The sequence below is a fragment of the Panthera onca genome, chromosome B4 (assembly GCF_046562875.1).
Source record: "Panthera onca isolate mPanOnc1 chromosome B4, mPanOnc1 haplotype 2, whole genome shotgun sequence".
NCBI lineage: Eukaryota > Metazoa > Chordata > Mammalia > Carnivora > Felidae > Panthera > Panthera onca.
Window position 1 is genome coordinate 37597799 of NC_138345.1, and position 231141 is coordinate 37828939.

At 45.6% G+C, this 231141-nt stretch overlaps 8 protein-coding genes and 1 non-coding gene across 36 annotated transcripts; 5 read left to right on the forward strand and 4 right to left on the reverse strand.

Moving 5' to 3' along the window:
* Positions 1–6884: 6884 nt before the first annotated feature.
* Positions 6885–16687, forward strand: FKBP4 (FKBP prolyl isomerase 4). Its single transcript, XM_060658744.3, has 10 exons — positions 6885–7194; positions 9196–9340; positions 9818–9960; positions 10796–10916; positions 11469–11625; positions 12293–12383; positions 12475–12558; positions 12822–13007; positions 13789–14028; positions 15876–16687. The coding sequence occupies exons 1-10, from the start codon at positions 7090–7092 to the stop codon at positions 15981–15983; spliced, it is 1380 nt and encodes a 459-aa protein (XP_060514727.1). The 5' UTR covers positions 6885–7089; the 3' UTR covers positions 15984–16687.
* Positions 16688–22689: 6002 nt separating this feature from the next.
* On the forward strand, positions 22690–40712 carry ITFG2 (integrin alpha FG-GAP repeat containing 2). 8 transcript variants are annotated; one of them, XM_060658732.3, is made up of 14 exons: positions 22690–22900; positions 26216–26341; positions 27814–27909; positions 28466–28507; positions 28664–28865; positions 29574–29713; positions 30187–30335; positions 30727–30830; positions 30961–31014; positions 31107–31198; positions 31933–32050; positions 33619–33792; positions 33884–34043; positions 39450–40712. In XM_060658732.3, the coding sequence occupies exons 1-13, from the start codon at positions 22805–22807 to the stop codon at positions 33985–33987; spliced, it is 1497 nt and encodes a 498-aa protein (XP_060514715.1). In that variant the 5' UTR covers positions 22690–22804; the 3' UTR covers positions 33988–34043; positions 39450–40712. The 8 variants fall into 8 exon arrangements, with proteins under 8 accessions (XP_060514715.1, XP_060514717.1, XP_060514718.1 ...); XM_060658734.3 differs by having other exon boundaries at positions 30727–30824; positions 39450–40711; XM_060658735.3 differs by having other exon boundaries at positions 28694–28865; positions 39450–40711.
* Positions 35147–43482, reverse strand: NRIP2 (nuclear receptor interacting protein 2). Of its 3 annotated transcripts, XM_078450174.2 has the most exons (8): positions 42658–43482; positions 38883–39035; positions 37699–37781; positions 37228–37349; positions 36979–36996; positions 36465–36639; positions 36273–36371; positions 35147–36097 (listed from the first exon to the last, which is right to left on the reverse strand). In XM_078450174.2, exons 1-8 carry the CDS (start codon positions 42907–42909, stop codon positions 35998–36000), a joined length of 1002 nt encoding a protein of 333 aa, XP_078306300.2. In that variant the 5' UTR covers positions 42910–43482; the 3' UTR covers positions 35147–35997. The 3 variants fall into 3 exon arrangements, 2 of the variants coding, with proteins under 2 accessions (XP_078306300.2, XP_060514731.2); XR_009617511.3 differs by lacking the exon at positions 35147–36097 and having other exon boundaries at positions 36287–36371; positions 36979–37031; positions 42658–43465; XM_060658748.3 differs by lacking the exons at positions 35147–36097; positions 36273–36371 and having other exon boundaries at positions 36436–36639; positions 36979–37031; positions 42658–43464.
* An 11842-nt stretch (positions 43483–55324) lies between these two features.
* Positions 55325–61265, reverse strand: TEX52 (testis expressed 52). Its single transcript, XM_060658721.3, has 3 exons — positions 61103–61265; positions 59488–60038; positions 55325–55790 (listed from the first exon to the last, which is right to left on the reverse strand). Exons 1-3 carry the CDS (start codon positions 61196–61198, stop codon positions 55496–55498), a joined length of 942 nt encoding a protein of 313 aa, XP_060514704.2. The 5' UTR covers positions 61199–61265; the 3' UTR covers positions 55325–55495.
* Positions 61266–61840: 575 nt separating this feature from the next.
* On the reverse strand, positions 61841–73888 carry FOXM1 (forkhead box M1). Of its 4 annotated transcripts, none has more exons than XM_060658710.3 (9): positions 73695–73882; positions 71109–71651; positions 70372–70517; positions 69069–69260; positions 68051–68179; positions 67330–67374; positions 66616–66685; positions 66293–66468; positions 61841–63867 (listed from the first exon to the last, which is right to left on the reverse strand). In XM_060658710.3, the coding sequence occupies exons 2-9, from the start codon at positions 71602–71604 to the stop codon at positions 62842–62844; spliced, it is 2280 nt and encodes a 759-aa protein (XP_060514693.1). In that variant the 5' UTR covers positions 71605–71651; positions 73695–73882; the 3' UTR covers positions 61841–62841. The 4 variants fall into 4 exon arrangements, with proteins under 4 accessions (XP_060514693.1, XP_060514692.1, XP_060514694.1 ...); XM_060658709.3 differs by having other exon boundaries at positions 66616–66688; XM_060658713.2 differs by lacking the exon at positions 61841–63867 and adding an exon at positions 64052–64260 and having other exon boundaries at positions 66616–66688; positions 73695–73888.
* Positions 73889–73974: 86 nt separating this feature from the next.
* Positions 73975–81402, forward strand: RHNO1 (RAD9-HUS1-RAD1 interacting nuclear orphan 1). 2 transcript variants are annotated; one of them, XM_060658723.3, is made up of 3 exons: positions 73975–74060; positions 78553–78804; positions 80078–81402. In XM_060658723.3, the coding sequence occupies exons 2-3, from the start codon at positions 78637–78639 to the stop codon at positions 80672–80674; spliced, it is 765 nt and encodes a 254-aa protein (XP_060514706.1). In that variant the 5' UTR covers positions 73975–74060; positions 78553–78636; the 3' UTR covers positions 80675–81402. The 2 variants fall into 2 exon arrangements, with proteins under 2 accessions (XP_060514706.1, XP_060514707.1); XM_060658724.2 differs by having other exon boundaries at positions 73990–74060; positions 78533–78804.
* Positions 81403–82859: 1457 nt separating this feature from the next.
* Positions 82860–150157, forward strand: TULP3 (TUB like protein 3). Of its 6 annotated transcripts, none has more exons than XM_060658715.3 (12): positions 82860–83144; positions 117637–117688; positions 126633–126792; positions 127455–127631; positions 137732–137803; positions 139343–139470; positions 140090–140287; positions 142659–142771; positions 143293–143407; positions 145938–146036; positions 146438–146609; positions 147532–150157. In XM_060658715.3, exons 1-12 carry the CDS (start codon positions 83104–83106, stop codon positions 147663–147665), a joined length of 1461 nt encoding a protein of 486 aa, XP_060514698.1. In that variant the 5' UTR covers positions 82860–83103; the 3' UTR covers positions 147666–150157. The 6 variants fall into 6 exon arrangements, with proteins under 6 accessions (XP_060514698.1, XP_060514697.1, XP_060514701.1 ...); XM_060658714.3 differs by lacking the exon at positions 82860–83144 and adding an exon at positions 83152–83241; XM_060658718.3 differs by lacking the exon at positions 82860–83144 and adding an exon at positions 83152–83241 and having other exon boundaries at positions 127527–127631.
* Positions 148493–148565, reverse strand: TRNAK-UUU (transfer RNA lysine (anticodon UUU)). The gene has a single exon. It is a non-coding gene; the product is annotated as a tRNA-Lys (tRNA).
* Positions 150158–160276: 10119 nt separating the features above from the next.
* On the forward strand, positions 160277–230753 carry TEAD4 (TEA domain transcription factor 4). 10 transcript variants are annotated; one of them, XM_060658687.3, is made up of 13 exons: positions 160322–160428; positions 183707–183835; positions 188486–188740; positions 202134–202198; positions 202670–202732; positions 206475–206603; positions 207695–207738; positions 208257–208312; positions 210625–210812; positions 211912–212085; positions 223979–224119; positions 225138–225290; positions 225412–230753. In XM_060658687.3, the coding sequence occupies exons 2-13, from the start codon at positions 183781–183783 to the stop codon at positions 225523–225525; spliced, it is 1437 nt and encodes a 478-aa protein (XP_060514670.1). In that variant the 5' UTR covers positions 160322–160428; positions 183707–183780; the 3' UTR covers positions 225526–230753. The 10 variants fall into 10 exon arrangements, 9 of the variants coding, with proteins under 9 accessions (XP_078306296.1, XP_060514670.1, XP_078306295.1 ...); XR_009617508.3 differs by lacking the exons at positions 160322–160428; positions 183707–183835 and adding an exon at positions 160981–161236 and having other exon boundaries at positions 225412–227047; positions 229083–230753; XM_060658688.3 differs by lacking the exon at positions 160322–160428 and adding an exon at positions 161139–161236.
* Positions 230754–231141: the final 388 nt, after the last annotated feature.

Sequence of the window (231141 nt, forward strand, 5' to 3'; positions counted from 1 at the left end):
TCCGACTTTGACTTAGGTCATGATATTGCGGTTTGTGAGTTCAAGCCCCACATTGGGCTCTCTGCAGTCAGTGTAGAGCCTCCTTCAGATCCTCTGTCCCCCTTTCTCTCTGCTCCCCCTCCCTCTCGCTCTCTCTCAAAAATAAATAAACGTTTAAAAAAAAAGAATGTTCATAAAAGCTTTGTACATAATAGCTCAAACCTGGAAACAACCCCAATATCATCAATTGAATGGGTAATAAAATTGTGATACAGTCACAAGATCACATATTATATAACAACAAAAGGTAATGAACTACTCCTGCATATAACAAAATGGATGAATTTCACACACAATGTAGAATGAAGGAAGCCAGTCAAAAAAGTACATACTGTATGATTCCTTTTGAATGATGTCCAAACACAGAGAGAATTAATCTATGGTGATAGAGGTCAGAATAGTGGTTACTCCTACTCCTAGGGATGATTATTGCCCAAGCAGGGGACATGAGGGAGGCTGCTGGGGTGCTGAAATGCTCTATATCTTGATCTGGGTGGTAGTTAGGTATATATGTGTGTGTGTGTGTGTGTGTGTGTGTGTGTGTATACACACATGTGTGTGTATACATTTATATATATATGTATACATACACACACACGTGTGTATACATATATATGTACGTATATATATACCTATACATATACACATATATATGTGGGTTCATATATATACATATATATGTATATATATATATACACATATATATGTAACAATTTATCGAGCTGTACATTTACATATTTTTTAAGTAAATAGATAATACTACCCATCTTTCCAGATCTTCCTTAAGTTCTAGCTCTTTCTGAGGCCTTCCCAGCATACTTTCCCCCTTACCAGATCTGGGCATTTTGCTCTCTGAAACAGTGCCACACTGATTTGCCCTTGGTTTTGCTCTAACTTCTCTGTGTGAGCATCTTAAGGGTAGGGTACTTCTGTTGTAGACTCTAGGCACCCTACAAACCCTAGTGATGACCTTGGAACTCAATATGTGTGCAGTAAATAACTTTATACCAACTGGCCATTTATAGGAAGTAGTAGCAGCAAGCATTAGTGGGCACCAGTCTTGAGGAAGGGATGAGGGATGTTCTCCATAACTCTATCTTTCCTTCCCATGGGAAAGAGAGGACAGTTGGGATGTCGAATAATTGATCAATGAAGGAGCAGACCAAGAACCCCTTTATAAAAGGATACCCTTCTCCCCCAAAGGTGTATGAGGCTTTGTCTGGTCTATCCCAGAATCTATGTGAGTATTTCCAACCTTGGTTAGGGTTCCCAGTATCATATGAAGTAATTAAACCTGAGGAAGTGAGCCCAAGGAAATACCAGAATAGTTTCCCTGGAGGTGGCTAGTTGTGGAGAGAACCCAGGTGAAAGGTTAAAGACAGAGATGTTCTGAATACACATTCTGAATAAATGCTAAAAGAATAAACATTAAGCCAATATTTGACTAACTGGTAAAGCTATTACCGATATAGAACAAACTTCTGGGAAATAAGAATAAATCTGAACTTTCACATAAATTTTTTATTATTATTACAATTTAAACACTTTAATTTTTTTAAATGTTTGTTCAATTTTGAGAGGGAGAGGGTGAGTGTGAGTGGGGAGGGGCAGAGAGAGAAGCCCAAGCAGGCTCTGTGCTATCAGCTCAGGGCCCGATGTGGGGCTCGAACTCGCCAAACACGAGATCATGACCTGAACCTAAGTCAGTGCTTAACTGACTAAGCCACTCAGGTTCCCCCAGAACTTACTTAATGTAAGCAGACCAACTATAGAAGTTTGACACTATACTGAAGGAAAAATAATTTCTTAATTTTTCAGTAATGACAGCTACTGGGTTGCTCCTGTGGTCATTACAGTGCACATTTATGATATTAAATATACATTTACTTTCAAATGAGGACAATAGAGGGCAAGATTGTATTTTTCCGAAATGAAAATCTCCGTTTTAATTATGTTAATTAGACATGATGACAACCACGACAAACACCTGATCTTCAATCACACTCAAGTTTGGGAACCTAGAAATAATACCAAAGTAAGTATTTGGCTATATGACCCTCTGAAAAACAAGGCCGAAGCCATATTTCAGTGCATTCATAGATACAGGGGATGAAGATTGGCTACTTTTTATGACCTTAGGATCAAAACAAAAAAATATATATTTATCTGTGGTGGGAAATTTTAGTTTTAAAAGGAAGAAAAACTCTTTACTTAGCGGGATAACCACTAAATATCCTGTCCTCCTGTCCCCAGAGAGATCAGATAATGGTGGAGCCCAAGGAAATATTAGGACCAAATCTTTACCATCACAGGATTCCGGGTCTCTTTGGAATGACAAATTATCAGCACACAAAGATACTATGAGTTAGAATTAGGTAGATTCATAATTGAGTGTTAAAGAGCAAAAGGTACAGATATGATTTAACATCAGGAGAGAGCACTCCTCTGGAAATGACAGAGCAAACCCAGTGGCTCTCAACCTAAAGGCCAGAGCCAGGGTCCTCCAGGGCTTCTATTTCATGGTCCAGCAATCGACAGCCTGAATCAATAAAACAGGGCACTAGGGTTATTACGACTTACTTATTACCATGTGCCATGCACTGCTTTGAGTACTTCACACATAATAATTCATTTACTCCTCCCAGGAAAACCCCTATGAGGTAGGGACTATCACGATTCCCAATTTAGAGCTCAGGAAAACTTGCCCAAGGGCCCACAATGTGTTCAATGATGAAACCGAGATTTGAACCCAATCCAGAGCTCAAGAGCTTTACACTATGCAGATCTCTCTTATGTGCAAACTTCACACAGACGTCTACCAATTTTCAAGTGTATGAAAATGGACCAGTAAATAAATAAGTAAATATATGTATGCTTCATGAACTATGGAGCAGCTGTTTTGGTCAGTAGTATAGTTTGTATTTCCTCAGTCAAAAGACACCGAAAGTAGCAAGAAATGATATAAGTCCTTAACATTTTTAGTATTACATTTTTTTTAAATTCCAATATAGTTAACATACAGTGTTATATTAGTTTCAGGTGTACAATATAATGATTCAACAATTTTTTTTAATGATTCAATAACTCTATACGTTACTCTAAGAGTACTCAGCGTACTCTTAATCCCCTTCACCTATTTCACTCATTCTCCCAACCCACCTCCCCTCTGGTAACCATCAGTTTGTTCACTATAGGTAAGAGTCTCTTCTTTGTTTTTTTTCTGAAATCCCACATATGAGTGAAATCATATGGCGTTTGTCTTTCTCTGACTTATTTCACTTAGCCTTACACTCTCTAGATCCAGCCAGTTGCTGATAATGGCAAGATTTCATTTTTTATGACTGAGTAATATTCCATTGTGTGACTATACCACATCTCTACCCATTCATCTATCAATGGACACTTGGGTTGCTTCCATAATTTGACTATTGGAAATAATGCTACAATAAACATAGGGGTGCAAATATCCCTTCGAATTAGTGGTTTTGTATTCTTTGGGTAAATACCCAGTAGTGTTTGTTCTTCTATTTTTAGCACAAATCATATTGGGGATATTCTAATTCTTAGGCTAGGTGGTATACTCCCAAGGTTCGTTATGTTGGTATGTTATATAAAGTGTGCATGTGTACATGTATAAACACACACACACATACTCAACTCACATAATTTTAAGTGATTCATATGTGTGTGTGTGTGTGTGTATATATATATATATATATATATATATTTTTTTTTTTTTAACATTTAAGAGTATTGGCAGTCTAAGGTCAAAATAGCAACTTTAAAAACCAAGGGGGGTATTTGGGTACCTGGGTGGCTCAGTCAGTTTAGCATCCGACTTCAGCTCGGGTCATGATCTCGTGGTCCGTGAGTTCAAGCCCCACGTCGGGCTCTGTGCTGACAGCTCAGAGCCTGGAGTCTGCTTCAGATTCTGTGTCTCCCTCTCTCTCTGCCCCTCCCCTGCTCACGTTCTGTCTCTGAAAAGTGAATAAACCTTAAAAAAATTTTTTTTAAATAATGGGGTCTTTATGTCTGAAGGATGGGCCTAGCATTACAAAGATGAACCAGATGAACTCAGGAAGGCTGATTTTGGTAATAACACAGCTTCTGACCACAGCATGAGTCATGTACAGTATAAAGTGGATTTATTTAAAAAAAAAAAAAAGTATGTTCTCTTCTTCAACAAAAGGGGAAAATTTTGGAAGGGTTTTGAATGAGTGAATAATACCAGTGAAAATAATTACACTCTTAAACATCTTTAATGGGAGTACTAATTTAAATGGGCTGGGACAAAGGGGCAAGTCAGGGGAGGGAAAGAACAAAACGTCTGCACACTTTCTACATTAAGTATGTGTAAGTTTTACAATCAGAAGAATATAATGTAAAGGACTGGGGGAAAAAATCTAGAAACAATAAGGCTCTGGTCTGGGAATTCAAAAATCCAATGCCTATTGCTTCTCCCTTCTCCTTTCCATTCCCTAGCTCCTCTTATACTCAAAAGGGGTCAGAACTTTCTCACTGGAAACCTGTCCCTCCTATCCTTCCCCTTTCCCTTCCACCCCATCGTTCTCCTCTCTAATAGACCTCTGTATTCTTAGCACTCTGCCCCCGTCTCTACCATTACACTTATCACATAATCACATTATCACATAATGACCATTGTTTAGTAACCACCCACTTGAAGGCAGGCACTGTACTAGACACCTGCCATGTGTTTCCTCTTTCCTAACCATCACAACTACTTCCATTGACCAATGTTACTATCCCTATAACCTGCCCCAAATCAGATAGTATGCCAGTGACCCAACTCTCTGCTTACTCCAAAGCACATGCTCTTTCTGTTATTATGTGTTCAGGCAATGGCAGGTGCATCTTAAGCACTCAATATGTACTGACAAGAACTAAAAGACGCAGACTTATGCTGTTTGCTTCCAATTAGGAAACAGATGCAAAAAGCAGTCCTCTAAAGGTGAACTTTTCTTTTCCATCCCAACTGGTTCTTCCAGATAATACCCAATGAACCTAGCATCAAAAGAAACTATCACATGATGGGATAGCCCTGTGCATAAACCAACAGCAAGATAACTGCCAACCCAGCAAGCCAGCACCTTCCCCACCACCTCTGTCTCCTGGAGTTTTGGAGGACCTCCATTCACAGTTATTTCCTCCTTTACTGAGGAAAAAAGAAAAAAAAATTTAACCCCCCATACCCTCCCGCTGAGGGTATCCCCAGTCATCTAATGAGAAATGTCTTAGTTGTGGCTAAAGTCATTTGCTGTAGGGGTGCCTGGGTGGCTCAGTTCGTTAAGCGTCCGACTTCGGCTCAGGTCATGATCTCACCATTCCGGAGTTGAAGCCCCATATCTGACTCTGTGCTGATAGCTCAGAGCCTGGAGCCTGCTTCAGAGTCTATGTCTCCCTCTCTCTCTGCCTCTCCCACACACACCCCCTCTAAAATAAATACACATTAAAGTCATTTGCTGTAAACTGCTGGAGGAGACGGTTTTATTTCTTCTGTATCCCCTTCCCCTCAAGTTCCATCAGAAAAGACTACAGTGAATTATCAAATTATGTTATGGTATTGAAATTTCATCTATAATAGGGCAAATTAAATTGCGTACCTAAATGGGAGAGTTTGCACAGGACCAGGCACATAGCAAGGACCAGGCACAAGCAACAAGTTTGCACAGGACCAGGCACAAGCAAATTAAATTGCGTACCTAAATGGGAGAGTTTGCACAGGACCAGGCACATAGCAAGGACTCCAAAAAATAAATAAATAATTATTATTGGAATACAAATTTATGCAGCCAATAACTGCTCACCAGGCACTATGTTAAACGGTTGAGTGCTGAGCAAAACCGACTCTCCCTAGATGTATCTTTTTGTCAAAGGCTATTTAGCTCTGACTTGCCACACAAATGCTCGGTACTCCACAGGCAGTCGCTAAATACTTCGGAACCAAGTATTAAGAAAAGATTCCTTCCCACGGGCCTTTGATAAGATGGAATGACTTTTTTCGTGACTTGAAACCATTCTTATTTTTAAATATTAACCTAAACGGTCGTTTTATTATTGCCGGGTTAGGTCCCTTTAATATGTGCCCCATTTAAAGAGCCCTCAGCTCAGCGGGTCATTTCTTGCAGATCTGCTGCTTGTAGCATTTTAAAGAGCTGAAGGCGGCACGTGTTGCCGGCTCTGGGGCAATCAAGGCTGCTTTCCCCAATTCTGTGCAGTGGGGTTACATCTTTTCACTCACTTTCTCCCCAATTCGTTAAGTATATACACCGAGTAAAGATGGAGAGATCATGCTGTCCGCGCTTACGACCGGCTTTTATAAAAATGCGCGTCTCGGGTCCCGGGGAGACGGACGCGCTGCCACTCACATCCGGCTACAAGGCTCTAAGCAAACCACGCTGCAAGATGCAATGTATAGGGCGGATCTGGGGCGGCTGGCAGGCTCGGTATTGGAGTGATGTAGGGGGATGGAGAAGGATCTGGAAGAATCCGGTTAGACCGGGAAACGGACGGGGGAGGGCCGGGGAAGGGCGCTGGGCCGGAGGGGAGCAGGAGTAGTGAGCGGGAGAAACCCCCAGAGTCCTAGAGTTTCAGGAGTGGGGGCAGGGGAGAGCCAGGCAGCTAGGAGAAGGAATGACCCCCCCACACGGAAAAAAAAAAAAAATTAATATAAGTACCCTTAGTACTACAGCCCCAACAGGCTTAGACGCCGCCGTCTCTAGAAAGTTCTCCACCTCCTCCCCCTCCGTCCGTCGCTCCCGCCCCAGCTCCTCCCAGCCCCTCCCTCCGCGGCGGGGTGGGACCAATCGCTCCCCGCGGCCGCTCATTACCCACCTACTCCTGCTCCCGCGCCCGATCCGCCGCGGGCTGCGAGCGCGCCGGTAGCCAGAGGTGCTCGAGCCTTCGACCGGTTCGCAGCTGGGTGGCCGCCGCGCTAGCGCCTTCCCGCCCGCACGCCCGTGCAGACAGGCCCGTACGAGAGGGCTTGGCTCGCGCCCAGTGCTCCCGGAGTAAACGGCGCACCGAGTGGCGATGACCGCCGAGGAGATGAAGGCGGCCGAGAGCGGGGCGCAGTCGGCGCCGCTGCCCCTCGAGGGGGTAGACATTAGCCCCAAGCAAGACGAAGGCGTGCTGAAGGTAGGGGGATGGGGGGCACGGCAGACGCCCATCGCAGCCGCCCTTCCCGCCGAGCCTGGGAGCCCCGGGCCGCCTCTGCAGCGTCCGGGCGGGTCGTTGAGCCGGGCCGGCGGCCGGTTGCATCGCCTTCCTGGATCTAGCTGCGTTGTTCGGGCTGGGAGGGCCGCCGCACGCTCGCAGTGGGTGGCCGATGTGCGCGGGCCTCCCCACGGCCGTTCTCCGGCCCCCTAGGGGGGGCCCGCGATGCGGGTGAGGCCCCGGCCCCCCAGCCCTGCGGCGCCCGGGCCCGGGACTGCAGCGCCAACTCCGGCGTGCGCGGTGCAGCGCGGAGGGAGGGGCGGGGCCGCAACGCTGCACGCGAGCTGCAGCTAGGGGGCCCCGGGCGACATGCACCCGGGCCCGCTCCGGCTCCTTTCCCTCACCTCAGCTCTCCGCGACCCTGCGTCCCCGGCCAGGCCGCCCGCCGCAGCGGGAAGTCCCTGGCCGCCTTCGCTGGCGGTGCTGCGAGAGCTCGCCCACCCCACCCCCCGGGCAGTTAAACATTAGCTAGGACCTGAAGCGGGTCACCAGAGTTATTTCCTGGCCCAGAGGCCTTTGTACGACTTGGCGTCCGGGGCCTCGCCGTGAAAGAGGTTCTGGTGCCCTCCGTCCCCTTGGTTACCCTCTTCCTAAAGGCTGGGACTCAGCTAGGTCACCCGCTCGGCCATGCTGCCCCCCTCCCCCCCCCGGCCCCGGGAAAATCAGGGAGCAGTGCATGCCGGGACCTGTAGTTCCCCTCCCACCTCGCCCTCTGCCGTCTTGATTTGGGGCATGGGGTGTGGGGCCGGGAGGAGGTGCTTTGCTGGGAGCCTCGGGAGGAGGGAAAGGGAGGGATCTGGCATTCGGGGAAGGGCATCTTGACCTGGGTCTGAACGACTGATGGTGCTTCAGATTCAGAACAGGTTTTGCAGAGTACAGGATGGTGAAATCAGCCTGGATTTCATACCTCCTCCTCAACCAGTGTTTCTTTTCGTCCTGGCCTCCCACTGCTCAGTTCCACGTGTGTGTGTGTGTGTGTGTGTGTGTGAGAGAGAGAGAGAGAGAGAGACCTGAGCAAAGCTAGAGATCTTGGCGAGCCCTTATCTGGTCCAGAAACGCTCCTGGTTTTGCCCCACATGTTCGAATCTTAAGCTGTTCTCCCAGTGGGCATGTGGCTTCCCCTTCTTTCCAGCATTCTGGTGATTTCTACAAGGTTATTCATCCCAGAAGGGCCATTTCCCCTTTTTTTCCTCCAGTCCTTCCCCTTTGCCTTTCTATTCCTCAAGTCATTTGTCCTTTTCCTTAGAAGGTATACCTATCCAGGTGATCCATGGAGTCTCCTTGTCACCTCTTTTAAGTGTTAAAGAAGAGGAGCAGAACTCAGGTTCCTGAGAAATGCTCTTAGCCCAGAAATAAAAGACTTAATTAGCCTACCAGTCAGGAATGGTGGTGTCCCAAGTCAGTTTAAGGGCCCGAGTGAGAGCCCCTGTGCTTATCAGTGACCTGGTATTTTAGGACTGCTGCTATCCTGTTCATTATTCATATTCTCATCCTTGTCTTATCTGCAAACCAGATCTTGATCTGACGACCACTGGCATTTCTTTGCTGCTGCTGATGATCATCTTTTAACTTTTTACCAATGTAATTCTCCAACCCTGATAGAGATTATTATTGCTAGTTTACAAATAAGGTCTAGAGAGTTGGACTTGTACAAGATCATACAGCAAAAACTTGAACCTCAGGTCTTTTGGCTCTAGTTTTCAAACCAAGTTTTATGTTCCACCTCAAGTAAAATGGGGGGAGGGGGTGAGAGGTCAGTTGACTTCTACCCAAACTCCATATTAGAATCATTTGAGGCTTAGTCCCTTGGCTTACAAGGAAGCAGACGATTCCTTCTGGGTTTCCATCAGAAGTATGCAGGTAGCGTGGGTGCCTCTTTCTGCCCCCATGCCTGGGTACTCACCTTCTCCCCCTTCCTCCCAGGTCATCAAGCGAGAGGGCATGGGCACAGAGTTGCCCATGATTGGGGACCGAGTCTTTGTCCACTACACTGGCTGGCTGTTAGATGGCACTAAGTTTGACTCCAGTCTGGACCGCAAGGACAAATTCTCCTTTGACCTGGGCAAAGGTAGGCATGGTTAGTGGGTTGGTAGTGTAGGCTCTGTGGAGGGTATAAGCTGTCACAAACAGAAACTATACTCTCAGAAGTTTAAGGAGGAATGGTTTGTTACACTCTGTTAATTTTTCTTCTGTTACTCTTTTTTTTTTCTTCTATTCTTCTGTAACTATCGATCTCTGATCTCTATCTCACCTTCCCTGATCATCTCTGAACACCTCAGTCCCTATTCAGGGATGGACTGCCTTATTCCTTAAACTCCTTTGTTCCAGAGTTGAGTGGGGGTTTTTTTGTTTTGTTTTTCCTTTACTTTTCTCTTTTTAAGAGGTCTGAGACCTGACAGCACTTATTGCAGCTAAGTTTTCTACTTTTCTAAAGAGTGTCTAGCCTCCCCTTGGGCGTGGTATAATAAAAGTCTTTTGGAGCCAGTGTTTGAGCCCAGAGTCGGATCCCTGCCAAAGAGGACCTGTTTGCTTTCTATACCTACAGGGGAGGTCATTAAGGCTTGGGACATTGCTGTAGCAACCATGAAGGTGGGAGAAGTGTGCCACATCACGTGCAAACCCGAATATGCCTACGGTTCAGCAGGCAGCCCTCCAAAAATCCCCCCCAATGCCACACTTGTGTTTGAGGTGAGTGTCCAGGAGCAGAGAGCAAGGCGAAGAACCAGCCTTATCTCGCCTGGGTCCTGGCTGCCCTCCAGCCCTTCCTGCTGCTTGGAGACAATGTAGCCAAGGCTAAGGGCCTGGCCTTAGAGGAGGAAGAGACAGGGAGAGGGCAGCTCACTCTGCTGTACACATAGCATGCTGCTGCCAGAGAGCAGCAGCTGATGGAGGTCTCGGGTGGAGAGAGGTGGCCACAAACCCTTCTTCGGACCTGAAGCAGGGTGAGGGTTGAGGCATGTTTTATGTCAGGAGCAGCACCCAGAGATTGGTTATAATTTTGACTGGAAGAGGTCAGGAGGTCTATACATTCTAAATGACAGTATGGAATACCAGTGCTTTAGGATCAGAGGAGGGGAGGGATGCGCCCCGTAGGTCAAGGGGATGAGGAAAGCTTTCACTGAGAGGTGGAACTTCATTCATTCCGAGGATGGCTTAGCCCTCATTACTGGATACTTGGAGAATGTTCAGAAGACTACTGAAAGATGTTGGGTCATTTCCAATGCCTACCAGATTGGCCTTCTCAAGTAGCTGGATTAGAATAGGCTGGAACGTGTCCTTCCTGTGTGGAGCCAGGTAGTAAACGGATGGGTCTTCTGAGGTCAACAAAAGCCGTGGGACTGGCCCACCCCTACCAGAGTTGAGACTAGAGCCCCCGGGACTTAGAACTTTTGCTAAGTGCCGTTTTGTCCACTCCTGGTCTGGCAGTTACTAAGGACTGTTCTGAGTGAGGGAGAAGTTGCATCTCACTGCTGATGGAGTTAGTGCCCAAAGGAGTCGTGTTGCCTTATGTGTTGTCCCACAGGTAGAGCTCTTTGAGTTCAAGGGAGAGGACCTGACGGAAGAAGAAGATGGCGGAATCATCCGGAGAATACGGACTCGGGGTGAAGGCTATGCCAGGCCCAATGAGGGCGCTATCGTGGAGGGTGAGACAGTATAGTCTGGGATTTCCGTTCTGATTCTGGTACTTAGGCCCTGGGTGGTTCTGGGCAAGTCACTTCCTTTTTTCTTTTCTTTTTTTTTTTTTTTTTTTTTTTTTAATTTAATTTTATTTATTTATTTTTTTCAATGTTTATTTTTGAGGAAGAGACAGAAGATCGTGAGTGGGGGAGGGGCAGAGAGAAACAGAGGAGACAGACACTGAATCCAGAGCAGGCTCCAGGCTCTGAGCTATCAGCACAGAGCCTGACAGTGGGGCTCGAACCCACAAGCTGTGAGATAATAACCTGAGCCTAAGTCGGACGCTCAACCAACTGGGCCATCCACGCACCCCATGTCACTTCCTTTTCTGATCCTAATTTCTTGTCTGAGAGACGAGGGATTGGACCATTTCCTCTTAATGTCCCTCCAGCTCTGAGAACACGACAAAGACATCTTGGGGGCAGGAAGTGATGAGGTGATAGAGGGAAGCCGGTGGCATCCTTCCTCAATCCCCTGCCTGCTCACATCCCTGACACATTGCCTCTTTTTCATGCCAGTTACACTGGAAGGGTACTATAAGGACCAGATGTTCGACCGGCGGGAGCTCCGCTTTGAGGTTGGTGAGGGGGAGAGCCTGGACCTGCCTTGTGGGCTGGAGAAAGCCATTCAGCGCATGGAAAAAGGAGAACGTTCCATTGTGTACCTCAAGCCCAGGTGAGGAGTGGGTGCTTTGTATAACAGATGGGGTGATCAAAAGTCCAAGATCCACATGTCCACAGTTAGTTGTGTAACTGGACACTTGTATCTTTTCCTCTGTGTGTGTTCACTACTCCCACAGCTTCAGTAGAGGGCCCTGCAACTCTGTGCACAGCAAAAGTGATCTCCATATTTAGGAGCACGGTCACAGTTGTCCACATCTCAAATCAAAGGCTAACCTTTTCAGTCAAGGCTGCTCAAGATTCCCTCCTTTACCAATGTAAAAATTTTTATTTTCCATTAATGTACTCCATCATTGTGATATTTATTAAATGTTTTAATAACATGCCTATTACGTGCCAGGTATAATGCTGAAAATTCCCAGGTATTCAAAGACCTTATTCCTGCCTTCTAGTGACTCGTTGCTCAGTGAGCTTTAGCAATTAGTAATTGAGTAATCATCCCAGTGTGTAGTGTGCGTGAGGAGGATGTGGAAGATGCTAAGAGACCAGCTAATTGTGTGAAGAGGTCAGGGAAGATTTTGCCAAACAGGAAACATTTGAACCAAGTCTCAAGGGATGGGAAGTTACTTTGCAGGAAACAGACAGGAAGCCTTTTCAGTAGGGAGCGGGTTAAGCATGGCAGCGGTGACCTAGATTTTTTTTGCCCCCCTCCTTCCCCCCAGCTATGCTTTTGGCAGTGTTGGGAAGGAAAAATTCCAAATCCCACCAAATGCTGAGCTGAAATACGAAGTACACCTCAAGAGTTTCGAGAAGGTGAGCTTGCTCGAGGTCTTCTCTGTCCCGGAATCTGTCCCGGTAGGTGGCCTTGAGGTAGTTCACAGCTTTGTTTCTGTCTTGGGATTAGGCCAAGGAGTCTTGGGAGATGAACTCCGAGGAGAAGCTGGAACAGAGCACCATAGTGAAAGAGCGGGGCACGGTGTACTTCAAGGTGAGCCAGCATCTGGGGCCTGGGGGAAGGCCCCTCTGGGCCCATCCTTTCTCCTGATGCCTGAAGTCCTTTTCTGCCAGGGAGAGGATGGCGGCGGCGGGAATGCCTATAGTCTTCACCTAGTAGATCTAAGCTAGCTGCTCTTGCTGGAGGAGGAGGGGAGGCAGGACTTCTCATGCCCATACATCACTGATGTCTACAGAGTCTGACAGCCTGGTGCCCCTGAACCTGTGTCTATTGCCTAAGCCTCCCTCCCTCTCTAGGAAGGCAAGTACAAGCAAGCTGTACTGCAGTACAAGAAGATTGTATCCTGGCTGGAATACGAGTCGAGTTTCTCTAATGAGGACACACAGAAGGCACAGGCCCTTCGCCTGGCCTCCCACCTCAACTTGGCCATGTGTCATCTGAAACTACAGGCCTTCTCAGCTGCTATTGAAAGCTGTAACAAGGTGAGGCCCTTTTAGAGAAGGCATGGGAGCAATGTTCACGGATTTGGCTGGGTGAGCTGCCAGCAGGTCTGAAACTTGGTCTCAGTGACTAGGATAGGGGAGGATAGTAGGTGGGCTAGTGGAAGCTCAGAGATGAAGGGCCCAGAGGCAAGGGCTCTTGGCTTTAGTGGTAGGAGAAGCAAGCACCTTGGCTTTAGTGGTAGGAGGCAGCTGACACAGGTAGAAGGTAACACTGGATGGGAAAAACCGCTATGGCATTTTCTCGGCCCTGGTTCCTAGTCTGTCCCTCTTCTTTTTTTTTTTTTTTTTTTTTTTTTAAACGTTTATTTTTGAGACAGAGAGAGACAAAGCATGAATGGGGGAGGGTCAGAGAGAGGGAGACACAGAATCCGAAACAGGCTCTGAGCTGTCAGCACAGAGCCTGACGCGGGGCTCGAACTCACGGACCGCGAGATCATGACCTGAGCTGAAGTCGGCCGCCCAACTGACTGAGCCACCCAGGTGCCCCATGTCCCTCTTCTATACCTGCTTTATTCTAGAGAAAACGAAAATGTTGTCATGGGTCTTTCTCTTTCACCTAAAGCTCTGTTTTCCCTTTGCTTCTTGGACTAACTGGGATTCTTTCTTAAACCTTGGTTTGTTCATTTAGTGCCCCAAAACTCCTTTCTGGGGTGGAGCCAGCCATTTCCATTCTGCCTCATCCTGCGGAGTGAGGACTACCTTTGGAACCCAGTCTTGGCCACAGGTTGCAGGGACTGACGTCTCACTGTTGCTTCCTTAGGCCCTGGAACTGGACAGCAACAACGAGAAGGGCCTTTTCCGCCGGGGAGAGGCCCACCTGGCGGTGAATGACTTTGACTTGGCACGGGCTGACTTCCAGAAGGTCCTGCAGCTCTACCCCAGCAACAAAGCCGCCAAGGCCCAGCTGGCTATCTGCCAGCAGCGGATCCGCAAGCAGCTCGCTCGGGAGAAGAAGCTCTATGCCAACATGTTTGAGAGGCTAGCTGAGGAGGAGAGCAAGGTAAGGATTGGGACAGGGAACAGTTGGGATAGACAGAAGAGGAGGCTAGGCCTAACCCAAGTGCCGTGGCTGTTCATGCCTCTGGTTGTATGGGTCACTCCTGGAAACCAGAAGCTACCCTTGTCTCTGGAGGAAGAACATGTATGTTCCTTCAGCACAGAACCCTGTTGTGGGGGCCACACTTCCTCAGTGATCAGGGCTAAAAACCCACTCACAAGCCCCAGAGGTGGGGAGTTGGTTACTCTATGTGTGCTTCCCAACCTGTACCTTTTTAAAGCCTAGGTTTTATCTGTCTGTTTGTCTATCCATCTGTCTGTCTGAAAGAGAGAACATGGCGGGGGGGGGGGCGGGGGGGAGCGGAGAGCAAAGAAAAAGAGAGAGCATCTTAAGCAGGTTCCACACTCAGCGCATGACCCTGGGATCAAGACCCGAGCCGAAATCAACCAACTGAACCACCCAGGCACCTGCTAAACCTAGGTTTTAAAAGCCCTATGTTTAAATAGATAATACAGTTATGTAGTTTTATTTAAACAGCGCAGAGGCACCTGGTTGGCTGGTTAAACATCTGACTCTTGATTTCAGCTCAGGTCATGATTTCACAGTTGTGAGATCGAGCCGCACTTCAGACTCTGCACAGGCATTGCCAAGCCTGCTTGGGATTCTCTCTGTCTCTCAAAATAAATAAACTTAAAAAAAAAAAAAACAAAAAAAACTTTAAATAGCACAAAAGAACATGTAGTAAAAAGACTGCCACCCCCAGAAGCAATTGATATTACCAGTGCTTAGATCATTCGTACATGCACAAGTAGACCGTTTTCTCCTTTTTCCCGAAATAAAAGGCCACATGTTCCACCTCTTTTCTACATTATGCTGTCTTCAGATCATACATAGAAGATTGTTTTGTATCAACAGAAAAAATAGCTTTCACATTCTTCGCTGCACTTAACATGGTGTAGCATCGGACACATAACCTATATCCTCTTACCCAGTCTGATTAGTCTTCCAGTGTTCTAAACTAGCTCTGTCTGATGGGAATATAACGCAGTCTACACAGCAATTTTAAGTTTTCTGGTGGCCGTGTTAAAAAAGTGAACAGAGGGGCGCCTGGGTGGCTCAGTCGGTTAAGCATCCGATTTCAGCTCAGGTCACAATCTCACAGTCTGTGAGTTCGAGCCCCGCGTCGGGCTCTGTGCTGACAGAACCTGGAGCCTGCTTCCCATTCTGTGTCTCCCTCTCTCTCTGCCCCTCCCCTGCTCATGCTCTCTCTCTGTCTCAAAAATAAATTAAAAAAAAAAAAAATTAAAAATAAACAAATAAGTGAACAGAAAAAATATAGCAGTGGGTAAATTTTTTTAATTGCATTTGTTTGGGTTTTTTTCTTTTTTTTTTTTCTTTTCCAGACTAAGTAAATCTCTTAAATATCCTCTGTTCTGTTATACTTAAAACCCATCCATTTGAACTAGCTGTATTTGAAGCACTCAGTAGCCAATGTGGTAGTAACTGCCATGTTGGATGAGTACAGTTCTAAGTAGCACCATAGTGAACGATTTTGTAAATTTACAATTTCATGTGTGTGTGCCTTTAGGACATACCTAAAAAGGGAGTTGGCTGTGTTGGGGTAATTCTGTTGGAAGCTAGCATGTTTTTTTTTTTTTTTTTTCAACTTGGGATGAGTATTTGTGGTACAGACCCAACACAGTGTCAGCATGATGGTAGGTGAATATAGCTGTGTCCCCAGATCAGTGCAATCAAGTGGGAGTGGGGACATGAAAAGTCCCCTTTCTCATCAGAGGGATTGGGCCAGATGAGAACTGGAACTCATCCCCTTCCTGTCTTCCTTTCCGCAGGCCAAGGCAGCAGTAGCTGCAGGAAACCATCATGCTGACATGGAGATGAAGGATGACCAGAAGAATGATGTGGCAGGGAGCCAGCCTCAGGTGGAGACGGAAGCATAGCCTCTACCCAGCCCTACTCCTGCGGCTGCCTGCCTCCCCTGCTCCCTCCCCTCCTCCACCCTGTTAGTTTTGTAAAAACTGAAGAATTTTGAGTGAATTAGACCTTTATTTTTCTATCTGGTTAGATGGTGGCTTTGGGGGAAGGGGGAAAGGAGTAGGCTGGGGGATCGGTTTAGGTGATGTCACCCCCTCTTCCCTTCCCCCTTCCCCCATTACATGTGAACGAATGTCCATCCACACGCACACTCATCAGAACGTTAATTTATTTTGCTGCTTCTGTTTGCTATGTCCATTTTTCAAATGGTAGAAGGGAGTGAGTGGTAGGGATACTTGTGGGGTCTGATGTGAAACCAGGGTGGAGAGGGAGACTCCTGGGCAGCCATTTTCCTTGTCCTTCCCTCCTCCCGGTCCGTTCCCAAACATGTGGCCTCCATGTGGGTGCTAGGGGCATGGGGAAAACCACTGCTGTGCCCGCTACTGCTCTCTGTTCCCGTCCTCGCCCCAGATGGTATGGCTGAGATGTCTTCTGGTGTCCTGATGACCGCCTCTGCCGCCCCCCCCCCCCCAATATTTCCCTTTGGATCTGTTTCCCTTCTCAACCAGGTTGTGTTCCCAACCCCCTCAGCCTTTTCTCTGCACGTTGCTGAAGGTCCAGGCTTGCCTCAAGTTCTATGCTTGAGCAATAAAGTGGAAACGAAACCTGAGTGTCAGGCAACCTTTTTCTGTTTGGCCTCAGAGGGTGGGCATGGTGGCTGTGCAAGTGCAACAACGATGGAGGAGCATTCTTTGTGCATGGAGTGGTGCCCGCATACGGGGCCTCCTGGGTGCTCACCACTGCCACCACCGCCACCCCACTCCCCACTCCACCCCCCAACCCCACAGCCTGGTGGGTTTTCATAGCTCTGCTTTTGTTCCCTAACACTTAGGAAAATATAAACATGTAAAATACTGGGACCAGTTGTGTGTGTTTTGGTTAGATTTGTCTACTTCTGCCTAAGTGATTAGCAGAAAGCACAGCTATCTTGGTTTCTCATCAAGGTAAAACTCCTGTTACCCATCCCTCCAGTTAGACACCTTTTACACAATTAAGGTGAAGAACAGTAAAGCCAGGGAACATGCGCTCAGGCCCGCTTTCCAGCTTCCTCTTTGACCTTAATAGAAAAAAGCTTATGCTTATGCTTCTAACTATGTGTTGACCTTTGGCTCCTATAGCATTATGGGGCCCTCAGAGAAGCCAGGGGGCACAAATCTGTCTTCTCCAGATGATCTTGCTTGTAGGCTAGAGCCTCTGTCTATAGCCTTACCCTCTTCTCTCCAATGTATGCTGGCCTGTACAGTGGTGGAGGTAGTCTGCCTACCTACATGCCTATATAGTTCCTCCCAGAAGAAATTTCTCCATGCTTTTCTATGGAAGATTCATTTCTGTGTGAAGATTTCACCCAAGTCCTACATCATGATTGGTGCCAGAGCCAGAACTAATATTTGTTTTAGTCTCCTGAGTGCTCTTGCTGAGTTCACACAGTCCTGTGCCTCTGGGTCTTTTTGACATTTCAAGATCTGTCATGCCCCTATAGCCAACAACAGTAGCTAACTCACTAAGCACCTAGAACATAAGCCTAGCATTAAACCAGGAACCTCGTGTGAATTAACCTTTTTTTCTTTTAATGTTTTTGAGAGCAAGTGCACATGTGCTTGCATGAACAGGGGAGGGGGTGGGGGGGAATATAGGATCTGAAGTGGGCTCTGCACTGACAGAAAGCCCCATGTGGGGTTTAAACCCATAAACCAGGAGATCACGACCTGAGCTGCAGTCACTTGACTGAGCCACCCAAGTGCCCCTCATGTGAATTAACCTTAATCCTTGGCAAAGGAGTTAATGCCCCATTTTACATAAGAGGAAACCAAGGCTCAAGTTAAATAGGGTCTGCCTGGAATAGGAGCTCTCTTGAACAAACCCAAACTCTTAAATATGAGGTTTACGTGACCTTGGGCAAGTTGAGATTTCCTTATCTGCAAAAATAGAGGAGTGGATGAAATGCACTCCTGAGGTTCCTAATACCCCTGGATGGTTCTGTGGGATTCCGGGAATTTCAAACAATTGCACTTCTATGGAACTGGACAAGTCTTTTATGTAACATTAAAACTGTGTTGTGAAGATGTTTAAGTGGCCAGAAGTCTTCAGGACTAAAAACAGACCCAGCACGTACTTACACTCTGCTCTGACCCACGTTCAAAGTTCATAACCTAGTCCGTTGACCCTCACCAACCTTTAAAACCTTCCCATACGGAGACAATGTGCTTGAATAAAGGAAAACCAGTAGTGACCAGCACTGCTAGCTGTTCCTGCAGATTTGCAGTCTCTGGAAAATGTAAGGGTCCATCTTGTCCTATTGCTGATCCTAATGTCAAGTTCTATACAGTTTATCTCCTGAGTATTTCCCATCTCCATTCCAGCAGCCCCTCTCCAACGTCACCATGCACCTCCAGCCCACTCTCCTGTCCTGCAAAAGGTTCCTCCTGTCCTGCATCCTCTCTTGCCCCAGGTGCACTTGACTCTACACTGCATCCAAATTCTACCTCTCCAACTGCTTAAAATCTTTTCCTATCCCATTTAGTCTGAAGGTTAGAAACTTTAGTCCACAGCCACTGTGGGGCCCAGCACAACCTTGCCAACCTTACACCAGCATCAGAGCACTGGACTCCACTCTACACTGGCCACACCACCTGAAGAGTAGAAGGGGGAAATTATGCATGTCATTTCACTTACAAGAGTGGAATCTCACATCTTATTCCTGTCTTCCATGTTTCTTCCATTCCCTTTCCAAGCGCAGATCATCTCAGAGCCTTGTAACCATTAAGCTGAAATGAAAGAGGCTAAGGGCAGTGCTGAATAAAGCCAAAGGAAAGATCTACGTAAGAGAACTTGTCCTCTTTCTGGAAATCATTATTGCTGACTTTATGGCTGTAGTTCCCCAGCTGCTTGCCAACCTCAGATAACTTGGATGTACCCACTATCCTCAACTATAAAATCTAAGGCTCATAATAAAACCTTGTTTAGCGTGTAATGACACAACACTAAATACACCAATTTGGGAGGCAAAGTAAGAATGAAAGATTCACAAAGTGGTTCTGAGGAGAGACGATCAAGAAAAAAAACAATGCCAGGGCACCTGGGTGGCTCAGTAAGTTAAGTCTCCAACTCTTGTTTTCTGGTCAGGTCATGATCTCACAGTTTGTGGGATAGGGCCCCCACAGCAGAGTCGTGGTCTACACTGACATCATGGAGCCTGCTTAGGATTCTCTCTCTCCCTCTCTCTCTCTGCCTCTCCCCTGCTTGCTGTCCCTCTCTTTCAAAATAAACAAACATTAAAAATAATAATAGTAGGGGCGGGTGGCTACTGGGTGGCTCAGTCGGTTAAGTGTCCAACTTTGGCTCAGGTCATGATCTCACAGTTCACGAGTTTGAGCCCCACATCAGGCTCTGTGTTGACAGCTCAGAGCCTGGAGCCTGCTCTGGATTCTGTGTCTCCCTCTCTGCCCCTCCCCTGCTCATGCTCTGTCCCTCTCTCAAAAATAAATAAACATAATAATAATATTAATAATGCCTTCATGACCTTCCAGACTTCTTTGGCTAGAAGACAGGACTGGCCATACCCCATCCCCCTCCCCCAAGACATGTGGGCTCCAGGATCACCAGTCTCCTGTGCCCCTGTTAGGAGTGCTTCACACATAAAATTGTTGTTTGTGTATATATATATTTTTTTTTTCTTAATTGAAGTGGAACTCACATAATATAAAATTAACCATTTTAATGTGAACAATTCAGTGGTATTTAGTCTAATTACAATGTTGTACACCTGCCACTTCTGTTTAGTTCTAAAACATTTTCATCATCCTTTGTGTTTGAAGCCCATGTCCTCATGTTTTGACTTCAGAGACCATGAAGGACCACTCTTCATCCTTAAGTGAATGGCCAGAAGAGTCTTTTAACAGGCAACAACCCTGGGGTGCCTGGCTGGTTCAGTTGGTAAAGCATGTGACTCTTGATCTCAGGGTTGTGACTGTGAGCCCCCTGTTGGGTGTTGAGATTACTTAAAACATCAAAAAACAAAACAAAACAAAAACCAGACAACAACGCAGACAGGCTCTAGGATCAAAGCTTCCCAGAGTGGGTGGTCCCTTCTAACGGGCCAAACTTGTGAGGGAGGGGGTGGGACTCAAAAGGAGAGCAGCAAATAACAGCATTTCACTCAGAGCAGGGCTGCCCACACTGTTAATTCTACCTAATTTCTGGGTCAAGTCAGTCTGAGAAACAGGTTTCTGTCTTTAAGGACTTCTCAGAACCTTTAGTATGCTAAGGTGCACTGTAGATCACGAAGGAGAATGAGGAAGTCTCAAACTGAGCCCATTAGGAAGCCCTAGGCCCTGCCCCGCCCCAGGATGGTGAGTGACTCTGGACCTCACGTATAGAAAGCTGTGTAGAAAGTTTTAAAGGTCCTATTTCTTACCTGGCCTTCCTAAGCAGACAGAACTTGGACCCCTCTACTGGGGTCTACTCCTGGAGGAAGAAGTGGACAAAGAATCTCCCTAGAAATCCTTCCCACCTAACACCTCCCCACCACTCCCCACTCCCATAGCAGGTTTCTACTGAAGCTACCATTTGGCTGGTTGGTAAAGACTATGCCACTACCCACACAATTGTACCATGTCATCTAACCAGGAAGATGGCCTGGTTAGGCAGTTCTGGGGAGTAAGCCAAAACTGATACTGGAAGAGTGCTTGACTTTAAAAAGGTGAGCTCTAGATGGTGCCGGTGGAGACCCACCAACCATCCCCCTAGAAAGGGTCAAGAACATGGGTGCTCCTTGTGGAACCAGGGCTCTGTCCACATGGCTGTGCAACCCCTGTGTTCCACTTACTGTGACTATAACACAAGGCAGTTACAGTAATTGACACACAGTGGGGAGAGGGACTTGGTCCATGTCATATTTCCTGAAGACTTATCTTTCCTCCCTTTCTAAATTCATTTGGTTCTCTTGACAAAAGCTAAAAGGCATGGTATCCAAGTTGCCATGTAACATAATACCATAATGACATGACCTACAGGACAAACATTAGCAGGCGCCCCTTGGCACAGAAAGGTCAAGAACAAGAAACTCAAGTAATGGAGAAGATAAAACTGAGGCACTGCAAAGTGCTGGGTCAGGGTATAATTTCAGAGAACTGGGTCAGGCCAGGGCACTTGGTGGCAGAAGCAGGGTGATCCTCATCTATTTTGTCCTGGGTTATTTATGAATTTATTTATTTATTTTACAATTTCATTCAAAAGGCTGGAAGAAGAGAAAACAATGAAGAAATAACAGTGAGAAGAAACAGAACTCAAAACATTTTAACTTTACATTGAGAGGTAAACATTTTTAAATTGGCTTTTTATTTTCCTACCCCTTAAAACCAACAATGAAGCTTAAGGTTTCAGCTACAATGGGAGAAGGATAGAGATATGGTAGCTGGAGGTTGCATGCAGCCCCTCCGTAATTAGATAATATATTGAAAGCATTAGGTACACCTGTGTGACACAGTACCTTTGAATAGACCCGGCCAACCCCACAGTATATGTATCACCAAAAACAGAAACATGAATGTATCTGCAGTCCCCAGCGTTTGTCTAGACTGCCTCCTGTTTACCGTTTTGTTTGCTCTTCCTTGTTTTCATCTTACCTGGCTGTCAGATCCATTGGGACCTCTGGGACAAAATGTGTCATCCCCCTCTCACACTCCCAGACAAAAATGTCCTGCTTTTCAGTTCCTTCTCCCATCATGCTCAGATATAGAAAGCGGGACCAGCCCCTGGTCCAACATCCCCAGGTGAGGTAGATATTATTTTTACAACGTTGGCTCCTGAAAAACCAGTGCATAATTGGCCTAGAGCTGCAGATCTGAACTTTAAAGTGTATTGAACAACTACAGAATTTTGCAAATAATACTTCTGATGCCCTGATTGATGAGGCACCCCAAAGAAAGACTTACTTAATCTTGCTGAACCTGTTTTTCTCATCCAAAAATACTGAATAATAATACAAGCTCTCAGGGTTGTTGTGCTCATTACGTGAAACAATATACATGAAATGTGCTTTACAGCAAGTGTAACTAAGGACCTTTCTAACTAAGGACCACAAAAGCATACACACACCATTTAAAAAGTCATTTTCACGTGGTAAGCCAGTATATAAAATATACATATATAAATATTTACAATTGAAACAAAGGTTTCACAAAAAGAATACTTACTACTCTAGAGTCACTTGGTATTTTCTATTCTATTGTTTTTTTTTAAATGCTGGTTCAATTCACTACATTGTTTGCAGGGCTCCTAACAGGTAACTTATAGTTGTTTCAAAAAAAAAACACTGTTGGAAACCATACAGTTGTCAATTATTACGATTATTATGATTCCCTGGTTTAGTCTAATGGCCTGGAGACTTCAATGCTAGGGCAACAAAGGAAGAGGTCAAGGTTATTAGGTCTAACCCCGAACAGCCTGTTGCCTGGGGAACAGATCGCCCCCCCCCCCCATTAAGATTGGTCTACCCAGGCTAGGAGTGGCCCATGCCCCTGTCACTCACATCAGATAAGCCCGCCCCCAAGTTCAGAGGGCTAGGAAGACCCACCTCCTCTTTCAGGTTAAGCGAGAAAGGCCGCAATTGGAGGCTCGAGTGGTGACGTGACTTTCCGCTTTGGCTGCCTTCCGCTTGGGCTGCTCTCAGGAGGGGCTCGGGGAACATTTGGCAGGCCTCCCCGGTCCCTCGGCCCGTGCAAGTGCGATGAGGTCGGTTAGCTACGTGCAACGCGTGGCCTTGGAATTTAGCGGGAGCCTCTTCCCGCACGCGATCTGCCTCGGAGACGTCGATAATGATACGGTCAGTGCATGCGCGCTGCGAGAGACGCGGCCTAGCTCTGCGCCAGGGTAGGGCGGGGCCGGGGAAATGGAGAAGCCGCCCTAGGCGTGCGGGGGGAGCGGAGAGCGTGCGCGGTGGGGCTGCGCGGTGACCTAAGGAGAACTTGGCAGATAGCTTACGTGCCTGGAAGTCAGGTCCGAATTGCACTGCTTCCCTGCCCTGGTGTTCATTTAGGGACATAGATAACTGATCCTTTGCCTAAGTCAGTAACTGGTTCACAGTAGGAACCTGGTAAACCGGTGGCCCGATATCCCGGCTCACTGCTTCTCTCCTTATGCAGGGGCATCACCTCAAATCACTTTGCCTTTCGAAGCCTCCATAGAAGCTTAAAACGCGCCTTTGCTGCTCTTACACGTGGCTCCTTGCGCCGGAACACACTGCTGTACTTTTCTGCCTCTCCACCCCACCACCCCATTCCTAATGCCGAGTTTCTGTAATGCCTGGTTTCTGTAATGCCTGCTGCATAGTACACCAAGCGTATGGCAACTTGAAAGCGCTACACCTTGGTTGGATTACAAAAACAATTGACATCTACCATCTCCGCAGCTGTTCTTTTTCTCGTTGTTGAAATGCATTAATACAGATAAAGCAGGTAGAACTATGCCTGGCCCACAGTTAACACCAAGTGTTAGTGTTGTTAGTATTTGATTCTGTTTCTGCAAATGTTTATTCAAGTGCCCATTCTGTGCGCCAAGGACTCTGCTATATTCTGGGAATTCCAAAATGAACAAGACAGCCCCAGCCCTCAGCTAGCTCACAGTCAGGTAGGGTGATAGTCACCAGAACAACGAAATGTAAGGAGGTGCATTGATGAAAATATGTAGAGTTTTGAGGTGGAGCATCAGAGGGGATGGGGGCTGTTGCTGGTGTGAGACACTCTTAACAGACTCTTTTCATTCATTATTCCCTATTTTTAATGCAAAGCACCTTATTGCCATCCTCTCCTACCCTCTGCCCCACCTTCCTATTCTGCCGTCTTCTCATTCTCACGTCCCTAACTGTTCTGTGCTCTCTTCCCTGGGGGAAAAAAGGGCTAGAACATACCCCTGCCCCCAGCCTCCTTTGTGCTGTGATAGAGAAGATATTTTATGAAGCCTCTTTTGGTTCTACTCCCTGTAGGGAGGAAGGAGTTATTCTCATAAATTTGTATTGTTTTTTGGACTTTCACATTTCGTAATATGCCAAGCAGTACAATTTTATGAGAAAATCAAGAGAGGCATTTTCAAATAGTAAATTAACAGAGTGACTTTAGGCGTACATGATTTTCCGTGTTATCTGATGGTCTTCTTTGTTTAAAAGGGAAAAATACCTGCCTTTTTTCATAGCTTCATGGCATCAGCTTTTTTGGAAATTGTACTTTTCTAAGTAGATTGCACCAATACACTCAGTTCTACAATATTAGATATATTGTACTACTTTTTTTTTTAACCCTGAGTTGTAAGCTCCATAAGGCTGGGGATTTATCTGCTTTTTCACTGCTATATTCCCAACACTTAGAATTGTGCCTGGCACATAGTAGGTACTCAGATGTTTGTTGAATAAATGAGGATTGTTATGGAAAGCAAATGTGATTATTTGTCCCAAAGCAATTTGAAGGGCTTTGCATGTTATTGATAAATATAATTGAAAGAAGGGCAAGTAGTTGAGATCGTTGCCTAGTGGTACATGTATGTATGCACGTGGTACATTCAGCCTGCATGAGTGTGGATAGAAACGCTGTTATTAGTTCAGCATTTGGGGCAGGAAAAAGACTTATTTCATCCTCATAAATCATTAGCCTAAAGTTCTTTGAAACTAATTTGTTTCCTGGTAAGTTGTGGGGGAAGGGAAGCCAGGAATAGGATGCACACCCTGTAGGATTGCCCATGGAAGCCTGGCTACACCAGGGGAAAATCTCTAGAAGGCTATAGCAGATCAGAGATCTCTCCTCCTGCCTCCTTTAGTATTATATGGCGACTGTACCCTCTAGCTGGGGTTTCTTAGCGTCCGTGAGTGACCTCCAGAGGCCAGAGCCAGGATCAGCCACAGGGAAGCAGAACTGCTGGGAAGCATTATAGCTGCCAGGAAGCAGATGGGCTAGTTTGGAAATGTCCTCTTCCAGGAGACCAGCCATTGCCTCACTGTCATTGCTTGGTCTTGCTTATCATTGCCTGGCTGGGCCACATCTACTTGGTCACTGCTCTTACCATACCCATGTCTGTGCCCTTGTTAAAACTGTAAGGTCCCCCTCAGTAGGGAGTCTGTGGCATTTATCTTTGTACCCCTAACTCACTATCTACCTTTACCTGGAAACTCAAGTGCTGACTGAGCATTCCCTTTCATTCTGATTTTTCTCTGTTTCTTAAAATCTTTTTTGTTAATTGTCTAGTAATTAAACATTTATCAGGGCGCCTGGGTGGCTCAGTCAGTTGAGTGTCCAACTCTTGATTTCGGCTCAGGTCATGATCCCAGGGTCATGGGGTCAAGCCCTGTGCTGGGCTCCTCACGGAGCATGGAGCCTGCTCGGGATTCTCTCGCCCTCTGTCTCTCTGTCTCTGTCTCTCTGTGCCCCTCTCCCCCACTCGCACTCTCTCTCTCTCAGATTAAATTAAATTTGGGGCACCTGGGTGGCTCAGTCAGATAAGTGTCTGATTTTAGCCCAGGTCATGAACTCATGCTTCATGAGTTCGAGCCCCATATTGGGCTCTCTGTGCTCAGCACAGAGCCCACTTCAGGTCCTCCGTCCTACTCTCTCTGCCCCTCCCCTACATACGCTCTCTCTCAAAAATGAAAAAACAATTTTTTTAAAATCAAATTTAATTTAAAAGAAAAGCAAACATTTACTGAGGTGCTGGTATGGACTATGGCATTTGCTGAATGGATGTATAAAAAAAGAATAGATTGTGTGAAAGATACCAGGGTCCCTAGCCATGGAGGCCTTTTAACTAGAGGCTGAAAACCACCTGGTATTAGTGCTTGCTGTATGCCAGTCACTGGTTTGTTTGTTTGTTTGTTTGCTTGTTTGTTTTTTATTGTTTCTTCACTTTTGAGAGAGAGTGGGAGTGGGGCAGGGGCAGAGAGAGAGGGAGACACCGAATCTGAAACAGGCTCCAGGCTCTAAGCTGTCAGCACAGCGCCCATGAACTGTGAGATCATGACCTGAACCAAAGTCGGACACTTAACTGACTGAGCCACCCAGGTGCCCCTGCCAGTCACTGTTTTAAAGGCCTTCCTCTGTTAGCTCAGTTCTTAGAACAACTTTATTCAGTAAATACCCTTATGATCTTTGTTTTATAGATGACAAAATTTAAGCATAGAGAGCTGGGTTCAAATCCAGGCAGCTGCACTGAGCCTCTGTGCTGTGCAGCCTGCCCCCGGTGTGTCTGCCAAAGTCCTCTGGAGCGGCCGAAATGGAAACATCAGGTGGAGAGAGTTTAATGTCAATAAACTTGTTTTATGCTTCTGTGATCTAATATTCCCACCAGATATAATATAATATAATATAATATAATATAATATAATATTCCCATAACTATTAAAAAAATAAATCGAAGATTCAAATCAAGTAAATCATTGATAAATCCCAATTCATTTTTAACTTTATTTGTGATCTGTTACGTCTTTGTTGCCTTTAGAATTAAATCTCTTGAGAATCTGATATTCACTCTATTTTGAGAATAGGAAGGGGGTGTTGGCTGCCCACCCCTCCACCCCTTCCCTCCCCACCACCCTCCCACTCCTCAACAGGGGAAATCAGAAAGCTACTTGTGGAAACAGGGTTTGGTGCTACCTTGTTATCACTGTTTACCCCTAGAAAGGCAGGCAGCCTTTGCGGAATGACTGGGAAATGGAGTACCCAAATACAAATAGGAAGAGACTCCCTTCAGGGAACCCCCCCTCCTGAGAGCTGGGCCACCACTTGGGGGCGCCAGAAGCCCAGAGTACAGAGGAGGCTGACACCAGCAACCCCTTCGTGCTGTCCCCTCCAGCACCTCCATCCCCTGTATATATTCACTCATACACACCAAGTTCAAAAGGCCCCCTTTTCTTTGCAGCTGACTTGTGTTGGGGTTGGAGATGTTTGTAGAGGAAGGAGGGCCCCCAGAGCTGACCTTGTCTTTTTATTTGGCCCTTGATTAAGTACGTGGTCTGAAGTTCAATTTTCCAAAAGTTCAATGTTCTAGGTTGTTTTCAAAACATGTCCTATTGGCAATGGACAGATTGGAAGAGCTGAAATTCAGGCAAGCGGGTCATGGAGCTATTCACTTGTCAGACTTTTCTGGGAAGAGTCATAGATTCCGTGTTGCCCCATTCTGCTATCCTCCTCTGACACACACACACACACACACACACACACACACACACACACGCACACACCACCCCCCCCCCCCCCACCCACCCACCCACCCACCCCTGACAGGGAAAAAAAGAAACTCTGGGAGGGGTGCCCAGGTGGCTCGCTCAGTTAATTTCAGCTCTTGATTTCAGCTCAGGCCATGATCTCATGGTTCGTGAGTTCAAGCCCACATCAGGCTTATCAGGCTCCACGCTGATAATGTGGAGCCTGATTGGGATTTTTCTCTCCCCCTCTCTCTACCCCTCTCCTGCTCAAGCTCACGCTTGCTGTCTCAAAATAAATAAACTTTAAAAAATTTTTTAAATATGAAATTTATTGTCAAATTGGTTTAAATACAACACCCAATGCATATCCCTAAAATTAAAAAAAAAAAAAAGAAACTGGAAAACTGTGGCTTTGTTGGTTGCAAAAGATTTTTACTAAAGTTGGCGAAGATACAAATTAAGGTCTTATGATGTCCCCAGGATGGGCCTAGAGAAAAGCTTCAGGTGGTTCCATAGGATCCCATCCTAACACTGTCTTCTCTCTCCGTTTGAAGTTAAATGAATTGGTGGTGGGGGACACCAGCGGGAAGCTGTTTGTGTATAAGAATGATGACAGTCGGCCGTGGCTCACCTGTTCCTGCCAGGGCATGGTCAGTATTCAACTTCCTGGGGCGTAAGGGGCAGAAGAATCCTTTCTGTGCAGGGACTATCAAGGCTGAGCCATACAGAAACCGACCAGTGTGTCCCAGTTCACCAGCTACTCAGCCAGCCACTGTTTCAGGGTTCATTCCATTCAGGGAGGGAAGCCGCTGGACAGTGCGCCTCCAGCTGGTGGGTTGTTTTTTATCTTCCGTTTCCGCGTGGCTCTCAGTACTTTAAAAACTGCCAAGGTCATCTGATCTCATAAAGTATAGTACAAAATGGGGGTAATACTTTGCATAAGTCTAGAAATATGATAGACTGGTTGTATTAGATGTATCTTTTGCTTTGTCTTGTTCAGCCCAGACAGACTTAACTACTTGAGGTCTCCCTACTGCTCTAGGTAAACCAGACTTAGAGCACAAGAACGCGATTAACACGAACTATCTGTGTAGGTCATGTGGCACAACTTTTCAGCAAATGATGGTAGTTAGCAAACCCTCTCCTTGCTTCACTGAGATTAGAGAGTACTGGTCTCCTTCAGCATGTCTCCCCTTTTCTTTGCAGCTGACTTGTGTTGGGGTTGGAGATGTTTGTAATAAAGGAAAGGTAAGAACTCTAAGGGACGTTGGGATTTCAGTAGAACTCCAAGGCTTTGCCTAGATTGCTCCCCCTCTCCTGGTGGAAATCAGTTGAGAGTTAAAGGCTTTAGCCCTCACTTCTGTCCTTTAACGACCAGGCTTGTGCCCAAACTTCCCTCCCCAGCCATCCCTCCTATGCCTCTGCCTCTCCCAGAACCTGGTGGTGGCGGTGAGTGCTGAGGGATGGTTTCACCTGTGTGACCTGACGCCTACCAAGGCCCTGGATGCTTCTGGGCACCACGAGACCCTAATGGGAGAGGAGCAGCATCCAGTCTTCAAGCAGCACATCCCTGCCAACACCAAGGTCATGCTGATCAGCGACATCGGTGGGCATGGCTCTCTCCGCAGGCAGCCAGGGGAATAGGAGTCAATGGGTAGTAGAGCAGATGTCACGGGATTCAGGGAGGTAGTTAGTATTCATGGGTGCAATTATTATGCATTTTATGTTGAGTTACTAAGCTCCCATTATAAACTAGGTATCATTCTAAGCACTGTGATTGCAGCAGTGAATAAAATGGACAAAAATCACTGCCTTCTTGGACCTTTCCTAGGAAGGACAGAAAATAAACAGTGTAAAATATTTTAAGAAGATTAAATAGTATATTAGAATGTAGTAAGTGCCGTGGAGAAAATAAACCACAGAAAGAGGCTAGGGAGTGTCAGGGTAGAGAAGTAGAGCTACCAATTCTAAATGGAGTTATCTGGAAAGTCCTTTCTGGGAAGGTGACATTTGATCAGACACTGAAAGTGGCAAGGGAGTGAGTCGTACAGATATAGGGCTGATGTTTCGGCCAGAAGCTGTCACGAAGGTGATGGTATGTGGCATGAATCAGGACACTCGAGTTGTGTATCTGAGAGAAGAAGCACAGCACAAAGTGTGAGGGGACTAGCACAGCTCTTGGGGTCTGAAGTTGTACCGGGTTTCGGCGCAAACGCTGATGATGTTAGCAGGAGGCGGAGAGGACATGTGTGTAGGATTCAAGCTAATGAACACACATGTGGCTCCAAACTCGTCCTACTTTGTGGACCCACAGATGGAGATGGGTGTTGTGAGCTGGTGGTCGGTTACACGGACCGTGTGGTACGGGCTTTCCGCTGGGAAGATCTGGGTGAAGGCACTGAACATCCAACAGGGCAGCTGGTGTCACTCAAGAAGTGGACACTGGAGGGTCAGGTGAGAGGCTGAGCGGGGGGTGCTCAGGGAGCCCAGAGAGCAGGGAGGAAGCCCTCCTGCAGGGGCCCTCTTGGGAGAACAGTCGTGGGTCAGGGTTTAGAGTGGGAGGAAGGGAAAATCTCCTTGTTGAGAGAAATCCAAAGAAGAGAGTTTCAAGTCAGGGTCTTAGGGGAAAATTACTAATAAGAGGCAAAGAGCACCAGGCTAAGAGTTAAGATTGTGTGCTGGAGGGTGTGATGTGCTCTGTGTCAGAGTGTGGACCCTGGTTGAGACATGCACAGTGGAGAGCAGATGGGCTATGTGGAGACGATGGCACGAGGCAGGAACCCTACAAACTCAAATTCTTCCTCCTGCTGTTGCCCCCCAAGCCTGGGATGCTGTTCCCAGGGCCCCTGCCCCACTTCTCTCCCATGCTCTCGGCAGGGTCCCATTTCTGTCCCCAGCCCCCCTTAAGGCCTTGTTCCCTGGTGCAGGTGGACAGTCTTTCAGTGACTCCAGGGCCCTTGGGTGTTCCTGAACTGATGGTGTCTCAGCCGGGCTGTGCTTACGCCATTCTCCTGTGTACCTGGAACAAGGACGCCAGGCCCCCTCCCACCTCTGAGGGGGCCCCGGAGGGCAGCAGGTAAGGGCGCAGACCTGTGGATGGTGTGGGTGTGTGGAATCTAGATGGGCTCCTGGATGCACTGGCAGTGGACAGGACTGCAGTGGGCAGAGCTGCTTCGGCTGGGTCCTGGCACAGCACCTTTGCCCCATTAAGGAAAATGATTTCAGGACCCAGGAAATCCTGGGCTTTAACCTCGTAGCACCTGGAAAAGATTCCAAGATTCTAACTTGGCAGCTCTGTCCCTCTCTTTTCTACTCGCCACATGGGCCAGACAGGGTCAGCAATAGATTTCCAGGCTGATTCACATCCTAGAAGCTCGTACAGAGATCGGGGCCACAAACGTCCTGCAGAACTAGGCTCATTTGGTCCCCACTTAGTATCCCTCCCACCCCACCCCACCCCCACACAGGGAGGCCCCGGCTGCCCGAGATGTCATGTTGCACCAGACTTCCGGCCGCATCCACAACAAGAATGTCTCCACCCACCTCATTGGCAACATCAAACGAGGTGAAGGTGGGGTGGGGACACAGGAGGGAGCTTCCCTTCCTCCCTACCTTGGGCCGCCTCTCACCCCACCCTGTGTGCTCTGACCTTGCCCTACCCTTCACATTTTCTTATTCCTGTCCTTCTGTCCCTCCTGCAGGCCACAACTCTGAGATGGGTGGCTCCGGCCTCTTTGCCCTCTGCACCCTGGATGGTGAGTTCCTGCTGGGGCAGGAGGCTGTGTGCCTGTGGGGTGCGCTCAGGGGTCCTTGTCCTGCCCACCCCGGCCTGCCTGTCACCCTGCAGGGACGCTGAAGCTCATGGAGGAAGCGGACAAGCTGCTGTGGTCGGTGCAGGTGGATCACCAGCTTTTTGCCCTAGAGAAACTGGATGTCACGGTGAGAGGAACATTCTTACCTTCTTCACGTGGAGAGATGTGATACAAATGAGTCCATTCTCACTTCACAGTTTGCTCCCGATGTTTATCTAAGTCTCTTCAGACAGACTCTTAACTGCGTCTCAAGTGAGTCTTTTTCCTAACTTCTCAGGGCTTAGTACCATCTCTGCACTGCCGCGGAATCTCTCGGCGGCACCTTTTCCAGGAGTAATGGCTCCAAAGAGAAATAATTTATTAGGGTCCAGAAGTGAGTTTTTGGCCTCAACTCCAGATGTATGTTCTGTAATTTTTTTTCTCGTCTATCTATGAGCCTTTCTTTACCAAGGCTGCAGCCGCAGAATCTGCGACACGGGGGCATACTTTGCCGTTGTGCATGTGTGACGGTAGGAGAAAAGGCACGAGGCTTTGAAGTCAGTAGAACAGGCCTGGGTTTGAGTCCTGATTCTGTGCTGCCTCCCTTCTATGCTGTGTGACCACGAGTGAGCGACTTCATGTCTATAAGCTGAAGTTTCCTCCACATAAAATTGGGAATAATGGTGTCTCCTTCATCAGTTGTTTGGTGACTGGCGCACGGAGGAAGTTCAGTAAGAAACTTAGGGCTGCTTTCCTTCCCGGCTGTTGGCCACCCAGAACTAGGTCCACAAGTCCTTTATGTGCTATCCAGACCCATCGTTCGGGCTCTTCTATTTACCAGCTCCCCGCCACCCCTGCATCCTTGTCTCTGGCCTTTTTCAGGGCAATGGGCATGAGGAGGTGGTTGCCTGTGCCTGGGATGGACAGACGTATATCATTGATCACAACCGCACCGTCGTCCGCTTCCAAGTGGACGAGAATATCCGAGCCTTCTGTGCAGGTGGGACCCCACCCCATGGACCCTCTCTAACCACACTTGTTTGCCTCTCATTTCTACTCTCTCTGTGTCCCCTAACGTGTGTCTTCATAAACAAATGAGCTCTTTGGCACTTTTGTTAGAGAGTGATGGTGGGTACTGAATTACCGTCTGCACAGTTTTAAATAAGGAATGAGAGACAGTGACAGGTTCATCTCTCAATATGTTAAAGAATGGGATGAGTTCTTATCATCTGCCCGTCTGGGATGTGTGAAGGCATGGGAAAGTTCTCTCCCATCTGAGCATGTCAGAACTCTGTGAGGAGCATTCTCCCAGAAAATTTGCATTTGTTCCAAATCAGGGACTTGGAAAGCAGTCCTGGCTTTTTCAGGTGACATGGGGAGATCTTTGGTTGCTGAAATGGTAAGAATTGTACAGCGCTCTGGTGTACATACTCCAGTGACCCAGAAGGTTAAAATGCCTTTGAAGAAGGGACTGCCACCAAAGAGAAGCCTTAGTTTCTTTTCTTTTTCTTTCTTTTCTTTCTTCTCTTTTTCTTTTTTCTTTTCTTTTCTTTCTTTCTTTCTTTCTTTCTTTTTCTTTCTTTCTTTCTTTCTTTTTTTCTTTCTTTCTTTCTTTCTTTGAGAGAGAGAGAGAGAGAGAGAGAGAGAGAATCCCAAGCAGGCTCTATGCTATCAGAGAGAGCTCACAAACTGTTAGATCATGACCTGAGCTGAAATTAAGAGTTGGGTCACTTAACTAACTGAGCAACCCAGGTGCCCAGCTTTAGTTTCTGATCGTGTTTTGCTAATCTACCCCTTGGACTACCAAGACTGTCCTTCATTCCTCCAAGCCTATCACTAAGATGGGAAAATCAGCAAAGCACTTTTGTGGGGCCATTCTGCCTGATGAGTTTTTTTTCTTTTTTTTTTAAATTTATTAAGCCATCATACCATAACTCAACACCTATTTTTTTTTAATGTTTATTTATTTTTGAGAGAGAGACACAGTGCAAGCAGGGAAGAGGCAGAGAGAGAGGGAGACAGAATCTGAAGCAAGCTCCAGGCTCTGAGCTGTCAGCACAGAGCCCGACACCGGGCTGAGACTCACAAGCTGTGAGATTATGACCTGAGCCGAAGTCAGACGCTTAACCGACTGAACCACCCAGGTTCCCTCATGGTGTTTTTTCATATCTGAAATGGGGAGGTATTTTACCTATTTTACTGAGTTCCCAACACAAATGGATTAGAAAGAGGGCCTTTAGGGGCATCTGGGTGGCTCAGTCGGTTAAGCATCTGACTTTGGCTCAAGTCATGATCTCACAGTTTGGGAGTTTGAGTCCCGCAACAGGCTTGGAGCCTGTAGCCTGCTTCAGATTCTGTGTCTCCCTCTCTCTCGCTCCTCCCCCACTCATGCTTTGTCTCTCAAAAATAAATAAACATTTTTTTTTAATTAAAAAAAAAGAGGGCCTTTAGCTTTCTGCTTGACGTCTGTGGGAGGGTCAAACTGCTGACTCCAAGGCCTCTTGTTCTCTGCCCTTCCCCACTGGGACTGGAACTCTCTGACCTTTGTCTCACCCCCACACCCTGCAGGCCTGTATGCCTGCAAGGAGGGCCGCAACAGCCCCTGCCTTGTGTATGTCACGTTCAACCAGAAGATCTACGTGTACTGGGAGGTGCAGCTTGAGCGGATGGAGTCGACCAATCTGCTGAAGCTGCTGGAGGCTGAGCCAGAGTTCCAGAGCCTGCTGCAGGAGCTGGGCGTGGGTGAGTCCCAGGAGTGCTTCGGGCCTGAGAAGCCCCATGCCAGGTGCCCAGGAGATCCACAGCCTCTGAACCGCCCCTTTCTTGCCCTCAGATCCTGATGACCTCCCAGCTGTCCGCGCCCTGCTTCACCAAACCCTCTACCATCCAGACCAGCCCCCACAGTGTGCTCCTGCAAGCCTTCACGATCCCACCTAGCTGGACTTGCCCTCTTAGCTGAAGAAGGAGCCTCCTGAACCAACCCACCCCCCAAGGTATCCATAGTGCTGGAAGGATTGGGAGTAGACATCACAGAGGAGCGTGGAAAGATGGCAGCAACCTTAGGGAAGCTGTGAACTATAGCCTTCATGGTCTCCTTGGTGAAAGAAGAGGCGAGTTGGCCCTCGGCCCTATTTCCTTATGTACCTCACCCATCACATCAGCAGAATCATAGAACCCCAGCCTCATTCCACATCATCTGGGACTGCCCCCTTCCTAGACCCCGCCCCCCGCCCCCCCCACTTCCAAATCTCATTGTGTGGAAAACAGACTTGTTCATGAGGAGGGAGCACAGATCCTTTGCATGGCTCTGATGCTTGTAAGGAAACCAGACTTCGGAGCCAGTAGGGCAATGAGATAAGGGCTCCCCGCATCCCAAGCTCCGTCTTCCGTGGCACAGCTCCAAGTCACTGGCATTAGGGATTATTACAGGAATGGCACACTGTTTTGCTTTTGAAGCGGGGGTCTTTAATTATCTTACAGTCTGGTCTTAATTGTTCCCAGCAACGCTGAGATGATTGTTTTCTTTTTACCAAAGAAACTGGGCTAGCACTTTCTCATTTTGCCATGTTGCTTGTGCAACTTTGTGGGCCTTGCCCCCACATCCCCCCAAAACACCTTTAGAATCCGATGCGGGTTTATGATCCAGACCACAATCAGAATTCTATCTTGGACCATTTATATTCCTTCTGCTCTCGATTCTGTGCACCGTAAGTTAGTGTTTTTCACGTTACAGGCTGCAATTCTTTGGTGGGTTGTGGTCAGCATTGTTTGAATAAACGAAATGGGGTAGAATAAAATAGAAGGAAAAATATCAGAGTGTCATACTCACAGCATAGGGAAGTATTGTTCTGTTATAACTGTACATGTGCATGTGCATGTGCGTGTGTATGCTAACTGCTCTGTAAAATGTATTTCCTGCTGTGAGTTGTGTTCAGGGGAGTCAGAAAGCCATTGCTCTCAATTATATTAACCCAGCCAGACGGGTCAACCTGGGGAAAGGTCCACATTCACATCACCTTTCTGTAAGGGAATAAGGGCAGAGTTACCAATTTGGACTCTGATCGACATGGAGGGAAACCAGAGAAGGACATGAGCATAGAGAAACAGGTGTTTATTCAAGTGGAGAAGCAGCTGGGCTGAAGGCCTGCCACTGGGTCTGGGGTCTGCGGTTATAGAAGCAGCAGGAGGCAGGAAGGAACAAGCAGAGCCAGGAAAGCAGAGGTTATGGGGCAAGGCAGTGAGGGACCAGGGTACCCACATTACACGCGTGGTAGTGAGCCCCCTCCTCTTCTCTTGAGGTCAGGGGACTCAGCTGGGAAAGGCAAGACCAGATGTCACAGGGCAGCTGGTTCTCCTCTAATCTACCCCAGGCTCACAATCTTGTTTCCACCCCAAGGTCCTAGTTCCCTAGCTGAGGTTAGTTACACCACTGTCTTCTTCTCCCCTTCGTCCGTGACTTGAGAGACTCAAACCTGCCAGAAAGACGCTCAGGGTGTCTGGCTCCTTAAGGTTTGGGTTCCTCTCTTTACAGTGAAGATGAAAAGCCTCCTTGTTTTTGTGCTTTGGCTCAGAGCCTGGCAAGGGATCAAAATAAGATTCCAAAATAAGACAAGCTCAAGCTCAGGAGGCCAGAGATGAGGGGAAGGAAGAACGTCTAATGAGGTGAGTAGTTCTAGAAATAAGAAAGACTACTGGTTAGGTTCCAAGTCTGAGTACGGCCAGGCCCTGCCATCCTGTCCACCTTGTAGGGGCAGTTCCCAACAGGGCTCCTCACCATCCCCCTCAAGTGTAAAAAAGCAAGTGGAGGAGGAGAGACACCTGGAGAAATGCTAGAGGTACACCCAAGGTTTTGCACAGGGAAATCAAATAATAACTGACTTCCGACATTTGCAACCCCAGGAAAGGTAACTGAGAAAGCTTCTGAAGCTCCTCTGCCAACTCGCCTTTCTACTGTACCGGAGTATTCTGTTTCCTGTTTCTTCCCCCACTCAGCTGTGAGCAGATGTGCGCAGAATCAGAAAGGCAGGCGGCAGCAGGGACAGGACCCCTGGTGGGTGAGATGTGGCAGTCTAGTTGCAAGAGGTACTAAGCCCCAGGAGGGGAAGGGAGAGGCATGGGAGTGAAGGCCACCGAGGGGTGTGTGGGGTGGATCTGGAGGCAGGTAAAGGACAGTACGGGCTGCAGCCTTTGACTTGGACCAGTTCCTACCACGCCACGCTTACATCCTTTTCCACAGTCCTGATTTGGAGGGGAACGGGGAGGCCAGTCCCCTGAGATCATGGGCCCTCTTTCTGGAAGTCTTCTGGAGGATTGGGCAGTTGCTGAGAAGCAGAGAAGAATGTGGCTGACTGAGGCCAATGGGACGGCAGGGTCAGGGTGGTAACAGAAGGGACAGACGTGGTAGTCCCAGGTACCTGGCTCTAGTAATGCCCCATTCCCCAACATGGCTCTTCCCCAAGGCAAGGTCCTTCCCCCGGGGACTGACTGGTTCATCAGTCACTGGCCAGGCTCTTGGTACAGAGGCAGGAAGGGCAGCTCTGGGAAGGGGGCCCTCAGCCGCAGCACTCCATGCTCGAGGTCGATGCAGCACTGTGGGGGGTGGGGGGAAATGTGTGCTTCTCTCAGCAGGTAGCCTCTCCCTCAGCCCTCCCCACCCCAAACTTTCCACAGCCCCCAGCCCCCTGCTCCTTGCTCATCCCCCTGTTTCCATTCACCTGGAACTCTGGGGTTGTGGGCAGTGGGACCTGGTTCTTATGTTTCACTTGTGGGCAAATAAGGAACCTCTAAGGAAGCAAGGTGAAATCCCACAACTCTGAGCCATTCTCATCAGAAGCTGGCCCATGCTTCCTCGCCTGTGCCTTTTACCTCTTTATCCCAGCCCTTTGGATCAGGACCCAAATGTGGGTCAAGCGCCCGCATCCTTCTTACCTTGAGAGAAAGCAGAGTCTGCAGTCCAAGACAGAATTCAGGACTCTCAACATCTGCAGGAATCGTTTGAAAACAGAAGAGGCTGGAGGGCACCCAGGGGTCACAGTGCCCTGTGAGCACTCACTCCTTGTCTTCCCTCCCCACCCCCAGCTCTGAGGATCTGGGCCCAGAGATTGGGGGCACCTCATATGGTGCCAGGAGAGGAAGGCGGAAGAGGAAGAAGAGGCTGTGAATGAACGGAGGACTCACCCACAACCTGGGCTGAGCAGGCCACCGTCTCCTGGCCCAGCTGTAGCTCCAGCTGCTCCACCTGCGTGGGGGGCCCAGGTGCCACATCCCCACCTGGGGCTTTGAGGACCTTCTTCCCTAACCTGTGGTTGGGAAGCAAGGGTTATGGCCACCACAGCCCCCAACCCCAATGCCTTTGTCAGCTGACGCCCCTCCCCCTACACGTGGGTTCTCATCCAATCCCTTGTCCCCACGTGGGGTCTGAATCCTTGTCTTCTCTACCAGAGCCCCCATCCAATCTTTTTTTTTCCAATTATAGCTCTATTGGTATATAGTTCATATACCGCAAAAGCTACCCTTTTATAAATGCAGAGGTTTTTAGTATATTCATAGAGTTATGCAACTACCACTACTATCTAATATCAGAATATTTTCATCACCCCCCCTAAAGAAACCCCATCCCCCTTCCATCCTTTTAGGCCGCACTCTTACCCCAGGCGGCTGAGGCACCCAGCCGAGATCTGGTTGTGTTGGGTGCCTGTGTCCACGGCCACCCGAAGCTCCTGGTCTCGGCACTGAGAGAGAGGGTCGCGGGGAGTCAGTGAGAATGGATTGGGCTTGGATCCTTCACCTTTCCCAGCCCTTTGATGACTCCCTCTCAAAAACGAGTGAAGGGAATGAACCAAGCCTTTCAGAGTGATCTTTATAGCACTCATGCAATTGAGGCAAAACTGGCTCTTAGATGGAGGAATCAAAAAAGGAAATAGAGCTGTCTATGGGGAGATCATACACTTGGGAACCACTTGACCAGAAATGGAGATCTGTTTGTGTAGAGGAATTCTTGGGAAGCTGGGGGCTTAGGTTAGAGAGGTCTAGGTGAGGGATACAGGAGGGGTGAGAAGACCAGGCTGTCTCGCCGGGAAGTTCAGATGAGGGTAAGCGACAGGTTTATCACGGAAACAGACGGGTTCACTTTCTTCTGGATATATACAGACATTTGTGGGTACACTTGGACATCCCAAATGCATGTCATTTTCTCAATCCAGACTTCTGCTGAGCACCTGCTATGTGCCAGAGATGTTGCTGGAAGGTACATCAATGAATGCTGTGCTCAGGTGTAGGGGAAGTGACATGTAACTAATGCATGGTAGAAAGTTTTAAGGTCTATGAAAGGGTTGTCAATAAAGTGTCCTGGATATTGAGAGGGAGGGGAGGCTCTCCCCTGGGGAAATCAGAAAAGATTTCAAAGAAGAGGTAACAGTTGAGGCTTTAAAAGGTTCTAGAATGTGGCCACAGACTGGAGAGCAGGAAGAGGAAATGCCACACAAAAGTGGTGGCAGAGGAGTGGTGGGTGTTCAGTACCGCTGGGGTGGTCAAATGGCTCTAGAGAGGACAAGGCTGTCATCGGGAAACACTGGCAAGTATTTACACATGCGCATTTGGAGATTACATTTGATAAAAGGGTTGGCACGGACATGTGGAATTGCACGGAGGGAAGATGGGTTGAGGTAGAAAGTAGAGAATGTACAGGATCCCATTTTTAGGTCCAACCTCGGGGGAGAGGTGCTTTTTCTCCCTCCCTCCTTCCCTCACCACCCAGGGGAGGAAGGAGAGTGGCGGAAGTGAGCCGTTCACAGGATCATTCATGAAAGCCAGTGCCCTGGGAGGCCTCTCACCTTGCAGTTCACCAGAAGAGCAGGAATCTGTGTCTTGCTGGTCTTCCTCCTGCTCTCCTGGCTGTGAATCGGGGCCTGCGCGGGGGGAGACTCCCCCTGAAACTGACTCTGGTTTCCCTCCACCAGGCGTCTTTGGATCACACTGTGCGGCTGCTGGCTCCGTCACAAAACAAAGAAGACAGACAGGTCTAAACCCAAGTATCCAGGCCACTCAGCTCTCCCACCTTAGATCTCCCACGATGTTCAACCCAACCCCACCCCAGTCCCGCGTCTCACGGGAGTAAGAAAGGGGCAGGATCTTACCCAAGTCCCAGCCGTCACATCATTATAGCAGAGTGAACCCTCGTATCAAATCATACTGTTTTGCTGAGACCCCAATAGATTGCTCAGCAATGAAGAAATGAGAAAAGAACAGTCCATTCTAGGTTAGACCAACCTATTGACTGCCAAGACCTCTCAGGAGCTAGTATTATGCTTGGGGAACTTTTTGTCTCAGGTCTACAACACATTTTTAACATTTTTCCCCCTTTGTTTCCCCTTCTGACCTCATCCTTCAATGGGCTGCAGATCCCAGAGTTGATGTTGTGATGGAAGTCAGAGAAAAAAAGTCACATCTTCAAAACTAGGATGCTTGAACCATCCCTCGCCTGAAACCACCTTCACTCCATCTGGTCAATTTACTAAGTTCTGCCAGCTTTGTCTTCTGTATTTATACCCTGCTTTGTACTACTGCCTTTATTCAAGCCTCACCTCAGCTGTCCCGGATCACTGGACCACCTCCCTAAGTTCCTAAGAACTGGCCTCCAGTACTGCTGTCTCTCAGACACAACTGCTTGAAGCCAGTGATTATCTGGCATCACCCTTGCTACTCGGGTGCTTGAGTGGCTCAGTCGGTTAAGGGTCCAACTCTGGATTTCGGCTCAGGTCGTGATCTCACAGTTCGTGAGTTCGAGCCCCATGTCAGGCTCTGCACTGATGATGTGGAGCCTGCTTGGGATTCTTTCTCTCCCCCTCTCTCTACCCCTCCCCAGCTCAAGCTCACGCTCTCTCAGAATAAATGAATAAACTTAAGAAAAATAAAACCCTTTCTGCTCAAAGTGTGGTCCTCAGATATGTAGCTTTAACATCACTTGCCATCACTTGGAAGCTTGTTAGAAATGCAGAATCATGACCTACTGAATCAGAAGCTTCATTCTAACAAGATGTCCTGATGATTCGTGTGCATGGTAAAGTCTGAGAAGCAGAAAAGGAAAACAAAACTAACCATATTACTCCTGTTTAAACTCCCATCAAAGCATGCCTGCTTCCTGTTGCATGATAAAGCCCAAACTTTCAGGGGTGACCTGAAACTTTCAGCCCAGATGACCTGGTCATGGCCTCGTCCTCAGCCTTGTCCTCTGCTCCGCCTATCTGCCCCCATTGACCCTACGTGTACCGCTTGTACCAGGCTGCTTGCTCCTGGCCTCCACACATTTGCTCCTGTTCAACCCCCTTCCTGAGACGACTCTCATTCTTCTGTGGGCCAGACTGGATGACTGGTTCAACGTACTTTGTTCCGGAGCTACTCTTTATTTGGGAGAGAGGTTTTTATCTAAGTCTGGAATTCCATGTGTGTCCTGTAATTAACACAGGGTTTACCTCCTCCAGGAAGCCCTCTCTGACCTCTTTGTACTCTTCATTCCACACGCCAGGCTGGGGCCAGCATCCCTTCTCTTAGCTCCCTTTGTCATGCTTCTCACAGTTGTTATTTGTGGCTTTTACTCTCCCATTATCCTGGAGAGCCTGTGACATCAGATCTTTATACCCCAAGGCTTAGCTTAACATATAGTAGGCACTCAATAAATGCTTGTTGAAGAATGACTCTATCTGTCCAGGCGCCACACATCCTTCTCCACCTGCCCTTTCTTCTTGGGAACGTGGGATTGTTTTTCTACCCTTGGTTTAATGAGCCCCTTGAGACTTGCTGCTCCCGCCAGCAAGGCTGCCAGCAGGAGACCCAGGTCTGGGAAAAGGGCAGTGAACTCCAGGGCAGGCCGGAAAGAGCGGCTCTGCAGTTCCCAGCTCTCCTCCCACCTTTCCCACGATGGACACAGCCTTCAGGCCCCCACTGCTGTGAGGTTTGCTCCAGAGTCATCCTAAGGAGGGAGACGGTGGGGTCCCCCCAACCTGTTGTGTCTTCACTGCCAAAGCCACACAAGGTAACTGCTTGAGATCAATTTGGGACGTCCTGAGGCAGTGGGGTGAGGTGAAAAGCTCAGGACTTATCAAAAGGCTGGACCTGCCACGCTGGGATGGTAATGTTAACAGAGCCTCTAATCCAGGGCCAGATGGATGTAGGGTGGTCTCCAAACCATAGAGGCTCAGAGGTCCTAGCCACTGGGAGCCAAAGCACCAGCTTCCCTGCTGTCCCGTTTCTCCCTGTTTCTCAGCTGTGCTCTCTGTGTGTGTGCAAGAGCAGCCCCGAAGTTCCCTGAACTGAGATCTCGGTCTGGTCACTTTTCCTGTTTGGGAGCTGCCGGGATGAGGCTGGGAATCTGCTGGCCTCTGGGTTGGGTTCCTGGAGAAGGAACATTTCGTCTGAGAGGAATCTGGTAGGGCTGGGTCAGGAAAGGGAATGAGGGGCTGCGTTGGCTGAGAAGGGACTTTGTGCCCTTCAGTTTGGAAGAGTGTCCTCCTCTCAGACCTTCTGATGAGGAAATGGGTGAGGGAACAGAGTGCTTCCAAGCAAAAGCCCTCCTTTCTTCTAGAAGAGCCACAGGCCACAGAGGGTTCCATTTTCTCTGGGCCCTACAGAGCTTACTTTCTCCCTCAAGCTAAATGGAGTCGTAGCTGGAGGAACAATCATACTCAGACCTTAGATAATGCTTTCTATTTTCCAGGCTCTTTTCTAAGCTCCTTATAGGCATTAGTTTGTGCAACTCCCACAGCAACGCCATGAGGGAGATACTACTAATTTGGTCCTCATTTAGCAGATGAAGAAACAGGTTCAGAGACATCAAGCAATTTGCCTAAGGTAGTAAGTGGCAGGGCCAGGATCTGAACCCAAGCAGCGTGGCTCCAAAGCCCATGCTCTTCACCACTGTCTCGGTGGGGGCGGGGGAGGGATGAGTGTACGCAGCTGCCCCTGACCCATTCACCTCCTTGTTACACCCCCACCCCATTCCCTCTGGAGGCCACGGCTGCTGCAGGGAGATGGAAAGAAAGAAGCCTGGAAGGGCCATTGCCCCTACGAGGAAGTAAGGGGGCACTCAGGGGGCTGGTGGCCCAGGCAAGAGCCATATGAAACCCTGAGGCTCTGGAAAGGACAGAGGCCCTTAGTGCTTCCATTCTGGAGGGAAAAGGCAAATGGATGGTCAGAGCTGGTAGGAAGGAATCCGTTGTTTAGGGACAGGAGAGAAACCATAACCCTAAACTGGCCAGGCCTCCAGGCCCTCCCAGCAGTAAATGACTGCTCCAGAAGGTTCCTGTGTCCTTGTAAGCCTCTTCTCCTAGAGAGCACAGTTCCTCATCACCCCCAAGATAAGTCTTGGGCTGTGTGAGAGAAGCTGACTGAGCAAGGAGACTAGGCCCCCCCAGAGCCACCAAGCCACGGGAGCACCCCCAGTGAAGAGTCTGAGGATGGTCGGGGTGGAGCCCCTCCACCTGGGACTACCTCTGCCCCACTCTCAGCAAGGGAGGGGGGATCTGAAGGTTAGGGTCTGCAGTTTCCGGCCCTCCGCCCCCTCCCCAGGATATAGGAAGAGAGAGGGGAAGGGTGGGGAGAGGGCTGCCTCACCAAGTCCTTGGAGGTGCCGAGCCTCTTGAGGCTGTCCAGGGGGAGCAGGTCGGCAGAGTCCTTGTGCAGGAACTGGGTGGCCTGTCTGAGCCGGCGCTGCTGGCTCAGGGGGGCTCGGTCGCGAAGCGCTGCCTCCTGTCCCCTCCTCCTGGAGTCTCCCTCCACTCTTCTGGCCTCCTGCTGGGTGGCCCCTGCGGGGCTCCCGGAGCTTGATGAGCAGGGCGGGGGCTGCTGAACCGTCCTCGTCTCCATCCCCTCTGCCCCGCCACCCGTGGCCCCGCCGCTTCCCGCCTCCCTCAGTTCCGGGTCGCAGCTCTCCTGACAGGAGGGTCTCCCCGGGGGACAGAGTAAATCAATAAATAACGTGCTGGAGCAGCCGCGTCAGACACCAATTTCCCCGAGATTGCAGTAGAGGGAGTGAGGCTCCGGCTGGAAAAACCCAGCACTCCAGGAGGAGGGGCGGGGGTGGGGGGTGGTGGTGGTAGGCTCTGCAGCGCGTCCAACTCTGGGGTCCTGGTGGGAGCGGTCGGTGGAAGGGGTGTGTGTGTGTGTGTGTGTGTGCGCGCGCGCGCGCGCGCGGGCGCCTGCAAGCACGAGGGGTGTGACGGTGTTGTAAACTGTCAGGGTGTCCGTGCCAGCTTGTTTGAAAGGCAGTGCGTGGGTGTTGGGACGGAGTCAGCCTGCGTGTGGGATGCGGGCACGTGCGGCCCTGTGCGTGTGCCCTCCCGTCTCCTCTTGCGCTGCCCCGCTCTTTTCTCCCCTGGGGCCCTCTGCAGTTCGGGCTTGGGGCGCAGGCCAACAGCCAGGTTCAGAACAGAGACGGGCGACCTCAAAATGGTCTTCCCCCCTCTCCTTCTTGTCAACAGGAGAGGCTTCACCCTTCTGGGTCTCGACCTTTCGGATGTGGCGGATGTCAGAGTCTTATTTATTCTGGGTTCTGGATTCCAGGGGGACAGCAAGAGCAGCTCTGAATCTCCCCACAAGCAGCGCCCCAGCATCTCCCTCTTCTTCTTCTTCTTCTTTTTTAAAGTTTATTTATTTATTTATTTTGGGAGACAGAGACAGAGCACACAAGCGGGGGAGGGGCAGAGAGAAAGGGAGAGAGAGAATTCCGAACGGGCTCTGCACTGCCATGTGGGGCCTGAACCCACCAACCGTGAGATCAAGGCCCTAGCTGAAGTCAAGAGCCGGTTGCTTAAGTGACTAAGCCACCCAGGCGCCCCTCCCTTTTCTTTATTTAAGGCTTCTGGAGTCCTGGCTCTTTAAAAAGTATTACAATTCAAACATACAGAAAGTTGTAAAGAATAACCTTTACCTTTTGCTGGCCACCCCAGTTAAAAAAAATAACCAAACTATTGTAAATATAGTTGAAACGACCCCTTGCACCACCCCTTCTCCCCAGATAACATCCTTTTCTTAATTTGGCATTTTAGCATTCCCACGTTTGTTCACTCTTTATGCATGTACGTATATGTGTATCCGAAGCAACATATCATTTATTTTGCCTGACACATTATATATGACCTTCTGCAGCTTGTTCTTTTTTGCCCATTACTTTATTCGTGAGATTCATCCCTGAGCAATGCATTCTCTTTAACAGCTGTATGTTTTTCCTTTATATGAATACATCACACTTAGGAAATTTAGATTATTTTTCTACAAACAATGGTGTTTTGAACATTTTTACACTTGTGTCCCGGGCACACATATGAGCATTTCTCTAGAGTACATACCTAGGTGTGGAATGGCCAGGGCATCAGCTCACAGCTTTCCCCCTTTGGCATAATGCCACCTTGCCCTCCAGAAGATTTATACCAGGGTACGCCCCAGGCAGCAGTGTCCGGGGGTTCCACGCCCTCCCCTTCCTCACCAGCACTTGGAATCAAACTTTTTTATAGCCCTGGCTCACCTGTCGTCAGATATTTCTCTCCAGCCTTTTATCTTCACCATCATCAAAAGGCATTGGTCAAGCACCTGTTTACTTGTGTTGGACACTTACAGGCTGGGAGCCCCGACTGAGCCCTGCTCTTTAGAGGCACAGTCTGATCCAGACATCCACAAGGCACACACACGTTCAGACAGACAAGATGTCCTCTGGCCTCCTGCAGACCCAGCCTTTTTCAGGTATTTTCACAGCCATGACAATTATATGAGGAAGAATTGCGTTTTGATCCCTGTTTACAGATGGGAAAGTAGTTAAGGTGTACAGGTTAAATTGTGTCCCCCATAAATCTGTACGTTAAAGTCCCAACTCCCAGCACCTCAGAATGTGACCTTATTTGGAGACAGGGTCTTTAAAGACATAATCAAGCTAAGATAAGGTCACTAGGGTGGACCCTAATCCAATATGACCGTATCCTTGCTAAAAGGGGAAATTTGGACACAGAGGTACACACAGGAAGAACACCACATAAACATGAAGGCCGAGTGTGAGTGATGCATGTATAAGCTAAGGGACACCAAAGGTTGCCAGCACCACCAGAAGCTGGGAGAAGGGCCTAGGCCAAATTCTTCCTCAGCACCCTCAGAAAGAACCAACCTTGCCAGTACCTTGATCTTGGACTTCTAGTCCCCAGAACTGTGAGACAATAATCTTCTATTGTTAAAGCCATCCAATTTGTTATACTTTGTTATGGCACCCCTGGGAAGCTAATACTGAGACTTAGAAATCTCACCTAACATTCAGTTACTGTATGGAAGAGCCAGGAATCAGCCCCTTATGTTCTGTCTCCCAAGTGCTGCTCAGTGTCCACTATGCCATAAAGAGAAGACTGACAGAGATGAAAATCATGGCATGAAAACTAAGCTATAGTATGATTCCATTGATTGAGTTCTGGACCACCCACAACCTGGCTTCATTTAAACACAGTTTCAGTGGACTATTCCAGCCCCTTCCCATGCCTTGGCATCCTTTACCACCACACGTTTGCCTGGGATAGAGATCGAGGAGGGGCCACTGACATGTTGCACTGGTTCCTGTGATTGTTTCGATAGGATCAACTGTACGCATTGATAGATGAGTGAGTGGCCTACATACTATGATGCTGGGCAGGCCAACACTAAAAGGTATCTCCTTCAACTTTATTCTTGGCAATTCATTCTTTAGGTTTGAAAAATCCTTCAACATCTTCAAGAGTCCTTCATTAATCCATTTCTTGGAAAAGTAATGCTATCAATGAACAAGAATGAGATGATTCCAGAGCACTTAGCAAAGTTGCGTTGGGCCAGGCTGACGACATGGATGGGATGTCTCCAAACTCATCGGTGCACTTAGGTCTGCAGACAAAACCCGAGGGAGGAGTAAACATACCTGTGGTATAGAATGGAGCCTTTGGAGTTTACAGTTTGGATGCAGTGAGGTTGGGGACGGCATCACCTCTTTTCCAGTTCTGACAAGGCTTTTGTTGCCTGGCGCTCAGAACCACTAGTGCTCAGGAAATGCCATTCTTTGGAATATAGCTGTGCAAAAAGAGTCAAATTGGTCCCTGTGTTCTGTGACCCAAACTAATACTGTCTCATTCATTATCTAGCACACCATCTTGGAGTAGGGCTAAGGGGTAAAAAAACTCTCTTTTGCCTTTTTTGTATTCTTTGTTTTCTTTCTTTGTAAATTTGCTTTTCCTCAAATTGTAGGGAGAATGAGAATGTTTTGGCAACGGAAAGCCGAGTTTTTTTAAGGAGCTAAAGAACTCCCTTTGATAAGATGATGAACCCAATGCAATCCACAGATCCAGTGAAATTCGTATCAAAACACCAGTAGTATTTTTCACAGAACTAGAACAAGCAATCCTAAAATTTGTATGGAACCACAAAAGACACTGAATAGCCAAAGCAAGCCTGAAAAAGAAAACCAAAGCTGGAGGCATCACAATTCCAGATTTCAAGTTATACTGCAAAGCTGTAGTAAACAAAACAGTATGGTACTGGCACAAAAATAAACACATAAATAAATGGAACAGAATAGAGAGAGCCCAGAAATAAACCCATGGTCAGTGAATCTACAACAAAGGAAACAACACACAATGGGGAAAAGACAGTCTCTTCAACAAATGGTGCTAGGAAAACTGGAGAGCCACACGCAAAACAATGAAACTGGACCACTTTTTCACACCATCCACAAAAATAAACTCAAAATGGATTAATGACATAAATGTAAGACTTGAAACCATTAAAATTTTAAAAGAAGACAAGGCAGTAAACTCATGGACATTGACCTTAACAACACTTTTATGGATCTGACTCCAAAGGTAATGGCAACAAAAGCAAAAATAAACAATTAGGAATACACCAAAATAAAAAGCTTCTACATAGCAAAGGAAACCATCAATAAAACAAAAAGGCAACCTACTGAATAGACATTTTTCCAGAGACATACAGATGGCCAACAGACACATGAAAAGATGCTTAACATCACTTATCATCAGGGAAATGCAAATAAGAACTATAATGAGATATCACCTCACACCTGTCAGAATGGCTAAAATCAACAGATGTTGTGAGGATGTGGAGAAAGGGGAACCCTCTTGCACTGTTTGTGGGAATGCAAACTGGTGCAGCCAGTCTGAAAACAGTATGGCGTCTCCTCAAAAAACTAAAAATAGACCTATCATATGATCCAGTAATTCTACTTTTAGGTATTTACCCAAAGAAAATAAAAACACTAACTCAAGGGGCATCAGTTAAGCGTCTGACTCTTGATTTCAGCTCAGGTCATGATACCATTCATGAGTTTGAGCCCTGCATCGGGGTCTGTGCTGATAGTGTGGAGCCTGCTTGGGATCTGTCTCTCCCTGTCTCTCTCTGCCTCTCCACCACTTGCGTGTTCACTCTCTCCCTCTCTCTCAAAGTAAATAAATAAACTTAAAAAAAACACTAACTCAAAAAGATATATGCACCCTATGTTTATTGCAGTGTTATTTATAATAGCCACGATATGGAAGCAACCTAAATGTCCATCAATAGATGTATGGATAAAGATGTGGTATAAAATCTCACTACTGGGTATTTATGCACAGAAAATGAAAACACTAATTTGAAAAAATATATATACCCTTATACATATTACAACACTAATTACAATAGCCAAGATATGGAAGCAATCCAAGTGTCTACCCATAGATGAATAAAGATGTAGTACACACACACACACACACACACACACACACACACACACACACTGGAATACTACTCAACCATAAAAAGGATGAGATCTTGCCATTTTCAGCCACATGGATGGACCAAGAGGGTAGTGTGCTAAATGAATTAAGTCAAAGGCAAATGTCACATGATTTCATCTATATGTGGAATCTAAAAAACAAAACAAATGAATAAACAAAAAGCAGGAACAGACCCATAAATACAGAGAACAAACTGATGGTTGCCAGAGGGAAGGAATTAGGGGGATAGGCAAAACAGGTATAGGGGATTAAGAGGTGCAAACTTTTTTAAAATGTTTTATTTATTTTTTTGAGAGAAAGAGCACAAGGGGGAAGGGGCTGACGGAGAGGGGGACAGAGGATCTGAAGCGGGCTCTGTGCTGACAGCAGCAAGCCCAATATGGGGCTTGAACTCACAAACCATGAGACAACGACCTGAGTTGAAGTCAGACGCTCAGCAGACTGAGCCACCCAGTCACCCCAAGAGATTCACTTCTAACTATAAAAAATAATTCATGAGGGTGAAAATTATCTCCTAGGGAATATAGTCCATAATATTTTAAGACTTTGTAGGGTGACTGATGGTAACCACACTCACAATAGCAAGCACTGCATAATGTATATAATTGTCAAATCACTATGTAGTACACCTGGAACTAATAGTATATGTCAACTATACTTTGGCTTAAAAAAATCTAGCCTCATCTAATCCTAAAAAAAAATGGTGGAGAGTGCCAGGGAATGTTCTGAGGTCACTTTGTATCCTTAGCTGGGTGTTCTGTGTCGTTGCCAATAACTTACCTCTGAAGGCAGTTTGTATCCTCAGCTGGGTGGTCTGTGTCTTTGCCAATAATTTACCTCACTCCCCTCCCCTGGTCATTTTTTTAGCTTATTTATTTTAAGTAATCTCTACATCCAACATGGGGCCTGAACCCACAATCAAGAGTCACACACTCTTCTAATGAGCCAGCCAGATGCTCATCCCCTGGTCATTTTTTTAACCTAAAGATTATAGACTTCAACAAACCAGTTCATTAACAAGGGATAACTACACTGAGCTCTAATGATGAGACACAGGGGGAGAAAACTTCCAGGAGCACTATTCACGAATATTAAACCAGTCTTCTACAGTGAGGAACAGAGGAAGTGGAGATATTCCCTTCCAAGATACTTGGGAAATATCTGTAATTTCTCTCATTTATTTCATCTTGTGGTTCACATAGATGTTGAAGTGAATGGATTCAGATTCAGAAATTTCATGAGGAGAAAAATGGAAGTGTGAGATTTGGCTCCCTCACTGCACTGGTTCTCCTCTGAATTATAGCAAGTTTTCCTTTCATTCAGTCAAAAAATATTTATTGAGCACCTACTATGTGTCAGACACCGAGGTAGGCTCTGGGCCTAGGATGGTGAACCAAATGAAGGCCCCACCCTCATGGGGTTCACATTGTAACCTGGAAGGCAGACAAGGAACAACGACATTTATAATGTCAGGTTGTGGTAAATGCTGAACAAAACTAGAGCAGGATGAGAGGAGAGAGAGTGATGGGGGTAGGGTGGTGGGTGGATGACACTGTGCCGAGATGAGAACAAGGTGAAGGCTGTGCACATACCTGGAGGAAGGGTGTCTCAGACAGAGAACTCAGAATATTGCAGGTAAGATAAGGTAGGCTGAGACAGTGCTTGTCCCCCCACACACCCCACACAGGGTAGATTTACACCTGTCCATCCCTTCTGTCCAGCCTGGCTCCTCTGGTGACCAGTCACTTGCACCAGGAAGACTGACTGAGGTATGGAGCATTGTCTCCTGCCATGGAGAGAATAGAGCTACCTTGTCTACCCCAGGATGAACCCTTTTCCTTGCTCTGCTTGGCGCAGTGCTCTTCCCATTTGGGTTGACTAGCCGCCAAACCCCAAGTCCAACAGACCTGAGGAAGTTGGGATTTCCTCTACTGAAAGAGAACACAGAACACTGCTGTGTGGGTTCTAAGAACAGCCAGAGGGCGATGGGTCTTTGTATTTCTGGCAATGAGGAAGGCTGAGAGGGGCTCCTAAGTTAAGGCTTTCTTGACTTTTACCCTCAGAGGCTCTCAGGTCTCTAGAGAACTTTCTGCCTTCAGATAAAACCAGATCACACCTTATACTTGCCACTGGGTGTCAGACAACCCTTAGCAAGTCTAGATTTGTGCTGACCAATATAGCAGTCACCAGCTACATACAGTTATTGAGCACTTGAGGTGTGGTTAGGCTGAAGAGAGCTTTGCTATAAGTGTAAAATATACACGAGATTTTGAAAACAATATAAGATAACAATGTGAAATATCTCAACTATTTTTACATGGATTACATTATTTTATATTCATAATATTTCAGATCTATTGTATTAAATAAAATATAGTACATTATAAAAATCAACTTCATTGGTTTATTTTTACTTTTTTTTTAAATTTTTTTTTTCAACGTTTTGTATTTATTTTTGGGACAGAGAGAGACAGAGCATGAACGGGGGAGGGGCAGAGAGAGAGGGAGACACACAGAATCGGAAACAGGCTCCAGGCTCCGAGCCATCAGCCCAGAGCCCGACGCGGGGCTCGAACTCACAGACCGCGAGATCGTGACCTGGCTGAAGTCAGAAGCTTAACCGACTGCGCCACCCAGGCGCCCCTATTTTTACTTTTTTAAATATGGCAACTAACAAATTTAAAGTTACATATACCGGTCTATTATATTTCTATTGGATGGCACTGGTCCAAATAGATTCACAGCTGGTTCCTTGAACCTGATCTAATCTATGCCAACAACTCTCCACTGACTCAGGAAGTTCTTTATATCTAATCTAAATCCCTGTACCTATATTCAGAATCCCTGCCTTCCTGTCCAAGCCTTAGTAGAGATGGAGATGAACTGGTTCCCACCTTCCTTGTGATACACTTTCATGCCTCTGAATATCTTTATACCTCTTCTTGTAACCTTTTTTCTTCAAGGCTGACTAGTACCAATTCTTATCTCTGATGGTAGGGATGGGGAGGAGAGCTCATTTGGCACAGTGAAATCACCCAGACATTGCTCTGCCACATAAGGAAATTCCCAGAATATTCTTCATAGAATGGGTTATTCAGAGCTAGACAAACAGCTCCCTTGAGCCCGTGGAAGGTTAAAGGCAGCCAGTTCTATTTCAGTCTTTATCCTCTGGCCCTGTCAGATCTGCTGAGGACAGGAATGAAGCTGTTTTCCAGAATTCTCCTGTCTAGCAAAGGTCCCAGGAGGTCATACCAGTTTTGAAATGTATCACCCTACCTCCACCCCAAAAACTACCAGGCTAAGACATTAGTTGAATGCATTGGGCAGCAGGACTCCAGTGGACACAGGAGGAAACATGTTGTTATTACCCCATCTCCGCAGGTGATGAGACACCAGAACAGCCTGTCGAGTTCCCCGCCTGAATTTTTCAGCCTCAGAATTCAACTAATGCCCTAGGGGATCATTCAAGACCCTATTCTACTCATCCCCTTTCCTTTGCACCCATAGGATTTATTTGCCAACTCTTCTCACCGCGGGGGACTTTGCCAAAATCTGGATCCTGCAAATACCCTCAGAGAATCTGACCAAGCTGCCCAATGCCACCAAATATTCTGGACCTCTGAGCTTCAGAGACTCCTGTTTTGCCTTTCCTCTGGCTTCAATACTTCTCTTCCTCCCTCTTGTGTTTATCTGCTTCCTTTCTTGCTTCCATTTCCCTCCATTTCCCCCTTCCTCCTTGCCTAAGCTCTGGGCCTGCCCTTGGCACCCCTAGACATGACCTCCATTTCCTAGTGACATTCATGCTAACGAAGTCAGAGACTATTCTCTAAGAACCATATATGATACCTAGTGTCAGTGTTCAGTGGACATCCAGTGGGAGTGATGGTGGGCCGAGGGGAGCCACCCAGCAAAACCTTTGCCTCTGAACAATGGCAAGATGCAATAGCATTAGCTTACAAGCATGGAGGCATTTGTGAGGTTCTGTCCTGGGACCTGCAGAGTGTGTGTTGGCTTGAGACTACCATGAGATGGGGAACTGTATGAGTGGCCACAGAAAACCACTAAATATGATAAATAGGAAGAAGTAATTATTTACATTGTAAATAAACACATGTATGTGGTTCAGCAGACAGTACAAGTAGGAGAGGGCTTGGAGGTGGAAGAGAAGCAAGAAGACAAAGGGTTTGGAGTAAGCAAGTCAGTGATGAGTAGAGATGACAGGGCAGAGGGCCCTGAGGAAGGTGGGAAGTGAATCTGGGGAAGCCTGGAGAGAGGATGTCTGATGTGTCACACTGGGGAGCAGCAATGGGGCTTTTTGAGGGATGGCAATTAGACAGGACAACACTGGCAGAGAGCCAGATGAAGAATGAAGACTGAAGATCATGGTTGGCAAAACCCCTGCATTTCCCTCAGGGGTTCCCAGCCCCACAGCCTCCAGCACTCACTGACCCCCAACCATTCCTCAGGCCCTGGTAACTCAGGGACCTGAACTGGCCTTGGCCATCCAGCTCATGAGACTCTACCTGGCTTACGGATAGGGTGGTTGAGGAAGGGGAGGTGTTGACCTGGAAGTGGCTCTGAGGCCTCTGTGCTGGGTGAGATTAATCAGTTTCCATGAGGCTGGTGGCATTCAGCAGGTCATAAGGTGTCCCATGGGGTTGGTGATATGTCGAGGGAGGGATGCTCACCCTGCTTCCCGTCAAAAGTTGTGGTAGGACAGTAGATCTCTAAGGCAGGTCTGGGTTACAGGAATCCCCCACTCCACCCCAACAGAGGCTTTCGAGGATGCCATATTTATTAGTGAATGTGGGGTTGGGGGATGAGGGGTGTTCATGGTTGCCAGCAGGTTGAGCTGGGGCTTGCCTTGGAAGAGACCCCAGGACCAGGAGGGTGTATGGATGCTATCATTGTCCCTCAGATCTCCACGGCCCACCGCATCAGGAATTTCCAGGGTGTTGCTTCTGCAGTTTAGGGTGGCCAGTGGACAAGAAGGCCTCTGATAATGTGTGGTCTCCCTGCCAGCAGGAAAAAGACTGTTATCCAGAGAACAAACAGCTGGTGGGAAGGGTGGAAGTCCTTCTGACATGAGGCTAGCAACCTCTTGAGTGGTCTTGGTTGGCCAAGGCAGGAGTCTGTGTAAGTGCACCTTACCATTCTGTCATTCTGTTTTCCTGCACCTTCCAGGCCAGGGGGTAGGCAGCCTTCTGTGAAGAACCACTGGATTGTATAGTTTAAAAATGGTAATTGCTCAGGGAGCCTGGGTGGCTCAGTCGGTTAAGCATCTGCCTGGCCTACTTCCTCCCACCCCCCAAACCTTCATACCAACCTTCTAAGTTTCCCCAGGGCCTTTCATTGTGGAGGTGACAAAATCCATGCATCATGGGCAGAAGTAGAATAACGGAAGAGAGGCAGGATGAGAAAACAAGCCCCTGAGTCCTAGCAACCAGCCTCCTTTCTACTGCCAGGAGGGGCAGGGACTGCTTGGCTTTGTGGCCCCAAGCAAGTCACTTGCCCATGGGCCTCGGTTGGCCACCTAAACACTGAGGGGATTCGACTTGTGTCCTCATGGCCTGCCCAGCTCTGACATGTTAGGATCCTAGGTGAGGGGACCTCCTGCTTTCCACCATTATTCCTAACCCAGAGTGGGGAGAATGGGCACATTCCCAGAGCTCTGGCAAGCCCCTGGAGTACTGAGAGAATTCTCCTTCACCCTTTGGCTCTGGTTGCCCCCACCCATCCCCCATACATATCAGGGGGAGAAGTGTTAAGGAGAAGAACTATTAATAGAACTTTAGATTTGGAACTAGAAGAAAATTTGGAAACTCACTATATCACACCCTATTTATTGTAATCATTTTAATTTTATTTTTAATATTTATTTACTTTTGAGAGAGAGAGAGAGAGAGAGAGAGAGAGAACAAGTGGGGGGAGGGGCAGAGATAGAGGGAGACACAGAATCAGAAGCAGGCTCCAGGATCTGAGCTGTCAGCACAGAACCCGACACGGGGCTCAAACTCACAAGAGCTGTGAGATCATGACCTGAGCAGAAGTCGGATGCTTAACCGACTGAGCCACCCAGGCTCCCTGAGCAATTACCATTTTTAAAGTATACAATCCAGTGGCATTTTGTTCATTCATGATGTTGTGCAACCACCACTTCTATTTAGTTCTGAAATATTTTCACCACCCTAAAAGAAAACCCTGTACCCACTGAGCAGTCAGTCCCCATTTCCCCCACCCCCAGCACTTGGCAATTTACCTTCTGTCTTTATGGATTTGCCGATTCTAGATATTTCATGTAAATAGAATCATACCATATACAGCCTTTTGTGTCTGGCTCCTTTCCCTCAGTGTGATATTGTCGAGGTTCATCTACACTGTAGCAGGTATCAGTACTTCATTCCTTTTTTTTGACTGAATAATAGCCCATCCATTGTTTTTATCCCATGAGTAATGATTGGTTGATAACTTCGTTTATGGAGGGCCTCCAATGTTCAGACACTTTGCGGGTACTTCATTTATTTTATTTATTCCCCTTAGTTGTACCCTCGTGGCTCCCACTGTGCCATGGCTCCCACTGTGCCGAGGAAGAAACTGAAAGCCTGAGGTCATATAGCTGGTCAGTGGTTAAACCAGGGCTAGAACCCTGGTGGGGTTTTGATTCCCAGGTACCTAGGGGGCTCGAGAAAAGTGGGTGAGAGGGCAGTGGCCAGAAGGCCAGGAGAATCCCAGCCAAGGAAGACGACCAACTTGGGGTGTCACAGGGGCAAGAGGAGGTGAGGTAGGCCCCCACCATACAACTTCTCCCCTTCCAGCCACCTCCCTGCTGCCTTCTACTGGGTTTCCCATACCCAATATCCACCCCAGCTGGGGTCAGCACATTTCTGACCAACCCGATTTGCCTGTCTCTACTCTAGGCCTTTTGCCTCTGGCCCCCCATGACAAAAGCTGAGGCATTTGGGGTCAACCACAATATAGGCCCAAGGCCCTGACATTATGCTCTGGGGTGACTACTATTTTGCCTTAAATCTCCACTTTGTTGTACTCTTGTTCCTCCACAGAGACCTGGTCAGCCTTCCTCAGACCTGACTTTTCCATCTTCCAGCACCAGCCTTGGCCTGACCTCTGCTCCCCCAGACCCTGCATGGGAACTGCAACCCAGCCGAGTTGCTTCTGGTCTCTGTCCAACATTAAAATGGTCTAGGGAGGTGTGGAATTGAGGTTATTTTGTCTAAGAAGCTTCCTGTACCCTGACCAATCCCAGTTTTGTTCCAAATGGATTATGGGAGTAAAGGTAATTTCTTATTCACATTTCTTACAGTGCCTTTCCCCCCACCCCAACACACACACACACACACACACACACACACACACACACACCTTCTTCCTCCCCACTCCTCATTCTGTCCCTAAAAGCTGTATCCTCCTCTGCTCTCTCTGCTCTACCTGATTCAATCCTCCCACCTGCTATGAGAGCATCCTCCAAGGAAGACAGATAATCATCTAGAGTTTAAGTAGAGTCTCTAGGAGCCTGGGAGACAGAGGTGGCCTGCAGTTGGAGGGATGGTGCAGAGGTTCTGTTCTGCAGAAGCTTCTTGTTGAAGGTGCATTGGTTGAGAACGCTGTAGCCCACAGTGGTCCCTGCCCAGCTGGAGGCTTTACTAGCTCTGTCCAGGTCTTCTCTTGGTCTTCCTCACTAAGGTTTTACCAGGTTGTGCCTTGGAGAGTTGATAGAGGGGCAAGGCAACCCGGTTCTCTATCAGGGTTTGGTAATTCCTCAGGAGGTCCTGGCTCAGGGGTGCACTAGGCAGGAAGGCCAGTTTTAGCGCCTTCTCCTGGTAATGAGGCAGAGGGTTTGGGCAGGGCCAGCCCCTGGCGAAATCATTGGGAAGTGGGTTGGGCATGAGCTGGAGGCCTCCAGGCTCAAACCTTCCACCAGCTGAGATGTGCCGGTACCTGTTGGGGGAAAGGGGTGTGGAGAGAACAAAGAGGTCAAAAGAGGGATGCAGGCATGGTGGAAGGAGTAAGAAGGAAAAGTTTGATGCTTTTTTCATAGCTTACTCAAAGTTTATTTTCACAATGCTACAAAGGTAAGCCCCCAAATTTATAATTCTTCATGTTCCTCTTGAAAAAATTTTTTTTTGAAAAGCCTTAGTATTAAATATCAAATCATGCTTAAAAATTCTATGGACTTGAGGGGCGCCTGGGTGGCTCAGTCGGTTAAGCGGCCAACTTCGGCTCAGGTCACGATCTCGCGGTCCGTGAGTTCGAGCCCCGCGTCGGGCTCTGTGCTGACAGCTCAGAGCCTGGAGCCTGTTTCGGATTCTGTGTCTCCCTCTCTCTGACCCTCCCTCGTTCATGCTCTGTCTCTCTCTGTCTCAAAAATAAATAAACGTTAAAAAAAAAAAATTAAAAAAAAAAAAAAATAAATAAAAAATTCTATGGACTTGGGAAGCCTTGCTGGCTCAGCTGGTAGAGCATCCGACTCTTGATCTCAGGGTTGTGAGTTCGAGCCTTACACTGGATGTAGAGAATACTTTTAAAAATTCTGTAGGCTTTTTAAAAAATCTGAATCATTTCAACTTATGACAATAATAAAATGCTAACAAATCATGATCCCAAACTAAAATCATTCAAAATAAGAAAGAATCATCATTGGGATCCTGTTAGATTTTTGATGGTGGCAAAGGGTGACCAACTGTTGTCATTGATGTGAGTGCCACAAGAAAATAATGCATTTGTATTCTGAAAGTATATTTGTCGTGCGCATCCTGAGACTGAGGTATAAAGCCATGTTTTGCCAATATGTTTCTATTAAGCTAACACAAGCTAACGAATGATCAGGTTGTAGGGAATCACTTCTGTCTCTCCTCCTGATTGGATATTGGCCTATCCAGATAGCATGCACCCTGTGTGTGTGTTTGGTGTTAAGATGGTGAAATTATGTTGTTTAGATGGTCAGTCTCCTATCCTTTTTACATATTGTATCTCATTATCCAGATTCTGTCTTTCAGTCCCACTTCCTCTGCTAACACAGTGCCAGCAGGAAGAAGAGAGAATGAAACTCAAGGGCCCCTTCTCATCTGGTGAACTTGATGATGTCTCAGAGCCCTTCCTGCTCTGACCTGCTGCCATATGACACCTGATCTGATGGCTCCCTCTTCTACAGGCCTGTAGTGTTAGGTTCAACCAAGAGAAATGGACCTTTTAAAAAACATAGTTGAATAGTGGCAAATTTCCTGTTTCAACATGCTTTGCACCTCGTCCAGTAGATGTTCTCTTGTTTACTGTCTTTGGTTTACATCAGACATTCTCAGGCCCGGCTGCACATTAGAATCACTCCTAGGAGCCTTTTGCAAATTCCGGTGCTCAAGCTGCACACCCCCAACGCCAAGTAAATTAGAATCTCATGGGTGGGTCTCACACATTTTTTAAAAAGACCCAGGTGATTGTATGTACCATCAACCAGAGTTGATGTATGCATAAATGGGTTTATGTATATGTACAAATGTTCTATTTATGTATAAATGTTTTATTTCTCAACATCATGGGTTTATGTATAAATGTTCTATTTCTCAGCAATATCATGAGTTTATGTATAAATGTTCTATTTCTCACCAACATCATGGACTTCTTGAAGCTTAGACCTGTCTGAAGTCCTTTCTGGGTCTCTCATGTTCAAAATGTGCTTGGTCGCTGATCTAGAGACATTTTTAACTATATTTTAATGCCTTAGAGAACTGCTCGAAAGGAATAACACGACTGGATGGGCCTTTCTTCCCACCATCCTGTCTAGTTCCCACCTAGTGAATTTGTACACATTCTTCAAGGTCCACGTAGCTCAGGTACCACATCCTCCGTGAACAGCAAAACCTTGCCTGTGACTCTCTCATTCCTGGCTCCAGGAACTGGGCCTCCAGCAGCAAACAGAGGGAAACAAGGATCCTTCTCTCACGGGGACAGTGTACTAATGACACGATTTACTGAGCCCCCTTCTCTACACCAGGCATTGTGCCTTTTTGTCTTCTAACAACCCTGCAAGGTACCAGGTACATCTCCAATCCAGACTTGAGGAAGTCAGGCTTAAAGAAAGTCAAGTTTCTTTGTTGTATAGCAAGTTTGGGATTGAGCTGGGTAGACTGCAACCTAAGATGTGTTTGGCTCTTGAACCCACAAGGCTTCTACCATCACACACAGGTTTCCTGTTTGCCGAGCATTGTGCTAAGCTCTTTCTATGGATAATTGTATTTCTCTTATGCTGTCTTTATAGAACATTATATCACATCAGGAGTAGCTGTGAACTTCTTTGATTCCCCAGGTAGACAGGAGGGGAAGTGGAGCACAGAGGTTAAGAACACAGTTCTAAAACTGAGCTCTCTAGGTTCCAATCCCAGCTCTGCCACTCACTGGCCATATGAACTTGGGCGAAATAAGTGACCTTTCCGTTTCAGATGCCCCCTCTGTAAAATGGGGTTGATAGTAATAGTTTCTATCTGGGGTAGTGGGAGGGTATAAATAATATAACTCAAGTGATTAGAACATCTGGCACTATTATTTCACTGAAGTTTATTTTTATTTTTTGAGGAGTGATCTAAGTTTTATCACCTTTGTATCCCTAGTGTTAGCACATACTAGCAACCAATAATCTGTACTGCGAGGGCTGCAGAGAGAAGCCAAGGTCCTGAATAATCTTCTCTCAAAATCACCAACTGTTGGCATTAAAAAAAAAAAAATCAAAAATCTCCACAGCCTCCCCTCCAACCTTTTAGTGCTTCTGTTAATGCCCTTGGGATTGGAATTTGAGATATTCTGTCCTTATTCCCCACTCCGTTTCCTGCCTCTTATCCCCTTGACTAGACTGGAGATTTGTGTGTGCTCCCACAGTGGCAGGGAGGAAGGGCTGTTGGGTACTCCAGTAACTCCTTCCACACTGCTGCCTCTTCTCAGACCAGTCAACCCTCTACCCCCTTCTTTCTACCTTTCTGAGGGCTTCCTACCCTTCCAGCCTTTACCTGGTTTCCCCACAAAGGCTTCCTGGGGGAATGCTCCAGCCCACAGCACCCCCTCCTTCTTCTGAATTTCTGTAGTAACATGTTTTTTTGTATAGTGCTCTCATATATTCATTACCCATTTTCTCTTCACCGAGGTTGGTAGACATGGTGTTTACTGTCCCCATTTTATCAAGGATGGAATTGAGTCTGGAAAAACGAAACAATTTGCCTAGTCTGGACTTTAACCTAAACCTCTGACTCCAGATCTCAGGACTTTCCACTAGTAATTGATGTTCTTACCACACTCCCTATCCGTGTCACATTTTGGGCATGTAGCACGCGTGGGCTTGAATGGTCAGCTGCCTTTCCATGCGTGTAGGTAGGTCTCTGCCTTTCATAAGCTCCCTGCAGGAAGGGACTGGATGACATCTCTCTGTACTGCCAGGGCCTAGCAGGTGTTAAGCACCTAGTTGTATCCCCTGCATTCTAGTTAAACGGTTAAGCCTCTCCCCTGGCTGTCCCCTCTCTTGCTCCCACACCTTCCTTCCAGCTACACTTAAAACAGAGTTTAGTTGTCAGATGCCCAAAGGCGTGAAGGTCAGAGTACCAAGGTAGGCGGCATCAGAAAACAGGAATCAGAGAGAGGAAGGAGCTCCTCTTACTTCTTGAACTTCCTCGAGGGCAGGATGTTGCCCTTGGCGTCGAGGGGAGGTGCCCTTGCTTCACTCCTCAGCTTGAGTTTCTCCAGCTCCCTCAGTTCCTGCACCGTCCTGACGGTCACCTGGTTTTTCCTGTTGTCGTCCGCGAAGATGGGAGTACAGCAGATGAAGGTCAGAAAGCTGTTGGGACCCATCCAGGAGGGAGGAGGGATGGGAGGCTCCGCTGGGGGGCGGCCGTGGGCCCCGGAGTCCGTCAACCAGCGCCACACGTTGCTGTCGTAGGGCCTGTCGGGCCTGGTGGGAAAGGTGGCTGGCAAACGGCCCACATCGAGCCACGTGTGAAAGCCCCACGTGTGCGGCGCCGCGTCCTTCCAAGGGCGGATCAGTCGGCGGCGCACCTCGGATTTCGTTTCGGTGCAAGGCGGCGGCTTCAGGGCCAGCCGGTGGTAGGCCTGCCGGGTGAAGCCGGGCCACTCCCCGGGCTCACTGGGGAGGAGGAACTCACGCCGGGCCCGCGGTTGGTGGGTCAGGAGGGGCTCTCGGGCGTGGGCCATCTAGGGAGAGACAAAAGGGTGCCGGGGGGACCGCTCGGCCTCTCTTTCCAGGAGCAGCCGCAGAGACAACAAGCTGCCGGCCTCCTCGGACCCCGGACTCTCATCAGGACACGGTGGCCTGGCCGGAACCCTTCTCTCCGCGCCTGCCCTGCCGTCAGAAGTTATGTCCGCTCTGTAGGATTCCTCAGCTTTCGCTCTCTCTCCGTCTGTTGGGTTTTGATTTCCCTTCTCTCCACTCTTTACTCCACATCCTCCGCGCTCTGGCTCTCCCGCACCCCTGCCTGGAGCTGGTGCTCCTAAGCCTGAGGATACTGAGGGGTGGGGGTGGGGGTGGGGTGGGGGGTGGAGTGAGGGGTAGTGCCCATTACCGGGCAACGCGCATAGAAGGAAAAGCTTTCTCGGGAAAGAGCAGCCCAGGTGCTCTTCTCTCCCGGACTCGACCTGTTACTGTCATTGGTGCATTTCCCTCACTTCTCATCCAAATACAAGCAAGTATGGAAAATATCTAGAAGGCTGCCTCTTTCCCTTTTCTGTGTCCCACCTCCCGTGAAATAAACAGTAGCAAATATGTATTGACACTGTGCTAAATACATCTACAACTCAGTTAACCCTATAACCCTGTGAGCAAGCGTTGTTACTGTCCCATCTCAAAGATGCAAAAAGCAAGACACAATGAGGGCAAATAGCTCACCCAAGTGGCAGAGCTGGGACTCGAGCCATCTGTCTGCACTACTTATCATATATGCTCTTCTAAAGTGCTTCTCCCTCCTTTCCACCCTAGGACTTTATTGATCCTAAAAGCTCACCTGTCTCTTGGGCTCACTCCTCTGTCATTTCCACAGCATCACCCTAGTAGGTGGGGCTGGGAGGTGTAATAACCAGGCACCTCCTTTCCTCTGCTCTGAGCTCTGTGTTCACAGTAGTACAGGATTAAGAGAGGAAGTAAGTGGAGAGCTCTGGGCCACATCTACTGACCAGAGGAAAGTATGGCCCATCCCAGGGGGAGGACTTAGTCCAGCAGGGTGCAAACAGATAGGCTGTGGAGATGGGGCCCCACCTCCTACCTGTAAGAAAGGTTCTTGGACATGGAGTGGATTATTCCGCCCTCTGGGTTGTCTCTGTGGGCTACTGGCCATTCCTCTTCTGGGCCTGACTGCCATGCCAGGAGGAGCAGCTTGGTAAGGGAAGACTTTCCTGGCAGCATTGTTTGCTGTTGGGGTTGCTATGGTGATGTTTCTTGGATGGTGTCGCAGGAGGAGGCCCTTACCTCTCCCTGGGAGCACTCATCAGTCCCCTGGGCCCTGGCTGCCTTTCAGGCGAGACAGGCATGGGATAGGACTCCTAAGTTTTGATTGCAAAAGATGGTAACCAGAGGGGCTTCTGGGAAGGGCTTGCCTAGAAGGGCAGGAAGAGAAAAGAAGCAGGGCCGGCTGATTTCCAGGCCCTGGATTAGGGTGGAGGTGGCCATGAGGCATCTAAAACTGTGCCCACCCTTCCCTAATCCTGCAGGAGGGGAGGGTCCTGCCCCTCTGCAGGCCTTTCCCTTAGAGATCTCTAAAAGGCCTAAGTTAACCATCAGTTTCAGAGGTTCTAAAGAGAAAGCTGGCAGTTTCTGTGCTAAAAATGTGTGCCCATGCCGTGTGGGAGGCAGGCCAGGCCAAAACCCTTAGCACTCTCCTTCACCTGCTTCTTCTCAGCTTTAGGCCTTACCTCTTCTTTGTCACCACCATGCCCAATATTTCCCACGTTCTTCTCCAACCCCTCCTTATGCCTCAGGGACCAGACACCGATGCACCAGAGACCACACTTCCACCCTGGATTTTATTGAGTTATGGTAGTGTTCTTGAGCTGGCTCACATGCATGTGGTCAGCTGGGGCCTAGGGTGGCTCTTTGCAAAGCTGAGGTGTGAGTGAGCTAAGGAAGCTAGGCAGGGCAGGACAGGGCCCTTTTAGTCTTCTCAAGCCTTGGGCCAAGTTCTTGGCAATGCTAGTCTCTCTGGCATGATTAGGGATATTATCAGAGAAACATCTCTCGGGAGCACATCTGGACACCCATTCTTTGCTTCAGATGCATCCATTCCCCCACCCCCAATTCAACTCTTGACCCATTACGAGACCTTTTTACCTTTTACCAGGATTTCTTTGTGCAGGAAAGCTGACTTGGAAATGTGGGAAGGTGGGAGGGAGGGGCAATAAGAGGGACCCTAGGAAGCAGATCTGTTTGTCTGGGTGCCTACAGTGAAGAGCCCTTGAGGCAAGTACCCCAGGCCTGGAAGAAACCATGCACTGCAGGTCCTCCCTTCTCTGGGAATTAAAAGCAAGGAACAGAAGCAAACTGAAACCCCTTGTCACTTTACCCACCTTCTGGCAGTCTCTAGATAATGATCTAAGGAAATAAGCTTATATTTATAATTAGAGGTTAATTTGGAGAATATACACTATTTACAAGGAGCAGGGAAGGTGGGGGACTACTGGGCACAGGCGCAGTTTGGGGGGGGGTTCCTAATCTCTTTCACCCTTTCTTTTGCTGTTCTCACCCTTCAGCTCCTAGCAGGGAGAGTGAGGAGTCAGATTTTCTTGGGGAGCATCAGGTGGCCCAGGGACCAGTCACCAGGCCCTCGCGGCTTGCAGAGGGCCCAGTGGTGGCCACGGCGTGACATCTGCCTTGGCATAAGCAGGCAAAGTGGAGCTAGAGGAGCAGACGGTCCCTGCCTGCTGTCCTCACTCAGAGGGCTTGGATGGCCCAGGTGCACGAGCTCCTGGAAGTGCGGAGGGCTTGGGCAGCAAGGGTAAGGTCAGGCCTCTACCGCAGCTCGGGAATGAACTGAGCCCAGTTGATGCTGTCAGGGCCCAGAGGGTCCTCCTCCAGGCCAGGGAAGCTGATGTCCAGGAGGACCTTGCTGAGGCTGTCATTCATTGTGTCCAGAACCAGGCCTTCCGTCAGAGAACGGTTGGCTGAAAGGCTGGCAACCTGTGACCCGGGGGAGCCCGGCTTGGGGACTTCCATATCTGAGGGGGAAGGGCTGCTGAAGGGGTCAGAGGTGAGGTCAAAGGGCTCTGAATTGAGGAGCTCTCGGGGTGAGTCAAAGAGTGGGATACTTTTCAGTGGGGTGGTGCTAAAATCCGTTAGCCCCAGGGAATCAGGCGGGGGGCCAAAGGCAGCCGGGGGGGCTTGTACCGGACTGAAATCCAGGCCCCCTACTTTGGCTGGGGGTGTGAGCCTCCAGGATTCAGGGGTCACGGGGAGGGCAGACTTACTCGGGGTGGAGGATATGGGCGGTGTCTCCTTAATGGGTGTCTTAAAGGGTCCTCCCTCCTCCTGGCAGGAGCCAAGCCGGGAGGTGGGCTCGGAGGACACTGCAGGCAAAGTGAGCTCTGTGGCTCGCTGGGAAGCCCCGGGGCCCTCGGAGAAGAGTAGCTCAGGCTCATCCAGACAGGGAGGCAAGAGGTGCTGTTTTCTGCGAGACCGACTCATCTCCCGTCCCTCCCTGCGTTTGATCACGAGCATTTCTGAGACACACCGGGCTGGGGACTTGAGACCGCTGTAGGACTTCTTGGGCCTCGGGGTGGGAGAGTGGGATGAACCCTCCCAGGAGTGCGACAGTTCCTCTTTGACAGACGGGCATGGTGAAGGCCACTCCTCCAAGGGCGGGCTCTCTACTTTGATGGGTCTCCCCAAGAGTGGCGTTTCCTCCCCGGGCTGGATTTCTTCCTCCTTGATGGACTGAACTGGAAGCAGAGGAGACAGCCTTTCTCCAAGCAGGAATTTGTCCTCTTGCACAGGCCCTGCGGTGGGCAGAGGGGCTACCCCATCATCAGCTAGCAGCACCTGCAAGTGAAGCAGGGATACGGTGAGACAGAGCTCTCCAGGCCTTGAGATTCAACCCGGTCACCAGGCGGGACACAAGATCCTGGCTAAAGCAAGCCACATGCTGGTGCTGTTCCTCTTTTTTGTCTTTTTAAATTTTACAAACTATTAAATAGGAGAATATAGGATGAAGGCGGTGGTTCAATTCCGGGGAGTAAAAGAGCATTTAATATGGTGCTGGTATAATTAGTACCCATCGGAGAGAAAATAAAATTGGATGCCTGTTTCATACCATGTACAAAGACTTAAATAGAAGAAGTAAAACCATACAAATCCTGAAAGAGAATCTAGGAGACTACATGTACAATCTGAGGGTGGGTGCGACCTTCTTAAGCAAGACTGGAAACCCAGAAGCTGTAAAAGAGAAGAGAGACATATTTGACTACATAAAAACTTAAAATCTTACTGTGGCAAGAGATTCCATAAACAAAGAAACAAACAACAGAAGTAAAAGAAGTATCTTCAGCATAAAAGACTGAAGTTAGTATTTTAATAACAAAGAATTTTCACATATTATCAAAACCCCATAGAAAGATGGGCCAAGCCCATAAATAAGTATCTGATAGTGAACAATTCCAAGTGACCCAACATAATAAGAAGGTACTCACACTTACCGATAAGCAACGAAAGATAAAATGAAACAAGGAGATATCATTTATATATAGCAGATGGGCAAATATTTAAAAGACTATACCGACTGCTGGCAAAGATACAGGTCTTGTCATATATTGCTGGTAGAAATGTAAAATACTGTATATGATTTTGGAAACCAATATCTAGCAATATTTAATAAAATTGGTAACACGTTTCCACTCAGGAATTTTGTGTCTGGTTTTCTATCCCATGGAAATACAAGCACTTGTAAGAAAGATACTTGCAAGGATATTTCCTGCAGTGTTGTTCATAGGGCAAAAAAAAACTAGAAGCAAAATGTACCCATAAAAGTGGAATGGCTGGAAAATTTTTGGCATAGCCACACAGTGGAATGTTAGGTGGCCATTAAAAAACAATGAATTAGAGCCAATGCCAAATGAATTGGAAGAATTTCCATGTGGCAGAAAAGTGCAACGAGATCCCGTTTTTAATGTTCTGCGTGTTGTATGTGTCTATATAAAATGGGTATGGCAAGATGTATGTATGGTAAACTAAGAGCATGGATAAATTATAAAAGCAAGCATACTAAATTGTCAACAGGGGGGGATGTCAGCAGGGGGGATGTGGATGAAGAAACAAAGACTGCATTAAAACAAGAACAGTATATGTGCTACAGTCATATGGATACATTTAGGTAAAATGACTTATGGTAGTATGTATAATTTTATGTATATTTAAAAAGTATTTTTTAAATAAAAAAAAAATAGGGGCACCTGCGTGGCTCAGTTGGTGGAGTCTGACTCTTGATTTCAGGTCAGGTCACGATCTCACAGTTTGTGAGATCAAGCCCTGAGTCAGGCTCCACGCTGACAGCACAGAGCCTGCTTGGGATCCTCAGTCTCCCTCTCTCTCTGTTCCTCCCACGCTCGCACATGCATACTCTCTCTCTCTCTCTCTCTCTCTCTCAAAATAAAGTTAAAAAAAATAAAAAAACAAAAACAAAACTAAAGCAAAGCCAAGTCTCTCTGAACTCCAGAGCCCATGCTGTTGCCATCTCAGTGGAGGAGGCAGGGAGGGCCTTTTCTTCTGCTCTATTAAAGGGGAGCTCTTGCTCACAAATCCTTCTCTGTGTCCACACTTGATAGCCCATCAAGATACGGCTCCTCACCTTCTCCTGAAGCTAGACCACTGATGCTCAGCCAGGGGCCATATCTGCACTCTTCCGCTCCCTATGGGATATTTGGCAATGTCCAGACACATTTTAGTGGGAAGAGACATGGGGTGCTGCTAAAGATCCCTCAGCACACAGGACCACGCCTGTCCACCCCCAACAAAGAACGATCCATCCCTAAATGTCAATAGTACCAAGGATGAAAACCCGACCCAATCACTCTGCTGTTACTAGGTATAAACTGGCATCTCCTGCCTCCATGGCACTGCCAATTAGAATGCTCTTGCTACACCTGTTTATCCAAATGTACGTCTTTCTAAAACCTACTTCCTTTGTGAACTCTTCCTTACCCATCCCAGCACATCTATCATAATCCCCCTGGTCTGAATTCTTATAAACTCATTAGGTATTCATGGGTCTTCTGACACCACTCATATTGTAATCCAAGTTCTTTTTTAGCTCTTCTAATGCTCTTGAATTTTCCTTTGTATTTATGCCTTGTCTACCCATATAGATTTATAAACTTCTCAAGGAACACTTAGCAGAGTGCTTTGCAAACTAGAGGTCCAACACTTTTAATTGACTGCGGTCTCTCCTTGGAGAAAAACCGAAGCCACTCACCTTGGGGGCAATACGGACCCGCTTGCTATGGCGGGCAAGCTCTGAGCTCATGAGTGAAGCTGCCAGGGGCAATGGCACCTTTACTGAGGGCTGCAACACCAGCGACTGGTTCACCGGGAACTGGATAGGTACCAGGTATGAGCTGACCCGTGGCAGCAGTGGTTTCATCTTCCGCCCTAAGAGGAAACAGGGGAGATCAGGAGCAGGGGTCCAGGGATAAACCCCTTCTCAATCCCAGGAGCTTTGCTCTCCTTCTCTGGGCTCAGACTCAAAACACGCCCCCAGAGCAAGGACTAGCCTGATGCCCACTCTCCCATACTAACGTGCGCCCAGTGGGAGTTCAGTTTTGATGGTCACGTTCCGGCGGAGCTCAGGATTGGGTCGTTTCTGCTGCTGCTTGTGGCAGATGGGGAGAGAAAGAAACCTGGGTTAATAAGGCAGGGGGAGAAGCCAGGAGAACCCACCAGCTGCTCTGGGACTGTGCACCGAGCTAACCGATGGCCCAGAAAGAAAAGGCCGTCTGGGGCAGATGCAGGTGAGCACTGTCTCCAAAGCCTGGTTAGTGGGAAGAGGTGGACGGCACACAGATCTATGATGGCAGGACAGTCCTACCACCTCATCTGGGTGTCCTCACCACCCCCGGGGGATGCTAACGCGTGTTGTTCTAGGAGCGACAAAGAAAAGCCAGGTAGAAAAGGAAGAGAGAAAACTGCCACCTGCCAGGCCCATGCCATGCACTTGTGGTTGCCATCTTGCACGAAGCCTGTGGCATGTCCTGCTGCCACACCCTGCTCTGCTCAGTGAATCTTCGTCATGCCCAGAGCGTGGGGTGCGGGGAGGGGAGGGAAGTGGGCAGAAGCTGGTGGGGGAATGAGGTGGCGGTATAAATTTCCTTACTCCCAGAAGCTCAGGGGTGCTCTGCCTTCAGGGCTGGAAGTCACACAGCCCCAGGCTCCCTTCCCCTGTCCACTAAAGTCATGCTGAGCAGTGAAAGGAAAACAAGGCCAAGCCCCGAGCCAGGAGGAAAAGAATCTTACTGATTCCAAGTGCTCAGGCGATTGTGGAGACCCTGGGTCCAGTGGCTGGTGGCGGTCAGGCATTGTGGGAAAGAAATGAAATGAAGTTACCACCAGCGTGGCCAATCTGACCAGGTCGGGAAAAACAGCTATTTCTGTTTGATGCTGAGGGCCACCCGGAACAACTTCCCCTCCCAGGAGAACAGTTACAGCTGATAGCGGCCTTATGGGCACCCTGAAATCCCCAAACAATCATTTCTGAAAAGAGGTTCTGATGGCTCAATTTCTGGTCTCCAGGCTAAAGAAGGGCTCTTTTAAAATGGTTTTCCAGACTTTCTCTGTAAGAATCACCCAAGATGCCTGTTAAAAATATGTATTCCTGGCCCCGTTCCAGACCCACTGAGTCAGAAGCCCCCAGGGAGGGACCTGGGAAGCTGTATTTTTTTTAACAGGCGGCAGGCAATTCTTATCCGCAAGGCAGTTAGGGAAACACTGCCCAGAGTAGTCCTCTGTTTGGATCAAAGCGGTCTCCTCCACGGCCTGGTCTGGCACAGAAGTGTGTCATTTGGTATCTGTCAACTGTACTGAATTCAGCTAGTTTTATACAGCTCATCTCTGGGCTGGCTGGCTTTTAACTCGGCCCTGGCCAGGTAAGATCATCACAAGGAGGACTTGTTTCCTTTTGAGATGGATATTATGATGACCACCTCTGGCCCTATTGAGATGAAGCCAGGACACTCACCTTAAATACCTGGTCCAATGTCAAATAGCGATTGGCACTGGGGTGGATAGTCCAAAAGGAGACTTTGCCATTGGCAGATGTCTCCCGAACAAACATGTCATGGAGAGAAAGGTTGTGGCGGATGGAATTCTGGAAGGAGAGAAAGACAACTAGTTACCAGCTATTTCAGCTTCTGAATTATCACCTTTGATGTTTCCTGAGGCTGAAAGCAGCCTCAGGCCTCCCCCACTGTGGCCAGCAGGATCCTCATGATCTCGCCTATTGGCGACTCTCTCCCCTGCTGCTCCACACTGCAGAGCTGGCAAGCTGGGCCATCAAGCCATCAGTCCACAAAGCCATCAGCTGGTGATAAAGGAAAGAACTGGATGGCTGTCAGCAGCAAGGAAAGGGTATGGAGGCTATGAAGCAATCAGTAGCAAGATAGGTAAGTAAAGCAACTAAGAAACTAGGAAATTTCTTTGAGGTAAGACAGTGCAGTTAAGAATTCTGTGGAGGAAACAAAACAAAAAACCCTTGCTTGGAGTTGCCCACCTGTCAGAAAATCAACACTGTAGCTCTGACAGTGTGGAGTGAGCTACAGCAACTCCAAAGGACCTCAGTGTTCCCATAAGTACAATGAAGAGAAAGTCCCTGCCTTCTGGAGATGACATGTGACATTATAGGAGGTGAATCTCAGGTCACGAGGCTCAAAGACAGCATTTTTTCATTGCTACTTAGTCACTCCAGCTGCCTTTCAATGTAGCACAAACGTAGGCTTAGTGTTACACTGGAGAGACTCCATTTAGGTAGGGACCAATGAAGTGCTTTGCAGAGCTGTTGTTGACCATTTTTTGCCTGGATTCAGCAGGATCAAGTCACAGTCTAAAAGATACAATTGTTTATAATTCCAGCTTCCTTTGCATTTAACTGCTTCCTCAGAGTACCAGACACAGAACTGCTGCACATCTGCATAGACAAACTGCGGGGTCAGAGTGACCTTGACTTTAGTTGCTATGGATTGTCATGGGTTGTTATGTACCTTCCAGCCTGGCTTGGCAATGTGCTTAAAATAGGGGAAGTGGTCCTCAATCCAAGTATAGATGTCTTTCAAGGTCATGCGTTTCCTCTCGGTGCTATTGATGGCGAATTGTATCATGGCCATGTAAGAATACGGTGGCCGCTCAGACACAGAGTCCTGCCAGGAAGTTGATGCTCCCAGGGGCTCCTCAACCTGAGGGTTATGAGAAGCCAAAGGCAAGGAGAAAAAGGAATGACATGGAAGAGTTCATAAGACCTCCCCGGGGCCCCTTAAGAACATTCCCTAGAGAAAACTTTAACCTGCAGAATTATACTAGAAACCAACTCATCTGAGACCACTATTCCATAGAATCAAATTTTAGGATTAGGAATGGTAGCGATGTCCCTAGACAATGTGGAGCCATTTCTCTGTCACTGTTCATTTTGTCGAATATACTGTCCAATAATAAGTGGAAGTCCAGTACCCATCTTTCAGACCTGGGGGGGGGGGGTCAGGAGACCAAGGTCTTCGTCTGCATTCTACTAATGTGATGTGAATAAAACTGTCTCTTTTCAGTGTTTCTATGAGAGACATATTCCCAAGAGCATGGGATAGACAAACGTCTGCAAAACACACATCTGGCTAAGTCTTAGGCAAAGAGCTGATCATTTACATTTTAAAAAACGGAGCTCTAACTTTAGAAAGTGCACAAGTTTGAAGCAAACAGCTGAGTTTTTACTTATGCACACATCCATGCAAATTTTCACTTTCATAAAGGTTGTTGAATGAATGATTTAAGGATGTATGCAACAATGTGGTAACTGTGAAAAACAAGCCTGGGCCAAATCAAATTTGATTGCTGGGGAAGTATTTAAAATTCACACCTCACTCACTTTATTTGCTATTTACTGTATCTTCTAATAAATCTATCTTGTTAAAAATGCTCCATTCCTTTCATGCTGTTGGGGGTGTCTCTTTAAAGTTCAAGTGGCTTTCCACACTAAGATCTCTTCATCATTTCCTGAATACGTACTAAGTACCTGCTAAGGGCAGAGTACTAAACTTCATGTTAATGGAATACAGAGTGAGCCAGGGGAATCTGCCCTCAAGGAAATTTCAGAGACCGGGCAAAAAAAAAAAAAAAAAAAAGATTCCAGGCAGAAAGGTAGGTAGCTCAAAAGTTATGCAGAATCACAGTAAGTGAAATGCTAATACCGGAACCTGGAAATTCTCCTCCACAGGCCACTTGATCCATTTCCCTTCTTAGAAATTTTCTGCACTGGCCCTGACTTCCCTAGTGAGTGACAGAACTGTTCACCTTTACCTGACTCTGCTCCAGGTGACGATTCTCCTTTTCCTCCGTCTCTTGCTTGATGCTGCTGGAGCCCAGTCCATCAGAACTCACCTTTCTGAGCCACTGGATGTTGGTCAAGCTGTTGTCGAGAGTGCAGCCTGCTGCCTCACCGCCAGCTAGAGGGGAAACAATCCGAGATGCCACTTAGCTGCCCGGTCCAGTGCCTGGCAGGCCCACTGAAATCGGTGGTTAGGGAGCAGCTCTCTAAGACCTCTACCCTTAGGGACAGGGAACACATGCTCAATCTAATGTGGCCCTCAGATACTCTGCCCTATTATGGATTTCAGGAGAAATTCAGGAGCATTGCTCAAGCTGCATTTCAGTGAGCCTTACAATCAGTCAAGGTAACCTTACAAAAGAGTTACTGGGTATTGGCACAAAGAAAGTCACTTTTCTTCCTCATGCTTCAGTTTTCTCCTTTATTAAAATGGAGAAAGATTCTTATTTCCTTATATGGTCAATGAGAAAGATAAGTAGAAAAAATAAACATCCTTTTCTAATATGAAGTAGTAGAAATGCTAAATTATACTTGGGGCACTTTTGATGGCGCCCAAAGGATCTGGGTCAAGGATTCGAGATGAAGAAAGACAAGACGCTCCCCTGGTTCAGGCTAGGTGCCTGTTAGGTATCAACGTGATGGACTGCGGTCCTTGCTACCAGAAAGGAAAGGCTGGGCTCCTCACTCCTTTGCCTTGCAGGCCACATACCACAGCTCTCCCATCTCTGCCCAGGTAGGGCTCCAGGTGGTCTAGGTAGATTCACATCCCCAGTTGCAGGCTTTGGTCCCAGGGTCTCAGTGACCACTTCTGTCCTCCTGGGATCATTGCTGGATTGGGCTTGAGGCTGGTGTCCTGAAGGGTGCGTGGGGGCTCCCCCAAAGCTGATGAGGATGAATTTGTTGGGCCCACTGCTGCCACTCTCTTTTCCTTTGGCGGTCAATGCTGTGATGATGCTCTGGATATTGGCATTGTTAGGGATGGCCACCACTTGGGTGTTGGGCATGGTGGGGTGGTTAATAATCTTGATCCCAGCTGGAAACTTGCAAGAGCTGGACTCTGCCACCTCCTTGGAGGCTTGACCAGGCTCTTGCTGGGCAGGGGGCCTCTTAAGTTCCTCTCCTGATGTTTCACCTGGGGCATTCTGAACAGGAAGGGGCAGCCTCCGTCTTTTCAGAATCAGTGGCCGATGGGGGCTGGTTTTCATTATGAATCTGTGCTTTCACTCTCCATTGAGAATCACAAGTATAGACCCTGGAAAGTGCAAGGAACAGCAGGATGTCAGAGATTTGTTAGACTGAGAAGGAGGTTCTGTTAGAGAAAGGCGTTTTCCTCTTTCCATGACGAAAAACATGAGCCCATGTGCCCAGGTTAATGATCTCTGGGCCTCATAAAGACCTCAGACAACGAGGAGATGAGTTGTACGACAAAACAAGGCTAAAACTGAAGCATTTCAAAAGGGGAAAATGGGATTGGGTTGAATGTAGGTCAACATGGCCAAAAGTCTTCTGGAAGCTTAAGAATGTTTGGCTACAGAAATGAGTGGAACAGTTACAAAAATGTGGAAGTTTCTATCACTGCCTCCTATAATACAGATCACTTGTAGTGACTGTAGGGACAAGAATGCTGGAATAGGAGGACATTGGCAATTTTAGGAGTCCTGACAAAACTCTGCTCCCATAATCTATTTTAGGGTTGATAAAGCTGGTATATGTTTATAGCATCTTAGTTATAAATAAAAGGATCAGTGCCCATAGAGGAAAGGAGGGGAAGCGAGGGGAGGGGAGGGGAGGGGAGGGGAGAGAAAGGCAGATTGTAATCTTGCTCTCATGCCATCACCTCCTTCACAAAATCTCAAGACGAAACTGCTCTATTCAAGGCCCATGGTGTTATTCATTTCTCAGGCCATTATCCTTGCATTGATAAAAAGTTCATCTTTCTTTCACAATTTACAATTTATTTATTTATTTATTTATTTATTGTACTTTTATTTTTTATTGAGATAGAATTGACACATATTAGTTTCAGGTGCACAACATAATGATTCGATATTTGTGTATATTCTGAAATGATCACCACAGTAAGTCTAGTTAACATCCATCACCACACACAGTTACAATTTTTTTTTCTTGTGATGAGAAATTTTAAGGTCTACTCTCTTAGCAACTTTCAAATATACAATATAGTATTATTAAGTATATAACCACCGTGTTGTACCAATTTACAAATTATTTATATAGTGACATTTTAGTACTTGCATGTGCTTATTCATATTTTAACTTTCAAAGCATGTTACTGTATTGCTTAATTTCTCTTCCAGAACTAAGACTATAATCCATTATCTCCTGACCAATAGAATGCACTATCATCAATATGCCAAGGTGATTTCGCAATGTTAAGGAAAATAGATAGATACACAGGATACTCTGCTATCATGTAACATTGTGCAATCCTATTTAGAGGCACTTTGACAGAGGAATGGGTTGTTTTAGGACATCTATCTCCCTGAAAATGACTGTGACACCCCTATGACATTTGCTGTCTGCTTAGAGCTCATAGGCCCTCTCCGCTCTGCCCCCCTCCCTTTCCTTTATAACCAGGTTTCCTCTACTTTAAAATCTCAGTTTTACTTCTACCTCCTATCTCTTCAGGCCTCCCTCTCCCCCCTGCCAAACAGTAGATACTATTATTCCTTCCCCATCCCCAAAAGATATCTTCCTGGTCTAAGGCTTAATTTTGCCTCCTACTCTCTGACCAGTCTTTTCTTATCATTGCCAACACTTTATCTAACCTAGGGGACTTCCAGAGTGACCCCTCTGACACCACTGCCCATCCGGACCAGAGAAATCTTGCAGGTTCTCACGATCCAGGAGAAGGGCCCTGGAAAAGGGTGGAGCGGAGGCAGTGTTGCTTAGTGGTGAGAGCGCCTGGGAGCAGGGGAGGGTGTGGACAGGTTTGTCTTTGACTTAATGCAGAATAAAGCCAGTCTTCATCCCAGCCAGTCTGCCTAGAAAGGTAGACCACCCCAGCAGCCCTCTCAAGGTTGTGGGCAGGGTGCAGAGGTCAAACTTCCAGGGAAGGCCAAAAGGTGCTTTGAGAAAGGAGTGAGGACTAGGCCAGGAGGTTGGATGCAGAAAAAGTTTGCACCCTCTCTCAGCCCTGGTTTCCGTGTGGCCCCAAACCTCCACTCGGGTCGCGTGCCCTGCTGCTAGACCCCCTGACCTCGGCGCCCGGGCCCGGGCTCCCTGCCTCTGCCCGGGCCGGGCCTCAGACTCCATTCCTTCGCCCCCCGCTCACCTCCCGACTGCAGCAGCCGCCGCTGCTGGGCTGTGGCTCCAAGGGCGGGCTCCGGGCTCCTCCAACCTGGGGGCCGAGCCAGGGGCCCGGACAGGGACTCGCGCCAGGCCGGCCGGGTCCCCGGCGGTGCGGGAGGGGTGGGGAATCCCGGGGGATCCCGGGAGGGGAGGGGTCCCGGGCCGGGGGGCCGGGGGTGGGGTCGGGCACCGGAGCTTTCAGTTTGTTCCGCTGTTTGAAATTGGCGCCGGCGGAGCGTTGCGGTCACGTGACGGAGCGTCGCCAATCGGCAGCCGCCCTTGTCTCCGTGTTCCGGGCTCGAAAGTCGCGGCGGCGGAGGGGAGCTGAGGCCGGGAAGCCGCCGGGCTGGTAAGGCGGACCGGCTACCGGCTCGTGGGGAGAGAGCGGCCGTGGGCGGCCCGGAGGGCTCAGGGGGGCTCCCGCGGCGGGGGGCGGGCGGGGACGGCCGGGGCCCTCGGCCTGCTCTCCCTCGCGTGTTCCCGGTCCCTACCCTGATCCCGCCCCCGACGCCGCTCCTCCCGCCTCCCTCTGGCCTTTTCCAAAATCTCTGAGGCCTTGGCTTCCCCGTAAGGGGACACCGTACTCCATTCACCTAACGATCGGCTAGCTATCTCGACTAGTCGCCTAGCCTATCATCTCGTTTCAGCTTCCAACATCTTAAATTCCACACTATAAAGCTCTTTGACTAATGTAGTCAAGAAATTTTGTTGAGCACCTACTATGTGCCAGGGACCTGCTAGGATACAGTGGCTGCGGAGATTCTTTTCTTACCCTGGGTACCTGTAATGGGAAGAGAGGACAGAACAGACGGTTTTGAAGAATCAAATAAGCAAAAGGAGAATTACAGCTGTGAAGGGATAAATTAGAGGTCACTGATAACTGAGTGTCTACAATAAGATCTTACCTTAGGTAGGTCAGGAAAGGCTTTTCCGAACTGAAGCTTGTTGGGAGATCTGATGTCTTTGTGCAAAGAAAGGAGTGAAACCCTCGAACCAAAAGGATCAAGGTGTGCAAGGAGGTGGTGGGAGGAAGATTGGTAGGTACAAAGGCTAAAGACCATCTGAGGAGTCTGAGCTAACAGGCCTGAGTGGAGTGTGGTGTGAGATGAAGCTGGAGCCACAGGAAGTAGGACCTTAGCCGGAACTGGGGGAATTTGGTCCTTATCCAGAAATCAAACATTTTAAGCAGAAGTGAGTCAAGATCAGATGATGCATTCAGGGCATTTTGGAGTGGATTAGGGTAGACCACTTAGGCTATTACAATACTCCGGATCAGAATTGTTGGAATTGAAGGGTGGTGGGGAGAGAAAGAGAGTGACAGGGGAGAAAGGGGCATTATTGAAGACCTACTTAAGAGGTAAAATCGTCAGGGCTTGGTGCTGTTGGATGGGGAGACAGGAGGGAAATGTCAAGGTTTCTGGCTGCATCACTACATGAACGGTGATACCATTCCCTGAGCAAGGGCCTTGGAAGGTAATCACCTGTGGAGCGGGTGCAGGGGAAATGATCACGAATTCAGTTTTAAACGTATTGGGTTTTGAGGTGCATTTGAGTCCTCTGGTTGCTGTCAAGTAGGCAGCAGGTATATGGGTCCTGAGCGTGGAGAACTCTAGGCTGAATATATAAATACTTAAGTCACCCACTTTTAGGTGTGAACCGATTGCCTAAGAAAGGTGTAGAGTAAGGAATGTTCTGAGGCACAGCCAGAGGGCAAGGTGTTAGATAGTGAAGGGACTGATCTGTGATTGTCACATAAAGAGGATGGATATGGATCTATATAGGTTTGTATGTTTGGTTTCTGGAAAGTGAGAATATTTTCTTTGGTGTCTCCCGGCTTCCTTGGAAGTAGGAAGTAAGGTCATTTGTTAAGAGAGAAGGGAAATGCCACTTGGGTGGCTCAGTTAAGCACCCGACTCTTGATTTTGGCTCAGGTCATGATCTCATGGTTCCTGGGATTAAACCCCCTGATGGGGCCCTTGAGTGCAGAGCCTCCTTGAGGACTCTCTCTCTCCTCTCTCTCTGCCCCTACCCCCTCTCGTGCTCTCTCTCTAAAAATAAATAAGCATTTATTTATTTATTTATTTATTTTAAAAAGAGAGAATGGGAGTTCTGAAGTTTTAAGAAAGTGGAAACATCTTTTTTTTTTTAATGTTTATTTTAATTTTTAACAGAGAAAGACAGAGCATGAGCAGAGGAGGGGCAGAGAGAGAGGGAGACACAGAATCCGAAGCAGGCTTCAGGCTCCAAGCTGTTAGCACAGAGCCTGACGCGGGGCTCGAACTCACAGACCGCGAGATCATGACCTGAGCCAAAGTAGGATGCTCAACCGACTGAGCCACCCAAGTACCCCTGAAAGTGGAAACATCTTAAGATAATCATTGCGGATAATGAGCTGATGAAGGAAACATAATAGGGTTGCTGTTGAGCACCGTAGTGTCCATTGCAGGCTGGCTAATGTCACCACTTTTGACTGGAGCCATTGCTATTGCTGTCAACTCTCCCCTGAACTCCTGTAGCAACTCTTTAGGTTGTCCTGCTGCCTTTCTCCACGCCCACACTCCCCAACACACCTTTTCTCACAAACCACCTCATGTTATCTTTGAAAAGTGTAAATCACATTATGTCCCTTACCTGTCCAGGGCCTTGTGGTGGCTTCCTATCACTCTAGGAATAATTCAATCTGGAGTCCTTAACCTTGCCTGTGAACCCATTCACATCTGTTACTGCTCTCCAGTTCAGCTATGCTGACCTTACTGTTTCTTGAACAAATCAGACATATTCTCACCTTGTGATTTTTGGATTTACTGTTCTCGAAGCCTGCAGTATTATTCACTCTGCCTTTCTATTGATTGCTTATTCTCCTTTTTTCATTTCAGGTATTTGCTCAAATATCACTTTTTTTTAAAAAAAGTTTATTTATGTTGAGAGAAACAGACAGTGCAATAGGGGAGGGACAGAGAGAGATGGGGAGAGAGAGAATCCTAAGCAGGTTCCGCACCGTCACCACAGAACCCGATGCAGGGCTTGAACTCACTAAGCTGTGAGGTCGTGACCTGAGCTAAAACCAAGAGTTGGACGCTTAACTGACTGAGCCACCCAGGCACCTCTCAAATATCACCTTTTCAGTTACCTTCCCTGACAACCCTGTCTAAAGGAGCACTAAGTAGGCTCAACCCCTTATCCTGTTTGACTTTTCTCCATAGTCACTTCCCAACTAGGATGTAAGCACCATGAGGGCGGGGATTTCATTTTGTTCTCTGGCATATATTTCCAGCACCAGGAGCACTGTTGGTACTCAGTAAATATTTGTTGAGTGGCCGAATGAATGAACAAGTAGATGTATGTATTACCTGTGTTCTCCCTAAAAATGTTTAGCTGCTGAGGTAGAGAGTTTGTCCTTCCTTTTTGCTTTCCCTATATTTCCACGGCCTAGTGACATAAATCAGAGCAGGTTACTTTTGATTGTTGGCTGTATGAATGCATCACGAATGGCCAGTCTGCCCTATTGCCAGACTTTCCAGGATGCCCGGCTGTTCCTCCCATTCACTGCTCTGTTGAATTCAAACATCTTTCCCACTCACTCTTCCACTGATGAAGTTCTTATTAAAGTTGATCTGGTTACTAGAGTCCGTGGACACTTTTTTCAGACTTTTTATTACTCTGTGGGTCCTCTTGATCCTTGATCCTGCCTCTGTCTCTAGCCTCCATCTCCACTGACACAGCCCAGATTCAGGCCTCATCGTTTCTCACTTAAGTAACATAGCAAAACCTCCTAAACTGGTCCCTGTATTTCCAGGGTACTTCTCTCCTTTCCCACGGTTGCCAGGATGATCTGTCTAAAAGACAACAACCAACTGTGACATTTATGAAACTGCTGAAAAAATTGAACATGTCTGGATATGTAATAATGTTAAAGAATACATATATGTAAGGTTTATTCATGGGAATGGTACAAAGACTGGGAATGTCATATTTTCTTCAAAATAATACAGGTGTAGGGAGGTGGATAAAGGGCGTGGATGCATCCAGATTGCCTATGGGTTGATGGTTGTTGGAGGCTCATTATATTATTCATTCTGCTTTTGTGTATGTTCAAAATTATCTGGAGTAAAAAGTTAAAGAAAAAAATCCAGGTGTGATCACATCCTTCTGCTTGAAAATCTTCGGTGATTCCTTAGGCTAACGTCCAAACTCCTGTGGCACTCCTGGCTTTTCTTATCTGACCCTGACACCAGGTCTAGCCTCTCAGTTCCTATATTCATCTTTTCATACCCTGTGTCTGGCTACATAGTCTGCAATACCCTGAATTCACAGTGCCCTTTCAAGTCTCTGGGCCTTTGTATGTGCTGCTCCGCAGCCCAGAGGGCCTTGCCCTGTCTGCTTTTTGGCTTTCTGTAGCCCTTTCATACTAGGTCAGATATCATCCTCTCTAGAAAGTCTAAAAGCCTCCTCTGGAATGAGTGGAAGCATTCTCCTCATTATTGTAATTGTCTCTCTCCCCCTGCTGGACTCTCAGCTCATTGAAGAAAGGGACAGTCTCACCTATGAGTCCCTACAAGTACTTGGCACTTGATAAATGCTTGTAGAATCAATGGTTCTTCATCTTTAAATTCCCAGCACCCAGCATGGCACTCAACACGTGCTTGGTCAATTGTTCATTGACTGAATGTTGTTGAATGTGAACTACCGTGTTTTTACTTGGTGTAGGAATAGGAAGCTGTGCCCCCCAAAGTATTGAGGTAGGAATGGTGGTTGATAGAACTGGCTGGCAGAGTATGAGGAAGAGCTGGGGATGGAATCATCGGAATTATTTTTTCCCAGCTTTTGTTTCTTCTCTGCAGGCATGGGTCGGAATCGGAGCCTGTACCCCGACCTGACTACAGCTAGCATGATGTGGTTATTAACCGCTCTTCATTCACCTATTGATGCCTCCCAGAAAAAAACGCCGCCAAGGGTTCCAGAAAGCCCAGCTGCTATTCCAACAACCACCACTGGAGGGCCCCAAACACCACTACGGATCTGCACAACTTCCCATCACTCACACTAGACAGGTGGCCAGCAAGCCCATTGACCACAACACCATCACTTCCTGGGTAGGCCATGGGATTCTAACTTTGACTTTTGCTCATTTAGGCTTCTCAGGATGCTGACTCTTCTGCCCCTTGAACCAGGGCCTCCAAAGAATAAGATTCATGGGGCAGGGACAAGGAGGCAATGTACTCTTTTTGTCATCAGCCATCTTCTCTGGTATATATCTTTTCTAAGTTCAAGCTGAGGGCTGGTTGGAATTGGAGTCTTTCCCCCCACATTCTTCTTAAAGAGTTCAGTATAAAAGTTTCATTAACCAGTAGCTGGGTGAAAAAGCCAGACAAATGGCAGAATGAGTAAACAATGAGATTATTCCCTGAGCTTCATGTGAGAGGTAAAATATTTAGCTAGGCACTATATTTACTGTTTCATAGAAAATGGCGTGTCCTATTTTTTGTTTTTAAATATTTGTTTATTTTTGAGAGAGAGAGAGAGAGAGTATGAGTAGGGGAGGGGCAGAGAGAGAGGGGGACAGAGAATCTGAAGCCGGCACTGTGCTGACAGCAGTGAGCCTGATTGGGGCTCAGACTCACAAACTGTGAAATCCTGTCCTGACCCAAAGTTGGATGCTCAACCGACTGAGCCACCCAGGTGCACCATGGCATGTTGTGTTTTGACAGTTTCGAAGCGCTGGGAAGAGAACAGAACTACTATATTTCAGGGAGGTGGTATAGCCAAGGGCCAGACAAAAGCAGAAATCTCCACGTAAGAGTGCTTGATTAATAAAACTTGTTGAGGATTGCTAGGAAGAACCATAATGCTTGCTTCAGAGTTGTAGGAGAAACTGAAATGCTAGAATCCTGTGGATGAGAAGAGGAGTGAGCATTTATTGAGAACTCATCACGTGCCAGGTCTTAGGCCAGTTGCTGTCCATCGACTCCCTATTCTTGCATCCATCCATTCACTTTCCTGGGGGCCTTCTTGGTGCCAGGCACTCTGCTGGGTGCTGGGGATCAAAGGCGAAGAACACTGCCCATCTCTGCCCTCAAGGTTTAAAGATAATTAAGCAAATTGCAGCCATGTGGTGTGATAACGTGAAGGTGGCATTGTCCCCTTTCTTACACATGAGGAAATGGAAAACCAGATTGAGTAACTTGCCCACAGCTCCTATCCCTTTCTCTTAATGTCCCATTAGACAGATGTTTTGTTTTGTGTCCATTACTATAATGGGCCCCCATTTAGATTCTGGTCTTTGGATGTAGTTTCCTCCTTCAGGTTCATACCTGGTACCTAGCCCTCCTCACTTCTTTTTGGTTTTTGTTTTTGATTCTTACTTAGGTTTCACCTCAGTTTGATACAACAGGAGAAAGCTGGTTCCCAATGAACCAGAAACACCATCACCGAAACCAGGCAAGACTTTCAAGTCGGAAATCCATCACCTCCAAGTTTCCACATCTAACATTTGAGAGCCCCCCGTCTTCCAGTTCAGCCACACTTGGGATCCCCTTAACCAGGGAGTGCGCCAATCAGCCAGAAAAGTGCATTTCTGGAAGGCCCTTAGTTCCAGTGCTCAGTCCTCAAAGCTGTGGGGAGCTGTCCACACATACACTTCAAAACTTACCTTACGTGTTCATTCCACCTGATATTCAGACCCCAGAGTCTTCGTTTGTGAAGGAGGGGCCCATTCCCCCAGATCAGAGGGAAGATAGCCTTCCAAGTGGCTCCTTTCACACCAGTACTCCCAAGACCCCAGGGCCTGGGCCTGTTCTAGTTAAAGACACTCCTGAGGAGAAGTATGGGATCAAGGTCACATGGAGGAGACGACGCCACTTGTTTACTCACCTCAGGGAGAGAGGGAAGCTGAATAAAAACCAATTCCTTGTGAAAAATTCACTGGATTTCTCAGACAGCAGCAATCTCAAGAAATTTTCATAGAGTTGCTAAATTACTTTTCTGGCTCACAGAAGTGTATGTCAGAAGAATAAAATGCAAATACTGCCAATAACATCAACAGAAAAAAGATAGTTTAACTAGAGACTTGGAGTCATAAGGGAATTTGATTCCCAGCTTTGCTTTTTTAAAATGTCTTTTCCTAAAAAGTTTTTAGTGTCATAAACAGTTCACTTCAAATTTTTCTTCTATTAACTGTTTAAAATTTTAAAGTATCTTATAGTAACTGTTTAAAATGTTTGTAAATAAATGGTTGCAGAAAGGTTTTAGAGAACCCTGCTCCTGATTACTGATCATGCAGCAATACTGCCTTCTCCACAAAAGGTCTTCATTGTTTTTTTAAGCCACTAATTAATCCTCTAATCACCCCATTCAACCTAATTCATTCCACATTTTTGAGTACCAACTCTTGTGTCAGGCTCAGCGGCAGCTTCCTTTGTGACATGTTGGATGGAAAAATCAAAGCAAACTTTGACATTTTAGAGCTGAGCAACCTTTTTTAGACCTCTGCAACCTTGCTCATCCGCTAAAAAGTCAGGATGAGGAAAGGTGCCAAGCCCTGTGTTAGTGAATACAGTGGGATCAGGAGCAAAAAAAGGGGACAGAGATGTTACTTAAGCTTGCTGTGTTTTGGTTATATTTCCATTCAAACAAATCTGAAAATACCACACAGGGTGGGAAACTGATTTCTTGTAATGATTGTTTAAAATATGTAATTAGGGGCGCCTGGGTGGCGCAGTCGGTTAAGCGTCCGACTTCAGCCAGGTCACGATCTCGCGGTCTGTGAGTTCGAGCCCCGCGTCAGGCTCTGGGCTGATGCCTCGGAGCCTGGAGCCTGTTTCCGATTCTGTGTCTCCCTCTCTCTCTGCCCCTCCCCCGTTCATGCTCTGTCTCTCTCTGTCCCAAAAATAAATAAAAAACGTTGGAAAAAAAAAAATTTAAAATATGTAATTAAATATGGAAACTTTTTTTAAATTTTTTTTTTTAAACGTTTATTTATTTTTGAGACAGAGAGAGACAGAGCTTGAACGGGGGAGGGGCAGAGAGAGAGGGAGACACAGAATCAGAAGCAGGCTCCAGGCTCTGAGCCATCAGCCCAGAGCCTGATGCAGGGCTCGAACTCTCCCACGGTGAGATCGGTGAGATCGTGACCTGAGCTGAAGTCGGATGCTCAACCGACTGAGCCACCCAGGCGCCCCAAATATGGAAACTTTTCAGAGAAGACTGCTTACCATAACTAATGCGGAACTACCCAGTCAAAAACTGCCTCCATTGCCCTTTCGCCAACACAGATAGCGTCTCCTTTAACTGCAGCCATTCAGCTTTAAGAACCTATTCTGTTCAGCCCGAGCTGAACAAGCAGGGATTATTTCGTTTTATTTTATAGATGGGGATCTGAAGCCCAGATAATGAACTGTGTTTAGGGTCACACAGTGAGTGGAGGCTGACACATCAAGGCGATGCTCTGCTCTCCCAGCTTGTGCCAAGTCCTGTGCCTCTTAAGCGAACCCGATGTGGAAACAGCTGACCTCGCAATGCTATAAAATGCGATAACTTTTGCCAGGATATTTTGTACAGGTTATAATGATATGTATAAGTTGGTGGTGAGAAGGCGGTGACGGTTGGCGACAACGTTTATTGGAAACGAGAGTACATATTTAGATAGCGGATCTCACGGGATGTGGATGTTTGAAGATCGTTCATAGACTGTAGAGAAAGATAAATGGGAAAGGTTCCTAGAGTCTGTAGAGTCGGTCTAGCAATGCTCTAAAAGTTTGGGCTGGAGGAAGGGGGCTAAAGTTTTGTTCAATTGGAGTGAGAGACCAGGTAACTATGAAAGATGCATTTACCCGGGAATGACTGCCATAGTGGGTACAAGTGTGGTTCCCGAAAGGCTCTGGTGTCAGGGGAGGGGCCGGACTGTGACGGAGTCGGCGGAGGTCTATGAGTCCTAACATTACATAGACCTCTGGAAGCGCTCTGGGTGGTCTTTGGGTAGACACTGCTGGGATGTGGGGAAGCCGCTCCGTGGGTGGCGGTTAGGGGGATGGGCCGCTCTTCCGACGAAGTGACTTCGCAGCTGGAAGCCAACACTGCTGAAGCGAACACATCCCTCCGCCCTCGGCCCCTTCCCCGTGCCGCGGTCAGCGGACCCAGCCCTACTGGCGCGTCACCAGAGCTCCCGCGCAGGCGCCTTTAACTCCTAGCGCCTCCGCCCCTTAGAAACCCTCCCGCATCTTGGGGCGGCAGCAATAGCCAATGAGAGAAGAGCGGTGGACACGAGGGCCAATAGGCGGTGGCGACAGTGCAGAGTGTGGTTGCCAGGGGGCGGGGCCCGGATGCCTGCCAGGCTTGCCACCCTAGCAGCGGAGTCGGGGATTGTGGACTTGGTCGCCACTTCCTGAGCTGCGGGGATGGAGGCGTCGCGCTGCCGACTCGGACCCCGCGGGGACAGGTCCGAGAGGGGTGATGGCTGGTTTCGTCTCGAGCGGGGCGGAAGAATGGAGTGAGACTGTGGCGCTCCTCTCTGGGAGCTCTGAAGAGAGAAGGCGGTGGGCTTGGGTTGGGGAGGTAGGGACAGATTTGGCGGCAGGAGGCGAATCCCCTAACCCCTTCTCGAAGGTGGAGGATCCCCTTTTTATCTGTGGGCGGTAGGAGGCAGCGGTTCTGCAGCCGGTACTGAGAGCAAAGACTTTGTGTTCTCGTCCCTGCTTGGGAATCTCTTGGAGTTTTGGTTACGAGCTCGCCTTGCTCTCTGTGGGCCTCGCTTACTCAAAATGTTCGGTATTATTGCTTCTCACGCACTGCCGAGCAGTGTCATCGTAATTAAAGTGGATGAAGTCTTTTCTCGGGGTGTCGCAGGGGAAGGCTGTGGGTGATATTTAACCATTTGCTCTAATGCCATTGTTTTTGGCAGGCGGTGCTGAATTCTAGAACAGAGTCCGAGAACTGAAAGTGCAAAACTGTTCTTTAGCTTCTATCTATCTGCTTTACAGTAATTCTTATTTAGGATTGTTCGTCTTATTTGTCATCTACCATACCCCTTGTTTGTGCTTCTTTTTCTCTGCGGTGCCCTTTTTTCCTGCCTCCGCCAGAGGGAGAGCCTGGGAAATACAACAATCTGAAATCTCAGTCTGTCAATTTCTTGTTAGCTAGGTTAATGAAAAGTTAACAGGGAGCGGCATGAAATCATTGGCTTCAAACTTTGGTATTGTCTGAGGATTGAAATCATACACGCCAACTGTATTCCCCGCTTTTTATTCCATTACCAAAGCAAATAAAGATGTAGCGTGTAATGATTTAGTCTGATGTTTAGTAGATATTTAAGCAATTCTAAATCATTTAAAAAGTCACGAAGGAGGTGTTGGGGATAGAGAACGCCCATTTTCCTCTTTTATCTTTTTATTTACGTGATAGCTGCTCTCTGAGAAATTTCTTTGCTACGCTTTCTTTTTTTCAAGATGAGAGAAAAATAACCCACGTTTTCCGACATAAATATGGAAGTGCTTAGGAGGAGGTAGAGCTAAAAATCAGCGTCTTCGTTGAATTCAGATGGTATTTGTTCACTTGTGGGCATTCAATAAGTTAATTAAATGAATTTACGGAAGTAAATTTCATGGGTACCAGATGTTGATATATGATTCATGATTTTGGGGGGAAAAAAGGAATTGACTTAGAAACCGAGACCATGAGGCAAAATGGTTTTTAATTTATTGGACCTGAAGTTTAAAGGGATAATTTTAAAGTTTCCCTCCTTTTTCTTCCCAAAGAAAACAGCTCTTTAATTTAAAAGCAGACATCAAAGGAGAGTGAGTCACCAAATGTGTCTCCTGCCCTAGGTAATTTTAAGTGCAGTTTCTATCACTACTTAACTCAGTTGTTGCTGAGAGGGAGTGGAACATCTCTTCTATTTTGGCTTCAGGTTGTGTGTTTAATGGTTTCAATGAGTTTTTGGTATTAATACATTTCAGTGTGAAGTATAACATCTGACTTTTAAGTTTCCTGTGGTTTTTTTTCTTTGAATTATGTGACTGTTTTCCCATGAAACAGATTTCTTTTTTTTTTTTTCTAATTTTTTTAAATGTTCATTTATTTTTGAAAAGAGAGAGAGACACAGTGTCAGCAAGGGAGGAGCAGAGAGACAGGGAGACACAGAATCTGAAGCACGCTCCAGGCTCCAAGCTGTTAGCACAGAGCCCAATGCAGGGCTGGAACCCACGAGCTGTGAGATCATGACCTGAGCTGAAGTTGGATGCCCAACTGACCAAGCCACCCAGGCCCCCCCCCTCTTTTATTTTTAAAAATTTTTAAAGATTTCTTTTCAACAAAATGGAAAAATTACTATCCCCAAATATTTCCTATTTCTGAAATATTTAGTGAAAATTGGAGATGGAATTTGAAACAACACTCAGGACCTTTGGTGAAGCTAGGCATTTTATAGTCTAGATTCTTTGGAGATGCTTGTGGTTGGTTGTAGAACTTGAGCTCTTTCTGGCCTTTTATTCCTGATAGATAATTGAAGGTATGGCGAGAGATTTCTTGGTGTGATGTGACCTTGCAGCCCTGTTGATTTAGAAAGTCATCTGTGGTTTATCCACACGCCATGCTTTCTCTTTAGAAATATGAACAGTAGTAGCTGGAGGTTATGTATCATCCAGGCTTGGTATCCTCTCTCATGTTCTTTCTTTTTTAAATGTTTCATCGGATCAACTACTTGTTGACAAATAAAGAGACTTACTCAGGGCTTAAAGATACTCAGATTATCTAATACAGCACTGCAGTATGTTTGGTAAATATTAAAAGCTCCCAATATCAATCATGAATGTATTTTTCCAAATGTGAAAGCTAAATACAGACTTAGAAAGGAGAGAATAATCCCTGCAGTAAATTCTCTTTTTTCTAAGATCCTTCTGTTCCAAGCAGACAATTCAGACAGTTTTTGGAATAGTTTTTATTTCTGATTTCTCTTATTTTTTCCTATGGAAACTCTGTTTTCCCTGCATTTGTGCCTGTTGAAAGAAAATGGTAACGTTTCTGCTTACTAAGGGGAAAAGTATGCTTGAAATTACTCAAGAGGAGGAGTTGAAGTTGCTTGCTTGAGGATTTTAGGACTAGAAGGGGACTTGATAATTCCCCTAGATCTCCTGTTTGAGAATAGTGGAATTATTATGGCTTCTTTAAAACTAGAATTTCTTGCAGTCTGCTTTTGCTTTATTTTCTCTGAATCAATTCACTAGAAATAAGCTCTTTGTTCTACTGAATCTGTTCTGCCTCATCAGACATCCTTACTGTTAGTAATAATGAAAGCTGCAAAATTTTCCTGGCCTGGTTACAACTTAAATCCACTTATGCTTGAGAGAAGACGCCCTATCCACATGCCGATTGATGTGCTGTCTTTATTCACTTACTTTAATACCTGGTGTGAGGCTTGATAATGAAGATTGCCATGTCTGTCTCTGCCTTAGAACTTCTGTGAAAACACGAATGATTAGCATTGTGTCATATGCGTCACCAGAACCCCCTGGAAGACCACAGTTCTGAAGAGGGTTAGAGTAATGCTTTTATTTTTTATAAGATGGCATTTGCTGTTTGACCGCATGGTATTGTGGGAGGCACTGGAAACTTCCTCTGGGTTCCTGAGTTCTAATCCCAGCCTTTTCCCTCTCTAGCAGTGTGATGTTGAGCCGCACATCTCCTTCTTTGGCTTCAGTTTTCTCCTCTGGAAAATGAGGGCTTCCTTGGATGCCCTAAGTGATTTATAACGAATTAATAAATAGCAAATATATATATATTTAACAGCACATGGCTCAAATTTCAAAAGGTACAAAATGATTTTCAGTGAAAAATGTGTCTTATTGTCTTCATGTCATCTAGTTCATTGATGGGCGTCTTATGGGACCTTTCAAAGATATTATATTAAAAAATCTTCAAATATTCTTTCCCCACTGCTAATACTGTGGGGATGATTTTGAGTTTTAGGGTAAAATATAATTAACTAGACTCAGATTTCTACTTTCATCATTGGCAAGATGTATTTTTAGAATATGAACTATAGCAGGGTGCCTGGGTGGCTCAGTCGGTTAAGCATCTGATTCTTGATTTCAGCTCAGGTCATGATCTCACAGTTTGTGGGATTGAGCCCCGAGTTGGTGGAGCCTGCTTGGAATTCTCTCTCCCTCTCTCTCTGCCCCTCCCCTGCTTGCTCTCTCTCTCTCTCTCAAAATAAATAAATGAAAGCACTAAAATAAAATTTTAAAAAATGACCACATTAAAAAAAAATATGAACTATATAGTTACTGCACGTTTTAATTTTTTCCTGTAGTAATTAAAGTATGGAAAATAGAACTGTAAGAAGAAAACAAAGATTATTTTTCAGTCTTCAGGAAGAATAAATCATTGCTATTCAGCTTTTCAGGAAGAAACTTCGATAAATCTGCAGTTTGCCTTTGATTTTAGGTTTTAGAATGAAACAAATTTAATAGAGGATTGACCTGTTTTCCCTATTCTAACAGTTTAATTTTGTTACAGCAATGCCATATGAGCCAGAGACAAAGTAGAAAAGAGTGTTTTGGCTGAGTAAAGTTCTTAAGCTGTGCATTAAGGGAAGATCTGTCAAGATAAAATTATCAGTAATAAGGGCTTACATTTGGGTAGCTTTTGCAGCCTTCATAGTGTTTCACTCATTTGATCTCTTTTGAGCTTCATAGCCCTGAAGAAAGCAGGGCTGTCGTTGTTATCTTCATTTTATAGATGGGGAAGTTTAGGCTCAGAAAGGATGTGATGTACCTAAGGTCACATGACCAGTAAATGATGTAGTCAGAGGTAAAATTCAGAAGTAAAATCCAGGCTTTTGATTTCTTCTTTTTTTAAATATTTTAATTTATTTTTGAGAGAGAGCAAGCATGGAAGGGACAGAGAGAGAGGGGGAGAAAGGATCAGAAGCAGGCTCTGTGCTGACAGCAGCAAGCCTGATGCAGGGCTGGAACCCATGAACTGTGAGATCATGATTTGAGCTGAAGTCAGCCACTCAATCTGAGCCACCCAGGTGCCCCTGAGGGAAGTCTCCTCTTCCCTCCCCACCCTCCATCCCCCACCACTTTTCAAAATATCTATTCCAAATATTCTGGATGCCATTTTTACATATAAATGATAACAACAGATACTGATTACATTCTAATTATTTTTAGGATGAACAGTTGAAATCAGATGTTTTAGTGAAGTACAAATGAGTATTAATTTCATCCATTGTAAAGGGAATAGAAATACTTCTTTGGTATTGTTAGACACACACACACACACACACACACACACACGAATGCACTTTCATCTCTACCCAAGAAATAGAAGGGAAATAAGTAACATTCCTGAAGAGAGAAATGTAACCCCCGAGGAAAGGAGAATCAGGCAAAAGGTAGAATGAACTTAGATTCTGAGTAACATGCCTTTTTAGATCTAGAAAGAAGAAATGAAGTTTTTTGACTTCTGAATCAAATTATGCATTTAAAATAACCTTTCTGATTGGTTCACTCGAAAGAATGTTGTTGCTTTTGTTCTGTGGAACATGCAAACGGAGAGGGTTCATTCTGAAGTAATTTTCCTTGCTGCATTATTTGGGGACAAACTGATGATTTAATCAGCTGCCAACTTTTCCTTCTCATTGCCTCTATCCCCAAACAATTCCCCCTTCTTTCTGAAGGAAAGAAATGGGCCCCACTAAATGGGCCTCTTAGGAAATGGATTTTCATTCCCTAGGTTCAATTAAGTTAGTTCCAGATTGTGGCAGTCATTCAAGTAGAAGACAGCTGAGACTAGAATACTAATATTCGTCCTCAGAGGAGGAAGGATAGCTTTCAAAGGAGTCTTTTCTAGCAGTTCTAATTTGACCTTTACATACCTTTCTCCGGAAGCAATGTTTTGTTAGAGCCAGAGGTATTCTTGGTGTCTCAGTACATGTGAAAATATGGCCTTCCAATATTAACATTTGGGATTTGGACAAGGCGAATCTATTTGTCAGTTGACTTAGAGAAAATTACTTTATTGATAGCTCTTGCCCCAACTACCTGTCACCGTAATCAGTTCAGACCATGAAATCTGATGACTCTTTTTCACTTGTATATACTATAATCCATTCCTCCCATGGGTTTCTTCAGCGTGCATACACTGGGTTGGAAATTCTGCTACCTAACAATTCAAATTAACTGGCATTTTGACTGAAAAGATTCTTGGCAGACTTACTGAAATACCATGGTAGTGAAATTCCAGACTCTGCTGACCGTTTGAGTGTATGTGGTCGGGGTGTGGGTTAGCATGCTGAGTTGTTCCACTTTTTGACCGTTTTGAATAATACTGCTATGAACATTAGTGTCCAAGTCTTTGTGTGGACATATATTTTTATTTCTTCTGCATATATACCTAAGTCGAGTTATTGGGTTATATGGTAACTCTATGTTCTACAACTTGAGGGGCTATCAGACTTGTTTTCCCACCAGCAGTGTGTTAGGGTTCCAATGTCTCTACATCCTCAGCATTACTTGTTATTGCTATCTTTTTGATTATAGCTATCCTAGTGGATGTGAAGTAGCATCTCATTGCGCTTTTTTGGATTTGCATTTCTCTAATGATGAATAATGTTGAGCATTTTTTCGTGTGCTTATTGGTCATTCCTATATTTTTAGAGAAATATCTGTTCATTTACTTTGTAAACTTTTAAATTGGGTTGTCTTTTTATTACTTAGTTGTAAGAGTTCTTTATATGTATTCTGGATGTGATTCCCTATCAAATAAATGATTTACAGATATTACCTCTTGGTCAGTGGATTGCCTTTTCACTTTCTTTTTTAAAAAAATTTTTTAGGGGCGACTGGGTTGCTCAGTCAGTTAAGCATCTGACTTCGGCCCAGGTCGTGGTGTCACAGTTCGTGAGTTCAAGCCCCGCATCAGGCTCTGTGCTGACAGCTCGGAGCCTGGATCCTGCTTTAGATTCTCATTCTCCCTCTTTCTCTGCCCCTCCCCCGCTCATGCTCTGTTTCTCTCTCTCTCTCTCTCTCTGTCTCTCTCCCTCCCTCAGAAATAAAAGATTTTTAAAAAATTAAAAAAAATAACTGCTTCCAGCTTTTCTGATATAGAATAATGATCTCAGACTGAGTAATCTTGGTCTGCTATGTGCTAGACATATTGTCCCATTTAAGCACATAACTAAGAGGAAATTTAAATGAGACAACCAAAGAACAGAGCAGAAGTCTTTATCATCTCTGGTAATGTGTAAAGCTAATAGGGTAGGTACTATTTTATTAAGTCTGTGAAAAGTTCATACACAGTTTTAAACTGAAATTAAAGTTTTTTTTCATTAAAAATGATTTTAAGTTTACAGTAACTTCTGTTCAGATTATTTCTCATGGCTAGGCAGGGTAACTTAGTGATCCTTTCTCAGTTTCTTAATTATTTTCCATAGCCATACAACTATAAAATGGGGACAGTAATATCTAATTTTTACCTACTTTGGAAAGTCCAAAAGTAAGAGATAATGAATTAGAATATTTCTTTAAGGCATACTTAAAAGGAGTTTTTTCATCTAACTTTAAAATTAATTTATTTATAAACATCTGTTTCACGCCTTCCATGTTCTAGACATCATGTGCCATTGCCAATGTTGAGTAATGTTAGAAAGTACTGATGTTCATTAAGTTTCTTTTGTAATTTTGCTTTTCTTTTGAGTGTTCGAAGTGGTCTCTCAAAAGTCATAAAAGAAATTACTGTGGGTGTCACTTAGCTTAGCAGAGGCACTGTTTTGGCAGTTGCTCTGTTGTGGTGAAAACAAGAGAATTCCCAGGGAAGTGTAGAGTGCGTCTCCTGACAGCACAGCCATAGCATAAACACCCTATAACTGACACTGATGTGGATAAATTTAGCTTCAGTACTCACAAGCTTGCACTTGAACCAGAAGTATGCACACATTCCCTTAACAGATCTCTCCTAAAAGCGTCAAGTGTATTGCTAACACAGCACGGTGCTCCTGTGGTTGTTCTGGGGGTTCATGTTGCTAACTGGGATAATGGCATCAGTTTTGATTTCTAGTTGAAAAATAATCAACAAAAATTCTCAGGGTCATGAGTTCAAGTCCCACATTGGGCATAGAGCTTACTTTAAAAAAAGAAAAAATTAGGGGCGCCTGGGTGGCGCAGTCGGTTAAGCGTCCGACTTCAGCCAGGTCACGATCTCGCGGTCCGTGAGTTCGGGCCCCGCGTCGGGCTCTGGGCTGATGGCTCGGAGCCTGGAGCCTGTTTCCGATTCTGTGTCTCCCTCTCTCTCTCTGCCCCTCCCCCATTCATGCTCTGTCTCTCTCTCTGTCCCAAAAATAAATAAAAAACGTTGAAAAAAAAAATTAAAAAAAAAAAAAAAAAAGAAAAAATTAGGGCTGACTGGCTGGCTCAGTCAGTAAAGCATGCAACTCTTTATCTTGGGGTTGTGAGTTTGAGACCCACATTGAGTGTAGAGATTACTTAAAAAATAAAAATAAATAACAACATTTACAGTCATTTTTTTTTCATTTTAAAATGCAGCCATTTAAGAGCCTTCAAGCATATTTTGAGTGAACACATGTAGCAATTAGTGGAGATCAGACCAGTGTGCTTATAATTGAGACATGGGGTTGAGTAATACATAGCAGAACATTGCTGGATCCTATATTAATTTCAACCATTTATAGTTTCAAATTGTTTTATTCTTAGTTACACCTAATGAGCTAAGAAGTTGACTTAATAGGGTTACCTCGGTGGCTCAGTCAGGTTGTGATCTCCCAGTTTGTGAGTTCAAGCCCTGCGTCAGGCTCTCTGCTGTCAGTACAGAACTTGCTTCAGATCCTGTGTCCGCCTCTTTCTCTGCCTCTTCCTCGCTTGTGCATGCGCGTGCTCTCTCAAAAGTAAATAAACATTAAAAAAAAAGTTGACTTAATATATATTTTTAAAATGCCTTTACATGGTACTGTTACAGAAAAATTCAGCTTTTTCCTTTCTAGGTAGGGGAAAACCCAGTCCTTTCCTACTGTGTGTTTCTTCCCTGTTGTGTCTCCTCAGCTACTCACACAGAACACTTCTGACATTTCTGGTCCCCAAATGTGGGGGGTTTTGTCCGTACAGCAAGCAATTTCCCTGTGATACCAGGTGGGTTCCCTACAATTCAACTCAATTCTGACACTGTCTACCCAAGGTAGTGTCTGATCCCACAGATTTAAGGGCTGGGTCCCACAGGACTGTCCCCCCCCCAGTTTCAGATGTCATTCACAAGCCCCGGTTATCACCTGTGCTTCTGACCAACTGGCTGTAGACTGTATGTTCCAAAGACCTCTTCCTTGGGTTCAATTAATTTTCTAGAACTGCTCACAGAACTCAGGAAAACACTTAACATTTACCGGCTTATTAAAGGATATGATAAAGGATGTGGAAGAACAGCCAGATCAAGAGATACGTAGGGCAAGGCCTGGGAGGGTCCCAAGCGCAGGAACTTCTGTCCCCATGGAGTTGGGGTATATCACCCTCCCAGTGTGGATGTGTTTGCCAACCTGGAAGCTCTCCAAACTCTCTACTTGTGGTATTTAATGGAGGCTTCATCAGATAGGCATTATCAATCATGAATTCCATTCTCAGCCCTTCCTCTTCAAGAGAATGAGTAGCCGAGCTGAAAATGTCAAGCTTCTTATCAGGGCTTGATCTTTCCGAGCTTCTTACCAGGTGATCTGCCCTTCACAGGTACAAAATTCAAAAGGTGGAAAAGAGCACATAATGAAAAGTAAGAATACTTCCCATCCCCTACCTATTTAGTTTTCCTCCCTGAAGGCAACACCAAAACCAGCTTACTGTGTATCCTTCCACAGATATTTTCTGCATTTCAGATGAAATATCTGTATATATATTTTTCTTTCATAAATGATGGTAAATACTCCCCAATTTTCTGCACCTTGCCTTTTTCAATTAATAAAACATTCTTGGAAATTGTTCCAAGTTAGTATCCCTATGTTTCTATATATTTCCATATTTTATTTATATCGGTGCTTTTTTTTTTTTTAAACAGCTGCATGGTATTGATTGTATGGATATGGTATACTTTATCTAATTAGTCCCTACAGATGAACATTAGATTGTGCTATCTTTTGCTGTTACAAATAGTGCTGCAAAGTCATGTAAAGTTTATGATCATACTGGACAGTTGGCTAAAGTTGGGAAATAATAAGTTAATGAGCATATATTTCCCTAAAGATGAGTTTCTCTAAGAGTATAAGTTGAATTCATTAGTGATCAGAAATTTTACATTTCATACCAACATATTTTTTAATATTTCAAAAACTAATGTTAGAGCAAATATGTGATCATTATCCACAGCTGAGCTTATTTGTTAAGCTTATTTGTTAAAAAAATAATGGAACTGTGGGAGCTATTGGAAGGTTGGAGTGGGGGGAGGGAAAGAGTGGGAACTTGTGTCTCTTACTTTTTTTTTCTTACTTCATTGACACTAGGGGCGCCAGGGTGGCTCAGTCGTTGAGCGTCCGACTTCGGCTCAGGTCATGATCTCGCGGTCTGTGTGTTCGAGCCCCGCGTCGGGCTCTGTGCTGAGGCTCAGAGCCTGGAGCGTGCTTCGGATTCTGTGTCTCCCTCTCTCTCTGACCCTCCCCCATTCATGCTCTGTGTCTTTCTGTCTCAAAAATAAATAAACATTAAAAAAAAAAAATTACTTCATTGACACTATGATAATTCCTTATGGAAGGTTCAGAGTAAAAATCACTGCTCCCTCTTTGATGCATTATATTAACAGAGGCCACACATTTTATTTGTAGCTGCTTGAATTTATTGAGTGCCCATTATTATTTTATAAGTAGTAGGCCATTTTATTTTAACACAAAAATTTTCTTTAACATTTAATAATGTTAGTGTCATTAACTATATCTTTAACTCTTAACAAAACACATGGCAAGTTAGAGATTCAGAAAATAATACAGATTTAATGCGTGCTTCCTATGTACCTGACACTATTCTAATCATTTTCTATTTATTATTTTGTCTAAATTTTATATAGTCATATGAGATAAAAATTATTATTATCCTTATGGTGTGCATGAGGTGGGCAGAGGTGAAATAACATCAGAGGTAGTAAGGAGCCATGATATTAAAAAGCCAGGGAATCTGGAGTCTGGATCCAGAGCCTGTCCTTAGTTTATTCTTCTGTAAAGCTGATTGACTTTACTTTCATTCTTAAATGTTTTATGAGATCGTTATTATTATCCCTTTTATTAGGGAAGGAAAATGTAGAAAAGTAAGATTGTTTGCTTCCATGTTTATGGAAGGCCTAAGGTTAGTGCTTTCAATTTAAGAGTATTGATAGGTGGGGCGCCTGGGTGGCTCAGTCAGTTGAGCATCTGGTTGAGCATCTGACTTCGACTCAGGTCATGATGTCACAGTTCTGAGTTCAAACCCCACATTAGGCTCAGCTGACACCTCAGAGCCTGGGGCCTGCTTCGGATTCTGTGCCTCCCTGTCTCTTTGTGCCCCTTCTCTGCTCGTGCTCTGTCTCCTTGTATCTCAAAAATAAATAAATGTTCAAAAAATTAAAAAAAAAAAAAAAAAAAAAAGAGTATTGATAGGTAAAGATCCTAGGGGGAAGATGATAGGTTTTTCCTCCTGGACTTTGAATAGCATAGCTGTTGAGCAATCACTGGTTTGACTATGGCTAAGACAGCAATTTATATGTTTAAACAGATTGTTCTTGTCCTTTCTGTTTATCTGTCAACCAAGAGGCTTTTTTATATTTACACTAACAAAACAATTCACAAGGAAGGGTGTGTGGCTTAAAAATATAATAGAATTGAGGTAGCAGGAAACAAGAAATGATCATTCACTCTGCTCTGTAGAGAGGAATTGTATTATGTTTCCATGACAGCTCCAGAAGGAACTTTCCAGGAGTCATGAGAATTATGGTCTGTGAATTTCACTGGTTTTTAAATTCAACTTTGGGATTCTTGTAAATATATTGCAGTCTTGAAATGCCCTTTCTCTTTGGTATTTTGTCATTTGATGTCCCATACAAAAGGGTAAAATTCTGTATGATGTTGATCATTGAAAGAATTGGTCAAGGGGCACCTGGGTGGCTCAGTCAGACGTCTGACTTTGGCTCAGGTCATGATCTCACTGGTTGGTGAGTTCGAGCCCCACATTGGGCTCTGTGCAGGCAGCTCAGAGCCTGGAGCCTTCTTCAGATTCTGTGTGTCTCCCCGCCCTCTGTCCCTCTCTCTGCCCCTCCCCCGCGCTGTCTCTCTCTCAAAAATAAACAAACATTAAAAAAAAAAAAAAAAGAAAAAAGAAATAAAGAATTGGTCAGGAAAAAAGAGAAGAAAGCCTCAAGAAACGAAGACCAGGCACTACATTTGGGGGAAAAAGGGATCTCTTCATTGGTGTTAGTAAAGGTCTGACATTTATTAAAGTAAATGTTTGCTGAGCAACTCTAGGGATGTGGGTAAAATGGGGACTTGGGGGTGGATACGGCAGCGGGGAGGGAATGCTTCCCTGTTCCCTTTTCATTGACTTTCCTAGTCCCTGATTCATCTATATCTTTTCAGAAGTTTATCAATTCACATCCATATTCACATTTAAAAATGTTTATCATATGCATATAAAACAGTGAAAATAACTTACATGTAGTTCATTAAAATTATTCTGATTTCTTTGTTACAAATGCTGTGTATAATCTCACAGGTACACATGCCAAAATTCCTTGGCAGTGGGAAATAAGCGAAGGATGTCACAATATGACAAAATATTATGACTCAGTGATTGGGAATAAATGTATTAAAATATCAGGTGCTTTCATTTGAAAGGCATATGGGAAATTTAGACTTTTCAAAGGAGTTCTAAAGGAAAAAAATTTTATTTTATTTTATTTTTTTTTAATTTTTTTTTTTCAACATTTTTTATTTATTTTTGGGACAGAGAGAGACAGAGCATGAACGGGGGAGGGGCAGAGAGAGAGGGAGACACAGAATCGGAAACAGGCTCCAGGCTCCGAGCCATCAGCCCAGAGCCTGACGCGGGGCTCGAACTCACGGACCGCGAGATCGTGACCTGGCTGAAGTCGGACGCTTAACCGACTGCGCCACCCAGGCGCCCCAAGGAAAAAAATTTTAGAGAGAGTTGTATTTTGAAAGGGTCTAAAAATATGGAGTACAAAACCTTACTTTGCATTGGTTGATGGTATCATTGAAGGTAATGCCAAGAGGGTAAAAGGCAGTATCAATTCTCCTAAAGAAAATTACCTGTTTATGAATGTTTATATATATCCATATTTTTTCTTAGATCTCAATTCTGTGTCCTTTCTAAAAGAAAGTTTGAATTAGAGATGGCAGTTGTAACTGACCGATCAATTTGTGTCAGATCCAGTTTTAGGTGTCCTAGTATTCTTGGTTACAAATAAAATGTAAAGTAAAATATTCTTTCATATAAGGGTTGAGAGCATAAGCTTTGGAACTAGGCTTCCTGGGTTTGGATCCTGGCACTCTCATTTACTGATTGTGGGACCACATAATTTAGCTGTGCCTCAGTTTCTCCAACTGTAAAATAAAGGTTGAATTACTTTTTGAAAGGTTGAATTACAATAAAATAGCCTATACTGAACTCAGATCTCAGATCTCTCAGAGCCAATTAAAAATCCCAGGAGAGTCTGATTACTTCAGCCTTTATCAGGTGTGTATTCCAGTCTGTCAGTTTATGGCCGTGGAAACAGGCCTATACAGAATAATAAGCCGTATAAACATGTTCCAGACGTCCAGTCTTGTCAGAAATAGGGGATTATTTTGGGCAAGGCAGGAACTTAAAAGCACAGTATTGATACTATCATTTTTTTTTAATTAATAGATTTTACTTTTTAGTGCAGTTTTATGTTTATAGAAAAATAAATGGAAGTATAGAGAGTTCCCATATAGCCCCTCACCCACCCACCCCATTTCCACTGTTATTAACATTTTGCATTAGTGTGATACATTTTTTATAATTGATGAGCCAATATTGATACGTTATTATTAACTAAAGTCTGTAGTTTACATTAGGGTTCACTCTTTGTATTGTGCATTCTGTGAGTTTTGACAAATGTATAATGGCATGTATCTACCATTACAGTATCATAAGAATAGTTTCACTGCCCTAAAAACCTCTGTGCTCTACTTATTCATCTCTCCACTGATCTTTTTGTTGTTATTTATTTTATTTTTTAAAATTCAAGTATAGTTAACATACAGTGTTGTGTTAGTTTCAGATATACAATATACTGATTCAACAATTCTATACATTTCTCAGTGCTCATCAAGATATGTATACTTAATCTCCTTATTTTTTTCATCCATACCCCTACCCACCTCCCCTCTGGCAACCACCAGTTGGTTCTCTGTACTTAAGAGTCTGTTTTTTCTGTTTGTTTCTTTTGTTGTTGCTGTTGTTGTTCATTTGTTTTGATTCTTAAATTACACATAAGAATGGGATCATATGGTATTTGTCTTTCTCTGGCTGACTTCACTTAGCGTTATATCCTCTAGGTCTGTTTTTACTATCTCTGTAGTGTTGTCTTTTCCAGAATTTCATGTGGTTGGAATCATAAAGTATATACAGTTTTTTTAGATTGGTGTCTTTTAGCGGTGCCTGGGTGGCTCAGTTGGTTAAGCATCCGACTTCAGCTCAGGTCATGATCTCACAGTTTGTGGGTTCGAACCCCGTGTTGGGCTCTGTGCTGACAGCTCAGAGCCTAGAGCCTGCTTTGGATTCTGTGTTTCCATCTCTCTCTACCCCTCCCCTGCTTGCTCCCTATCTCTCTGTGCCTCTCAAAAATAAAGAAATGTAATAACAAAAAAAAAATATTGGTGTCTTTCACTTATCACTAGACCTCCATGTCTTTTTTTTCCTGTGGCTTGATAGCTCATTTCCTTTTATCACTGAATAATAATCTATTGTGTGGATATACCACAGTTTGTCCATTCACCTATTGAAGGACATCTTGGTTGCTTCCAGTTTTTGGCAATTATGAATAAAGCGACTGTAACCACAATGAAAATATTCATGGGCAAGTTTTTGTGTGGACAAAAGTTTTCCACTCATTTGGGTAAATACTAAGAGCACAATTGCTGGATCGTATGATGAGAGTAGGTTTAGTTTTGTAGAAACTACCAAACTGTCTTCCAACGCTGCTGTGCCATTTCATATGCTCACCAGCAATAAACAAGATTTCTCATTGCCCCACATCTTTGCCAGCATTTGGTGTTGTCAGTGTTTTGGATTTTAGCCATTACAAAATAGGGATGCAGTGGCAACTCATTGTTTTGTTTTTGTTAATTTGCCATTCCCTAACGGCATAAGATGTGGAACATCTTTTCATATGCTTATTTGATATCTGTATATCTTCTTCAGCAAGGAGTCTGTTTAGATCATTTGCCCATTTTTTAATTGGGTTGTTTTCTTATTGATGAGTTTTAAGAGTTCTCTGTATATTTTGGATATGACTCCTTTATCAGTTATGTGTTTTGTAAATATTTTTTCTCGGTTGGCATTATTTTTCACCTCTCCTGGCCTCTGCTTTTCTATGGTGATTTCCTAGTTGGCAGGGCTACACAGTGCCTTATACTGTTGGTTAGCGAGGCTCCATATCACCAGCAAGTGGTGATACTAACATTAGGCTTCCTAGCAAAATCCTCACATATGTATCACAGGATATATAGGAAGTTGTAAACTTCCTTTTTCTAATATTCGCCCCCTCCCCGATATAACAGAAGAACAAGAAAAAAGGAAAGGTTACTCCCAATTCTAATATCGCCTCTTTTTCCTGCGTTCTCTTCACTTTTCCATATGGGAAGTAGTAAACTTGATGATCTTTTGAGGCTACCACAACAATTTGCCACCTTTAAATTTATTTTCATATATTCTTAGCTAGTTAAATAAGAAATCCATATTTTTGTGTTTCTTTTATTAGTAAGATGGAGGTTTTGAAAGACTGTGGGAAATAACTCACTTTGTCAATAGCAGAGTAGAAAAGAGGCTCTCTTCTCTCTCTTCTCTCTACTCACTATTCTGTTGTCACATCCATTAGAATTACTGTTACTGTTACATTAACACCCTGTCCTTGCTGTAAATGCTGATGCTGTCTGGAGTGGACTGTATTGCCATTGTAGCCTCTGGTACTTTTTTTAAGCACGAACTTTGGTACTTCAGGTGAGTTTATAAAGATACACGGGTAGGGTTGCCTGGGTGACTCAGTTGGTTAAGCATTCGACTTTTGATTTCGGCTCAGGTCATGATCTCACAGTTTCACACGTTCAAGTCCTGCATTGGGCTTTGTGCTGACCCTGCAGAGCCTGCTTGGGATTCTCTCTCTCTCTGTCTCTCCCCTGCTCATGCTCTCTCCGTCTCTCTCAAAATAAATAAATTAATTAAAAAAAAAAAAAAAGGATATACGGATAGTTCCCCAATTTATAGCCGTATTTATGTTCCAATTGTTAGTATGAATTGGTTGTTCGGCATTTAGGATGTTTTCCTATAGAAAAATCTTTCAAATGAAATTGGATTTCCAGAGCAATACATAAAAGTAAATATAACTCAAGTTTATGAAACAATTAGTGATTGGGGCACCTGGGTGGCTCAGTTGGTTAAGCTTTTGACTCTTGGTTTCAGCTCAGGTCATGATCTCATGGTTCTGTGGGTTCAAGCCCCACATCAGGCTCCGTGCTGGCAGCACGGAGCCTGCTTGGGATTCTCTGTCTCCCTCTCTCTCTCCTCTTTCCCCACTTGCTCTGTCTCTCTCGAAATAAATAAATAAACTTAAAAACCCAATTGATTATTTATTTACCATGGTTTGAGGCCTTTCTGAGCTTGACTGGAAACCTAAACATTAATTATAAGAATTTTTATGGAGGGGCACCTGAGTGGCTCAGTCAGTTAAGTGTCCAACTTTAGCTCAGGTCATGATCTCATGGTTCCTGGGTTCGGGCCCTGCATCGGCTCTGTGCTGACAGCTTGGAACCTGGAGTCTGCTTTGGATTCTCTGTCTGTCTGTCTCTCTCAAAAATAAATAAACATTAAAAAAAATTTTTTTTGAGAATTTTTATGGAGAAAATTGTTCTATAATTGACTTAGATCATGGTAGATAAAGGCATATTGTTCATTTTTTTTTTTCAACGTTTTTTATTTATTTTGGGACAGAGAGAGACAGAGCATGAACGGGGGAGGGTCAGAGAGAGAGGGAGACACAGAATCGGAAACAGGCTCCAGGCTCCGAGCCATCAGCCCAGAGCCTGACGCGGGGCTCGAACTCACGGACCGCGAGATCGTGACCTGGCTGAAGTCGGACGCTTAACCGACTGCGCCACCCAGGCGCCCCGATTTTTTACATTACTCATCTAGGATTACCTACTCTGAGAATGATTTTGTCATTTGTATGTATAGATGTTCCAAAGTTGAGGATGCCTGTCTAATCGCCTAAGGGGAGGAAATGTCACTAAACTTCTACTGGGTAGATTGTACCTATGTTAATGTATTTTTCACAGGGTATTGCAACCATCCAACTATATTTGGTACTCTCATCAGACTTTGACTAGTCAGTACTCAGTAGACTGGTCTCACCAGACTCACTGGTCTTCTTTCCTCTGTATCACCAGGGTACTCGATGGTCTTTTTTTATATTATGCTCAGTATTGTCAGAATTAAAGAGTGAATTCACTGTACTGGCCTGTGGCCTACCTTCGGAGCAGTGAACAAAGTGGATGCTTTAGCAGCCAATTTCCAAAGCACTTTTATGTATGTCTGCATATACTTTCACACATAACTATCTGATACTTACAAACAACGTGAGGTAGATATTACTGTCCACATTTCATAATTGATGCAACTAGGGCTTAGGTGTATGAACTGATTATTGAAGATTAAACAGTGAGGAAGTACCAGAATCAGAATTTGAACCCAGATTTTCAGACTTCAAACACTAAGCTTTTACTACTACTATTATCCTTCAAAACCACTGATTTTTATTCTCCTCAAATATAAAATGTGGAAAGCATCAGGATTATTTTGGATAATCTGGGCTATTTGGCCATTGTGGTGTCATGGAGCATTGCTTGAATTAAAAAGCAATGCAGTATTATTTTAAAAATGAGAAAATAATGACACTTTAAAGAGCTGCTGGTTGTACCTGTTACATTTTTTCCCCCTTCGGTAGTCCTTGGCTTTTATTTTATTTACTAATTTTTAGCATTCAGGTTTAAAATTTTTATGTAATGAAATCTATCAGTTGTTTCCTTGATACTTTCTGGGCTTTATGTCTTGCTGTGACTTTTCTATAGTTCACACTATAAAAACATTAGCCTATATTTTCTCAAATTTATGTTTAGTGTTTTTTTCTTTTTTTATTGTGTTAATATATACATAGCATAAAATTTACCATTAAGCTTTTCTCTTTTTTTGCCATTAACCATTTTTAAGTGTGCTGTTCACTGGAATTATATTCATTCACGTTCTTGTGCAACCACCCCCGGCCACCCTCCATCACCAGAACTCTGTTCATCTTGTAAAACTGAATGAAACTCTACCTGTAAGACAGTACCTTCTCATTCTCCCCTCCCCCCCACACCACCCCCCCAGCCCCTGGCAACCACTATTCTTTCTGTCTCTATAATTTAGACTATTCTAGATAACTGCTATAAATGGAGTCATATAGTATTTGTCTTTCTATAACTTTGTGTAGCATGTGTCAGAATTTCCTTCCTTTTTAAGGCTGTATAATATCCCACTGTTTGTATATGCCACATTTTGCTTATCCGTTCGAATGTTGATGGACACTTGGGTTGCATCTGCACTTTAGCTATTGTGAATAATACTGCTGTGAACATGAATGTACAAATATCTCTTTAAGACCCTGCTTCTTTAGGGTAAATACTGAGAAGTGGAATTGCTGGTTTACATGGTAATTCTGTTTTTAATGTTTTGAGGAATATCCGTACTGTTTTCCACCATGGCTGTACCATTTTACATTTCTACAAGTGGTGTACAAGGGTTCTGAGTTTTTCACATCCTTGCCAACTTTTGTTTTCTGCTTTTTGGATAGTAGTCCTCCTCATATGTAGGAAGTGGTATCTCATTGTAGTTTTGATTTGAATTTCCCTAATGATCTGTGCTGTTGAAGATCTTTTCATGTGCTTATTGGCCATTTGTATATCTTTGGAGAAATGTCTTGCCCATTTTTGAATTAGACTGTTGAGTTGTTGTTGGTAATTGTTGACATTTAGGAGTTCTCTATATATTTTTGGTATTAATCCCTTATCAGATATATAATTTGCCAATGTTATCTCCTAATCTGTGGGATGCCTTTTTATTCTGTGTATAGTCTCTTTTGTTTTTTTTTTTTTTTTTTAATTTTTTTTTTTCAACGTTTTTTATTTATTTTTGGGATAGAGAGAGACAGAGCATGAACGGGGGAGGGGCAGAGAGAGAGGGAGACACAGAATCGGAAACAGGCTCCAGGCTCCGAGCCATCAGCCCAGAGCCTGACGCGGGGCTCGAACTCACAGACCGCGAGATCGTGACCTGGCTGAAGTCGGACGCTTAACCGACTGCGCCACCCAGGCGCCCCTGTGTATAGTCTCTTTTGATATACAAATTAAAAAATTTGTCGTGAAGTCCATTTTGTCTATTCTTTTGTTACCTGTGCCCTTGGTGTCACATCCAAGGAATCATTGCCAAGTCCAATGTTGTGAAGATTTTGTCCTGTTCTAAGAATTATTGTTTTAGGTCTTATGTTTAGGCTCTTGATCTTTTTAAGTTAATATTTGTATGTGGTGTTAGGTAAGGTCCAAATTTATTATTATTATTATTTGCATTTGGATATTAAGTTTTCCAGCACCATTTGTTGAAAGACTATCCTTTCTCCACGAGAATGGTCTTGACACCCTTGTCAAAATCATTTGACTATATATTTGAGGGTTTATTTCTGGGGTCTCTATTCTATTCCTTTGGTCTGTATGTGTCTTCTAGCAATACCACACTAATTAGCTTTGTGTAGTGAGTTTTGAAATCAGGAAATGTGAATCCTCCAGTTTTGTTCTTCTTTTTCAGGATTATTTTGACTATTCAGAGCCTCTTGAGATTCTTTATGAATTTTAGAATGGGTTTTTCTATTTCTGCAAAAAACATCATTGTGATTTTGACAGGGATTACTTTGGGTAATATTGACATTTGAACTGTACTGTCTTCCAACCAATGAACATGGGATGCATTTCCATTTATTTATGTCTCCTTTATTTCTTTCAGCAATGTTTTGTAGTTTTATTTGTACAAATCTTTCACCTCTTTGGTTAAGTTAATTCCTAAATATTTTATTCTTTTTGATGCTGTTGTAAATGGAATTATTTTTATAATTTCCTTTTAGGTTGCTTATTGTTTGTGTATAGAAATGTAATTGATTTGTGTGTGCTGACTTTGTATCCTGCTACTTTGCTGAGTTCACTTATTAGGTCTAACAGGGTCTCTTTTGTGTGAAGTCTTTAGAATACTCGGTGTTTAAGATCATATCATCTGCAAACAGAAGTAATTTTACTTATTTCATTACAGTTTGGATGCCTTTTATTTCTTTTTCTTGCCTAATTGCTTTGGTTAGAACTTTCAGTACCATGTTGAATAAAAGTGATGAAAGGGGCGTCCTTGCCTTGTCCCAGATCTTAGAGGAAATGCTTTCACCATTGTGTATTGTTTGCTGTAGATTTTCATGTATGGCTTTTAGTATATGGAGGTAGTTTCCTTCTATTTTTATTCTGTTGAGTGATCTTGAATTTTGTCAAATGCTTTTTATACATCAATTTTTTTTTTTTTTACTTTATTGATGTGTGCCTGTTTTTGAAAAGCAGGGTGATGGAAAGAACATGGAATTTGGTGTCTGACATATTTGCATTAAAATTTGCTTTCTTTTTTCTAATTTATATGACCTTAAGCTTGGCTTAGTGAGTAACTTAATCTCCTGGGCCACCGTTTTTTCACCTATAAAATAATATCGACCTTCATGGTTCAGATGAATAGTAAATAAGGTTTATATGTATAAAGCCCCTTAGCACTCTCCCTAGCAAATAGTAGAACCTCTGTCTTACCCTTTACCCCAGTGACGTGTGATTATTATTATTGTATTTCTGTTGTTGATAGGCTTTTGTTATACTTGGCATTGGTTGGGCATTGGTTAAAATTATAGACAGTTTTTTTTTTTTTTTTTACTTTTATTTTAAGGAGAATTGTGAAGTTATAGTAGACTTAATAAGAACCAGATGGCTAAGTAAATTTAAAACTATTTTTAAAGGTAAAGTTAAAATATCTATGGTGTTAGGATACATATGGTCAAGGTATTTTTTTTATACCTGTAAACAGGTTATCTAAATGTGGACTACCAAGAAAGATAATTTTCACTTTATGTGTGATCCGCAGTGCACTGCTGGTGGAGTGTGAATTGATGTAGTTTGGGAAGCTATTTGGCAATAAAACTAGTCATAGCTTTTGACCAGTCTTCTCATTCCACAAAGGATTTAGATCCACCCTGTAACTTAGTGAGCCTATTTCTGGGAATCTGTGTCAAGAAAAAACCTTGAGGAAGAAAAAAAAGAAGAAACCTTGAGGGGTGCCTGGGTGGCTCAGTCGGTTGAGCATCCGACTCTTGGTCTCAGCTCAGGTCTTGATCTCAAGGTTGTGAGTTCAAGCCCTGCCTTGGGCTCTGTTTTGGGCATGAAGCCTACTTAAAAAAGGAGAAAGAAATTTTGAAATGCAGATATAAACCGTACATTTTATTTATTTGTTTATTTATTTATTATTGAGGTATAATCTATATACAGTAAAATACACATTTTAAGTGTACAGCTCAATGACTATTTTACCTATGTAGATATAGAACATTTCTGTCACCCAGAAAGTTTCCTTTGCCCTCTTTCTGGTTATACTCTACCTGTCACCCCACAATGGTAACCACTGCTCTGACTTCTATCACCATATATGCTTTTGCTGGTTCTTGAACTTAATATAAGTGAAACCATGCAGTGTATACTCTTTTGTGCAGGGCTGTTTTCAATCAGCCATAATGTTTTTGAGATTTAACGATGTTGTTGTGTATATTACCAGTTTGTTCTTTTTATTTCTGAGTAGTGTTCCATTAAATGAATATGCTACAATTTGCTTATTTGTTCTCCTGTTCATAGATATATGATTCTAGTTTTTGGCTTTATGGACATTCATGTATAGGTCATTTTGAGGACGTATCTGCTAATTTCTCCTGGATACATACCTGTAACACTTATTGTTATTAAATTTAAAACAACATAAGTATCCAACAATGGAGAATAGATTGGTGTAGATCAGCATGTAATCCTGACTACAATAATGGTCAGTGGAAGAGGACGAAAAATACAGGTGTGAAAGTATTGTGAAGGCTGAGGTGAATTCCTTGTTCATTCCTGTATCCTTAGTGCCTACCTCTCAGTGCCTGATACGCAGGACATGCTTAATATTTGCTGGCTGAATTTAATGAAAGGAGACTAAGCAGCAGCTAGTTAAGGGTGGAACCAAGGAGTTTTCAAGAAAACAAGGGAGGAACATGTTTCAGTGAGGAGCCTGTGGTTATTTTTGTCAAATACTTTAGGCAAATCAAGGAGGAATGAAGGGTGAAAACAAAGTGTTATTTTTGGCAATCAGAGAAAGAGTTTCAGGAAAATGAGAGAATAGAGCCAGGCTGCAGTGAGTTGAGAAGTGAATTATAGTTAAAAAAGTGACAGTGAGTGTTGATAATCCTGAAGTTATTTAATGATGATGGAAAGTGGAGATAGATTCATAGCTTTATAGATAGATAAGGTCTAGGAAGGTATCTTTTTAAAGAAAGATTGTGAGCTGAGGAAAGGCACTACTAGAGATCGAAAGACGGAGGATACAGGAGCAATATGCGTTGTTAATTCTGGGGAAACGGGACAGAATCAATTCACCAGTATCAGCATTCACTTTAGGGAGAAGAACATCTTCCTCTGTGATAGGAAGAGAAAGTGTGTTTTTATGAGTAGGGTTGGAGAAGATGATGAAAATTTGCTTCTCAAATTGTTACCTCACCTAAGTAAAGAGGAGCTATGTGGCCCTTGGGCCCTCTTGGGAGAAGAATAACAGAATGGCTGAAACCTAATTCACATGGTATGTTTCATTCTCCAACTTACATGCTTTTAAAAAAAATTTTTTTTAAGTTTATTTATTTAAGTAATCTCTACACCCAACGTGGGGCTCCGATTCCTGACCCTGAAATCAAGAACTGCCTGCTTTTCCAACTGAGCCAGCCAGGCGCGCCTCCAATTTACATGCTTTTTTATTGTGTGAATTTTTGTGGCAAGCCTGACCTTAGATCTTTGTGTCCAAATATTTATAAAATGTCTGAAGTATGTGCATGGGAACACATTTAATATATTGGAAATATATTTAATATGTTGGAGATTTTTCATCATGATAGTTTGCAAAAGCTTAAAATATATGGTTTGCATTGATTTAACACTATATTGATACTCATACTGTAGTTGGAACTGGATTGTGAATTATTTACTCGTTTAATTCCCTTTGTAGATGGATTTTAAAAATAGCTTTATTGAGGTATAATTGATATACGTCAAACCCCACATTTAAACTGTATGTGTTGATGAGTTTTGACATATGTATACACCTGTGAAACCATCACTACAGTCAAGATAATGAACCCCAAAAGTTTCCTTTTGCCCTATTATAATCCAATTCTTCTCACTCTCAGAAACCCACTCCTTTTTGTCACTACTGATTTAGTATCTTTTAGAATTTTATGTAAATGTCATCTTATAGTATATTCTCTTTTTTGTACTTAGCAGAATGATGTTGATATTCATCCATTTTGTTTGTGTGTCAATAGCTTTTTCCTATTTATTTCCAAACGGCATCCCACATTAAATTTGTGTATCTATTCATCTGATGAGGGACATTTGGGTTGTTTACACTTTTTGGCTATTGCAAATAAAGCTGCTATGAACATGCATATGTAGATATTTTTTGTGGACATATGCTTTCATTTCTTAGGTAGATTTCAGAGTGGAGTGGTTGGATTAAATAGTTGGTATAATTTGACTTTTGTTTTTAATGTTTATTTATTTTTGAGAGAGAAAGAGAGAGTGCAAGCAGGGGAGGGACAGAGAGAGAGGGGGACAGAGGATCCAAAGCAGATTCTGTGCTGATAGCATAGAGCCTGATATGGGGCTTTAACTCACGAGCCAGGATATCAGGACCTGAGCCGAAGTCGAATACTTAACCGACTGAGCCATCCAGTTTGGCGTTTGCTGTTTTAAAAAATTACCTGGAAGTGGTTGCACATTTTGCACACAAATACTGGTTGACCAGCAATGTGAGTTCAAGGTGCTCTACGTCTTCACCAACACGTGGTATGGTCTGTCTTTTAATTTTTAGCTTTTCCAGTGGTTATGTATTGATATCTCATTTTGGGTTTTTTTTTTTTTTTAAGTTTATTTCCAAGAGAGAGACAGTGAGAGTGAGCAGCAGAGGAACAGAAAGAGAGAGGGAGAGAGAGAATCCCAAGCAGGCTCCATGCTGTCAGTGCGAAGCCCATTGTGGGCCTCCAGCTCATGAACCGTGAGATCACAAGATCATGACCCAAGCTGAAACCAAGAGTTGGGAACTTAACCAACTGAACCACCCAGGCGCCCCAATCTCATTGTGGTTTTAATATGCATTTTCCTAATGACTATTCATATTGATCATCTTTCCAAATACTTATTGACCATTTGTAGATCTTATTTTATGAAATGAATGTTGGAACATTTGTCCAATTTTTAATTGGGTTGTCTTCTGAGTAAACTGGTAAGACTACCTTTGATTTTAAATATAAATCCTTTGTTGGATATGTATTTTGCAAAAATTTTCTCCTCATCTGAGCCTTGTCCTTTAATTTTCATAACAATATCTTTTTGTACAACAAAAGCCACAGATGAAGAGAACATATTTTTTATTGAGGTATAATTGACATATAACATTATATTAGTTTCAGGTGTACAACATAATGATTCAATATTTGTATATATTGTGAAATGAACACCACAGTGAGTCTAGTTAATGTTCATAACTATTTATAGTTATAAAATTTGTTTTTTCTTGTGATGAAAGCTTTAACGATCTCTCTTGGCAACTTTCAAATATTCAATACTTTATTATTAACTATACCCTAAATCTCCATCACTTATTTTGTAACTGGTTTATTTTATAACCTTTTGACCTCCTTCACCCATTTTGCCTAGCCCCCACCCACTTCAGGTGACCACCAATCTGTAAGCTTGGTTCCACAGATAAGTGAGATACAATATTTGTCTTTTCTCTGATTTACTTCACTTAGCATAATGCCCTCAAGGTTCATCTATGTTGTTGCAAGTGGCAAGATTTCATTCTTACTATGGTTGGATAATATTCCATATTACATCTTTATTCATTCATCCATTGATGGACACTTATGTTACTTCCATGTCTCGGCTGTTGTGCTGCAGCACAACAATAATGCTGCAATAATGCTGCAGCACAATAATGCTGCAGTGAACATGGGGGTGCAGATATCTTTTCAAGTTAGGGTTTTCGTTTTCTTCAGATAAATGCTAGAAATAGACTTACTGGATCATATGGAAGCTCTATTTTTAATTTTTTTGAGGAACCTCCATACTGTCTTCCATAGTGGCTGTACCAATTTACATTCTCACTAACAGCGTACAGGTTCCCTTTTCTCCACATCCTCAACGACACTAGTTTTTTTTGATAATAGCCATTCTGACAGATGTGAGGTGATATCTCATTGTGGTTTTGATTTGCATTTCCCTGATGGTTAGTGATATTGAGCACCTTTTTATGTATCTGTTGGTCATCTGTCTGTCTTTGGAAAAGTGTCTATTCAGATCCTCTGCCTGTTTTCAAATTGGATTGTTGGGGGTAGGTTGCTATTGATTTGTAGGAGTTCTTTATATATTTTGGGTTTTAACGCCTTATCAGATATATGATTTGCAAATATTTTCTCCCATTTAGTAGGTTACCTGTTGATTTGATTTATAGTTTCCTTTCTGTGCAGAAACTTTTTAGTTTGATGTACTCTCTCTAAAAGTTTCCTTTTAAAAAATATATTTTTTTTACATTTTATTTATTTTTAGAGAGGGAGACACAGAATCCGAAGCAGGCTCCAGGCTCTGAGCTGTCAGCACAGCACCCAGTGCGGGGCTCGAACTCACAAACCGTGAGATCATGACCTGAACCGAAGTCAAACGCTTAACCGACTAAGCCACCCAGGCTCCCCTAAAAGTTTCTTTTTGATGAAGTCTAATTTGTTGATTTTATTGATTTTTTAGTATGTGTATTTAAGTGAAAGGCATAATAAAATGTACAGTTTTTCTCCCAGAAGTAGGAGTCAGATCTTTTATTAAGTATGAATAATGGACTAGATTTAAGAATTAAAAAATTACATTGCTTTATGTAGTTATTTGTCTTCAGGTAAACCTTTTTTCCTTCATCTTTCCTGTAATATCATCTAATAGTTCGTTGTCACACATAGTACATTTATTTCTGATTGAGTTGAACCAGATTTTCATAAATTGCTTTATTGTAACTTCACACAGGCAGCTAATTACTAACAATTTACAATTATGAATTCCTCTAACTAAAATGAATAAATTGCCTTCGAAGTTGTCTCCTTTATCAATCCCCATTGGCATTTATTGAATTTATGTAATAAAGCAGGGTAAGCCTTTCCTTGTTTCTTAACTAATTCCTGAGACTAAAAACGATCATTTGTGATGTTATGAAGCAATATTGCAATCAGTAAAGGAAGTACTCACTCAAGTTACTATTAGAAGAGCCGTGGACTGTTCATAGCCTTCATTTTTGCAAGTCTTAGCCTGCTGTGTTCCTGGCAAGAATGGTGTTTACTCCCTCCGGCACCACAGAAGGAGCTGTTTAGCCACCTGCATCCCTGGCCAAATTGCAGCGAAGTGCTGATTACAGCATCCTTATTATCTGGCACCATGTAGGAGGTGGCAAGAAGCACTCCCTGACTGTATTGCAGCAATGGATTTTGTGTTAGAAAAAATTATCCTTTTTTTTTTTTTTTTTTTGTATGCGTAGAGAACTTGACAGGAATGCTAAAAGTGTAATCATAGAATCTAGCATGTCATTGATATATTATTAAATGCTTCAAACTATTTGGCAACATGGTCTGTTGGGTACAGCTCTAGACTAGCAATTCAGTGAGTAACATTTTAAGGTGGGCTCTTGAGTGTCTCAGATATTTGATCTTGGGCAAATTTCTTTATTGTTCATACCATCTCCATTCCTTAGAAATACTGTGCATGTAAATTAGACCCTCGACTAAGGGGCATGTGGATTTTTTTTTTTTTTTTAATTATTTTGAGGGAGGAGGAGGGGCAGAGACAGAGGGAGAGAGAATCCCAAGCAAGCTCCTCACTGTCAGCATGGAGGCCAATGCGGGGCTCAATGTGGGGCTCAAACTCACAAACCATGATGAGATCCTGACCTGAGCTGAAATCAAGAGTCAGACACGCAACTGGCTGAACCACCACGTGCCCCGGGGCATGTGGATTTTTAAGTGTACACATTTAGGAAAATGTCTGTTTTTTTGTTTTTTCCCCTCAAGTTTCTTATTTTGAAAAAATTTTAATATACTGAAATCAAGCAAGGAAAATAAACCGATAACCTATGACTTTCACCTAGAGTCATTACTTATTAACATTATCTCTTAATATCTCACTTTTAAAAATCTTTTAAAGGAGACTTAAAAAACAGTTGTAAAAACGTAAGAGAATTCCCTGGCTGAGCTTCCCCTAATGTTAATATCTTACATAATCATAGTAAATTATCAAAACCAGGACATTAATACTGATTCAGTACCATTAGCTAATCCACAGGTCTTCTTGGAGTTTTACCAGTTTTCCCACTAATGTCTCTTAATAATTTGGGATCCAAATCCAGGATCCTGTAGTCTACTTAGTCATCATATCTCTTTAGTGTTCTCCAACTTGCTTAGTATCTCAGTCTTTCTTTGCCTTTCCTTTTTTTTTTTTTTTTTAATGTTTATTTATTTTGAGAAAGAGATGGTAAGCAAGCGAGTGGGGGTGGGGCAGAGAAAGAGGGAGAGAGAATCTCAAGCGGGATCTGCACTGACAGTGGAGCCCCAATGTGGGACTTCATCCCATGAACTGCAAGATCATGACCTGAGCTGAAATCAAGAGTCAAACACTCAACTGACTGAGCCACCCAGGTGCCCCTTTGCCTTTCCTTTTTTAAAAATCAAAGTATAGTTGACATACAGTGTTACATTAGTTTCAGGTGTTCAACATAGTGATTCAGCAAGTCTATACTTTATGCCATGCTCACCATAAGTGTACCTACCATATGTTGGCATACAAGGCTATTCTAGTATCATTGACTACATGCCCTATGCTGTACCTTTTATCTTTGTGACTTATTCATCACATAATTGGAAGCTCGTACCTCCCATTCTCCTTCATCCCTTCTGATCTTGACAGTTTCGAAGAGTACTGGCCTTTTATTTTGTAGTGTGTTTCTCAGTCGGGGTTCCTCTGTTGTTTCCTCATGATTAAATTAAGGCTGTGCACTTCTGGCGAGAGTGCCACAAAAAAATGATGCTGTACCTTTCTCAGCACATCATATCAGAAGGAGCGTGATGTTGCTGTGTCTTCTTACTGGTGATGTTAATCTTAATCATTTAGCTAACGTGCTGTCTTCCAGGTTTCTCCATTATAAAGTTACTCTTTTTCCCTTTGCAATCAGTAATTATCCTGTGGACAGATACTTTGAGACTATACAAATATCTAGTTCCCATCATACTTACACCTACTAATTTTAGTGTCCATTTATGGTTCTTGTCTGCAATGGTTATTACTGTGTTTGCCTTTGGTGACTTTCTATTTCCATCATTCCTTTTATCTTTTTTTTTATTAGAAAATTTTTTAACATCTATTTATTATTGAGAGGCAGAGAGAGACAGAGCATGAGCATGGGAGGGGCAAAGAGAGAAGGAGACACAGAATCCGAAGCAGGCTCCAGGCTCTGAGCTGTCAGCACAGAGCCTGACGCAGGGCTCGAACTCACAAACCAGGAGACATGACCTGAGCTGAAGTCGGATGCTTAACCGACTGAACCACCCAGGTGCCTCCCTTTTATCTTTTTTAATTGGATTTTTTTTCTGTAAGGAAGAGGTGTACCTTCTTCATTTATTCATTCATTCATTGATTCATTGATTCTAATCATTATGGACTCATGGATACTCAGAGAAATGTGGCTCCCCCCATCCATACTACCCTGTTCCATTATTATTTCCACCTTATTCCCACGCCTACATGGCCACAATACTATTATCACATTAATATGCTAATATACTCTTATTTAAAGCACAGTTCAGAGTCAAATATCCTTAGTGCACCCATAATAGTCTTTACTGTGTGTATGTTATGATTAATATTCAAAGATTATGTGTTATATTTTCTTGCTAGAAATCTCTTAAGTCTCTCCACTTGAATCTAGAAAAAAAATTTTTTTGGTCTCTCTTAATAAGGATGTTTTTCTCAAGAATTCTGAGAGTTGTCTTGCAGAATTTCCCTCCATTTGGTTTGTTTCCTCTTGAATAGATTTAGGACAAACATTGTTGGCAGGAATATTGCATACGTGATATTGTTTTCTTCTCGATACATCACATCAGGAAATACCTTATGTCAGTCTGTCCCATCATTGCTGAATCTGTTCATTTGGTTAAGGTGATATCTGCTAGATTTTCTCATTGTAAGGTTACCTTTCCCTCTTTGTAACTAATATAATCTGTGGGGCGATACTTGAGATTGTGTTGAATATCTTATTTTACTCAATGGTTGTAGGATCCATCAATGTTTCTTGCAAGAGTCAATTATTAATATGGTGGTTATAAAATGGTGACATTCTACTTCCATTATTCATTCTATATTTATTAGTTGGTTATTCTGTAAAGATCTTTGTTGTGCCATTTATTTATAATTAGTATAGACTCATGAATTTTTTAATAATAACAGCTTTATTGAATGAAATATAATTCATATACCATACAATACACCCATTTAAATTATACACACTTCAGTGCTTATTGGTATATTCATAGAAATGTGCAATCATCACCACAGTGAATTTTAGGATGTTTTCATCCCATGCCCTTTCGCTATCATCCCTCAACTTTGATCCCCACAAGGCCCTAAGCGATCACTTAACGTACTTTCTGCCTCTATGCATTTGCCTATTCTGGACATTTCATAAAAACAGCATTATATAATATGTGGGCTTTTGTTGATTGGCTTCTTTCAGGTAGCACAATGCTTTCAAGCTCTTCTACTTATGGCAGAATAAATCCCATTGTATAGATAAATCAGATTTTGTTTACCTATTTATTAGTTGATGGACCCTTGAGATGTTTCTACTTTTGGGCCCTTGTGAATAATGCTGCTATAAAAAATTGTATGCAAACAGCCATGTAAATATACTTAACATTGCTGAACTGTCCACTTAAAAATGGTTAAGATATTACATTTTATGATACATGTTTTTACCACAATAAAAAATTTATGGAATGTCCATATTTTAGAATACTAGCCATTTAATATTATATTTCAAAAACCTATATAACATAAAAGATGCTTATGATATAATCTTGAGTTAAAATGATATAAAAATCATAAATTTTATTTCAAATATATAAAAATTACTAGAAATATTTGTAAAGATATTTTCTTGTTAGCAGGGATTATTATCTCATGAGGGTAGGATTATGAAGAGACTATTTCTTTATAAATTTTTACAAAATCTATAAGATGAATATGCTTTATTTTTACAACCAATGAAGAAAAAAACTAGAAAGAAAAAAATCATACAAAAAGAGTTTGTCACCAGCAATCTTCTTGTAACACATATATTATCTCAAAAATCCTTTCAATTAAAGAAATAATAGGGTGAATAGGTGAAGGGCATTAAGGGGCATTAAGCTTCCAGTTATAAAATAAGTCATGAGGATGAAAAGTATGGCACAGGGAATATAGTCAATAATATTGTAATCATGTTTCAAGGTGACAGATATAGTGACTATACTTATTGTGGTGAGCGTTGTGTGTGTGTGTGCGTGCGTGTGTGTGTGTGTGTGTGTATAATGCACATATATATAATGGAGAGTAGTTCAAGAGAATGGCGTTCTGTGAGTATTATTCTATGCTGCACTTCAATGTTGGATCTATGTTGTTTTTATAAGATGTATATTTAGGGTTTTTCCTGTTTGTATCCAGAAATAGGAAATTTTCCATGAGAAAAATGGGAGAAAATATAGTACATAATTCCATTTCTTTTACACTGTAGGAATTCTTCTTGTTTTATGTTGATTTATGAACCAGGCTTGGTTAGGCCTGCCATTAAACAACTTTGTTTTAAAGGAAGGAGAGAGTATTGAAGGAAAAAATGCAAATTTAGTAAGATCATCTTCCAGTTTAGACCAGAAATTCTAGTTCAGATTAATATAAGTATATAAAATATGTTATTTCTGGTAAATTACAATTTAAAACTAGAGCTCAAGGGAAGCATAGCTCTTGATGTATAGGAGGTATCTAAATGTTATAATTATATAGCATATTTTTAGTGCTTCTTTTGTTAAGGTCAAAACAAAACCTGTTCAGCTTGCTCAGGCTTGATGAAAGGAATTACATGGTGTCGAGATTGGCATTGAAGATACAGCTGGTTTCCTCACTCTTAGCGTCTTTAACAGAAGTGTTTGAGAACTTTAGATGTGTGTGAGAATTTAGCATGATTGAGATTTTAGCTGTGTGTGTGTGTGTGTGTGTGTGTGTGTGTGTGTGTGTGTGTGTAGAGGTGGGGTTGGGGGTGGGATAGGATGATTTATTTTCTATGCCAGGGGGTTTTGCAATTCTAGTTTAGTGTTGAAGGCAAAGTGAGTTAGAGGAGAAGCAGGATTCATAGCAGTAGCTGTTGAAAATACCAGCACGTAACAGTGCATTTTTTTTTTTACCATGTTACCTGTTCCTGTGTATTCATACTTTTTTCCCTATATATCCTAATATTCTTAATTTTTTGTCTTAGTTGCTTTATAGAGTTTTTCAAATTTATACTAATATCCACTAAATACTAATAATATTCTAGTACTGTACTCATAAAGCTAGGATTTAAAAATATGTGAATGAATATTAAAAATATTAAGGAAAACAGGAACATGTCTAGGAGAACTGTTAGGGACCTACAAAGTCAAGGCCTGAATACATCATATCTGACATTTTTGTTTGTTTGCTTGTCCCTCCCTCTTTTGAACTGGGATAAAGGAGATGATTTATTTTAAATACCCAACAGGTTTTTAAGCATATGGTTTAGAAGGAAATTAATAGAGGGAAACTGTCAGAGAACCAGGATGTCATCTATATCTAAGGGGTTATGAAATATGCTTACAGGTTCAGGCTGTAAGCTTGGGTGGCTCAGTCGATTAAGTGTCCGGCTTCAGCTCAGGTCGTGATCTCACTGTTGGGCTCGAGCCCTGCGTCAGCGCAGAGCCTGCTTGAGATCCTCTGTCTCCTTCTGTCTCTGCCCCTTCCCTGCTCACGCATGTGCTCTCTCTCTTTCTCTCTCAAAAATAAACATTAAAAAAAAATCTGCTTACAGGTTAGTAGGCAGGAGGAGTCTTGGAGATAGTACACAAATTCCAAGTTGTTATGCATTTTTAAAATGCATAAAACTGGGGTGCCTGGGTGGCTCAGTTGGTTAAGCGGCCGACTTTGGCTCAGGTCATGATCTTGCGGTCCGTGAGTTCGAGCCCCGCGTCAGGCTCTGTGCTGACAGCTCGGAGCTTAGAGCCTGTTTCAGATTCTGTGTCTCCCTCTCTCTGACCCTCCCCCGTTCATGCTTTGTCTTTCTCTGTCTCAAAAATAAACGTTAAAAAAAAAATTTTTTTTTAAATAAATAAATAAATAAAATAAAATGCATAAAACCTTCTAAAATGTGTGAAGGTAGTGGTAAACCACTAAGCTGTGGGTAGATGCTTTGGTATTTTTACCTCAAATGCAGGAAAAGCCATGCTTCCCTTGGTAACCATGGAATTTATCTTCTCAAATAGATTCTGATAGTAAGCTCCAGAAAAAATTATAATTAAATAATAATTACTATTATTATAAATAATAATAACTGAGAACCATTTCTGCCATGTTTCATTCTCTACTATTTCCAAGAATTCTGAGTCACAAAATAAAATCTTAAGTTAGAAAATTTTCAAAAATAGAAATGGCTTCAGAGAGAGTTTTTTTAAAAGTTCAAAAGCATTTGGTTTATCAGTTGAAAACAGTCATTGGATTCCATTTTTGTTGTTGTTTTCTTCCATCAAACAAATCTGTCTCCTAGTGGTGTTAAGTCTTGTCTGTTCAACTGTACTTATAGTCTCCTTCCATGACTGGCATCATATTTTATTAATGGCAAACTTGCAAAGTAAGTTAAATGACTTGCCTAAATCTTTTTATGTTTATTTTTATTTTTGAGTAAGAAAGAGTGCAAGCTGGGAAGGGGTGGCGGGGGGTAGGGGGGTTGTGGACAGAGGATCCGAAGTGGGCTCTGCTCTACTAGCAGTGAGCCTGGTGGAGCCCAATGCAGGGCTCGATGTGGGGCTCGAACTTAACAAACCATGAGATCATGACCTGAGCCAAAGTCGGACACTCAACCAGCTGAGCCACCCAGGTGCCCAACTTGCCTAGATCTTAAGGAAATCAGTAGGCTGTAGTCAGATGCTATACACAGTTGTTGGGGTGGGGGAAAATTCCCCCTACTAATCTTGGTTCTTTGGGCTGGTCTAACAATTAAAATGACACAAAATAGATTAATGGGAAGAAAAATTAATTTTGTACATGTGGAGGTCTCATAGATATGGAACCTAAGAAATGACCAAAGTAGGCAGTTTATATACCTTTTAGAGAAAGAAACAATAAATTTGTGAAGAAATGACAAGACAAAGAACCTTAGTCTTGGCTACTAATTAGTGAAGAACTTAAGCAGAGTTTGTGTACATTGACTTCTAGGCCTTGAATTCTCTATCTCTGGTGATAAATGTTTTTTTACCTCCTGGTACAGGAAGAGTACCTTTCACATGGGAAATTGACTTCCTGCTTCTGGGGGACAGAAAGGAGGGTCAGAATGTGCTTGCATTGGCTGTTTCTCAAGTAAACTTTAATTCAGAATTATCAGTGTCCTACTTTGACGTATTTGGGGGCAGCCTGCCACAATCCCCATTTAGTTTAATTCTCTATTTCCTAGAACTAGCTCCAAAAAAGAAGAAAAATATATTGGATTTTTAGGTGGAATTTAGACTCTGGAAAGAGACCTGGATTAGAGTCTGTTTCTGCTGTTTAACCTTATGCATAGCCCTCTAAGTCTGTTTCTCCATGTTCAAAGTGTGAAGAATAATAGTGCCTAATTTGTAGGATTGTTTTGAGGAATAAATAAAATAATGCATGTCAGATACTTAGCACTGTGTCTGGGCTATAGTTAGTACCCAACATACGGTTTAAAAAAAAAATTCCTGCATGCATGTGAGTCTATGTTCTACATCTTTTTTTTTTTTTCTTTTTACCCTTTGGGTACTTCAGTCTCCTGAGGTTTTCCATAGAATAAGCGTGGCAAGTCCTCCTGAAGCCAGTGTCAGGTAACATCTAGAAACTTTCCCTAAGGCAGAATCATTTGGCTGAAAATAGCCCAGGGGAGTAGATACATGGAGAATATGAAATTGACATGTTTTTAACAGAATTTTCTCTTTACATGCTTTTTTTTTTCCTTTTTAAATAGTGCCTTTGAAGATGAGACAATGAAGCTTCGACAGCTGAAACTAGATAATCAGGTGAGCAAATCAGGAGTCTCCCTCCTGTTTTGAAATAAGTGAACAGCTATACTGATCCATGATGATGATGCATCTGCTGATGCAGAGTCTTGAACTCTGAAGTCTTGGCAGGGTCATGGAAAGAAGACAGGAAAGGGAAAGGTTCTGATGTTGTAACTAAGCAGTGCTGAACCAAGGCCCTGGGCTCTGGCAAGACCCAACTGCCTTCAGGAGCACAGCGATAAAACTGGCCTTGGATTTATAGTCACTGGAAATTCCTTGGCACCTTTCCTAAGAGTTAGAAGAATGTTAACATTGTATTTCTGTATAGTAATTTGGTCCTGCTGCCTTAAATATGTCTCTACATTGTACTTTCATTGAACTACAAGAATGAACTACAATTTCATGGAATTTTATTCAATTTCATTGAACTACAATGTTTTTCTCATTCTCAAATACAGACCTGAGCATGCTGCTGTGCCTGCTTAAAACCCCGATTGCTTACAGCACAGTTTTCTTCACAGCACTGGTCCCAGTGTTCAGTTACACATTCATTCTTTTCTTCAGTGATTTGATTTATGTTTGTTTCCTCCACTAGGCTAAGCTCCATGAGAATAGGAGTCAAGTCTGTTTATGATGACCAGAAGTTCCCAGCATAGGGCTGGGCACATAATAATCCTTCGTTAAATATTTGAAGGAAGGAAGGAATAAATGGACACTTGTGTGTCGTTATATGCTATGATCATCATTGTTAGTCAGCTTAGAACCTATGCCCAACATATTTTGCTTTCATTTGAGCATGTTTTCTAATTTAGGACATTCTATAGCTGTAGTCTTCCCATGTAGTGTCTAGACTCTAGGTGACTAAACATACCTCTAAAGTTTTGCCTTATTTATGTTAATGTTGGAATTAATAATGGGACTTCTAGTGTAATAAGTTGCTTTAAAGGTGGACTCATTAAAAACTGGGGAAGAGGTCTCTTTGGGGCATGTGGGGATGTGCAGGCCTACTCTCCATAGGGCAAGGCCCCTGTGGGTTGGAACGCCACACTGGCCCCAGGAACAGCACTGGTGCTCGTGCTCATGTGTGGCCACCCCTGAATGGCACCTTCTGAGTCTTTCATGGTGATGGCAGAAACTGTCATCACATTCTACTGACACTCAAGTCACCAAATGTTGGGGTCTAGTCTCCTCACGTGCAGCTGGAGGGGAAATGTTGCCCAGTGGTCTTCAGAGACCCCGTGTATGCAAGCCTGTGCCACCATAGGAGACATTTGGCTTCTAGGTGGCCGTGGTGGCCTCCATCATCAGCTGTGCCATCATCCTGCTCAGGCCCTAGCCCTCCTCACATGCTGCATCGTGAAGTATGCAGAGAGGAGCAGCCACGATGCTTGGACAGGGTGGCCCGGCTGTGGCTCCACCCATCTAGTTCTGTCACCTTCAAGGTCTAAATAGCAACAGAGGCCTGTCTGGAGCCACCTGGCTAGGCACAGGACAACCACAGCTTCTCCACCCCTGGCAAGGGCCCCAGAGGGCTGGCTGGCAGGGACAAGTACCACTGGGCCTAGCGCTCTGGGCCCCAGCTGCCCTAGGCTCTCCCTGCACCCAGGTGAACACACGACAGAGCTTGCCTGTCCCTGGGCCATTGTGGGAGTGCTTGTGCAGCCTGGTGTTCAGAGCCCACCCTCCACGTGGGGAGGGCCAAGTGAACCCCAACAGCCTGGCACCTGTATCTTGGCATATGTCGGTGAAATCCACTTTGGGGCTTAGGGATCCCCAGGGCACGTGGGCTTGGAAGGCTGGGGACCCCAACATGAGTGACCTGTCCTGGGGGAGCCTGGCTGTAGCACTTTTTATAAGTAGGCTTCCTCGAAACCACTGCTGAGGTTAATATACCAGCTGTATCCTCCCTCCAACCTGCTTCCTTTAAAGAGACGCAGGGACATCTTAAGCAAGTCTAGTTTTGCACAGCCAAGCAGGAAAATGGCAAAAAAACTTCTCAGCAATTACAGGTGGTTGTCTCAGCATTTTCCTCTGCGAGGCAGGCTGCCTCTAAACAGAGACCCATCTAGTGTTGTGCACACATCTGTAAAGTTGCCTGGTAAAGGGTGTGAAATAAACAATCCTTTTGAATACTGGGAAAACATAAACTAAAACTAGGAAGGAAACTAATCTAACTGGGATCATGGGGAAAATTCTGATTATATATATATATTTCTACTTATACTTACCTCCCCACCACACACAAAAGAGATTGAAATACTTGAGATGGGCCCTTTATTTTCTATATTCCATTGCGTAGCAAACTCTGTTTAGGGAGATGTGCCCATAAAATTGTAGATCTTTGTTTGATTTATTTTTATAAGGCTAACTGGTACATACTGTGCTAGCATCTAAAATCTATGGTCATCTATGAAATAACATAGTAGATGTAAGTTTTTGAATTTTGCAGTTTTTGAATTTTGTATAGAGATATATTTTATTTTAAAAGTATGGATTCCAGTAATACAGAAAAGATATTTCGTTAACAGTCTCTCCCTCTCTATATGACTTAGTTTTTACCAGAGGCTGTCACTAACTTCTAATGTATCTTTCCAGAGGTGGTCAATGAATATCAAGACATAAAATTTTGTAGGAGTATTTTAAAATTCAAAAAATGTCCAGGCCTGATGTACAAATGGTGTTAAATAGTGTGCGAGAATACTGTAAGGGGCCTGAAATGCTGCCTTGGGCATAAGAAGGAGGTTGCTCAGCAGGGGGCAAGGGAATTTCCACAAATGCAAACTGAGTGTTCAAATGGCCTGTAACAAAGGCAGCACTACAGAATGAATAAAACATAGGGCTGGGAATCAGAAGCCTTTGGTTCTAGTTTTTAGTCTGCCATTAATTAGCTATGTGATCTTAGAGAAGATTCTTTTTAATACTTTTTTAGTGTTTATTTTTGAGAGAGAGAGCATGAGCAGGGGAGGGGCAGAAAGAGGGAGACACAGAATCTGAAGCAGGCTCCAGGCTCTGAGCCGTCAGCACAGAGCCTGACACGGGGCTCAAACTCACAAACTGTGAGATCATGACCTGAGCTGAAGTTGGACCCTTAACCGACTGAGCCACCCAGGTGCTCCTGATTTTAGGTAAGATTCTTCAACTCTGGGGCCCACTATTTCATCTGTAGAGTGGGGTCAGACTGGATAACAGAATGTTAGATAGGATCTTAGAGTAAGTTAGAGCTGAGATGGAAGTATATTGAGGAAGGCTAGGTTGCTGCTTGGTCTGGGCCTCACAGGCTGGTAGGATCTTGATGGAAGGCTCATAGTCCGGGGCCTGCCAACCTACCTGAGGTGTACCATGCACTCCCATCCATGACAGTGGCTTACTGTGGCAGTGATTATCAGTGGAGGTGGGAGAGCCTAGGGAACCTTATTCTCCCCACGCCTGCCTGAAGTATACAGTAGATTAACCTCTTAGGAGTCCTGCTTTGGGAATGTTCCCATGGTTGAGTCATTGGTCATGAATTTTGTAGGATGAGAGATAGTTTGATAAGAGCAGCCAGAGGTCATAAGTCTCATGAGGATTGGTTCATACTAACCAATTTCATAAGTGATGAACCTAAGCCAGGGGATTAATTTATTAATTTCTAATGAACTATATACCAGAATCAGCTGGTCATCACATTCCTATCTGCGGGAGGTTTGCAATTATTAAAGTGGCCTGGTAAGTTTGGAATCAGAGCAAGTGGAGTCTGTAAAATGATATCTACAGTAAATATCATTGTGTGAAGGTATAATTAATTCATCTCTACTAAAGGGATACACCTGCCAACAGAATGAGATATGTGAGTATCTGGCCAGGCCACTCGCTGCCTTATATAGTACAAGAGACACAAGGTAACTCTTGCTCTAAGTTTTATCCTACCTTATTTCCACACTGACCATTTCCCTTCTCTTAACTCATTCTTTCATCATCCATGTTTCAGCAGTACTGAGCAGGTTTGCTTCTTTCATATCTGTCTTTTTTCCCTGATAGTATAATCTTAGTATTTAATGTTTGAAAATCCTAGATTCACAGATAATTTACACATGGCTGTTTTTGTCCTATATAGGTTTTTGAACAGCTTTATTGAGGTCTAATTCACACACGGTAAATATACACCCAGTTAAAGTGTACACATGAAGGTTGCCTGGGTGGCTCAGTTGATCATCTGGCTCTTGATCTTGGCTCAGGTCATGAGCTCACGGTTTGTGGGTTCAAGCCCCATGTCGAGCTCTGTGCTGGTGGTATGGAGCTGCTTGGGTTCTCTTTCTCTCCTGCTCTCTCTGCCCTTCCCCCACTCACACACACCCTCTCTCTCTCAAAATAAATAAACTTTGAGAAAAAAGTGTACAAATGATTTTTAGACCTCATATAAAATGGAATCATATAATATGTAGTCATTTGTGTCTGGCCCCTTTACTTAGGAAAATGTTCATCCATGTTGTCACATGTATCACTGCTGCAGTCCTTTTTATTGTTGAATAACATTCCTAGTTGTGGATACTCCACATTTCATTTATCTATTCATCAGATGATGGACATTTGCATTATTTTCACTCTTGGGCTATTACAAATAATGCTGCTCTGAACCTGTGTCTAAGTTTCTGTACAGATATACTTTCATCTCTCTTGTCTGATATACCTCAGGTAATAGGAGTGAGAGAATTCCTGGGTCATATGGTAACTCTGTTTAACATGTTAAGGAACTGCCAGACTGTCTTCAAAAGTCACTGAACCATTTTACACATTCTCACCAGCAATGTCTGGGGCCTCCAGCATCTCCACATCCTTGTCAGCACTTATTATTTTCTGTCTTTGATTACAGCCATTTGAGTTGCATTTCCCTAATGACTAATGATGTTGAGCATTAAAATGTACTTAGTGGCTCTTTGTATGTCCTCTTTGGAGACATGGAGAAATGGAGAAAACCCATTTTTAAATTGGGTTATTGTCTTTTTGTTGTTAAATTATAAGAGTTCTTTATATAGTCTAGATCCAAGTTTTTTATCAGAAGTATCATTTGTGAATACTTTCTGCAATTTTTACTTTCTTAATGGTATTGGTTTCAGCATAAAGTTTTCATTTATTTTTTCTCCTGTGTCTTGCGCTTTTGGTGTCATATCTAAGAAACCATTGCTTACCCAAGATTACCAAGATTTGCTCCTATGTTTTCTTCTAAGAGTCTTACACTTCCTATGATTTGCTTTGAGATAATTTTTATATATGGTGTAAGATGAGAGTCCAACTTTATTCTTTTGCATGTGGATATCCAGTTGTCCCAGTACCATTTATTGAAAAGGTATTCTTTCTCATTGAGTATATTTTGTTTTTATTTTTACTTGTTTCTCTAGGGTACTCACTTTTTTTTTCAGGGTATGTGAACTCCTTAGCTGGCTACAGATTGTAAAGATTTTTAGATTCTTCCAGGGATGTTACTCAGCCATGGATGCACATTAGGTGGAGAACATTTATGCCATCTGGTGGACAAGGGATTGAAGTACAACATAGTCCCTTTTGGTCAGGTTGCTCATCTGTTTGTTCCTATCATTATAACAGAGGTGGTCATTCGCACACTGAATTGGTATTTTAAGAAGTGTGATTTAGGGATTCCTGGGTGGCTCATTGAGCACGTGACTCTTGATTTTGGCTCAGGTCATGATACCAGGGTCGTGGGATTTAGTTCTGCATTGGGCTCTGTGCTGAGCATGGAGCCTTCTTAGGATTCTTTCACTCTCCCCCTTAGCCCTACTCACTCACTCTCTCTCTCTCTTTAAAATAAAAAAGAGAAAGAAGTGTGATTTAAAAATTTTAGTCTCGTCTTCTTTTGATCTGACTTTGCGTGCTAGGGAGATTAGTTATGTTTAGCCAAACTGTTAGATTGCAGGCAACCATTCTGATATTGCTGGTTGCCCCTTGTGGTCAGCCAGTCTGTTCCAGAAGTGTCATACTGTAACCAACCCATCACTTCTAGGGAGTCTTTCTGTAAAATTGAGCATCAGTGAAGTCAGACTCTCACTAATTTGAGGCTTGCCTGAGCTTTATTATTTTATTGCATGAAGCCATTTGATGGAATCCCCCCTCCATCTAATCTCCTTTATTTCCTCATTTATTTTGGAATTACCATCCAATATTTTGCTCCCGGGGAGTGATAATAGGACATACCACTGCATTCTGGAAAAGATGGATTCTTTGAGTTATTCTTCAGTTTCCAAGGGAATTGGGAAATTTAAAGGTTTGGCTTATGTGACACTGAAGGTCCTGAAAGCAACGTATTTTAATTGCATATAGGGTATCAATCAGTCACCTGTGGCTCTCTTCCTGACTACCCATCCTTCTTTTAATATTGTAAAGAATCCTTTGTTTATGCAGCTTCATTTACAGCTTTTTAGGGAAGGTAAAACAAATGAAATATGAGTTGACATTGTTGCATTGAAGCTCAATTAACACCTACTATCTCCCTCCTCCAAACTGTGTGAGGATGATTAGAATGCTAAATCAGGAGACACTTTTCACCAAAATAGCAATTTGCCCGCCAATATTTTATGATTTTTTTCTCGTTTAAAAATTTGGACAATAGCAGGTTATATTCAGTGCTATAACGTAGTAGTAGTGGTGGCTACTACAATCTACAGTTGGTGTCTTTCCCTCAAGTTGCTGATCTAAATAAGTGTGACTTGTGTTGAAGTTGATAGAGAAAGGCTTCACCAGATACACTGGTAGGATCACTGTGGCCAGGAGTCTGGTCTGCCCTTTACAGGTCTAAAAACTGGGTTTTGTCAGTGAACCTAAATATAACCAGGTCCTTTGGCACAAACTCACACTGGTCAAACTCGCGACAGTCAGGTATGAAACCAGATACCAATTTATTAATATACAATGGGAACCCCAGCTCTTCCAGTGTACATTCATCTCTGCTGCTCATGCTTCCCTGCTCTGGGAACATGATACCTAAGAAATTAATTGAAAATTAGAATGCTGGTTGGTAAGAAGGGAATTTGAGGAAATGAAATTAGTAGTCCCAAGGGACATTTCACCAAGGCCGTGAAGAAGCCCTTATATGGTTTCCTGTCCACAAACAGACTAAGGTCTCCCAGGAAATTGGATACTCTTGTCTACCAGATTCAACATTTCTCTGTCTTGGGACAGGTTGGATAACTTCTATCAAATTCTTGGTCTTTGGCTGCTCTTTTCTGGACCACCAGCAGAATACCCCTTTTCTGTAGAGCATTTTTTCTTTACATATGTTAACAGAATGGATTGGCTGTGGCTTGCATCTTTGCTTCATCAATTGTTGCCAGTTATGAGACTATATGAGACTAGATAACTGTGGCCACATAGATGCGGCAGTTTCTCATGTCTATTATGTTTCATGTCCCATCTCTTCAGCCGGCTTACTTCCGATCCACTACGTAAGACTTCTCAGTTGCTAGAAGCAGCTCATTAGGGCCTCTTATGTATTTAGTGTTCCTTTTACATTAAGGTCCATCTATTCATATCAATTCATGAGTCTCAAAATAATCTGAGAAACTTCAGTTATTCCTTCCCAGCTTGCTCTAACCTTTATTCATTCTTGATGGAATAGTCCATTTTGGCACATTATCTTCGCTCCCTAGTCTTTTTTCTTATTCACGGGGTTGGGTAAAGAGTAGTTCTGTTTCTTCTGTGTCCTCTGAATTTATCTACAAGCTTTCATCAGCCCAGTTGAGGAAAAACATACATCCTTTTCTACTGATTGTCTCACCCCATGGAGTAACTCTTCTTCTCGTGGCAATTTTTAAAAGCAGTATCAGTGAAAAAAAGTAAATAGACAGCTTTCTGCCTAAGAAACAATAAAGTAGGTTATAATATCTTTGCTTTAAAATCATGGTTTAGTTTTTTTAGCTTGGGGCTTAGCACTTTCCTATTCTGAGATATCCCAGATCCATAATAATTTCCAGGTATTATAATCTCTTATTTGTCAAAGCTTAAAAATAATATATGTGCTAGTATCTTCCTTTTCATCATGTTGGGTTTTTTTCTCAGAGTCTCTCATACTTTTTCCCTGACTTTCCTTGCTACCATATTCTCTATCACTTTTGTCCATAAAATTGATTGCTTCTATTTAGAATGTCCTGACTGAAAGTTTTCTTCCCTCTCTTTATCCTTGGTTCTGATTTGTTTTATTTCTAATTATGTAAAAATGAGCAAGAAAGGAAAAGCCACTGCTCCGTAGTTGACTAAAATATGGAAATAATTTGAAGTTTAGAGGATACGAATTTTATGTTTTTTCAATTATAAAAGTTAGAAAATTTAGAAAATACAAAAACTAGAAAAAGGAAAAAAAATCCGTAATCTACCACCCAAAGAAATCACCATTACTATGTTTCTTTATCTTTTCTCCTATGCACGTTTATGTATTTTAAACTTGTGATTGTGCTTTGATAATAATATGATAATTACTATAAATATTTTATATTTATTTATTTTTGAGAAACAGAGTGAGACAAAGCATGAGCGGGGGAGGGGCAGAGAGAGAAGGAGACACAGAATCTGAAGTAGGCTCTGGGCTCTGAGCAAGTGGTCAGCACAGAGCCTGATGCGGGGCTCGAACCCACAAACTGTGAGATCATGACCTGAGCCGAAGTCAGATGCTCAACCAACTGTCACCCAGGTGCCCCATAATTACTATAAATATTTTAAATAGACTTGGATCACTGCCTCAGCTTGGCTAGAAATGCATTTGTATCATTTTAAATAGATCTTTAAAGGTGTTTGGTAAATATATAGTAAACAAAATGAGTTAATCATTGTCATTCTCTGTGCCTCAGTGTTGCCATGTCTTAAGCAGGAGAAATTAATTCACAAGAGGTTTGTGAGGATTAGTGAAAAACTGTAAATGTTAGAAGCAGCTAGGTCCTGTCATAACTCTTCTGGCTATAATATCACAATTTTTTCCTAGAGAGCGCTGCTGGAGAAGAAGCAGAGAAAAAAGCGCCTTGAGCCACTCATGGTACAGCCAAATCCAGAAGCAAGGCTACGTCGATCAAAGCCAAGAGGTAGCGAGGAGCAAACTCCTTTGGTGGAACCTCATACCCCACAGAATGATGTCATCCTACATGGTGTGTGTTTAGGCAGCACCTCTTCCCACTAGGGTATAGTTTTCACAAACCTAGGAGAAGGCAGGAGGATTTTCAGATGGACCAGAGGGACAATTATTAGCATCGTTACTAGGTACCTTCATAAATCTTTTAATTACATTCTGGATCTTTGAGTTAAAATAAAAGCCATAGATTAATCAGTGGAAGATACGTTGAAGTTCGTGTCCACCCTAGAACTATTGCTTTCATTGCCAAATGAATTAGTCCAGAATGGCCTATTTGAGGAAGGGATTGTCTTGATTGTTGCATCATGACAGAGTTAACCATGAAGCCAGGAGTAGTAGAGACCATCCATTCTTCCAATAGATAGGACTCAATGGACCATGTGAGATGGTGAGCTATTGACTTGGACAGGATCTGAACTTTGGAGGACCTACTTTGTTTTCATGGTCTCATTCTTTAGTTTCTAGAGCATACAACCAAGTACGTTTTATTTAGTGACAGTCACAATGTTAATAACTTGAACACCAGTCCTGAATTACTTTATTAACAAATATCTGTGTGAATGTTAAGGAAGGAGAAGCAAAATGGTTTGGTGGTTCTTAATTCGATCACATACACCAAAACCACCAGCTGAATAATGGATAATATTTTCCTCTTTTTTCCTTTCTTTTGGACCATAGGCATTGATGGTCCAGCTGCCTTTTTGAAGCCAGATGCTCAAGATTTGGAAACCAAACTTCATGTTCTTTCAGTAGGCTCTTCTGCTACAGAAGAGGATACCGAAGGAAGTGTTGATGGGGAAAGCACTGTGGATACTGCGCCCAAGCCAGATCTCCAGGAGATTCTCCAAAAACATGGTGAGGATTGGTAATGATTGTAAGGCAGTCAATCACCTTAGCCACGTATAACTTTTCCTTTCCTTTTTTTCATTGTTGGTTAACAATCTACATGATTCAAAACTGCTTGGGGGGTGAATGGGTGGCTCAGTTGGTTAAGTGTCTGACTCTTGATTTCAGCTCAGGTCATGATCCCAGGGCCATGGGATCAAGCCCCACGTTGGGCTCTGTGCTGATGGTCATCAGCCTGCTTGGGATCCTCTCTGCCCCTCCCCTGCTTATGCTCGCTCGCTCTCTCTCTCTCAAAATAAATAAATAAACATTTTTTTAAAAAACAAAAAAACAAAATTGCTTGGAATGTGGCTTCTGGCTTTACAGAGGTAATATCTGAGAACTGACCATTGTCAACCATAGTATTTATCCTGTTGCTTGAGAAAAATAAAATAATTAAATATATATTAGAAGCATTAGCTACTATATGTGACTATTTCTTTTTGATATTTTATTTTTAAGATTTTATTTACTTTTAGAGTAGCAACAAAAATTTATTTAAAAAAATTTTTTTTCATATATAATTTATTGTCAAATTGGTTTCCATGCAACACCCAGTGTTGGTTTCCATACAACACCCAACAGGTCCCCTCCTCAATGCCCATCACCCACTTTCCCCTCTCCCCCACCCCTCATTAAGCCTCAGTTTGTTCTCAGGATTTAAGAGTCTCTTATGGATTGCCTCCTTCCCTCTCTGTAACTATTTTTTCTCCCCTCCCCTCCCCCCTCCCCCATGGTCTTCTGTTAAGTTTCTCAGAATCCACATAAGAGTGAAAACATATGTTAAATCTTTCTCTGCCTGACTTATTTCACTTAGCATAATACTCTCCAGTTCCATCCACATTGCTACAAATGGCCAGATTTCATTCTTTCTCATTGCCAAGTAGTATTCCATTGTATATATAAACCACATCTTCTTTATCCATTCATCAGTTGATGGACATTTAGGCTCTTTCCATAATTTGGCTATTGTTGAAAGTGCTGCTATAAACATTGGGGTACAAGTGCCCCTATGCATCAGCACTCTTGTATCCCTTGGGTAAATTCCTAGCAGTGCTATTGCCGAGTCATAGGGTAGATCTATTTTTAATTTTTTGAGGAACCTCCACATTGTTTTCCAAAGTGGCTGCACCAGTTTCTATTCCCACCAATAGTACAAGAGGGTTCCCATTTCTCCACATCCTCTTCAGCATCTATAGTCTCCTGATTTGTTCATTTTAACCACTCTGACGGGTGTGAGGTGGTATCTCATTATGGTTTTGATTTGTATTTCCCTGATGAGTAGTGACGTTGAGCATCTTTTCATGAGCCCATTGGCCATCTGGATGTCTTCTTTAGAAAAGTGTCTATTCATGTCTTCTGCCCATTTCTTCACTGGATTGTTTTTTGGGTGTGGAGTTTGGTGAGTTTTTTATAGATTTTGGATAATAACCCTTTATCTGTTATGTCATTTGCAATTATCTTTTCCCATTCCATCAGTTGCCTTTTATTTTTGTTGATTGTTTCCTTTGCAGTGCAGAAGCTTTTTGTCTTGATGAGATCCCAATAGTTCATTTTTGCTTTTAATTCCCTTGCCTTTGGAGATGTGTCAAGTAAGAAATTGATGTAGCTGAGGTCACAGAGGTTTTTTCCTGCTTTCTCCTTTAGGGTTTTGATGGTTTCCTGTCTCACATTCAGGTCCTTCATCCAATTTGAGTTTATTTTTGTGTATGGTGTAAGAAAATGGTCTAGTTTCACTCTTCTGCATGTTGCTGTCAAGTTCTCCCAGCACCATTTGTTAAAGAGGCTGTCTTTTTTCCATTGGATATTTTTTCCTGCTTTGTCAAAGATTAGTTGGCCATACGTTTGTGGGTCCAATTCTGGAGTCTCTATTCTATTCCATTGGTCTATGTGTCTGTCTTTGTGTCAAAACCATACTGTCTTGATGATTACAGCTTTGTAGTAGAGGCTGAAGTCTGGGATTGTGATGCCTCCTGCTTTCGTTTTCTTTTTCAATATTACTTTGGCTATTCGGGGTCTTTTGTGGTTCCATACAAATTTTAGGATTGCTTGTTCTAGCTTCGAGAAGAATGCCAGTGCAATTTTGATTGGGATTGCATTGAATGTGTAGATTGCTTTGGGTAGTATTGACATTTTAACAATATTTATTCTTCCAATCTATGAGTGTGGAATATTTTTACATTTCTTTGTATCTTTTTCAGTTTCCTTCATAAGCTTTCTATAGTTTTCAGCATACAGATCTTTTACATCTTTGGTTAGGTTTATTCCTAGATATTTTATGATTTCTGGTGCAATTGTGAATGGGATCAGTTTCTTTATTTGTCTTTCTGTTGCTTCATTATCAGTGTGTAAAAATGCAACTGATTTCTGTACATTAATTTTGTATCCTGCGACTTTGCTGAATTCATGTATCAGTTCTAGCAGACTTTTGGTGGAGTCTATGCATGCATAGTATCATGTCATCTGCAAAAAGTGAAAGCTTGACTTCATCTTTGTCAATTTTGATGCCTTTGATTTCATTTTGTTGTCTGATTGCTGATACTAGAACTTCCAACACTATGTTAAACAACAGCGGTGAGAGTGGACATCCCTGTCGTGTTCCTGATCTCAGGGGGAAAGCTCTCAGTTTTTCCCCATTGAGGATGATATTAGCTGTGGGCTTTTCATAAATGGCTCTTATGATGTTTAAGTATGTTCCTTCTATCCCGACTTTCTTGAGGGTCTTTATTAAGAAAGGATGCTGTATTTTGTTAAATGCTTTTTCTGTATCAATTGACAGGATCATATGGTTCTTATCTTTTGTTTTATTCATGTGATGTATCACATTGATTGATTTGTGAATGTCGAACCAGCCGTGCAGCCCAGGAATGAATCCCATTTGATCATGGTGAATAATTCTTATATGTGTTGAGTTCGATTTGTAGTATCTTGTTGAGAATTTTTGCATTCATATTCATCAGGGAGATTGGCCTGTAGTTCTCTTTTTTTGCTGGGTCTCTGGTTTGGGAATCAAAGTAATGCTGGCTTCATAGAATGAGTCTGGAAGTTTTCATTCCCTTTCTATTTTTTGGAACAGCTTGAGAAGGATAGGTATTACCGCTGCTTTAAATGTCTGGTAGAATTCCCCAGGGATGCCATCTGGTCCTGGACTCTTAATTGTTGGGAGATTTTTGATAACTGATTCAATTTCTTCACTAGTTATGGGTCTGTTCAAATTTTCTATTTATTCCTGTTTGAGTTTTAGAAGTGTGGAATTTTTTTTCGTTTATTTATTTTTGAGAGACAGAGTGTGAGTGGGGGAGGGGCAGAGAGAGAAGGAGACACAGAATCTGAAGCAGGCTTTAGGCTCTGAGCTGTCAGCACAGAGCCCTACACAGGGCTTGAACTCACAAACCGTAGGATCATGACCTGAGCTGAAGTTGGACACTTAACCAACTGAGCCACCCAGGTGCCCCTTTAAAATTTTTTTTTAATATTTATTTTTGAAAGAGAGAGACAGAATATGAGTGGGAGAGGGGCAGAGAGAGAGAGAGACACACACACACACACACACACACACACACACAGAATCCGAAGTGAGAGAGAGAGAGAGAGAGAGAGAGAGAGAGACACACAGAATCCGAAGCAGGATCAAGGCTCTGAGCTGTCAACACAGAGCCAGATGCAGGACTTGAGCCCACGAGCTGCAAGATCATGACCTGAGCTGAAGCTGGACACTTAGCCAGCTGAGCCACCCAGGCTCCCTTTAAGATATTATTTTTAAGTAATCTCTACACCCAGTGTTGGGCTCGAACTCACAACCCCGAGATCAAGAATTGCATGCTCTACTGACTGAGCCAGCCAGGCAACATGACATTTTATTTTTAGTTCCCACTCCCTTCTTTTGACAAAGTTGCCACTCAGCACCCCTACTTGGCCTCCATTTCAGTTTATATTGATCTAGTGATAAGGGGAAAAACAAGTAACAGCTGAGCAGAAATACAAATTGTATCAAAATATCCTTAAGCTAATACTTTACTAGAGCTAATACTTTTACTAGAGCCTACTTTCTGCTAGTTGGAGTTATCATTTCCATGGATATTCCTATACATTTTGGAGATCTCTTGTAGTTTATTTTCCTTCTTAGAAAAATAATTTTATAGTGGAAGGAATTAAGTGTCCTTTTTTCTGCTAAGAAGACTGAAATTGGTATGAAGACATGTTTATCAGGTCCCTACTTTGTAATAGATGGACATCGTAGGTCCTGGGATGTGTGAAGCAGGAGATTCTACCACACAGTAGTAGAACAGATGTACACGCAAACAAATTCACATACTCATCTAAGAAACATGTATTGAGTATATACTATATATTAGGCATTGTTCTAGACACTTGGGCTACAATAGTAAACAAGGTTCCTGTCCTCCTGAAGTGTGTATTCTAATTGAGGCATCATGTACATAAATAGCCAACGGAGCATTGAGAGGGGTACCTAACCCAGAGCTGAAGGTTTGGAAAGCTTCCCAGAGAAAATGATGTCCAAGCTAGAGCATGATGCAGGAAGAGGCACTGGCCAGTTCAGAATGGCTAGAGCAGAGTATGAGGGGATAAGATGTGGGCAGAGGGATTAGAGAGGTGAGCCTGGAGGAGGGGTAAGTGGGCTCTGATCATATAGACCAGACTTATGTTCATATAAGCTGAGTTCTTTCTATAAAAATGGAATTTGCAAACATAGTACTAACGGAAGACATCCATATTGATGGTGAGATCTGAAGAGTTTTACGCCTTTTTGCTACAAAAGAGAAAAAGGGTTAACATTTTAGAAAACAAAAGAAAAAATCCCCTTCACAAACTGAACAATTTTTTAAATAGCCTTATTGAGATATACTTAACATGCCATACTATTGACCCATTTAAAGTGAACAGTGGGTATGGAGGGGGAAGATGGCAGTGGATTTGGAGTACCCTAGGCTCACTTCGCCCTTTGAACACAACTAGATAACTATGAAATCATCCTGAATACTCCAGAAATGGACCTGAAGACTGGCAGAACATACTTCACAACTAAAGGTAGAGAAGAGGCCATATTGAAGAAGTTGGGAAGTATGGAGATAAAGTTTGGGAAGAAATGAATCATGGCTGCTACAGTGGGGAGGGAGCTGCAGTTGCAGAGAAGGGTGAGAGACAGACTAACACAGAGGGAAGCGCATGGAGAAAATAAATCCCCATAGTGATTGATTTAGAAAGTGAGAGGGGCTGAATTGCGTGTTTTTGCAACCAGTGGGGCTTAAAGCCTAGAGTTCTAAATGTCAGCGGGCTTGGCTCAGGGAGAGCCCAGAGGGCACTGCACTGCTCTTGGAGAGAAGGCAGGCAAACAACCTGTGGACATAGAGTATGGAAGCAGTGATCTGAAGAGACACACAGTGGGGAGGTTAGTTGCTCATCTTGGAGCATGCCCCAGAGAGACAGCATTCACAGAGAGACCCCCTCCAGGAACAAAGGAACTGGCAGGCACCAATTCTCTCCCCCATCCCTCAGCAAAAGCACACAGCCACCTGCAGGAACCAGTGCAGCACTGACACTCACTACCTAACTTGCTTACACTAAGCCCCACCTGCCCCCATGCTTGGGTGGAATTGCCTTTCCCAGTCATGCATGCCTCAGTCCTGGCATGACAAGTCTCCTCCCCCAGAAGACCAGCCCAAACCCTGCCCACACCATATCTCCCTGACCAGAAGTTTGGTGAGGCTTCGATTCCAGTAGTGGTGGCAACAGGACTCATTTCACAAGCAGACCAGAGCATATCTAGTTAAGACGCATCTCGTTCAGGCCAGGGACCAAACACTGCCCACAACAGGAGCCTCTTCAGAGGACTGGCCAGAGGATAAAATGGCTAAGACACAACAGTGAGGCACATGTAGGACACATTTGAGACACTCCTAGAGGCACCAGGCCCTGGGGAAGAGGGGGCGGTACACTGCAGGGCACTAGAGGATCTCTTCTTCATAAAGCCATTACCCTCAAGAACAGGAGACATCGATGACTTTCCTAACACAGAGAAACAGGCACAGAGATTTAGACAAAATGAGAAGACAGGAATTTGTCCCAAATGAAAGAACAGAACAAGGCCAAGCAAGAGATCTAAGTGAAATAGGGGTAAGTAACATGCCTGATGGAGAATTTAAAGCAATGATCATAAGAATATTCACTGGACTTGAGAAAAGAGTGGAGGACATCAGTGAGACCATTAACACAGAGATAAGGAATAGCATAGCAGATATAAAGGGCTCAATAAATAAAATGAGAAACATGCTTGTTGGAATGAAAAGCAGGCTAGAAGAAGCAAAGGGACAAATTAATGACCTAGAAGGCAGAATAAACAAAAGAGAGAAAAAAGAATTATGCAGAATGAGAATAGACTTGGGAACTCAGTGACTCCATCAAACATAATAACATTTGTATTATAGGAGTCCCAGAAGAAGAAGAAAGAGGGAAAGGGGCAGAGAATTTATCTGAAGAAATAATGGCTGAAAACTTCCCTAATCTGGGGAAGGAAACAAATATCTAGACCCAGGAAGCACAAAGATCCCCCAACAAAAAGCAGATCCACACCAAGATATGTTGTAATTAAAATGGCAAATATATTGGGGCGCCTGGGTGGCTTGGTTGGTTAAGCATCGAACTTAGGCTCAGGTCATGATCTCATGGTCCGTGAGTTTGAGCCCTGCGTTGGGCTCTGTGCTGACAGCTCAGAGCCTGGAGCCTGTGTCAGATTCTGTGTCTCCCTCTCTCTCTGCTCCTCCCCTGTTCATGCTCTGTCTCTCTCTGTCTCAAAAATAAATAAACGTTAAAAAAAATTTTTTTTAATTAAAAAAATGGCAAATATAGTGATAACAAAAATATATTAAAAGCCACAAGACAAAAACAGTTGCATACAAGGAAACCCCATAAGGATATTCAGTGAATTTTTCAGCAGAAACTTTCCAAGCCAGAAAAGAGTGGCATGAATGGGAAAAACCTACAGCCAAGAATACTCTATCCAGCAAGGCTATCATTCAGAATAGAAGGAGAGATAGAGTTTCCCAGAAAAACAAAAACTAAAGTAGCTCATGACCACTAAACCAGCCATGCAAGAAATATTAAAGAGGACTCCTTGAATGGAAAGGAAAGACCAAAAATGACAATATTAAGGTAGGAAACATTTAAAAGCAGTAAAAATGAATTTTTCTGTAAAAAATCAGTCAAGGAACTCACAAAATAAAATGATGTAAAATATAACATCATATACTTGGAGTGGGGAAGAGAGGAGTAAGGAATGGGTTCAAACTTAAATGATCATCAACTTAATATAGACTATTAGGCTGCTACATGCAGAAGAGGTTATATGCAAACCTAATGCTAACCACAAATCAAAAACCACTAATAAATATGCAAAGAATAAAGAGAAAGAAATCCAAATATATTATTAAAAACCCCAGCACCATGAAAGAAAGACAAGAAAGGATCAGAGAAAATCTTCAGAAACAACCACACAGCAAGTAATAAAATGGCAATGAAGACAAATCTGTCAATAATTACTTCGAATATAAATAGTAAACACTCCAATCAAAAGACAGGGTGACAGAATAGATTAAAAAAAAAAAAAGGCCTATCCATATGCTGTTTAAAGAGACTCGTTTTATACCTAAAGATACCTGCAGATTGAAAGTGAGGGAATGGAGAAACATTTATCATGCAAATGGATGTCAAAAGAAAGCCAGAGTAGCAATACTTATTTAGACAAAATAAAGGCTATAGGGCCTGGGTGGCTCAGTTGGTTAAGCATCTGAATCTTGATTTCAGCCCAGGTCATGACCTCACTTTTCATGAGATCGAGTGCTGCATCAAGCTTTGTGCTAACAGTGCAGAGCCTGCTTGGGATTCATTCTCCCTCTCTCCCTCTCCCTCTCTCTGTCTCTGTCCCTCCCCCACTCATATGTGCTCTCTCAAATAAATACATTTTTAAAAAATCCTTTAAAAAAAAGACTGTAACAAGACAAAAGAAGGACACTATATAATCATAAAGGTGACAGTACAACAAGAAAATAATAACAATTGTAGGGGTGCCTGGGTGGCTCAGTCAGTTGAGTGTCCAACTCTTGATTTCAGCTTAGGTCATGATCCTAGGGTCGTGTGATTGAGCCCTATGTTGGGCTCCATGCTGAGCGTAGAGCATGCTTAAGATTCTGTCTCCCTCTCCCCCTGACCCCTGCTTGTGCTCCCTCTCTGTAAAATTAAAAAAAAAAAAAAAAAAAAAAAAAGGATATAACAATTGTAAATATGCACCCAACATTGGAGTACCCAAATATATAAAACAGTTAACAACAAACAGAGGAACTAATCAATAGTAATACAATACTAGTAGGGGACTTTAACACCCCACTTATATCAATAGACAGATCATCCAAACAAAATCAATAAGGAAACAATGACTTTGAATGACACAATGTACCAGATGGGTTTCACAGATGTATTCAAAACATTCCATCCTAAAACAGCAGAATACACATTCTTTTCAAGTGTACATAGAATATTCTCCAGAATAGATCACATATTAGGCCACAAAACAAACCCCAACAAATTCAAAAAGATTGAAGTCATACCGTGCATTTCTTTTTTTTAGAGAGGGAGAGGTTCAAAACCTTTGGGATGCAGCAAAAACCATTCCAAGAGAGAAGTATATAGCAATACAAGACTACCTCAAGAAGCAAGAAAAGTATAAAATAACCTAACCTTATACCTAAAGGAGCTAGAAAAAGAACAACAAACAAAGCCTAATAACCATCACAAGGAAAGAAATAATAAAGATTAGAGCAGAAATAAATGATACAGAAACTAAAAAAAATAATAGAACAGATCAATGAAACCAGGAGCTGGTTCTTTGAAAAAAGTCAATAAAATTGATAAACCTCTAGCCAGACTTACCAAGAAAAAAAAGACAAAGAATTCAAATAAATGAGAGGAGAAATAGCAACCAACCCCACAGAAATACAGTTAGAATATTATGAAAAACTATATGCCAACTAATTGGACAAAAAAGTGGGTACATTCCTAGAAACACATAACCTACCAAAACTGAAACAGGAAGAAATAGAAAATTTGAACAGATTGGTTACCAGAAAATAAATAGAATCAGTAATTTAAAAAAACTCCCCAACAAACAAAAGTCCAGGACCAGATGGTTTCAGAAGCGAATTCTACCAAACATTTAAAGAAGAGTTAATGCCTATTCTTCTCGAACTATTCCAAAAAATAGAAGAGGAAGGAAGACTTACAAATTCATTCTATGAGACCAGCATTACCCTGGTTCCAAAACCAGATAAAGATATCACGAAAAAAGAAAACTACAGGCCAGTATCTCCAATGAACATGGGTGCAAAGATCCTCAACAAAATACTAGCAAACCAAATCCAACAACACCTTAAAAAATTATCCACCACAATCAAGTGGAATTTATTCCTAGGTTGCAAGGGTGGCTCAATATTTGCAAATCAATCCACATCACATCAATAAGAGAAACAATAAGAACCATATGATCATTTCAATAGATGCAGTAAACTCTCAACATGATAAAAACTCTCAACAAAGTAGGTTTAGAGGGAACATACCTAAACTTAATAAAGGCCATATATGAAAAACCTATAGCTAACATCATCTTTAATGGGGAAAAACTGAGAGCTTTTCCCCTAAGGTCAGGAACAAGACAAGGATATCCACTCTCACCACTTTTATTCAACATGCCACTGAAAGTCATAATGCAAACTGAATAGATCATAGTTGTCCGTCCTCTGAGATGGTTGAATGTAAGCAGAAGTGGTTTGAGAAAAAAGCCACACTGCTTATTTTTAAGTCTACTTGTAAATTCATAATTTGGATATGAGGGATACCTTTATCCTAAAGAGAAAAGGGAATTTAGTTTCAGTCTTGGCTCTGCGTCTTTCTCTTGGGCAAATGATTCTTCCTCAGCCTGATATTATCACATATAAATTTGAGTACTATACTTCTCTGACAACACACATCACACTTTATTTTATGTCTGTGTTCCTCCCTAGATATGATCCATAAACAAACAAGAAACAAAACAAGAAAGACTACCAGTATCTCCTCTTTGAACTCATATAAATGTGAGGATAAAATGAGAAAATAGTTTTTAATCAAATAATTTTTAATTTTTCATAAAAGATGCTTCATAAAAAAATAAAAATAAATGGGATACTACGTGGCAAAGAGAAAGAATGAAATATGGCCTTTTGTAGCAACGTGGATGGAACTGAAGAGTGTGATGCTAAGTGAAATAAGTCATACAGAGAAAGACAGATACCATGTGTTTTCACTCTTATGTGGATCCTGAGAAACTTAACTGAAGACCATGGGGGAGAGGAAGAAAAAAAAAAAGTTAGAGAGGGAGGGAGCCAAAACATAAGACACTCTTAAAAACAGAGAAAAACTGAGGGTTGATGGGGGGGTGGGAGGGAGGGGAGGGTGGGTGAGGGGTATTGAGGAGGGCACCTGTTGGGATGAGCACTGACTGTTGTATGGAAACCAATTTGACAATAAATTTCATCTTAACAAAAAATTAAATTAAATTAAAAAATTAAAATTAAAAAAAGATGCTTCATAAATCTAAGGCATTTCAAACATTCCCAACTCAAATTAGTTAACTAGACTTAGAGATGAACAAAATTCTGGAAAACGAAAAAGTAACTGGTGTAGTAGAGAACAATAGACTATTTATTTATATATTTTTTATTTATATTTTAATTTTTTAAGTTTATTTATTTTTGAGAGAGAGACAGAGGGCAAGCAGGAGAGGGGCAGGGAGAGAGGGAGACACAGAATCTGAAGCAGGCTCCAGGCTCTGAGCTGTCAGCACAGAGCCCAACGCAGGGCTTGAACTCACAAACTGCGAGATCATGACCTGAGCTGAAGTCGGACGCTTAACCAACTGAGCCACACAGGTGCCCCTAGATCATTGAATTTTTAAAACTGTGGCAAAATACACATAACATAAAATTTATTATTTTACCCATTTTTAAGTGTACAGGTCAGTGACATTAAGTACAGTCACATTGTTGTGCAACTATCACCACCATCCATCTCCAGAACTTTTTCATCTTCCCATAAAACTCTATATCATTAAATAATAACTCCCCATTCTTCTATGCCCTGCATCCCAGGTAACCACTATTCTACTTTCTGTCTCTATGAGTTTGACTACTCTAGATTTCTCATATAAGTGGAATCATAAAATATTTGTCCTTTTTTTTTTAATATTTGTCCTTTTGTGATGGCATATTTCACTTAGCAGTGAGCATCTTTTCATGGGCTTATTGGCCACTTACATATCTTCTTTGAAGAAATGTCTATTCATGTTCTTTACCTATTTCTGAATTGGGTTGTTTATTTTGCTATTGTTGTAGGAGTGCTTTATGTATTCTGGATATTAATTCTGTATCAGATACATGACAACAGTGGAAACGGAAAACAAGGGATAGATCTGAGTGAGAATATGAAGAAAGAGCTGTCAAAATTTGGATAAAATAGCTACATTTTAAGTCAGAATAGCTGGGATGTTTTAAGCAAGAAAATTAAAATTATTTTGGTTTGAAGATTTAGTTTTTAAACCAGTGTTGGCAGTTTTGACAGTTCTTCCTTTCTTCCAGGTATCTCAGGTAGTTTGAACTTTGATGAAGAGGAGACTGATGGGGAAGAAGAAGGAAAGAAATTATGTCATTCGCCATATTCAGATGCAGAGAGACCCAATTCTGCATCCAGCCAGAAATCAACCACAGTACGTAGTTCTGAAACTTCTTCCTTTGGAACTTATTTAACTATTTCCCAAATGCATCTCTAATATTTAAACAGGATTACTGAATGAGGGTTCCTTCAAAAGATTTTTAAAAATGTTTTATTTTTGAGAGAGAGAAAGAGAGAGTGCATGCACATGCGCGTGTAGGAAAAGGGCAGAGAAGGGGAGGGGCAGAGAAGGGGAGGGACAAAGGACTCAAAGTGGGCTCTGTGCTAAGAGTGGAGAGCCTGATGCGGGGCTTGAACTTATGAACCATGAGATCATGACCTGAGCCTGTCAGATGTTTAACCAACTGAGCCACCCAGGTGCCCCTCTTTCAAAAGATTTAAGCTCAAATTTAGTCTTAAAGTTCATGACCCCCCCCCTAAATTTCTTGTGTTTCAAGCCAGCTATTGTGAAGTTATATCCCACTTTTGTACTTGGCTCCTTCATTATTCCCAATATTCATATGCCTATTTCACTTCTCAGAGTTTCCCTTTATTTTGTCAGAAGACTAGAGACATAGGGATAAGTCACTAAATTATTTTGTATGTTGTTTCTTGATAAGAATAACAAGTTTTCTGATCCAACCTCTATCGCTCACATGTGGCTGTTCTTTCAGGATACAGGAGCTTATGGTACTGCAGCCCAACAAAGTGATAACCAGCTGGGAGAAGTGGAGAATTTGGAGGACTTTGCATATAGTCCTGCCCCTCGGGGTATTACAGTAAAGTGTCGGATAACCAGGGATAAAAAAGGAATGGATCGGGGTCTCTTCCCCACTTACTATATGCACTTGGAAAAAGATGAAAATCGGAAGGTATGAGAAATGATTCTTTTAAAATTTTTTTTTTGTTTGTTTAGGGGTGCCTGGGTGGCTTAGTTGGTTAAGTGAATGACTTTGGCTCAGGTCCTGATCTCAGAGTCCCGCATTAGACTTGGTGCTGTCAGCCTGTCAGCATGGAGCCCACTTTGGATCCTCTGTCCCCCTCTCTTTCTGCCCCTCCCCCACTCACGCTGTCTCAAAAAATAAATAAAACGCTAAAAACATTTTTTTTAAATATTTTTCTTTTATTTATTTGGGAGAGTGAGTGTGGGAGAGAGGGACGGGGGTGGGGGGAGAGTGAGAGAGAGAGAGAGAGAGAGAGAGAGAGAGAGAGAATCCCAAGCAGACTCCACACTCAGCACAGAGCCTGACATGGGCTCAATCCCACGACTCCAGGATCATGACCTGAGCCAAAACCAAGAGCTGGACGCTCAATCTACTTAGCCACCTGGGCACCCTGAGAATTGATTCTTTGTTTTTTAAATATGAAATTTATTGTCAAATTGGTTTCCATACAACACCCAGTGCTCATCCCAACAGGTGCCCTCCTCAATGCCCATCACTCACTTTCTCCTCCCTCCCACCCTCCATCAACCCTGTTTATTCTCAGTTTTTAAGAGTCTCTTATGGTTTGCCTCCCTCCCTCTCTAATTTTTTTTTTCCTTCTTCTCCCCCATGGTCTTCTGTTAAGTTTCTCAGGATCCACATAAGAGTGAAAACATATGGTATCTGTCTTTCTCTGTATGACTTATTTCACTTAGCATAACACTCTCCAGTTCCATCCATGTTGCTACAAAAGGCCATATTTCATTCTTTCTCATTGCCAGGTAGTATTCCATTGTGTATATAAACCATAATTTCTTTATCCATTCATCAGTTGATGGACATTTAGGCTCTTTCCATAATTTGGCTATTGTTGAGAGTGCTGCTATAAACATTGGGGTACATGTGCCCCTATGCATCAGGACTCCTCTATCCCTTGGGTAAATTCCTAGCGGTGCTATTGCTGGGTCATAGGGTAGATCTATTTTTAATTTTTTGAGGAACCTCCACACTGTTTTCCAGTTTGCATTCCCAGCAACAGTGCAAGAGGGTTCCCATTTCTTCACATCCTCTCCAGCATCTATAGTCTCCTGATTTGTTCATTTTAGCCACCCTAAGAATTGATTCTTAAGACAAACCTTGAAATAGAGGGGAAGAATGTTGTGGGAATAGATTGTTGAAGGGCCTTAGGATAGAGGAACAGCACTGGTAACAGACTAAGTCATCTGGAAGCAGATTGTACTTCCTAACTCCCAGGTGCTGTGTTCTGTCTTCAAAGAAAGAGCTCATAGTCTCATAGGCAAAATCTGTTCCACCCCAAAGAAAAAAGTTTTATCCAGAATATAAGAAAGTAGAGGAGAATATTTGAATGTAATTATTTGCACCTCTATCCAACTTTTTGGCAGGGGGAGGGTGTTACTGTGTGCTCTTTGGTTTTTATTTTAATTATGGTAGAACATGACATTGTGGAAGAAAGAGCAAGCTTTAGGGGATAGGAGGAAGTGGAAATACGGAACAACATGCAAGTGAAATGTCTTATTTCTCACTTTAGGAATTCTAATTTACTTTAAATACAAATTTGAGGCAATTTAATACTTGCTAATGAACAATGTATTTTGTATTGCTGCTGCCAGGTCTAAGTGGATGATTTTAACAGCACAGAAATGAGATGATGATTTATATCATTGTTGTTATAACCACTATTTATTGTTTATGCTGTACCAGGCATGTGCTAAATGCTTCATGTATATAATATCTCCTATAATCCTTATCACAATCTTGTGAGATAGGATTTCTTATCCCTGCTTCATAGATGAGTAACTGGGGCATAGAGAGTGACATACCTGCCTCAAGTCACACTAATACGTGGCAGAGCCAGACTCAAACCTGTGTCTGATTTCAAAGTCCCTTCCTTAGCTACTGCCATTCTCCTGCTTCCCTGTCGTTGTCCAAGTCTAGTGGGATTTAGGAAGGATGCATAAATACGACAGTATTCATATCACTGAAGATACAAAAAGGAATATGAGGAAAGCAGCTGCATTAAAGAATTAGAAGGATGGGATGGGGCACCTGGGTGGCTCAGTCGGTTAAGTGCCTGACTTCAGCCCAGGTCAGGATCTCATGGTTCGTGAGCTCGAGCCCTGCATCAGGTTTGGTGCTGACAACGCGGAGCCTGCTTGGAATCCTCTGTCTCCCTCTCTCCCTGCCCCTTCCCCACTCATGCTGTCTCTCTCTCAAAAATAAATAAACTTAAAAAAAAAAAAAGGAATAAGCCACGGTGGTTCTCTTGACATTTTTGACTGACATTTTTTTCTTTTTCCAGATATTTCTTCTTGCAGGTAGAAAGCGGAAAAAGAGCAAAACATCCAACTATCTTATCTCCACTGATCCAACAGATTTATCTCGTGAAGGGGAAAGTTACATTGGCAAACTCAGGTGAGTGCAGCCTTGTTTTACTGATCTATTCTTTCTGATACTTTTATTCCTGTTGTTTTAGAACAATTTCTTTTTTCTTTTTTTTTTTTTTAAATGTTTATTCATTTTTGAGAGAGAGTATGAGCAGGGGAGGGGCAGAGAGAGAGGGGACAGAGGATCCCAAGCAGGCTCTGAGCTGACAGCAGAGAGCCTGATGCAGGGCTCGAACTCAATGAACTGTGAGATTGTGACATGAGCCAAAGTCGGACACTCAAGAGACTGAGACACCCAGGTGACCCAAAACAATCCATATCTTCTTTGCAATGAGCATGTACTTATGTTGTAATCTTAAAAAAACATAAAAGTTAACAGAAAATCTAAGTCCCTTCCTTATTTAATGAGTGATCTTTGAAAAAGTAGTGATGAACATTTGGAGAACAGGCAAATGGACTTCCACTCTGTTACATACCTGTCCTAGATTTGTATTTGTGTAGGAGCAAAAATATAGATCATTAATGGCGACTTTTTCCTCTTGATTCTAGATCCAACCTCATGGGGACCAAGTTTACAGTTTACGATCACGGTGTCAGCCCAGCCAAGGCCCAGGGTCTGGTAGAGAAGGCCTATACCCGGCAGGAGCTGGCAGCCATCTGTTACGTACGTGCCAGTCTCAGAACACACTCTTTTCCTGAGTCTTTTCCTTAATCTCCTGGGTGTCCTGCTGGCCCTTTAAACCTAACCAATACTGAACTCACTATCTTCCCTCCCAAGCTTGTTTCTATCTCTATGATCCCCCTTTTTTCTGTTGCTGGTATCGTTTTTTCTGTATATTCATTTTAATTATTTATGAATTACCAAGTTTGGTTGTTTTTAATTTTTTAAAAACATTTCTTGTCTGCTCTTTTATTTCCTAATGCCATTGTATTAATTCAGTCCTTTATTATCTCTTACCCACTGGCCAGAGGTTACAACAAAGTGGAAACTGATCTCTCTTTACTTTTAGTTTCCCTGATTCACTCTATACTGCTGCCAGATGGATCTTTTCTAAAATACAGTGCCAGTAAATCCTGTGGTTCTCTTGCTTCACAGCATTTAGTTACTACCCACTGCATACAGAAAAAAGCCCTAATGCTTTGGCCTTTCCTCCAGACTCTTCTAATGGCCCTGGCCCTGTCCTGTTCCCATAATGGGAGACATAACAGCCCCCTGTCATTGCCTTGCTGCACCATGTGATCTTTCCTTACCCTAGAGCCTCTCCTTTCCCCCTCCTTGTCCTTTGTCTAACCAACTGATGCCATCGGAGAAGTCTTTTCTGAACATTTGATAGAGTTGACCTTTGTATGTATACATCCCCATGGCCCCCGTGCTTCCTCTAGTAACTCACACATTATACTTGTTACTGCTTGTGCCACACGAACCTTCTCTTGTAAACTCTTATTCTCTGCTACATCCCCACTAGCACAGGGCCCGGTGCATGGTAAGCACTCAAAAGTCATTGAGTAAAAGAAAATAAGAAGCAATTAACCTGACTTAACCTGTTGCTTTGATCCCAAAGTCACAACTTTTTCATAAATTGGAATTAATCTCATCATTTCCCATGAAATGTTGTGAAATTAAATGGCTAACTTAATATTTTTATAATGTATAGTTTTTTTTCTCCTAGTTTCATTTCTCCATTACATGTTTTAACTATGCATAACTTCCATATATATGTACACGTGTACATGTATATATGTATAGGTATACATACAAGCGTATATATTTACCTTTTTAATGTGCTTATTTTATTCATATATAATCTGCCTGGCCTGACAGGCATTTAAGGTTTTTTAGGTTTTTTTTTTTTTTTCATTTTTAGTTTTCATTTTATTTATTTTAGAGAGAAAGTATGTGTTTAGAGAGAAAGCAGGAGAGAGAGTTAGAGGGAGAGAGAAAGAATCCCAAGCAGGCTGTACCCACAGCCACCCAGGTGCTCCTAGGTTTGTTGTTTTTTTTTTTAATTGAGGTCTAATTGGCATATTAGTTTCATATGTATAATGTAATGATTTTATATATATGTATATATTGCAAAATGATCATCACATTCAGTTAATAAGTTTAGTTATTAAGTTTAGTTAATATCCATCACCACGCATGGTTACAGCTGTTTTTCTTATAAGAACTTTTAAGATCTACTCTCTTAGCAACTTTCAAATGTACAGTATAGTATTATGATCATTATTTTTTATTTATATAGGTGACACATAATGTTACATTAATTTCAGGTATACAACTTAGTGATTGACAAGTTTATACATTATGCTGTGTTCACAACAAATGTGGCTACCATCTGTCCTGAATATATGGCTATTACAATACCACTGATTATATTCCTAATGTGGATACAGGCATTTGAAGTTTTTACTTCCTGGTACATTCCCTATATAATTTAAGCTGTAATTCTCATTGTATATCATATGTCCTCATTGGGAAATAAATATTTATTGATGATGACAAAATTAAAAAATAAAATATTTTTTAGTTTATTTATTTATTTTGAGAGAGCAAGTGGGTTAGGGGCAGAGAGAGAGAATTCCAAACAGGCTCTGTACTGTCAGCACAGAGCTTGATGTGGGGCCTGAACTCACAACTGTGACATCATGACCTTAGCTGAAACCAAAGGCCGGATGCTTAACTGACTGAGCCACTCAGGCGCCCCCAAAGTTAGTTTTTTTAAGTTTATTTATTTATTTTGAGAGAGACCATGTGCTCATGAATGAGGGAGGGGCAGAGAGAGAGGGGGAGAGAGAATCCCTAGCTGGCTCTGCACTGGATCTCACTACTGTGAGATTATAAGCGGAGCTGAAATCAAGAGTCAGACATTTAACTGACTGAGCCACCCAGGCGCCCCTGTGTTGAGGACAAAATTGGAAAGTGCTCACAGTTGTCTCAAGTTTCACTTAAGAGTAAAGAGAATAAAGTTTTAAGCCAATAGAATCTGTTTTAAATTCAAGTGTTCAAATTAGGTTTAAAAGGAGGTACAGTATTACCTTCCTTGTTTTGACTCTCTGTCTCTTTGTTCACCTACAGTAAAGTAATAAAATAGTTTTTAGTGTTTTTGACATCATCACTGGACATTTTACATGCCCAAGAAAGTCATGTGTTTTTCCTTTCCGTTTTCAAATTCCTGCCTTATTCTGTCTTCCAGGAAACAAATGTACTTGGATTTAAAGGTCCTAGGAAAATGTCTGTGATCATTCCAGGAATGAATATGAATCATGAACGGATCCCATTTCGGCCACGAAATGTAAGTAAGAACGTATTTAATCAACAAAGGAACCTCAAAGACAAGAATACAGTACAGATGAGATCACTACAAAAAAGTATTGATTCTTACAGAATCCCAAAGTGGAGTGTGGCTCATACCGTTCTTCACGAGAGTGATCAGTCCCGAACCTCAGGATGAGGGCCGTTGCAGCAGAATTGCGAAAGCGGTTGATTTGAAACCGCTTGGTCTGCCAAGAGCGATGCTAGATAATCTACCACAATTTTTAAAAGCTGCCTTCACTGTGGGCTTTCTTTGTTTCTGTTGTACCCTTTCTGCAATGGAGGAAATACTCTCCTACTCTACCTTTTACTTCACAGAGCTGAAAGTGAATGATTTCCTGTGGTTCTCAGTACAAAGCAGTGATTTTTCTCTTCAAACAGGACCACGAGAGCTTGCTTTCCAAATGGCAGAACAAAACCATGGAAAACTTGATTGAACTGCACAACAAGTCCCCAGTCTGGAATGACGACACACAGTCTTATGTCCTGAACTTCCACGGCCGGGTCACTCAGGCATCTGTGAAGAACTTTCAGATAGTCCACGAGAATGACCGTGAGCCTGCAGGAAGGGTTGGGCGGGAATAGGAGGAAAGATGCCCTTACACGGTGGGGAAATGAGCACTTCCTATCATTGACAGGAAGTTCTGCCCAGGGGAGAATTATTGTTATTATTAGTTAAATGTTTATTTATTTTTGAGAGAAATAGCATGAGCTGGGGAGGGGCAGAGAGAGAGGGGAGACAGAGGATCTGAAGTGGGCTCCGTACTGACAGCAGCAAGCCTGATGCAGGGCTCAAAACTCACAACCCATGAGATCATGACTTCAGCTAAAGTTGGTTGCTCAACCGCCTGAGCCACCCAGGTGCCCCCCCACACACCCCCAGGGGAAAATTATTTAAGAAAGAAATGATTTCTTTGGAAAGATTGAAGTGTAGTTTAAAATAAAACTTCTTTTTTAAAAAAAATGTTTATTTTTGAGAGAGAGCGCACAAGAGAGAATCTCAAGCAGGCTCTGCGTGCTGACAGCTTGGAGTCCTGTGTGGGGCTCAATCTCATGAACCTTGAGGTCATGACCCGAGCTGAAATCAACAGTCAGAAGATGCTTAACCGACGGAGCCACCCAGGCAGCCCTTTAGAGTAAAACTTCTGAACCACTGTTTGGGAAGCAGATGCAAATGACCCTCATTCAAACTCTGGTCCTTGGAGCTTGTACTGTTCCCTCCTCTTGTCCTGTCATGCTAGTCATGAGTGGTCTCCTGCTCTCTGTATTTGAGAGGAATAGTAATAGAAGCTTGGCTCATGGTTAGCAGATACTCTTGTCAATGCCTCTTTCCATCCTTCTCAAAGTTTCCCATTTTAAAGAGACTTGGTGATTAACTGATCGATCTGAAGGATTTTTTTCCCTGTATCTTTCATAGGCTTTTCCCCAGTACAGCCCCACTATTTTCTAATGTCCTAATTTCTTTCTTTTCCTAGCTGACTACATAGTCATGCAGTTTGGACGTGTGGCAGACGATGTGTTCACCCTGGACTACAACTACCCACTGTGTGCACTTCAGGCCTTTGCCATTGGACTTTCCAGCTTTGACAGCAAGCTAGCATGTGAATAAGAGAAAGAAAAAGGGCTGAGTTTTCTCACTCACAGCTTTGAGTCACTTCCTTTGCTTTTGCCCCAGGACTGAAGAGTGACTGCCTGCCCCTTTGGGAGTAATCCCTGTATGTATGTATGTGTACATACACGTGTGCATGTGTACATAGGTACATGTGCATACACATGCGTATATGTACACATGCACCCAACTTCTCTGGGTTTCACGGACCTGGTCAGGGATCACAGCTTAACGTGGGGGACAGATTGTTCAAAGCACAGAGAGCTTCTTGTTCAGGGCACATTGGCGACTCCGGAAGTTATTGCCCAACAGATTCTGTGCCCTCAAGGGTCCGATTTCCTGTGCTTGGAAATGTACAGCTAGAATCAGGTTCTAATGAGTAAATACTTGGGTCTTTTTTCTTGAAGACCTTTCCTGAGTGGGATAGTTCCCTAAATTGCCTTCGGTCTTCAGTCTGCAAACTGTTTTTGTAAATGGTCAGAGAGGCTCTCACAGCTGCTCAGCTCTGTTGTTGTATTGCAAACACAGGCATGGCCAGCTCATAAACGAATGAGTGCAGCTGTGTTCCACTGAAACATCATTAACAAAAACAGGCAGCAGGCCAGATTTGGCCTGTGGGCCATAGTTTGCTGACCCCTGCTCCAGGTATATTTCTGTAAGTTACCTGGGCATCTTCCAGAATGGGCCCGTGGTCATGACAACATATGAGTGGGAAATGCATATCTCTGGGAAGCAACGGTCCCATAAATTGGATCTGAAAAGGCTACATCCATATAGCTTTTACCTGTTTTTTATTTTTCTATTTTTTATTTTTTAAGTAAGTTTTACGCCCAACGTGAGGCTTAAACTCATGACCCTGAGATCAAAAGTCACATGCTCTACCGACTAAGCCAGCCAGGTACCCCTTAAAAATTTATTTAAAAAAAATTTTTTTCAAGTAAGTATTATGCCCAACGTGGGGGTTAAAAAATTTTTTATTTTACCTTTTGTTGTTATTAAGTAAGCCTTCCTTTTACCTTGTTTTGGTGACAGTCGTTTCCAGAGCATCATTTACCCTCAGAACTGGGAAAACCCCCCATTAGTGATCATTTTGAGTCCACACAGGTGGCTTAATTCTGCTGTCCTACCTGAAGTACCCATGGGGGAAGCCAGTGCCAGCCACTTTACCCTCCCTATGGGAAGAAGTTCTGCTCACTAGGAAATAAATCGGGCATTGCACTGCCTTTATCAGAGGGAGTGTGGTATTTCTTTGGTGGGGCTAGCTTACTTTCCCCCTGGGGCTTGGAAGGCACTGATGTCACAGTCCCCCTCTTCCCTTTCTTCCCTCAGAGTAGGTCGGCCAGCAGCAATCTCAAAGTGGCTGTGGCCAAACTTGTTGTGATCAGGGATGTGAGAAACGTATGCAGTTGTCTTAATTTCAGTTTAGGCTGAAAGCATAAAGTCTAGGGGTGACTTAGTCTAGTTAAGACAGGGTGATTTGACAGTTGCCTTCATTTCCAATCCAGGAGTGCTTCCTACAGCTCTATTACATGGAGCCATTAGTATAAAGGGACACACACACCTATAGACCATGTAAGAAGTAAGAGAACTTTATATTTCGAAACTTGTTGTCATTGTGGAGAGAGGTGGCAGGGAGGCTTTGGTGAGGACCAGCTAGCTGACTCTGAGCTCTGTGGACCTTGTTAGGTGGAGCTTTGGGCCTCTCTTCTTAACCTAAATATTATCAGCTCCCTAAAGCCTGGCTCATTGGTAGAGATCACACTCCTGTCACTTTTCCTCACAGATCATAAGAGTTTTGCCAAGTCTTTCAGATTGTTAGCACCTCCCAACAAACCATATGACTCTGCTTGCTACTAGTTCACCAGTCTTAGAATGCATCTGAATCTTGAGAATCCAAGAACTTTGTGAGTTCTACATTCAGCATTGTTCAACTCCCAGTGTGCACTGAGCTGTTGGCCAGCGTGGGGCAAGGGATCAGTGGCTGTTGGTCCATCATATTTCCTTTCTGTGGACTTCCTTTTCGTCCCCACTTCCTGTTGTTCCTTGCTCCACATCAAATAGCAATGGGAAGGAAAGAGATGTGGGAGATGAAAAGACTCTTTACTCATCCCCTGCTGGCAAATCCTATCTGCTTGGTTTTGACATGGCTGGTTTCCATCTCAGGCATGCTTCCTATCAAGTGCCTCATTCATAGAAGTGCCCTAAAGCCCTTCAGGCCTCTGGCACCACCGTCCTGATGGACTGTCCGATCAACCCTTGTTGAAAACAGAAAGCTGTTCACTTCTCTCCGGTTGCGTATATGACAGTGTCTGGGGAAAGGGAGCCTGATGGGACTACTGGATCTAATCCTGCTTCCTCCTCTCTGTTCAGCTCAGAGACATCTATCCCCCAGCTCCTTGTACTTTCTGCTTAAGCGTGCAGCTGATTGGTTTTACATAAATCATATTTATACCTTTTGTATGCTACAGAAATAAAGATAATTTATATAAAAATGTGTCATCGTCTTCTTTGCAAAGTCCTATCCCTTACAGAGTTCTTGCAGTCATGTTCTGTAATGATCATTTTCTTTTTTTTTTAAGTTTATTTATTTTGAGAGAGAAGGCATGGGTGGGGGAGAGGCAGAGAGCGAGGGAGACAGAGATTCCCAAGCAGGTTCCACACTCAGCCCAGAACCTGATGTGGAGCTCGATCCCACAAACTGTGAGATCTTGACCTGAGCCGAGATCAAGATTTGGATGCTTAACCAACTGAGCCACCCAGGCGCCCCTGTAATAATCATTTTCATCATGTAAATCAGCTCATCCCAGGACAGCAGGAGTCTGCAGACTCAGAAGTTTGTATTCTAGAGACTGTCTAGACTCATCATATTCATGACGCCAAGAATTTTCTAGATACATGATGGGGCCAAGAACTGAACAAAGAGGGGGCCACAGAAGGGTGGGATTTTATATTGTTGTAGATAACCTGCACCAGTCGGCCTCCTGGATCTTCTTCATTGGTACTGCTTACTGATTCAGCAGCAAAACAAATTAAATATCTAAAACCGAAATAGACCCTATCTCTTGCCTCTGCATGTTCACATTTTAGAGCCACCTTATAGAGACAATTTGAAAAAAAAATGTGCTCACAAATCTTTACCAGGCCTTCCTGCACTTATCAGTGTCATAGTGAAAATGAGTCATGTGGAAGGAAGCAGGAAGTGCCTAAAAATTAGGAGGAGAGCTGGAGTCAGAATTTAATTCTTAGAGCTTGGTTTTTCTTTTTCACGTGGTTCTTTTTGGTTAAAGTGCGTGGCTAGCTAAACATCATTTGTGACACAATTTTGTGTACTTTTCAGTGACCAGGAATAATATCAATGGTCACTGACATGAAAGATATTAGCAAGTGTTTTTTAAAAATCTAAAACAGGCCTTTAAAAGGTTCTTTTTTCTTAAGTTGTATTTATTTAGAGAGAGAGAGAGGAAGAGAGAGAGAATCCCAAGCAGGGTCCTCACTGTCAGCACAGGGCCCAAAGCAGGGCTCAAACTCACAAACTACGAGATCATGACCTGAGCTGAAGTTGGACACTTAACTGACTGAGCCACCCAGGTGCCCCCAAAAGGTTCTTTTTAATCAGAAGTTTAGTAGATCACACAACTAGCATCAATTCACTTCCTTTAGATAGCATTACAGGTACAGAAATGAAGGGATGGTTTGATTGAGGCCAAATCCCAGGGTTCTGGCCCCCTTTCTGCCAATAATTTGCCATGTGCCCCTTTCCTCATCTATAGATTGAGAGATTTTGATATGATCTTCGATTCTTGCGTATGGTTCTCCCCACTCATCTGGTAACAGTGTGGAGGTCCATCTACTTGTGTTTTGAATTGAACTCTGGTTACCTCATGGACAGCTTTATGCCTTTCGTAGCTGATGATACTTCTGAGAGGAGTGCCGGATACCCCAGGAAAGGACCATGGATGCTTAAACTAAGGAACTGGAGAGGGGAGATTCTCAATGTGTCTTTGGTGAGAGACTCTGAAATGGCAGGGGTACATGATGTGGGAGAGACAGGGTCGGATGCTAAGGACGTGCAAAACCTCAGAACTGCTTTTCCCTAACCACTGGAGACATCTTGCTCCACTGAGAAAACCTGGGGTGTTGCAAGTTGCCCTTTCCCTCAGCCTCCAGATCCCCCTCTAGATAGAATGGCTCCTGCCTGTGTACTCATGCCATATGTCTAATAGCTGCTTTACTCCCATCTATAGCCCTCCTTTCATCTTCCCAGCTAGGGGCTTGCCAAGGACTGGCCAGATCCTGTCCCACCCCCTCAGACACATTTCTTGACCAATTGCATAATGGATTGTTTTGCCTCTTCTTCCTGCTTTTCACCTAGCTATCCTGGTCAATGTACATTCCTTAAAAGTCTCACACACTCTTCTCATCCACCAAAAGCCAGGGAAACCACAATAAATGGAGGATTTGCCATTGATGCTCAGAACTTAGGCAAGCCTTAAACCACAGATGGGTTCATGGCACCACCTACTGACTAGGGATGTACATTACAAGTACATTAAAATGACTAAAACTGATTCTGTAATCCAGAAGAGGAAGTTACAAAGGGCTCAGTGACCGTAACGACTAGTCCCTATTACCACATATTTACTAAGCACCCTTGTGATACGGTGTGAGTCTTTTAAACGTTTGAGAACAGTAATATTTCTGGAGTTTAGAAGCCGTAGAGGTATTCCAGGTAAAATGCCCAGGAGCAGGGTGGGGCGGGCGGGGCGGTGCCTGGGTGGTTCAGTCAGTTAAGCCTCTGACTTAAGCTCAGGTCATGATCTCGCGGTTTGTGAGTTTGAGCCCCATGTCAGGCTCTGTGCTGACAGCTCAGAACCTGGAGCCTGCTTCAGATTCTGTGTCTCCCTCTCTCTCTGCCCCTCCCCTGCTTGTGCTCTGTCTCTCTTTGTCTCTCAAAAATGAATAAGTGTAAAAAAAAATTTTTTTAAATGCCCAGGATTTGGCACATAAGTATCAATATCACTTCTATTAATATCCTTTCAAAGTGGAGCAATACATTCCAGATAATTCTGCTAGCCATGCAGTTATACAAAATGGTTTATATGCACTCATAGATTGCATATAGTCTATGCATCATAGACTATAGATGGTTTTCTAGGGACTATGAGGAGAGGAAAGAAAAACACAGTTTAACTGGGAAACTAAACATCCAGGTTCAAGTCTCAGCCCTGATCCTACCTTACATTCCTTTCTTTGTACCCATCTCTCCATTTCTACTTGAAGGAACAGCCTAGGCAAACAAACAAACAAACAAAAAACCCTGATGTTAATGGAAATTTTGGAAACACTTCAAATATGCAATGGGCCTCCAACGTTTTTTACAGCTCTGCCTAGTCTTTTGGTCCATCGGGCCCAAGCTCCTTTGCATGTTACCTTCTAGGGCTATGGCCCAGGCATCTGGAGGGCAAGAAAAGAATAAGCCCCAGAAAGCGCAAAGGTGGCAGGGGCCCATGTGGGAGTGGGTTTTTTTCTGGCCTATTACCACCTTTTATCAAACATTTTCGTTTAATATAGAGGTTTTCAAGCCTCAGAGTGTTAACATCTAGTTAAGTACTTACTATCTACCTAGATTCTGTCCCTTATCATGATTTTCAAAGATTCAAAGAATAATCCAGTAGTTCTCTTTATTCTGTAGTCTGGGGACGGTAAGACTAGGGAGGAAGAATGGTCCGAGAGAGAGTGGCAGGTAGAGGAGGGCTAGGATTTAGATTAAGATTTTAAAAATGAGGTAATGGGAATGCAAGCTGGTGCAGCCACTCTGGAAAACAGTATGTAGGTTCCTCAAGAAACCAAAAATAGAACTAGCCTACGACCCAGCAATTGCACTACTAGGCATTTATCCACGGGATACAGGTGGGCTGTTTCAAAGGGACACATGCACCCCCATGTTTATAGCAGCACTATCCACAATAGCCAAAGTATGGAAAGAGCCCAAATGTCCATCGAGGGATGAATGGATAAAGAAGATGTGGTATATACATACAATGGAGTATTACTCGGCAATCAAAAAGAATGAAATCTTGCCATTCGCAACTACATGGATGGAACTGGAGGGTATTATGCTAAGTGAAATTAGTCAGAGAAAGACAAAAATCATATGACTTCACTCATATGAGGACTTTAAGAGAGAAAACATATGAACGTAAGGGAAGGGAAACACAAATAATATAAAAACAGGGAGGGGGACAAAACAGAAGAGACTCATAAATATGGAGAACAAACTGAGGGTTATGGGAGGGGTTATAGGAGGGGGGACGGGCTAAATGGGTAAGGGGTACTAAGGAATCTACTCCTGAAATCATTGTTGCACTATATACTAACTAATTTGGATGTAAATTAAAAAAAAATAAAAAATAAAATTAAGAAAAATGAGGTGAATATGCAATTTCTAGGGCACAAATACACTTAAGGACAAAATACATACATATGATAGAAATAGGACCTTAAAAAACATGTCCTGATTTTGTCCTTAGTCAATTTTATATTCTATATCAGATACATAGAGACACAAATTTTAAATATTAATAATTTCATATGGTCCAAAAGAAACTTTAAACACTATAGTTAAAAAAAATAAAAATTACAATTAAAGCCTCTTCCCATATCTGTCCCCTTTTTCCCTTGCCCTGACTTCCTCCTGTAGTTAACTATTTTTAATTTCCCTCTAGTGTATCTTTATGCAAAAATAAATGCATTTGTGGGTGCCTGGGTGGCTCAGTTGGTTGAGCATCCGACTTCGGCTCAAGTCCTGATCTCACAGCTCATGAGTTCAAGCCCTGTGTCAGGCTCTGTGCTGACAGCTCAGAGCCTGGAGCCTGCTTCAGATTCTGTGTCTCCCTCTCTCTCTCTCTGCCCGTTCACTGCTTATGCTCTCTCTCTCCCAAAAATAAATGAACATTAAAAAATTTTTTTTAAAACCCCGCATTTGTAATTCCCCAATCTTTGTGCACAAAAGGTAGCATACTATATACTCAGTTCGATAGCTTGCTTTTTTTTACTTACACTGGAGATAATTCCAGATCAGTAAATGCAGGCCTTATACTTGTTTGTGCACCACAGTATTTCACTGTGGGAAGTACCACAGTGTTTTCAACTAATCCCCTATACATGGACAATTTGCACATTAAGAAATTTTATCAGGGGAGGAGGTGAAAAAAGAAATTTTATCAACGTGTTTTGAATACAAGCAGTGTTCCAGGGACCATGTTACCTATTGTAATCTTCTTCTTTTTCACTCCCCATACTCAGTAACTACCACAACGTTACCCCTTTATACTTGGTGCCTCCCACAGCCTTGAATTCTCCCCTTTGCTCTGCAAGTGTCCCCTGACTGCTTGCTGAGCATCTCCTTGAGGGTGGTCCATGGCTATGCTGGCCAACACCATAGCCACTTGTGCTGTTCAGTTATTCAAATTTAACATAATCAAAATAAAAGTCGGTTCTTCGGTCAGACTAGCTACATTTCAAGTTCTCAGTGGCCGCAAGTGGCTAGTGACCACCCCATTAGACAGGGCACATAAAGAACACTTCACTGTTGCAGAAAGTTCTGTTGGAGAGCACGGGTGCACAGAAATCTCAACCTCAGGTCTAAAGGTCACTCTACCTTTTTGCCATGTGGAAGTTGCTCCTCTTGTACCTCCCTCGTTAGACTGTCAGCATCTGGAGGGATGATGAACTTTCCTCTGTTTCTCCTTAGTGCTTACCTAGCACAGTGCCAAGGACATCATCCATGTTCAATAAATGTGGAGTGAAAACATGAGTGACGAGGACACCGAGGCTCCTGGTCTAAGTATGCCCAAGGTCACAATCAGGATATGCCTCAGCTGTTGAACCCAGATTATTTAGCTCCCTGGGTAAGGTTATAAGACATGACTTATGTTAACTTTCATTTCAAGATACTGAATCAATAGCTACCAAAAATGAAAATTTTAGCTGAATAACACTGGAGAAAGCTTTTCTTTCCTTTTGATTTTTTTTTTTCCTGGAAGTTTTGGATATCTGATCCTAAAGATCCCTTGGGAACCTCAGAGAAACACTCTCACTTGAGAATTGGGTGGGGAAGGCCCCAACCTCTGGTCTCTGGGAACCAATGGTTTGTTTTGGTCTGTAAATACACTGTATTGGTTTGCCAAGACTGCCATAGCAAAATACCACAGACTGGGTGGCTTAAACAGAAATTTATTCCTCGAGGTTTGGGAGGGAGGCTAGGAGACAAAGATCAAGAGGTTGGCATGTTTGGTTTTTCCTGAGGTCTCTGCCCTTGGCCTACAGTTGGCTATCTTCATCTTGTGTCTGCACGTGGTCCCCCTCTGTGCATTGTCTTTGTCCTTCCTAATCTCTCTTCTCATAAGGACACCAGTCAGATGGGATTAGGGCCCACCCTAAAGACTTCTTTTTAACTTAATCACCTCTTTAAAGACATTATCTCCAAACCACTCACATTTTGAATCCTGGGGATTAGGGCTTCAACATGCGAGTCTGGGGGAGGCACAATTCAGCCCATAAGTGTACATTGTTTCCTAGATAGACCCAGAGTCCATTCTCTTCCACATTTCTCTTTGACAAGAGATAGCAACGAATATTATGTTTATCAAATTATAGGCTACTTTTATTCTATTGAAAGAGAAAGACTCCAAACACCTTTGCTAAAGGTCTGCTTTGTTCTCCAAAACACAAGATGCAGTCCAGCTGATATGGAATGAAAAGTCTTCTTCAGGGAAAGCAAATAGATGTGTAATATGGAGAAGTGAAAAAAGAAAAGGAACCTGAGTCATGGATACCACAACCACGGTAGGGGTCAGCCACGTGATAGTGTTGAAGGGGGGCGAGGGTATGCTTTGAAGATATCCGAAAAACAGTAGAGATGCCTCTTACCTAAAGGCGCGGGAACAATCTTTTCCTGGTCAACTTCTTATGAGGCCATTAAATCCAGTAGTGGGTGTTTTTTTAAAAAAAGATGTGGAGAAGTTAGGGAAGGGTTCTAGTCACATTTTTCTCCCTGATTATAAAATTTGTTGTATATAGAAGAAAGAAGAATAAAGAAAATAAAATATAGAAGAATAAAGAAGAAAATAAAAAAATGCTTGAAACTGATGTAACATTGTGTGTCAAGTCTTCTTCAGTAAAAAAAATAAAGAATAGGGGCGCCTGGGTGGCGCAGTCGGTTAAGCGTCCGACTTCAGCCAGGTCACTATCTCGCGGTCCGTGAGTTCGAGCCCCGCGTCGGGCTCTGGGCTGATGGCTCGGAGCCTGGAGCCTGTTTCCGATTCTGTGTATCCCTCTCTCTCTGCCCCTCCCCCATTCATGCTCTGTCTCTCTCTGTCCCAAAAATAAATTAAAAATGTTAAAAAAAAAATAAAGAATAAAAATGAGAAAATTAAAAAAAGATCCTGTTTACCTTTAACCCGTCATTCTCCAACACTTTTCAATTTAGTTTTCAAAGACAGGATCATCCCACATATACTGCTCTTAGAATCCATGTTTCCATTCATTATATCATGACCAATGTTTGTCTGGATTATTTTTAAAAATCTTGTTATTAATAACTGAAAAGAATTCCATCACATAGATGTGGTTGAATTTGTTTAACACATATAGATAATTTGTTTAACCATGACCATGTGGGTTGGAAAAACAAAATTTATTAAAGGAGTGGAAATAATACCAAACAACATGTGATAATAGTAATTAATAAAATTTTTTACTATAATTTTGGAGTACAGACAACACAAATAGCCTTCCCACGTGAAAACCAGCTCTGACCACACCCCTGCCCTCCTCTTTCTGTGCTACTGAACATCAAGCCCTGGGTGAGAGCCATTTGTAGGACCAGGTAGAGTGGCCTGGATTGCTAAGAAGTGAGGTGAGCTGTGGATTATATGGTGTCATTTGAGGGGAGTCACATGTATCTCTTCTAGCTTGATCCAGACAGATGCAATACTTCCACCAACAGGTTCATTCCTGAGGGTCAGTGAAAGAGGGTCCTGTCCCTTAAGAAATGTACATACCCTTGGTAAGGGCAGGGCATGTATGTAAAATCACTGCTAGTCTTGAATCTTCGGAATTTCCATGTCTGAGAACTTTCTTCTACCTAAAGGGACCACAAAAGCTTGGGAAGTGGGATTCCTGAAGACACAGAGCTCCCTAGCCTGTAAGGGTGTGGACCAGGAGGCTGAGGTCCTGAAGGCACACTATTCCAGCCTGGATCACTTAGGGTCTTGGATAGTTAAGATTTGGGGGGAATAAGCCAGTCTGAGCTCTGAATTTCCTCTCAGCAATCTGGGTTGGATGTGATACTCCAAGGTTGCTTTATTGTCTCCATTCTGGACTCTGTCCTGTCTTCCTCTAAACCCTCTGAACCTTGGCTGGACTCAGCTCCCAACTAACCTATTTCTTCTTGTGTTTGAATTGTTATCTCAGTGAATGGAACCACCAATTGTTCAGTTGACAAAGCTTAGTGATTCTGGTTTCCTCTCTCACCCTCACAGCCAGCCTAGTTACCAATTCTTGTTGATTTTGCCTCTGGGCTGTTTCTAAGAGCCTTTCCCTCATCCTTAAACTCAGGAGCACTGCCTGAGGTTAGGGTATCTTGACTCTCCAATCCGGCCAGACACTGTTGCCAGAGGGGTCTTTCTAATGGTACTGATCGTGTCACACCTTTGTCTAAAGGGCCTTTCTGATGCCCAAACTCTTCAGCATGGTATATAATGATCTTCACAACCTGGCACCCACTTATTTGTAACCTCTTCCTCCAGCACACCAGTTTTCCTAAACACCCCGTGTGTACGTGCTCCTATACCTTTGTGGGTTTTCCACCCTCGAGTTGGTACGTTCTCATTTGCCCTTTAAGAGCTGGAGCAAATGTAACATCTATAACTTGGAATTCACTGTTCCTTCCCTTGGGCTTCCATTGAGCTCTGTATAATTGCCTTCTTACCTGGACTGTGAACTTCTTGAGGGCAGGGACCTGAATCTGCACTTAGCATGGTGCTCAAAGTCAATAGACATTCAACAAATAATTATTCCATTAGAGAGCCAGTGTTTACAGTTTGTACTTCCCTTGGTGCCTAATACTGTCTTGTATGGCAGTCTTTTTAAACATATGAGGTGTGACCAAGCCGTGATGTGACTCATTACTTAATAAGCATACCAGAATTTATGGAACCAAATGAGAGCTGCTTAGCTGCTTCCTTCAAAGTCTTCATCCTGTGAGGCTGGATACTTAGTCCTGCCAAGCTTTCATTGTTCAAAACACCTCTGGAACACCTCTCTTGGAAACAACTTCGGCATTTGTAGCACTTTCTTTTCAATCTCCCCCGTGGTAGCTTTTTGTTTGTTTCCACTTATTAAACATTTATTATGTGCTTATCTATCCCAGGCACCAAACTGGTGCTGGGTGAAAGATAAGATAAATCAGACATTCACTCTGTCTTCAAAGAAGTTTCTATTTGGTAAGGGAGATAAGATCTGGGCAAACACTGCAATACAAGCTTAAGTGATAATGTTCCCCAGTGATCAGATCCCCAGTGATCTGATTTTTGGAAAAAGCCAAAAGTCCTTTGGTTTCAACCTTCCAACAAGGTGAGTGACAGAGGTATGTGATAACACACTGCCTTAAACCAATGCCAAACAGGAGCCCAACGCGTTTCCAGTACCCTTCTCCCCAACAAGAGACTAAACTATCTGGCATGTTTGTTTCAAACCCAGACTCCCACTTTGTGGTAATGCTCTTCTATATATGGAGTCTTCTCAGCTAAATTATAAGCTCTTCGAGGGCAGGTGCTTAAGTCGTATTTTCATTTTTGTTCTCACAGCATCTGGTGGCCACATAATACATGTTGGATAAAGATTCATTCAGTTACTGAGCCCAAAAGGTGGCTCCTCGCACCACACGTACTTCACATCGAATATCCTCTCCCCATGTGCTTTGCTCTTGGTAGTGACAGATCTGCCGGGGCCACGGGACAACGACCGAAAGGACCAATGCAAGGGAGAGCGCGCGTGGGGGCATTGGCGGCGGATCTGGGACTACAGCCCGGGAGTTCCTGCTTCCTGGTTCCCCGGGGCGAGTGTCCTTTGGTGGGAGCCGCGGGGAAGGGAGCAGCCCTTCCTGCGCGTCGGGCGCCCGCCCCTCCCCCGGCCTCCCAGGGACTTGTGCGGAGAGGCGCCAGCCGGCAACCGGGGACGCCGAGGGTGGCGGGGCCACCTACAGGACCCCCCCCATCCCGGTTACGGGGAAGGTTTTCAGCTCCTGGGAAAGTCAGTCGGAGACTCGGCCAGGAAAGGCAGGAACCGGGGGGCTCGGGGAGGAGGAACAGAGTCGCAGCGGAGAGATCCAAGGGAAAGTCTGGGTGCGGGGGAGCGGCGGAGGCCGGGTCCCAGCGGAGGCCGGGTCCCAGCGGAGGCCGGGTCCCAGCGGAGGGGTCCGCGCCGCAGCAGTCCGGCCGCCCCGCCGCGCGCGCCCCTCCCCTCCTCCGCCGGCCCCGCCCCCGCCCGGCTCCCCCCTCCCCCCCCCCCCCCCAGTCTCCTCCCCGAGGGGCCGGGGGCAGGGCCGCCCCTCCCTCCGGGTCCCTCCCTCCCTCAGCTGCGCGCATCTCATACCAGCCCTCATTCCGCACATTCCAGGCTTCCTCCTTTCAAACTCCAGGCCAGGGGGCGGGCAGGGCCCGAGCTCCCGGCTCCCGCCGCCCGCGGCCGCGTCCCCCAGGTGAGTGGCGCCCGCCCCGCCGCCGCCCCGCCGCGCGCCCCCACCCCTCCGCCCCGCCGGCCCCCTCAGCCGCGTGCGCCGCCGCTCTTTTCTTCCCCCCCTCGCCCTTCCCGCCCCGGACCTCCCGGCCCGGCCCGCGCCCCCGCTGCCCTCCCTTCCGCCGCCGGCCCCCGAGCTGCCTTCCTCTCGCCCGTTGACTCACTCCTCCAGGAATAGGGAGCTCCCGTGCTTTCCCGTCAGTCCCATTCTGGGAAAACTCCTCCCTCGGCGCGCTCCGCTCCGCTCGGCTCAGCTCGGCTCGGCGCGCCAGCCCCCCGGCGGCGGCGAAGCGCGTGCGGGCCGGCGCGGGGTGGGCTCCGGCGGCCGCCCGCCCTCCTCCCTGCCCGGCCGGTGGCCCGGGCCGCCGCGGGGCCGCGCGCGCTGACCCCTGTCGTCCCGCAGCGCCGTCGCCGCCCTCGGGACCTCGGCGAGGAGTTGGCGCGCGCTGCGGACCCCGTGGAGCCGGCTTAGCGCCTCCGCCCCCCCCTTCCCCGCACCTTGGGACCGGTAAGGCTGCGGCGCGGCGCGGGGACTCCAGGACCTCGCCCGAGGGCCGGCGTCGGCGGTGCGTGAGGAGCTCTCCCGGCACGTGGAGGCGGCGCGGACCTCTGGCCGGGCCGGGGGTGGATGCTCGGGGCTCGCGGGAAGGGGGTCCCGGAAGCCGAAAGGCCCAGAAGCAGAACCGAGAGCAGCGGCGGTCGGAGAGACCCAGCACCCATGCCTCTTTTCTGCCGGGCCCTTTTCCGACTTGGAAGAGCGAGCCCTGGAGGTAGTGTATTGGCCGGTTTAAGTGCTGAGGCTTTGCGAAAGAGGAGAGCCCTCCGCAGGGTCCCCAGCTCCTCGGGACTTGAGAAGCCTGTTGTATTCTGTGGTGGGGACTAGCTCCAGGGAGGAGAACTCCCAGACCCGAAGCGCACGTTTCCCAGGGACACAGCCTCCGTGCACACGTGTGGAGAGGGGATTCCGGGCACACACGGTGGCTGTCGGATGATTTCATGTGACCGCCTGACTGTCCCGTCTCCCTAGGTTTGGGTGTAGGTGAGGGTGATATCTGTTCACATGTGACTCACCTTGTTTGTGTTGAACGTGAGTGTATTTACACTTGAGAGCAGTGCTGCCTATCTGGAAGTCTGAGTGTCTCTGAGCCCTTGTGCAATGCTACGTCTCTGCGTGTGTATTTTTCTGCGAGGATGTTGGTTCTGGGCATGACTTCCTCCCTGCATGGCCGTGGGCAAGAGAGTTTGTCTCTGGTGAGGTGTGCAGGGATAATTGGACCGTGGTGCTCGGGAGTGCGGTCCGCGGGCTGCATGCGCCCTGGACTGGGCAGAGCTGGAAGGAAGCTGTGCACACCCGCCTCTTCCAGGCAGCTGTCTTTCTGAGGGAGAGTGGGTGCTGTTCTTGCCTGAAACACTTCACAGAGCAAGATGGTAGAAGGCTAAAGGAAGTGGAGATCTTTGTCTTTCCCTGATGGGACAGGTTGTTGACAGAACTGGGGATGTTCGTGGGGGAGGATTCCCCGCCCCCCCCCCCCCCCCCGAGGAAACCGTTTTGAATCTTGAAGGGTGTGTAGCCCCTGCTTTTCAAGTTGGCCCCAAGGACAAAGAAGAATGGATGTGTACCAGCCTGAACTACTTTCTGCTGGTCCACCTCTCCTTGGAGCTCCCCAGCAGTCAGATGGAAGAATCCTAGTTCTTTACAACTTGCTAGACCACTCTGCACTTGGCTGTGGGAAGGGAGAGGGGTAACTGCAGGCATGCTTTGGTACCAACCCGGGAGGGAAGGGCTGCCTCTGACTTGCTAGTTGACTTGCTAGGGAAGACCCTTCTGGGTGTCTCAGTTTCCCCACCCCTTCCTTTATGCTTTGCTTCCCCCCCCCCCCCCCCCCCAACTCCAGTTGGGATTTACCCATTTGAAATATCTTAGAGGTGGGAGCTGGGTGGGGAGGGAGCCACAGATGTCCAGGAGATTGGCAGAAGTGACACAGCATGTGATGGTGTTGGGAGGGGGGGCACAGGCAGACCTGGAATCAGAGTTCTTTCTTCATTCCTACAACAAGGTGATGGGGAGCATAATGTTGAGGATTTCTTGGAAGGAAGGAACAAGATCCTCTCAGAAGGGTGGGGGCTGGTTGCTGCTCCTCCATGCACCTTGAGGATGCAGATGTTTTGGTGGGAGCCACCTCACTCTCTCACCTGACCAGGTGTGTGATTGGGGCTTTGAGGGCACCGGGTCTAAAGGTAGCATTGATGGAATAGAAAGGGTACAGACTTGGGGCTGGACATACCTGGGTGCAAATCCCGACAGTCACAACTGTTAAGGCCCTCAGGCTTAGTTTCCTGATGAGTAATATGGGAGGGTGGGTTAATTAATATCTATCTAAAACGTTTGTTGTGAAAATTCATTGTTTGCCAAGTATCTAGCACAGTGCATGGCATATTGCAGACTCCAGTGTTTCCTAAGCTTATTTCAGCATGGAACCTCTTTTTTCCCCAAGAACTTCACTGAATACCCTTTGACAAACCTTGCCCTGTTCATTTGTGTTTACTCAGCAAACATGAACTGAGCATTTACCATAGACCAGGCCCTGTGTGATGTTCGTCATCCTTAGGAACCAAGGTAGCTAGTGGCCCAGGTGGAGGTGGGGGCAGGGCTTTGTCACAGGGGCACAGGGTCTCCAACTCCTTTGTTCTTTTTTTTTTCTTTTTTTGATGTTTATTTATTTTTGAGAAGGGGGAGGAGGGGCAGAGAGAGAGGGAGACACAGACTCTGAAGCAGCTCCAGGCTCGGAGTTGTCAGTGCAGGTCCTGATGCAGGGCTCGAACTCATGAACTGTGAGATCATGACCTGAGCAGAAGTCAGATGCTTAACCAGCTGAGCTACCCAGGCAGTCCTCCAACACCTTTGTTCTAATTTCAGTTTTGCCTTGACCTCAGGGTGAATCTGCTGAACATTATTGGATACTCTAATGTTAGCCTCTAACTCCCTCATTTTAAAGATGGGGAAACCGAGGCCCCTAGTGGGACAGTAACTTGCCTAAGATTGCACAACTGGTGAGTCACAGAGCTGGGACTAGAGTCCATTTTGTTTCCACTTTGCATTCTGTCTCCTGCTCTGTGGCTCCCAATGCTCAGACCCCCTAGCCACTTCATCTAACAGGTGTGGAGGCTGGAACTGTCTGGCTTGGCAATGTCTCCCATCCTGTGGCTCAGATAGGAAGCAGAAATTCTCCCCTCCTTCCCAGCAGAAAGCACAGAACTGTAGAATCTGAGAATGCCAACTTTGGAAGGGACCCTCAAAGGGTCTTTAAATGCACCCTCCTTTTTCCTCTCTGGTCTGTACATTACTCAGCCAGGTGGAGAAGGGTCTTCTTATCTTTCTAGATTTTCTGGGATGCAAGTGTCGCAACTTCCCTCTGCCTCCATTCTGGAGTCTTGTACTGGTGACTGTCACACAGCAATACCTGTTGCCTAATCCGTGGCTCCTCTCCTCCTTCTCAGTGGAAGTGGAGGACACGGGTCACCAGCTCTGCTCCATTGCCTTTCCTGTAGTTGAGGTCAGTCTGGGGGCAGTGGGAAATTCAGGGCTTGTGAGGGTGGCTTTACCTTGTCTGTCTTGCTTTGCCCCCCATGACCCTTTGTTGGCAGGGGTTCGGAGGACAGCTCCCTTTAAAGCTCTGAAATTGGAGCTGAACAGCTGCTCTCCTGCCCCCCCCCCCCTTCCCCCCCAGGGGTTTAACCAGTTCAGGGGCCCAGGTGGAGGTGGGGGCAGGGCTTTGTCACTGGGCAGTGCGGTCTCCAACTCTGGAGCTTTTCCTGAACTCTTCTGAAATGACAGTTCTTCCCTTGCTTTTGGTTTTTCCATTTAGATATTAGGGAGATTCGAGTCACCTCCTGGGTGATACGGTCCTGGAGCCTTCAGCTGCTAGCGACTGGATCTTTGGGAACATTTCCACTGGAACTCCAGTCCCTAAGATAGGTACCGTGCCCTCCTATCTGTAATACAGGCCCTTGGAAAGGCCGGAGGATGGGCCCTGCCTCCCTGTGGTGTGGGCCAGCTGAGCTGAGGGTAGGCGGGCCCCCATGGGTGGGGACCCAGCTTCCTTTGACCCAAACTTCATGGGAACAATGGACTTCAGAGGAGTCACCAGGGGCAGGAAATAGGAGCTGTGCTAAGGCAGGGTGACCCTCCTGCAGGATGGGGTTGCATATCCGGCTGAAAGGAAAGGCAGGGTGTTGGGGGCAGTGCAGAGGGCACTGGGTAGGGCCGATGACACATAGGGTGGGCCTCTCCTTCCAAGGGGGCCCTTGACTTAGAGTGAAACCTGAGCTGCTTAGAGCTCATTATTTGATGGAGCCGTCAGCTTTGTGTCTTACCAGCAAAGGTATTGTGGTGTCTGCCAGTGTCAGCTCATGCCAGGCTGACCCCTGCCAGAACCATGAATTCCCCTTCCCTTCAAGCACTTCAGAGGTCTGCGTGAATTGTCCTGGCTTGAATAAAAGTCTAGTTTTGTTTCTTCCTGGCTGGTCTCCATCTTGGCTTTGAGCCTTGAGTAATAGTTGACGAGGGAGGCAATTTGTTCAGTAGGCAGAGCTCTGGGTGGGGAGGCAACAGGCCTGGGTCAGCTGGACAACATAAAGGGATTTTTTTTTTTTTTTTTTTAAGCCATCTTCAGAGCAAGAAGACAACCAGGACAGGCAGGGGGAGATTCCTGCTTGAAGCAGGTGGTGGAATGTTCTTGGAGGCACAACACACTTATCTTGCCTTTATCTCTGTAAAGGAAGAACAGAGTTGGCAAGAGGGCTAAGGCAGGCTTTGGGAGAAGTGAGAGACTGCACTGAGTTGCCTTTTGTGAATTCAGGTGGCCAGGTTCTTACAGATCAGGTTTTGGGGTCCTGATAGCAACTGCAGGAGTGACCACAGAATCACTCTAGGATCTGGGAGGAGCCCTGACAAATGGGAGCGGAGAGGTAAGGGTAGCAACATAATAAATGTTGTCCTGTTTTATTTCTTCAATGTGGCAAGATGGGGATCCAGGAAATGGCAGGCCGGTAAGCTTCTTATTGATGTGGGGCCTTCAAAAATGACATTGAGATAGCTACTAGCCCACATGGGTCACCCTACCAAGTCTTGGAAAAACAATCTAGTTTAGATGGAAGAACGTTTAGTAAGGACTTTGAGTCTAATGAGGTTTCTTGGGTTCAAGAGAAATAAATAGGATCTGGTTGATGCAGCAGTAAGATGGATTTGTAACTGGTTGAAAGGCTGTCCAGGCTACTCATACTGAGCTCTTGTCACCATGGAGTGGGCAGTCTCTAGTGATATGCCACAGAACTCTCGTTTTGGTTTTGTCCCCTGTCAGTTCTGTGCGTGTCTAGGATAGCAAGAGTACTGGATGACAGAACCAGGATTCAAAGTCATCTTAATTAACTAAATGCTGAGATTAAGCAGAAATAGGAAATGAAGAACCATGTTTTTTTCTGTTAAAATTAATACATACTCATTGTAGACAACTTTTATAAATTAAACAAGAAAAACTGGTACATAATGCCACAACTCAGGTGAGCACAGTTAATATTTTGGTATATGTCCCTTCAAATTTGTGTTCATGCAAATAAATCTGTGTATTTTAACATAATTGCAGTTATACTCTATCCTGGTTTTTTTCCTACTGAATACTATGTAGTGAGTAATATCCCCTACCATAAATAATTTAAAGCTATAATTGTAAGGATCTGGATAATATTACCTCATATGAATACACTTTAATTTCTTTAACTGCACACTCCTGAACATTTTTAAAAATTGTGTTCAATTTTTAGCCATTAAAAATTACTTGACGTTGAGTGATGTTAAATAGGTACACTTATCTCAAGATGAACTCTAATAGATATAAATGTAAAATCCTGCATTTAAGGTCAGAGCATCAATTTTATATATATATATATATATATATATATATATATATATATATATATATATAAAATAGGTATATATGTATATATATATAATAGGTATATATATATATAATAGGTATATATATATATATAATAGGTATATATATATAATAGGAATTTACTGTCAATTCTTGTGGAAAAAAAGTTGGGGTTTTGGTTGATGAAGCAGGGGAAGGAAAATGAGCATTTATTTTATTTATTAAAAATTTTTTTGTTTAGGGGCGCCTGGATGGCTCAGTTGGTTGGGTGTCCGACTTCGGCTGGGGTCATGATCTCACAGTTTGTGGGTTTGTGCCCCGTGTTGGGCTCTGTGCTGACAGCTCAGAGAAGCCTGGAGCCTGCTTCAGATTGTGTTTCCCTCTCTCTCTGTTCCTCCCCCCGCTCGTACTCTCTCTTTCTCTCTCTCTCTCTCTCTCTCTCAAAAATAAATAAAGATTTAAAAAAATTTAAAAATAATATTTTTTTTTGTTTTAAATTTTAATTTAATTGATTTTTTAAATTTACATCCAAGTTAATTAGCGTATAGTGCAACAGTGATTTCAGGAGTAGATTCCTTAATGCCCTTTACCCATTTAGCCCATCCCCCCTCCGACAATCCCTCCAGTAACCCTCTGTTTATTCTCCATATTTAAGAGTCTCTTATGTTTTTGTTTCCCTCCCTGTTTTTTATTATTTTTGCTTCTCTTCCCTTATGTTCATCTGTTTTGTATCTTAAAGTCCTCATATGAGTGAAGTCCTATGATATTTGTCTTTCTCTGACTAATTTCGCTTAGCATAATACCCTCTAGTTCCATCCACGTAGTTGCAAATGGCAAGATTTCATTCTTTTTGATTGCCGAATAATAGCCCATTGTATACATATATACCACATCTTCTTTATCCATTTATCCATCGATGGACATTTGGGTTCTTGCCATACTTTGGCTATTGTTGATAGTGCTATCAACGTTGGGGTGCATGTGTCCCTTTGAAACAGCACACCTGTATCCCTTGGATAAATACCTAGTAGTGCAGTTGTTGGGTCGTAGAGTAGTTCTATTTTTAATTTTTTGAGGAACCTCCCTATCATTTTCCAGAATGGTTGCACCAGTTTGCATTCCCACCGGCAGGGCAAAAGAGATCCTTTTTCTCTGCATTCTCGCCAACATCTGTTGTTGCCTGAGTTGTTAATGTTAGCCATTCTGACAAGTTAAAAAAAGAATTTTTTAATGTTTATTTTTGAGTGAGAGACCGACCGCGAGCAGGGGAGGGGCAAAGAAGGAGACAGAATCCAAAGCAGGCTCCAGGCTCTGAGCTGTCAGCACAGAGCCCAACATGAAGCTTGAACCCACGCACCGTGAGATCATGACCTGAGCCAAAGTTGGATGCTTAACCGACTGAATCACCCAGGTGCCCCGGGATATGAGCATTTATTAAGTGCCTACCAGGTGCCAAGCTTTGTTCTAGACATTTCTGTCTACATCACTTCATTTAATTTTCATGGCAGCCCTGTGAGATAGGGTTTGCTGATTTGTTTTTGTTTTTTTTAATTTTTAAATTTTTATTTTTAAGTAATCTCTACACCCAACATGAGGCTTGAACTCACAACACCGAGATCAAGAATCACAGGCTCTACTGACTGAGCCAACCAAGTGCCCCGTTTTTTTTGGTTTTTTTTTTGTTTGTTTTTTTAATTTTTTTAACGTTTTATTTATTTTTGAGACAGAGAGAGACAGAGGATGAATGGGGGAGGGGCAGAGAGAAAGGGAGACACAGAATCAGAAGCAGGCTCCAGGCTCTGAGCCATCAGCTCAGAGCCCGACGCGGGGCTCGAACTCACGGACCGCGAGATGGTGACCTGAGCTGAAGTCGGACGCTTAACCGACTGAGCCACCCAGGCGCCCCTGTTTTTTTTTTAATGTTTATTTATTTTTGAGAGAGAGAGAGAAAGAGCGTGAGCAGGGGAGGGGCAGAGAAAGAGAGCAAGAGAGAATCCCAAGCAGGCTGTACATTGTTAGCTTGGAGCCCGAGGTGGGGTTCGAACTCATGAACTGTCAGATGATGATTTAAGCAACAATCAAGAGTCGGACCCATAACCGACTGAGCCACCCAGGTGCCCGTGGTTTTTTTTTTACCTTTGCTTTAACAAAAGAGGAGAAAAGTTACCCAGAGATTAATGCTGGGGTTGGAGTTTGAACCCAGGTCAGCCTGACTCTTCCTGTCACCCGTTAAACCCTGAGCCTGTGGGCTAGTGGGGTCGGGGGCTCTGCATCAAGGAAAACCATAGCCTGCTAGGCTCTGTGATGCTCTGGTCACACTGAGAACCATGTCTGGTTTTGGGGGGTAGATACACCCCGATCTATTCAGTATTGAGCTTGTAGATATTGTGAGTGTCTTGGTGAAGGGGGGGTTGGAACCTGTGCAGTCCTCAGCGTGCTGTCGTTTCTCATTGCCAGAAGTTAGTCCCTCTTTGCAGTAATAGCAGATCAGGTCCAAGGGATCGGAAGTCGGTTTCACTCTAGTACTACCTAGACCTATGTGGAGTTTTATAATGTAGAATGATGTAGGTAGAACCTGCTAGGGCTTCTTTGGAGGAAGTTTCTCCAGTGGGTGGGAGATTGCACCAGATGACCTCTAGGGCTTCTGTTTCCTCCATGTGGTCCTGGGCCTCAGTTTCTCTGCATGCAGCAGGTGGGGATTGCCCTGGCGATGAAGGAGATATTTTCCCACCTTGACCTTCTGGGATCCCTGCCGGAGGGAGGTAAAGATAAGCTGTCTCCAAAGCTGGAAGCAAGGCTGAGAAATGTGAGGTGGGAATGTCCAGTCCCAGCAGTTTGAGGAGACCAAATGAGGAGATGTGGGAGTTATTGCCTGGCTCCCCATCACCTTTGTACAAGCTGCATGAGCAGGTGTTAGGGACAGGCTGCACCCCTGAGGCTGGGGCAGGGGAAGATGAGCACAGCATGGGGTAGTGGCTATAAGCACAGACTCCAGACCCGTCCTACCTTATAGAAATACAATGTAAGCCAGATATGTCATTTTATGTTCTCTTAGAGCCACTTTTACAAAGTAAAAAGAAATTGGTAAAATGAATTTTAATAATAGATTTTATTAAACAATTGTGTCTGAGGGCAGCTGGGTGGTTCAGTTGGTTAAGCGCTCAACTTTGGCTCAGGTCATGATCTCATGGTGTGTGGGTTTGAGTGCTGTGTCAGGCTCTGTGCTGACAGCTCAGCCTGCAGCCTGCTTCCGATTCTGTGTCTCCCTCTCTGTGTTTTCCCCTACTTGCACTCGGTCTCTCTCTCTCAAAAATAAATAAACATTAATTAAAAAAAAAATTTAAACAGCTGTATCTAAAATACTATCGCTTAACTGTACCATCAATAGTGAAAAAATGTTCATGAGAAGTTCACATTTTTTTTCATACAAACTGTTTGGATTCCAGCATGCATTTTACACTTAATAGCGCATCTCAATTTGGACTAGCTGCTGTTCAAGTGCTGAATGGCCATGTGTGGCTAGTGGTTCGTGTTTAGACAGTATAGCATTACAGCCAGCCTGCCTGGGTTTGAATCCCTTTTCTGCCACGTATCAAGCTATGTGGCCTTGGACAAGTTATCTAACTGCACAGTAGCTTATTCTCCTCTTCTGCAAAATGAGGAAAATAATATTAATAGGACCAACCTCTTGCTGACGTGAAGAGTACGTTAGTTAATATTTGTAATATACTTAGTTTTTTTGCCTGGCATATACTAAACACCATCTAAGTGTTTATCAAGTAAATGACCCATAAACTCTGGAGGGAGAGGCCTGTGATACGCTGGGAAAAACCCAGTCGTGGAGAGTCCCTGTACATTACTGGTAGGCTGTGCCTATATCTGGTAGTTCTACAAAATGAAATTGCCTTCAGATCAGATGGACCTAATCTATTGCTGAAGAGAGGACCCGCCTTCTGGAAGTGAGAAGAAATGGCAGCACCCGTATAAGATAGGCTCCAATCCTTTAACAGGTATGTCCCGAGCAGCTGTCCTGCTTGGGGCTTGGAAATGTGCTGCGTGACATGGAAGAAACAGAAGGATCCTCTGAAATGCTTCGTTTTAGATTGCGTGACCTCATGTTGGAATGGGGGGTGAGGTCACTTCCAGCACTTGGAGGTTGAAGCAGTAGTCTTGCTGCTTATGCAAGAGAGGAAGCAGAGCTGTATTAGTGGCTTCCGATACCCTCCTCAGGACTCTGCCAGCCCCAACACTGCCTGCTTGCCTCTCTTGGCATCAGCCCCCTCTGCCTGCACCTGCCCCCAGCCAGCCTGCAGTGGTCACAGAGCACCCACAGTGTGCCTGGCACTGTGCCAGGGGCAGTGGGGGAAATGTGGAATGGAAGACCTGGTCTGTGTCCTCAAGGGGCTTGCAATACTGCATGGGAGACGGACTGCACAGCAAACACTGAACACCTGCAAGATTAAAGAAGGGCTAGTTAGAAGCACAGACTAGCGCTGAGGGGGTGTCTTGTAAAGGTGATTCATTCTGATGGGGCTGGGAGGAGTCAGGGAAGGCTTCTCAGAGGAGGAGGCACTTGAGCTGACTTTGAAGGATGGGTAGTGTTGCACGCTGTGTGTGTGTGTGTGAGAGAGAGAAACAGGGACAGAGGGAGAAATATAGGTGAGAGGACAGGAAAAGTAGTGATTTCAGGGTCATGGTCATGAAATAATCAGAGGAGAGGAGACAGTGGAGCTTTATAAGTGAGGAGGGTTTGAGCCAGGTCCTCTGGGCAGAGTAAGGAGGACTTTTTTTTTTTTTTTTTTTTTTTTCCAACGTTTTTTATTTATTTTTGGGACAGAGAGAGACAGAGCATGAACGGGGGAGGGGCAGAGAGAGAGGGAGACACAGAATCGGAAACAGGCTCCAGGCTCCGAGCCATCAGCCCAGAGCCCGACGCGGGGCTCGAACTCACGGACCGCGAGATCGTGACCTGGCTGAAGTCGGACGCTTAACCGACTGCGCCACCCAGGCGCCCCAAGGAGGACTTTTTAAAAATTTATTTTTAAATTCACATACAGCAAAATTTACTCTTCATGGTATACAGTTCTGTGGGTTTTGACAAATGCAAGGCATGGGATTCCCCACCACAGTCAAGATACAGAAGGGCTCCATCTCCAAAAGATGCCCTCACGCTACCACCCTTTGTGGGCTGTCCATCTGTCTCCCCCTCCCCCGCCATGCCCATCCCCTGAGAACATGGATCTGTCCACTCCTGTCATTGTGCTTTTTCAAGAATATCAGATGGGTAATCAGACAGTATGGAGCTTTGGCGTCTGTTTCTTTCACTCAGCATAATGCCTTGATTCATCCGGTTGTGTGTATCAATAGTTTGTTCCTTTTTATTGCTGTGTAGTATTCCATTTTATAGCTACACTGCAGTGTGTTTATCCATTCACTGGCAGAAGGACTTTTCGGTTGTTTCCAGCCTTTGTTGATTTTGAGTAAAGCTGTTGTCAACATTTCTATACAGGTTTTTGTGTGAACACAAGCTTTCATTTCTCTTTCTTAAACACCTAGGAGTGGGATTGTTGGGTCACGTGGTAGTATATATGCAGTGGTTTAAGAAACTGGCAAACTGCCAAAGTGTATATACCCTTTGCATTTCTATCAGCAAAGCAGGAGAGTTCTGTTTCTCCGTATCTTCAACAGCGTTTGGTCTTGTTGGCTTTCTTTTTGTTTTTGTCTTTTTGACATTCTGATAGGTGGTCAGCTATCACGGTAGCTGATACCTGGTAGCTCAGCACGGTTTAATTTTCATTTCCTTAATAACTAATGATGTTGAACTTTTTTTGTGTTTTTAATTTGCCATTTATGTAACTTCTTTGATGAAACGTCTACCAAATCTTTTGCCTATTTTTCCTCTTGATGGTTATGTTTTGAGAGTTCTTTAATATTCTGGATGCAAGTCCCTTGTCAGATGTGTGACTTACAAATTTTTGGAGAAAATTCATTTAAGGAGAGAATCTCCAAAAGAAGATGGTGGGTGTTAGGGACTCTGAAAGCAAGGAAAGAGTTTGGTGCCCTGAGCCTTGGCCTTTCTTCAGAGGCAAAGGTGGGGCCCAGGGGGATAGAGGGCAGGGAACACCTACAGAATGACTTAGGAAGAGGAAAGGAGGAAGGAACAGGGCCTTCTATGAAGTTCTGTTCCTGGCTTAGCACCTGCAGTAGAGTATACTTTGAATAGGAGGTGCACGTAGCTTCTTAGTTTGCTAGGACCTTCCCTGACTGACTGCTATGCCTGGTCTACTCCTCATTGCCCCTGGCTCAAGCTGGGCCGGCCCCATCCAGAACAACACTGCTTGTGCCCAGTCTGGGTACCAACCATTTACATGGCCTTGTTTCCAAACTGGATGACCACTGCATTCTGGAATGGGAGGTGGAATGATTGTTGGGCCTGCAGGGGTAAGCCACTGGGTAGCTGTGTGGCTGGTGCAAGAGAGAATCAGTGCAGTGAGTTTTCTGGGTCAGGCTGGGTCCTCGGTGATGGTGACCTCAGCCTAAGATCTGAGGGCTTTGGGCCATTAGAATCTCCAGAGCATTGTGATTGTCATCTCTGTCCCTGTCCAGGCGGGGTAGCTCTGAGACAGAACAACATTTCTGTGAAAGACGACCAATGGTAGCATAGGTGCTGCCTCCTGCCTCTTGGCCAAGTCCAGTCCAGCATGTCCCCTGCTCTTGTGTCTTGGCAGCTATGGCACTGTCCAGATGCTAGAGCCTTCATTCTTCCCAGGGGTAGGCCTTTTCCAGAGGCCTACAGGTGGAGAATGGGACAGAGCTGAAGATGGGTCCTGCTTTCTTGCAGCTGCTAAGGCTGGCTGCCTGGTTACCTCTATGGCCCTATAGGCTCCCCGCAGCTCCCTGATGCTCTGGACCTTGGAGGGCTGTTCCTCAGCACTGAGAGCTCCTGCGTGGGCGGGGTGTGCACCTAGAGCCCCCACCCATGGTGCCTTGTGCTGCTTGGGGGCCCAGTGTGGGCACACCCTCGGGTCCTGGCAGGGTGAGGTATGGCATGTCTGTCTTTGGCAAAGCAGCTGATTGGGGCAAACCCACCCAAGGCTGGGGAAAGCAAGCATTTGTGGAGCAGCACACTGGGCTCATGTAAAGACATTGGTTCTGTCGGTGCCCAGGGAGAGTCACTGTTTGATGGGATTCAGTAGCCAGTCTGTTAGGCAAAGACTCTCCAGCTCTGGGATCTACCTTGAGATCTGAATCTATCCTTTCTTTCTTTCTTCCTTTCTTTCTTTCTTTCTTTCTTTCTTTCTTTCTTTCTTTCGGTGCCCAGGGAGAGTCACTGTTTGATGGGATTCAGTAGCCAGTCTGTTAGGCAAAGACTCTCCAGCTCTGGGATCTACCTTGAGATCTGAATCTATCCTTTCTTTCTTTCTTTCTTTCTTTCTTTCTTTCTTTCTTTCTTTCTTGTTTACTTATTTTTTTTTAATTTTTTTTTAAACGTTTATTTATTTTTGAGACAGAGAGAGACAGAGCATGAACGGGGGAGGGTCAGAGAGAGGGAGACAGAATCTGAAACAGGCTCCAGGCTCTGAGCTGTCAGCACAGAGCCCGACGCGGGGCTTGAACTCACGGACCGCGATATCGTGACCTGAGCCGAAGTCAGCCGTCCAACCGACTGAGCCACCCAGGCGCCCCTCTTGTTTACTTATTTTAGAGAGAGAGAGAGAGAGAAAGATAGGGCATGAACAGGGGAGGGGCAGAGAGAGAGGGAGACACAGAATCTGAAGCAAGCTCCAGACTCTGAGCTGTCAGTCAGCACAGAGCCCATCGCGGGGCTCAAACTCATGAACTGCGAGATCATGACCTAAGCTGAAGCTGGACCCTTAACCGACTGAGCCACCCAGGCGCCCTGATCTGAATTTTCGTAGGCCTATCTAAGGTGAAGTCAGCTAGTTTGGTTCAGTACTTTTGCCTCTCCAGAACTTTCATAACCTTTGCTTTATTTTAGAATCCAGAAGGGGCGCCTGGGTGGCTCAGTCAGTTAAGCGTCCCACTTCGGTTCAGGTCATGATCTCGCGGTTTGTGAGTTTGAGCCCCGCATCGGGCTCTGGGCTGATAGCTTGGAGCCTGGAGCCCGCTTCGGATTCTGTGTCTCCTTCTCTCTCTGCCCCTCCCATGCTCATGCTCTGTCTCTCTCTGTCTCTTAATAATAAATAAACGTTAAAAAAAAAAAAATCCTGGGGCGCCTGGGTGGCTCAGTCGGTTAAGCGTCCGACTTCAGCTCAGGTCATGATCTCACGGCTTGTGAGTTCGAGCCCTGCGTCAGGTTCTGTGCTGACAGCTCAGAGCCTGGAGCCTGTTTCAGATTCTGTGTCTCCCTCTCTCTCTCTGACCCTCCCCCATTCATCCTCTGTCTCTCTCTGTCTCAAAAGTAAATAAACGTTAAAAAAAAAAATTAAAAAAAAAAATCCTGAAGAAAGGCCCCAAGGAGAAAAAAATGCAAGCCTTACTCTCCTTATCTTAAAAAAAAAAAGGGGGGGGGTGCTTGGGTGGCTCAGTTGGTTAAGGGTCCGACTCAATTTTGGCTCAGGTCATGATCTTATGGTTTGTGAGAGTTTGAGCCCTGTGTCAGGCTCCGCGCTGACAGTGCAGAGCCTGCTTGGGATTCTCTCTCTCCCTTTCTCTCTCTGTGTGCCCCACTTCTGCTTGTTCGTTCTCTCTCTCAAATAAATATACTGAAAACAATAAAAAATAAATTAATAGCCTAACCTCTCCCATTCCTTTATTAGTATTATTATTATTATTTAAAAATTTTTTTAAGTTTATTTATTTATTTTGAGAGAGAGAGAGAGAGAGTAGGGGAGGGGCAGAGAGAGAGAATCCCAAGCAGGCTCCATGCTGTCAGCACAGAGCCCAGTGCGGAGCTTGAACTTGCCAACGACAAGATCATAACATGAACTGAAACCAAGAGTCGGATGCTCAACCGACTGAGCCACCCAGGCGCCCCTGTATTTTTTTTTTTTTTTTTTTTTTTGAGCAGTTTCAGGATTACAGAAAAATTGAGCAGAAAGTACAGTTTCTTCCCTTCTCGCCTACTTACTCCTATTATTGACATCTTGCCCTGGTGCAACATATTTTTTACGTTGATGAACCGGTACTGATATGTTATTATTAACTCAAGTCCATAGTTTACATTGGGGCTCACTGTTTGTGTTGTGCTTTCTCTGGGTTTTGACAGGTGAATGTCCTCTCTCCACTATTATAGAATTCTACAGAAGAGTTTCACTGCCCTAAAAACTTCAGTGCTCCGCATATCCCTCAGTGTTGCCTTTTCCAGAATGTCCTGTGGTTGTGATCATGCAGTATGTGTGTAGCCTTTTCAGATTGGCTTTTGCTTAGCAATATGCCTTTAAGGTTCCTCCATGTCTTTTAGTCACTTGATAGTTCATTTCTTTTTATCGCTGAATGATATTCCGCTTTCTTTCCCCACCTTTTCTTTGTGTGAGTGGGGACACCGAGGTCCAGATAGGGGAAGCGAATCTGTGGCAAGGCTGAGCTCGGAGCGAGGTTGGTTTACCTTCCTTCGAGACCTGTTTGGCGGGGGGCCTTCTGTGCAGGCACTGTTGCAGGGACCGAAAGCCCCATCACCGCATCACCAGACTCTTTAGTGGCTCTGGGGCCAGAGCTGGGGTGGAGTGGGGTGGGGAGTGGAGGGCCGTGGACACCCACTTGCTGTGACCCACTTCGTGGATGTGTTAGGGCCAGGTCCATAGACACCCACGTTCCTGGCTGCTTGGAAGGGATGGATGGGGCAGTGTCCCAGGTTGAGTTCCTGGGAAGCTGGATCCGTGTTCTCATTTACCCTGCTTGCCCCTCCTGAGGTTGAGGGTTCTGAGCACAGACTCTGTGCTGCCCAATGGGGCTGATGGCTTGGGGCTACATCCGTATATTTACCGCTGCCCCTCCCTGTTGAGGCTCCTCCCACCGACCTGCTCCCTCTTCACCCTTACCTCTTCTTGTACCCCTCATTCCTCCTGCTTCTCTCCTGTTCACTGTGTCCCAGAGAAAATTCCTTCTCCCTGGTTCTTGTCCCCCTCCACCATCCTGCCAAGAACCCCGAATGTTTGAGGAGCCCTGTTGAGAGCAGCTTCTGTGCCTGCCCATTGTGGATACAATTGAACTTAATCCTCACAACAGTCCCATGAGAAGATGACATTATTACCTCTGGCATGTATTCAGGGGGACGGACTCAGAGAGGTTGAGTAGCCTGCTCAAGGCCCAGCCAGGATCTGAGCCGGGCCTCTGACTCCAGAGCCCAAGCAGGCACCCCTCTCCTGGCCTGGTGGGTTGGCTCTCAGTGACTGGTTCCTTCCGATGCATGCTTACACTGCTGGGGTGGTGGGGTCCTCCTTTGTCCTTTTTCTCACCTCTCCCACTCCTGTCCTGTCAGGGAACAAGGTGTGATCAGTGACCTTCACACTGAAGGGTCAGTGAGGGTGGTGGTGGTTCACACACAGTGTGCTGTGTTTCAGCTTCTTTACCTGTTATGTCTCAGTCCTTCATCTCTGCCAGGCCAGTCTTCTCATCCCTGTTTGAGAGATCAGGAAACAGAAGCTTTGGGGAGGTTAAAGAAGTTCCTGATCGGCTGCACAGCTGGTAGGATTTTCATTCAGCTTGTACCACTCTGAAGCTGCTCACAGTGGACCAGGCTTGTGTCATGCTTTCCCCAGGGCCTTGTGTGTGTCAGCAGAGGAAGAGGAACTCCTTAGAGCTAGGGAGGCTCCTCCTGGGGTGCAATTGGGACACCCAGGTTTTGTGCAGTTTTATTATTTTTATGATAAAAATATTATTATATGTATGTATTACTTCGGACATCCAGTAAGCCCTGGCCAGCCTTCTAAAGTCACATTGGGGCCAGTTTTTTTCAGCTGAGTATATGGCTCAGTTCAGGCCATGTAGGCCCATTTCTCCACTGGATTGTTTTCTCCTCTTCTGTTCCTTCTCCTTTTCATCCGCAGGGACTCCCCACCCATGACCCAAACACTGCTGTCTTTGTCTCTTTCATTTCTAGCTATAACTAGGCCCTTTTCCTGTGTTTCCTATATTTTAGGCCCACGTCTCCTGAAGTGTCTCCTGATCCCCTTCTCTGTCCTCATCTTTTTCCCTTCTGTCTCCTGGTGCGCTTAAAAGGATTGCTGTAAAATCAGTGGAAGCATAGAATTGTCATTCTGTGACTGACTTATTTGACTTAACATAATGTCAGGGTTCATCCATGTTGTAGCCTGTGTCAGTACTTCATTCCTGTTTTTAGGCTGAATAATATTCCATTGTATAGATATGCCACATTTTGTTTGTCCCTTTGTCTTTTGATGCTCATTTGGGTGGTTTCTACCTTTTGATGTTTCTGTCTCCACTAGATGTGGTATTCCCAAGGCCTTGAGTTCAGCATCTACTAAAATCCTATCCCCACCCCCTAAGATACTCATCTATAATTGTTTAATCTGTTACCCTCCATGGGTACACCTGATTCTTATTAGGTCCCTATGAGCATCTAGTGCAATGTTTTCAACTGATGAATTTCATAACCCTTGTTTTATGTTTTATGTGTGTTTCTGTTCAAAGACACCTTATTGAATATGTGTCACTGATTTGGGATGCCTGGGTGGCTCAGTCAGTTAAGTGTCTGACTTTAGCCCAGGTCATGATCTCACGGTTCGTGAGTTTGAGCCTGGTTTCGGGCTCTGTACTGACAGCTCAGAGCTGGAGCCTGCTTCAGATTCTGTGTGTCCCTCTCTTTCTGCCCCTCTCCTGCTCATGCTGTCTTTCTCAAAAATAAATAAACAATAAAAAAATATATGTTACCAATTTACTACCATTGAAGTCACAGCCAACAGCATTATTAGTCAACCTGAACGAAGCTTATCAGACTCACATGTCTTCTCCGTAGGGCACATGGCAGCCTTCTTGTACATAGGAACGCTAGCCAGCGCTGCAGCACTGCTCTTGGGGCCATTTTAAACTGCGAAATCAGTAACAAAAAGCATAAAATTGTGAAAAAAGTGGCACTGAATAGACGGTGAAAAGGACACTTGTGTACACTGTGAGAGCTGGAGCCAGAAAGCAGATACAGCCTTGGTCAACCTCAGGTGGGAGTGTGTATGATGGTAACTCACATTTTTGGCTGTGCAGAGTGTGTACATTTCTCCAAATAACCACAGAAGCGCTGTAAGTATTGATGTAGGAGTTATAGATTTTAGTAGGTAGGTGGATTTGCAATACAGAATTTGTGAATGTTCTGTGAATAATCAGGAGCTTCACAGGGAACTCTGGGCCCCTGCACCCACTAGGCTGAAGGATGTTGAGAGCAGGACCATGTCAGTTGTGACCTTGTACTCAAGGCCTGGCATATAGTAGTTGTTCAATATATAGTTTTAAATGAATGAATGAAAGACTCAAAGGACTAAATCCCTTATGGGGAGCTGTTGGGCATGAAAATAGGAGGGAACGATCTTTTTGGCTGGGGAACCTGCTTATCCACATGTGGGTCACCTGCTGCCCTCCTTCCTAGGAACCAACTTTCTCTCCTCTTTGAGAGGCATCCAGATGATGGGCATGGCAGTTTTACTTGCGTGGCAAGAAAGCATGGGGCTGAGGCTTGGTTCTAGTCCCGGTTTTAATGAGCCATGGGGCCTTTTGGCAAGTTGTTTTACCTCGTAGGGCCTTAGTCCCTGTATCTGTAAGATGGAGGGCAACTTTCTCTTTTGGGGTTTTTGTCACACACACAAACCTTGGGATGCCTGCATCTCCCACCTGGGACCTTTGCCAGAGGCTGTGGGGGCTGTGGGGTCCGTATGCCTCCAGCTCCCCTTACCTGGTCAGTCCTGGAGCTGGTACCTGTCCCTGTTACGCTTTACAACTAACTTAAATCCCGCATGGTGTAGAATCAGCATCCTGTTGTTCACAGAACTGTTGGCAAAGAGGTTCAAGCAGCATTGCAGTGGGCAAGAGGCAGTTTGCTGAGGGGAAGGGACTGAGCCTTGCCACTTGGAGCTTTGGGGTTTGGGCATAGCACTGCACCTGGGGGGCCCCGGCATCATCATCTGAAATGAGCGGTACTAGCCTCCTCAAAGGGGGGTTGGGAGGATTGGAGGAGATATTATAGTCAAGTGCTTAGCCCCGTGCCAGGCACAGAATGGGTATGTAAAAATGGTACCTTCTAGTCTTAATATGAAACTAGTTCTCTCTTCGGTGAGCAGAATGTCAGTCCCTCAGTATCCCGGTGCTTCCTTGACTGCTCGCCCTCTCTGCCACGAGTGTTGGGCCACCTGAACCTGTCCTGCAGTTCATCTGCCCAGTGCATGGGGGCCGTGCACTAGGGGAGGAGGCAGCACTGTGTGTTGGGGAAGTGGGCCTCCCCGCTATGGCCTAGCCCTGCCTGGAGGCTGGGTTCTCTCTTCTTCCATCTCTCAGCCTCTGCAGTTACAACTAAGCAGCCAGTCTTCTAGGCACCTTGCAGGCTGTAAATTTGCCCTGCTCCTCAGACATCGCCGACTAGTAAAGAAGACATCAACTAGAATCAGGACAGAGACCTCTGAGGAGGCCCAGTGAGTAGTTCGGACCTGAACTACTTTGTGGGTGGAGCCCGGGGCCGATGCAGGCCCTGGCTTGAGCTGTGTGCCTTGTACCTGATTCCTCCAAAGCCACTCACCCTCTGTAGCACTCAGCCTCCCTCCCCCATCTAAGTTCCCTGAGGGCCCGAACCCATTTCTCCAGAGTTGAGTCCGCAAAATAGGTACGCAGGTGGTTTTTAAAAAATGTATTTTTCTTTTTAAAAAATTCACCTTTGTTGAGGTATAAGTGACTTAAAATTGTAAGATATGTTAAGTGTGCATTGTGGTGACCTGATATTCATACACATTGTGAAAGGATCCCCCCTCATCTGCTTAATTATCACATCTGTCACCTCATGTCTTTCTTTTTGGTGAGAACATTTAAGCTGTATTCTCAGCAATTTTCAATGATACGATACAGTGTTATCCGCAGTAGTCACCCTGTTCTACAGTAGATCCTCAGACCTTATTCAGCTTGTAGTTGAACCACCTCCCCCCACTTCTCCTACCCTCAGCAGATGGTTGTTAATGGACTGGTGTCAGGAAGGAGGCCCACCCTAAGCAGGAAGTCATTGTGAGTAAACTTGGGGTTCAGGAGTTGCTGAGGAGACCAAGGGGGCTGGAGGGGAGAGTGGGGATGAGTCTGGCATCCACTGTTCCTGATTTCCCTTCCTGTTCTTACTAAGAAATGAGGTCAGGGCAGTGAAGACTTAGAGATCTACTGCAACCCCCCAAATCAGGGAGCTTGCACAGAGCTCTGCGTTTTGTACTTGTGGTTCAGTGTGTGTAGCACTGTTTGGCACTCGTACAGTTGGGCCCAGTCTCCAGAGTCTAGTCCAGTGGGAATAGCCAACGTAATGATGGGAGGGCTCATTCTTGTCTCTGCTCTGAAATGTATTGATACAAAGGATCCACACTGCATCCAACGTAGATGTTCTATAACCACAACTATGGTGGGTTGAACAAAGCACCTGAGGTTCAGAGACATAACTCCACTGGCCTTGGTTACCAAGCCTTGCAGATAAGCCCACCAGCCTGAAGAAGGTCTCATGCTCTCAGATTGAGGCAGAAGCTGCTAACTACTTTAGCAGCTCCCTCTGCTTCCTCTAACTTTATACTTCTGAGACTCATATAGTGGGAGATGGGATGGTTCTCCTGGAAGGAAATCCCATTTTCTCTTTCCTTTCAGCTTATTTAAAGAGTCATTGGGATAAAGGTGGCCATTCTTTCCAGGGGCCCCAGGAGAGCATCAGAGTAGCAGGTGTGCTGGATGTCAGGGCCCACGGGTCATGAGGACCCTGATGGAGCTGGAGCCTTTAGCCTGGATCCCAGAGCTCTTGGAATCTGAGTCGGGAGACAAGGGGCAGAGAGAACCGTTTCTACCCTCATAATTGGGCAGGGAACTCAGGGCCCCTCTGAATTGTCTCTCCTTTACTCTGGATGATACCAGGCAAGTGTCATAAACTTTGAGTTTCAGTCTCCATCACTTCCGATTTGGGGTCGGGAGCACAGGGAGAAGGTTATAACATGCATTGACCCTCAACAAGTTAGAGATACTATGATAAAAGGAAACGAGTGGGAGATTTGTTCTTGACTGAGGAAAGGGAATCAGTGGGATAACTGGTACTACCTAAAGTAGGGTGACATCTATCTAAATTCCCAACACTGAGCCAGGAGAGTTGGGGGAGGTGCTAATGTATAAGAAATAATTATGTGCTCAGGTAGCTCACAGACCAGTGGGAAGTAGGTGAACACAGATCAGGCACTGTCCCGTGTTGAGTTGCATCTTGGGGGTTCTGCAGGCTAGGGGGAGAAGGGTAGAGCTTAGTGGTCCCTGATGGCCATGGAAGGGTACTGAAGGGGTGGGCTTTTGAGCAGGAGATGGAGATTTTGATTGAGGATATGGCCCTGGAGCAGGCAGGGGACAGGACCAAAGGGGATGAGGTCTGGTTCTTCAACTTTCTCAGGGCAAGCCATTTGCCCTCCCTGAGGCTTCGTTTCTCCATTTATAACCTGGGGATCCTGATCCCCTTCTTCTCCTGAAAGTGTTTTTGGGGAGTTTATTCTTCTCATTATTAAAAAGATCTTAATAAAAGCCTGTGAGTTCTAATTCTCCTGAAAATTCCTGAGTAACTGGCATCTATGGCCCCTAGGGTGGAGCTGAGTGTTGTTTGGGCCTGGAGCTGGCATTGGGTGGGCCATCTGGTGGGCTTTTGGGTGGGGCTGGGGGCAGAACCAGAGGCCTCCAGGCCAGGCCCTGGAAGCTAAGCCAAGGATTATTTTTATTCCTCTGTTCATGGCACATGGCCCAGGCATAACTGTGCCATCTGTCCTCCCCTCCTGCTCTCGTCCTGGCAGGCCCATGGGGTCATTGTGGAGGGTTTGGGGAAGGAGGGGGAGTGGGGCTCCTTCTCTGGACTGGTGTTGGCTTACCCTCCATTCTACTAGCTGCAGGGCCTAGGCTGTGTGGGAGGTTTGCCTGGTGAGGGAAGGCAGCTGCCAGGCCTGGGGCCGTGGGCGGTGAGGCTGGGAGAGGCCAGCCAGTGAGAGCTATGGCCTGGGGGCAGCAGGGCCACACAGGGCTGGGAGCAACTCCATTTCAGTCACAAATCCCAGGGCTTGGGGCCTTGGGTGACCCCCTGCCTTGCTTCCCCTGGGATGGACCCAATCTTGGGAACACAAAGTGCAGGTCCTCAGAAACCTCACTTGTGGGGCAGTATCTGACAGGACTCTCTGGTTTTCCCCAGGTCTGGTGGTCCACTGGGCTGCCCTGGGCCCAACTAATACAGGGGCTGAACGTGCTTACTTCACCTGGCTGGTCTAGCTCAGCTGTGGTGAAAGAGGGCCCAGAGACCCCGGTCTCTACTCCTCAGAAAGGTTTATGTAGTATCAGGGAGATTGGGCCTCCCTCCTTTCCTTCTCTCCTTTCTGGACTTCATAGCACCCTCCATCTGGCTTGGGGTAACCATTTGGGTTTAGTGCCAGGTCCCAGAAGAGAATCCAGGCTGAAGCTAGGACATACAAGACTTTAAGTATTAATATTATTTATTTATTAACATTAATCAATACTAGCTGAAGGTATATGTATCTGTTAGGTCCATTTAGGACTTTAGACCTTCCACGTGAGGCATTATTTGTAGCTTAGATAATGATGGTGACGATTAATATAGCTCTTACTGAGCACTGACTCTACGTCATGCCCCATGCTAGTTAACATCAGATCTTGTTGACCAGCATATGGGATATCTCTCCATGGCAGGTCAGTTCTCCAGCCTTCTCTGAGCAAAGCCACAGGTGAAAGTCTGCATGGTAGGAGCGGTCCCAGAAGAAGTGGAGGACCTGGGCAGCGAATGTGAGCCACAGGCACTGTAGGACAGAAAGGACCTTAGATCCCAATCTACGAAATGGACGAATTTGACAATGGTCACACGGTTGCTTATAACACTGGAACTAGAACCAGTCTCTTGATGCCCAGACATCACACTTTCATTTTACAAACCTCCAAAATAAATCCCAAAGGAATTAACCTACAACTGAAGCTCTCCCCGTGGTGTGCCAAAGTCCGGACATTTACTGATATTTTTTTGGTTTCCTGACACTAAACACAGAACAGTTCATTTTCCCCACAGGGAAATCATTACTTCACAAAAAACACTTAGCAAATATCTACTCATTTATTCATTCTTTTGTTCTCCGCATTGTGCAGTGTGCTGAGGACTTAGAGAAAGACAACCATCCCCACCCTCGTGGAGTCTGACGTATGGGGGAGGCCGATCATTCATGGGAGATGGAGGGGTCAGATATGTAAAGCACGGGGACCTGTTGGAACTCAGAGGTGGGTGCCTAATCCAGACTTGAGGTCTGGGTCATCCTCCCAGAGGAAATGACATTTTCGCTGGACCTTAAAGATGCGTAGGAGTTAGGTGAGGGAGGGATGGGGAGGAAGGCTGCAGGCAGCCCTTCCAGGTATAAAGAGCTTATTATGTTAATTGAGTGTGGGGGTTAGGGCCGGGTGCAAAGAAGAGAGTATAGAGGACCATGTAGGTGCATGGAAGGTATGGCAGGAGAGCAGGAATCAGTTGATGAAGGGCCTTATAAAATCCTATTGTGGAACATATCATTTTATGTAAGATTATGGGAAAGCCATTGAAAGATTTTAAGTAGAGGAATCACATGATCAGATTTGTATTGTAGAAAAATCACTGTGGCTGCAGTGACAGATTATGGAGTCTACATGGGGTTGGCACAGTCATCCAGGTGAGCACTAGCGGAAGCTTGGATTAGGGCTTGAGATAGAAAGAGATGTGGCTTCAAGAAGACTTTGAGGAGATAGATAGGATGTGGTTGTTAATTATTTATGGAGATAAGAGGGAAAAGTCAATACATTCTTAGATTTCTGGTCTCTGGGTGGATGGCGGTGTCATTTCTTGAGAGACACAGAGGAGGAGGGGGAGGACCAGGACTCACTGGCAAGCTGAAAATTTGGTTTTGGACATGTTGAGTTTGAGGAGCTTCAGAGAAGGCTGATTAGGGCTGCCTGGTAAGCAGTTGCCATATATGCCCAAACTCAGGAAGGACGTACAGATTTGGGAATCAAAAATATACAGTGGGAATGTAAGCTGTGAGTGGGGATCCCCCAGGAGGGTATGTATCAGGTTTTGAAAGGAGAGGTCAGGTCAGAACCCTGAGGAAAACATGTAGGGAATGGGTCTGGCAAAATATGAGACCAAAGAGAAGAAAGGAAGGGTGAAGACAGTGAGTTAAGACAACTTGAGAATGGTCTTTGTTCTTCCATGTATTTTGAGATCAGCTTGTTAAGTTTTGTGGAAGACCTTGTGGAATTTTTTTTTTTTTTTAATGTTTTATTTGCTTTTGAGAGAGAGAGAGAGAGGCAGAGTACAAGCGGGGAGGGGTAAAGAGAGAGGGAGACACAGAATCCGAAGCAAGCCTCTGCTTCTGAGCTGTCAGTACAGAGCCCGACACGGGGCTTGAACCCACGAGCTGTGAGATCATGACCTGAGCTGAAGTCGGATGCTCAACTGACTGAGCCACCCAGGTGCCCTGAGACCTTGTGGAATTTTTAATCATAATTTCATTGAAATTATTTTTTTGGTAAAGATTCAACATCTTTATGATCTTTTCCCATCCAGGAGCACAATTTTCCTCTCCATTTATTTAGGTATTTTATGTCTTTCAAAACCATTATGATTTCCTTTGTCTCACCTATTGTTAGATTTATCAGTAGGTAAATTACGACTTTGGTTTCTAAATGGAATATTTATTTATTTTTCTTAAAAAATTTTTAAAATTATTTTTGAGAGAGAGAGAGAGAGACAGAGTGCAAGCTGGGGAGGGGCAGAGAGCGAGACATACACAGAATCCAAAGCAGGCTGTCAGCACAGAGCCCCATGTGGGGCTTGAACTCATGAACTGTGAGATCATGACCTGAGCCAAAGTCAGATGCTTAACTGACTGAGCCACCCAGACTCCCCTCTAGACGGAATATTTTTAGAAATTAGTAAGATATGCCATCTTACTTCTGGTATCAAAGAATGTAATTGTAATTTGTGAAATCCCTTCAGTCTTCTATTGTAATTCCTTATAATAATGACAGTTTACTTCCTTTTTTCCAATCTTGAGATCTGTCTTGTCCTACTGTGTTGGCTAGGACTCTAGTACAGTGTGAGTATAAATGTTGAAAGTGATACCTTATTTCTGAATTTAAGGTAATGCTTCTAGTGTTTAATCAGTAAGTGTTGTGCACATTAAAGTTCTGGTTACCAGTTCCAATGTGCGTGTGTGTGAGTGGGGTTGGGGGGTGAGGACGTTCCTACACTAATCAACAAGTCTCTAGCACCAGTTGGGTGTCCTACAATCCAATTCTGACACTGTCTACCTGGAGGTAGCATCATATCCCACAGGTTAATGGCTTATCTCATAAGACTGCCCCCCCAACCCCAGATACCAGTGGCAAGCCCAGGTTATCACTGGTTATACATTGGAAGTTCTAGTAACCCCTCCTTGAGTTCAACTGATTTGCTAGAGTGGCTCATAGAATTCAGAGAAACACTTTACTTACTAGATTACTGGTTTATTACAAAAAATACGTAACTCAGGAAGAGTCAAGTGAAACAGATACATAGGGCAAGGTCGGGGGGAAGGCATAGAACTTCCATAACCTCTACAAGTGTGTGCCATTCTCCCCAAATCTCCATGTGTTCACCAACTCAGAAACTCTCGGAAGCCCCTCCTTTTTTGTTTTTATGGAGGCTTCATTACATAGGCACAATTGATTAAATTATTGGCCATTGGCAATTAATACAACCTCTAGTCCCTTTCCCTTCCCTGTACTTTGCAAAAGGGGTGGTGGTGTGGGACTGAAGGTTCCAACCCTCTAATTACATGGTTAGTTCTCCTGACCACCAGCCTTCATCCTTAGATAGATGCATTCCAAAAGTCACCACATTCACATAATAAGACACCTTTATCGTTCTCATCTCTTTGGAAATTCCAGGGGTTTTAGGAACTCTGTGCTAGAAACTGGGACAAAGACCAGATACACATTTCTTATTATAAATCACAACATCACAGTAGGGTTTTGGAAGGTGCCATTTGTCACATTTAAGGAAGTTTCCTTGTTTATAGAGTTTGCTAATAAGTATTTTTTATTGTGACTGGGTCTGGAGTTTTAGCAGATGCATCTTCAGAATGTATGGTTCAGAAACATGGTTTTTCTTGCATGTACATATATACACGTGTGTGTATTGCATGACCAAACGTAGCCACCATCATTGTTGTTATTGTTTTTATATAGTTAATATTGTTTAGATTCATTTTTATTTTACCATAACTTTGCTCACCTCTTCCATGTGTGTCATGCCTTCTTTTCCTAGAAGCTCCCTTTAAAAAAATACCTCCTTTACTGTTTTGTTTTTTTTTTTTTTAAGTGAGGGTCTGTTAGTAGTAAATTCTCTCCATCTTTGTCTAAAAATGCTTTTTTTTTTTTTTAAATGTTTACTCTCGAATGATATTTTGGTTGGGCTTTTAATTCTGGGTTAACAGTTATTTTTCTGTCAACAGTTTAGAGACTTTATCTTGGGTCCTCCTGTGCTACTGTTGAGAAGTCCACTATCTGTATATACAATTAATATCATAGTCCTTCCTTTGTAGGTGATTTGTCTTTTTTCACTCTGGATGCTTTTAAGACCTAGTCTTTGTTTTTGGTATTCTGCAGTGTCCTTACAGTATGTGTTTATTTTATTTTAATTTATCCTGGTTAGGATTCAGTATGGTTCCTTAATTGGAGGATTCATGTATTTCATTATTTCTGAAAAATTTCCTTGCCATTATCTTTTCAAATGTTGTTCTACTTCACTTTCTGTATTCTCTCTTTCTGGAATGCTAATTGGAGGTATGTTGAAGTGCCTTATTTTGTTCTCCTTTGCTCTTTATCATCATTACAAAAATACATTTCTCAGTAATATCTTAAGATATTTTTTCCAGGTTCTTCTTTCTCTGGCTGTATCTAATGTGCTGTTAATCTCAGTTAAACCATTGAGTTTTTTTAATATATATTTTTTAACATTTATTTATTTTTGAGAGACAGAGTGAGACAGACATGAGTGGGGAAGGGGGGCGGGGTGCACAGAATCCAAAGCAGGATCCAGGCTCTGAGCTGTCAGCACAGAGCCCGACACGGGGCTTGAACTTACGAACTGTGAGACCATGACCTGAGCCGTAGCAGGACAATTAATCAACTGAGCCATCCAGGTGCCCCAAACGATTTAGTTTTAACTTCAGTGACTAAAATATTTATTTGGTTCTTTTTCCAGTCTGCTTTGTGTTTTTTGATTGTGTCTAATTCTTTCTCATGTTTCCAATTCCTTGTTTAAGTCGATAATTATTTGAAATACCATTATATAATAGTTTTTATCTGATAGTTCAGTTATCTCTAGTTCTTGGCTCTAATTCTATTGAATCTTGATCATGGTAGATTGTTTCCTCTTTCTTCTATGTTGTAATTTTAGATTTTGAGAAGCTCTTTAGCAAGATTTTATCTTTGGGAATTTTCTGCAGTATGGGTTAAGACTGTCTTTTTAACCTAGGGTTTAGGCAGACAGACAGTCTTGTCATATTTTGTCAGTATTCTTTTTGCTGAAGATTGAGATTTAGTTCTGAGTTCCAACCTCCCTGTATCTGTCAGGTCATCCCAGGTGCCTGGGATGTTTGTGCTCACTTAACAGGGTGGGAAGCTTAGGTCTACAGAGGGGACATGACCTGCCCCAGATTCCAGGTCTCTTGATGCTCCCAGATCTTTCAGTTCATTCCTTATCCCCTGGGTCCCTGGCCTTATTCCCTCTGAGCTCCTGTGCTGTGGGTGGCCAAGCAAGGAAGGGCAACTGATCCTGGGGCTTGGCACTCCCCTGGGTGCCCCATCCCACGGACATGTGTTCTTCCACCGAAGCGGAGGTTTCTGCCTAAACAGGTCCAACGGGCGCTCCTCCAAGCGGAGCCTTGGAGGGCAAGGCCGGCACCATTACCTCCAACGAGTGGAGCCCTCCTAACTCCCCTGAGGGGAGCAACGTCTCTGGGGGCAGCCAGGCATTGGACAAGCCCATCGACAATGATGCGGAGGGTGTATGGAGTCCGGACATCGAGCAGAGCTTCCAGGAGGCCCTGGCCATCTACCCGCCTTGCGGCCGCCGCAAAATCATCCTCTCGGATGAGGGCAAGATGTACGGTAAGGAGCCTGTTGGGGTAGGGTGGCAGGCCCCTGCCCTCGTGATCCAGCTCTGGAAATAGGGCCCGGCAAGGGGCCAGGCACAGCAACCTTGGGGTTCTTCAAGTAATGCACGGGGGAATGACTGCTAGGGCATTTATCAGGTGGACGCTGCTTCCACTGACCTGGGTTCCCAAAGTGTGGGAGAGTGTGTGAGGAGAAGCCTTAGAGTGGGAGAGAAGCTGTGGTAGAAGGCTTGGGAAAGGAGAAGAATAACCCCCTCCCGCCAGAGCAAGCTGGGAAAATCCCATAAGCTGTTCCCCAGGCAAATGCTTCATGAGCTCCCAGCTCCCTACCTTGACTGTGAAGGGAGGTTAGGAAGGTGGTTACTGGACTCACTCATTCCCTCATTCATGCACTCAGTCGTGAGGCTTCTGCGTGCCAAGCCTAAGCGGGGAAGATCTGGACCCTGCTCACAATATGGTGGGGGTAGGTGAGGTGAGCACACACATGTCTGTGCAACACGACAGATGTGGAGTGTTGCAGGAGAGAGTCAAGCAGAGTGCTGTAGACCTTTCCCTCAGGAAAGGTCCCATTGAGCTCAGAGTGATCTGGAAAGCCTTGATCTTTGTGAGTGGCTGAGGATTCAGAACGTTCAGAGATACTTTATGTCCAGTAGCCCTGTGGGAAGGACCAAGCAGTCTGCCTGGGGCTGTGCTGACTTTTGGATGGAAGAGAGGTTATGTGGAAAAGTAAAACAAAACCAAAAACTGAATAGCTGTTGGAAGGCCCAGGTCAGGCTTTCATTCCCAGTGGAAAGTCTCCCAGTACCCCCAGCTTGAAACACTGGTCTTGGGTAGGCGGTGGGAGGATTTCTGTAACTGGTTGGCACCCTTGACAACAGAGGGCCCTGCCCTGGCTCCCAACAAAATGGTTCTAGGCCAGGTATCCACCCCCAGAAGTTTACATTCAGGTTCTCTCTCCCCCATCAAACGCTGGTGCCCCTCCCTCCAACACAGTAAAGGGCGCTTTGTGAGGGGTTCGTGGGAGCTAGCTGTATTCACCTCAGAGGGCTGCTGTGAAAAATGACCACAAACTGGTGGTTTAACACAGCAGAAATGTATTCTCTCACAGTTAAGGGGTCCAGAGGTCTGAAGTCAAGGTGTCTTTGGGGTGGTTCCTCTTGGAGGCTCTGAGGCAGGGTCTGTTCCAGCCTCTCTCTTAGCTCCTGGGTCGCTCACAATCCATGGCCTTCCTTAGCTTGTAGCTGCATCACTCCAGTCAGTGACTCTGTTGTCCCACGACTGTCTTCCTGTGTGTCCTGACCTCTTGTAAGGATACTAGTCACACCTAATCCAGTGTATATCTTAGTACATCTGTAAAGATCCTGTTTCCAAATAAGGTCACATTCTGAAGTTCTGGGTGGACAAGAATTCTGGGGGGACACTATTCAACTGAGCTCAACTGGACTGAACATGGGTCCTGTGTGTTACTGCCTTGGGGAGTATAGGGCTCTCACAGCACCTGGTACTCACTCTTTACCTGCAGCTTTACCTACAAGGCCAGAGTGATTCCTCTCTTTCTTTAACTTGTTGGGAAAGCAAGGTGGGCAAGGTGGACCCTGGATCTCGTCCTCGGGCACCAGTTACAAGTTCTAACTGCTCATCTCTCCTCACCAGTCCTACCGCTGTGGCTTTGCTGGATCCCTACAGAGTCTGTCTTACTTCTGTAGGTGTCCATGCCCTGCATCGTCCTCCCCACACCCCGTACCACCCCTGCTCTAACCACTTCCTGCTCTAGTAGTTGCTTCTTATTTTTGGCCCCTTGGGAATCCTCATGGAGAAGACGGTGGATGCGTATGGAACACCTGTTGGGTGCTAGATGTGGGATCAAGCGCTTTACCTAGTTTCTTCCCATAGAGCTGGAGAGGAATGGAGAACTGATGTTCTAGGCTCTTTCTACTACTTTAGTGGAGAATGGGATGGGTATTGATTAAGAGCTGAGGTGTGAAGGTATGAAGGGGTTGGGGGGAAGGGGAGGGCAAACTGTTTAGCTTCAGAGTTGTCAGGGTCTCTTGTGGGGAAGCCGTGATGTGTGCCCGGGACAAGCACAAGTTTTCTGGCAAACACAAGCAGCTAAGAGGCATTCAGGAAAGGGCAAGAGCTGAGGGTACCTGTGGAGATGGCAGAATGTGGAAGAATCAGCAGACATTTATTTGGGTGCCACTGTGGACCAGACTTTGAATGCTGAGATGTTTCTTTGTGTGTGTGTGTGTGTGTGCATGTATGGTAAAATATATATAACATAAAGTATATTCTTTTAACCATTTGTAAGTGTACAGCTCAGTGGCAGAAAGTAGATTCACACTGTGGTGCAGCCACCAGCCCCATCCATCTCCAGAACTTCATCTTCCTAACTGAAGCTTCGTACCCACTAAACACTACATCCCATCCCCTCCTCCCCCCAGCCCCTGACAACCACCGTTCTGCTCTCTGTCTCTATGGATGTTACTGCTCTGGGCACCTCTGAGAAGTGGAATCCTATGGTGTTGTTTGTTTGCCCTTTTGTGACTGCCTTAGTTCAGTCAGCGTAATGTCCTCAAGGCTCCTGCACGTTGCAGCCTATGTCAGAACTTCCTTTTCAAGGCCAGATAACGTTCCACCGTATGGATAGACCACAGTTTGTTTATCTGTTCACCTGGTGGTGGATGTCTGGTGGGGGGATACTTAGTTTTATTTAGTGGTTGTGGGTAGATATTTCTCTCCCCATTTCACATTTAAAGGAATTGGGTTAAGAGACTTTGTTATCAGTCAGCAGGCGATTGTAACTGAGCCAGTTTGGGAAGTGCAAGCCTGAGATTGTGACTGAGCCAGTTTGGGAAGTGCAAGCCTGCGGGTCTCTGGCAGGCCTTGGGTTGGAATTGTTTGGCTGGAGGGGAGCTGTTAAGTGGTGGGGAAACAGGCTGAAAATGGTGTTTGGCAAACTGCCCTGGCCATGTTGGTGTCCCTTTTGTGGTTCTCCTCCTGTGTAGAGAGACCAGGAGGGGGATCACACAGGGGAGGACCTGGGAGGGAGGGAGGGGAGGGGTGCAGGGGCCCGGAGCCTCTTAGTTGTGCCAAGGAAGATAGAGGCTTTCAGTGGTCTCTGATACCCTTTATCGCTTCAATCTTTTCAAGGAGAGGAGGGAGGAATTATAATCTCTGGTTGCAGATGTAGAGATAGATAGAACCTCAGAGAGGCCAAGAGTTTCTCCCAGAGTCTCTCAGGTAGTAAGTGCGAGAGCCACGGGTAGAACCAGTTCCCCTACCCCCAAGCGCAGTGCTCCCCCATCACCCTGAACGGCCTTTGTGTGCTCTGTGAAGCCTGCCCCGCCTGCTCCTCTCCTCCCTGCACCACCTCCCCCTTCTGCTTGGCCCGGGCTCCAGGTGGGCCAGGCTCTGGGCAGGGGCACTATGAGTCTGATGACTCACTCAGCCCCCACAGCACCTGTCTTCCCTGACTACAGATCCTGCTGGGGTCCAGACGCTGGCTTATCCCCATCTCCTCTTACCAGGCATGGGGGCTGAGCCAGGGCAGGACCTCGCAGGGAGTCGATGAAGGGGCCCTCACTCAGCAGGGGCTGCCGTCCAGCTGGGAGGTATATATAGCTCTGAGCTCAGCCCCGTGTGTGTGTGTGTGTGTGTGTGTGTGTGTGTGTGTGTGTGTGTGTGTGTGATGGGACCCGGGAGGTGGAGGAAGAGGGACAGGCTGCCAAGCTGACTCAGACGTCACCTTACTCTGGCTGCTCTCCTGCGTCTTCTCATCTTCCCTTGGGGACCCTCTCTTGCCATCCTCCAGTGCCTGAGCCCCTGAGAGCCCCACTCCGTACACACCCCGCTTCCCACATTCAGAGGCCATCAGTTGTTTTCCAGGTGGGCCAGCCCAGTGGGGCACAGGGTGGGAGCTGAGGATCATCAGGGTGATTCCAGGGCGCCCAGAGGAGGAGTCTAGAGCTGGAGGCTCTGAGGACAGGAATTAGGCCTGCTCCCAGCTCTGGCCCCAGTGCAGCCGAGCAGGACACTGAGGAAGGCCAGGCAGACATGTGGATAGCATGCAGAGCTGCAGCACAGATTAGCGCCTGTGACTTCTGAGCTGAGCCTCCCACATTTGCAGACAGGCTCCCGGGGCCGCTAGCCGTCTTCGCTCACAACTGCCTTCGTTTGTGCCCCGTCACTGTGTGACCCTCGCCCTGGCATCGCCATGCTGGTCACTCTGACCTCCTTTGGCCAGCCTGGCCTCTGGCCCCGTGGGCAGGTGGTGGGGAGGTGAGCGTGGGGCAACTTGTCACCCCCATCTGCCCGCACACTCTGTCTTTCCCCCCCTCGCAGCTCTGCCCTGGTCCCCGCTGTCTTGCCATCTCTGCCTTGCCTGCAAGAGGGCTGGCTGGCCAGCTGTGTCTTCTCTGTGTGTCCATTCCTTCCTGCCCACCATGCTCTTGAATCTCTGAGCTCTCCTGGCCTCTCTTCCCTCTTTCTGCTTCTCCTCTCCTTGCTTTCTCCATTGTCTCACTGGGTGCCCTGTGGCCCAGGCTTCTTGTTCTTGTTACCACCTGGGCAGCTCCTCTTGAACAAGCTCCCACTGCCCTGAGCCAGGCCTGGGCTGAGGGCTGCAGCCTCTGTTGTCCACAACTGCATGGGACAATGGAGGGGCAGGAGAAACATCTTTAGAAAGTAATCTCATGGCACTTATGTTGTGTATAGTGTTACTCAGGGGGCTAGGCTATCTTAGAAGTTTTCTGGAAGGAAGTGTAGCATGAGCAGGGTAGAGGAGGGAGGTGCTCAGGGAAGGGGGAAGACAGTGAGCACCCATCCAGAGGAGGGGCTCTGTGTGGTGGTTTTGATGGGCGTTGTAGGCAGGTGCTGCGATGACCACTGTCAGAGGTGAAGAGACCCTGTTTTGGATAACTCACACAGCTAAGGAGAGGCAGAGTAGGGACTAGGCCCAGGTCAAGGCTCTGGTCACTGAGGTGATGGGACAGCGGTCAGTGCCCTCATCCGAGCTTCTGCCCCCTGCCACCACCATGTTCCTTGGATCCTCCACTGCCCTTTGCTCTGTTGCTCTGTGGTTTCTGGCTCCCTTCTGTGTACCCCCCCCCCCCCCCCCCCCGGTTTACAATGCTAACTTCATGCTTCTGGAGGCCTGATGATGTGACCCTCAGTTCAAACTTGCACTGGTGTGGCCTTGGGCTGGTGGTCTAACCTTTCTCAGCCTCAGTTCCTCATTTTGTACAACCGAGGAGTGATGACAGTAATGCCACCTTTTTGTTTGGTTTTGGTTACATTCATTTATTTTATTGTGGGAAGATATACATCACATAAAATTTACCATTGTGACCATTTTAAGGTACAGTTCAGTGGCATTAAATTCGTTCACATTGTTGCTGCCATCCCTGTCATCTGTCTCTAGAACCTTCTCATCCATCCCAAACTGAAACTGTAGCCATTAAACACTAACTCCCCAACCCCCTCCCCCAGCCGTAGGTAACCTCTGTTCTGTTTTCTGTCCATATGAATTTGCCTATTCTTGGTACCTCATGGAAGTAGAATCAATCATACAATATATGTCCTGTTGTGACTGGCTTATTTTGCTTAGCACAGTGTCTTTAGGGTTCACCCTTGTTGTAGCCTGTGTCATAGCTCTATTATTTTTTTATAGCTGAATGATACTCCGTTGCACAGATACACCACATTTTATATATCCATTTACCTCTTGATGGACAGTAAGTTGTTTCCACCTTTCAGCTGTTGTGAGTAGTGCTGCTCTGAACATGGGTGTGCAGGTATCTGAGTCCCTACTTGCAATTCTTGTGGGTATAGACCTAGAGATGGAATTGCTGGATTGAATGGTAATTGGAGGTCACTTGTTGAGGAAGTGCCAAACTGTCTTCCAGTGGCTGCACCATTTTATGTCGTTCCAGTGGTACACAGGGGCTCCAATTTCTTCACGTCTTTGCCAACACTTGTTACTTTCCGTTTGTTTGTTTTTTTAATGGTCATCCTCGTGGGTGTGAAATGGCATCTTGTTCTAATTTGCATTTCCCTAATGATTAGTGATGTTGAGCATCTTTTTGTGTGCTCATTGGAAGAAGACATGACCTTTTAGTGTTACCGCAGGGATGGGAGCCCATGGAGGTGCCCAGAGAGCAGCAGTGGAGTGTAGAGCTGAATGGGACGTGTCCTCTGCCCTCAAGGAGCTTGAATGTTAGTGAGGGAGGAAGACAGGCGCTCCAGTGACTTTAGAGAAAGGCACAGACCCCTGTGCACCCAGACTTGGAGGTGGGAGTGGGCACACCCACTTGGGTGGGGATCAGGGAAGGCTTCTTGGGGCGGCAGCCTTGAAGGCCGAGTAGGATTTCACCAGAAGCCTCAGAGCCCTCCAGGGACAACGGTGGTAATAGCTCTGATGTCAGGCCTAATCACTGCCTTCTCAGGCTTCCAGGCTTTGGGCAGAAGTTTCTTCTCCACAAATAGCCTCCTCCTCCAGCTGCAGGTGTTTATAGCTTCAGCCGATCCCTGGACAGAGAGGCCCCCAGGCCATCAGGATTAGGGCTGTTGTGGAGGAAGGTTGGCCTCCCCCCCCCCCCCCGCTCCCACCAGTCCCAAGCTGCCAGGGTGAAATGGAGAGCTCATAAGAGGCTCCCTCCCGTGAGAGGCCTCTGGTGAACCAAAACACTGCACGTGCAGATCTGTCTCCTCTTGGGTGGGAGGCTCTGTGCCCAGGTTCTCAACTTTTCCAATTTTGAAAACTAATAGCTTTCAGCATAATGGGGCCTTATGAACAACCTGAACAACAACCGCTGACCTTACTGACCTTACTGACCTTCTGCTAGGTGGTAGGTGCTTCACTTCCTTTGTGCCATTTAATACCCTTATGGCCCAGACAGAGGGCTGGTGCAGAGAGAGGAGGCAATACAGAGGAAATGAGATGCAGAAATGGCCTGTTCCAGACAGGGTTGTGCAAACGGGATAAGGATTTCAGTGGTAGTGTGTGTTCAAGGAAAAGCCTGGGGTGGCTGGCAGGTACGTGTGACACTGTATGTGGGGTTGGGAGGAAGTGGTGGTGATATGTGGACCCTGCATCGAGAACGCCCCACCCTCAGCCTGTAGTTAGGCCAAGGCTGACCTTTGTCCATCGGCTGTCCTCACCCATGGTGGGATGGGGCTGTGGACATGAGGTGGGGGCTGTTGGACACATGTCCCCTGACAGATGGGCCACAGTCTGGCGGAGGTGTCCTTTCCAGCCCCACCCAGGCCCTCTCTTGGGTTGGCCAAGGCCACCTGCCACACTGTAATGCCCAGCTGCCCCCACCGAGGTCCAAGCTGGCCTCCCGCTGTCCCAGCATGTGGTCTCTGAACTGGAGGGGAGAAGAAAGGCCTGGGTTTTAGCAGCAAGTGGCAGAGCTGGGACAAGGATGCAGGTCTCTTTCTCTCCCACTAACTCATCTGGATTTTGTACTAGTTTCTTTCGGCCCTTGCTCTTTGCTGACCTTGGCTGTAGTTTCAGGGCTCTGCCTCTGAACACATGCTCCCTACTTCTCTCCGCTTCTGCCTTTGACTCTGTGGCTTCCTGACGTCTACATCATCCAAAGCACATTGGTTTCTATCAGCTGTGGGTACCACTGTCCATAAGAGAATGAAAACAGGTGGGCAGGCTTTTGGGTTCAAATAGTCGGCTCTTCCTCCAGCACCTGGGTCAGGTGAGGGGCAGTCAGACATCATCAAGGACTTATTTCATGCAGAGCCCCAGAGAATTGGGGGATCAGTCCAGAGGGAGGAGCACAGTGGTCTTGCAGAGGAAGTTCCCAGCTTGGCGAAGGGAGGGCAGTCATTGTATCATAGTCATGAAGCCTTAGAAATGTATGTTCTCATGGCACCTGGAACACTAACAAACTATGTGACTTTCAGTAAATCACTTCCCTTGCTTGGGCCACAGAGTTGTCTTCCTTAGGCTACACTGGACCTGTGGGATCTCCAGGTCCAACCCTTCAGAGAGACGGCCCTCAATCCCATGTGAAATAGAAGTAATTCTGTGCAATACTGAAGAGACAGACTATAGAACCAGATTGCATGGATTTCAGTCTTAACTACCTGTTGGCCTGTGACCCTGAACAGCTTTCCAAACCTCTCTGTACCTCGATTTCCCTGTCTGTTAAATGTGACAGTAGTAGCAGCTGCATAGAGTTGACATGAGGATTGACAAGGAGCATGCAAATAAAACTCCCAGTACACATCATGTATTTGCACAGGTACTAGCTCATATAAGTGCTCAATAAATAAATGTTCACTATCGTAGCTCTTGTTACAAGAGGGAAAGAAGCTGTAGAAACTCCCCATGTATGTGTAAAGCCTGGATTAGATGCCAGCTGGCCTGGAGGCAGAATGGCCAGGGTGACCTCCAAAGCACCCCGGTGGCAGGAAGGAAGCTGTTTGACCCCTCTTGGCCCAACACACCCACAGAAGCCCAGCACTTCACTCCCACCCAGGGGGAGCTCTCGACTCCTAGCATTGCCTCTGATAAGCAGAACAAGGCTGGGTGGAATAATGGTCTGAGATGAGCTGGTAAGGGAGGGGAGGATGCACAAGTTGGTAAAGGACAGCTGAGCCAGCCCAGACCCCTTGGGTTTGGCTCCCATGGCCCCCACTGCTTAGCCCAGGGCCAGGATGGCCTGTCTGGTTCCTGAACTCTGTAGCCGAGGGCAGAGGCAGTTGTGGGGCTAGGAGGGGCTCTGTCTTCGTGACCTGGGGCTCTCACAGGAGGCGAGCCATCTGTAATGTCTGGAGTAAGGGTCTTGGCCACTGGAGGACACAGGCCTCCTCCCTAGCTGCTGCTGCTGCTTGACATGTACTGTAGAGGATGTGCCGCTGCGTAAAGGGCCAGGACGCTGGCCCGGTGTTGGAGGCGAATTCCCATTAATTGAGCAGCACCTTCTTGGTGCCAGGTGCTCACTGTACCGCCCGCAGTGGCTGCACCAGTGCTCAAACCCAGGCAGCTGGTCCTAGATCTTCTGGTAGACAATCTGGGTGAGATTTTCTGACTTCAGTTTTCTCCTTTGGTAATAGGTGTAATTGCTGGCCTTTCTACAGGCAGTAGGGAGGTTTACCGTGAAGTTGATGGGGCTAATGCTTCAAGACCATCACTAGTATATGCCCCTTCCAAAGTCCCTAAACCTTTTATTATTCTTTTTTTAATGTTTATTCATTTTTGAGGGTGAGAGAGAGAGAGAGGGAGGGAGGGAGGGAATGGGGGAGGGGCAGAGAGCGAGAGGGAGACACAGAATCCGAAGCAGGCTCCAGGCTCCCAGCTGTGACAACAGAGCCCGATGAGGGGCTTGAACTCATGAGGGGCTCGAACTCATGAACCGTGAGATCATTCATGACCTGAGCCAGTGAGATGCTCAACCAACTGAGCCACCCACGCACCTCTAAGCTTTTTATTTTTAGTTTAAATTTGGAAAGTAGTTTTATTGGAATATAATTACCATACAGTGAACTATACATACATATTCAAATGGATAATTTGGTTGAGTTTTGACAGACATATACACCTATGAAACCAATTACTATCATCAAGAGAATAAACATACCCATCTTAACCTAAAATGATCTTAGCCTAATTTTGGTTTATATTTTAAATTCTTTTTCTCAATGAGAGCCTTCCAATTTTTAGATGCTTTAGGCTCCCCCCAAATCTGGATTTGTTCCTGCATGGAGAGGGTCAAATGAGACTGGGATAAGAAATCACTTTAAAAATTATGTTGGACTAATCAGAAGTAAAAGGGTATTTGCTTTTCTATAACTTGTACCTTAACTATAGAAGGCTAAAGAGCCTTGTGGGACATTTGGCCAGTATCATATCACTATTTAACATTATCCCTTATCATTCATTTAACAAATGTTTGTGGGAACCTGCTACAGAAAACCGCAGGCAATGTTCTAGGTGTTGGGTGTGAATCCCTGTTCTCAGGAGCTTTCCTTCTGCTGGGAGTGGGGAGGAGGTAGGCAGTGCTCCGAGTAAGTAGGCAGATCACATGGCATGTGAGAAGGTGCTATGAGAACAGTAAAGACAGTAGGCAGTCCAAGGTGGGTAGGCGGGGGCTGACCTCAGTTTTCAGGGGAGTGTTCAGGGAAGTGGTCTCTAAGGCAATGGCATCTGAGCAAAGAAGGTGTCAAGGGTGTGAAGGTGAGGTTGTGGGCCACATGTGACTGGGCTGAGAACAGGGCACATAAAGGCTTTCAGATGGGCATGGGTCAGGCAGGTCTTAGGAACAGCCAGGAGACCGAGTAGCAGGTGACATAAGTTCAGGGAGGGGCTGAGCTGGGGATGGAGTGAACAGATCCTGTGGGTCTCTCTAGGCCATTGTAGGGGCTTGGACACTTATAATCTGAGGGAGATGGGAAGCCACTGGAGGGTGTTTGAGCCACAGGATTGCTGTGGCTGCTGTGTTGAGAATAGGCTGATCAGGGGATCCAGGTAGAAGGCTATTCTAGTAGTTGAGGCCAGGGAGGATGGGAGCTTGGACCACGGAGGGTGAGGTGGTGAGAAGTGTCTAGATTCCGGTTATACAATTGACCTTTGAACAATGTGGGGGTTAGAGATGCTACCCTCCCCCCAGACACAGTAGAAAATCCACGTATAACTTGAACTCCCCCAGAACTTAACTACTAACAGCCTGCTATTGACCAGAGCCTTATCAATAATATAAACAGTCGATTAACACATATTTTGTATGTATTCACTATATCCTTATAGTAAAGTAAGCTAGAGAAAGGAAAATGTTATTTAAAAAATCCTAAGGAAGAGAAAATACATATGGTACTGTGCTGTATTTATTGAGAATAATTCATGTGTAAGTGAACTTGTGCAGTTCAAACCCATGTTCTTCAAGGGTCGGCTGTCAAGATTTGCTGATATACCCTTTATTTGACAAACAGGGCCAGATTTTGGAGATGCCGACCTGAATGGGGATGTGTAGTCTCTTGCTCTGAGGTGTGAGAATCTAACAGAAAAGACAGATAGAACTGATAGGTTGCTCCCTGCACACAAGGTGTGGGCTAGAGGAGCAGCACGAGAACACAATGGTCTCTGATGCCATTCAGACGAGTGCCCCCTGCCTTTCCCACCACCCGCCCCGGGACTCTCCAACTTGCCCTTCTCAAGAGCATGTCCTCCAGCACTGCAGTCAGCTTCCTGGCTCTCAGGAACCTTCTCTCTCCCCTTGCTCTTCTCCTTGCTCCCAGGCTGGTCTTTGAACTACACTACTACACTGCTGGACTCAGTCTGATTCCCTCAGATGTTAGCTCTTCCTGCCAAGTAGCTGGGCAAACTCTGCTACAAGCGTGTCTATGGTGGGGTGGGGGCTACACTACTCCCACAGGCCTGTTTGTTTTACAGGAAAGGAAACTGAGCCAAAGTTAAGGTCTGTTTCCTAAGTCTATAAAAATTTGGTTGGAATAATCTTGAGAAAATACCCTAAAAAGGCCTGTTTTATTTATTTATTTATTTGTTTGTTTGTTTATTTATTTATATTTAATTTTATTTTTATTAAATTTTTTTAAATGTTTATTTTTGACAGAGAGAGACAGAGTATGAGCGGGGGAGGGGCAGAGAGCGAGGGAGACACAGAATCCAAAGCAGGCTGCAGGCTCTGAGCTGTCAGCACAGAACCCGATGCGGGGCTCAAACCCACAAACTGCGAGATCATGACCTGAGCCAGTCGGACGCTCAACCGACTGAGACACCCAGGCGCACCTAAAAGGGCCTGTTTTAAGAAGAGAAGTCTGGGTAAAGGTCCATGGAGGAATAAAATCCCATTGGCCACGGTCCCATAGCTCATTTGTGGAACCACTGGGCTAGCATCTGGCTCCCCAAATCCCAGTTCTGTGACCCGTGTATAGTCACCACTGGTGATGACTTAGACTCTCTGGCAAGTGATAATAGCACTTCATAGCTGCAACATGAGTGTCTCAAGTTAGACATGGGGCAGGACTGTTGAACTTTATTCAGACATTTGTTTAAAGGAGGCTTTGGAATACCTCTCCCTGGAGAGCTTTGAGAAGAGCCACCTTGCTGGATCCCTGTTTTAGGTGCAGACCAGCCGGCAGGTGATATCCTCAGGGTCTAATCCTCCCTCCCTTCTTTCCCTGACACAGACAGTCCAGTGCTCAGGCCAGCTAGTCTTTCTGGCAGATGAGACCTCTTCAGGGTGGCCTCTTAATTCAGCATTGGCAGTGGGGAAAGGTCAGCTGGGGGGCCAGCTTGGCCTTGGCTGTGCTCTCTGCTTACAGCAGGGTGGCGGACAGCCTATTCATCACCACCACCCCACCCCCACCCCCTGCACCAGCAGTCTCCTTACTCATAGTCACAGTCCTCCAGGCTCAACAAGGGCCAGCAGGACAGGGCAGGCTGTCGGCTGTGCCCTCTGACCCCAGAGCTGGACCAGGGAGGTGGTAGCTCCTGCTGAAATCCCCTTGCCCTCCCTCTCCCCAGCCCAATGCCCTTCTTTATGGTTTAATCCTACCCAGTGGTCAAGGTCCAGCTGAAGGCTCACCTGACCACCCAACCTGAACTGACCCCTTGTGCTCTGAACACACTGTGTGTTCCCTGTCTGTGGCACGCACTGGAGTTACAGCATGGGCACACGTCTCTCCTCAGCTAGGTGGCAGTTTCTTTGAAGACGGAACCTCTTTTCATAATTGCATTTATAGTAGTAGAGGACACAGGTGGCTCCTCACAGTTTTCTGAGATCCCTTAGATGCAGCTTTAGCCCCTAGCAAGGTAGGCCCATGGTGCACACTCAGTATTACTTGTTGACTGGTTAGAGCCATGGAGCTGGAGTTGTGGTCTGTCTGGGTTTTCTTTGAGTTAAGCGCTTCAGACCTCTCTGGGGACCCTCGGTGTCTCAGCACGTATGTCCCCCATCCCCGCTGCTGCTCACAGACCAGACAAGACATCTTGTAAGGCCCTGCTCATATGGAGGTGGTGGAAGCCGCGGGGACTGCATGGGGGATGGCCAAAGCCCAAGCACCTCCCTGCAGCCTCTCAAGTGTGCAGAAGGCCCCAGGAGGAGGCAGGACTGTCAGGCTGCTGTAGAGTGGAGGGGAGGAGGTGGCCTCTGAGAGGGCTCCCCAAGTTTGTGTGGGGCCCACAGCCCTGTCACCTCCTTGCTCTCAGGTTACCTGTCTCCCACCAAGGCCTCAGTTTCCTCTTGCTGCTGGGAGATCTGTGGGATCCAAGGAGGGCAGGAGGGAACCTGTAGAATCCTCACCCCAAGTACCCAGTCAAGGTGGCCAGAGGATGAGGGAAGGGATCTCCCAGATCGTCCTGTGTGCCTGCCTTTTGTCCTTCTTCTGCTGAGAAGCTGTTGGTGTCTCTGTAGGTCGGAATGAGCTGATTGCCCGCTACATCAAGCTCCGGACAGGAAAGACCCGCACCAGGAAGCAGGTGGGCCCTGAAAGATGAGTGTGAGTCCCAGGGGCAGGTACCCCAGTTCCAGCCTGCTCCCATGGTGGGCCAGGGCCTCTGTAGGCCCCAGTGTGGATTCCTGGTGGGGCTGGTTCAGAGGGGTTGTGTCTTTTTGGTGTGCCACAGATAGTTCAGTTTCCCTGTGGTTCCTGTTGCTATCAACTGGGAGGAAATCCCTCACCTTACAGGGGAGTCAGCAGCCCCCTCCCCTCTCCAGGACACCAGAAGAACAGAGGACAAAGTACTGGCACTATACTTGTATTTATTGCCAAAGTCTGGATTAGCTGGATATGGAGGGACTGAAGGCCCACTATTGACTGGCCCTTTCATTCATTCATTCCACAGATGTGGATTGAGGCTGAGGAGGGTGGTGCTGAGGGTCAGGGAGCCAGAATGGGGAGCACAGGCCTTCTGGGAGGTAGGGACAGGAGCCTTCTCTTCCTGCTGCAGGTCTCCAGCCACATCCAGGTGCTGGCCCGTCGCAAAGCCCGCGAGATCCAGGCCAAGCTAAAGGTAAGGCAAACAGCAGCAGTGGGAGGGAGGACCTAGAGCATGGGTGGGGTCAGCTTCCTAGAAGTTGGAGCTCCTTTTCCAGCAGGAAAAGTCTTCCCTTGGGTTCAGGGGCTGGCTGTTTGTGTGCAGAGCCAGCATGCTTGTTGGTGTTAAGAAGACTGGGATTTAGCCTATAATCGTGCTCCTGTCTATATAGGGAATGACACTTGACTTCAGAGCCGTGTGTGTGTGTGTGTGTGTGTGTGTGTGTGTGTGTGTGTAAGTATGTGTGACCACCAGGCTCTAGAGCATCCCCCCTCCCTGGACAGAGTACTTCCCAGATCACAGTGGGATTGTCCTCCATACCCCCTTCCTTGAGGACGTCCTTGAGTCACTGGCCCCTTATTTGCCATCTGCTGAGCCTACAGGGTGGTCAGGCTTGGGAGGCATGCTGTGGGTGGTGGGGTGGGGGTGGGTTGTACTGTGGGAGCTGGTGGAATTCCTTCCTGCACTCTGCTCTCTGAGATGGGCAGTTCTCTCCCCTCCCCAGGTCAGCCCTACCTTACAGGGCCATGCCCCACAGGACCCCCCCTGGGGCACTCTGTTCCCCACAGGACTTAGGCCTCCTGGTCGCTGGAGCCAGGGGACCCTTTTGGTGAATGGCAAGAGGGAGTGAGCCCCCACCCCACCATAGACACGCTTGTAGCAGAGTTTGCCCAGCTACTTGGCAGGAAGAGCTAACATCTGAGGGAATCAGACTGAGTCCAGCAGTTAACACACTTTTTTTTTAAGCAGCCGGGTCCCCCTTCTCCCCCCCAAACAAAATATCACCCCAGTATGTTATCAAAGGGGCTACTCCAGTCAAAGCTAGGTTAGTGAGGAATAGGCCAGAGACCCTGCTCCCATCTGCTTCTGATGCTCTGTGGCTCTTGAACCCCAAAGTAGCTCATAAACCAGTTAAAAACCCCTGAACTAGAGGAGCTTGAAGGTCCCGTGTGGCTTCAGTTGTCCGTGATCCTGACATGGAAGGCTCCAAATGAGTGGTGGGAACTCCCAGGAAGCCGCACCCCGCTGCCCACTCAGCCCAGCTGTCCCCAGCCCCCACAGCTGCAGCCCGGCACCTCGTTCCTTTGTCCCTGGGACAGCTGGCTGGGCCTCAGCTGTCACTCCCTTTCAAGCCAGCACACGTACCCTCAGACACCCTTGGGTCCTGGAGTCCAACTTGAGCCCCACTTTCCCTCTCTGGTCTGCCTCTCACTGGGACCCTGGCAGGGGGCCAGAATGGAGACAAGACTTTACAGTGTTCTGTTTACAGCCATCCAGGGAAACTTAATTCCCTTGGGGACCATCTGTATGGGCACATTTGCTTCAAGGAATCGCACCTACCTTTGTCCACAGGCTGTAACTTGGAGGCCTGGGAGAGCCTTCGTAGACCACTGGATGGACATCAAGGGCAGCCATGAGCCCCTTAAATAATATGCAAATCTTTATAAGAGTTTTCTTGGGGAGATTGGTTTGAGGATTTTGTCATATTCTCAAAGGGGTCTGTGACCTAACATAATCCCTGGTGGACAGACTTCTATTAATTAGATAGAAATCCTCCAGGACCCGGGATTTGGTGTAGCATGCTCTGCCCTTGTACCATGTGAACTTGGATGAGTCACTGACCTTCCTCAAGCTCCATTTGGTTTAAAATGTAAAATGACAGAGTTAAGCAAGTTGACGTCTGAGGTCCTCTCCAGCCCCAAAATTCAGTGACTCCCTGGCCTTATAGCCTGGCCATTTGATGTCACTCCTCATAATGTCCTTCCTACTTCCCCTTGATTCCTGTCCCACCCTGGTGAGGACGTGGTTTCCTGAGTCCCAGTCATTTGTTTAGATCAGCTATCCGGGAAGGGACGTAAGTGGCTGACATTGAGCGGATGGAGCTCTCTGGCTTCATAATGTAGTTGTTAACCACAGAGGTCTGCAAGCTTTGGGAAGGTACGGCCTGCTGCATCATACATGTCCTCCTGGAGGGAGATGCCTGAGCCAGCTGGCCTGGGCGTGTTTGACTTCTTCCTCCTGAACAGTGCAAGTGTCCTTGGGAAGAGGCCACCTTATGCTGAGTAGCTCCCTCTTTGGTTATCAGGGAGCCTCTGAGAGCAAGGCCCAAGTTTGACCCCAAAAGGACAGTGGTTTGAGGATGACCCATCCTCTCAGAAGGGTTTCCTGTGTGTTCTGTGGTGTGCGCTGGGTGCTGGTAAATGTCAGTGTCCATCCTCCTCACTCCCTGCCCCGTGTCCTCCGCCCCCCTACCCCGGCCCTGCAGAGGCCCAGAGGTAAATTGATAATGCCAACTGGGGCCAAACTCTCAGGCCAACCATCACCACTGTCAACACCATAGTCACATAAATTCTCTGAGCCTCGGTTTCTTCATCTTAAAATGGGGATCCTACTGGTCCTGTTGGCCTCACAGGAGTGCTGTGATGTTCATAGTCCACGTGTGGGTCACCTTGTGCCAAGTGAGTGCAGATGGTCCTGGAGAGGCTGAGTGGAGGGGCCTTTGGAATCCTGCTCCACAATCACGAGGTGTTGGGATGCTGTCGGGGGCCACCAAGGTGGTGCCCGCCTCACAGGGCTATGGTGGGGACTCAGTGAAACTGTCATAGAATGGCACCTGTAGGCTACAGGGACCTCCATCGCTTCTCCGGGGTGACTCGGTTATGACTCAGGACAGATCTGGGTCTACCAACTTCATTACCAAATAACAGCTAATTTATTTTCTCTGTTTAAAAATATTCATCATAAAGATAGAATTTCTAATCTGAGCTCCTGAGTTGACATAATCCAATCTTTTGGCCTCAATTAAGCTATACATGCTGAATAATACTTGCCATTCCAGTCTATAAATGTGGTCTTATTTTGGACAAAAACACAGTTCCCATCAGGCTTTTTGAAATACAGAAATCTCAGTACTGAAGTACGGTCTCATCACTTTTGAAGACCTGTGGGATTAGGACACTCCGGATGGGAACTGCTGGCTTACACACATGTAAAAATTGTTACTACTATTATTGTCATCATCACTAATGTCATTAAGTGCCTGTTTGTTCCTCACATATGCTTCCCTGAGTACTTCTTTGTTCAGAGCCGGTGCAGGGTGAACCCGTTTTTGGGGCCTTTGGACCCAGGGAGGGCAGACCGTACGTGTTTACATCCTGACATGGAAAAGTCTGGGGGTGCCTCGGGTGTCCACAGTGCAAGGGGAGACCCCTGGGGCAGGCCTGAGACAGGTGGGGCCACAGGAGATTGCCCCATGCCTCTAGACAGTTCGTGTGACCGAGGATGACCCCTTCTGTCCATTCGAGGAGGGCTCTGACATATTTATGTATCATCTACTATGAGCCAGGTACCATGCCAGCTGCCAGTGGTGTGGAGGCGAGCAAGGACTAAAAAGCTTCTGTTCTCAGAGTATCCCCGTGGAGACACCGCCTGGCAGATGGTCTCCAAAAGGCCCTTTAAGCTCTAATAAAATAGGCTGGACACGTATTTTGCCCCATTGACAGATGAGGAAACTGATCAGAGAAACCAAGTGACCTGCACTTAGTCACAAACAAAGTTAATAGCACTGCAGGGGCATAAGCCTTGGCCCTCAGGGCCTTGTCCAGGGCTCTGGCCACTGGCGATAGGACAGCTTTCCTGAGCACAAGCTCAGACCCCGCCTTGCCCATGCCTGCCCTAGTGACCACTGCTGAGGCCCTCCCTTCCAATGTCTCCCCAGGACCAGGCAGCTAAGGACAAGGCCCTGCAGAGCATGGCTCCCATGTCGCCCGCCCAGGCCATCTCCGCCACAGCCTTCCACAGTAAAATGGCCCTCGCCCGGGGCCCAGGCCACCCAGCAGTCTCAGGGGTAAGTGGGGCTGCCTGGAGCCAGAGACCACACCAGCCCCTCCTTCTCACTCCTCCCCCTCCTGAGGAGCCAGAGGCACTGGCCAGGCCACATTTCTCTCACTTGAGTCCTCCCAGGCCAGGAGAGCCAAGGGGAAGGAGGGACCAAGGGCCAAGGGGCCACGCTGAGGCACAGCTCTGCTGGCATCGGCACCACCTTCTCGGGGGCCTTGACGGTGACACAGCAGACCTCCCACAAGGGGCAAAGCAGCTCCCATTAGCTGACCAACCAAGGAGCTCTACAGAGTTGGCCTGATTGACAGGTGAGGGGGCTGACGCCTGAGTCTTTGGTGTAACATCAGCATGCCCCTGAGCAGCTCTCCACCACTCGGCCCTGTCCCGGCTCCCCCCTCCCCTCTGCTCCTCAGCACTGTTCTCTTTCCAGTCGGAGAGCTGATGTTCAGGAACAAACGCTTGTTTGGGTTTTAAATTTCTTGGCCACGGCCAGCTTGGTCACCCTTTCAGAATGATCTAGAAAGGCTCCTCCTTTCTAGGGCTGTGTCCTCACAAGGTTTTCTTGGCTATAGGGTCTACATGGGTCTTCACCATGCACCCATAGCACTGCCCTAGGCGTGTAGGGAAGGACCTCACCCCATGCTCAGTGAGCCTCTCGTCCAGGAGTTTTCAAAGTGTGCTCCAGAGACTGCTAGTCCATCAGAATATTGCATAGATAGGGAACAAAGTAATTCTGTGTGTAAGGAAGTTTGGGACGCTTACACCTAAATAGGTTTCTTGACCTTGGACTGTTCAGGCCTTATGTGCTGCTACGCACTGTGGGCCTCTAAGGGAGGAATACAGTTGCTGTAATTCTAAACCTGGGGTTTCTCTCAAGGAGCACCTTCTTGGCAGAGTGTGTCTAGAGACTAGAGCTCCTTGAAACACACTTTGGGACACTGCTGTAACCTAGCCCAGTGTAGCAGTGCTGACTCTCCTTACTGCCCACTGGGTCTAGGCCCCCAACCCTGCCTTCCAGATGAGGCCCCTGCTCAGTCTTCCCACACCACAGCCCTGGTGCATGGGGCTGTGCTGACTCTGTGCTTTTTGCCTCCTCAGTTTTGGCAAGGAGCTTTGCCGGGCCAAGCTGGAACATCCCATGAGTGAGTATGGCCTGCTACCAGTTGCTCTCTGAACTGAACTTGAGCCTGTGAACTTGTGCTGTTGAGCCTGGCTCCCAGTATGGGACAGGGTAGCAGTCTGGGGGCAGCCTTTCAGGAGGGGCTTGAGCTTTGGGATCAGGCTGTCCTGCTTTTTAGGCAATAGCTCAGTCTGTGGTGTGGACACGCTGGGGTGGCATTTGCTGAAACTCCAGTCTGTCCAGCGTGAAACAAGGCCAGAGCTTGGGACCCTGAGGGAGAGAGGCTAGGAAGCAGACCTCTGGCTGGCTTGGGAGGGAAGGAAGGAGGGAGGAATGGATTTTCCCAACAGACATGCTGCTTCTGTGGGTCATCCATGAAACTTGAGGGACTTGGCAGGGGAGGGAGCAGGTGGCCAGAGCCCATTAAGGCCACTTATGCTCAGACCACTGGGGCCAGCCACACACAGCGTTGGACACTGCCAGAGACTCCTGGGCTGCAACCTGCCCAGGGCTTACACCTCCTCTCTCCTGTCTCCGTAGTGTGAAACCTTTCTCTCAACAAACCTACGCTGTCCAGCCTTCGCTGCCTCTGCCAGGTGGGTCGGCAGCGCACAGCTCCCGTGCACCTCGCACACCTGCAGCTCCTGCCCTCCAGGTCCCGGCCCCCCGACAGCTGGATCCCTCATGCCCCTGTTAGATGCTGCCCTGGCGTGTGCTCAGTCTCTTGGCCCCACCCCATTCTGTGCTCCTGCCACGCACACCTCTGCCGTGCACCAAGCCCGCCATGCCTCTCGGGTTGTTTGATACACTCAGGGCTTCCAGGGGTGCACACGGGTCAGAGGGGGCGGTCCTTGTGCCCCAGGGCAGCTGTCCCCCGGCCATCTTTCTATGCTGCATGTGTGTCCTGTGCAGCTTGGCTCCTGGGATGGCTTCCCTCTTGGTGATGCTAAGATGTCTCCTTCAAAATGGGAGGTCCAAGGAGAGCGTGGCTTTGTTGCCTGGAGCCACTTGTGAGGAGAGGGAACATTCCTGGGCAGAGGCCTGGAGCATAGGTAGGGCCCCTCCCTCTCACTGCTCAGGTAACCTGCCCTGTCTTTGCTTCTTTCTCATGGAGGTGCCTTACCTCCTTCCTCTCTGAAGGGCAAGACAGGATCCTTCCCCTTAACCACCTTTTCTGGCTCGGGGAATGACTCCCTGCTGACCTTCTGGCCTGGCTGGTTCTGTTCTGAGAGCAGCCCACCACCCTCCTGGTGTCCCTATTGCTACTTTCTCCCAGTGATCCACCCTCCTGTGTGTCCCCTCCTCTCCCTGGCCTCACTGTCTTGGTTCAGGCCCACCTACTCTTGCCTGGATTACTGCAGCAGCCTCTTAACCTGACACCGGTTTTATCCCGCTTCCCCTCTTCACCCTGTAATTTACCCCAGGGACCTTTTTAAAGCATCAATCCCACCATGTGGTTCCTAGGCTTAAACTCCAATCCTAAAATAAATAACTAACTAACTCACTCACTCACTCACTCACTCACTCACTCCAATCCTGGCTCCCTGGTGCCTTCTGGGTACAATCTAAACTCTGTAGTAGGACTTGCATGGACCTCCTTGGTAACTTAGCTTTCTCTCCTCTCCCTCCTTCCCTCCATGCCCCCAGCCCCGCCCTGCCTCTGGGCTGTTGCTCAGGCCTCCTGGAAGCTCCTCTGCCCTGCCCCCACCCAGTTTAGGCATCCTGAGGGCTCTGCACCCCCATCTGGCACTTGACACTCTATTGCTAGTATCTGGGGTTGGGGGGCAACGTCTGTGGCTGACTGGTCTGTGTCTTCTGTATATCCAGTCATGTCTGGCACATAGCACTTGTTCAGTGTCCAGCATGGCCCTCCTCCCACCCCTGTGTTTCTTCTCTGTCTCCTTCCTTGAATGCTCCCGAGTCACCCACCTGAGCATGTGGGGCTTCCCAGCCTGGAAAGCTGGTGTCTGGAGTTCTGTCTCACTGCTTTCTCACGTCCCATCAGTAACTAAGGCCTAGGATGTGCCTCCTCTATCCCTTACTCTTCCCTCCACTACACCGCTTTCATTCAGGCCTTCATTTTTCCACTGGGAAAACATCCCTGGGACCAAGCCTCTGACCGCCTCACCCCTGCCTAGTCCTTCCCTCACACTGAGTAGGATCTTTCAGAAATGCATGTCTGATCAGTTCACTGTCCTCCCTAAAATCCTCTGTCCCTCTCAGACTCTCAGGCTAAAATTCATGCTGCTTAGCCCAGTTCCCCCGTCCGGCTCATCTCTTGTCTTCGTTTCCTGCCACTGGCACAAACCCACCCACTCTCCAGTTCCTCTGAGGACGGGGCTTCTCACAGCTCCTAGTTTGCCTCTGCCGTGTCCTCTGCTTGGAGCACCCTTTCCCCTTTCTCCCCTTCTGCCTGTACTTACTATTTCCTTCAAGCATCACTTTCTTGGGAAAAACCTTCCCTGCCCACCCCCAAGTGCATACTTTGTCAATTCTTATCACACTCATTACTTCTGTTATTAGCAAACCTGTAAGGAATGCCAGGCACTGTTCTAGGGGCTGGAGAGACTGCAGTGAACAGATCCGGAAACTTCCAGTTCTCACGGGGCTTCCATCACTATAGCAGTCAGTGTGTCTGGTTATCTTTGACCGGACCAGAAGCTCCTCCACAAGAACGTAGTTGTGCTGCTCGGAAGCGCTCAGCCCAGCTGGCATCCCGGCCCCTCCATGCGGCATCCATTTTCCCTTGAGGACAGTTCTGTACGGGGGGCCCAAGGGGCCTAACTTGTACCGGGCCAGGCACTCCCCTCCACCACCCCTGCCGGGGGTGGGGGTCCCATTTAGGGGAGGCAGGAGATGATTCCCTTGCCAGCACAGGGTCTCACGGCTGGGCCTGGGATCCTCGCAGAGGCTGAGGTGTGGACCCGTCCCCATGTGCCTTTCCTGCTGCATGCAGGGTTTGAGTCTCCTGCAGGACCTGCCCCATCGCCCTCAGCGCCCCCGGCACCCCCATGGCAGGGCCGCAGTGTGGCCAGCTCCAAGCTCTGGATGTTGGAGTTCTCTGCCTTCCTGGAGCAGCAGCAGGACCCTGATACGGTAGGTCCTGGCCTGGGTCTGGCTGGCTCTCCCACCCTCTCCTGTTCCCAGAGGTTCTTGCTCCCATGTCTTTCCAGCTCTTTTCCCACCCGCTTCTGGCTTCCTGCCCTGGCCTTCTGCCCCACTCCACTTCTGGGTTTTACTTAGATGTCCTGTTGCTTCCCAGTCTTCCCTTCCATTGGCCCTCCCCCTTTCCTTCATCCTCCCTCCCTCTTCTTTCCTCACTTCACCTCCCTCTTTCCCTGACACTGTTGATGCTCCCACCCCAAAGCCGTCCCCTGGTTTCTTTTTCTATCCCGGTTCTCCTGGCCTCTCCCTCTGCTGCTCCCTCTCTGATCTGTACTCTTCCCTCCATGCTCTCTGCCCTCCCACCCAGCACCGCTCCCCCTTTCCCCTGTGGCTCTGAGGAGCCTCCTGTGTCTGACCCATATCTTTGGGACGGTAGCAGAGAGAGGAGCCCCATCCCCACCCTGTCTCCTTCAGGGTCCCATGTCCCTGGTGACCAGCGTTACCTGCAAAGGTCAGAGGAGGAGGAGGAGCTAGAGGAGGCTGGGCTGACAGGGTGCCAGAGCCTGGGGGACTTCACAGACCATTTCACACTGATGTTTTCAAACTTGTTTTTTCAGCTGAGGCACCCATTAATCATACTCTTTCTCAGAAGCCCAGTGGGTACAACAGAAGAAGTAGACTTTGGTTGTAGCCAGGTGCCTGTAAGGGACACAGAGGCAGCCTAGCCCCCATCTATAGGGTGGAGCACCGTTTGAAAACAGCTTATCTAGGTCAGTGGTCTGACGTGACAGATGAGATAACAGAGGCCCAAAGATAGAAAATGCCCACCATAGCCAGGGCGAGAATGATACACATAACTGCAATTTATTGAGTACCGACTAGGTGCAGGCACAGCACCAAATGCTTTATACCCGTTAACTTTGCTTTACATTTGATCCTTTTACTGTCTCCATTTTACCAGTTGGGAAACTGAGGCCCAGAGAAGTGAAGTCACGTGCTCTAGGTGGCATGGCTGTGATCTGAGCTCTGGGCTGCTGTGTCTGCCCTGATACCTTCTACCTGTCCCTGAAACCAGCTGTTCTCTCCACAGTATAACAAGCACCTGTTTGTACACATTGGCCAGTCAAGCCCAAGCTACAGTGACCCCTACCTCGAAGCCGTGGACATCCGCCAGATCTATGACAAATTCCCAGAGAAAAAGGGGGGACTCAAGGAGCTCTTTGAACGGGGACCTTCCAATGCCTTTTTTCTTGTGAAATTCTGGGTAAGCCCTTTGATAAACTCTTCCTTCCAGTCCCTAGTATGTTGATGATAATGAGGAGAACGGAGGAAGAGTGAGCATAAGGTGCCCCTTCCATGAGTGGAAACCCGGGGAAGGCAGGGCCAGTGCAGAGTGGGGAAGCAAGCACAAAACGGCCACACAGTGGCGGGAGGCTGAGACAGGGAGCCAGCCAGTGGTGCTGGAGGGCCGAGCTAGCAGAATCAGTCCCTCTTCTGAGAGGTGGTGACGGCATCTGGGTCTGGCCAGGAAATGCAGCCTCTAGGGGGCTATAGCGCTGCAAACAGACCTCAGGAGACACTGAAGGGGGCATAGGCAAAGAGCCAACGTGGAATGTTTGCCAACTCCTGAGCTGGTTTCAGGGCTGGAACAGAGCAGCTCTTGGGCTGGGCAGGGCTTGGAGAAGTAGGCTGTAGGATTAGGATAGGTCACCCCAAGAGGAGTACCTACCCAGCTTGTCAAACAGCTGAGCCCGTAGGCTTTGCCTCTGCTGCCTTCCCTGCCTCACCCCTGGACGGGTTCTGTGTTGGGAGAGCCCCCTGCTTTTGAAACATCTCCTCTAAGACTAGGAGGTGTAGTACCTGCGCTGGGAGCTTACCTTCTGGGGGCCCAGTATACGCAGAAAAGGGGTGCAGGGAAGAGAGTCAGACAAGTGCACACTAAGCCAGTGGTGAGGAAGTGCAGAAGTCCTTCGGGCATGCTGATGGGAGCCTTTGAACAGTTTCAGAGTATTTTACATATAATTCCAGGTGGCTTAAAGGCCGCTGGCTGGGAATCTCCAGCCTGGGCTTCTATAATCAAACCCACGGGCCTGGCTATCTTCAGAAGAGACAGTGCTAGAACTGAGACTCGGGGCCCCTGAGCTTTAGGGTGCTTGGCTTTTACACACTGCAGGCTTGCTATATGAGCAGAATGGAAGTTGGACCTGGGCCTTTAGGGATGGGCCAGATCTATCAGGATCTGAGCCTGGCAAGGGCTGGTACAGCCTGGGGGAGGCATAAGGAAGTGGGCTCTAGAGGGGAAATCATGGGTACAGGTGTGTGAGAGGGAATAATAGAAAATAAGACTGGAAAGGCAGTTGGATCCTGAAGGTCTTGGTCATACAAGGTCTGGGTTTTAATCTATCCTGGGATGAAAAATAGGTTGGTTATATTTTCTTTTTATCTTATTTTTAAATCAGTGAATATTAACTAATACCAAAGGCTTATAATGAAAAGTGTCAGATTTTTGTCCCACTCCTCCCCAACCCCAATCCCCAGAGGCAGTTGATGTAAATTTTCGCTTGTTTATTCTAGGTTTTATCTCCTGAGTTCAAAGTCCTACCTTTATATTGCTATACCTTGATATCACAACTAAGACATTTTGTATTTATTCCGGTACTGTAGAAAAGCATCAGCAATGTTATATCACTTTCCCCCTCATCACCTCAGTAGTATCATATACAGTAAGTTGTATAATTTAATAAAAGCAATAAAATGTTTACATTTTTGACCATGCAAAATGACTACCAGAGAGCCAAGAATAATGCTTATGATGTAATTATGTGTTACGATCACGTTTTGTCTTTTGTACAACTTTCTTGTTTTTTTCTTACAAATAAATGGCTTTCTTACTTGCATATTTCTAAATAAACCTATTATTAAAATTTTACAAATTGTTCCATCATAACCATCATATAAATTTTTTTTTTTTATTAAGTTTTTCCCCAAATGCTATCAGATCATTCATCAGTTTACCCTTTCTCCTGGAGATTTTCCTCCTGGGTGCCTCTGTTCTGCTCCAGTCTGAACTGGTTATTCTCTACACCTAGACTGCTTCCACTTTTCTCCTGTATTGAATCTATGGCTTTCCAGATCTCCTGTTTCTCTCTGTTTGGTGTCCCGCTTATTTTGCTGGAAAACATTCTCTAGTACCTCCCTAAGAAAAAAATGTGTGATAGATAAATGTTCTAAGTCTTTGCCTGTTTGAATGCCTGTTTTTGGGGACCAGATCAATAGTTTGGGTAGAGAAACTAGGTCGTAAATCATTTTCCCAGAAAGGATTTGCAAGAATCATTTTTCAATGTGTTGCTCCGTTGTCTTCAAACACTAGTAGTCTCATTATATCCTAATTCTCTATCCTTTGTTGTGCCACTGGGTTTCGTTTTTGTTTTTTATCTCTGAAAAATTTGCATTTTCCTTTCTATCCCTTATGTTCTTAAGTTTCACATTCATGAGCTTTGGGCTGTCTGTGTTTTTACTTTCTAATTTTTAAGCCAGGCACTTTCAATTGTGACATTAGTATTTCTCAATTTGGGGAAATTTACTTATATTGTTTCTTTCCCTCCGTTTGCTCTGTGTTCTTTACCAAGAACCCCTGTTAGTCTAATGTTGGATTTCTTGGACCTATCCTCTATAAGTTTTATAGTTTTTTTGTTGATTTTCCAATTCATCTTCTTGGAGATTTCCTTAACTTTATCTTCTAATTCTTCTAAATTAGTTAAGAGTGTATCTAAGTGTACAGTTCATAAAACCCAAAGTAACAGTGGCATAAAGATGTAGTTTATTTTTCTTTCATGTAAAGTAAGTCGAGATGGACTGTCTAGGCTGGTCCAGCAGCTCCTTGAAATCACTGGGGCCCGTCTCCTTTCCAACTGTCTGCCATACACAGTGCATGGCTTCTGTCCTCAAGATCATGGCTTTTGGAGTTCCAGCCATCATATTTATCTTCCAGTTCCAGCCATCAGGAAGGAAGAAGCCAACTTCATTCCCTCTATGGAGCCTTCTTGGAAGTCCCACACAGCACCTAATTATGTTGTATGGTTGCACCTAGCTGCAAAGGATCCAGGGAAATGTACTCTTTTGGTGGAGTAAACTGCCATTCTCAATAAAATTAGGGTTCTGTGACTGTAGAAGAAGATGGATGAGTCTTTCAGTTGCTAGTGTGTCATAGTTCAGTTGGTGGCATTTTCCTATCTTAGTCATTCCAAAGATCTTGGCACATCACACAGTTAGTGGTGGATTAGATCAATGGAATATGGTGGCATTCTCTGCACCACCTTCTGTCAGATATTTAACTTTGACCATGACATTTTTAAGAGTTCCTTTTTGTTCTTTGAGTGCATCCTGATCTTGTTTCATGACTACAGTTTTTCTCTTCCTTTCTGGGGATACAAAGTTAGAATCATTTTTTAAGTTTCTTCTCCTTTCTTTGTTTCCTTTTAATCCCTTTTTCTATCTGTTTTGATGTCTGTATTTTAAGTTGGACAGTTTCCTAAAATGGTCATATTTTTTGGTCCATATATATTTTTAAAAAATTTTTTTAACATTTATTTATTTTTGAGACAGAGAGAGACAGAGCATGAACGGGGGAGGGTCAGAGAGAGAGGGAGACACAGAATCTGAAACAGGCTCCAGGCTCTGAGCGGTCAGCACAGAGCCCGACGCGGGGCTCGAACCCACAGACAGGGAGATCGTGACCTGAGCCGAAGTCGGATGCTCAACCGACTGAGCCACCCAGGCGCCCCTGGTCCATATTTTTTTAATAGCTTTCTTGTCATATAATTCACCTGCCATAACATTCACTGACTTAAAATGTATAGTTCAGTGTTTTCTAGTATATTCACGGAGTTGTGCAGCCAGTCAATTTTAGAACATTTTCATCACCTCCAGAATAAGCCCCATACCCTTTAGCTACCACATCCTATGCTCACTCTCCCAGCCTTAGGCAACCACTAATGCTGTCATTATAGCTTTGACTTTTCTGGACATTTCATATAAATGGAATCATACAATATGTGATCCTTTGTGATTGGCTTCTTTCACTTAACATAATGTTTTCAAGGTTCAGCTGTGTTATAGCATGAATCAGTACTTGGTTCCATTTTATGGCTCACTTAGACTCCGTTGCATGGATATACCAAATTTCGTTTATGTGTTCATCAGTTGGTGAACTTTTGTGTTGTTTCCAACTTTTATGAATAATGCTGCTGTGAACTTCATGACAAGTTTTTGTGTGGCCGTAGGTTTTCATTTCTCTTGGGTAGACACTTGTGGAATTGTTGAGTCATATGGCAACTCTTTGCCTTTTTGAGGAGCTGCCAGACAGTCCCCCAAAGCAGCTGCACCATTTTACATTCCCCCCAGTAGTTGTATGAGGGTCCCAGTTCCTCCAGACCCATGCTGACAATTGATATTTTCTGTGATTATACTCATCCTAGTGGGTATGAAGTGGGATTCCTTGCGGTTTTGATTTGCATTTCTCTGTGCTTGTCATTTTTGTATCTTCTTTGGAGAAATGTTTCTTGAGCTCCTTTGCCCATTTTTAAATTGGATTGTCTTTTATTATGGAGTCATGAGTTTATATATTATACATAGAAGTCCCTTATTAGATGTGCGGTTTGGAGATTTGTCTCCCAGTCTGTCAGCTCTCTTTTCACATTCTTGACAGTGTCCTTTGGAGCACAGAGGGTTTTCATTTTGATGAAGTCTGAAGTTCTTTTGTTGTTTATGCCATGCCCATATTTAATAGTTATTGGGAGCTCTGTGTGCAAGGTCGGACTTGACATCTGTTTTTTTTTTTGTTTTTTGTTTTTTTTTAGGAAATCAATAAATGTCAGTATATTTGTTAGACCTTTTTTTTCTTGAGGTGGCTCAGTTTCTCCATAGAAGACTTCTTGAGTTGTGCCCCTGGAAGGGGTATACGTGGTCACTGCATCCGAGGCGTGAGGTAGCAGGAAGGGCTGGGGGGCGCCAAACATTTCTTATGCGGGTTTCACTTAATTCTGTCTTCCCTGTTTGGGCCTGCCCAGGGTCCCTGAAGCCCAAAGCCCTCCTGTTTAATTTCTGAAGATGATTTTTCCCTGGTCTTTTGCTGAAGGGTGGGAGAGGTGGCCCGGAGGCCTAACCATCCTTGGTACTGCCTTTCAGTCAGTTCCTTGTGTAGAAGCCTGTCCCTCCCCTGCCCCCACTGTCCTGGTCCCTCCAGGCCAGAGCCACTGAGGCCTTCTCTCAGGCACACCAGCTCACTTCTTATCTCTAAGCCCTCTGGAGGTGCTTTAGGTTATAATTCCTTTTGCTTCCTTTGCCCCCCAGGGCTCTTTCTAGCTCTGGCCAGCCTTTAGTCTTGAGTTTGCTGAACTTTCTTGTGGTGTGGTCTTGCCTCCATGCTGGATTGAGAAGATCTAGAAGGAGAAGGTTCTGGATTGACGGGCAATGACTGCCATGGGTGAAGGCAGTGGGGGAAGATAGTGGCACACTTGAGAAAGATTTGCTATCCCTTCTCTTTAGTAATAAGGAATCATTGAAGGGTTTTGAACAGGTGGGAAGTGGCCAGAGTTGTCCTGAGTTGAATAATTAGCCATCCAGACTGGAAGCCAATAGGGTAGGTCAGGCAGGCATGTCAGCCTCTTCAGGACCTCAGCCAGAGAGGCTGACATAGCAGGTTGTCCTCCCTTTTTTTTTTTTTCTTTTGTGAGAGAGGGAGAGGGTGCAAGTGAGCAAGGGGCAGAGAGAGAGAGAGAGAGAATCCTACGAGGGGCAGAGAGTGGGAGAAAGAGAAGCAGGGCTCACCCAAAGTAGGGCTCGTGCTCACCGATACAGGGCTTGAACTTCCAAACTGTGAGATCATAACCTGAGTGAGGTGAAGTCAGATGCTCAACCGACTGAGCCACCCAGGGACCTGTTCTCCCTTTTTTCAGGAGGGGCTTAGTCCACCTCACTTCCCTTTTTCCTTTCCCTACTCTCTCTTCCAGCTATGACATGGAAATTGGGGCCAAGAGGCTTTGCCATGGGCTACCATTAGCACTGTCACTGTACAGGCAACTCCTGTTCCTGCTGTGTGTCTAGGGAGGCTTCTGGTCTTTTCTTTGGCGAAGGCTGCACCCTCTCTTGAGTCTTCCTCCTCCAGGCCCCCACATCAGTCCAGGCTTAGCCTTGACTTGGAAGAAGGAACTTGGGAAGGTGATTTGTGGCTCCTTCTCAGCACTGGCTCAGTCACCCTGGGGTTGCAATTTCGGATCAAGAGGAAGGCCTAGTTGGCAGGAAGCATTTATGGGAACAGTACCCTGGAGGAGTGAATGGTATATTTGGGGCCTTTTCACTAGTTCCTGTCTTTTAGTCGTAATATTCTGTATTTTTCTAGCCACCATCCAGACGAGGACCATCCTCAGCCTCCCATCTCACAAAGGCAGGGGAGAACTGAGGCATAGAGTAAGCAGGGGCCTGGCTTTAAGACATCCAGCCAGGGTGAGCCTCTTTTCCTTTGGTCGTTCTTGTGATCTACATGTTGTAAGGTAGGTCAGGGCATTTGGTGGACAATCACACCAGGCACTATTCATCACTTTACATATATCAGCATGTTCCATCCTGGCTGCAACCCCAAAGGCAGGTTCAGTTGACAGCCTTACTCTATAGAGGGGAAGCTGAGGCACAGAGAGGTGAAATGGCTTGCCAGGGTCACGAGGATTCACACGCACTGTGTCTCCAGGGTGTGTGCTCGGAACCATGACACTGAGCTGCCCGACCTTACAGAGTGCCTGGGGTGTACCCTGCTCAGGGTCCTGTGCTCCCCCTGTTCCCATTGGAGAAGGCTCTGGATTGCCTAAGAAAGGATCTGCAAGGCCCTGAGGGACAGCAGAGAATGGCGGTGTGGAGATGGCAGACTTAACTGCGCATTTCTTGTAGAGTTGGGCACTTAGGCCTCTTTGAGTTTTCTAGAGTCCAGACTTCCCTTCCAGAAAATGAAGAAGATTGTCCTGCCAGAGGTGAGAGTTGGGCAGGTAGGGAAAAGGAATTAGAGTGTTCTTGTCCAACCTTGTGGGCTTGTGGCCCACATCCCCTCCTTCTGATGTTTTGGGGGAGGTAGGAGGCAGGGATTGATGGGAGAAGGGAGGGGTGGAAAAAACCAGCAGGTTCCCCTGTGGCCTCTGCGCTGTGCCCGTGGCTGTGCACATAGCCCCCACTGTGTGGACCTGACATGGACCTTGTCTTCCAAGAGCTCACCTGCCAAGTGGGAGAATCCAGAGCAGATCTCAGGGTCCCGGGACAGTAACCAGGATATAGGGGAGCATGGTGGGCCACAAGTGGGGCCCTTCCAGTGTGCCATGGGAGAGCAGGGGGGCAGCAGTGGGGCCCAGCTGGGCTGTAGAGGCTCTTGTCTCCTTTCTGCCGCTTGAGAACTGTGATGACCTAAGCAGATCTCAGCCTCCCTGGGCCTGTTTCTCTGAACAGTCAGCAGATTTGTTCTTGAGGGCCTGCAGGAGGCTGTCTCTCTGAGGACCCCGATGTGTGAGGGTTCTGCTGGCACTGAAGGGAGGCTGTGTGCCTGCCTTGCCCCTGCCCCTTGCCTGAGCCCCTAGAGCCAGGCCCTCTCTGAAGGCCAGACACTTGGTCAGGGTGAGGACGGGTGAAATCGGAGATGGGGGCATGGCAGCAGCCAGGGCACCTTGGCAGCCATCTGGTCCCTCCTGGGTGGGGAGGGCAGAGCCACCAGGGAGTACAAATCTGTGATGGGGGAAAATAAATGCTCCTGTTTGCTAACCATGAGACTTTTGGTCAGCCATGGGGTCCTCACAGCCAGCTCTGGCGTTCCCAGCCATCTGGAATTCTCTTCTCCTGCCCACTTGCCTCGCCGCTCCCTCCCCTGCTGTGAGCTGCTGTGAGACCAACCACACACAGTTAGGAGAGCTGAGCAGACAAGGAAACAAAGCCCCCTCCCCCAAAGCCTCCCTTTCTTCTCCAGCCTGGCAGTGTTCTTCTGGTCCAGCCTAGGCCTTGACTGTGCATGCTGGGGAGCTGATCAGGGTCTGCTTGGAGGAGGACTTTAATACCCCCAACCCAGCCTCCTAGCCCACCCCCCGTTGAAAGTTACTGTTCTTTGATGGGATTGCGGTATTAGTTCCTAGGCTCATGGCTGCCGGGACAAATCATTTCCAGCTGGAGCTGGCATCTGGGTGCAGGAGGGGTTGAGTTGTGAGGCTGTGCTCTGTTGGATGTGACATGCACGGTCTAGAGCAGGGACTGAGAAGCTGAATCCCTCCCTCCTTCCCCACAACACAGGAGACCAGCTGAGGCCACCTCTGTCCTTGGGGCGGGGGAGAGAGGACTCTTAGACACTGATGGTTGTTAACACCAGTCTGTAAATTGAAAATGTTGGGCAGAGGTGAGCTGAGGCCTTGGAGGGAGGCGAGTACCCCAGACTGGTCCGCATCCCAGCCTGCTGCTCCCTTTGGGCCCTGACATTTCTCTCAGGCACATACCAGCACATGACAATGAATCTGAGCCCCTCTGGCCCCCACTCCTGGGCTGCGGCTGTCTCGGCTCATCTGTCAGTCACCCGATCCCCCACACCTGTTCCAGGCCCCGCCTGGGCTGCCCACCCGCATCACAGCTATGAATAGGGTGAAGGGAGGGGAGCATGGGGGCACTCAGAGGGCAGGAGGGCGAGGGGGGGCAGTCTTCCTCTTAGGCTGAGAAAGGTAAGCCATGCTTATTAGAGTAAGGGGGAATGTAAGGGTGGACAGGAAGTGCCTGAAGTGTGGCTGCAGGAGGGGGTGGGGTAGTAACTAGGAGGATGGGGCACTGAGGGCTAGAGGGGGTGCTGAGAGTGGGTTGTCTGTGTCCCCGGCTGCCTCTCCAGGATCCGTGCAGCATAATCACAGGGCAGGTCCCGGGGCAGACTTTGGATGGTCATTGGCGGGATGTTTATCTCTCTCCCACTACCTCCTTAGCTCTCTCCCTCTTTCTCTGTCCTCTCTACCACTCAAAACACCATCGCATTTATCCTACTTGCTGTCCTACGAGTTCCAAATTCCTTGACAGCAGAGACAATGTCTCAGCCTCTCTGAGCCCCAACCCCCTTGGCTGTGCTGGGGGCGGGGAGCAGGATAAAGTGGGTGACCGAGAGATGGAAGGGCCAGGTGAGTGGAGGGCTCTGACCAAGACCTGGGACAGAGGAGGGTGCGGAGGTTGCAGGGGGAGGTTGGCAGGGGTGGGGTGGGGTGGGAGGTGTGGGGCTCATCTCTCTCCCCGCTCAGTGCCACCGAAAGGTGAGAGGTTGAACAGCCACACGTGGCCTTTGTTACAGGCACACCTCACACCAGGTATGGTCCAAACCCTGGGAGAGCTTAGTCCTTGCTGGCAGGGTGCCTACCATCTGGAAGGGGCCACGGCCATCCGAACAGATCCTACCAGCACAAGGTGATGAAGGGCATGTCACGTCCAGGGCACTGCAGGGGTGCTAGGCAGCCATGACCTTTGTGTGCTGGGAAGAACCAGGGAGGGATTGGACCAGTCCTGCCCAGCCATGGTGCACAGCATTCTTTTAGGTGACATATGAATAAATATTTCTTCTTTAGTAGTCATGCTGTTGTTATTATATGTATCAGAAAAAATAGAATCCCTGACTGATTTCATGGGTATTATTGCTTACTTAGCATGGAGTTAGGGAACGAGTTGATTTAAGAGAAACCAGTAGGGGCATGGTAAGGCCTGTGGTAGGTGGGACACACGTACCCGTTAATCAAGAGGAGGCTGGCAGGGGCTATAGTCTGAGTGCTACTATCTTATGCCCTGGCCTTGCCACTTGGCTGGCACCCATCATCCCGTATTCGGGTGCCTGCCCTCCCGGGCAGCCGGGCTTCCTGCCAGCTCTTTTTCACACTTCTGCCCTGCGCTAAAAGCTGCAGCATACTTTGAGCAAACTGTTCCTTTTTAAAGAAGTCTGGCAAACTTCGTCTCCCAGGAGGAGCATGTGACTTAGCAGGGAAAATAGCTGGATTTTGAGCCCAGTTCACCTTATACTTAACTGCAAAGCTTTGGGCCAGTCCCAGCTGCCGTCAGTGTGCAACCCACCGAGGCCTGGTCCACCCCAGCCAGGACTTGGGCCCTCTCTCTTGCCGGGCCCCATCCCCACCACAGAGTACTGAGACAGGCCAGCCCGGGGGCGGGACGGGGGGTGTTCACAACACTGCTGTTTATTTCAGAGGCTGAGCATTGACTTGAATGTAGCCGTAATTCCTTTTTTTCCTGTCTTCCCAGTGGCCTCATTAAAACCATCACAGACTACACTAAACATATGCCATTCTATTCAACATGAAAACACCCTTTTTTCTTTTTCTCATCATAAAAGGAACACATCCACATTCTGTTCCATAACCATAACCTGCTTTTTTTTTTTTCACTTAACAATTGTTGTAGTCAATTCACAATAGTAAATACAGGTCCTTCTCAACAGTTTTTGTGGCTACATAATATTTCTGTTGTGCCGTAAGACATTCAATGCCCTCCACCAGTCTAGAGAATGTTCTTGTTCTTGGAAAATTTCTTTCCCCAAAGTAGAGAAAAATAATGACTGAGCTTCCCCTAATGGCCAGTAACAGAACTGCCTGTGCCTGGCTCTAAATGGTGCCAGAGGCTTCCTGGGGTTCTGGGGATCCCCTTATTTTGTGCAGAAGAGTCCTTGGTGTCAGGATCTAGACACCAAGGGTCTAGAGCTTCTACTGCATCTGCAGGGCTCACTCTGAGTCCAGCTTGGCAGTGATTTCAGATAAGTGTGTAGGCGGGACGAGAGGCTCCACCCTCAGAATGAACCTTTTTAAATCTGTGCATTTGTTCTGGGTCCTAAGTGGCTCTGTTAGCACCCCTGGTTCGGATGGAATGATTTGATGTGGGGCCTAAGTTCTGGGGATAGGGACCCCCAAGTGGTTCAGGGCTTCTGAAATACAGTTCTTGCCTCAGAGTCTCCAAGGCACTGAATTATCTCATCCAGTGTCTCCCTTCCTGTCCTGTAACTCTGCCAGATTTGGGTAAGCACTGGAGTCGGAGCCTGAAGACCTGGGACCCATCCCTTGTCAGCTGTGTGGTGTTGGGCAGGGCCTGTGGTCAGGGAGCCTCACTGATCAGACCGAGGCCGAGATCCGTGTGTGAAATCAGGAATCTTACTCCACCTTTTCTAATCAACCCAACATCAAGCAGATGCTTCGGGCTCTGCTTTCAGGAGGGGAGGAAAAGCTGTGTGTTGGAGAATAGCAAGAAGCTGATCTAGAGGACCAGAGGCTCACAAGCCAGGCTGGAGAGTGAGAGCAGTGTTCTCTGATGGCAAGGGGCTCGGTGAGAGGGTTTTAACTATGGGGTGATGCAATCAGACTTGTTTTTCGGAGAGAACTCTGAGAAGTTAGAGAATGAACCAGAGGGAAGAAGACTGGTGTTGGGATTAGTCTGGAGGCTGAAACAGAGATGTAAGAAGGTCAAGGGTAGCTAGACTCAGTAATGCTGTAGAGATGGGTGAGAGGCCAACCCCCAGAGCCATTTCCAAAAGAGCATTGGCAGGGTCCAGTGGCCAGCTGGACTGGAGGATGAGACATAGTCAAGTCCCAGCTTCTCCTCCATGTACCAGCACCCCCTCCCACTCTCCACTCTGCCAGTCTCCCATTCTGGCTTTCTGTTCCCACGCTTACTTCACCATTAGGATGGACTCTGGAGAGGATCTGATAAATTCATACTAAAATAGAAATGACTGATATAGATTCAGATGTTTGCAGTTTAACAAGAGCAGAGCCTTAGACTATAGGACTTGAAGTCCTAAGGACAAAATTGGGGGCCCCACCTGCTGGGTGTGTTGGTGCCTAAATGGGTAGCAGAGGCCTGAAACTAACACAGGTGCCAGTGTTCTCTTTTTCCATTGTTTAGACAACACAACCTGATCTTATACCAGGCCTGGATATGGAGAAAGGTGGAAGCTTTCCAAGATCCTACTGTCCAAGTTCTTTTTAGGCCCTCCTGATGTCTTCCCTGGCCCTAGAACCTGGACTGTGGCCCCAGGCTTCTTTCTGACTCTACCCCTGGTGGAGCCCCTGCTGACTCACCTGTCCACTGCTTGTCTTCCCTGTGTCTTCCTCCAGGCAGACCTCAACACCAACATCGAGGATGAAGGCAGCTCCTTCTACGGAGTCTCCAGCCAATATGAGAGTCCGGAGAACATGATAATCACTTGCTCCACCAAGGTCTGCTCCTTCGGCAAGCAGGTGGTAGAGAAAGTGGAGGTAGGAGCCCTCCCCATATGTTTGTTAAACCAGGCCCCTTGCTGCTTCAGGTTGGCCTTCATCCCTGTCCCCCCCACCCCACCTCTTTCCCCAGATTTGTGTGAGTCAGTGAGCTCTTCCCCTCATAAATAAGTCTGTTACCTATTGGCAACCCACCTCATGTCAAACACAGACGCCGGGCTGGCACCAGGGAAGAGACAGTGCCCCCCATCCCAAGGCTTGTCAGCCCTGGCTGCACCTTCGGTCATCTGGGGACTTTGGAAACACACCAGTGCCTGAACCCCACTCCACAGCAATAGTAGTTTATAAGATGCTCTTCCAGTTATTTTTTTTTTTAATTTTTTTTTTAACGTTTATTTATTTTTGAGACAGAGAGAGACAGAGCATGAATGGGGGAGGGTCACAGAGAGAGGGAGACACAGAATCTGAAACAGGCTCCAGGCTCTGAGCTGTCAGCACAGAGCCTGACGCGGGGCTCAAACCCACGGACCGTGAGATCATGACCTGAGCCGAAGTCGGACGCTTAACCGACCGAGCCACCCAGGCGCCCCTCTTCCAGTTATTTTTAAATAAAATTTTATTTTAAGATAATTATGGTTCCACACGTAATGCAATTGTAACCCCATGTACCCTTAATCGGGCAACATCTTGCATAACTAGAGCATAATATTGGCCACCAGAAAATTGACATTGATGCAGCCCAGCAATACGGTTCGGGTGTCACCTGTTTACATGCTGTCATTTGTGCACGTTAGCGTGTGTTAGTGTGGAGTCAGGACTGAGTCATCGCTCTGTCCCATCTCGCCTAGTGCCGCTACACTCAATGCTCCTTCCTCCCGTACCTGGCCTGCCTATCACTGAGGGAGGAGGGGGGCTCTGTTCTCAAGGGCCTCCAGGCCTCCTGCCTTTTCTTCCTACTTGAGAGTGAGTGGGTCATGGAGCTTCCCTGTGGAGTTGGGCCTGGGCTGGAGGTGGTCCAAAGAGATTCTAAGCCTCCGCTGCTCCCTGGGTCCTGCAGACCGAGTATGCCCGCTATGAGAATGGCCACTACTCATACCGCATTCATCGGTCCCCACTCTGCGAGTACATGATCAATTTCATCCATAAGCTGAAGCACCTGCCCGAGAAATACATGATGAACAGCGTGCTGGAGAACTTCACCATCCTGCAGGTGTGTGTGTGTGGAGGGGACAGGGGCCCCGCACGTGTGGGGTGGGAGCGGATTGGTAGGTAGAGCAATTGGCATGCCCTTGTTTGGGGCTCACCTTTTTCATCTTTTTCATCACTTGCAGGTGGTCACCAACAGAGACACGCAGGAGACCTTGCTGTGCGTTGCTTATGTCTTTGAGGTGTCAGCCAGCGAGCACGGGGCTCAGCACCATATCTACCGGCTGGTGAAAGAATAAGAGACTCAGGGAGCAGGGAGGGGGGAAGTGACATCGTGTGTGCAGGGACATGGGGAGGGGATCTGTGGGGGCGGCCCCTGAAGTGCCAGGAGAGCTGAGAGGTCATGACTCTTCCTATCCAGGAACAAACTGTGCCTGAACCTGCAATGCCCAATCCCAAATAAACCCAAGATGGTGTGTATTTTCAGAGGACCTGATCTGGCTGTATGAGCCTCGGGAGGGACTGTGGGAGAAGGGGAACCGACTGGGAAGCAGGCCAGAAGCAGTTCCCGAAATCCCCAGTGGACTCAGCCAGGAACGTCGCCAGATGCTGAAGCTCAAGATAGGATGGCTCCTCTGCTGCTATCGAGTCCTGCACTGTGCTGCTGGCCACCCTGGGAGGCCTGAGGATAGGCTCGCGGGTTCTCTGTTCCTCCTCTGCTGTCATCGAGCCCTGCACTGTGCTGCTGGCCACCCTGGGAGGCCTGAGGATAGGCTTGTGGGTTCTGTGCATATCCATGTGTGCACGTGTGGGACTTGTGCACGGCCCTGGCCACCTCTGTTGCCCCTTCCCCAGCACAGTTAGCAGGGAGGCTTGGTCCAGCCCGGGGGCTGGATTTGGGGTGTGGAGGTGACAGTTGTTGGAAAGGTTGGAAGGGGACACAGCCAGAGCTCTCTAGATAGTTTCTATCCGTCCATCCCCAGTGGGCATAGATTCCATGGTCATGCTGGCTGCTTCGGAGTAGCTGTCGCAGATCATAGGAGCTTGAGACAGGGAGGGTGAGAGGGGTGGCATGGAAGCCAGCCTGCAGAGTTTAGGTGGTGAGGCTGGTATCACACAGCATCCTTTGTGGGGGGTGAAGGCCAAGAAAATGGGTCAGAGGTCTGCAGTGCACCAGTAGTCTCTGAGACCACACAGTTCTGATGATCTGTGAGTCCTCCCTGGGCTCCCCTCCACCCCCAGCCGGGGTGCCTGCTGGGTGGTGACTGCCTCGGAGTCAGTCCAGACTATCCACTCCCTCCCCAGACAGTAGTAGTTTCTGTACTCCCTGTGGGTGGAGGAGGGGGGTGAAACCCTCTCTGGGCCTTGAGGGAACCAGTGAAGGGTTCCCTGGTTCATCTCTTTTGAGAAGTGCATGGGCTTAGGGTTTTGGTGGTCCTGGCTTCAGTCCTGGTATTTTTTAGCTGTCTGACCTTGGGCAAATTTCTCTACCTGTCTGAGCCTTAGTGTCCTTTGCTCTCTCTAAAAGGGAAGGCAATAGTACCTACCTTAGAAGGCCTTAGTGAGAAAGAGAGCTAATGTCTATAAAAGTGCCTGGTGCAAGATGCACTAATTAAGTGTTGTTAATTAGTTTATCCCTCCCTTCCTTCAGGGGGGCCGGGGCCTGGGCCTGGCTCTTTGCTGCCATCTAGTGGCCCTCTGTTATCATCCACAGCAGGAACCACAATTCCAGCAACCTGGAGCAGAAGGGGAAGAAGATTCAACCTACCAGTGTTTACTTTGTGTCCAGCACTCAGGGAGATATATTATGGGAATACAAAAGTGAGTAAAATAGCATTTAGGAGGTGTTATGGTGGTTAGGATCAAGGGCTCGAGTCAAACAGCTAGGATTGGAATCCTGGCACTCAGCCACTGACTAGCTATGTGACCTTGGGGGGCAAGTTACTTAATGTCACTATGCCTCAGTTTCCCCATCTGTAAAATGGGTATAATAAGAGTACCTACCTCGTATACGTAGAGTGCCTAGCATAGTGCCGAGCACATAAGTATGTTTGATAAATATACATTATTATTCATAGCAGGAGCTCGCAATCTAAAAAGCCAGATTGGATAACTCTTAAGTGGGGTTGGCTGGTCCTCACAGAAACTGGAGTTCAGAGATGGTAGAGAGCGGGGTGTGGAAGATCCAGGGAAGAGGTTGCGATTGAGAGGGGCTGCCCCTTAAAGGGTTTAGATAAGCAATGTTTAGATCAGCAGATAGGATGAGGGCTGGCCAGTGCTCCAGATGGGGAAAAGAAGCTGGCTATCCAGTTTTCTACCTCACAGGCCAGGACTGCCACTTCTCATCAAGAAGCAACTTTAAGCAGACGCCTCTGGACGGCTGCTAGACCTCGTGCCAAGTTACATAACCACTCTATGCGGGGCCGGCTCGCATCAAAAGATGTGATGTGGAGGTGGGGCCTGGGGTCCGGGAGTGTCTGAGCAGACCACGTGTGCTCACGTGTCCGTGGGCGGGTTTGCGTGAGCCTGTCCCACCCCACCCCTAGTCACTGTCACAAGCCTTGCCCTCTCCCCGCATCTTTCCCCTCAGGCTATTTGGATAAGGGGCACCTTATGCCTATACTTCTAGCTTGACTGTGAACCTCTAGGTAAATATGCAGGAAGGATGTGTGAGCAGCCTCTTGGCCGTGGCACAAATGCACGAGTCAAGGAGATGATCTTTTGTGTTATGGGTGGAAAGGAGTCAGTGCAGGTGTGGGGGCCAAGTGTTGGCTGTGCATTTTCCCTTTTCTTTATGACCTGACCTCAGTAGCTTAATGGAAAGTCATGTACTTACAGCCGTAAGTTCCAGGCCAGTCAGCCACAGGAATGCAGACGTAGGTGCCTTTCCCCTGGTGCAGTGCAGACTGCGGCCATGCGGGCAAGTGGGAGCCCTGGCCTGGCCCGCCTCTCCTGCTAGGCATCTCTGACACTGACTGCCCTGCGGCCCGAGGTGGGTGCCCTTCCTTGCCTTTCGGCCTTGGCACCAAATGTTCCCCTGGCCAGTTGTGCCCTGCCCTTCTCCCACTGGAGAACTGTTACATTCTTCAGGAGCTGGTGTGCACTCACCCCTTCTCATGCAGAAGGGTTAGCCACACCTGCCCTTATGCGGCAGAAGCCTTCTATTCCTGACCCCTTGGACACCTGTGACATGGTACCAGAACATAGGCACCCTGTCACCTCTTCTAATCCTCACCCAGTGGGTATTGTGCTGTCCCCCTTTGAAAGATGAGGAAAGGGGCACAGAGAAGTAAACTAACTTGCTTAGAGTATTAATGCATTTTTTTCATTCAGTTAGCAAATATTTACTTAATTTCTGCTCTGTGCCAGGCACTGGGAACATATCACTGACCAAGACAGATGCGGTCCCTGGGGAGCTTACATTTCATTGAGGAGGGAAACAAAGCACATAACAGGATGTGCAGACCATGGCAAGTGCTTTCACGGCAGTGAGGGGTGCTGAGAGTCACTGGGAAAGCCTCTCCCGCCCGGGGAAGGTGAGGGAAGGCATTCTGAGTAGAGGCAGGGAGGTTTGGGTGCAGGGCAGGTGCAGAGAGGAGGTGTGTGCCAGGTACAGAGAGCAAGAGCTGCACAGGCTAAGGTACGGAGGCAGCAGGGGCTAGATCCTGGTCGGGCCAGCCGCCCAGACTGGGGTGGGGGCCAGGGTGGGGGCCAGGCAATCCAACTTCCTCCGCAGCCCAACACCCCCTTGCTTGGCAAGGTCTTTGGGTTTTACTCCTTGTGAAGGGAGATCCTGGAAGTGTTTGAAACAAGCAGTAAATATTTTTGGTCTTTAATCTTTGCCTTTTTTTTTTAGAAATAAATGGTGGAGCTGCTGTGGACCACAGAGAAGCACATGTAATTGTCTGCTTCTGAGTCTGTCTTTCCTCTTAGACTCAGCTTCTGTGGGTGGAGACTGTAGCTTCCTTGGTCTGTTGCTTTCTGTAAACCAAACACCACATCTGGAACATAGCAGGTGCTCAGTAAGCATGTGCTGAAGGAGTGCACACATACAAGGCAATGTGATCCTTGCCATTGGGGCCTGGGAGGTGAGTGAGGGCTCTGAGCCCTCTGGACCCCTTTGCCCTCTCAACACATCTAGAGGTAGCAGGGAGCGTCACTGAGATAGGGAAGTGGAAACAGACCTCCTGTCTCCTGGCGTCTGACAGTGACTGAGCAGATTGCCTCAGGGGCCCCCAGTGAACTTCCATAGAGTGAGATGATCTTCCTAATGAGAGAAACTCACACAGAAGGACCTTAGGGTGCATGTGCATGCATGTGCGTGTGGATACCAACTCTGCCCTTTTGGGACTAAAGCCAGTGGAGTAAGGATCAGTGGCGGCTGTATCAGGCTGCTCATAGACTGTTTGTGCTTAATCCATCACTTGTGCCCTCTAACCAGCTGTAGGCTTCAGAGGACAGTGGGCAGGGTGAGAACGGGCTGGAAGTAGGAGGGCAGGCATTTCATATAAGCAGGGGTGGGGGCAGCAGGGAGCTCCTGACAGTCTGCAGCATTGGGCCTGGTGCAGGGCTCCCAGCTCACCTGGGCTGAGTCTGCACAGAGGGGGAATGTGTGAAAGAGCAGTGGTGTGTTTTACCCCAGGGGCAGTTATGCCCAGTGACCACTGTGTTTGACTCTTACATTGTCTGTTATGTCCGCTCCAAAAATGAAAACAAAGAGCTTTTCCCCAAAGAGTTCAATCTCTATGTAAGTTGTTCTTAAGAACTAAAACCCTAGAGCCAGGTTGCTGGAGGGCCAAATTGACTGCTTCTAAGTTATGTGATCTTGGGCAAACAGCTTACCCTCTCAGAGCCTTCATAACCCTATTTGTGAAATGGGAAGAAAATGGCTCTGACTTTAGGTTGCTATCAGCAGAAAGGTGACAGAGTATATGTGAAGGAGTAGCACTGTGCCTAGCTCACGCGAGCACTCAGTGAGTGGTCATAACTTAGGTATATTAAAGCCTGCACTGACTGTTCTTCCCACCAGGAAAGCGCACGCGCGTGCGTTTAGGGGGGAGAAAAGCTCTGCTCTAATTTCTCCCAGAGTCCATAAGGAGGCCAGGGGCTCTTAGTTTAGTGGGAACTGTCCAGCACAGACACAATGCTTAGAGTTTCATCCTCAGGCCTCAGAAATGGTCAAGGAAGTGTTCTTAAATGAGGAAAATAACTTTGTGGCCCATGAGGGGAAGGAGACCCCAAGGAAGGGTCTCGAAAGGGAGCACAGAACAAATGGTGGGCTAAGAGACTGTCCAGAATTTAGATTTACTTCCCAAGAGAGGATGGGGGAGGTGGTCCGGCCCCTTTGCAGAAGGCTGGAGCCCAATGGGTGGAAATGGCTAAAGGTCTTTTTATTTTTAAGCTCATGGATGTCTAATATTCAACTTTAAGGGTTTTCTTTTTTTTTTTTTTTTTTTTTTTTGTATTTTTGCTATGTAACCCCCCTTTGTGTCCCCAAATCTTCAGTAAAGTCTGCTACATACACAAAGGCCTTTGTGCGAGTGATTTCTTTTTATGGAATTGAGAGAGTCCCATCTGTGAATAGAGCCCCAAAACAGCAGCAGCAGGTTGGGGCCACAGAGGCAGCACAAACTGAACCGTGTCAGTGGAAGCAGGAATTCAGAGCCCACGTGAGCCGCCTCCAGCCAGCCCAGTCCCTCCCAAGAGAATAGAAAGCCCTTAGGGGTGCCTGCAAACGGGGTAAAGTTCAAGCCTGTGCCGTTGGGCTAGCAAAGCACAAGAGCCTTGGCTGCCAGCCGCGTTTCATAAATGCCTCACCAACGCCTAAGTGAGGAGGTTCTGGCGCCAGGTTCTGTGAGCACTGCAGTTTTAGAAGCAGAGTGTTAGGTGCTTAATAAACAACAAAAGGACACAAA

Coding starts and splice junctions, on each gene's coding strand:
- FKBP4 (XM_060658744.3), top strand. CDS start 7,090: ATGACCGCCGAGGAGATGAAGGCGGCCGAGAGCGGGGCGCAGTCGGCG. Junction 12,384..12,474: donor ACCTCAAGAGTTTCGAGAAG/GTGAGCTTGCTC, acceptor TCTTGGGATTAG/GCCAAGGAGTCTTGGGAGAT. Junction 14,029..15,875: donor TAGCTGAGGAGGAGAGCAAG/GTAAGGATTGGG, acceptor TCCTTTCCGCAG/GCCAAGGCAGCAGTAGCTGC.
- ITFG2 (XM_060658732.3), top strand. CDS start 22,805: ATGAGGTCGGTTAGCTACGTGCAACGCGTGGCCTTGGAATTTAGCGGG. Junction 28,508..28,663: donor ATGTTTGTAATAAAGGAAAG/GTAAGAACTCTA, acceptor TTCCCTCCCCAG/CCATCCCTCCTATGCCTCTG. Junction 29,714..30,186: donor AGTGGACACTGGAGGGTCAG/GTGAGAGGCTGA, acceptor TCCCTGGTGCAG/GTGGACAGTCTTTCAGTGAC.
- NRIP2 (XM_078450174.2), bottom strand. CDS start 42,909: ATGGAGACGAGGACGGTTCAGCAGCCCCCGCCCTGCTCATCAAGCTCC. Junction 37,782..38,882: donor CTCTTCTGGTGAACTGCAAG/GTGAGAGGCCTC, acceptor CCTCTCTCTCAG/TGCCGAGACCAGGAGCTTCG. Junction 37,350..37,698: donor GGGTGCCTCAGCCGCCTGGG/GTAAGAGTGCGG, acceptor TCCCAACCACAG/GTTAGGGAAGAAGGTCCTCA.
- TEX52 (XM_060658721.3), bottom strand. CDS start 61,198: ATGGCAGTCAGGCCCAGAAGAGGAATGGCCAGTAGCCCACAGAGACAA. Junction 60,039..61,102: donor TCCAAGAACCTTTCTTACAG/GTAGGAGGTGGG, acceptor GTCTCTCCCTAG/ATGGCCCACGCCCGAGAGCC. Junction 55,791..59,487: donor CCCTCGAGGAAGTTCAAGAA/GTAAGAGGAGCT, acceptor TTCCCCCAACAG/GTACCGGCACATCTCAGCTG.
- FOXM1 (XM_060658709.3), bottom strand. CDS start 71,604: ATGAAAACCAGCCCCCATCGGCCACTGATTCTGAAAAGACGGAGGCTG. Junction 67,375..68,050: donor CATTGGACCAGGTATTTAAG/GTGAGTGTCCTG, acceptor GACCGCCACCAG/CCACTGGACCCAGGGTCTCC. Junction 66,469..66,615: donor TGAACTCCCACTGGGCGCAC/GTTAGTATGGGA, acceptor GTTTCCTCTTAG/GGCGGAAGATGAAACCACTG.
- RHNO1 (XM_060658723.3), top strand. CDS start 78,637: ATGCCTCCCAGAAAAAAACGCCGCCAAGGGTTCCAGAAAGCCCAGCTG. Junction 78,805..80,077: donor ACAACACCATCACTTCCTGG/GTAGGCCATGGG, acceptor ATTCTTACTTAG/GTTTCACCTCAGTTTGATAC.
- TULP3 (XM_060658714.3), top strand. CDS start 83,159: ATGGCTGGTTTCGTCTCGAGCGGGGCGGAAGAATGGAGTGAGACTGTG. Junction 83,242..117,636: donor AGCTCTGAAGAGAGAAGGCG/GTGGGCTTGGGT, acceptor CTTTTTAAATAG/TGCCTTTGAAGATGAGACAA. Junction 142,772..143,292: donor AGTTACATTGGCAAACTCAG/GTGAGTGCAGCC, acceptor TCTTGATTCTAG/ATCCAACCTCATGGGGACCA.
- TEAD4 (XM_060658685.3), top strand. CDS start 161,095: ATGCTCGGGGCTCGCGGGAAGGGGGTCCCGGAAGCCGAAAGGCCCAGA. Junction 208,313..210,624: donor GCCTTCGCTGCCTCTGCCAG/GTGGGTCGGCAG, acceptor GGATCCTCGCAG/AGGCTGAGGTGTGGACCCGT. Junction 210,813..211,911: donor AGCAGCAGGACCCTGATACG/GTAGGTCCTGGC, acceptor TTCTCTCCACAG/TATAACAAGCACCTGTTTGT.